At 35.8% G+C, this 288,358-nt stretch overlaps 1 protein-coding gene and 2 long non-coding RNA genes across 20 annotated transcripts; 1 reads left to right on the forward strand and 2 right to left on the reverse strand.

Annotated features, from left to right (window-relative positions):
- Positions 1-36,263: 36,263 nt before the first annotated feature.
- On the reverse strand, positions 36,264-52,810 carry LOC141580850 (uncharacterized). 8 transcript variants are annotated; one of them, XR_012513233.1, is made up of 3 exons: positions 52,693-52,782; positions 51,360-52,278; positions 36,264-38,456 (listed from the first exon to the last, which is right to left on the reverse strand). It is a non-coding gene; the product is annotated as an uncharacterized LOC141580850 (long non-coding RNA). The 8 variants fall into 8 exon arrangements; XR_012513235.1 differs by having other exon boundaries at positions 52,645-52,698; XR_012513242.1 differs by lacking the exon at positions 51,360-52,278 and having other exon boundaries at positions 52,693-52,810.
- A 33-nt stretch (positions 52,811-52,843) lies between these two features.
- TMEM161B (transmembrane protein 161B) lies at positions 52,844-135,425 on the forward strand. 10 transcript variants are annotated; one of them, XM_074383949.1, is made up of 13 exons: positions 80,828-80,916; positions 82,227-85,630; positions 87,353-87,387; positions 90,390-90,457; positions 93,968-94,051; positions 101,040-101,196; positions 113,972-114,123; positions 114,627-114,687; positions 115,185-115,325; positions 118,019-118,132; positions 121,908-122,082; positions 123,297-123,393; positions 124,570-126,708. In XM_074383949.1, the coding sequence occupies exons 6-13, from the start codon at positions 101,150-101,152 to the stop codon at positions 124,845-124,847; spliced, it is 1,065 nt and encodes a 354-aa protein (XP_074240050.1). In that variant the 5' UTR covers positions 80,828-80,916; positions 82,227-85,630; positions 87,353-87,387; positions 90,390-90,457; positions 93,968-94,051; positions 101,040-101,149; the 3' UTR covers positions 124,848-126,708. The 10 variants fall into 10 exon arrangements, with proteins under 10 accessions (XP_003920818.1, XP_074240027.1, XP_074240036.1 ...); XM_003920769.4 differs by lacking the exons at positions 82,227-85,630; positions 87,353-87,387; positions 90,390-90,457 and adding exons at positions 52,844-52,999; positions 96,517-96,614 and having other exon boundaries at positions 80,813-80,916; XM_074383941.1 differs by lacking the exon at positions 87,353-87,387.
- Positions 135,426-201,821: 66,396 nt separating this feature from the next.
- On the reverse strand, positions 201,822-210,495 carry LOC141580855 (uncharacterized). Of its 2 annotated transcripts, XR_012513251.1 has the most exons (4): positions 208,138-210,495; positions 207,815-208,030; positions 204,901-204,976; positions 201,822-203,805 (listed from the first exon to the last, which is right to left on the reverse strand). It is a non-coding gene; the product is annotated as an uncharacterized LOC141580855 (long non-coding RNA). The 2 variants fall into 2 exon arrangements; XR_012513250.1 differs by having other exon boundaries at positions 204,901-208,030.
- Between the last annotated feature and the right edge of the window lie 77,863 nt (positions 210,496-288,358).

The raw sequence follows: 288,358 nt of genomic DNA on the forward strand, positions 1-288,358 counted from the left end.
AAAATATATATATACAATAAATATATTTATATATTATATATATTAGTATAAACATCAATATCATTATATATTTATATATATTAATGTAAACATCAAAACAACATAAATATATATTATATATATTATATATTATTATATATAATATATAATATATATTATATATAAATATATTTATTATATATACATATATACAAATATATATGTACATATACATATATATACTCCAACACTCTTGCCTAGGTGACAGAGTGAGACTCTGTCACAACTGAAAAAAAAGTTATATAAATGTAATAATCTGCATATAACTTTTTGGCATTTTTTTTTCCATTCAGTACAATTCTCTGGTGATTACTATAGGTTGTTGTGTGTATCAACATTTTCTTTTCATTGCTGAGTAGTATTTCATGGTGTGGATAAGTTTGTTTTACCACATAGACATGTTGAAGGATATCTGGGTTTTATATATATATATATATATATGTATGTATGTATGTATATGACAGTCAACTACTTGCTGAGGTAAAATTAACGGACTCAGATCCACTAGTTTTGACCTACTAAAAGATTTCATCCTGAGAGAAGGCAGGATAGAAAGTTAATCTTAAATTGAAAAGCACTCTTTCTCCACAACATGGTTTTTTTTTGTTGTTGTTTTTGTTTTTTTTTTTTTTTGTTTTTTTGTTTTTGAGACCGAGTTTCTCTCTTGTTACCCAGGCTGGAGTGCAATGGTGCGATCTCGGCTCACCGCAACCTCCGCCTCCTGAGTTCAGGCAATTCTCCTGCCTCAGCCTCCTGAGTAGCTGGGACTACAGGCACGCGCCACCATGCCCAGCTAATTTTTTGTATTTTTAGTAGAGACGGGGTTTCACCATGTTGACCAAGATGGTCTCGATCTCTCGACCTCGTGATCCACCCGCCTCGGCCTTCCAAAGTTCTGGGATTACAGGCTTGAACCACCGCGCCCGGCCACAACATGGTTACATACTTCAACGTAAGACATTTAAAGAAAGACCCTATCTGAACCTTCTCGTTTAACTTTAGTGCAATATCCTGTGATTTTTCTCACAGATCATTTATTCTGCAGTTCTAAATATGTGAACTGAAAATTGATGGTAGTTGGGAATCCTGCCCCTTTTGCTTCTTATTTGGGTGGTGGTAAACAACTGCAACAAAGCAGAATTTCTGCGTTGTTCATGTAACTTAATGGACAAATTGATGACTTTTTATCCAGTCCCTGCTGTTGCCTTTCTATATTTCACAATATTTAACGCTCACTCCACCATTAAATTGTTACAGTCCTAATATGATACCGATGGCTAATTTTTACTGAATGCTTACTGCATGCCAGACACATGCTAGGCACTATTATGTATAAGCTATTTATACATTTATAAACTCCTTAATAAGTACCATTTAATATTTATCAACTTTATAACAACCCTATAGTTTAGATTTTGTTATCATAATTTTACAAATGAGATACAGAAAGATATATTAGGTTTACTCTAGGTAATCCCTGTGCTACAAAATAGTATAGTGAAGCCAGGACACGAATTTAACTCCAGAGCTCATACTTTTAACCACCGTGCTTTTTAATTTTATTATTAATTTTTAGAGACAAGGTCTTCTTCTATTCACCAGGCTGGAGTGCAGTGGTGCAAATATGTTTCACTGCAGACTCAACTTCCTGGAATCAAGAGATCCTCCCACCTCAGCCTCCTGATTAGTTGAGACTACAGAGGTGCACCACCATGCCCAGCTAATTTTTAAATTGTTTTAAAGAGAGAAGGTCTCACTATGCTGCCCAGGCTGGTCTCGAGCTGCTAGCCTCAAGCCATCCTCCTTCCTTGGCCTCCCACAGCACTGGCATCACCAGGTAAGAGCCCCCATGCCTGGCCTTAACCACTGTGATTTATGGCCTTATATGAAACTATATTATATAGTAACATATATGAGACATCTCTAAAAGCTGTGTGATACAAATTTAAGACATGACAGATTCTAACTAGTTTTGCCTTGCATTTTAATATAGCCAGGCAACTGAATTTGGGTTAATGGTGTGTGGGCAAAGTGATAACACATCACTTTCAGGGCTAACCCATAAAGCCTTCCTACCTGATCTTCCATTTGCTTCTCTATTCTTTAACTGGATAGAAAGAACTTCAAGGGCATAGGGGAGGGCAGGGCTATAAGATGGAAGGGGTTTGAATCCCTGCATTGCTGCTGAGAGAAGAGCTACTTAACTAGGAACATCCACATTGGACTGTTGCTTGAACAAGAAATAAACTTTTATTATTTTAAACCATTTAAATTTTTAAATGCTTACTCCACCATTTTCTTACTCTGTCATGTCTTATATTTGTATCTCATAGCTTTTAGAGATCTCTCATATACGTTACTATATACTACAGTTTCATGAAAGGCCATAAAGCACAGTGGTTAAGGCCAGGCATGAGGGCTCTCACCTGTGATGCCAGTGCTTTGGGAGGCCAAACTTGAGTAAACACAAGACGTCAGCACTATTATTATTGTCTGAATTATCTTCTATCTTTAGCTGTTTTTCTTTTCTCATATAAAACGAAGTCCTTAATTCTCCAAGATTTTGTTTACAGCCCTCTTTATTTTTGTTACTCAATCATCTGCTCAGCAGTTTTATATTCAGTGATCTGTTTCATGTGAGTAAGTCCCAAGTTTCTTCTTTCTTCCTCTCAGTTATTTATTTTTAATTTTTAAATAACTGTTATTGTGTATATTTGAGGTTTGCAACATGATGTTATGGAATACAGATAGATACCTATAGAAATGTAGATAATGCAATGGCTGTTATAGTGAAGCAGATTAACATATCTATCATCTCACAGAGTTACTTCTTTTTGTGACAATAACAGCTAAAATCTAGTTACTTAACACAAACCCGTAACACAATACAGTTTTATTAACTTGGTCCTTGGGTTGTACCTTATATCTCTCATTACTTTTTCAGAAGGATAATATTTTTGTGTCATTTGGTCATCTCTGTTTGGTGCCTCTTTCCTCATCCTTCAGACTAGTTATGACTAAACCTAACTTGTCTTCACTAATCTGGACCCTGATGTCCCTACTGTGTGTCCAGACTGGGAGCAAAATATTGAATTTATCTTTGGTTCTTTTCTCTCCTCCCTCTCTCTCCTCACAATTCAATCAATTGTCCTAATGTTCTCCCTCTACAGCCCCTCTTTTTCTTTCCTCTCTTTTTCTTTCCTATTGTCACGATTATTTTCTGCATTGCATAACCTCTCTTGAGCTCTGTAACATCTTCCTAACTGGGCTTTGAATTCAAATGGGCTTCACTTCAGTCTCTTTCTTTCCACCATAATCAAAGCTCTAATCAAATCATGCTAAAGTCAAGAATGGCTATTAACTGCTGTAATAATTTTAAATGTCGAAATTTAACATTCAAAATCATCTAAACAATAATAACAAAAATAGTTCTTAGCTTTATCTCATTCCGCTATACTTCAATAGATGCTTTATGTGCCAGCTAAGCAGTACAGCATTAAACCTGAACAGCCTAGGGCATTTTCAACTACACAGCTACCTGTATTTTTTTTTTTTTCTTTTTTTCTTTCACAAAATCTCACTGTGTTTGCCAGGTTGTTCTTGAACTCCTGGCCTCAAGCAATCCTCCCACCTTAGCCTTCCAAAGTGCTAGGATTACAGACTTGGGCCACCATGCCTGGCCTCTTTTTTTTTCTTCTTTTTTTAAGTGTTGAACATTTTATTAACATTACATTCTAAAAGCTTTACATTTATGATACACTAAGATACAGGACTGCTGCTTATTACAGAATTTATCTTGGCTTATCAAAATAGTGCTGTTTTGTCAAGGCCTATCTCAAACGCCACTTCTTTCATGACACCCTTTTAAGAAACATTTTCGATTATGAAATAAATTAAATGTATAAAGACATGAACAAAATTGTGTAATGAACCCCCATGTGCCCATTATATAGCTTCAGTAATGATGAACTCATATTGTCTGGATTCACCCCAATCACTGCCTTCTTCTTCATCAGGTTCTAAGCTGAATACAATCACTCCCTTCTCTTTGCATCTCTCTTGCAGCACTAGCATTGCTATAAGCATTTTATACCTATTTCCATACATTTGTACTCTCTCCTAGATGTAAAGTCCCTTGAAGGTAAGGTCTCTGTGTTGCTGCCTTCAGCACCTATCCAGCACTGAGGCTAATAGACAAAAAAAAAACAACACGTTTTTTGAATTTGAATTGAAATACCTGATGCTATTTTAAAAGGAGTTATTTTTTCCAAAGTTAATGATCAGATCTTTTGAAAAAAAATTATCTGTATACGAAGCCAATATGAGCTTTTTAAAATTTTTCTGAGAAGGAGATCTGTGTGCTTCTTTAGTAATCCAATGCCCTGTTTGGATTATCTCAATAATCACTCAATTCTATGCTGAGCGTTAGCTCAGGGTGACATTGGATAAATCATGTGGAATTAGCATAGTGAATATATTCTCCTTGCCTGTTTCCTTATTAGCAAACTGCATATTCCCATCCTGGTTCACAAAAGAATTATGAGATTAAATAGGGTAGTCACCTATTGATTACACAGGTTATGAACCATTGAGAATTTCTTTTGTGCCCTATCTAGATCTGTTGTCCAATTTTATGTTTTTTATATTTATTAATTCTCCTCTCAGAGGACAATGCAAAGGGAAAAAGAAGACACAAAGCTTAAATTACGTAGCAGCGAGGGTCAGCAAAAAATTTGGCTGTGTAGAAAATTAAAGCAATTAACTAAAATAATGATCATCTGTCCTCGATTAATATGAATGATAAAGAATCATCTGTGTAGCATTTTCTGTTCCTTAGAGAAACTCTTTATTTGTGGTTGTTAGTGTTTGTGTATCTGTATGTCTGTGTGTGTGTGTGTGCATGTGTGCATGCATGTGTGCACTCACTTTATCATGGACAGCCTTTTTCTTCAAATTTAATATTTTATTGATTCAAAAATTTCATCAAAAAGTAAGAGTTTCATCACACCTTAAAAGAACATAAAGATTTGAAAATATGAACTTTATGAAACCATTTGCCATGTTTCTATGATAATTTCTAATGTTGAGAATAAATTTTTGAATTCTTTAGTTTCTATTATGCTTATGCACACCTTGAAGTAAAATACTAAATCCAGCATTAAACAAAAAATGGGATTACAGAAAAGACTATGCAAAAGACTCTAATATGTGGTCAACTAATCTTTAACAAAGACTCCAAGAATATACAATGGGGGGAAAGAATAGTCTCATTAATAAATGGTATTAGGAAAACTGGATATGCTGATGCAAAAAAAAAAAAAAAAAATCAATCAATCAGTCAGATCCTTGTGTTACACCTTACACGAAATCAACTCAAGACGGATTAAATATTTAAATATAAGACCTGTGCTTTGGGTTTATTTTTGCTTTGGGTTTATTTCTTGGATATGACACCCAGAGCACAGGCAACAAAAGCAAAAATAAACAAATGGGGTTACATCAACTAGAAAGTTTCTGCACAGCATAGGAAACAATTGGCAAAATGAAAAATCTATGGAATAGGATAAAATATTTGCAAACCATATAGCCATAAAAAGAGTTAATATCTAAAATACAAGAGGAACTCACACAACTTAATAGCAGAAAAAAACTAAGAACCTGAGTTAAAAATGAGCTGAGTGGCTCATGCCTATAATGCAAACACTTTAGGAGGCTGAGGAGGGAGGACTGCTTGAGGCTGACATCAAAACCAGCCTGGGAAACATGTGAGATCCTGTAACTGCCAAAAATTTAAAAATTAGCTGGGCATGGTGCTATGTGCCTGTAGTCTCAGCTACTCATGAGGCAGGCTGCTTGAGCCCAGGCATTTGAAGCTGCAGTGACCTATGATCACACCACTACACTAAAGCCTGGGTGACAGATAAGACCTTGTCTCTAAAAAATTATAAATAAAAACTAAAAATTAAAAATAAAATTAAAATGGGCAAAAGATCTGAATGTACATTTTTCCCAAAGAAAACATAAAAATGACCAAGAGGTATATGAAAAGGTACTCGATATCTTAAATTATTGGGCAAATGAAAATCAAAGGCACAATAAGATATCACCTCACACCTGTTATGATGATTATTATCAAAAAGTTGAAAGATAACAAGTATGATATCAAAAAGATAACAAATGTGATACACACACACGCAAAGCACACACAGTGGAAATTATTCACCCTTAAAAAAGAAAGAAATTCTGACATTTGCGACAACATTGAGGAACCTGGGAGACATTATGGTAAATAAAATAAACCACACAGAGAAAGACAGCTACTTCATGATCTCACCTACATGTAAAACCTAAAAAAGTCACACTCATAGAAACAGAGAGTAGAAGGATGGTTACCAGTGGTTAGGGGGAGTGAGAAATGGGAAGATGCTGGTTAAAGAGTATAAACTTGCAGTTATAATGTTAACAAGTTCTGGAGATCTAATGTATAGTATGTGACTATAGTTAATAGTAATGCATTGTATACTTAAAATTTCCTAAGAGAGATCTCAAGTATTTTCATCATACACACAAAGAGATAACTATGTGAGGCAATAGATATGCTCATTAACTTGATTATGGTAATCATCTTACAATATAAACATATATCACAATATCATATTATACCCCCTAAATATATGCAATTTCTACTTGTCAACTACACTTCAGTAAAGCTGAGAAAAATCTATTTATTGAACCAAAAAAATCCACACATTAAAAAAGACTTTCTGAACAGTAACATCATTATGCAAGGTTGATGTGAAGGTAAAAGTCTTTAGGTAACAAGTAAGCCCAAAGAATTACCTAGCATTACCATTTCATAATGTTTTTTATAGTTTTCAACTTATAGTATGTGTAGTTGCTCTGATAAAATTATAATATTCTATATTAGAGTGGGGAAGAATAATTATATACTTTGGTGATATTGAGTAATTTGGAGATTTGCGAAGATCTAAGGATGCATCTTCGAAAAGGCCAGTCTGGTTTATCATTGACAAGGGTATATACAGTACCTGAAGAAGGCATCTTTTTAACCCTCATTACTTGTGTTGGGCAGTGTCCTAAAGTTATGCAGAGAAATGAATTGGGTGTGATGGCACACACTTAATAGTCCCAGCTATTTGGGAGTCTGAGGTGGGAGAATTGCTTGAGCCCAGGAGTCCCAGGTTGCAGTGAGCTACGATCGTGCCTCTGCGCTCCAGCCTAGACAACAGATTGAGGCCTGGTCTCCTTAAAAAAAAAATGTGCAGAGAAGCCAAAGCTATGGGGCCATACTGAAACTTGTTGGATGCCCTTGTCTCTATGAGAAGCACTCAACAAAATGCTTCTCATTGGTCTTGACAAGATATTGCATATAGTCATTCCTTTTTTCTTAATTTTTTAATTTAAATGCTCACTATTAAAAGAAGAATGTTTGAAAACTACTGACCAGGTTTGCCGCAACCTGAGTTTTCCTCTATGTAAGATTTTACTTGCATCTAAAAAACGTCTGATATACCAATTAGAATTCCATTTGTGAGGTCCTTTACCGATTATATGATTATTAGTACATGTCTGAGTTAGATGTTGTCTATCAAAGTCTTCATTTCAAATTCATTTAGTTACCAGTTTTTCACGATAATTTACTTGGATTCTTTCATTAGAATTTATTTTCCTAAGGATAGAACCCTCTTTTCCTTTAAATTTTCATTTGTTCTTCACTGCTTACCAAATTACGGGCAATCTTTGTATTCTGGCATTTGAAGTCTTCGATCACATGGCACCAGAGCTGTCTGCCACTGCATGCTTACATGTGCCTTAGAGTACAGTAGAGCTGAGGGACTGGGACAATATCTCACACATGCTGTGTTAACTCTTACAGCAACAGTATCAAACAACTAAATCTCTGCTGTTGTCTCTGTTATGCTTCCCATTGCTAGCCCCAAATAACTAACTTCCCTTCTTTTTTTTTTTTTTTTGAGATGGAGTCTTGCTCTGTTGCCAGGCTGGAGTGCAGTGGCACGATTTCGGCTCACTGCAACCTCTGCTTCCCAAGTTCAAGCAATTTTCCTGCCTCAACCTCCCAAGTAGCTGGAATTACAAGCACACGCCACCATGACCAGCTAATTTTTGTATTTTTAGTAGAGGCGGAGTTTCACCATGTTGGCCGGGATGGTCTCGATCTGCGGACCTCGTGATCCCTCTGTGCTGGGATTACAGGTGTGAACCACCGTGCCCAGCCACTAATTTTCTTTTTTTAAACTGTGATTGAGGGAGAAAAATGTTTTGTTTTGTTGTTTTTCTCTCCCTCTCTGAAAAACTGCTGCTTAGATTTTCAAGGCAAGTTGTCTCTGTTTGTTTTGTGTTGCTATGACAGAATTCCACATCTCCCACGACACCTCCCATTAGGTCCCATCTCCCAACAGTGTTGCATCAGGAACTAAGTTTCCACCGCATGCTTTTTGGGATACAAATTCAAATCCTAGTAGAACTGAACATGTGTATGTTTTAGTTTTGTATTTCTTCTGTTTTTCAAGAAATTGCCTATTTCTTTCCATTTAGAATATATTTTTCAAGTCTTCATGACACACAAGCAATATATTTAATATTAAATCTGTAACATAACAATACAGTTAATAAATGCTTAATAAAACCACCAGTTTATTTTATGAAAGCACATAAGAAAATAAAAACGATTGATTACTTTTATTGGTAAATGTAATACTTCTAAAAGATGTCAAATGAAAGATTGAAATCCTTCATTTATTGCCAGACAAATATAACAATGAAACACAGCTTTATCACAGTTATTTATGTAATTAAGTATTCTGTTTTATTTTAGGAATACTTTGTAGAAGGCATTGTTCACGTTTAAAACAAAGAAATTTTGTTTAATATCTTAAAGGTCTTAAAACCACATGGTACATTTTAGTTTAATATTAACTAAAAATATGCAAAAAATTAGTCTTAACTGTTTTCTGTTTACTTCCATTCCTGGAAGATTTCTAACATAGTCTCATGCCCAATTTTCTAGAGATAGCTTGCAGCTTATCAGCTTGTTTCCATTTAGTCATAATTACAGTATTTGGATGCACTAAATAAAATATGACATATCACAGATTTTGACAATGCATATAAGTTACCTGAAATATTTTCTGGTGATTGCCTAGTGACTATATTTATGCATATTATGTTTATATATCTTACACATAAAAATACATACATGAATTCTTGAAAATGTGTTATAGATTGAGTGATGTTTGTTTTCAATTGTGGTATATGCTTTTCTTTTTCTTTGAATGGCTCTTTCCAGTTTATTCTGTGACTCAGCTACACTAATCACAGTTCAACTCAAACACTGGAATTTGCTTTTACATTGTTTATCCAGGTTGGGGAGGAGGATGGGAGAGGAGGGTACAGAGTTTCAGGAACCATGGAGAACGATGAGGAAGCTCAGTGGCTGCGTCCCACAGTTTCTTTAGAAACTGTAATTCAATCTGCTTCTCCTTAGCTTCGTATTTGCAACTATATGAAGCTATGTCAATGTTTGCATCTGTTTAACAGCTTAGCTTTTCTTTCCCATGCTCATCATAATGAATACACTGTCATCAAAAGAAATTTATATTAAAAAGAATAAATTTGCTGCTACTAATTCCTCTGGAGTATACACCTATACTTACCCAAGTGGGGAGCAGGCAATTCAAATTAACTGCCAGTTGGAGTCCCCGACCCTCAGAAACCACTGCTTGGTATTCCCTTCCATTGTGCCTTGTTGCCTATGGCATGCCTCTTCTAGGAGTAGTCATATGGGACTCAGATTGTGCCTTAGTTTCAGCTGCTCTGAGGGATTATTTGCATTTTGGAATCTTTAGTTTCAGTCAGACCCTAATAAACTGAATGTCAAATTCCATTAAAATTAGTCCTGAAGTTTTCAAATGATGTGATAATAAACAAATAGAACACATTCTACACAATATGCCTTCTACAACAGAGCTGTAATCCCAGAGCTATGGGAGGCTGAGTTGGGCTAATCGCTTGAGCTCAGGAATTCAAGACCAGCCTGGGAAACATGGTGAAACCCCATCTCTACCAAAAAACACAAAAAATTAGCTGGGCATGGTGGTGGTGGGCACCTGTGGTCCCAGCTACTCATGAAGCTGAGGCAGAAGGATGGATTGAGACAGGGAGGCAGAGGTTTCAGTGAGCTGAGAATGTGCCACTGCACTCCAGCCTGAGTGATAGAGCAAGACCCTGTCTCAAAAACAAAGGTGGGGGGGTGCACATATGATAGGAGGAAATAAGGTAGACAAGCCCTTATCAGCAAACTTAAAATGCTGTACTATTTATCACAAACTGGAAATGTTTTATTTACGTTACATTATTTTATTCACTTTACATTATTTATTCCTTGGCACAACCCTAAGAGAAAGATATTCTTATTATTCCCATTTGGCACATGAGGAAACTGAAACTTAGAGAGGTTAATAATTTGCTCAAGGCTGCACAGATAAGAGAGGCTAAGAGTTACACTCAGCTTGGCTGGATGCGATGGCTTGCGCCTATAATCCCAGTGCTTTGGGAGGCCGAGGCAGGTGGATCACCTGAGGTCAGGAGTTCGAGACCAGCCTGACAAACATGATGAAACCCTGTCTCTACTAAGAATACCAAAAATTAACTGAGCGTGGTGGTAGGCGCCTGTAATCCCAGCTACTCAGGAGGCTGGGGAAGAAGAATCGCTTGAATCTGTGAGGCAGAAGTTGCAGTGAGCCAAGATTACACCATTGTACTCCAGCCTGGGCAACAAAAGTGAGACTCATCTAAAAAAAAAAAAAAAAAAAAAAAATTACACTCAGCTCTAATAGCCTTCAGAGTTGAGGCTTGTAAGTATTGCATATGTGTTCAACCTTGGAGATACTGAAGATCAATTTAAGAGAGAAAAAAATGAAAATGAGGGAATATGGAACAATTAGTAAATAATTATATCACATTGCATAAAATGGTTACATAGTTATGACTAGACTTTTCGTTTATAATCCAGACTATTGTTTTTTAAAATTATATATATAGGGGAAGTAAGACACATCTAACAACACTTTTAAGAAAAGAAAATCCTTTTAGCCTCAAAATGTGAGTTTTCTCTGTAACAGAAGAATTAAAAGTTACAGGCTAATAATAAACTTTAAATGCTATTTATGAGTTTACTCCCCTATATGCATTGACTCTTACTCTCTCTCTCTCCCCCAGGGGATTTCTGTCTCCTCTTAGCCTCATCTCTTTAGGTACCACCTATCACTGAGATCTTAGCACTTGATTCCAATTCTTCAGAGTTCATTCATTCAGCTGTCATTCATTCATTACAATGCAGAGAAATCCTATGGTAGACCGAATGTAAATGTCTTCAAAAGAGATAAGAGTTCCTTCTTTATCAAACAAGATCTTAAGGTTACTACCCCTTTCTGTGTTTCTTAGTTTTTTCTCTTTTCTTTTCTTTTTCATCTTAAACTAACTTTTGATAAACTCATTGAACTTTGCCATTGTAAAATCCAGAGATTATATAATCTAGAGAAGGTTATCTGGAGACAATACAGGTCAGTACAAGAGTCCATACCCTTATGCCTTCAGATAGCATCTGGCAATTTGCACAGTCCACTTTTCTTGAATCCATTCAATCAGTTCTGGAACTTGACTTGGAATGCCTTTCCTTGACCATTCTTCAAGTTGCCATCTCAGATTACTGGAAGGCCATCAGGTTCTCTGTCACTTATCTTTCCCCTGACTCTAGCTTAAAATGTAACAAATGAAACATTTTGTACTCTTCTGTTCTTTGCTTAGTTACATTTCAGGCCAGGGAATCATACTCTATTTTACTTCTGTTCAGAATCTAACACTATGCTGCAGACAGTTGCACCTGGATTCTATCTAAGGTGACCCTCCAGGGGAATTGCAGTTCTAACTTTAGAGAGAACTGCTTGTTTTCAATTCTGCTATCAGCTTTATAGTTTTGTATAGATTTAGCCATTGGAAGGGAAAGAATAGAGATACTTTGAAGCAATGGTTCTATTTTTACAAAAGAAATTATTTTATAATTTTCAGGGTAGCCAAAGTTACTTATATAAAGTTAAGAACTAAAGAGTAGATACCAATTGGCTTGCTTCTTTTTCACTTTTAGGCAAATATTCCAATTGTTAGTTTTTATTCATTCTGACATCATATCAGCAGAACAAGTTTTTATTTGTGCATACTGAACATGATGTAGTGACATATGATTAAAGCAAGCTTTTATACATAAAACTGTAAAATTTGCAGCAAAAATAAGGCATCAGGATTTGCTACTTTAAATACATATCTACTTAAAACTACTATTTTAGCAAAGACGATTAAAGTAAGGAACAATCAAAAGTGAAAAGATAGCAGCACTTCCCTTTGAAGTGGAAAAGGTCCCTTGGTCTAACTAGGGAGTGCTGACTTGGAAAAATTGATAGTTTGACACCGTGGAGGAAATAAAATTGTCATGAACAAAGGTGAAGAGGGATTATATTTGTCAAGAAGACACTCCTTCTGGATGAACTGTCTGAGGGCTGTGGCATGTCACATCTTGTCTTGGAGAGTTAATGACTGGTAACGTTGGAGGAATAGGTCTTTTGTCAGATCATTATAGCAGTCCTAGTTACAACTTCCTCAAGATGTAATGACTGGTTCAGATAAGGGGCCAAAATACTTCAGGTGAAACACGACTCAATCCAATCACCTTTTCCCTGATTAGCAGAGGGAAGCCAAAGCAGTTTTACCTAGAAGGCACTAAGGGTGAGCCCTAGGGCAAGAACACAGAAGCTGTTTTGGGTCCCCAGAAAATGAGGGCTAAAGAGTTTGCTTGGCCTCTGACACTGTGCACGTAGTCAGCTATGCTTTGCTCAGCCTTGCTCTACTATAAACAGAGTTGGTTTTGGAATTTACTCTTATTTTAAGCATCCTGGAAGAATGAAAAGCAAAAATTAACCTGGAAAATGGAAGAGGCTCGATGAAAGTTGTCCTTGAATTAAATGAAATACATTATTGTTCTTTACAAAAAAGGACAAGATCCCATGCAGTTTAGGTACGTGTCAGGAAATCAATAGGAAAACTTCCCCTTTCCAGGAGGGCTAGGAGTCAAATTTAATGCCTGGGTACAGGGAAAGAGCATAGGTTTTTCTCACCTATTACTGCATCCCAGTTTTGATGTGTGTTTAGATCTCATCTAATGTGAAAAAGGAGAGGACAAGAAAAGCTCTTATTGGAGAAAAATACCAAGAAGCATTATTAGGATGAGAAATACTCTTTTAAACTTCACCTTAACTGTTATTTTTAAAGATAATTTTCTCTGGTTTAAAAAAAAATCATGCCAGGTGCGGTGGCTTGTGCCTGTAATTCCATCACTTTGGGAGGCCGAGGTTGGTGGATCACTTGAGCCCAGTTGAGACCAGCCTAGGCAACATGGTGAAACTGCATCTCTACTAAAAATACAAACTTTGGCCAGGTGTGGTGGTGCGTGCCTGTGGTTCCAGCTACTTGGGAGGCTGAGGTGGGAGGATGGCTTGAGCCTGGGAGGCGGAGGTTGCAGTGAGCTGAGGTCATGCCACTGCACTCCAGCTTAGGCAACAGAATGAGACAGACTCCATCTTATAAAAAAAAAAAAATAGCCAGGTTTGGTGATGTGTGCCTGTAGTCCCAGCTACTCAGGAGGCTGGGCTGTAGGACGTTTGAGCCCAGGTGAGTTGAGATCGTGCTGCTGCACTCCAGCCTGGGTGACAGAGTGAGACCCTGTCTCAGAAAAACAAACAACAAACAAACAAACAAAAAGGTACACACTTAACATACTGCTTATTACTACCCAAAGTGATCTACAGATGTAATATCAAAATGCCAATGATGTTCTTCACAAGATTAGAAGAAATTCTTTTTCTTTCTTTTTTTTCTTCCTTCTATTCCACCTCCTCCTTATTCCTCTTCTTCTTCCTATTCTTCTATTCTTCTTTTCTTCCCATTCTTCTTCCTCCTCTACTTCTTCTTATTCCTCCTCCTCCTCCTCCTCCTCCTCCTCCTCCTTCTTTTTGTAGAGACAGGGTCTCACTATATTGCTCAAGCTGGTCTCGAATTCTGGGGCTCAACTGATCCTCCCACATTGGCTTCCTAAAGTGCTGCAATTGAACACTCCTAAAGTGCCACTATGGCTGGCTGAAAAAATAAGTCTTAACATTTGTATGGAAACACAAAAGACCCTGAAGAGCCAAAGCAATCCTGAGCAAAAAGAACAAAAATGTACTACAAAGCTGTAGTAGCAAAAATAGTATGGTACTGGCACAAAAACACATAGACCAATGAAACAGAATAGAGAACCCAGATATTAATCTTCATATTTACAGCCAACTGACTTTTGACAAAGGCCCCAAGAACATACATTAGGGAAAGGACATCTACAATAAATGGTGCTTAGAAAACTGGATGTCCATATGCAGAAGAATGAAACTAAACACCCACCTCTCACTCTATTAAAAAAATCAATTTAAAATGGATCTGAGACCTAAATGTAAGACCCCAAACTATAAACTACTAGAAAAAAAACAGAGGAAACACTTTAGGAAATTGGTCTGGGAAAAGATTTTGTAAATAAGTCCTCAAAAACATAGGCAACAAAACAAAAATAAACAAATGGAGTTATTTCAAACAAAAAGCTTCTGTACAGCCAAGGAGACAATCAACAGACTGAAAAGATAACCTAAAGAATGGGAGAAAATGTTTGCAAACTATTCATTTAACAGAGGATTAACATCCAAGGATATCCAACGAACTCAAACATCTCAACAGCATAAAGCAAACAATCTCATTATAAAATGGATAGGTGATCTGAACAGACATTTCTCACTTGATCTTAGCCAAAAGGCCTAGAAGCAATGAACAAACATTTGTTAAAAGAAGACATACAAATCTCCTGTAAATGTATGAAAAAACACTACCATCATTAATCACTAGGGAAATGCAAATCAAAACCGCAATGAGGTATTATCTCAGTCAGGATGATGACTATCAAAAAGATGAAAAATAGCAAATGCTGATGAAGATGTGGAGAAAAGGAAACCCTTATACACTGTTTGTAGGAATGTAAGCTGGTATAGTCAAAATGGGGAACAGTATGCAGATTCCTAAAAACAATAGAAGTGCCATTTGATCTAGCATTCCCACTGCTAGGCACCTACCCAAAGGAAAGGAAATTGGTGTATCATAGAGACATCTGCACCCCCATGTTTATTACAATACTATTCACAATAACCAAAACATAAATCAACCTAGGTGTCCAACAACAGGTGAATGGATAAAGAAATATGTTTTATAAACACAATAGAATACTATTCCTCCATAAAAAAAAAAGAATAAAATACTGTCTTTGCAGCAACATGGACATTATGTTACATGAAATAAGCCACATGAAAAGTTAAACACCACATGCTCTCACTCATATGTGGAAGTGTAAAATAGTTAACTTCGGGTTGGTGCAAACCTAATAAAACAGGTTTTGCACCAACCTAATAGAACAGAGGCTGTTAGAGGCCTGGAAAGGTGGGAAGGAAAAGATAGGAAGAGATTTATTAAAGGATACAGTTGGATAGGAGGAATAAGTTCTAGCATTCTGTACCACTCATGAACCCAAAATATCTTAGACAGATCTCAGTCAATTTAGAAAGTTTATTTTGCCACAGTTAAGAATGTGGCCTCAGGAGATCCTGGTGACATGTGCCCAAGGTGGTAAGGTCACAGCATGCTTTTTTTTTTTTTTTTTGAGATGGAGTCTCACTTTGTCTCCAAGGCTAGAGTGCAGTGGCACAATCTCAGTTCACTGTAGCCTCTATCTCCTGGGTTCAAGTGATTCTCCTGCCCTAGCCTCCCAAGTAGCAGGGATTGCAGGCATGCATCACCAAGCCAGGCTAATTTTTATATTTTTAATAGAGACAGGGTTTCACCATGTTGACCAAGATGGCCTCAAACTCCTGACCTCAGGTGATCCACCTTCCTTAGCCTTCTAAAGTGCTGGGAATACAGGCATGAGCCACTCTACCTGGCCACAGCTTACTTTTATATATTTTAGGGATACATGATACATTAATTAATACACGTAAGATTTACATTGGTTCTACCTGGAATGGCAGGACAACTGGAAGCAGCAAGTGGTGGGAGGGGGGTTGATTGGTTGAAAGAGTTTTCACTAGAAATGAATGTCTGGGTTAAGATAAGGGGTTGTGGAGATCAAGGTTTTATCATTCAGATGAAGCCTCTAAGTAGTAAACTTCGGAGAAAATAGACTGTAATTGTATCTTATCAGACTTAAGGTCTGCCTTGATGTTAGAGGGGTAAAATGAGGTATGTCCAACCCCTTTTCCATCATGGCCTGAACTAGATTTTCAGATTAACTTTGGAATGCCTTTAGCCAAGGGAAAGGGTCCATTTAGATCGTTGGGGGTCTTAGAATTTCATTTTTGGTTTACCGACTATAGGATAACTACCTTTAACACTAATGTATTATATAGTTTCAATAGCTAGGAAGATATTGAATGTTCCCAACACGAAGAAATGATAAATGTTTGAGATGATGGGGATATGCTAATTACAGTAATCTGTTCACTATCCATTACAGGTATTTAAACACCATTATGTACCTCATAAATATATACAGCTGTTACATGTCAATTTTTAAAAATTAAATTATATTTACAAAAGAATTACTGCTTATTAATTTTCTTACCAACATTTTAGATAGTCACATACACATACCAACCTCTCTTTATGATTCTACCAATAGTCAGTTTCTGAGCTAGCAGTGATCCATTAAAGAAATACAGATTTACTAATGAATTGCTACAGAAACTTATAGCTGCAAAACGATAGATATCATTTAAACTCCTAGATTCATTAGTGAGAAGCATAAGTAAGGGGCATTATGACAGAGCAGTTATGAGCTTTAAAAATTAGTTTCCAATTTTGGTAATGAAAGCGGAATTCCAATTGAGCAAACCATTCCACAGATAACAATGACAAAATATAGACAAAATATAAAAGCAACAACAACAACAAAAATAAATAAATAAATAAATAAATAAATAAAAGCAACTATCTGAAGGCATGAGAATATGACCAAAAACATTGAAAAACTGAAGGGGAGCCACTAAGTGAATTTCCTGTTTTTGTGGTTTTCTTATTGCTGATGTTTGTTTTCTTTTATTTTTATTCATTTAATTTTTGGCCAGTTGCTAAACACTGCATAAGAACCTGTAGTCTTACTAGCTTAAGGAATTAATATTCAATTACCCTAAAAATTTTTGATAGGTAGACACAGAGAAGCAAATAGTTGATGGGACAAACAGAGTGCAAATAGTGAAGTGGTAGAACTAAATAGAACCAGACTAGTAGTAAATTAAATATAAATTCGTTAAAAACTCTGGCTAAAAGGTAGGAATTTTCAAGATGGATTAAAATAATCCAAGATCCAACTACATGCTGTCAAAATAAAATGGACTTTAAATAAAAGACATGGTTAGGTTGAAAGTAAAAATGTGAGGCAATATACAAACCAGGCAAACAATAATTAAAGAAGTCTGATGTGAGTATATTAATATCAAATGAAACAGCCATTAAGATGAAGGAATTTAAAGGTAGATAAATTATAATAATAAAAGGATCAATTCATTAAAAAGGCATATAACAGCTGGGGGCAGTGGCTCATGCCTGTAATCCCAGCACTTTGGGAGGCAAAGGAGGGTGGATCACCTGAGGTCAGAAGTTCGCGACAAGCCTGGCTAACCTAGTGAAACTCTGACTCTACTAAAAATACAAAAATTAGCCAGGTGTGGTGATGGGAGCCTGTAATCCCAGCTACTTGGGAGGCTGAGGCAGGAGAGTCGTTTGAACCTGGGAGGTGGAGGTTGCAGTGAGCCGAGACCACACCATTGCACTGCAGCCTGTTCAACAAGAGCAAAACTGTGGCTCAAAAAGAGAAAAAAAAAAGATAATGATCTTCAAAACACATGAAGTAAAAATTGACAAATTTGCCATAGCTGAAGATATTAACATCCCTCTTTCAGCAATTGATGGAACAGCTAGAAAAATCAGTAAAGATGTAGATCTTGAGAAAAGAAAAGTAGCTCAGAGTAGTCTGAGTTATATGAGGTATGCAAAATTTATCAGGCTCAGAGATACTCGAGTATGGAACTTCAGTCATGCCCATCTTATACACCCACATCCTGGGGCATTGTTTAAAGGCATTTTGTTCCTGACTAGTTGCCTCACCCATTACCTTCATGTTCTTGGAATTTGTGATGCAAAGAACAATGTATAGCCAATCAATAACTTATGTTATTTTAATGTAAATTCTTGGTAAACAATTTAGAAACTGGCTTTTCTTTTCCTTTAAAATTGACTTGTAAGTGCTGCTTATTAGAGCATATACTCAGGGCAATTTGAATCTATGCTCACGGGCTGTACTTCTCAAACTTGGCCCAAATAAACTCTCTACTTATATTGTTTGCTCATTTTTTTCCCACTTTAGGTCAACAGTCTGAACTACACTACCAATTGTCTTGACCTAATTGACATTTTCAGAACACTATGCATAACCACTGCAGGAATATTCATTCTTTTCTTTCTTTTTTTTCTCAAACAATAGCATACATTCAATAGAAGATTATGCTACATAAAACTTATGGCATAAGGAAATGCTTATAAGATAATCAGCATACTGAATGTAAATATGTTAATAAGCTGCATTAAAAAAAAGTAGTCATTGTTTCCAAATACTAGTAGTGTGGGGTTGTGTTTGAATAGTGAAATTTGGAACTTTTACCTCTTGAAATGTCCATTATTTTAATATACACAGGACATGTTCACTGAAATAGATGCCATAAAACTAAAAAAAAATCTTAATAAATGTTTAAAGACTAAAGTCTTAAGAAATATGTTCTCTGATCACAATAAAATTAAATTAAAAATCAGTAATTATAAAATATTTTTCAAAAAACTCAAATATTTGAAATTAACCTATTTTTAACTAACCCAGCTGTTCAAAAAAGAAATAATGAAGGTTAGAAAATATTTCAAGCATCCAACAGTACTGCTGTTTAAAAAAAAAAATCCTTTTTTAAAAAAGAAAGTATTCAAGCTGACCAATACTGAACATACAACATATCAACTTTATGGAATGCAGATAAAACATGGCTTACTGGAAAAGTTATAGTTTTAAATACATATATTAGAAGAGAAGGAAGTTACAGAAATAGTAAATTCAGTTTCCAAGTTAAGAAGCTAGAAAAAGAAAAGTAAACTCAAAATAAGTGGAAAAAGGAAATAATAAAGATAAGAACGGGAAAAAATGAAATGTAAAACAATGGAATAAAAAAGAGAAAGAAGTAAAGTAAAATAAGTATAATTTTAAAAACAGAGAGAGAGACACAAGTTATCATTGTCAAGAATAAAAGAGGGTATATCAGTAATGATCCTAAATATAGTAAATGGATAATAAGAGAATATTTGGAATATCTTTATGTCAATAACTCCAACAACTTAGATAACACGGACAAAATCTTTGAAAAAGAGAACTTACTAAACTGACAGAAAAGAAAAAGGAAAATCTGAATAGTTCTTCAACTGAAAAAAATTGAATTTTTAAAAATAAAAAACTTTTCCACAAAGAGAGATCTGGGCTCAGATAGTTTCATTAGTTAATTCTATCAATTAAAGAAGAAATAACACCTGTCATACACAAACTCTTTTAAGGAAATGTAGCAGGAAGCAGTACTTCCTAATAAATAAAATAAATAGTAATTATTTTAAAAGCAGGGCAATATCATTATAAACTGAGAAAATAGTAAGCATTCGAGCCTATAATAAAGCAGGAAAATAAGTTAGTAGGTAAACAGCAGGAAAAGGTACAGAGAGTTGGTTGCATGGTATAATATTTATGCTTTCCTTATGGATTTTAAAAGATAACTAATTATTACCTTTTCTTTCATAACTTGAACAAGTAATACCTTTACATAATAAAGAAAACAAGCAATAACAAATAATGAAACTACAAAATTTACAAGAATATAAATAGTGAAAAGAAAAGCTCCCTCTCCTCTTCATCTCCCATTCTCTAGTCTCCATGACCTTTCCCCAGAGGCCCCCTGTTTTCAAACTCTTTTTAATCTGTACAGTGATATACTCTGCTTGTATGTGTTAATATATGTATGTATTAATATAAATGGCTATCCTTTCTTCCTTGAAATGTAAAATAATTTTAAAATTTTTAATATCTTATTTGTTAAAATAATCATTGGACAATTTTCTGTTTCCTCTCCAAATTCCTGTCTGTTACATTTGTCAAGACAGGTGACATTGGGTAGCCATAGATATTTTTGGGATTTGGCCAGGGGGAAGTTGAGTTGAGGCATTCACTTCATTTGGATTTAGGGGAATATGCTTAGGTGGTTCCATTTGTGATTAGTTAATTTTTCTTCCCAGTTTCCCTGATTGTAGGAAAGTTCTGCAGAAATCCTTCTTCTCACTGTGCTGGCAAACCAGGGAAAGTTGCAGAGTCTGAAGTTACAACATGATGTGAATGTGTCCCATTGTGCCTAGCACTGCAAGTTATGTAAATAGCAGAGAAAAATCAAGCTATACATACTTAGAACATAGTTTGTGAGTTAGTCTTTCAATCATCAGAAATGTAAAACTGTAAAGAAAGGAAATGCAGAGGGGAAAAGCACTATAGGAGAATGCCAAGAAATTAGCTGATTAAAATATAAAGTTAATTTTCTAGATTCTGTTATATTTGTGGAACTGTCATTTTTTTTAAGATTTGTAAATCTGTAAAAATTTTAAGATTTATAATTTGTTCTGATTTCTTCTCATTTTAAATAAACATTTACTTTCTTACCCAATTTTTAAATTTAGAAATTCAAATTATTTTAAAGTAGATCTGCAAAACTGTATAGGCTTCAAGCTACACAAAATTGAATCTTCCCCTATTCTAGTTGTTGTTGGTTTTATAATCCTGCATGTTCTTGTATTTAACAAATTGTTATGGAGTACTTACAAAATGATGCCACTATAACAGACACTGAGAATATATTTGTGAAGAAGGACAGAATTCTTACTCTTATAAACTTTACAGTCTATGGGGTTTCTCCAGGTGTACCCATATAGAAACTCCAGGCAAAGGAAAAAAATTCATAAGTACGCTAGATGATTTGTATAATTAAGAAAGCAGAGGAGACATAGAGAGCTTGAAAAGTCAACCCCACCTATTCCCTGATTCAATTCAGACCATACTCAGAGACATCTCTGTAGGTCAGCAGATTATACAGTATCCTCTGAACTGATTCAGGCCTTGAGTTTCTACAGAGCTACAGACTTTCCTACTCATTTTCATTCATGATTTTATTCAATCTACTGTGAAGCTTGACAAACATTTATTGAAAAGCTACTAGATGCTGTTGAATTAAAAACACAATTTACCCTCTTGATGAGTTAAAATAGGTGGTAGGTAATATCTGAAGATAATTTCTATCAGTTCTTTTCTAGACTGTATGTACATGCTGCTCATACTATCAAGATGTGGGCTCTAAATTCCCTTTTTATTGAATCTGGGCTGGTGGATCAATAAAATTTGATCAACAGAATTTAGCAGAAGTGATGTCTTAAAACTTCCTAGGCAACATGATAAGAATCTTTGCAGCTTCTAGGTCTCATCTTGGAATTCTAGAAAAAAATGCTATCTTAAAAAATCCAACTACACTGAGTCCATGATGTGAAAAAGTTCAAGACAGCCTATGAAGAAGCCATAGGGCAAGAAAGACTGTGGGCAAAATCTCAGCTGTTCCAATGGAGGCACCAGACACATAAGCAAAGAATCCTTCTTGGTTCTCCAGTCCCAGCTGACATTTGGCTGCCACCATATGAGAGAATGCAAGGGAGATCAACTCACAGGGCCGTGAAAATAGCAATGAACTTATTCTAAGCTATTACATTTTAAGCAATAAATAGGTAACTGAAACAGAATATAAAGCACTTTTAATAATGTGTAGTTAGTTCTCTGACACAACAAAGTGAAGAACAATTAGATGGGCAGGAGAAGCACTTATTCTAGCCTATGCAGAGGAGGAAGAGAGAAGAATAAGGAGAGACACAAAGAGGAGGAAGGGAAACCTTTCTGAAGGATGTGTCTAAGCTGTCTTAAAGCATGAGGAAGGAGTAAGTCAAATAGGGAATGTGGAAAATAAGGTTCATTACACCGTGAGCAAGGCCCAGAAGTATGCAACAAAGGCGATACAAATAAATTGATATATTGACATATGCAATTCAGAATTACTAGAACATAAATTTCAGAGTGGCATGAAACAAGGTTAGAAATAAGAATTGGCTCTTGGACAGCTTTGAATGTCATGCCAAGAAATTTGAACACTATCTCATGGTTTCAACTTCATACTTCTCAAATTGTAGAGGCCACAGAGCATGGAAAGCTGCAGGATGAACATGACATATCTTTCTGAAGAGTCTATTATACTCAATGGCAGCAATATCATGTAATATCTTCATATTTAAGCAAACACAAACATATTAAGGTTTAGGATGTCATATTCAATTAATTTTAAAGGTAATTCAAGAGATTTCAAGGCAGAAGGTTATCTGCTTTAAAGGTATTGGACAGCTCCCTGAGGGTATCACCTTACTCTTTTATCATCAGGTCTCTGGGGAAATTTGACAAGGTGATGCTGAGGCACTAAGAAGACACAGGCAGATTTCCTCAGTTCCTGATTCGATCTAGATCTATTGAACTGTGCAACCCTTGCCAACCCCTCATTCGGGGCCCAAATCTTGTCTCTTGAATCACGAATTCCTTACCATGTGGTAGATTTCCCAGAACTAAGATTCTTCCCTCTGTCCTAATGAAAAATGACCACACTGCAGATTTCCATTGCTGCAGTTCACCTATCAACTGATTGGAGTCTCTTGAGATGAGACATCACCCTAAGTTTGCTAAGCACTATGATTTAAATGCTGCCACCCTCTTTGAGGCCAATTCTTACAGCTGAGATTATTTCTGAGATCCTTCTACCATTTCCATGTTTTCTTTCTGACAGCTGTTGAGTTTCCTGCATGCCTCACAAGTGAGCCTGTGCAATACTTAGCAGATGCACAGAATTAGTATTTATTTATAGCTGTATTTTGTAGGAGGATTAGGGTAAACTGAACCACTTCTCCAAGTTTCATTTTAAAATTTGTAATATGAGGGAGTTAAAGAGTTTCTGAGCCCTAAAATTTAACATGTTAAAAATTATCCTAACCAATGATTTAAATATACTGAAAAGTTAGATCAAGATGAGCTTATCAATCTGCTTCTCTCTTCAGAAAAAAAATTCCTCAGAAAAAAATAAAAAAACAAAACAAGTCTCATAACTTTACTAAAAAATCAGAATAGGTACTATTGGCAGACCCGAATTTTAAGGAATCCATAAAAGCCTAAAAGATAGAAGGCACACAGGATCAGACTGATACTCAAAAAAGAATTCCTGCAAAGTTGAGAGTAGACTTGGAATTTTTGCACTCATTAATTCATTAATTTATTCATTATTCATTCACTCATTCATGTACGTATTGATTTAGATATTATGTAAAAAGTGCCTACTAGATGCCAGGCACTGTTTTTAGCACTAAGGATAACACAGTGAACAAAACAGAGTCCCTACCTTCATGAAGCTTTCGATCTTGCAAGGAAAACAGACAAGAAACAAGCAAATAAACAATAAGTGATATATGTTTGATAATGATGATAAATAGTATTAAGAATAAAATAAAGCAGTGTAAGGAGTTACAGTGTAAAGTGGGGAGACAGGAGGCTATTTTCAATAGGTTGGTCAGGGGAAGCCTCTCTAAGGAGGCGACATTTAAACAAAGACCTGAAAGAAGTTTGTGTGCATGCCAAGTGCTCATCTGAGGGAAGAGCATTTCAGGCAGAGTGAACACTAAGTAGAAAGACCCTGATCCAGGAGTGTGTTTGGTAAATTGAGGACTGAGAAGGTCCCAGTGGCCAAAGCAGAGTGAACACTGGAGGCAGAGGGGACAGATCATTAAAGCCTCTGGGAAGGCCAGGGTAAGGACTTAGGGACATAGAATTTTGTTCTAACTGTGATAACATGCCAAAAGAGAGTTTTAAGGCACAATTTGACTTGTATTTTTGTTTTTAAGAGATAGGGTCTTGATGTGTTGCCCAGGCTGGAGTGCAGTGGATTATCTACAGGAGTGATCATAGCACACTACAGCCTCAAACTCTTGAGCTCACACAACCCTCTTTCCTCAGCCTCCAGAGTAGCTGGGGCTAAAGGGATGTACTACCACAATTTGCATTTTTTAAAAAGGATCACTCTTGCTATGTGGCAAATAAAGAACACGAGGGAAGGGGTACAGAAGGAAAGAATTAAAGTAGTCAAGCCAGTTAGAGGTTACAGGAATGGTCTGAGAAGAGATGGTGATTGTTCTAGGGCAGTAACCACAGAAGTCATATGAAAAAAAAAAAATGAGTAATATCTACAATTAACTCTAAACAATTATTTGAACTGAAAATCAAATTAATAAAGTAAATTCTTATCACCTGGAATGATACAACATGGCAGTAGTAGGAGAAAGTGGACAAAAGGAAGTGAAATGTATCAAGGGCAAGACACAGATGCTGCTTAATAATAGGAGTTAAAGAATAATATATGTAAAATGGTGTTTAAAATGGAAATATTTATGAGCAGAAGAAAAATCAGATGTACAAAAAAAGAAAGAAATATCTTAATTTTACAAATGGTAAAAAATAAAAAAGTAGTAAATAATATAAAATGGCAGAAATAAATAAAATAGCAATTATATAAATATATAAATATAATATAAATAAATTAGGTCCTTCTAATAAAATAAAGCTCATGTATAACTGGGCTTTAAAAATCCAGCTATAGGATGCAGTGGCCCATGCCTGTAATTCCAGCACTTTGAGAGGCTGAGGCAGGCAGATCACTTGAGGCCAGGAGTTCAAGACTAGCTTGGCTAACATGGCAAAACCCTGTCTCTACCAAAAGTACAAAAATTAAGTGCAGTGGCTGTGCCTATAGTCCAGCTACTCCGGTGGCTGAGGCATGAGAAATGCTTGAAACTGGGAGGCAGACAGAAGTTGCAGTGAGCCAAGATCTCACTCCAACCTGGGTGACAGAGCGATACTCTGTCTCAAAAGAAAAAAAAAAATACAGCTATATTGGAACACAGTACTGCAACCCCTAGAAACTCAGTGTCAGAATCAACCTTAAATAAGAATCAGTGAGTAGACTTTGGGATAAAGGGCTTTCTCTTTTAGGACCCTAGAAAGTTAAGCAGGGATGTTATGCATATCTGGGCACTGACATTTGTGATTGCTCCTGGAGAAAAGAAATGGAGTGCCGAAGAAAAGGCTAGAAGGCATACTTATTTCTAGCTTCATGGTATACATTTTGTGCTTTTCTGAACTTAGTTTTCCCATGTATTTATTTTTTTCTTTAAAAAAAATTTAGTACATTGTTCACTCAAATAATTAATATTAAAAATAATATTTTGGGGAAGTTACCACACATATACAATTATGTGATTTTTGACAAAGGTGAAATTCAGTAAAGAGTGAATGATTTTTTGAATACATGGTTCTGGATCAATTGGATATCTATATAGAAAAAAATCAACCCTGACTCCTTCCTCACATTATTCACAATATTAACTTGAAATAGATCAAAGATCTAAATGTGAAGAGTAAAACAATGAAACTCTAGAAGAAAACAGTATATCTTCATGGCCTTAAGATAGGCAATGTTTTCTTAAATACAAAAAGTACTAACCATCAAATAAGAGTTTGATCAAATAGACTTCATTAAAATTAAAAACTTCCGTTTATCAAAATACATCATTAAGACAGTGAGCAATAATTTACCGATTCGAAGGATAAAAATATAAAACAATTATTGACATATGACTTGCATCCCAAACATATAAAATTCAACTACAAATCAGTAAGAGAAAGACAGCTCAATGTTTTAAGAAATGAACAGAAGACTTAAGAAGGCCTTTCATAAATGTAGATATTTAAATAGCCAATAGGCAAATGAAGAAAGATTCAATATCATTATTTGTCAGGGAACTGAAATTTAAAACGATACTCAGATACTCAAAATCAGCACTACTACTTCTATATATTGTTGGTGGGGTTTAAAATGGGTACAACCACTCTGTTCCTTCCATTTCTATATCCCTTATACCCATTAGCAAATTTTCATCCTGCCTCAAAATTCCATTGCTTAGCACAAGGTGATAGCTTTTTTTTTCTTCATACATAGCTTTTCCTTTCTAGTTCAACTGCAAATACCAAGCACATAATAAAAACTAAATGTATAAATCTGTACCAGCCTCCTTCCTTGTCTGTTCATCCTATCTTTGCTTTTCTTGGTTCCTTACTAGATGACAAAGTGACCTGTGTTTCCTTACTTATCATAAAAAGAGACTTAATCTATTACATCCAGTTTAATGGCTAAATGATTTGTATATTGATGAGAGACTTGCTAGGAGAGAGTACACATGGAAAGCTACCCCAAAACCAAAAACTTAATTTTTTTTTATTACTTTCAAGGGACTTTGTATATACTAATTGCCTTATAAATGAAGAATGAACTTGACATAATAATAGTTAGACAAAAATTGAAGACCAGAATATTTAGGGAAGTGAAGTTGCTCTCATATTCTAGGTATGACAAGATATGACCCTCCAATTTTGTCTGAGTGTCGCTTTCCCTTTATTTCATCATAGGTAACATGTTTTCTTTTTTCTATTATTGATATCCAGAACAGCAAATTAAAAAAAAAAAAATCCACTCCTCTTTCTCTTTTCCCTCATAGTCTTTACACATTGAAATCATTGTTTTCCATGGCTAGAGATTTCCTGCTATCCTCTCTTCAAAAGTAGTTTGTGCTCTTCCAACCTTTTCTCTACACAGCATCCCTACAGTCAAATCCGAACTTTCAGGAGCCAGTGTTACCTCTTAGTCTCAGTGCTTTCAGGAAATTCACTTTCAGGAAAAGGATTTGATAGAGAATTCACTTTTTTCCACAGGTGGCTGCTTTAAGGAATTGTCTTTTAAAATTTTTTAAATTATGTTTTAAAAATAAATTTCTGATGGTGGAATTTAAAAGTCTGACAAACTAGTAGAGGGATGCTGGTTGGATTTTTAGGTTAGTAACCTTCCCTCTAACCTTCCCTCTGCCCCTTATAGCTACAACACAAGATCTCTTTTCCAGTAAAGCTAGTTCTGTTTTCAACAGACTACAAAGTATAGCTCTCTGATCTGCCCTTAGTCCCATGTAACTTTGATCTATTTTCTTTCAGAGGTATCTCCTTCTCAAAAAGCCAGGAGGAACTGGCAAAGAGTTGAAAAGAGTTCTTTTTTTTTTTTTTTTTTTTTTTTTTTTTTTTTTTTCCACCCAGTCTGAAATGACCTAAGTTGCAAGGACTGGGTGATCTCAGTTTCTTTGCAAAGTACAAAGTGTTGTTTTTCGTGGTTGGTAGTAAACAAAGAACAGAATGCATCATCGGTAACACTTAACCAAAAACAACTCTTCAGTTTATGACTTATTGCCTAAATCAATGGCAGTTTACAATGGACTTGTCTGTAAGTGGAGACCCTGAATATAATAAAATGTTCACATCACGACTTCTGTAAAAAGCATTAGCAACTAAAAAAAGCCAATCATTGCTGCCTTTGCACTGAGCATGAAGGACATTTCTACTGTTTAATAAGAAGAAACATAATCTCGATAGTTTATAACACATAGTGTTCAAAAGTTATAAACCTATTGCTTTAGCATTTTAAAGTTAGAGCCTTAGTATGGAAGGTCTGTAGGCCAAATAGATCAATAGCATTTTATATAATGTTAATATGTTATCATTATTTAGGCTCAAATAAAGATTAATAAGGGAATCCCAAAAATTAATAGCCAAAGCAAAAAACTTATGAAGAGACGGTAGACTCAACTCTTTGTGGTAGGTATAGCACTCTTTGAGGCTCTCATTAAATACAAAACCTGCTCATTTTGTCTCTTTGTATAAATAGTAAATACCAAATAAACATCAGTAATTTGGGGTTAGCATTAGCATCCCTGTACCTAAGTCAAAATTGGACCACCTAAAAATAATTATATACTTCCACCCTCAATTTGCGTCTTTGACATAGCTTCTTGTGACTTACACAGACACTTGAAATTTGGCATCTACAAGTAAACAATGAATTTACCTAAGGAACTGGTGGCCATGGCCTAAGGAATTAGTATGACGAAATGACTAAGGATGTTAATAACAATACTTACAGCTACCATATATGCATAAAGTACTTACTGTGTTAAGGACTGCATTAAGCCCTCAGTGTATACTAGCTCATTTAATCCTTTCAAAATTCCATAATGTAATTATTATTCCCAATTTACAGAGAACAAATCTATGGAAAAATGAGATAAAATCGTCCCTAACATTGCAGTTAGGAACTGCCAGAATTTGAAACTAGGCTCTCTCGCTCTGAAGTGACATTAGTAGCCACCTGAACTCATTAAATTAGTCAGTTATTTGTTTTTTCATGAAATATTTTCAAATATGCATTACGTTCTCAGCACTGTGGTAGACTCCAAGGCATACATGAGTGAATGATATCAGATATGGTAACTGCTTTCATAGAATATAAGGCCTAGCAGTCAACCTGAAGATTAATCAAATACTTACAGAAACAAATGTAAATTTGCAAAATGACTGGTATACAAAGGAGCGATGTATGATGCTATGAGACTCAATCAGGGAGATTAGGGAAGGTTTTGCTGAGGAACTGACATATGCACTAGATACGAAAGATATGCAGCCTTAAACTAGACAAAGGAAAAAGAAGAGATTTCAAGGCAGAGGAAACACTGTGTACAAATTCTCTGTGGTAAGTGGGAATAGAAAGAGTGCTAGTAATTGATAAAAGGCCAGTGTGAGGTGGGATCAGAGAGTGAGAGAAAGAGTACAAGACAAGGCTGGACAGGTTTTATAGGCCATATTAACTTATGTCTTTGTCTTATTTTTTCAAGCACTGAAAGATTTTATATTATTTTATTATTTTTATTCTTAATTTTTTTAGAGACAGAATCTCACTGTGTCTGCCAGGCTGGAGTGTAGTGGCATGATCATGGTTCATTGAGGCTTCAAACTACTGGGCTCAAGCAATGCTTCTACCTTAACCTCCTAGTTGCTAGGACTACAGTGTTGTGCCACCATACCCAGCTAAATTTTTTGTTTTTTAGAGATGGGATCACTCACCATGTTGCTCAGGCTGGTCTCAAATTACAGGGCTCAGGTGATCCTCCTGTCTTAGCCTCCCAAACTGCTGGGATTACAGATGTGAGCCACCGTGCCCAGCCCAAGCACTAAATATTTTAAATGGAGGACATTTCATAAATAGGTTTGTATTTTGAAAAGACTACTCTAACTTTAATGTTGACAATGGGATGGAAAAATATCAATGAATATGCACAAATGAATTAAAAGTTTATTGTAATAGACCAAGTGACAGATGACTGGACTCAAGTGAAGTGAATTGAGTCAAGCTATCAGAGGCTTGATTTTTTTAATCATAGAAAAATCAATAGAACTCTCTTGCAAAATGATCTAAGCCAGTTTGGTCACATGTAACTGTTTTGTTCTTTTTGACAGATAACGGTAGTCACCAACTGTTGAATGAAAGGGTTGGCTATTAAGTTACAATAAAACAAGACTTGGACCACATTCTACTGTACACACAAACATTTAAAAAATAGAGCTGGTGTAGTGGCTCATGCCTATAATCCCAGCATTTTGGAGGCTGAGGTGGGCAATCACTTGAGGTCAGGATTTTGAGACCAGCCTGGACAACATGATCTGTCTCTAATAAAAACAGTTCTAGCCAGAGCAATCAGGCAAGAAAAAGAAATAAAGAGCATTCAATTAGGAAGGGAGGAAGTCAAATTGTCTCTATTTGCAGCTGACATGATGGTATATTTAGAAGACCCCATTGTCTCAGTCCAAAATCTCCTGAAACTGATAAGCAACTTCAGCAAAGTCTCAGAATGCAAAATCAATTTGCGGAAATCACAAGCATTCCTATACACCAATAACAGACTATCAGCCAAATTAAGAGTGAACTCCCATTCACAATTGCTACAAAGAGGATAAAATACCTAGGAATACAACTAACAAAGGATGTAAAGGACCTCTTCAAAGAGAACTACAAACCACTGCTCAAGGAAATGAGAGAGGACACAAACAGATGGAAAAACACTCCATGCTCATGGTTAGAAAGAATCAATATTGTGAAAACGGCCATACTGCCCAAAGTAATTTATAGACTCAATGCTATTGCCATCAAGCTTCCAATGATCATCTTCACAGAACTGGAAAAAACCACCTTAAACTTCATATGGAACCAAAAGAGAAAATGCATAGCCAAGACAATCATAATCAAAAAGAACAAAGCTGGAGGCATCATGCTACCTGACTTCAAACTGTACTACAAGGCTACCGTAATCAAAACAGCATGATACCAGTACCAAAAACAGGATATAGACCAATGGAACAGAACAGAGGCTTGAGAGGCAATGACACACATCTACAGCTATCTGACTTTTGACAAACCTGACAAAAACAAGTGATGGGGAAAGGATTTCCTATTTAATAAATGGTGTTGGGAAAACTGGCTAGCCATGTGCAGAAAGCAGAAACTGGACCCCTTCCTGACACCTTACACTAAAATTAACTCCAGATGGATTAAAGACTTAAACATAAATCCTAACACCATAAAAACTCTAGAAGAAAACCTAGGCAAAACCATTCAAGACATAGGCATAGGCAGGGACTTCATGACTAAAACACCAAAAGCAATGGCAACAAAAGTCAAAATAGACAAATGGGACCTAAAAATTCCAGAGCTTCTGTAAAGCAAAAGAAACAATCATTAGAGTGAACCAGCAACCAACAGAATGGGAAAAATTTTTTTGCAATCTACCCATTAGACAAAGGACTAATATCCAGAATCTACAAAGAACTAAAACAGATTTACAAGAAAAAAAAAAAAAAAAACATTCAAAAGTGGGCAAAGGACATGAACAGACACTTTTCAAAAGAAGACATATGTGAGGCCAATAAACATGAAAACATGCTCATCCTCACTGGTCATTAGAGAAATGCAAATCAAAACCACATTGAGATACCATCTCACACCAGTTAGAATGGCAATCATTACAAAATCTGGAGGCAACAGATGCTGGAGATGATGTGGAGAAATAGGAAAACTTTTACACTGTGGTGGGAGTGTAAATTAATTCAACCATTGTGGAAGACTGTGGTGATTCCTCAAGGATCTAGAAATAGAAATTCCATTTGACCTAGCAATCCCATTACTGGGTATATACCCAGAGGATTATAAATCGTTCTACCATAAAGACACATACACATGTATGTTCACTGCAGCACTGTTTACAATAGCAAATACCTGGAACCAACCCAAATGCCCATTGATGATAGAGTGAACAAACAAAATGTGGCACATATACAACATGGAATTTAAGCAGCCATAAAAAAGATGAGATTGTGTCCTTAGTAGGGACATGGATGAATCTGGAAACCATCATTCTCAGCAAAGCGACACGAGAACAGAATCAGACTCTGCATGTTCTCACTCATAGTTGGGTGTTGAACAATGAGAACACATGGACACAGGGAGGGGAGCATCACACCCATGCGGGGGCGCTAGGGGAGAGATAGCAGGGGGTAGGGAGGCTGGAGAGGGATAACATGGGGAGAAATGCCAGAAAAAGGTGATGGCGGGATGGAGGTTGCAAACCACATTGCCATGTATTTACCTAGGCAACAATCCTGCATGATCTGCACATGTACCCCAGAACCTAAAGTACAAAAAAAAAAGTAATCAAATAACAAACAAACAAACAAACAAAAAACACAACAATTAGCCAGATGTCATGGCGTGTGCTACTCAGGAGGCTGAGGTGGAGAATCGCTTGAACCTGAGAGGCAGAGGCTACAGTGAGCTGAGATCGTGCCACTGTACTCCAGCCTGGGAGACAGAGCAAGACTCCATCTCAAAAAATAAAAATAAAAAATAAAAATAAACAGTTATTGACAGGGAGTCATAGACACAACAATTCATATAATCTCTTCAATAAACTCAATTATCATCTAGCTTTTTCATGTATTAGTTATCCATTGATGCACAACAAATTACCCCAAAATTTAGTGACTTGAAACAACAATAAATATTTATTATACCACAGTTTCTGTAGGTCAGGGATTTGAGGGTAGGCTAGCTGGGTAGTTTTCATTCAGGATCTCTCATGAATAAAGATGTTGGCCAGGGCTCTTGTTACCTAAGGCCTGACTGGGAACAAACGATTTGCTTCCAAGGTGACTCATTCACATAACTGACAAATTAGTCTTCACATCTCCAGAATATTTAGTTACCCAAGTTAGCTCTGTTTGATATGGGAAGAAACTATAAAAAGAGATGAACACTAAGGATCATTGGTGTTAGGTCATTAAGGGCCAACTTGGAGGCTGGCTATCATATATGGCTACAACATGTATGAAAGGTTCATTTAAGGCAAACATGGTAATATTGAGGCAGGATTTAGGCAACCAGAATCCATGAAATCAATAGCTAGATACAGCAAATTTTAGAAATCAAACCTTGGATGCCATTCCTGAGAATAAAGATTATGATACTTACTAGATTTTTACACCCCATTCTGGAAAGGTAGACTGTCTAAAATATATTAGCCAATACATATATTTTGAACAATGCTAATTTCACCAATGTAAACACATTGCCATGTTGCTTATATTCATTTTGCTAATTAAAAAAATTATAGTGTTGTTCAAGATAAGTATGACTAGAGCACTTGACATAGCTTTCTCTGGAGTGTAGCCTTTTGATTAATTATTTTTTGATCTGTTGACCTCGTGATCCACCCACCTTGGCTGGGCATGGTGGCGTGTGCCTGCCGTCCCAACTACTCGGGAGGCTGAGGCAGGAGAATTGCCTGAACCCAGGAGGCGGAGGTTGTGGTGAGCCGAGATCGCACCATTGCACTCCAGCCTGGGTAACAAGAGCGAAACTCCGTCTTAAAAAAAAAAAAAAAAAAAAAAAAGAATCCTTTAAAATTGTGTTTATTTTTTGAATGTGTTACATGCACATGGCACAAAATTCAAAACATTCAAGAGGTTTTACAGTAAAATATCATTTTTCCCAGATTTCTAGTCAACTATAATATGCTGTTCTATAATATGACATAATATTTCAAACACCCATTGTTTTAGAGACATAACTCCTTATGATTATGACACTATCGCATGGCTGTATCATATCTTTTTAATCATTCATGTTAAACTTTTTTGCCATTATAAATAATTTTATTATAAACTTCCTTAAAAACATAACATTACAAATATATTTTAGGTTATTTCTTAACGTAGTTTCTTAGAAGAAAATTGCTGCATTAAATAGTATAGCTTGTACATAATAACTTTCCACAAAATTACTATTTTATGTTTGCACCAGTAATATATGTTTATGGTAAATATTATTTTTTCCAGCTTGTTAAATGTCTAAAGGTATTTCACATATGCTGGTGCCTGTCAATATCATACAATTAAATGTAGTGTTTTTTTTTTTTTACTTTTTACTAAACATGATGCCTTACAGTTAATATTTGTTATATTTTATGTGTTTACAAGTTTGTTTTATTCACCAGATTTTAAACTCCTGCAGTCCCATATACGTATTCTAAAGCCTAACATAGACATTTACACAGAGTAGATATTCCATAAGTTTGTGACATCTAAATGAGTGAATAAACATAAAAATCCTACTAGTTTGTTAGACTCTGCCTATATTGTCATAGACTCTCAAAATTGTATTGATTGTAATTATGCCCATATGCCCAGAGTCAACATCAAACTGTTCCAAAGTTTGGAAAAAATACTATCCTTCCTGATTTTTAGTCAGATAAAAATTTGATAAATATGTATTCTATGTCTTCATTTAAGTCAATGAAATACAAGATGGCCCAGGACTGTGAATTTGTACTAAAAACCTTTGGAGAGGCTGACTGCCATCTAGGAGTGAGTATCCTTTGGATGTTAAGTCCTTCTTTGGCAGAGCTATCATCTAGCCTCCTCAACCCCTCCAACTTACTCACAAGGATATTATTTTTTTAGGAAGTCACTAATACTTCATGGGTCCAGATAAATGCTACCTATGGATTTTATTGGTGAGTATCCTAGTAACACTATCAGGAAGAAAATTAAACTGAAATAAATTAGTATAGATAAACCTGTGGTGTATTCAATTGATTACTGTTTTCTGTTACAGATGCTTCCAGAGCATCCTTAAATTATTCCTTTTATATTGTTGCCTAGGATCAACATGGTCCTGGCTGGTTATCAGGGGTGTTAGAAAATCTCAGTTGAATCAATAAAATCCTAGTCAAATAAAGATTATTTATTTGGGAGGGTTTCCATGTGATATGGATTGTCATTTTTTATCACTGGCACCCCTGTAGATGTCCATAATCTCTTCTGTGTTTCTGAAGGTTTGTGACTACTTGGACTACTGAAAAAGTACTTTTTCCTATTAGTAGTTTGGACAGGATTGAGTAAAGTATCTGCATACAGATAGCTGTGATTCCTGCTACATGTGAAGAGGATGGGAAGTGGGAAACAGCTGTCAATTCTGACCACATGAAATACTCTTTGGGGAAACTTTGGATATTAGCTTGGCTGCCACATGACTTCCTGGTTCTGATAACTTGCGGTAACCCCATCAGGTCTTTTTCAAACTCTGGCAATCTCTGTCAGACCAGAGACTGTGGGGTCTGCAATTTGCTCATTCCATTCTGGTTCACAAAGTCCTGCCAAGAAGACCCTCAGACCTTCTCTACCCTCCAGAACCCGTTTAATTATCTTCTATTCCCTCCAACCCATAAAAATCTAAATTGTGATGGTTAATTGTATGTGTTAACTTGACTGTGGTAACAGATGTCCAGATAGATGACAAAACAGTATTTCTGGGTGCCCCTGTGAAGAAATTAGCATTTGAATCCATAAACTGACTAAAGTTCTGCTCTACCAGTGTGGGTGGGCATCATCTGATTCACTAGAGGCCTGCCTAAATAGAACAAAAAGGGCAGGAAAAAGGTACATTTGCTTTCTTCTTCAGCTGGGACTTCCATCTTCTCCTGCTCTTGGACATCAGAGCTCCTGGTTCTGCGTTCCTCAGACCCTAGGACTTATACTAGCATCCCTACACCACATTCTCAGGCCTAACCTCGGATGTTAAATTATTTACTTCCCTGGTTCTCAACCCTTTGGACTTGATTACACCACTGGCTTTCTTGGTTCTCTAGCTTGCAGAGAGCAGATCTTGGGTCTCTATGATTGAACCAATTCCCATTATCTATCTATCTATCTATCTATCTATCTATCTATCTATCTATCTATCTATCTAACCTGTCTACCTACCTACTATCTAAAAAAGATAAACTGAGGTAAATACAATTTTAAGTTTATTTGAGCAAACAGTGATTCACAAATTGGGCAACTCTAAACCAGAAGTGGGTTGGGAGCTCCACTGAAGGAATGCAGTGTGTAGGCTTTTATAGAAAGAACGTGAAAGGAAAGCAAAGGAAATATTTGATTGGTTACAGTTATATCATTTCCTTCTTTGGTCATTCTCTTGTAAAGTCCCTAGCTACATAATTATAAAGCTGCTTCTGACTGATTGAGCTTAAGTTCTGTTTCTTTAATATATTCATTTACAGGAAATAGCTCAAGTTAAGTTTTAGATTATGTTGGCAAATCAAGCAAGGTTAACTTATGAGGCCTAACTGGGTTTGTCTGCACAGGGATTCTTCAGACTTGGTCTCCATTTTAATCTGTTTTAACAACATGTATCATTCTATTGGTTTTGCTTCTCTGGAGAACCCTGACTAATGGAGAAGTCTCTTAGAGACATTACTGGATTCTCTTTAAACTCTGTGTATTAACTTTGCAGGGCTTCTGTAACAAATTACCCACAAACTGATGGCTTAAAACAATAGAAATTTATTCTCTTATAATTCTGAGGCCAGAAGTCCAACATCAACACATTAGCAGGGCTGTGCTTCTGCGGGAGGATTGAAAGTCCATTCTTGGCCTTCTCCAGCTTCACATGACTCCATTCTCTGCCTCCATGGTCACAACTACCCACTCCTCTTCTCTTCTGTCACATATGAATATATATCATTGTCTTTTCAGCACACCAGATAATCGAGGATGATCTCCTCATCTCAAGGTCCCTAATTATATCTGCAAAGACCTTTTAATTTAAATAAGGTAACATCCACAGGTTCTAGGATTAGGAGGAAGACTTACAATTTGGGGGAGCCACCTTTCAACCCCCTACATCTTACTTAACAATGCAGTTTTTTCCTTCTTTCAAGCTTTGCCTCTTGAAGCTCTGAAGAAATTCAAGACCTATTTTTTCCTCATCACCTTAGCTTTGAAGACATGTCTCCATTTTAAGAAAATTCAATCTATTCCTTTGTTTCAGATGATTTTTTTTTTTTTTTTTTTTTTTTTTTTTGAGACGGAGTTTCGCTCTTTGTTACTCAGGCTGGAGTGCAATGGCGCGATCTCGGCTCACCGCAACCTCCGCCTCCTGGGTTCAGGCAATTCTCCTGCCTCAGCCTCCTGAGTAGCTGGGATTACAGACACACGCCACCATGCCCAGCTAATTTTTTTTTTTGTATTTTTAGTAGAGACGGGGTTTCACCATGTTGACCAGGATGGTCTCGATCTCTTGACCTCGTGATCTACCCACCTCGGCCTCCCAAAGTGCTGGGATTACAGGCTTGAGCCACCGCGCCCGGCTGTTTCAGATGATTTTTTTTTTTTTTTTAAATTTCTTCTTCTTTTGGTTAAATGACACCAATGGACAGAAAAGTCACTTAATAAAAACAAAAAAATTCAGGGATTGAGATTTCCACTTTTCAATCTGAAGGCAGATATTTTCCCATGTTTAGTGTTCTATTAGTTTTCCATAATTCCTCAAAGATGGGTACCACTGTTCTTGATCCCATTTGTAGTTTCCCCCCCAAATCCTGTAATGCAAAACACTCAGAGAAAATGTTATAATCTAAATTCAAACTGTTAGGTACTCTCTTAGAATTTCTTCCCCTAATTAGGAACAGTATCGCTTTCTGTAAATATCTATACTATGCTTTTGAGTAATATTCACAAGTTGCTATTTGTTGTGAGCTTGGCTTAGTGTTTTGAATCTATTACTTCTATTAATGGGAAAAATTCTATGGGAAACAAATCACTATTTTACAGATGAGGAAAACGACACCTGGAGTAATATAACTAGTAATGTTGTCAAAGACAAAATTACAACACATTTAAAGTTCTAATTGATTTTTATTAGTGATTTTAGAATTGGGCAGCATCTCATTCTATAAAATAGAATAGGTGCTTCAACAATTAAACCATACATGGTAATTATTTGAGCAGAGAAGTGGGCAGAAAAGGGCTAAAGAAAGCAGAGCTAAGGAATAAAAAGTGTATTGATCATTTCAAAAAGTTACTTTCATTATAGGATTAAAAAAGAGAGACCTTCCTTATCATGCTGACTAAAACTGGCTGTTGGAAGGTTTGGTTGTCTTCTCTCTCCTGATTTCTTGGAAGGTCAGATAAACAACTTAGTTTTGGTTTGGTGACCTGGAGTTTTATTATGAGTGACTTCATTTTGGTTTGGTCTAGAGGGGCCTAGTACAGGAGCCCAATCCAAAACAACAGCCTCCCATAAATTTTGTTTAACAGTGTTGAAACAGAATTAAACCCAGGTTTGCCTTATTCCATAAACACATGTTCCTTCTATTATGTCAACCCACTTTTCTAGTTTCCTTTGTCGAGAATGAAGCAAATAACAGTTAAGGAGTTCTTTCTCTGTCAGCTCTCACCTTACACTAGAAGCTGCTAGTGGGCTTTTCCCTTTCTTGATCATCTTCTGGTTCTGAGCAGAATTTTAAAAGGCCTGTTCTTCATCCTCCCTTAGCATTTTTTGCAAGTCTCACCTCATTTGGGGGTTTCAGGTTTCTTGACACTATCCTTTAGGGCCCATGTTACCTTCTTATAATTACCCTTGGTATGCGGTTGCTTTCTCCCAAGGTTTCTGTCACTTCCAATTAGCCAAGCAATTCCTCCTTGTTGGTCAGAATTAGGTTCCCCAGTTGCTCTGCTGGGACATTAAATCATGAGAAAGGCAAGTCAAAAACTTGTCAGATGATTTGATTTTAGCCCAATAAACTTTTAACACGATCCTGTTAAATTTTCTTTTTTGATTGTTGCATTGCTACAGGTATTGACAAATAGTGTACTGAAGGCATTGTGTTACCAACAATAATTCCTTTATGGAGAATTGCAAAGTAGCAATAAATGCTTGAAACCAGTTTTTTTTTTTTTTTTTTTTTTTTTTTTTTTTTTTTTTGGAAACAGGCCTCAGGAAGCTTTTCATCGTGGGAGAAGGGAAGGGGAGCAGCATATCACAAGGTGGGAAAGAAGGCATAAGAGATGACAGGCCCTTTTAAACAACCAACTCTTGTGTGAACTCACATACTGAGAACTCACTCATTGCAGCAAGGACAGTACCAAGCCATTCATAAGGGATCTACCCTCATGAACCAAATACCTCTCACCAGGCCCCGTGTCCAACATTGAGAATCACATTTTAACATGAGATTTGGAGGGGACACACATCCAAACCATATCAATGGCTGACAGGTTGGTCACATATCTGTGCAATAATATGTCACTTTGGGGGCTACGTCAAAAAGGACTTAAAGACATGGTGGCTTCTGCTTCTCTTTTGGATTGTTTTATGGGAAGCCAGGAAGCTCTATGAAGAGGTACATGTGGCGAGGAAGCATGGTATTCTGCTAAATAGCCAGTGAAGAACTAAAGCGTCCCGCCAATAGCATGTCAAAGTAGATCATTCAGTACTAGTTAAAACATCAGATGATTGCAATCTCAAGTGATGGTTTGATAACTTCACAAGAGACACTGAACCAGAACCATTCAGCTAAGCTGTTTCTGGATTTTTGATCTTCAGAGACTACATGACATAAGGAATATTTATTTATTGCTTTACATATTATATTTTGAGGCAGTTATGCAGCAATAGAAAATTAGTAAACATTTTGGTACTTGGAAGTGGGGTGTTAACAAAAACTTAAAATGTGTTAAGTGTGGTTTTGGAACTGGCAGTGAGCAGAAGGTACAACTTGGAAGAGAGGGTTAATAAGAGCCTTGAAGACATTTTTTATAGAAGCATAATAGATAACTTTGAGGGGGCTGCAGGTAACAACTTAACAGACTAGAAAACTGTTACTGGAAACTGGAGGGAAGGAGATCTTGTTACATAGCAGCAAAAAGTTTGCAAATTCATTACTCACAGCTATGTGCTAGGAAGAAAATATGCCTAATTAACTGGTTGATCTAACAAAGGAGATTGCCAGCCAAATGTTAAATATCAAAAAATCAATGTTAAATATTTCATGTGGTTTTTTCTTCTCGTTGCTTACAGTAAAATGTGTGAGGAGAGAGAAAGTCAAAGGAAGGACTGTTAAACAAAAAGGAGCCATGGCTGGGCATGGTGGCTTATGCCTAAAATCCCAGAACCTTGGGAGGCTGAGGTGGGAGAAATGTTTGAAGCCAGGAATCCAAGGTCACCCTGACCAACAAAGCAAAAACCTGATTCTATTAAAAAAAAAAAAAAAAAAAAAAAAAAAAAAAAAGTCAAAACTTGCTGGATTTGAAGATTCCCAGCTTGTGCAGATGACAAATGATGCTAAAATTAGGGAATGTCTCTGAGCAAAAAGCAAATCCAGGGCACTGCCAATGAAACATGAAGTCGAGCTTATAAAGTCCCTTAATACCTCAGGAATATCTTAAGATGTGCCTCAGAGTATTTTCATTCAGACAAAAGATGTGTCTCAGAAAATCTCTGAATAACATCACAGGTTTTTAAAAAAGTTTAAGGGTGTTTTCATTGGCAAAAGCCTGAGGTAGAAAAAAGTTTATGTGGAAGAGATGTGTTTGTTGCTTTTGTCTAATGGAGTGAACTTAAACTCAAAATTCACAAGCGAGTCAAAAAGTTTTTAAGAGAAGTCTATTAGCAGGAATACTGCCAGCCTGAACTGAAAGGCACAGAGTACCATATGAAAAGAGGCTTTTGGGACATTCATGCTTCTATAGGCAGAAAGTAAGCAGAACTGTAAACAAGCAAAAGAAAGGGTGACTCATAAGTCCAAGGTACCAGAAGGCAGAGCTAAGAAAATTCTAGGCCTTGAATCCTAACCAAGGAACCGCCAATTTGTGCCCAGGTGGGTTTCAGAATTTCTGTGAACCTATGTACCTCCAGTGTTCCCACTTTTTAAATATACATATCTACATTTATTATCCTATTCATGTGGAAGCAGAGACTGTCTTTAGCGTTTGGGTCTTCAGATCAAAAAGAGCTCTTCTTAAGGAGTTGTACTTAAGTACACCTATGAGTGTCATACATAACTGGACCTGATTTATATTTCTAGGCTTTGAATTAATGGCATAATAAGATGAGAGCTTTGGAGAGCTTTTGGAGGGGATGAATGTATTTTGCAAATCAAGACCTGTCAATCATTGGGGCCAAATTCTGACAGCCAGTTTCCCAGTATTCATGCCCTTGTTAATCTCCTCCCATATATCATCAGTTATGACTAACAGTACACAGTAGAAGTAATGGTGCATCACTTTGAGTGATCATGGTTTCTGTTTATCTCTTGGATCCCCTGTTCTGGAGAAAGCTAGCTGCCATATTGTGAGAAAACTCAGGCAGCTCTATGAATGAGCCCTCTGGGAAGTGAATCCTAACACCAGTAAGACTTTCAGAAAACTACAGACCAGCCAACATCTTGACTGCAAATTTATGAGACCTTAGGCCAAAATACCTAGCTAGGCTACTCCTGGACCCCAAACCCTAAGAAAATATATAAATATTTTTAGGTTTAAGTTAGGGTAATTTGTTATACAGTAAAATAACTAATGCGCATTCACAGGCTGCTTGATATTGAAGTAAGTCTTTTGTAATCTATGGTTTTCTCCACTTGTCCTTCTCGCTCTCCCTTTCTCCTGCAACGTATTTGCTGAAATTAATTTGTCTTGATACTCTCCACGACTGGATTTTTCATTTATATTTTCCATTCAAAAACATTACATTGTTGTAGGTTTCATTGGTGTTTATATCTCCTGTAAGTTGAATGGATCTAAAGACCTGATTAGTATCAGGGTCAAAATTTTTTAAGATTTTTTAATCCATAGCAGTGTTTTTCCATTAAGAAGCATATGTTTTCTTGTCTGTCATTTTAGCAGCTGTTGACATGCAATAAATAAATCCATTTATTCATTAGAAATTTCAAAATGGCAATTTTCAAATTCTATAATTCTTCCACTTATTAGCTGGAATACATGTTTTAAGAGAAATCTATCCTCATCTACTGTTTGGTTACCAACAGTTCACATAGAAAAAGCAGGATAAGTGCCTACTCATTTAAAAAAAAAAAAAAAAAAAAAAAAAAAAAAGCTGGCTTCTGTTGACCAAGTAAATGCCGTTTATTTTACAATCATTGTGAACAAATAGATTTAAATACACTTGATACATTCCAATCAATTGCGTTTACTGTCCTTGATACTCAAATGGTCTCATCTATGGCCAAGGAATGCTTTTCAGTTGTCTCCTGAGTCCATTGATATGACACCCTAGTAGTCTAAGACAGCTTCCTTGCTATCTTGCACAATGAAGTATTCCAGGCTCATCTTCCTGTGCATGACTGAAATTAACCACTATTCCAAGAGCTTATGGTGTCTTTCACAGAGTTTTTAAAAACCTTAATGCATTTGAATGCATATGTTTTTATTTATGCATATTACATTTCCCTAAGACCATAAAATATTTTTGCAATCTTTCTTCTGAAGGTTTAATATGTTTTTCTTTCACACCTACATCTTAAAGTCATCTGAAACTACTTTTTCTATATGGTGTTAGGTAGGGAGGACCAATTTCATTTTTCTTCCTTATGAATATCCAGCACCATTTATTGAAATGCTCTTGTTTTCCCTGCTGGTATGCAATGCCATCTCTGACATAAATCAGAGTCCTCACAATCAAGATTCCTTATACATCAATTTTTCTATCTCTAAGCCAGTATTACAATACCCTAATTACTATAGTTTTAACAGATTTATTGAGGTACAAGTCATATACCAATTTACTCACTTAAAGTGCACAATTGAATGGATTCTAGTATACCAACAGAAATATGCAACTATACATTTTAGAACTCTTTTTACTGCCTCGAAAAGAAACTCTGCACCCTTTGGCTATCACTACCTCGGACCCCCATGCCCCCAAACTTTGCAAACCCTAAACAACAACAAATCTATTGTCTCAATACATTTCCTACTTTAGACATTGTATTTAAATGGAATCATATGTGGTCTTTTGTGACTGGCTTCTCTATTTCAGCATAATGTTTTCAAAGTTTATCCATGTTATAGCAGGTATCAGTACTTCATTCCTTTTTGTGGCCAAATATATTCCATTATATAAATGTATCACATTTTGTGTATCTTTTCATGGATAAACATTTAATCTTTTCATAGATATCTGAGTTTTTTTTTTTTCTTTTTTGCTGTTGTGAATATCTACAAGTCAATTCTATCTTAAATCTGCTTCTAGAGTATCGTGAATTGTGCTCTTTGTCATACAGACTTCAGAATCAGTTTGCCAAGCTCCTTGAAAAACTCATTTCACTGTGTAGGGGAGAACTGCCATCTTAACTAGAGTCTTTTAATAATTGAACCTAGCAATTTTAAAATAAGACATTCTTTAATGTCTGTCAAAGTTTTGTAATTCTTTTTCTATAGAGGTTTACTATACCTTTTAAGTTACCTATAGGTGATTTATATTTTTAAAGGAATATAGTGAGTAGTGTCTTACAAAAAACATTTTATAACAGTTCATTTCTGCTAGAGAGAAATGCAATTCACTTTTGCATATTGATAGTCATATTAGTCTGTCTTCACGTTGCTATAAATACCAGAGACTGAGCAATTTATAAAGAAAAGGGGTTTAATTGGCTTACAGTTCTGCAAGTTGTACAGGAAGCACAGCGGCTTCTGCTTCAAGGGAGGCTTCAGGAAGCTTCCAATCATGGTGGAAGGCAAAGGGGAAGCATGGGCGAAAGAGAGATGCCACACAATTTCAAACGACCAGATCTTGACACACTATTTCAAGGACAGTACCAACAGGATGGTACTAAATCACTAATGATCCAATCTCCCACCAGGCCTCACCTCCAACATTGGAGATTACAATTCAACATGAGATTTGGGTGGGGACACAGATTCAAACCATATCAATAGTATATCCAGAATCCTTGCAAAGCTCTTTAATAATAATTTGTCTGTAGACTAAGTCATGTTTATTTCCAATTTTTAATCTTCTGTTTTTCTTGCCTTATAATTCTGGCTAGGATCTCCAATGTAGTACTTGTTCCTGACTCTTAGGGACTGCTTCAAATACTTCATCTTAAAATATTACGTTGTTGTAGGTTTTATTGGCTTAAGGAAGTTCTACACAATTCTAATTTGCCCAAAGGTTTTATACATGTCTGTTATTTTTTTCAAATACTTTTCTTTTCCTGCATCTGTTCAGATAACTAGGTAGTTTTTTTCCTGGTCCGCTGCCTAGGCTGGACTGCAGTGGTGCAATCTCGGCTCACTGAAACCTCCGCCTCCTGGGTTCAAGCAATTCTCCTGCCTCAGCCTTCTGAGCAGCTGACATTACAGGTGCCTTCCAACGAAAATTAGCCTGGCTAATATTTTGTATTTTGTTAGTTGAGATGGGCTTTCACCATGTTGGCCGGGCTGGTCTCAAACTCCTGACCTCAGGTGATCCACCTGCCTCAGCCCCCTAAAGTGTTACAATTACAGCTATGAGCCACACTGGCCAGTCTCCTCTAATCTTTTAATATAATAAAATACATTCCTGGGTTAAATTCAACCTGATCATGATATATTATCTTTTTTTTTTTTAGAAAAAAAAAAAACACATTTTCTAAGGTCTGTTTTATTTAGAATTTTTGTCTTTCTCTGTGAATATGACAGGGCTCTAATTCTTACTGCTCTTATCAAATTTAACAGCAAGGTTACAGAAGCCTAATAAAATAATTTTAAATTTGATAAGAGGCAGTCTTATATATCGTGAAATGGTCTTGTACAAAATTAAAATGATCTGTCTTTTGAAGGTTTGGCAAAAGTCTCCAGTGATCATGATTTCCTGTATCGACATCCCACGATTTACATTTTCCATTACTTGCTGACTTTTGAAAAGTTACATTTTTCTGGAACTGCCTACTTCATTTATATTTTCCCATTTATTATGAAGTTATTCATGATTTCTCATGAATCCCCTATGGCATTTGTAATGATGTCCCCATTTTCACTTTTAATAATCTTTGTGTCTTTTTCTTCTTTCTTGGCTAATCCTGCCGAAGGTTTGTCAGTGTTCTTAGTTTGTTAAAAGATACAACTTTTGGCTGGGCAGGGTGGCTCATGCCTATAATCCCAGCACTTTGGGAGGCCGACGATCACGAGGTCAAGAGATCGAGACCATTTTGGTCAACATGGTGAAACTGCATCTCTACTAAAAATATAAAAATATTAGTTGGGCATGGTGGCACATGCCTGTAGTCCCAGCTACTCGGGAGACAGAGGCAGGAAAACTGCTTGAACCCAGGAGGTAGAGGTTGCGGTGAGCCGCGATAGCACCATTGCACTCCAGCCTGGGTAAAAAGAGTGGAACTCCGTCTCAAAAAACAAACAAACAAACAAACAAACAAAAACAAAACAAAACAAAAAAAAAACCAGAAGATACAACTTTTGGATACACTACTACTGATTGGATCATTACACAAGACACAGAAAAACATTTATACCCATAAATATGTACAAAGTACCAAGTAAAAAATAAATTCTTTTTACAAATTTTGTTAAGCCTCTGTATTGACTATTTGCTTTCTGTTTCATTTAAACTTTATTTTTTTCTTCTATCTTCCATTCTTTCCTAATTCTTTAGGTTAGACCATTTAATCTTTAATTTTCAGTCTTCCTTGTGTACTTAAGGCTTTCAATTTTCTTGAAAGTCATGTAGTTACATTCTACAGGTGTAAATAATATAGTATTTTTGTCTTTGTTCAGTTCTGAATATGCATTTTCTATTTATCAATGAGAATCTTTATTTGAATTTCACCCATCAAGTGTATTATTTTCTAAATATATGAGGTTTTCTTGAGTTGTCATTTTTGATTTCTAACTTAATTATACTGCGATTACAAAAAACGGTCTAAGTGAAGGCAATCTTTTGAAATTTTAAGACTTTTATACGGTTAATTTTTGTAAACAGTTCAGGTGTACTTATTTTTTTTTTTTTAATTTCTACTCTTAGTAATGATGGGTTAGCTAATTTAGACCTCTCTCTTCTGAAGAACAATTAGAAGAGTTGGAATATATATATACACATAATATATAAAATATATTATATATAAAATTATTATTTTTTCAAGAGACAAGGATCTTGTTATGTTGCCTAGGCTGGTCTCAAATTCCTGACCTTAAGGGTAGGGTGCTCCCACCTTGGCTTCCCAAGGTGGTGAAATTAAAGACATGAATCATTACCCTCAGCTTGGACAAAATATAAAACAAACATCTGAGAGCATAAGACAATGAAATATTCAGAAGGAAAAAACAGAGTTCTTGAATGCAGCATTTATAGTAGCTTTTCCTCTGGAATATCTTCCGATTCATGAGATGATGGCTGAAAAGGTGAAAAGAGCTTCTAACTCACAGAATTAAAAAAACAAAAACTGGAGTTTAAAGCCTGCTCTGGTAAACTCTGCATGCTTGAGTTGGGACTTCAGAGGTCTATTCTCTGAGAGAAATTTCTGTTGCACTGGAAGTAGTCCTGCCTATATTGTAATTATATCTATCACTAACTGGATTAAGATGATCTTCGATTACTAGTGTCCAAAGGTCCTGCCAGAAGACATAAATACTTTCTTTAGGAAATACCATCATATTGGACTACAAAGTATGGTTTCCTCATAAATAATTCAATCAAAAGTTCTGACATTCAATTAAAACACAACCTAAACAAAGTTTTATATATTTATAATGTTTATAAAATAAGCAAATAATATAAAGTAACATAAAAATAAGGGACATAAAAGCAAGACAATGTGGTAACAACATGAAACACGAAAAGTGTCAGATAATAGCGGACACCATAGTTATTAGATACAGATTTTACAGTAATTATGATTAGAATGTTTGAGGAAATAAAAGATAGAGATATTTGGCAAACAACTGGAAACAATAAAACAGAATCAAGTAGAAATGTTTGAACTGATAACCACCAAAAACATAACTAAAATAAATGTCTCAACAGAAATTTTTAACAGATTAGTGACTATTAAAAGAAAATAGTGAACTGAAAGTTAAGAAGAAATATTCAGGATGAAACAGAGAGATGAAAACAAATGGAAAATACAAGGGACAAAGTGAATTGTCAAATATACATGTTAAGTGGAGTACCAAAAGAAGAGGAGAAAGGATAGTGAAGGCAGAAGCAACGTCTGATGAAACAGAGCTGAGAATTTTCTACAACAGTCTAAGGACATCAAATCCAGATTCAAGAAACATTACAAATCTCGGGGAAAAAAAAAAAAAAAGACAACAAAAAATAAAACCAAACAAAAAAGCAACATGTGGGCACATCGAACTTAAGACAAACCTCTTAAAAGTAGCCATGCAAAAAAAAGAGATCACTTTTGAAGAGGAAAAAATAAAATGGACATAATGTCTCGTAAGATATAATGGAAACCAGAAGGAATAAAATCTATCTTTGAAATGATAAAATAGCTGCTAATTCAGCAAAAAGGTTCTTAGAAAATGAAATTAAAATAAGACAGTTTCAGGACAGAAAATCTGAAAGAATTTGTTACCAGTAGACATTTAAAGAAATGTTAAAGTATGTCCTTCAAGAAGAAGAAATAAGATCTCAGACAGAAGCTGAGATTCTAGGAACCACAAAACACAATAAAAGTAAATCTTTGCGAAATTGCATATTGTATAAAAAACAATAATGAGAATAATATAATAATAAAATTTATTCTCATCATTTAAATTCTTTAAATGATGAGAATTTAAATAAGGATTTAAATAATGAGAATTTAAAAATAAATGAAAATTTAGAAAATACATATAAAGAATATACAAAGTATGTAATACGGAGTGGGGCAGTAAATGAAGTGTTCTCAGGTCTTTACATTGTCCTGGAAGTATAATATCAAATTATCTTAGAAGATGATAAACCCAAGTTCCATGTTTTAATACCTGAGGTGAACAGTAAAAAGAATACTAAAAGATATCTGTCAAGCTTGTGGGGTAGGAAAAATGGAATAATTAAAAATAATCTAAAAGGTCTACAGCCATACCACCCTTAATATGCCTGTTCTCATCTGATCTGAGAAGCTAAGCAGGGTTGGGTCTGACTGGCAGTTGGATGAGAGTCTGCCTCGGAATACCAGGTGTTACAGGCTGAATTAAAAAGGAAATCCAAAAGTCAAAAGAGAAAATGAACATAGGAGAGGTGGGACAAATAGAAAAGGAGCAATGATAATTTTAAATGCAAATATGTTAGTAATTATGTTACATGTAATCAGACTAGATACTCCAACTAAAAAACAAATTATCAAAGTGGATTTAAAAAAATGTATTTTATTACTCTTTGTATTAAAATGTTCTAATTTTTTTTCCATTTGCACAAAGAATAAAACCTAAACTCTTTCCTGTCTTTCAAAGGTAACATGATCTAGCCCTTTCCCATTTCTCCAAAGTTACAGTATTCTCCTCTTAAGTCACTATGCTCCAATCATGCAGGCCTTCTTTTGGCTCCTGAAGTATTCTAAGCTAGATCATGCCTTGGATTTTTTGCACTGTTGTCCTTTCTTGCAAGCAACAGTTCCCCCGAGTTTTACAAAGCTGGATTCTCTTGTCATTTACATAGCAGCTTACATGGTACTTTATTTTTCTTAATCACCTAATTTGAAATAGTCATGCTTGAATTTCATGCCTAGTACTTACCACTATCTTCTATTTTTTGTTAATTTATGGTTTATTGCTACTAAAATAAAAATTTCCTCATAGTAGAGAAAATATCTGCTTTATTTACTATTCCCTCAGAGTGTAGAAGAGTGACTGATACAGTTTGCTATTCAAAAAATATTTAGTGAATGAATAAAGCTAATTAAAGTTTTAAACAGATAGATACTTTCAGATGGTTTTGTCTTTTTATTGCTCTTGGTGGCACTGGTTGTTTAAAGACTTTCTTAATGCCAAAAAATATCAAATGGAGTCAAGTTCCCATTATGTACGTTAGTGGTCCTTGAAAATGTGCATTGTACAACCTGTGTAAAATTGCAAGGGATATTTCACCAATTAATCAGACATGTGGCATATTCCTAAACATAACTTTGGTAAGCTACATGAAAATAAAAATTCAGAGGAAGTCTACTGAATTGTTAAAGGTTGCAATGTACTTCAGAATAACATTTAAAACACTGTTTTTTCAACCTGAAAGACGAGAGTAATATAGTGGATGTTAAAAAGCATAATGCAATGTTGAAAACCAAAAAAAAAAAAAAAAAAAAAAAAAAAAAATCCTTATTTATTTATTTATTTTTGAGATGGAGTCTTGCTCTGTCATACAGGCTGGAGTACAGTGGTGCAATCACAGCTCACTGCAACCTCCACTTCCCAGGTCCAAGCAATCCTATCACCTCAGCCTCCCAAGTAGCTGGGACTACAGTGGTGTGCTACCATGCCCAGCTAATTTTTGTATTGTTTGTAGAAATGGGGTTTTGTTATGTTGGTCAGGCTGGTCTTCCTGACCTCAAATGATCTGCCTGACTCGGCCTCCCAAAGTGCTCGCATTACAGGCATGAGCCACTATGCTGAGTTTTAAGTTAAAAAAAAAAAAAAAAATCCCCCAATATAGAAAAGTTGTTTTAGAGCGTCAATGCTAGCAGTGGTGATTGATATATTTTGGTTACTTTTTACTCTCTGTGCTTAGGATTTTTTCATGTCAAAGCAATCGTACTGGGCACAATTTTGCATCCTGCTGTCTTAATCTGGGCTGGTATAATCTAAGTACCGTAAACCACGTGACTTAAACACCAGAAATTTATTTCTCACAGTTCTGGAGGCTGGGAAATCAGAGAAGAGAGTGCCAGCATGATTGGCACAAATCAGGCCCCCTTCCTGATTTGTAGTTAGTTGTCTGTTTTCTTGCTGTATCCTTACATGGTGAAGAGCAAAGAAAGAGGGGAAGCAACTTGTCTAATATCTCTTCTTGTAAAGGCACTAATTCCATGAGGGCTTCACCCTCATTACTTAATTGTCCCCCAAAGGCCCCACCTTCTAATATGTCATTGGGGATTAGGGTTTCAACATATGAAATTTTGTGTGGAGGGAGGGAGGACACAAACATGCAGTCTATATAATGCTTTTTAGTTTTTTGAGTCAGGATCTTGCTCTGTTGCCGAGGCTGGAGTGCAGTGGTGTGATCTCAGTTTACTGCAGCGTCTACCTCTTAGTCCCAAGTGATTGTCCCACCTCAGTCTCCTGAGTAGCTGGAATTACCAGCACACACATCACAGTCAGCTAATTTTTAAATTTTTGTAGAGATGAGCTCTCACTATATTGCCCAGGCTAGTCTCTAACTCCTGTGGTCCAGTGATTCTCCCACTTCAGCCTCCTAAAGTGCTGTAATAACAATAGTGAGTCATTGTGCCTGGCCTAAAATGCTCTTTTAACTTAGAAAATAAACATTTTCCATCAGAAAGACTAGTCCAATGGCTTTTTAAAAGAGCTAGATAATATTCCACTAAACATATATAACAATTGATCAATCTCACTATCATACGTAATACTGCAACAAACTTTTTACCTTTATAAGTATTACTACAAATAACATCTTTGCTGTAAAGCATTTTAAGGGCAATTTAAATGAAGTAACTGTTTACAACATTCATTCAAATTATATTTCTTAAGGGAAAGGCGGGAAAACAAAACAAAGTCCCAGCTCTGTAGGAATTTATAGTCTAATTAGGAAAACAGTGTATGTTAGAAAAAAAAAAAAAAACAATTACTATGAAAGCATATGACAAACTTGTTCAGAAGCAGCAGAAACGTCTTAAAAAAAAAAAAGCTAATAACATTTTGCAAAAAAATATGGACTGAACTGCGAAAAAGTGGTATTATCTTAATGGTTGAAAGAGTTCCAGGTCAGTGTGCGTATTGCAACTTTTTGTTGATCTTGAAAGCACTTGAGAATAGTTCTCACTCAGGACATTTCAACTGATGATAAAGCCCAAATGGAAGCAACCAAGACTTTTCTCAAAGATTATGCTCCTAATTCCCTTGCTGAAACTACTGAATTTCTTTTAATCTCCATCCTCTATCTTTTCTTCCCTTTCATTATTGTCCCCTTTGTAACTCTGTCGAAGACACCCACCTATTTTAAGTAACGGAAATGGAAATTATTCTACTTTAAGGCAGGCAACCAATAGATAATATTATTCTACAAAATAAGAAAGACTGGATGGCACTACCTTAAAACATACATGCATTTTAAGCATTAAAAAGATTTTTCACATGTATTAGAGAGAAATGTGTGAAATAGAAAGTTAAAGAATATTAACTAAGTTATTTATCAACTTGCCATACACTAAATAAGGAACATAGAACTTTGTCATCTATTAAAAATGATAAGCAGATAATAAAAACTGCGATTTCTTTTCATGGTTTTACTCTAGCAGGAATGGATTCCATCCTGATAATTCTAGTTTTACTGTCACATAGAGGGAGATACTTTGTGAACCTCAATGAAACTGCGAGGTTTAGGACAGATAGAAGAACCACAGTGCCAGAAATGAAAGAGTGAAACTTCACAGAATGTGTTGTCTCTAACAGGCTGATAGCCACTTACCTTCTCCACGTTTTCTTCTCCAAGGATAGCAGCTGCTACCTACAGATACACCAACAGACAATTCTAGCCCCTCTCTACCACACCTAGCATTTGCAGAATACCCTGTGGCTTGTCTATTTACAACCTTGTCCCTACACAGCAGAAGAGAAACCCTTCAGGAAGTCCTGGATTCATCCTCAGCAAGATCTGTTTCACAAACTATTCTCCAGTTCCACCTACCCTCCAGTTGTTCTGTCAATACTTATGATTCCTAGATCTTCTTTAATTGCCATGCTGTTCGCCCCCCATAAAACAAAGTTTAAACTTATAAAAAACAAACAAACAAACAAACAAACAAGCCTCACGCATTCAGTCTCTGTCCCCTTTACTGATATAAAGCAACTGCCCTGTGCATGCTTCTTTTAGATGGTTGAGAACTCCGATTCCTCGAGTCTTTGGGCCATTTACAGCTTAGATACCACACCCTCCAGGTACTTTGATAAAGAGGGTAAAACTTAGTATCTATAACTACGTCTGCCTACTCAACCTCCTTTATTTCTCTCAAAACTTCTTAGTTTCCCTTACGTAACAAAACGTCACACTATGGTACAAAGTGACCTCATGGATGAAATTACTGATAGCTACAACTTAAGTAAGGATCCCCAAGTTATGAGACAAATTTCTGGGTTTAAAGTGTTCTGTATAACCATTTCAAGCCTGCCTCCAGTACGATGTCTCATTATAATTAAAAAAGGCAGAAAAAGTTGACTGGAACAGTTTGGAAAAAACACAAAATTAAAAGGTATACGGGGGTTTCACTTCTTTGCATCTGATATACATGTCTAGATGGAAAACGTCCATATTGGAACGTGTTAACAGGCAGAATTTTCTTCCTGGTTTCTCTGCTCTTGGTAGATGTTCTTCTGACTTCAACTGGCACCTGTGAATAGCGAAGAAACTTCTCACTACAAGATGCCATTGCCCTGCGGGAGAATAGAGCTAGGGTACCCATTAAGGCAGGGAACAGAAGCAACAGGGGGACAGATTTGTGGAAAAGAGGATATGCTAACAAGGGATGGAATCGGGAAAACGAGAGGGTAAAAATAGGGCGTCAGTTAAGCGGAGGAAAATACAGCCAAACGTGGTCTTTACTGTCTCCGTATCACCTGGGTCTGGAGTCGACTCCCAGCGCGCATCCTCACTCCCATGCGCGGCCCACCGCCGCCCCGCCCGCTCCCCACACCACTGTGTTCCTCCGTCACCTCTCCGACAGAGGATGAGCACCAGCTGAAACCACCCAACCTACCTCAGGGTCCTCACAAACGCAGCCACTGCGCTCCGCCCGCCCACGTACCTGTGCTGCGCCTGCGCCTCCTACGCGCTCTCAAGGTCAGCACCGCCCCCAGCCCATAACCTGGCACCCACGGAAGTTGCTTTAGAGGACGTCCTGCGTATCTTCAACTCAGCGTGGCGTGAGGTCGCCGTAGCTCTGGAGTAGGGAGGAACTTCCTGTCCCGCGCACGCAGAACTTCCGGCAGAGCCGGAAGACCCTCTCTCTCGCTGTTTGAGAGGCTCCCGGCTCAAGGACCCGGAGGGAAGAGGCGTGGGACTCTCCCGGCGACTCCAAGGTGTCTAGTCCACGACCTATCCTAGGTACCATGGTGAGTTATTCTGTGAGGGCAGGAGTGACAACAGTGGAGCGAAAAGGGCGGGGAGGTCAGTCCTGTGAAAAGAGCCGTCCGGTGCTCTGCTCTGAATGGAGTTGAAACGTTGGGATGAGCGGCTGGGCAGGACCCACCACCTGTCCCAGGGTGTCTGAGCCCCTGAGGAAGCAGCATCAGGCCTGCCTAGCTGGAAGACTAGCGGGCAGGACGCAGGGGCGTCTCTGTCAGCGAGTATGGACTGGGGAGCCTGCCTGTTCATGGCCCATTCACTGTGTATGGCCTGGGGCGCCAGGTGATCCCAGAGTTGACCTTGACGGGTCAGTCACCTCTGCGCCCCCCTCCCCAGCCGCAGAACAGTAGCCAAGAACTCCAGATCTTAGAAATGCTTTTAGCCTCTCCAAGTGGACACAACGGATCCCCTTGTACAGGATCAACACCTGTCATTTAAAGAACAGCAACGTCACGTTATTCTTTACATTTAGCCATTTGGTAATTGAAAAGGTGTCAAATAAAAAACCCGAGTTCAGTAGGGACAAACTTTATTCGAAAGGAATATGGCAAGCGTGTGGAGGAAGGTTGAAGGAACTGTTGCAGTAGAAAGAATAACTATAAGATTTGCAAGATAGGTAGAAAGGGGTTGTCTTTTATAGGGAGGGGTAAATAAAATGTAAGGAATTGGGATGAAAAGGTTGGTATGCTCCGACAGTAACCAGATTATGTTTTACCTTGAGGCCATCTATTCTGAGGAGGAGCTGTTAAGAGAGGTTTGTATATGTTGTTTCAGAATCAGGAAAGGACAACATTCAGGGACCTGGGGGCAGAGAATCTTAAAGTTTGGCTAATAAATATTTTGTTCTGATTGATCTGTGGGACAGGTACTTCAGCATGTCATTTACAAAGCAAAGGATGGGAATTAGAAGGATCCAGTTATGGCCTTGTTATAGTTAAACAAGGGGTTGGGGAGTATGGGTCAACCCTTAGTCTTACCTGAGTTCTACAGGAAAGGTGATTCTTTGCAATAAGCCAATTTCTCAGAACACAAACAGGGACAAGGGGTTTCTTAACCTTTACTGTTTTTCAAGATCACGGGGCTCTGGTGAAGTTCATTGTAGGCAGTTTGTTGATTGTATAGAAGATTTGAAACCCTCACCTGCAGGAGCCTCTGACCTGGAATTTAGCTTCAGTTTGCCCTGTATTTTCAGGGCCAAATATTGCCAACGTTCAGTTAATGTGTGTGGTGACTGGCTTTTGAATGACTTTTAGAAACTTAGCTGAGTGTAAAACAAAGACCTTCAAAATAATGTAGTTCCTGGTGCACTTTACCAGATAACCTATCTCTTCAAAGGTTTTTTTTTTATTATTATTATTTATTATTTTTTAACATCAGTGAATAATATGGTTTGTATTAAGAGTTGTTTTTCATTTGTATCAGTGAAATTAGATGAGGATAGGGAAAACAGAACTGGTAGGAAACAAAGCCTAATTAGTCACTCTTCCATCCCCATTTTTACAGAAAAAAGAATCTGGGGTCTAGAAATTGACAGGGGTTTATCTAAGGTAACAATAGCTTGACAGTCTGAACTAAAACTCATGTTTTCATTTTTAAAATTTGAGATTAAATTTTGACTTTTTGGTCTGAAAAGTTGAAGAGAAAGTATGATTAAAATACTTAAAATCATCATACTCACAGAAAAGCTAAATATGAACTTGTTCTCAGTGTTCTGGAATACTAGAAGTAGAAGCTCTCTCATCCTGTCGGTTCAAAAGAGGCAGTTATGTTTGAAACTAATGTAATCTTGTCCAGTTTTTCTGAATGTCACTTTAGAACCAACTAGTTGGCTGTCTTCATTCCGGAATTGCTTATATTTCTGAGTTAATTCTGTTTGCTGAGTTTTATCTTTCCCAGCTATGAAATTGATAATTTGTATGAAATTTCCCAGCTATGAAATTGATAATATGTATATGCAAGTGTGGTTAATGCTTGGAATTTTTCAAAGGAAAGGGTTTAACCATTAAATGGAGTGAACATGGGCTGAATTTATTGAAGATTCAGCTTGTTGAAATCAGAACTTGTTTTGCATTGCTGGGACCTAATGATGTTATTAAAAGAACATTAGTCTTGAACTCAGAGGACCCAGATTCTGCCCATTGTTAGTTATATGGATTTGGAAAAGTCACTCAGTTTTGATAAGAGTTCCAAATTCCTCCTAGATAAGAGAACTTGATGGGTATTAAAGCACCTTCTTACATTATGATTCCATGACTACTCAGAATGTTTTTCAGGATAGTTACATGTTTCAGATTGAATAAAATTTAGTCTGATTTCCACTGTTTAGTTTCCATGTCATTTTGGTTTAAGTTTGATTTCTTTTATCATTCTCTTTTATTTTTTCGTAAGTCACATAGGTAATACTTGGAACCTTTGTGTGTTTGGCCAAGTCTTTCACTACTGTCTTAAATACTGCTCCAGAATAGAAAGCAATCTTGGAATGTTTTGATTTAATTCTTGTTTTAATCAGTGATAACTAATTCTGTGCTCTCATCTCTGAAAGGTTATGTAGACCAAATCTCAGCAGATACCTGTGCATATAATAAGGTTCTTGTATTACAAGTGAAGGAGAATAGGATTATGATCCAGACTTGAAAATACTGAACTCTTGCTTTGTTTTTATCCTTTCAAGTTGTTGTGAAGACAGTTTATAGGAAATTTTCTAATAGAATAAAGCCATTTACTCTATTGCACTTTACTTTTTGAAAATTACAGACCAACTTTGATCAAACAGAAATCTTTCTGTCAGTCAAGCTAATTTGTGGGAGATAGGTAGATTAGAGCTAGTTCCTGGAATTGCAAGCTTGTGTCTGTATCATCCTGTAGTAGCTTATTGTTGGAATTGAACAATGGTTTGTGGGCAGGTGTGGGAGAGTGGGTTGTGGGGAGGTTGTAAACCTTTGCCATAACCATTTGGATTTAATGAGAACTTTTCTTTTTGAGGGGAGTAAAGGGGAGTTTGGGGAAGAGTGTAGTAAATGTTTTAAGAGAAGCACGTGATATGTTCAAAGAGTACAAAGAAAATAAATTAATTCTAACTGAGGAGGGTTGGGTCATGTAGTAGGTGACAAGTTCCCAACCCCTGGGACTGTGAATTTGTACTGGTCTGCAGCCTTTTAAGACTCCATTGCACAGCAAGTGAGTATTAATGCCTGAGGTCCACATCCTGTCAGATCAGCGGTAGCATTAGATTCTCATAGGAGCGCAAATGCTATTGTGAACTCTGCATGTGAGGGATCTGGGTTGGGTGTATGAGAATCTAATGCCTGATGATCTGAGGTGGAACAGTTTCATTCTGAAACCATCCTCCCTCCACACTGTTCCTCCCCATCCCCCTCCATTTGTGAAAAAATTGTCTTCCATAAAACCAGTCCCTTGTGCCAAAAAGGTTGGGGCCTGCTGTAGTAGGTGACTTCAACTGAGTTTTGAAAAGTGGGTTAATATACTGGTTCTCAAACTTGAGTTTGGATAGGAATCCCCTGTGATACTTGATAAAAAAGACTTCTCTGGGCTGCTGCAGTGGCTTATGCCTGTAATTGTAGCCTAGGTGGGTGGACCACCTGAATTCCGGAGTTTGAGACCAGCCTGACGAAAATAGAGAAACTCCATCTCTATTAAAATACAAAATTAGCTGGGCATGGTGGTGCATGCCAGTAATGCTAGCTACTCAGGAGGCTGAAGCAGGATTAAACCCTTGCTCCAGTGAGCCGAGATCTAGCCATTGTACTCCAGCCTGGGCAACAAGAGTGAAATTCCGTCTCAAAAAGAAAAAAAAGAATCAAAAAGCAAAACAAAACAAAAAAACTACTTCTCTGGGCTCATAAAATTGGGGGTGGCATGAGTTTTAGAATTGTCTTTTTAAAATTTTTTTAAATTTTATTTTAAGTTCTGGGATACGTATGCTGAATGTGCAGATTTGTTACATAGGTATACATGTGCTATGGTGGTTTGCTGCATCTATCAACCTGTCATCTAGGTTTTAAGCTCTGCATGTATTAGGTATTTGTCCTAATGCTCTCCTTCACCTCCCCCCTCACCCCCAATAGGTCCTAGTGTGTGATGTTCCTCTCCCTGTATCCATGTGTTCTCATTGTTTAACTCCCACTTGTAAGTGAGAACATGTGGTGTTTGGTTTTCTGTTTCTGTGTTAGTTTGCTGAGAATGACGGTTTCCAGCTTCATCCATGTCCTTGCAAAGGACACGAACTCATCCTTTTTTATGGCTGCATGGTGTGTAAGTGCCACATTTTCCTTATCCAGTTTATCATTGATGGGCATTTAGGTTGGTTCCAAGTCTTTACTGTTGTTAAGTACAGCTACAATAAACATACGTGTGCATGTGTTTCTGTAGTAGAATGATTTATAATCCTTTGGGTGTATACCCAGTAATGGGATTGCTGGGTCAAATGTTATTTCTGGTTCTAGATCCTTGAGGAATCACCACACTGTCTTCCACAATGGTTGAACTAATTTACACTGCCACCAGCAATGTAAAAGTGTTCCTATTTCTCCATGTCCTCTCCAGCATCTGTTATTTCCTGACTTTTTAATAATTGCCATTGCAACTGGTGTAAGATGTTATCTCATTGAGGTTTTGATTTGCATTTCTCTAATGACCAGTGATGATGAGCTTTTTTTCATAGTTTGTTGGTTACATAAATGTCTGCTTTTGAGAAGTGTCTGTTCATATCCTTTGCCCACTTTTTGATGGGGTTGTTGTTTTCTTAGAAATTTGTTTAAGTTCCTTGTAGATTCTGGATATTAGAATTGTATTTTTAGTAAGTTCTACAATTAAGCTCTTTTTAAAATTTTTTATAATCCTTACTGTAGCACTGGATGCAGTTAAGAGTTAAATTGGTGGACCTTAAACCTCTATTAGAGAGAAATGCAAGTATAAGAGACTTTGATGGAGATACTGGAGGTCCTTTTGTTAGCTGAGTGATAATTTGACATGTGCAGTTTAAAGAATGGATTCGGTTAGGTATTAGCAGTTAACAACTAAGGTTAACTTTTAGGTTTAAAACATCTAGATTACTTCTCAGTTCTCTGACTTTATTTTCTTCTGTCTGCTTTCCTTCAGTACTTTCCTACTACAGAGGCCTTGTTGAAATAATGTTATAGACTGACTATTCTCTTGGTTGGTATTTGGTTGATTCAAGGTTTGTTTTTAAGATTAGTTGATATTTTGGGCTTTGATTCGCTTTAAAAAAAATTTAGTTCTTTTGTTTGCTCTGAGACAAAAGCTTAAAGTGAATTTAGTTGATTTCAAAAAATCAGATGATATTTTAAAGTACTCATTTCTAAGAGAGAAATTGCTATTTTCTTACTGTTGTTAGCATGGGTTTTGCCCATGTTGGTAAGAATGAATACAGCTTGTCTCAAAGGAACTTTGTAGAAATAAAGTTAGGTATAAACTGCTTTTCTGCTTTTTGTATACCACTTAACTTTCAAGTTATAGAAAAAAGAAATCCTTACTGTCATGGTGAAATGAATATTCTTGGGTTTGAAATGACTGTACCTTTTGTTTCACCAAGCTTAAAAAAATGTTCTTATCTCAAATCATACATTTGTTATTTATTCACTGTCTGTATGCCAGGTACTGTTCTTGGCAACAGGGGTATAACTGTTTATAAAGCTTAGAGAATCTTGGCCCTTATTTACTGAGAGAGGCTGTTGATAATCTCGTGATGAAATAGGCATGTAATATGGTAGGTGTGATGCATTTAACAAAGATAGAGTAAGGGAATAGAAAATACCTGTTTTAGATAGGGCATGTAGGGAAAGCCTCAATGAGGAGGTGATAGTGTAGCAAACTTGGATTCATAGATAGTCAGCCCATGTGCCTGATACCTATGAATACATATTTATTAACTGCCCCTAAAAAATATTGTAGTACAGTGTATCTAAAAAGCAAACACAATGCTCATACTGTTTTTAATTGTATAAATCTTTCCATAAATTTATTTACTGTCAACTTTCCAAACAGTAAACAGAAAAATAATAGAAATGTGTTTTTTAAAGATAGTAATAGATTATGTGAAATTTCATGTAATATATTTTATTTTTGTGTCACATTAAAATTTCTTTCGAAGACTTTTTTAGGTTTATAGCAATTTTAAGAGGAAGATACAAGAGATTTTCTATTTATTCTTTGCCCTCACACATACATGGCCTCTACTGTTATCAGCATCCTTCACCAGAGTGGCAAATTTCTTACAATTGATTAAAATACATTGACATACCATAATTGCCCAAAGGCCATAGTGTACTTTGGTGTTCATTCTTCGTGTTGTACATTCTGTGAGTTTGGATATAGTTGGAATCTTACAGTATGTAGACTTTTCAGATTGACTTCTTTCACTTAGGAGTATGCATTTAAGGTTCCTCTGTCTTTTCATGACTTCAGGGGCCATTTCTTTATAGGGGTGAGTAATATTCCATTCTCTGGATGTGCCACAGTTTATCCATTCACCTACTGAGGGATATCTTGGTTGCTTCCAAATTTTGGCAATTATGAATAAAGCTGGTATGAACATCTATTTACAGTTTTTTTGTGTTGACAAGCATTTTCAGCTCCTTTGGGTAAAACCCAGCAAGGACAATTTCTGGATCATATGGTAAGACTGTAAGAAACCAGCAAACTGTCTTTCAAAGAGGCTATATCATTTTGCATTCCTACCAGCAATGGATCAGAGTTCCCTTTGCTCTGTATTCTTGCCAGCTTTCGGTGTTGTCAGTGTTCTGGATTTTGGCCATTCTAATAGGTGTGTAATAGTATTTTCTTATTTTAATTTGTATTTTCCTAATGACATATGATGTAGAACAGCTTTTCATATATGTATATTTCTTTTTTTTGAGGCGGAGTCTCTGTTGCCCAGGCTGGAGTGTGGCATGATCATTTTGGCTGACTGCAACATCCGCTTCCCAGGTTCAAGCAGTTTTCTGCTTCAGCCTCCTGAGTAGCAGGGATTAGAGGTGCTTACCACCATGCCCAGCTAATTTTTGTATTTTTAGTAGAGATGGGATTTCATCACGTTTGCCAGGCTGATCTTGAACTGCTGACCTCAGGTGATTCACCTGCCTTGGCCTCCCAAAGTATTGGGATTACAGGCCTGAGCCACTGTGCCTGGCTTTCATATTCTTATTTGCTATCAGTATGTCTTTGGCGAGGTGTCTGTTAAGGTCTTTGATGCATTTGTAAAATAAGGTTGTTTTCTTATTGTTGAGTTTTAATTAAGAATTTTTAAATTTTGTATGACAATTCTTATCAGATACGTCTTTTGCAAACATTTTCTCCTGGTCTGCTTTGCTTTCTCATTTCCTTGACATTGTTTTTTACAGTCAACTTTCCAAGCAGATTTTGATTGTAATGAAGTACAGCTTATCAGTTATTTCATGGATCATGCCTTTGGTGTTGCATCTAAAAAGTTGTTGCCTTGTCCATGGCTATCTTTTTTTTCTCCTATGTTATCTTCCAGGACTTTTTTAACTTTGTGTTTTATATTTATGTCTATGACCTATTTGGGTTAATTTTTGTGAAGAGTGTAAGGTGTGTGTCTAGATATTTTTTTTTTTTTTTTTTTTTTTTTTTGCACGTGAATGTCCAGTTATTTCAGTACCATTTGTTGAAAACTGTTTTTTTCTCTATTGTATTGCCTTTGCCCATTAGACAAAGATCATTTAACTATATGCGGGTGTATTTCTGGCCCCTCTGTTTCATTCAGTTGATCTGTTTATTTCTTCTTTCATCAATAACACAGTCTTCATTTTGCTAGCTTTCTGGTAAATCTTGAAGTCAATTAATGTCAGTCCTCCGATTTTGTTCTTCAGTATTGTGTTGGCTGTTCTGGGTCATTTGCCTCTTCAGATAAACTTTAGAATGTTTTTTTAAAAAATACATATATCCATAAAATAACTTGATGGGATTTGATTGAAATTGCATTGAATCCGTAGATTGAGGTGGGAAGCACTGCCTCCTTGATAATTTCCTTTTCATGAACATGGAATATCTCTCCATTTATTTGGTTCTTTGAATTCAGTCATCAGAGTTTTATGGTTTTCCTCATACAAATCTGTGCATATTTTATTAGATTTATAACTAAGTCTTCATGTTTTTCTGGGTGCTAATGTAAATACTATTTTTAATTTCAAATTCCACTTGTTCATTACTAGTATATAGGAAAGTGATTGACTTGTATATTAACTTTGTATCCTGCGACCTTGCTATAATTGCTCATTGGTTCCAGAATATGCCCCATACTTTTAGTCTTTTATGTTATTACAGTTCTTAGAGAATACAACTCACTTACTTAATGATTTTTATGTTCACATCTTTCAATTATATAGAACAGTTATAGTAGTTCTGTTGTTAAAGAATGTTAAATATATTTGCATTTTGGCTATAAACTATAAGATTTAGAAAACCTGAAACAATTTAGATTTTTGCTACTTTGATATTGAGACTTGGGTTCTCAGTATCTTATTTAAATTTAAAAAATTCTTAATCATTATGAAAATCAATTATACTGCTATTTCTAAAAATGACATTGTGAAAAGTGGCCTAGCGTGGTGACTCATGGAAAGCGAAGGCAGGAGGGTCACTTGAGGCCAGGAGTCTGAGACCAATGTGGACAACAGAGTGAGACCCCTTCTTTACAAAAAGTTTTCAAAATTAATGAGGCGTGCTGGCAAGATCCTGTAGTTCCAACTACATGGGAGATTGACGTGGGTAGATCACTTGAACCAGGGGTTTGAAATTTCAGTGAGCTGTAATCATGCTGCTGTACTCCAGCCAGGGAAGCAGAGTAATACCTTGACTCTTAAAAAGCATAAAAATAGGCTGGATGCAGTGGCTTATGCCTGTAATCCCAGCATTGGGAGGCCGTGGTGGGTGGATCACCTGAGGTCAGGAGCTTGAGACCAGCCTGGCCAACATGGTAAAACCCTGTCTTTACTAAAAATACAAAAATTAGCTTGAAGTGGTGGCACATGCTTGTAGTCCCAGCTAGTCAGAAGGCTTAGGCAGGAGAATCTCTTGAAGCTGGGAGGTGGAGGTTGCAGTGAGCCAAGATTGTGCCTACTGGACTCTAGCCAGGCAACAGAGTGAGACTCCATCTCAAAACAAAACAAAACTATAAAAATAAAAACTAAAAATGACTATTTGAAAAGCAAAAACAAATACATCGCATTGAAAGCGTGCTTGAATTAGAATTCTATGATTTTTATGGTTTGATTCAAGATTCTATGATTCTGATTATGTAAATTTGGGAATACTATTGGTGAACATTTAGCAGAATGTACATTATGGGATACAAAGAGAGGAATATTCCGTTTCTATGGAATTCAAGAAGGGGTTTCACAAAGAAAGGTTGGTTTAGACTAGATTTTTAAGGGTAAGCTGAAGTATGTCTGGTGGGTAAGAAATTGAATTTTACTTTTCCTCAATCTTATTTTGCATTTAATATGTACCAGATATTATTCTACATTCTACTTATATTGACTTATTTAAATCTTTTTTTTTTTTTTTATAGAGATGGGGTTTCACCATGTTGTCCAGTCTGGTCTCAAATTCCTGACCTCAGGCAATCCACCCATCTGGGCCTCCCAAAGTGCTGGGATTACAGGCATGAGCCACCATGCCTGGCCTTATTTAAATTGAAGTAAATTCTGTTTTTTGAAACGTCCATCTTGTAGATGTAGAAATGGAAAGCACAGCAAGGTTATGGTAACTTGTCCAAAATCGCACAGCTAGTGATGATGAAATTCGGCTTTTATCTCAGGCTTCTTCTTGTCCCTTTTGCTGTTGTGCCAGTCTGATTATTGTATATCTTCAGTAAGATTCAACTTATGAAACGATTGAATTTCACAAGTTCAATCCAGTGTTTGAAATTCAAAAACATTTTCCTATAGAAATCATAATTAGTAATGATATTTTTAGAAAATGTTTCCTGGTCCTAGTTAATACCTAATTTATCTCATATAGTATTAAGAAATTAATCATTACTATCAGGCAAAGCAGTACTGATTGACATTTCTAACTAGGTGTTAAACACATCTGCTGTTGCTGCAGTAAGTCATAAGATTCCTTCATATTCCTTCTACCTTAACTGCATCCACTTAAGGCACTCCTTTACACCAAAGCGTTAGTTTTTCGTAAGCCTGAAGATGCACTTGTAGTAACACTGATGAGTTGAAAAGCAATTTGAGAAATTGAGGATGAGGAGTTGTGCTGAGCTTGAATTTCTTATCAGTTTGAGCCTTTAGTGTGTCACGCTTGTTCCAAGCCTTTCTCACAGTTATCCCAGTTCTTTTCCTGTGTGCTCTTCTTCTTTCTACTTGGGTTACCTATTTGCAACTAGAACTTTGTTTCTTCTTCAGGTTGCAAAGAGGAATGTAATCTTGTAGAGTACCTTGCCTTCACTTCCATACATTCAGTAGATATAGTCCTTTTAAGGGATTTTAGTGCTAGGAGAATTTCAAAGGTCATATTCCCATGTTACTTCTTCACTGGTATTTACTTATTTATCACAGAAAGCCTCTAGGGGAAAAAGAGACAATAATGTAGGGTGTCTTAGTGAATTTTTGGAAGCAGAGAGATTTGGATTGTGAAGAGGGGTTGAGATAAATAGTAAGTGGCACTGCAGAGAGAAAGGGAGATTTTTCTCTACTAGAAGTGGCTTATGAAGAAGGAACTTCAATAAACTATTCTGCTCCATTTTATAAATACATGATTATAGATTGCCAACAGTTAATGCCAGGAGTAATTGATACTGTAAGGCTATGGCTGTTTTTAAAGTCAGATTAGTACTTTTTTCTTTGTCATATGTAATTAGAAGCCCTTTGATATACTAATCTAAATTATTTGTTTATATAGCTATCTTATGTTTGCCTTTTACACAGTGCTTAGCTGATTTTTGCTATCTTCTACTTGGTAATTGCCACCCTTTGCCCCAATGTGCTGAACCACTTAGAAAAAGCAATGCCATAGTTTCCTGCTTTCTTTTTCTAAAAGAAAAAGTCACACAGCAAGATTCTGTTACTGAAACTAAGACTTCATTAACTTGACTATTATTGAATATTTTTAGTATTTCTGGAGATTTTGGCATCTTTACAATGAGCATAAGTGGTTGTTCAAATTCTTAGGGTTGATGGAGATATGTATTTAAGTATTTGTGTTCCATAACTAGAACCATTTGTTCCTGCATTCGCTCTTGGTCAAGAGAAAGCATGGTGTTTTTTTTCTCAAAAGGTTTGTTTTTATTCATGGTTAAATTCATTACTAGAATTTTGCTTATGTTTAAATTGGTGCTTACTTACTACTCCCTTCCTCTGTGAGATTAATTAACATCAGGACAATGAATCTTCATTGTATCAGTTATTACTAGACGCTTCAGTTGTTTGGGTAGGATATTGCAAGTCGAATATAGCAGTCTTATCACAATCTTTAAGAAAAAAAAGTAGAAAAGAGCCCGGATAACTGAAATTAGAAATAATTGCCAAAAAAATATGTTTTCTAGTCAGTAGGAACAGATAAGCAAGCTTTAAGAACATTCATTGTACTGCAGGTCATAGCTTTAATTGAGACATTTAGTTAAGATTAAAACTATTTTCTAATTTGATTTCAACTAACATTTACTGAATGCTTATTCTTGATTTTAATAGAGAGCTTCCCATTTAATCATTCATATCAGAAGTGTTTAATGTCATCATAGTTCTTTCTCTTGTTAGCCACTAAAAAGAAAATGTTTCAGATTATAAAGAAAATGAATCATTTAAAAAGAGAGAATTGGCCATGTATCTGAGAGACAGATTATTTTTTTAAAACTGTAGAACTGTTGGCTTTCACAGGTCTTTCTTCAGAGAAATTCCCACAAACTGCTAGTTGAGGTGAATGTGATGGGTGGTCAGCTAGGTTTACTCGTTTAATTTGGAACTCTGATTTCCTTTCAGGTCTTGTAAATATTAGCTCATTTCATCTTTATGAGAAAGGATTATTATTCATTCCATTAGCAATAATTACACAGACTTTGATGGTGGTTTAGAAATGTTAAATCTGTGAATGCCAATGATTAATAGTGTGTTTAGCTAAAATATTGCAATCATAGACAAGAAGATCTACTTGGTATTTTGGAGATCATTTGGAGATTTATTTGCATTAAAAATACAATGGAACAGGCATGGTGGCTCATGCCTGTTATCCCAGCATTTTGGGAGGCTGAGGTGAGTGGATCACCTGAGGTCAGGAGTTCAAGACCAGCCTGGCCAACATGATGAAACCCCATCTCTACCAAAAATACAAAAAAAAAAAAAAAAAAAAAAAATTAGCCGGGCATGGTGGCAAGTGTCTGTAATCCCAGCTACTCTGGAAGCTGAGGCAAGAGAATCACTTGAACCTGGAGGCGGAGGTTGCAGTGAGCCGAAATCATGCCATTTCACTCCAGCCTGGGCAACAAGAGTGACATTGTCTGAGAAAAAAAAAAAAAACACAGTGAATGCATTTACCTAACAGTTAATATTAGGAGTAGACATTAAATTTTTTTGACTTTTGTGTATGGCTTAAAATTTAAACTGAAATTTTTATTTTAAATTTGTTTCATGAAGCTTTGTTAGTACATTTAGCAAAGTTTTGGTTTTTAGTTTGTTTAAAGGAAAGGTGTTTTTGTTTTGTTTTGTTTTGTTTTGTTTTGAGACAGAGTTTCTATTGCCCAGGCTGGAGTGCAGTGGTGTCATCTCAGCTTACTGTAACCCCCATCTCCCTGGTTCAAGTGATTCTCATGCCTCAGCCTCTCCAATAGCTGGGATTACAATCTCCTGGCTAATTTTTATGTTTTTAGTAGTGATGTGGTTTCACCATGTTGGCCAGTCTGATCTGGAATTCCTGGCCTCCTGTGAGCCGCCTGGCTTAGCCTTCCAAAGTCCTGGGATTACAGGCTTTAGCCACCACACCTGGCCTTAAAAGGAAAGTATTTGTAACACAAAACTATCACATTAAACTGAGAAGATTGTCTTGTAAAAACAGATACACTCCTTCCTTTGAGAAAGGAGAAAGCACAATATATTTTCTTTTAAAGTGAATACTTTTCTTTATGCTAATGTTTGTTTATGCTAACGTTTGTTTAGTGTGTGACACACAGTAGGAACCTGACTGCAATGAAGAACAGTGGGAAAAATTTATGCTGTATCTATTTATTTTATCAAAAGATAAAGATATATTTAACTTGTTTTGAGTATCTGCCATCTCCCACTATCCTGGGAAATGGAGGCTGGAGAAATGAGATGAATGCCATTTCAGAGGGGAGAGACCCTTAAATTTGTGGTCACAATTGAATATAATACAGTTTATTTTGGAGTTATGCATATGTTCTTTAGTAAAAGTTGGAAAGTCAAGGAACGTTTTGTAGTGGACATGAATGTTGAAGACTGAGTAGTAGTTGGTTTGAACAAGCTGATTTGTACATGTCAAATATGTCTAGTTTTGGATAATGACTTTGAATATATACCTGTAGAGATATTTTCTATAATGTCGGAAGATACTCTTACAGTTAAGGAAGAGTGGCAGAATGGCAGAATTTAGGAAGCTTTCTTCTATTGAACCTTTTATTTGTTACTTTTTAGTACTATGATGAAACATTTATGCATGTTTTGGCTAGAGATAAAGTGGCTTGTTTAATATGTTTAAAACTATTTTGTTCTTTGTCAACATTTTAATGACTATAATATTGCTTTATATGAGACATTGCATTATTTATTCAACCTCTTTTAACTGTGGATGTTATCATTTAAAATAAACAACTGTTAATTTGAATACCAATATGTTAAAATGGTTTATGACTTAGGTTTAATTAGAATGCGCTCTATTCTTATGAAAAATTATCTTTTTCCTTGCCCTTTTGTTGTTGGTTTTCCATTTGCCTTATCATTTATACTGAGGAAAATGTCTTTTTATTTCCAAATTTAATCAAAATCTGATAAATGACTTTATGTCATCATCTTTCCAGAAAGTCTGGAGCTGGTATTTTTGAAGTAGTTACATCAAATTCACACATTCTACTGTTGTAGTTCTAATCCTTAAAAAAATTTAGAATATATCTTGGCATTGTATTGAGGATTTATGCTTTTTAACCTTTGAAAGGACATTAAATTTCTTATTTTTCTGAGTTAGAAAATGGCAAAAAAAATTAGCTCGCACTTTTTAAAGAAATTAAAAATGTGTTTTGTGCTGTAAAGTATTAGTGCTGACAAACCAAACTAATTCTGTAAACAATTAAATTTGGAAAGTTATCTATTTGAGTTCAAATTATAGTTGACAATTATGTTTTATATGTGATTCTCTTTGTAATAAGATGAGCTATATGAAATTGCCATTTTGTAGGTCAAGACAAGTATTAGCAATTTCATATGATTCAATCAATAAATCTTCATTAGCTATCAATAGATGATTTCATCCTTTAGCTACTTTTCTACCAAATCCTTCTGTTCTTTTCATTTCGTACTTAGTATGGGCCCCCATTTTTTACTTCCAGTCCAGTTTATTGTGTCTGTAAGGGCTATAGCTATGTTTGAAAACCAATAAAGGCCACAGTAGTGGGATACTAGAGATGCTCTATGAGAAGGAAGTCTGCTGATCTCTTCATGATTGTTTTATGCTGCTTTTACCAGCTTTGGCCTTATATGGGAAAATTTCTTTTCTGAATTAACTGTAGACAGCCCTCAGTTCTATTGAAGAACCTATTGGAAATAACCGTCTTCAAAAACCGAGTTTGGGTCCATCAATTCCACATACATAGTTTCATCAGACCTTTGTTTTCAAGTTTCTATACCTCTTAGTCACATTGCTAGAGTGGTAATCCTGGTTTTTATCTTATAACATGAAATTTTTTTCCTCCTTTTAAATCCCTGATCTTGGTGTGGTTAGTCTTCAAGTTCTTCTTTCAAATGTTGTCCATTTTGGTGCTTGCTTTGGCTCTTTTGATTAGCCACTTAATTATTCTAGATTTTCCTATTCTTGTAATCTATATAAGTTCCCACCCATCATTCAATCTTTTTGTTTTTTTCTTAAAATTTTGTTTTTTATAGATACAGAGAGTCTTACTCTGTCAGGCTGGAGTACGGTGTTGCACTCATGGCTCACTGCAATCTCAACCTCCTGGGCTCAAGTGATTCTCTCACCTCAACCTTCTGAATAACCAAGCACATGCCGCCATACCCAGCTAATTTTTTTGTTTTTATTTTTGGTAGAGAGGGGAGTCTTGCTGTGTTGCCCAGGCTGGTCTTGAACTTCTCACCTCAAGTAGTCCTCCTGCCTTGGCCTCCCAAATTGTTGAGATTATGGACACGAGCCACCACACCCTGCGAAATCAATCATTTTTCTGATGTTTTTACCTAAGCTGCTGGATCATGCAGATTTGCAGGTTCTGGGCAATCATTCAGTCAATTCTTATGTTCCTCTTTTGTCAAAATTTTCACAAATTTTAGCTGCCCCTTCCTCCTCTCCTTTCTTTTACAGCTCAACTCCTTACCCCATTATGGTTCTTAGATGATCCAAGAATTTTGAAATAATCTGTGATGAGTTCTTCAAAATAAGTCTATCTGGAAGGTAGGAGATCTAGATCCCTGACCTAGTTTTTCTACTACTTTGATTAAATTCATATAAACTGTGAAGACCTCTGTTTTCAGAATTAATACATCTCTGTACTTTATTTGTGTTTTCAATTCAGTAGAATGTATCGGATCTTGTAATAGATAAACTTTTTTATGTTTTTGGTCATCTGTTTCTGACCCTTAAGCAATTATATTCCTACATTTAACTCTTCAGCACCTCCCTAACACTGCTTTCTTCCCTTTTCCTGTAAGCATGTATATTTCTCTCCTATAATAAATATATATTATACATATATGTATTCTAGCAACCATCAGATTTTTCTTTTATTGCTTAATTTATCCAGTGTTTAATTATGCCACTTATTTCCATTTTATCTTTACATAATTGCCTAAGTTTTATCTTACTGAAACTTGCAGAGATAATTACTAATCTCATGCCTAATTTCTTTTTTTCTCTAAAAATTTTAATTTAAAAAATTTTGCTTTTGATTTAGAAGCTGTTTTGGTTCAAGCTTTTATGGTAATACTTGGACTATTTCAGTGGATTTCTAATTCAGTTTCTTGCTTCCAATTACTTTTACTCCTTCAATTTTTTCCCCCATTATAGTGGCAGAGTCATTTCTCCAAAATATATTTGGTTAATTCCAGGCTTTAGATCCTGGAATTATTTCCAGTTACTTGTAGAAGAATCCATTGTGCGCAACCCCTCCCAAAATCTAGCCATGTGGAACTTCACATTATTTCTGGATCATGCCATGTTTTCTCTTTGTACAGGTAGGTATAACTGCCTGACCTTCTCTTCCTTTTCTGTTCTGATAGTGGAATACTCTTTTTAACCTTGTCAAACTAGTTCGTATGTCACCTCTGTAAACCAGTATTTCCCAGACTTCTCTTGTAGATTTAATCACTCTATTAGAGTGTTCCCATAGAGTCAACATTGGGCATTGCCTTCTACCATACTATTTATCATATTTTATTTGTAGGTGGCAGTGAAGGGTGATTGGCACGTAAAAGAGTTTGATAAAATCCATGTATGATGAAAGAAATGAGTTAAGTACTCCTTCCAGGACCCATGGTAGACTAGATTGTAGCCAAATTAATGGTATTTACGTATCAAAAGAGAGTAATTTTTAGATAGGTTTTATCTAAAGAAAGAGTATATCAATTATAATAGCTAGAATTGAATGTATTTACCCCAAATTATTTGGGGTTGAGAGTATTCTACGCTCTAGGTAGTATTTTGTATATTTCATTAGACTTTCATCACTCCGTGTTTGCTGCTTTCTGCCCTAAATCACTACTCACCAAGCCTCCTGTTTCTAATTTGCCTTCCAATGTATCATTAAGACAATAATTGAATGGAACACTTATTAAACCTAAACATCTCATCCACTTCATAGTTTGTTTCACTGTATGTTAACTGACAAAACTGCTGAGAACAGGTTCTCATGTGTATGATAAATTCTGTTTGCTGAGAATGGCAGCAAGGAAAACAGAGCCAGCCCCCAAAGCAGAAAACTGCTCAGGGCGTTCTAAGACAGTAAATAATATAAATATGTCTCACACCAGATGAACTAGTTCTTTGAACACAGGATATATGACTCTGCCTCCATTGTTCCCTTGTAAAGAATGCCTTCTGGTTTATCTTTAACCTATAGTGAACATATAGTAGTTACCTGGTTAGTTTACCTTTAATCTATGAAAGAACACAGAGCATCCACCTGTTAAACTTATCACTGGAATGCGCAGAATAAGTACGTGGGTCAAAATATGCTCTAGGCTTTCAGCTGGGAATGCTGTCAGCCCCTTGAACCCACCTTTGCACTCTGTCTTTGTGTCTGTTTCTTAATTCCTTCAGCGTCGCCTGGGTTGGGGTCTCCATGACCAAGCTGGTCTCGGCACAAAACTCTTACAAACCTTGTTACTACCAGTCTGTCAATACATAAAGATTGATTATCCTTTATATATTAGCAAAAGCCTATTTTCTGTGTGTTCTGAAAAGCTGAGGATGCATCCAAGGTGCTTTCCTTGGGAGGCCTTTCTGAAGCTTGTCAGCCTTATTTGTTGGTTTCTTGTGGTCTACAACTTTTCCTGTCAGTGGTTCTAGTATTCTATCAATCACCCAAACTAAAACATCTTGAAATAACCTTTGAGACATTCCTCAGTTTTATTCTACAGTTGTTTTACTATATGTTCAGTCACATTTAGAGTTTGATTGATTTTTCTTCTGAAGTAGCTTTTATCTTTTTTCTTTCCTCTAGTTTCAACTATATTTATCTTATTCTTAGTTTTTCTCTTTAATTGATTAATGTATCACTATGTCTAATTTTCATTATGTGTTACTTGAATTATTTCAGCTCCCTATCACTGCCTGTTTAGAAGTTCTAGGTGATCTTTCTATTAAACACTTCAGCTAAATACCTTCTCGTGATTTTAAAGACCCAGTGAGCTGAAATTCAGTCTTCATCCTATTTTTCACAGTTCCTTTTTATTTACTAAGTTTGCTTTGGTTTAGTTAGGCTTTATGCTGTTGCAAATACCTTCTGTGTTCACACTTGTCATTTAGCCTGAAATTGCCTTTTCTTTGCTTTTCTATTTATGTAATTTTAGTTTCTATCTTTAGGTTTCATCTACCCTATGAGACTTTATCCAATTTAAAAAATTTCTACAACCCATATTCATAGTACTGTGTAATTTTGTGCTCAAATATTATTTTAATATGTATATTTATTATTACATAAAATGTTAATCTTGGGTTTTAAGCTGTGTTAAGGCAAATTTTTTTATAGTAGCCCTGTTCATTCATTGAACAAACAATCAAGTGCCCTACTATAAGCCATCAACTATTCTAAATGACATTGCTCTAAGTGTTTGGAATATAACAGTGAAACACAAACATCTTTGTGCCAAGTGCCTGATAATAGCCAGGAAGATATTGGACAGCATGTTCTTGTTAGTTGAATTTTCATTTGCTTTTTCTACTTATAGATATAATTTCTGTGGTGACATAATTTGGATTTACAGTGATTTTTAGCATTGTTTGATATCCTAAATCATTTGTTATATAATTTATATTGATACATAGTTTTTTGAAACCACCTTTGCGAAATTATGACAGTAAGATAAATCTGACATATTCTTGCTTCTAACCTCCAAGCTGCCCTAGATCATTTCTGGGCATAGGCCAGGTTAATGTTGGGAGGCATTTAGTTTACAGTTTAACTTTGAAGCAAGCAGGAAAATAGTTCCTTCCTAAAATTAATCCCCCTCCTCCCCATTGAAACTGCCTTTTAAGACTAATGAAAGACTACAAGATTAGGATTATGGGAGGAACTTGAGTTCTGTTAAAATGTTGGTGTTGTTTTTATAATCTCTTAGTGCTCAGGAGTCATGTGGCCAGAAGTCACAAGATTTGTAACTTCCTCAAATAATCCTATATATAACATCACTATAGTAAAACCTAAGATTGTTTTTTTTGAGATGTTTTTCACACTGACCACATACAGACCCATGACTCATGATTCAGCTGTTCCTGTGGCTCAATTGAGTATATGAGGCAGACTGAGTATATGAGGACGATTTTCTACACTCCTATGATTATGATTTCATCCCCAACCAAGCAGCAGTCCCCATTGCTTTTCTTTGGAAATACCTCATGTATCTGTGGTTAAGTCATAATCTTAGTTAAAGGCTTATTGGGAAAAAAAGGCTTAAAAGCCAGAGGTGTCATCTGTTTGTCTTGGCTAAATTCTGGTAATAAGAGATTTAAAAGGATTTCTTTAAAAGAGCTCTATGGTTAAAAGGTTAATTAAAAGCTGGTAGGTTAGGTGTATATAGATTTATATTACCTTTATAAGCTTTTTTATATTCTTGGATCTTGTTTTTCTGAGGAAAACTGTTTTTCTTCTCAGTAGACTGGATTATTTCTCCATTTGCGTCTGTCTGTCCTCTTACTACCCTTGATGCCCATATGAAATGACTTAAGGCAATTTCTGGCAGCCTGGGTCTCCTTAGGAAAAACAGAGGAGGCATCACAATCTTGGGAGAAACCTCTGTGTTTTCCTCATGGAACCCCAAGAATTGTAAGCAGACAGATCCTTCTCAGAATCAAAGTTTCTTCTCTGTTTTGTGTAGTGTTACCTGACTTTTTGTACTTTTGGGGACAACAGAAATGACTTGACATTATGAGAGAGTTTTTAGCCTTGGTGTGTAATAGCTAGGTAGGAGATATACTTTTAGGGATGACTAATGGCAGTTGCTGGGGAATGTTCAGTGTTCTGCATGTTTAAATAAGAAAAGCCTGATTTTGACTACCTGAAAGGCATGGAAACATCTCACCTTCCACTGAGAAGCAAGACTCCTGTGGGAAGAATGGGCTGATTGGCTTTGTGAAATGCACTGTTTTGTCCTATAGTGTTTTTCTCTTTTGTGGACCCAGGATTTGGTGTAAAAATGGAATCCTTGATTTTTTATCTGTGTCTTTCCATGTGAGGCAAATATCATTGATGATTCGCAAAACTTGAGTCCACTGTGTCTTGACTCATGCATTACCTTCCAAAATGCCTTTTTACACCTTTTTGCTCTCAATAATTTCTTTCTCCTTTTGCTATGTTCTCATAGAAACCTCTTCTTGTCCTCTTATTACTTTATATTGTAATGGTTCATTTACTCTACTAGTGGACTGGCTTGCTTATTGATGGCAGGGGCTGTGTGCTTTTCCCCTATTGTTAGTGGTCCAGTGCCCTACACATGTAGTTTGTTGTGCAATAATCGTTCATTGAATGCACCAAATAGACTGGTGACAAAAGCAATGAGTTGGAAATTGTCTGAGTTCCAGTAACTGGTTAGTTGAGTGATGCTTGTTGTTTGGACTCTTTTCCTTATACATAAATTGTTCAAAGGTGGTTTGTTTAAATACATCTATTGTGAATTTTAAGTTTTACATGAACCTGGGTTGAAATGACAGTTTACATCTTCTTTTGGAGTATAAATTATATGAGCATCCCTAAGAAGTCTGTCTCAAATTATCTTGCTGTCACTAAAACATGTAAACAGTTAAAAAACAAATGAATAGGAAGGTCATTGGGTAATATCCTCTTTTTTATTTTCCCTTTTCTAACTTATTTAGGGAGATGATAATTGAAACTATTTGGGGTGGTCTGAGTCCCAAGTATATATGCAAATATGCCTTTCAGTAATAAACAATATATGCTTTGTTTCAGTCTGTCATCAAAAGAGCTAGTTTAATGAAACATAAATGTCAACTCCTGAGATTGACACAGTACTCAAAGTTTAAATTTGTAAATTGCAGCATTTTTGTATTTAAGTTTTTAGAGTTTTATTTTCAGTATTAATAAAACAAGACAAAATACTGCCATTTGGTACATTTTATTTCTTTAATCTTTCTTGGTAAGTTTTGTAACCTGCCAAGACAAAAATTGAAATGATCATTCTTTTAGAGATAAAGGCTGATAACTTTTTCTTGCTTTTCATGACATTAGGTTAATAGATGTAGAAAGGTTGAAACCTAAGTTACCCCAATGTTTCACCCTTCTTGGGTGCTTATGAGCTATTTTATAAATGACTTTTCCCAGTTCCAGTTATCAAGAGAATCAGTGCCTAAAGGCATTGAATCCAGAGAGAAGTCATCTCTTTGGTCAAGTTACTGTTTGAAGCATAAATAAAATCATAAAGGCTACTTCAATCAATGACCCATATGGTTGTGTGTTTGAGACCTCAGCCATGATAGATATGGTATTTTCATTGGATCTCTGCCCATTTAACCAGTTATCTATTGTGAAATTTATGTTTAAGTTTATGGATAAATTTATTTAAGCATTCTCCTTTTATTAAAAATTATGAAAACATTCAGGACATTTGATTTTTGAAAATTTCAAAGTTCTGCTTTTGTATAAACTTAGACATTGACACTAAATTGGGTGGTGAAACAGGTTAATAGAATGCTTTGTTTTTGAAATTTAAATTACTGTTTCTTAGTTAATGAACTGGACACTTTCTACATTAATACATTAATCCCTGGCATGTACACTGTAGTCATCAATTGCATAGTAATATCTTAAAAGTTGATTTAAGTTCAATATTAATAATATATTAAATTGGTAATACATACAGTTCTCTAAAATAATTGCTACTTTGTAAGTACATTCTGAGGATTCTTCTTTAAATGCACATGAAAAGGACCAACTGTGGTGAAATATTTTCCACATAATTTAAAAAGTATCTTTCTAAAAGATTATATAGATTCCTGTACTAGTATAAAAGTGACTTTTTTTTAGTAGCACATATTTACTCACCTAAGAGCAGATACATTGTAGGATGTATCTGTTGACTTATATTATATACAAGAATATAATAATATATTTATTTAGCACAGATTTCAGGTGATTTTTTTAGGAAATTGTTTTCAGCCTCATTTAAGAAGAGGGAAATGGCATAGTAAAGTAAAGAGATAGAGTGAAGTTACATTTTTGTATTGAACATTATTTTAGTCAAACATTAACACTGAGAAACACTGAGAATGTACCAGCTATACTATGATGTTTGCCTTTCTTAGGGTCAGTCTCTTTAATTTCTTCCTGCTTTCAGGTTTGATCATTGAGTTCTTCAACAATGTCTCTAAAATGTATTTCTCTCTGGGTACCAAAGATACCACTGTAATTTAAAGTTTCATTATTTCTTGTCTGGATTATTACAGAAAGCTAGTTGGTATTTCCTAATTCTAGTCAATACGGTTTACTGGCTTTTTTTTTTTTTTTTTGAAACAGAGTGTCTCTCTGTCATCAGGCTGGAGTGCAGTGGTGCAATCTCAGCTCAATGCAACCTCCGTCTCCTGGGTTCAAGTGATTCTCCTGCCTCAGCCTCCAGAGAAGCTGGGACTGCAGGCACTTGCCACCATGCCCAGCTAATTTTTTTTTCTGTATTTTTAGTAGAGACGGGGTTTCACCATGTGGGCTGGAATGGTCTTGATCTCTTGATCTCGTGATCCACCTGCCTCAGCCTCTCAAAGTGCTGGCATTACAGGCCTGAGCCACTGCCCCTGGCCCATAATTTACATCTTCTAAGGTAGATCTGTCAGCAATATTTTATCATGTTTAGTGATTTAGAGGAAGGGGAGTTCCCCAGTTTATACACTCCCTCATATGTATTTTCCAGGTCAGTCTTTCTGAAATATTATTTGACAGCTGTGACTAGCAGTTGTCACTAAGACATAATTTTTGCCATTAAGGAGAAGAAGTCATAAACATACTCTTAATAAATTATTATATGTGTTTGTGAGAGATTTTACTGAATTATGACCTTGAAGATTCTGTGTACTACTGCCACTTCTTTTAAGGGTAGGTTGATACTCACTTTGTCTACAAAACTTTCTCTGACTACAGAATGATCTCTTGCTTTTAAGTCTATAATCTCAAATAGACCAACCTTCTGGAATACTTACTAATGTATTTCTTGGTCTTGTTATGCCTGAAAGAGTTCTTTGTAATGGCATTCATTGTATGGAGATTGTAGAACTTGTACCACAAACTACACAGAAAATAGGACAGTAAATTCAAGTGATAGGAAATGTGAAAGAAAAGGGTAAAAAATGCAACCTTTGATGGTAGCTTAATAGAAAAATGAACTGAACTTTAACCTAGTTGATAGAGTGTAAGACATTAAAATGTCCACAAAATACAACCATAGTTGAGTCTGGTTTGGTAGATGTTTTAAAAAACAGTTGGCTGACGTGATACCTCTAGCTTTGTTCTTTTTATCCCTGTCTGCAGATGATATGATTCCATATCAGAAAACCCCATAGTCTCTGCCCCAGAGCACCTTAATTTGATACACAATTTGAGCAAAGTTTTAGGACACAAAATCAATGTATAAAAATCAGTAGCATTCCTATACACCAACATGAAGTTGAGAGCCAAGTCAAGAATGCAGTCTGACTCACAGTAGCCACAAAAAGAGTAAAATACATAGGAATACAGTTAACCAAGGAAGTGAAAGACCTGCATAACCAGACTTACAAAATACTGCTCAAAGAAATCAGAGATAACACAAACAAATGGAAAACTTTCTGTGGTCATGGAAGGGAAGAATTAATATTGTCTAAATGGTCATATGTAATGTACAGATTCAAATTCCTATCAAAACTACCAATGACATTCTTCACCAAATTAGAAAAAACTATTTTAAAATTCGTATGGAACCAAAAAAGCTCAAGTAGCTAAGGCAGTCCTAAGCAAAAAGAAGAAAGCTGAAGGCATCACATTACTCGACTTCGAATTATACCACAAGGCTATAGTAACCAAAACAGCACAGTAGTGGTACCAAAACAGACACATACACCAATGGAACAGCATAGGGAGCTCAAATAATGCCACACACCTACAACCATGTGATCTTTGACAATCAACAAAAACAAGCAATGGGAAAAGACTTCCTATTCAGTAAATGGTGCTGGGGTAACTGACAAGCCATATACGGAAGAGTAAAGCTGGACCCCTTCCTTACACCATGTATAAAAATCAACTTAGATGGGTTAAAAACTTAAATCTAAAATAAACCAATAAAACCCCTGAAAGATAACCTAGGAAATACTATCCTGGACATAGGACCTGGCAAAGACTTCGAGACAAAGATGCCAAAAGCAGTTGCAACAAAAACAAAAATTGGCAGATGGGACCTAATTAAACTAAAGAGCTTCTGGACAGCAGAAGAAACTATCAACAGAGTAAACAGACAGCCTGCAGAATGGGAGAAGATATTTGCAAACTATGGATCTGGCAAAGGTGTGATATTTCGAATGTATAAGGAACTTAAACAAATTTACAAGCAAAAACCAGACAACCACATCAAAAAGTGGGCAAAGGACATGAACAGACACTTTTCAAATGAAGACATTTATGTGTCCAACAAGCATATGAAAAAATGCTCAACATTACTAATCATTAAAGAAATGTAAATCAAAACCACAGTGAAATACCATCTCATGCCAGTCAGAATGGCTGTTAATAAAAAGTCAAAAAATAACACATGCTGGTGAGGTTATGGAGATAATTCAGAATCACTTACGCACTGCTGGTGGGAATGTAAATTAATTCAGCTGTTGTGGAAAACAGTGTGGTGATTTTTCAAAGAACTTAAAGCAGATTACTATTTGACCCAGCAATCTCACTATTGGGTATATATCCAAAGGACTGTAAATCATTCTACTGTAAACACACATGCATGCATATATGTTCATTGCAGCATTAGTCACAATTGCAGCAAACACATGGAATCAATCTAAATGCCCATCAGTGGTAGCCTGGATACAGAAAATGTGGTATTAAATACATATACACCGTAGAATACTATGCAGCCATTAAAAGAATGGAATCACGTCCTTTGAAGCAACATGGATGGAGTTTAGGCCCTTATCTTAAGCAAACTAATGCAGGAACAGAAAACCAAATACTGCATGTTCTCATTTATAAGTGAGAGCTAAACACTGAGTACACAAAGAAGGGAATGAGACACCAGGGCCTATTTGAGAATAGAAGGTAGGAGGAGGGCGGTGATCGAAAACCTACCTATCAGGTACTATGCTTATTACCTAAGTGATGAAATAATTTGTACACCAAATCCCTGTGACGTGCAATTTACCTATATAACAAACCCTTACATGTACCCCTGAACCGAAAATAAAAGTTAAGTAAATAAATAAAATGGTCCTGTTTAAGAACCATTTTTTAATTCCTTTTTTTGAGAACTGTCTGTACATATTTTTTTTTAAATTAGGCACTTGATATTTTACTAATTAATTTATAATAAATCTCTGTAGTATCTATTAAGTAAGTTATCTCTTTGTGATGAGTTATACTTTTCCCCAATTAATCTTTTTACATTGTTTATATTATAGTTTCTTTATGCAGAAATTTGATTTTTTTTTTCGACTTGGTCTTTTATCATTTAGGAGACTTCTGTTTCTTTTTGAAAGTCTTTATTCTTGACATCATATGAAAAATTTTGTCTTCTACTAGTAGTGTTAATAACAATGATGATAAAAACAAATAGTACTAACATAACTCTGTACCAGGCACAATTTCTAACCACAGCTTGATGAAGAAGTTGGAATTACTAACTCCATTTTATAGAAGGGGAACTAGACTTGCAGAATGTTTAAATAACATGTCCAAAGTCACATAGCTAGTAGGTGATGTAGAACAGCTTCTAATTTAGGCAGTTTGGGTTCTGAATCCATTCTCCTAAATCAATAGGCCATATTTTTTCTTCTTAAATTTTTTAGCTTTTTTGGCTGGGCAGGGTGAGGGAGGCCGGAGGGATGGAGTCTCTCTCTTGTTGCCCAGCTTGTAGTGCAGTGGCACGATCTTGGCTCACTGCAACCTCCACCTCCTGAGTTCAAGCAATTCTCCTGCCTCAGCCTCCTGAGTAGCTGGGATTATAGGCACACGCTACCACGCCTGGCTAATTTTTGTATTTTTAGTAGAGTTGGGGTTTCACCGTGTTGGCCAGGCTGGTCTCTAGTTCCTGACCTCAGGTGATCCGCCTGCCTTGGCCTCCCTAAGTGCTGGGATTATAGGCATGAGCCACCATGCCCAGCCTTAACATTTTTAAGTGCTTTTTTGATCTGTTAGGTTTGAGATAAGAATTCAACTTTATTTTTGGAGTGCCTGGCTAGAGAAGAAGCCAGCAAAGGGGTGGATAAAGGATTGATCATCAGTGTGGTAATAAAACAGGGAATGTGGTATCTCATGTAGGATACTGCTGAGATTTAAGTTGAGGAAAAATAATTTGTCAAGATGGAATGATCTTCCTTTATGGTACATGTTTCAGTGGAATACACTAAGGTAGAAGTTAGATGGATACTGTGTGGGAGATATGAGAATATGGAAACAGTGCGAACAAGTCTTGAAAAGTGACTCTGAATATGAGGTTGGGAGAAGGCTGTCAAATGGGGAAATTATTGTTATTCTTTAGAAAAAATAAAAGAAAGTTACAGGTGTTACAATGCTGATAGGAGGAATTCAAAATAGAAAAGATATTAAAGAAGAGAGAAAGACTGTTCAATGGTGGAAGTTCCTGAAAATCAAAGAGAGTGGGCTCTAAAGCACAGATAGATTTGCTTTCTGTAGAAGATACTCTTATTTCGGGGGGTATGGGAAAATACAGATGCATATATAAGTGATTTTGTGAGCTTATTGGTGGGAAGTGAGAGGTTTGCCATTTGATTGTATCTGTTTTCCCTGTAAAGTGGATGTCCTCTACCGAGTGGAGAGTTAGACGTTTGAAGGGAATTGAAGGTGTGAGGAGAGGGAAGAAGGTTTGAATTAGCCATCATGGAGAATATGGGAGGGATTGATTGGACATTAAGACCTATTCACTGGAAGTGGGTGGTAACAGCATCAGTTCAGTTTTCTTTATTAGTGACTTTCAGGCCAGTTCTGCTATCACACTTAGTATAGTTAATAGTTTATGATCGCTACCGCTTAGAGTTAAAAACAGCCATATTTTTTTTTAAAGCTTGTCAACCTGATGTTTTAAGTGTGTTGAGTAAATTGGAGAAGGAAGAAGAAATCACTTTCCACTTCATTTTGATATCCCTAATTTATGCAGAACATTTCTTGAGAATAGATTACAGATGTATATGCTAATTCATTTAAAATTTATATTAAACTATGTGATCTTGAATACCTAATTGCCAGAATTTAAGAGTTGTTCCTCAGTATCCACAGGGCATTTGTCCCAGGACTACTCCATACCAAAATCATTTTTATGTAAGGGCCATTTTTGTCTCTTACATAAAATGACATAGTATTTACATATAAACTGTGCACATCCTCCTGTATACTTTAAATCATATCTAGATTACTTATATTACCTAATACAATGTAAATGCTCTGTTAATAGTTTTTATACTCTATTATTTAAATTTGTAATATATTTTTAATTGTATTTTTTACTGTTTTTTTTCTGCATATTTTTGATCTGCAGTTGTGAAGCCTGCAGCTATGGAAAGGCAAGAGTAATGTATTTTTATAGTAAACTCATTTTTCTTAAAATGTAATTTTCAAAATGTACAGAAAGTTTTCCAGCAATGTCCCTAAATCCAAATTCATTCATTATTAAACTTGTTTGTTTTTTTTTACACAGGGTGTGATAGGTATACAGCTGGTTGTTACCATGGTGATGGCCAGTGTCATGCAGAAGATTATACCTCACTATTCTCTTGCTCGATGGCTACTCTGTAATGGCAGGTAAGGCAAGGATAGGCTGATTTCAACTGACACTTTCAATCTCTAGTTTACCAAACTGATTAACTTCCTAGTTACTGTTTCTAAAAGATAAAACAAAGCAAAGTCATAAGAAAAATCTAGCTTTCTTATTTCTTTTCAAAAAAAAAAAATTTTGTGTGTGTGTGGAGACAAAACCTTGCTATGTTGTGCAGGCTATTCTCCAACTCCTGGCCTCAAGCAATCCTCCCAACTCAGCCTCCCAAAGTGCTGGGATTGCCTGGCTATAGCTTCCTTATTATTGTTAGTTTGAGATACTAGTAGTTTACCTGTTTAGCACAAAGGTAATAGGATCAAAGACAAGAATTCACTCCTCTCACCTCCACCTTTTTTTTTCCCTCTCTGTGGTCACTAAGAATACTACATATTTTGTCGAATTACCTTAAAAAAAATTTGGTCAACAAGAGGGTGAGACATTGTAAATCCAAGTGCTTCAATATTTTTACCATTGTTGGAAGAAAATACTGAAAGCATATATTCTCTTGGTGGCTTAGTCCAGAATTTATTATGAGTGTTAACAGTTCTTAGTTTTACTGCAAAGAATTTTAAACGGTAATTTAGCAAGGAGGGGATAAAGTTATGTTGTAGGATTTTAATTTTGTCTACTACACTATAAGCTCACAATCCCGATTTCTTCCATAAAGGAGCTAAGTAGCCTTGCTGAAACATGTACCTCCCATCCCCCAAAAAAAGTAGATTAAAAAAGAATAGATACAGATACAGTCAGGCGAAATCAAGGAAAGTCTGCACACAGAAAAGCATGCCAAAATCTTGTGTAACTGTGAAAGGTAAGTGATAAATTTGGTACCATGACTATTTACGTCAATTATTCATTTCAGTTAAATAACCAAATTCTGTTACTGCTTTGTACGTCCATTTTCTTTTGGTTAGGTCTATTAAAGTTAGAAAAGCAATGGCTAGCTCTTCTAGTAATGATTTCATGTTCTTCAAGACAAATGTGCTTTTCATTCAGGGCCATCCCATTTACAAAGCTTAAATTTTCTTCACAGAATCTACTTTCTTTTTTAAAGTATTTATATTCTTCTCTATGCTTTCTACTTTTTTCCATATTGATGTTTAAATATTGAAAAATATTCAGACTGCTTTAAAGTTTTTTGGAACAATATGATATACACGTGTGTGTATGTAGAATGAATGTGTGAGAGAGCTTTTTACAAATGCACATTTTTAGGAGCAAAATAAAAAAATGAAATTTTGGTAAAGTCTAAAATAAGTGAAAATCAATAATCTTTAACTCGTTTTTTACTGTTTAGGCTTAATATGCCTGTGCAATCTTGCTTACTGATTTCGCTTACCAAAACCATTTTTGAAGCTCATGAAAAGATAAATATCAGCTGGGCAAATTATCATTAATTTGAAGTAAAAAGGATCTCAGTAAACTACATAACATACATTAAGGTACCTTTTTTTCTCTTGAGAACTGTAGGTTTCTAAACTATGTTTATGATGTGATGTCACTTCCATATCTCCTCTTTGTCTGTAAAGATCTTGGCAATCTTGTCCCCTTTTAGTGTGCACGCATTTTCATCTTGTTACATATTCTGCTTTCCATTTACTTCTATCAAACTTAACACTCACCAGTGAAAACTAAAGCCTTGAGAGATCAAAAACCTTGTTATCTTTATTAATATTGGAAGAGTTTATATTTAAAACCTGTTTCTCATAAGAATGTGTCATAAGTATACATAGATAATTTGAGGGTAAACTCTTTAAAAAGAAACATGAAATTTATTTTCTTTGTGATCTTGACTTGCTTTTATAAACAAATTTGTGTTAATTAATGCTGTCTTTAATGCCATATCAGGTTCTAAGGATATTGAGAAAGTCTAGTAATGGTTACTTTTCTGCTATAGGTAGTTTCATTTCTTCCCAATTTTGTTTTATGTTTCTAAGATCATCTACCTTTTTTTAAAGCTAAGTCCTAAAATTTTGAGGTCATGTTGTCATTTATCTGGATTGAATAAGATTATTGATTTTATCCTTTTGGCATAATTACTGTTTTATGAGCCTTTTGTAATATATAATGATTCTGTTTTAATACTGAAAAAAAAATCTAAAATTGTAAATTGCCTATGTAAAAATATTATTGATCAGAAATGACAGTTTGCATTTTAAATCATATGATGTAGTTGGGTTAAAGATAGAGAATCTGAGGGCATTCTTTAGTGTCTATAAAATGCTTAAAGGATATTTAAGGAGAGAGGATCATGACTGAATAGTGTACGATGGCATGGCAATGACTATGTTGAATAGGCTGGCTTGAGAGTGACTGTATTGAATAGAACTATATAATAGAACTATTTAAGTAAAAAGATAACATGAAAGATTAATCATGAGTATGACAGAAGAAATTTGTTTCTGTTTCTATCATGTTAATATTCATTTATCCCATTGATAATCCTAAACTGTACATAAATGTTCATATTTTTTTAGTTATGGCTTCTCCTTTGCTGTCAACTAATTTGTCCCTGTCTCTCATTGACCTCTTTCCCTTTGAAATGGAGAGTTTGAAGTGGCGTCTGATTCTAGTGCAGTTTTGCGCTCCATATTTCTCGATTCAGCGAATTGTGGATCAAAACTATTCAGAAAAAAGTACAAGTTTAAGTTAAAAAAATACACGATAAAAGCTATTTATATACCATCTACATTGTATTATTGTAAGAAATCTAGAGATGACTTAATGTATAAAGGAGAATGTGTGTAGTTTATATGCAAATGAAAACTTTCATATAAGGAGTTTGAACATCTTTGGATTTTGGTATCCTGGAAGGGATGTTGTGGGTATTGGTCCCCCACCTATCGCCAGTTTCCGTCAGATACCCAGGGACAATTGTATGTTGACTTAAGGAGTAAGCCATTTTCCTGAAAGAGTTAATACTGTGAAGAAGTAAGCAATTATACTTGAAGGAATAAGCAGCTTTTACTTAGAAATTAGCAGTCTGTTGATTTTTAATACTAAAAAATGTACTAATTTTCTAGCTCTTGTTAAATAATATATATTGCTATTAGTATTATTTTTTTAGACTGTATTTTTAAATTTTTTAAAAAAAGAAACTGTATAGTCTTTAGTCTGGTTTAAATCCATTAATATTACCTTTATAATTGTTTAAAGCTTTATACTGATAATAGTTTTTTAAATGTTTTTTTCATTTGGATCTGTTTATTGAACTAGGGAGATGTGTTGATATGTTACAATTAAATTCTCAGTATTATAAAATTAATGCAAGTTTCTCAGTTTCTTCAGACAGGAAGCAGGGTCAAATGGGGAATCAGAAAGGGATTGGGCAGCTCTCCAGGTAGGTCCTTCACAAAATGATGACTCAAGGGCTCAGCTATCCTCCAAGCTATCCTTCTTCCCTTATGGCTCCTTTTTCCCTCCTGCTACCTTGGAGTCCCCTGTTAGATTGCTGTGCTAACTGGTGAGTGAAGAGAGAGTGGGATGTGGATCTTTCAGGAGATCTTAAGGTGTCAAACTTAGAAGTAGATAACATCATTTTTGCTCATGTTACTTAGGCTGGAGCCCTGTGACTAGTTCTGGCCAAAGGGCAGGGGAGGCTGGGAAATAATACCTATGATATAAAAAACAAGATTGGTGAGTACCTAGTTACTTTCTGCCATAGGCAATATTATCTCCATTTTTTTTTTTTTTTTTTTTGAGATGGAATTTCGCTCGTTACCCAGGCTAGAGTGCAATGGTGCAATATCGGCTCACCGCAACCTCTGCCTCCTGGGTTCAGGCAATTCTCCTGCCTCAGCCTCCTGAGTAGCTGGGATTACAGGCACGCACCACCATGCCCAGCTAATTTTTTATATTTTTAGTAGAGATGGAGTTTCACCATGTTGACCAGGATGGCCTCGATCTCTTGACCTCGTGATCCACCTGCCTCGGCCTCCCAAAGTGCTGGGATTACAGGCTTGAGCCACCGCGCTTAGCCTATCTCCATTTTTACAAATGGCAAAACAAGTTTTAAATAATTTACTCAATTTCACGCATTGATAAATGAAGCAGATGCAGACCTCTTATCCTGGAAGTCTAATTCACAGTCTAGTATTTATGTGATTTGTGGCTGCTCATCAGTTCCACAGCTTGTCCTGGAACTGTCATACTTGAATAGAGTTTTAAATTTGGTCGGGGAGACACACATAACTTTTATACAATCACTGTAACTTTTGTTGGCAGTTTACAGAGTAATTTATTTAAATTATTTTCTTTTTCTGTTTTTTTTTTTTTTTTTTCAAGCTGTACTTTGTCTTTTAGAATATATCCTTCAGGTTATAAGTAGTATGCAGTTCACTTGCTGTGTTCTTACATGACAACATAGTCAACTTTTATTTTAAATTAAATCAAAAGACATACCAGCATTTTATTACCAAAAGCATGCTAAATATTAAGTAGAGTTTAAGAACCCAATGCTCTCACACTGTCTCTTTCTCTTTCCTTCCTAAAAAGGAAGAAAATTCATAAGAAGTTGCTTCTCTGTTGTGAGCTGCTTTCCCTTGTAAAAGGAACACTTGTTCTAACAGCTAGTCACATCAGTTAAGGGCATTCTTCTGCCCCACATACAACTGATTTGTAGCCAAAGTATTCACTCCTTTGTATTGTAATAAAAGTTCCTTTTTGTTTTGAAGTTTGCTTGGCCCCTCTTTTCTTGGAGAGGTAAGTGTTAGGTTATATTCTTTGTACATTTGAATAGTGGGTTTTGCATGAAGAGTAGGATACTGCTTTTTCTCCATAATAGCTTCCTTGCTGAACCTGCTTTCTTTTTTTCTAATTTTCAGTCCAAACCTCATGCATTTTTCTCTACCCCTTTATCTTCCTCAGTCTACTTTTGTCTGCTGTTTCCCTTCATATGTCCCTCGTTGAAGGTATATTATGGTCAGATTTATTCTGATTTTGTCTCATCCAGTATCAGTTAAAGAGGGTGTTAAAACACCTTCATATTCAATTGCTCTAATTGTTTTTGCCTGTTCTTATTGCATGTTGCCTGATCCAGTAATCTGTAAGTTCCCTTTGGTGAGAGAAACCTACTATTCAAATGCACAGTAGGTGGGACCTATGACCTAAGGGAAAGGTTTAACCTTCAGCTACTACCCTTATGGAATGCCTGAGTCCTTGCTCTCCTTGCCTTAGCTTTTCTAACTTCCATTTCCAGAATGTCCATGGTATTCTATCAGAATTTCTAATAAGTAACAGGAGAATGTGTATAACAGATAGTATTTTAGGTACCTATGCTGAAAGATTGTCTAGGTTTTAAGTGCTATTTGTTTTCACTTAAGCCTCCTGCCACTGGTTAAAATTATAGAGATTTAGAATGGAGCCTAAAACTCGTTAGTGACTGTTTTAGTCAGTTAGGGCTGCTATTACAAAGTACTATAGACTGAGTGGCTTGTCAACAGCAGGTATTTCTCTCTGTTCTGAAGGCTATATGCCTGAGGTCAGCAGGCTTGTATGGTCAGGTTCTGGTAAAGACCCTCTCCCAGGTTACAGACTGCTTGCTTCTTGTATCATCACCTGGTAGAAGGAAAACAAGCTAGTTCTCTGACCTCCTTTTAAAAGGGCAGTAATCCTATTAATGAGGGCTTTACCCTCAGGAACTAGTAACTTTTGAAAGTTCCTACCTCCAGATACCATCACATTGGGGATCAGATTTCAACACAAGAATTTAGGGGATGGGGACCATGAACATTCAGTCTGTAACAGTGACCTATGTTGTGTATTACAAGATAGCATTTTATATGATTATGTGTTAAAGCTTATTTAACTTGTGCTATTAAAACTGCTTTTCTGTATTTGCTTACATTTAGGTTTCCATTTTAAATTTCTAAAAGTTTTATTTCTTAAAATTTCTAAAACACTATAAATACTGCTTAAATTTTAAAAATAAAGTCTAGGTCAGTACGTTCTATATTTTCTGCTACATATTTTTTCAGTGCTGTTGAACTGTTTTACTTTAGTAAGAGTTGCAGTTGTCTGATAATATTTTATATTAGAGGTTTATGTAAGAATGATCTTTGAAAAATTATTTTAATTAGTAGAGTACAATACTAGATTGGCTTTATTATCACAGTCACGGCAGATAATCTGAGCATAAGTGAAAAAAGCCACCAAATAGCCAAGGTAAAAGTTATGTACTGCAAGTTTTATATTTAATTTAAATATGAGAGACTTATTTATTTATTTACTTTAGAGACAGGGTCTTGCTATGTTGCCCAGGCTAGTTTCAAACTCCTGGGCCCAAGCAGTCCACTTGCCTTGGCCTCCCAAAATGCTGGGATTACAGGTGTGAGACCCCACATCCAGCTGAGTTTTTAAGTGAGATTTTATTAATACTTACTCTCTTATTTTCTAAGAAATCTATTTTTCCCATTTCAAAAACAGTACGTATCTACAATGTGAAAAAATATAGTAAATTGGTAAGTAAAATTGATAAGTAAAATTACCTCTCTCTTCTTTAAAAAAACAAAGCACCTCCATACTCATTCCTTAGTTTTGGGCCGTTCCTCTATTTCCCTTTCTAGCCAAATTTGTTCATATGTTGTCTACATAAACTCTACTTTTTCACTTTCTCATTAACTACTTAGTATTATACCATCTTTTAGTTCCTTTTATTAAGAGGTAATGCACTATATTTCCATCATTCAAAGACAATCAGTATGTAATTTTTTTTGTATTTCTTTCTAATTGTTTCTATTTTCCCCTCATGCTTGTTTTGTATTGTATGTGTAATTTTATATCATGTTTCTTTTGCTTAACATATTATCATAAAGCATTTTTCTCTAATTGTATTTTTGTGACCATTATTAACTTGCTACATTCTAATGACTTAACATCTGTATCTGTCTTCCAAGTCCGTATTAGAAAGGCATGCATAGTGCAGCAGTTGCAAGCAGGCAGTCATTTTCTGAGATAGACATACCACCTAATAGCAAAGGAAAAGACTAAAAATTGAGACCAGAATACAAAATGTAGTAGCTGGGAACCATACCATATGGAATCAAACTATATTTGCAGCACTGACTGTTAAAAGAATACTGTGGAACTGTACTTCTAGATTTTTCTTGGAATCTGTGATTACAGACCTTAGATGGCTACTTTATATTTCCTGGCAGTGTTTGTATGCTATACTTCTCAGAAAACTTTTTTAACCTAAATCCTTTCTCTCTAGACTTTAAGCATCCCTGTCTCAGCTTCACCCTAAGCTCCTGAAACCAGAGTCCATCACTCTCATCTGTATACTATGAAACTACAACTCTAGTGAAATGTTAACTTTGTAAAATATATTTTATCACCTGTTCCATTTCAGTTGGATTATTCCTGTTACCACACACACTTTTAAGATCTACCATTTATAGTAACAACAAATAACGAATTCACAGCCCTACCTCTCTCGCCCTTAAGAAACAAAAGCACCTCCATATCCATTCCTTAGTTTTGAGCCATTCCTCTATTTCCCTTTGTAGCCAAATTTGTTCATATGTTGTCTACATAAACTCTACTTTTTCACTTTCTCATTAACTACTTAGTGTTATACCATCTTTTAGTTCCTTTTATTAATCCCTATGGATTTGGATACCACAGTTATATAATCACCTCAAATTGTCTCTGAACTCCAGATTCTAATATGCAGTTTCACTCTTGACATTTTTACTTGATGTCTCATGGGTACTTATAACTCAGCATTTTTAAGTTACTGATTTCTTCCTGATCTCTCCCATATCAGAAAAGGTATCATTATCTTCAAATCAGATATGTAGATATTATCCTTTATTGCTTACTTTTTTTCCGTTCTCTTCCTTTGTTTATCAGCAAGACCTGTTGATTCACTCCCCTTGTTTCCCTCTAATTCACGGAACAACAAAGGTGATCTTAAAGTGTGAACTGAAGTATTTGTCTACCTTGCTTTGAGACCATTATTTTGCATAAAATCTAAAGTCCATACTATGACCTGTTAGGCTTTGGGAGATCTGTTCCCTTCTTATCTCTTCAGCCCCCTCTATGCTTCTCCTTGAAGCTCTTGCCTCATTGGCTTTTATTTACTGTAATGTCCTATGTTCTTTCATGCCTCTATGCTTTTAGACTTAGTGTTCTCTGCCTGGAATACTCTTCCTCTATTTTCTCGTTCTTTAGGTTGCTGGTTAAATTTCTCAGAGAAGTTTATCTCACCTGGTATCTAAGGCTGTCTCTCACATTGCACCACTTGTTTCTTTTATGTGGCATTGCAGTTTATTTTTCACTGTTTAATTGGTTAAATTTGATCCCAACTGGAATAAAACCATATCCCAAGTGGAGTAAAACCATCAAAAAGACAAGGGCTGTGGCTTTAATTAGATGTGATTATATCTCCTCTGCCTATCAGAGTATCTAAATATAGAAAGTTCTCCTTAAGTGACTGATAAGTGAATGAATGGGTAGATGAGTAATAGACTAGAAGTGACCCTAAAAATATTGAGCGTCCTTAGATTACAACTTTGAACAATAATTCTCACTGATAAAGATGACCGAGTTATTCCATAAGAGATGTAATAAATCTAAGCTGTTTTAGAAAAATGAGCTTACAAAATAAGATGTAACAAACATGAGTATATTTAAAAAGAAAATGTTTCTTAGAAAATGTGTCTTAAAATATTTCATTATTATAGGGCTCTAAATAAAACCTATTTTTTTCTATACTGAGAATTCTTTCACTAATTATTATTTCTCAAAGCTGAGCAACTAATTTTAGTCTTTATACATGAGTTTCTGGATCATGTTCTTTTAAATGAGTTATTGCTCATAAGTGTTCTTCTAAATGTTATGCGTTCATCCTTATTATTTGTGGACTTTGTTTTGTGATTTGCCTACTAGCTAGCATCTGTTTGTAATTCCAAGATCAATGCTTTTGTTGCTTTTGTGGCAATTGATGGACATAGACAGTGACAAAAAATTTGAGTGGCCCTATATGTATGTTCCCGATTTAGGTCTAACAAGGCAACAGTCTGCCTTATTGTTTCAGCTGTCATATTGTAACAACTCTCTTTTTTATGATCTGTTTAGGGCCACATTTTTTTTTTTTTTTTTTTTTTACAATTTTGCTTTCCATTGGTGATCTTGCTGTTTAAAAAGGCCCCCAAGCATAGTGCTGAAGGTACTGTTTGGTATTCCTAAGCACAAGAAGGCTGCCTTATGGAAAACAAATCGCTGGAATGATGCATAGAACTTAAATAAATGTTGTACTTATGACTACTGGTATTAGATAAGCTTTGCTCAGGCATGAGTTATGCTGTTGGCTGTGAATTTAATGTTTGTGAGTCAATGATATATAGTAAATAAGATATCTTTAAGAAGAAACATACATAAAAGAAGCTTGGGTATTGATCAGTTGATGAAAATGTTATGACCCAAGGCTCACAGGATCCTAACCCTGTATTTCCCCTAGGATCAATGGTTCAGTGTTCGCGGTGACTTTATAAAACAAAACTATCATGAATAACGAGAATCAATTCTGTAAGTTAAAATTCTGGACTTCAGTAGAAATTCAGGAAGTGCCTCCTTACTTGTGTATTGTAATTTAGGGACATTTTGGTTGGGATGTATATATTTTTCATCTTAAATTTATTAAACTAAGCAAACAACTGAATTCATTTTGGTTAGTCCTCCTTTTAGAGCATTTACTATATGGCAGTAACTGGACTAGCTTTGAAGTATACAAACAGCAAGAAAGCCATAAAATCTTTTGGAATCTTTCACTTAGGGAAACATTTCATTTTAATCCAATTTATCTGACACCAACTGGGTATACTGCACTTGTATTCTGACAGTAATTATCTGGAATTAGTACAGACCCCACAGGTTAAAGGCAAATTTCTCCGTAAGACTGCCGCTACTTCAGATGCCATCTTCAAGTTTTTAGGATACTCAGGCCACCTGCACTTCTGACTTATTTATAAGCTATAAATTTGAGGATTCCTATGATCTCCTTAGGTCCAGTAATCCACTAGAATGATTCATAGAAGTTCAGAAACTGCTTTATTTATTATTACAGTTTTATTTAAAGGAAGCACATAGGGCAAGGTTTGGGAAAGAGCACAGAGTTTCCATGTCCTTTCCCTCTGGAGTCTGAGGATGTCATCCTCTGGGCAGGGTACATCAATATGTTAACCAACAGGAAGTTCCTCAGCTTTGATGTCCAGAGTTTTTCTGGAGTTTCATTATATAAGTATGATTTTAATTCATTGATACAAAATTGATTTCAGTGATCCACCTCAATTTCCAGGCCCCTCCCACCCCTGGAGGTCAAGTTCCTGAAAGTCCTAACCCTCTAATTGTGTGCTTGGTGTTTCTGGTAAATAGCTCCATCCTGCAGCTATCTGGGGCCACCCTGACCTACCTCATTAGCATAACAAGTATATTTCTCCTACTCTTGTTTTTATGTTTAAAACTCTTTGCTAGGAACTGGGGATAAAGAGCAGATACATTTTTTATTATACCACAAGGAGACTGTTTTGTAAACACTAAGATATGAATTAATAATTTGCCAAGTAGAGGCATAGGTGTTTATAAGGAGAGAAGAATATCTGCAAAAAGCACAAAGGGATGAAAGAATTTGTGAGGAAGAAAATGTCACTTAGTCAAGCCAGAAAGTGTCACCTTCAAATGGAAATGGTTGTAGGTGAATCTGGAGAAGTAGGCAGTGGTCAGTCAGATCATGAAAGGCTCTAGAAGCAAGAGATAGTACATGACCCCCATACACATGTGGGACTTGGAATATGTGTTTTAATAGAAATTTTCAAGTATACAAGGAGTAGATAGCATGATAAATTCCTGTGTACTCATCACAATTAATAGCTGGTGGCCAAACTTGTTTTATCTGTTCTTCCCCCAGCATAGGTATTTCAGCGTATGTATCAAAAATAATGAGATTTTTAAAAAATTGCCACTCCCCATTATTATACCTAAAATTTTTTATTAGTAATTATTATCATCAAATATTCTGTCAGTGCCCAAATTGCCAGTTCTACAGTTGTTAGGTTTTTGTTTTGCTTTGCTTTCTTTGAGATAGGGTCTTTGTTGCCCAGAGTGGAGTGCAGGGGTATAATGACAGCTCATTACAGCCTTGACCTCCCAGGCTCAAGCAATCCTCCCACCTCACCCTCTTCCCCAACCACAGGTGCCTGCCACCACACCTGGCTAAATTCTTTTTTTTTTTTTTTTTTTTTTTGAGACAGAGTCTTGCTGTCACCAGGCTGGAGTACAGTGGCATAATCTTGGCTGACTGCAACCCCTGCCTCCCAGGTTTAAGAAATTCCCCTGCCTCAGCCTCCGAAGTAGCTGGGACTATAGGCACATGCCACCATGTCTGGCTAATTTTTTGTATTTTAATAGAGACAGGGTTTCACTATGTTGGGCAGGATAGTCTCATCCTGACCTTATGACACCCCCTCCTTGGCCTCGTAAAGTACTAGGATTACAGGCGTAAGCCACCATGCCTGGCCCTAATTTTAAATTTTTTTTGTAGAGATAGAGTCTCACTGTATTGCCGAGGTTGGTCTCAAACTCCTTGCTTCAGACAGTCCTGCAGTCTTCTAAAGTTCTGGGATTACTGGTATGATTCACCATGCCTGGCCTGAAGTATTTTTAAAACAGCAAATCAAAGAGACTGTGTGCCATGGCTCATGCTTGTAATCAATCCCAGCATTTTGGAGGGCTGAGGAGGGAGGATCTTTTGAAGCCAGGAGTTCGAGACTAGGTTGGGCAGCCAAGTGAGCCCCTGTTTCTATTTTAAAAAACAAACAACAAAAAAACAAGTGAACAGCTGGTCAATTTTAAATTTAAAAAAATCTAGATTTTTGTAATTGAAGAATTGGAAGGTCTAGCACACCAGATCTGCATTTCTTCCTTTGTAACAGTAGGGCTTTTGTCAAAGTTTTTGCCTAGCTGCCTTTTTCATTGCTTTACCCTGTGAGGAGCCTTGGAAATGATTTAAACAGGCATGGGTCTTGATAAGATTTGTATAATGGAAAAATAAGTAAAGATGGTCCACCTTTCTCTAAGGTATATAAACAAAAACAGAAAAACAATAACTAGCGGTAAGCTCAGATGGATTTGATGAGTAATGTGTCCACAGGAGGGCAGGGAGGGGACCAGTGAGAGAATTTTGCAGTAGTCAGATGCAATAGTCAGATGTTCAGAGGAAGATACACTGAACTAAGGTCTGAACTAAGGTCTCTGCAATACGACAGAGTTTAGAATTATAAGAGTTGAGGGACAGAATTAATAACGTGGAGAGGGCACATTGAAAATAAGATATTTAAGTGACTGGTAGATAGTTGGGATGACTGGCAAGACGTGAAATTCAGGATGAACTACTTGGTGCTTGGGAGGGAGTAAATGATTTGTTTGGATCTTCAGTATTTCTTCACTTCAGATTACAGTATTTTTACTGTGGTAGAGAGGAATACAACCAGTTGTTAAATCCTTACCTGAGGAAGGTTAGATATAGCTAAAAGTGTCTTGTAATATAATGATTTTTCTCTAATTCTTCTACACATAAAGTTTGAGAATTTTCAAGCTAAATTAAAAAGGGAAAAGAAAGACTACCTGTAATGTGAAAATTCATTCAAATAAGTCTCTTTTTAAGATAACTCTCAATTCCTTCAACTGAGGGGTTAGTAGAGAATTAATGTGCTCCTGCCCAGTTGGCTGCAGACTTCATTTACTTTTAATAATAAGCCTGTATAATCTTTATATGTATTAATACATTGCCACTTGTAAGAAATATACATACAAATGGCATTGCAGGACTTGGCATCTAGTAAGGGCCTGATAAATGTTTGCTAGATTTTTATCTAGATCTTTTTAAAATTTAAGAGATAGCATTTTTTTCAGATTACAGTTCTCACCTGATATTTCTTGACAGTGTCTTCACAAATAGGAAATTTAATAAATATTTATAGGATAAAGAATAATTCTGGTGTTTTTAAGTACTTTATTTAAAAGGATTCTTTTTTTGCTTAGTTTAAGGTGGTATCAACATCCTACAGAAGAAGAATTAAGAATTCTTGCAGGGAAACAGCAAAAAGGGAAAAGCAAAAAAGATAGGTAAGTTATATTGTTGAGCTTATAAAATGTTAAATATTTAATACAATTTATATAAAGATAGTTTTATGCTTTGATTAAAGAAACGTACCAATTATGTTGTAAGCAGTTGATAAATTTGAGATCAAAACCCATGAAAATCTAATATGTAGTAATATATACACACAAAATAGTGATTATTTTACTCAAGAATGGTTAACTTTATTCTTTTTTTAAATCATGAAAACAATATAGCCATCATACTAAAGAAAATTTAGTTGGGGGTTGATTGAGGAGAGACTTATAACCCATATCTTTATCCTACAATTCATTAAAGATATCAGTTGGTTTGGGTTGTTTTCCAGGTTTTGCTGCTACAGTGTGTTGTGGTATTGGGCAAATTAACCTGCTTTTGGCCTTAATTTCCTTATTTTAAAATTAAAAGGGACGGATAATATAACTCTGTAGGTCTCATCAGCTCTTGAATATTCTGTTTAAAGTTTATGAAGAGAACTGTCTACTAATAAACCTTGCAAAACAGACCATAGTACCCTCATCTGTGAAGTGGAAAGAGTAAATAGAACAATAATCATTTTGAAGACTACTTCCCGCTTTAAAATTTTCTATCTCTATTTAAATAGAGTTTTTAGGGGAAATGCGTGATTACCTCTCTGAATGGACTTTGTTTTTACAAGTGAGTATCCAAGAGGACTTCTTAGGGCCCCTGTGACTCTAAAATCATGACTGACAACAGATTGTAACCATACTTCTCATATATATCATAAAAATATTAAACTAACCTAATACATTTATAGAAGTTAAGAAATATTTCAACATTAATGATTATTTGGCCTAAAATTGGAAATTTGAAAAAACCATCTTTTTTGATCTTGCTGTCATCCTTTTTCACTTATCATTCCAAATATACCTGGAAGCTCATTGGAATATTAACAGTAAACCTTACTTCTTTTTATTCCAGTAGTTAAGTTCTTCAGTAAAATAGTACAGTTCCACTTAATCCGCAAACAACCGTGAATGTTAGCTAATGATGAATGAGAAGCTATTGATCAGAGATGTTAAATTAGTTCCCCAAGTTCACTTAACTAGTAAAGTTATGTACTAGTAACCAGGATTTGAATCCAGGTTAGTTTTTAGTTTCCGTTTCTTTTTAGCTGTTTCACTTCCACCTATTAATAGCTACCACGTTTGACATTTGTAAAATATAATTATGTAGAATCTTGTTCTGTCACTCGGGGAAGTGCAGTGGCACAATTCTGACTCACTGTGGCTTCGATCTCCTAGGCTCAAATGGTCTTCCTACCTGAGCCTCCTGAGTAGCTGGGACCAGAGGCATGCAACACAATGCCCAGCTGGTTTTTTAAAAAAAATTTTGTAGAGACAGGTTCTCCCTGTGTTGTCCAGGCTGGTCTCCCCTGGAATTAAGTAATCCTCCTGCCTCAATCTTCCTGGCCTCTCAAAGTGTTGGAATTACAGGTGTGACCCACTGCACCTGGCCTGAATCCTTATTATAATGCCTTGTAATGAATAATTCTGTTTTACAATAATTTTTTTTCCATTAAACATGCCTTATAGTTACAGAAAAATACATTAACATTACTGCCTTGTTCCTATTAACAACATTTATTGTTTGGTTTATTGACATGAATTTATTTTTACTGAGGCTTCCCATTTTATTCAAGTATAAATGCAAAGTTGTTTTTCAATATTGAAATTAATGTTATTAAAACTCAGTTGAAGCTGGGCATGGTGGTGTGTACCTGTAGTCCCAGCTACTCAGAGGCTGAGGCAGACAGATTGTTTGAGCCCTGGAATTTTAGTCCAGCCTGGGCAACTGTGTGTCTAAAAAAATACATAAAATAATAAATTGAAATCTTAGTTTATTACTTTCTATATGTTTGTCTTTAAAAATTAAATTCGGGAATCATACAAATGCACCTGAAGAATTTGTTTTCCTTCATCTGTAATTTTTAGTAAAAGCTATTCCAAGTTAGTCTTTTCATGTTTCTGAATTTCTCATACACATAAATCTTAATGTAATTCTTCAACTTTGACTTGCATGTAGTTACAGGTCTGTTTGTGTGTATGTATGTGTGTGTGTGTTTATACATGTCACTTCAAGGAGAAATGCACTTTGTCTTCATTTGCATTTATTCTTGTGCCTAAAGAGAAAAGAGAGTAGGAGAAATGGGTGTGAAATGCTAAGCTAGCAAAAAAAGGTTTGTTGCAGTCACTAATTTAGGTAATTATTTCCCTGGTAATCTGTATATTCACATGATAATATATATCCAAATTTTATAGTACCCTTTTAAAAACTACCTTTGAGTACTTTATCTCCTTATTGATGAAGTATTAGAAATTCTTCCTTTTCACTGTAAAATTTAAAATCTCATTTGTAATTAGTTTGAAACAAGCACTTGGATAACAGTGTAGGTAACTTGTTTTTTGTGTCACTTGTCTGATTTTTATAGGAAATATAATGGTCACATTGAAAGTAAGCCATTAACCATTCCAAAGGATATTGACCTTCATCTAGAAACAAAGTCAGTTACAGAAGTGGATACTTTAGGTAAGGGAAATCTTGCTAAAATGTTCTATAAATCTCAGTTTTATATTATGGTACTGAAAGTACTTTCATTTTAATCATTAAGTTTATTATACAGAATATGGAATCTTTCTAAGAACTTAGAAGCTCAAATGACTTCATTTGAATTAAATTTCTTTTTTTGTTCACATAACTTGAATTATTTTTCCTATTTTTGGAAGAGGCTTACACAAGTTTGTTAACAGTTTCTGTTTATTAGATTGAGATCACAGTCAGTTCTTTTTATCTAGAGTTCTAGACTTCCTTTTACTATTTATGCCAGTCTGCCCTTTTCTAATGTGGCTTGCAAAACTGGATTTGAAATGTCAGGCTGTAAGCAGCCCAGGGGTTGGTGTGCCTACTCCTATGCAGTTGAAAATTCAAGTACAACTTTTGACTGTCCGTAAACCTAACTACTAACAGCTGACTGCTGACCAGAAGACTTAACCAATAACATAAACAGTCAACACAAACTTTGTATGTTATATGTATTATTACAATTAAAGTAAGCTAGAGAAAAAAATGTTACTAAGAAAATCATAAGAGAGAGAAAAGTTATTTTCTATTAAGTGGAAGTGGATCATCATAAAAGTCTTCATCGTTGTGATACTCACTTTGAGTAGGCTGAGGAAAAGAAGGAAGAGGAGGGGTTGGTCTTGCTGTCTGAGGGATGGCAGGAGTGGAAGAAATTCTGCGTGTAAGTAGACAAGCATGGTTCAAACTGTTGTTCAAGGGTCCACTGTATTTCTATTGAATTACCTATATTTCTAAATATTCAATAGAAATACAGTGGACCCTTGAACAACAGTTTAGGGTCACATATACTAGAAAGGAAAGTGGTTTTAGAATAATGAACTGGATTAGAAATTAGAAATGTTTACTTATTCAGAATTTACTTTTACCCATTTGTTATTTCTGAATAGATCATTTAGTTTTCCTCCTATAAATTACAGAAATTTAGTATCTCAATTTCTGTAATTATATAATGACTACAGTGATTCTAATTTAAAATGATATTTATATGAAATTATTTGAATACTAGAAGGAAAAGGCATCTAAGGCGAAATAATTTAAAACACTGGTTTTTCAACTTTGGGATATATCAAAATCATTTGAGCAGATTTTTTTGAAATAAAGATTTCCTACTCCCATCCTTGGAGATTTAGTGAATCTAGAGTGTGTTTTGGGAATTTGCGTTTTTAAAAGTGCTCCAAGTGATTTTGATTTTTGACCTGGTTTGAGAACCACTGGTTTATGTGATAAAGGAAATAAAATGATGTGTGTTTTTAAAAAATAATTTTGATAATATCATATAAGGTCTCATTATGTAATTTGACCCTTCTTGGGTTAAATCATACTGCTATTAAAAAATCTTAAGAGATCTAGCATCTCATATAGGATTATTTTATGATACAAAAATATATGAAAGTTTATCATTACATCTGTAAAGATTGAATGTATATATAAAGGATGTCCTAGAACTAAAAAATGTCAGTGAAGAACAATATAAATCACTTATCTAATATCATTTAGACTCTTAAGACTGGTGATTTCATTCTCTTTTCTCTTTGACTATTTTACGTTCAACATTTAAAACATTTAAAGGCACATTGACTTTTTGATTAGTAGTTGTCACATTTGTTTCACTACTTCTATATGTGCTTACTTATATAAAATGTTCATAGACATGTATAAATACAAGAAAATATAAACATTCTGATTTTTAGTAGTTTTAACATTTTTACTAATGTTTATTGAATAATTTGTCAGCTAATTAACTTTAATATCTTGAAATTATTGAATATCAGACATTTTTACAATATTTTACTTGTATTATCCCATCTCACAATTATGAGGTGGCTAACTGTTATCAGTTTTTTTTTAACTCATTAGGAAGAAGAGTTAAAAAACTTGGGTTACCACTGAATGTGGTACAGGCAGTCAGTGAGAACTAGGCTATTTTAATGAACTAAAAAAAATTAAAATTAGGGTATTATAGTGTTAGCATGTAGTTTGTGGAGTATTTTGTTTCTCTTCTAGAATTTTGAGAACTAGTTGCAAATGGTACTCATTTATCAACTGGTCATGTAATATCAAGAGTATTTCCAGTTAATCAGAATAGCAGGGAGATGTTCATATATGTTTACAAGTTTATGTAATCATTTGTGAATGCATGTTGTATATGTGTGTTTAGGTGAAAGTAAAGGGTTTTCTGTCTTCTTTTGACTTCAGTATTTTATTAAAAGGCATATATGTAATTGTATTACTGATTGCACAAAGCATATAACACTTGAGTTAAATAGCCAAGGAAATACATAATTTGTACTTTAATGGAATGTATATATTATTGGTGTCTAAATAATTATTGTGAAAATCTATCTTAATTTGTGTTAGTTGGTTATTATAAGAACCTTTTAAAGAACATTAGAACTTTTGAATGTCAGTTGGCTGTTTGCTATGAATGAGTTCCATGGAGGAAGCCTCTATGAGTATGGGTGGGTTTGGAGAATTAGAATGCTTATTTCAATTATTGATAATAAAATTGAAAACTGTAAATGGATTTTGGTCTATCCTTCCCATCCACTTCTCGTATCTCCTTCCAGTTAGAAAGGTCAGTATGGGTGATTTTTTTTTTCTTAGCAGGGGGAGGGGATTGAGGGTAAGTATTCTGCAACCACATCAGGATGAATCTTTCAGGCTTATGTTTAGAAGCTGTAGGTCAAACGCAATTAGAAAACCTAAAGTAGGGCTGGGTGTGTGGCTCATGTCTGTAATCCCATCTCTTTTGGAGGCCAACATGGTAGGGTGACTTGAGCCTAGGAGTTTGAGACCAGCCTGGGCAATATAGTGAGACCACATCTGTACAAAAGATAAAAAATTTTTTAGCCGAGTGTGGTGGTGTGCATTTGTAGTCCCAGCTACTAGGAAAGCTGATGTGGAAAGATTAAGGCCCAGAAGCTGAGGCTGCAGTGAGCTATGATCATACCACTGCACTCTCAGAAAACCTGAAGCAGTTAACCTAAAGTCAAAGTAAATTGAAGCAGATTAAGAGATTTAAAATAACTTGATACAAATTTTAAAATCAATCATAAAAGAATTTTGGATTATTAAAATGTTATAATCATCTATAGAAATGGTATAAATTTTGTTTAGTTTTGATACTGTGTTCAGTAGGTCTTATTTTACGTAATATTGTCAAAATACTTTTTCTATAAGGATATTGTATCTTCAAGTATAATTTTATTATATTTTATGACTAAAAATTGTCCAAAGCAATGCAGATCATTTTATTATGTGCCATGAGAACATCTGAATTGATGGTTATGTATGTGATTTACTTCCACATTTTTAGGAGGCCTTCTAAAAAATGATGTTGATGTTTTGGACTACACTCTGTGGAAGTAAACCAGAATATCTATGCCTTATAAGAAGTTTAAAACAACTGAGATGCAAAGGATGATGCAATTATATTTACTTTCAAATAATGTTAATTTCAGTGTAAACTCTTAAGAATGGAATAGTTTGTTGAAGGGTATGGTTTTATGGATAATCAACAGACTTTTATAAACTTTTCTTGTAGAACAAAAGAGGGTATAAAAGGTTTATTTAGTTTATTATTTTATTATTATTAGTTTTGAGATGGGAGTCTCACTCTGTTGCTTAGGTTGGAGGGCAGTGGCATGATCTCAGCTCATTGCAAACTTTGCCTCCCATGTTTAAGCGATTCTCCTGCCTCGGCTTCCCAAATAGCTGGGGCTACGAGTGCCCTCCACAATGCCCAACTAATTTTTGTGTTTTTAGTAGAGATGAGGTTTCACCATTTTGGCCAGGCTAGATTCGAACTTCTGTCCTCAAGTGATCCACTCACCTTGGCCTCCAAAAGGACTGGGATTATGGGCTTGAGCCACCACACCCTTCCTAGTTTATTATTTTAGTCTCTAGTATTTCACAGAATTACTAGTTTACAATTAGTACAGCCAATAACTGTAACATAAACTTCAACTCGTACTTCACAAAAGTGAACAATGTAAGTAAAGTGGTTGTGTTCTATAAGTTGTTTTCTGAAGTTAAGGTATCATAACTAGATATTTAAAAGAAAACACTTAAAATTTCTGAAAAAAATGGCTATATCAGTTAATACCAATAAATTGCCATCATACTTTACCAACAACTTAAAAGCTTTTGGTAATCTTTTAAGGTTTATTTTAATTTGTGAGGTACTAAAATTTAGTTTTGGTTGCTGACATCCTCAGTCTGTTACCTGCATTTTTAGATTCATATATTTACAAATCTTACATTGCAAATGAGTAAAATCTAGCATATTTTAATTATAAATAAATCCTCATAAGTTATTTATGAAAATTAAAGTGAAACATATTTTTAACCTTTTTTTTTTTTTTCTTTTTGCAGCGTTACATTACTTTCCAGAATACCAGTGGCTGGTGGATTTCACAGTGGCTGCTACAGTTGTATATATAGTAACTGAAGTCTACTACAATTTTGTGAAGCCTACACAGGAAATGAATATCAGCTTAGTCTGGTGCCTGCTTGTTTTGTCTTTTGCAATGTATCCTTCAAAACATCATTAATATTAATTTATTTTGCAGATAACACCATTAGATCTCATCTCTGATTTGAGAAAGATTTTATGTCATTAGATAACTTTTCTTTATTGAAATTTTTTATATACTTTAAAATATTTTCAAAGTAATAGAGGTAAATGTTTAAAAAGCTAAATATAAGAAAAATGCTAGTGCTCTCCTTTTTCTTTCTTACCCAGTTCTAGCTACTTTCACCTTTTTTAGTTATTTCTTTTGGGAATTCCTTCTTTGTGTTTAAATATTATGTGATAATGGCACTATATATATATTATTTGTATATTATTGTACCTTTCTTCTTCTTCCCTTTTCTTCCCTTCTCCCAAAATAGAGATCATATTTTGTGAAATTTCTAGTCAGTTTTACCATGTCATACCTATGAAAATATTTACAGCCAGGCGTTATAGTGTATTATTATCTTCCTTAAATACTTTTTTATTTTTGTAATTGTGGAAACTATGAACTCTTCCACAGAATTGGTAGAACCTCAATAGTTCAGATACTTCATTTCTGTTTTTTCTTTCCGCATGGAAATATCCTTCTGGAGCCCCTACTTTTCTACACTTCCAGCATAGCTAATATCCTGGGACTTTCTTCACTGTCTTCTAAGAATTCCCTCTATCCCTTTCTGGATTTCATGATTTCCTCTTCCTTAGTTTACTCTCTGTTTTCTTGTTTTTTTTTTTTGTTTTTGTTTTTGTTTTTTTTGGCAGAGTACATTCTCCTGTGGTGTCCTTAGAAATGGTGCCGAATTGTCTTTTGAAATCTTGCCTGGAATTATCTCTGGTTTTTCTCTCATACTTGATAGATAGGTTGGCCCAGTAGAAAATTCTAAGAAAGAAATAGGTTTTCCTCAGAATCTTGAAGTCTCTTGAGAAATCGGATGCCCTTTTGCTTTTTGTATATACCTAACCTTCCCCTCATGTGTACACCCTCTGGAAGGTTTTTCTTTTTATTCTTTCGGTTTTTGATTTTTTATCATTGATTGTGCTAAGTTTTGGATTTACCCTTTGAATCTCGTATCTTTTACTACTGGTGGATATTATTGTTTTCTCATTTTTATTAGAATTAAATATGTTCTCTACTCTTTTCTTCCTTTCCATCTCTTCAGAGACTTCTTCTAGCTTTTCTCTGTTTGATACTTACTTTAATATTTCTGTGTACTTTCAAGGCCATTCCTTGATTTTAGTTTTAGGCTTTAACTATTGGCATTTTACTTTGGAAATAAGGATTAAGCCCAAACATATCCTTGGGCTGCCAGTTAACCACTGGTCATTTTCCATTTATTTCATCTTCCACATGTAGTGATGTCATGTTTTTAGAACAGTATTCCATGTTTATATTATGATCATGTAAACATTCACAGATGAATACTGGCCTTAATTTTTTATTTGCATTGTTTATTTGTACATGTTGTTACTTCAGCTTCAGACTCTTCTGTTTTCATCCCCTGTGTTGGGACTTTACCAGTCTGTGAACCCATGTTCTTGAGTTCTGGAAAATTGTTTTGAATTATTTTATTCGTGTCTACAGCCATACCACCCTGGACACACCCAATCTCATCTGAATTAAAGTCAGATTTCTTCTGGACTTTCGAATTCAGCTTCCTTGTTCTGTTGAATCTGCTTTCTAGCTTCCAAAATTTTATTGCTTTTTCTCTTACTTTATTTATGTCCTTTTAAAAGCAGATTTCTTTACCATCATTTTGGTGGAATTTAGGATGAGATAAAAAGTAACTGATATGCTTAATCTGCGTTAAAAAAATTTTTTTTAGAGATGGGGTCTTGCTCTTTTGCCCAGGCTGTAGTGCAGTGGTATGATCATAGTTCATAGCAGCCTCTAACTCCTGAGCTCAAGTGTTTCTCGCACTCCAGACCCCCGAGTAGCTGGGAGTACAGGCACACGCCACCAAAACCAGCTAGATCTGGGAAGTATTAGGAACCGCAGTACAGACTTTTAATCAGTCTTCCTATTTTATCCATTCCTCAACCCTGTGTATCAAAGTACCTTGTGTCTCCAGTTTCTGACTTTTCCCAGGTTTCTAATGAATGAATTGGCTTTCTTCTTACTTTCTCCCCTTGCAGATGAAGTACAGCAGAGAAAGCTGAAACCTAAATCAATTGGTTATTGCTTGTCTATTCACTTACCATCTTTCAAAATTTTGTTGACTTCTTATTTATTTATTTACTTACTGTTGTCTTTTTCTATTCTCTGTTCTTGAGGGTTTTGACTTTCTTATGTGGCCTACTTAGATTATGACAGTGAGCAGAGGAAGTGCATGTCTTACATCTTAATATTTACCTGGAGACTACATCACCATCTTTTAAACCCGTTGAGTGGATACCATTTAAAATATATAATTTGACATTTCATCACCTTTCTGTTGCCTCTTTTGTATTGATTAGGTATAATTTAGACTAGAAGAGCCAGAACAAAGTCTTAAGAGTCAATATCTTCACAAAGTATGTAGTGTACTAGGTAGAAATACTAATCATGTGTGTCAGTTGAGAAACATCCTTAGATATCCAGTGTTGCACTAACTCCAAGAGCAGATTTTAAATTCAAGCACATAAAATATTCCTGTTTAATTATATACTATTAAATATGTGAAAATACCATTCAATCAGAATAAAGACCTATCCCTAGACACAGTCATATAAAACACATTAAAAATATTTTACCATGATAATTAGGACTAGCTGATTATATGTCATGTTACTTTTTTCATACTTCAGTGAGTTCTGATGATCTCCAAACTATTGCTTTTTTTCCCGTGCCCCAGAAACAAGGTCTCACTCTGTTGCCTGAGCTGGAATGCAGTTGTGCAGTCCTAACTCACTGTAGCCTTGAGCACTTGGGCTCCTGCCCCAGCCTCCAAAGTAGCTAGGACTACAGTTGCACCCAGCTACTTTTTAATTTTTGTACAGATAGGGTCTTGCTGTATTGTCTAGGTTGGTCTTAAACTCCTGGCCTCAAGCCGTCTTCCTGCCTCGACCTCCCAAAACACTGGGATTACAGGCATAAGCCACTATGCCCTGCCAGTATTGCTTATTATTGAATATTCTTCACTTTCTTCATGGTTTACACATATGTGGGAATGCAAGTATACTTGATAATGCAGTTTTATTTTATTGTGATTGAGCCCTTGATATATACCTACCAGAGAAGTTAGAAAAATATACTTGTTAATAGCTATTCATATTGTTTATGTGAGTAAATTTTACCTTTGATTTTACTCTATAACGCCTAATAATGTGAGAGCAAAGGTCCCACACAGTCTTTAGTGCTGAACTGACTGCTTCGTTTTAAGTAATGCATTTGTGAAAGGCATCAAACAGTAACATCTCTGCAGGAATCCTGTAGCTGGCTGTCTCCCTATGCCAGATGGACAGAAAGTGCTGAAGAGCTTACAGGCCAAGCTTCTTTTTGCCAGCTTTGATTCTCCACAAAGAGGGTGGGGAAGAAGCCAGTAAAATTGTGTGTGTGCTTGGGTATGTGATTTTTTTGTTGTTGTTCAAACCTGTAGCATGAGATAAAGTTGCCTACCACCTTTAAATGCATGTAGGAGTCCAGAATTAAATTCCAGCTATCCAGATTAACACCAGAGAGAAATATGTTTATAGCCTATCTTTTATCTTTAGTTATAGCATAACCTGTTTTTTCTTTCATATCGGATGGTTGGAATCTAGCAGACATTACCTCTGTCTATTAGGCAAGCACATGTCTCCATTGATTACATACGATAATAGCTTTGCTAAATTTCTTAGTTATTTATCTCAGTTAATTCAGAAATTCTCTGCAGTTGTTACTGATGAAATGTTTTTTGTTAAAGTGGTCCCCAAATTAGACACATAAAACTTTAAAAATCAGTTCACTTAAAAGGAAGCAATTTTTTTCTATTTCCATGGCCATTTTGTTTTATTTCTGTCATCACTTATATTTGACATACACTGGACAGCAAATTTTTTCAAGATTATACAGAATCTTGAAAGTTCAAAAAGCACAGGAATGACTTTTTAAAATTTATGTCCCTAAAAACCTTGAACCCTGAAACCTAGAGCCAAGTCTTCTCTTGTCATCAGCTCTGCTTTCTGCTTCACCTGAGTTGTTCCTTCATTTCAGCTATTACACCTGCTTAGAATCTCACTTCTAAAGCCAAACTAATTCTCAGCTCTACTCTTCTTTCCCATTTCTAATTATAACTATTTTCTCTGACCAAGTCTGTGTGTTCCAATTCCATTTATGCCAAGTTACATGATATGGGGAAGGAAAAAGGTAAAGAAAGCCTTGTAATAAAGATGGAGTATTTCTAGTAAATGTCTTTCCTGTATGATGGCCCATGAAGTCTTAGAGTCACTGTAGAAATGTGTACTGATTTTATGAATATGAAGCATATCATTTTCATTTATGAAAAATTGAAAAGGAAAAAGGTAAATATGTTGCTTGCAAAGCCAGAGGTCCTTTGGTGGAAGTAAAACTTTTAAAAATGAAAATATTCTACACTGCATAGATTTTTTTTTTTTCCAAGAACCTTTCTTAGAAATAAGCTGTAGCACAGAGAGTAATACTGAGTCAATTATGTGAATTTGAGTGAGAAGAAAGCTATTCTACAAAGAGTGATAAAGCTTCTCAGTAGTCCTATTATATTTGGTTGAAGGCCTGGATCATTAGTCACATTTCCACAGTGCTTGTATTTTACAATGTGGAGGTTTAAGGTACAAAACCCTATTATGTCTGTTTTCATGGCTATGTAAAAATTTTAATTTTCATTCGTTGCCAGGCATACAAATTTTATTCAAAGCTGAAAGCTGTGACTAGTTTAAGTTAAAATAAATTCTAAAGTTTTCTGATTTAATATTCAGTTCTGTATGTAGATTTGTAAATTAAAGGTCTACAAATGTTGCATTTGTTTGCTGTGGCGTATGGACAACCACAGCAAACTAGTACAGCTGAGTCACTATTTCTAAATTCCTTCAAAGTTTCTAAGTTACTGTATTCTTTCATTTACAAAAATGTTCTGCTTTAGATTAATAAGGAAAAACAAGACACTAGTAAACTGCGTAAGATTTCAGTTCTAGTGAGAGAAGGAATGGAAACTCAGTTATTGAATCTGAGCCAAGGTTCTTGTTTTATCTTGAAACCTTGTATATAGCATGTTATGTCAAAGCTTGCTTCTTGTATGAACTTGGAGGGTTTTTTTTTTTTTTTTTTTTTTTTTTGGTGACATTAATGCTGTCATATTACTGAGATTTCAAGACAAAAACCTAGAGTTAAATGGGGATTTGGGGTAGTACGACATTATTTCTGTTTATTAATTTATAACTGAGTCTGACTTTTTTAGCTGCAAAGTGATAATTTTTTTCTGAAACTAAAATTTTGTTCTGAAAATAAAAGATTTTCTGAAACGAAAAGATAGTTTCTTTTGTATTTTAAATAAAGCTTGTATATTATGCTTTCAGAAATTTTTGGCTATTATTTCTCTTCACAGTCCAGTTAGGTTGAGGCTGGCTGTAAGCTTTTTTATGGAATGGTGTTTTAAACATGCACAATAGTTTTTTGCTTATATTATAAGGGAATTTTAGGTCCTTTTTCTCTGTAATTAAAGGAACCTCCATATCTAAGAAAATATGAAAAATAATTAAAAATTATGTTAATTTTTTTTAACATTGGAAGATAGGATCAGATTATTTTTAAAAGGTTTTTATTTCATAGGTCTTATTCTTAGTTTTCAGTGTATATTTGTAATAGATTCTTGGTATAGTTTCTAGGTTTCTTTGCAATATGGAATGTGAAGTATAATGTATTTTGAGTATTTTAGTTGCCTTATGGAAAAACAGATGTGGAAGATTTAATTAGTTGAATAGAAAAAAATTAGGGATTTTATTTAATAGCAGTGGTCAGAAAAAGAATCTTTTTTTCACCGAATAGAAAAACTCAGTTAACATAAAAATCACTTAATTGAGTGGAAATGTGTTCTGTTTTAAAAAGATAATAATAAATTTGTGAAAGTTTTTTGAGAAATCTGTTTATTCCATAGGATACTATTTATCGTATTTGTGTATGGGTAACAAAATATTTCTTCTTGGAATATGGTCTCTATTTTCTTCTGAAAAACGCATTGATAAAATATCTTTGAATAATCACAGGATGTTGGGATACAGACAGTGTTTTCTTAATAAGAGAATTGGGCCTTTAAAGCAGTTTATAAATTAAGTTGAAATATAAGGTACTTTTTTTGGTGGCGAGTGGGGAGAATGTCTCGCTCTGTCACCCAGGCTGGAGTGAAGTGACGTGATCTTGGCTCTCTGCAGCCTCTGCCTCCTAGGTTCAAGCGATTCTCATGCCTCAGCCTCCGAAGTAGCTGGGACTATAGGCACGTGCCACCCTGCCCAGCTAATTTTTTGTATTTTTGGTAGAGGCAGGGTTTCACCACATTGCCCAGGCTAATCATGAACTCCTGAGCTCAGGCAGTTTGTTCACCTTGACCTCCCAGCGTGCTAGGATTACAGGTGTGAGCCACTGGACCCAGCCCATAAAAGTACTTTTATAAGTATATGTTACTAAATTGTTATTCTAAGTCTGAGAGAAATTTACCATTTTAGACCTAAAAATTGAACCTGTTCATCATTTGGAAGCTTAAAGGTAAAAATATTTAAAATACTTTCTTCTGAGGACATTGTCCTACCCATCTTTGACTCTGTCCTTGACTTTTCTTTCCTATTAGAATTTAGCGTTTTTCTTTCTTGATTTGTTGAAATATTTTGGTGGAGTGTTCTGCTAAAGGGTACATGTGAGGTAGGTAACTATTTTCAGACTTTGCAGTTTTGAAAGTATTTTAATTTTATACTCATTCTGTTCTTGGCATTTGGTTGGATATAGAATTCTAGATTATCAGTGTTTTTCTTCATAATTTTGAAGGCATTGCTCCATTGTTCCCAACCTTGAAAATTGCTATTAAGAATTACTATGTCATGGTGATACTTAACCTTTTGCATATACCTGGTTTTGCTTTATTTTTCTTCTGAGGTAACTTACAGTTGTCTCTTGATTTGTCTTTTTCTGAAGGTTCATGATCATGTACCTCATGAACATCTCTTTTACTTATGCTGGGATTTTAGTAGGCTCTTTAATTTGGAAACATCAAGCTTAGAAAATTTATTTTATTATGTCTTTGAGAATTTTTTCCGTCTGTCCCTCCGCTCCTATTTTCTTTCTTTGTCTCACTTTTGTTAGTCAGATGTTGTTATGTTCTGTATTGATCCTCTCATCAGCTTTTGTCTTACTTTTTTTGTTTTTTTGAGAGGGAGTAGTCTTGCTCTTTCGCCAGGCTAGAGTGTAGTGGCTTAATCCTAGCTCGCTGCAACCTCCATCTCTTGGATTCAAGCAGTTCTTTAACATTTTAAAAGTATTAGGGGAACAAAGTAGGCAACAGAATATGCTACAGAGACTGCATATGGACCACAAAGCCTAAAGTATTTACTCTCTGGTCTTTTATAGAAAATGTTTTCCAGTCCCTTTTTTTTTTTAATGTCTGAGGATTCCTTTCATTTTTAAGAGATGACCACTAAAAGCTGATTGGAAGCTCTGTATGTAATTAGGGTTTATTTAGTTTCACTAATGAATAACTTGGTAATACTGAAGCCAGCTTTATCTTACGTAGCCCATAATGTCATTGTCTGTTAGTCTTTTCTTTGAAGCCTTTTGGTTTCTCTAGAGGAGAGTCTCTTAATCTCCTGCCTGGAGTGTACAAACCTGCTACACATGTTTCCAAGGTGAGTACAACCTCTGAGTGTGTAGACTTTCACTTAATCATCCTGTTTCCAATGCAGCTGACTAAATCTAAACTCTCCTGTGCCTCTGGTTTAGTTTCTTCAGAGGCAAAATCTTAGTCTTCTGCTGGAGTCACCTGGCTATGTAGGAAGGCAATCAAAATGGACAGCTGTGAGTCCAGTTGCCACCTACATAGAAGTCAGCCCATACCACATCACTGCCTACATACTTCTTAATCTAGTACCTCTCAAGATAAATTATCATAGAATTTTAAAGATTTTTTATTTTTATTTGTTTTTATTTTTTTGAGATGGAGTGTTAGTCTGTTGCCCAGGCTGGAATGCAGTGGCACGATCTCAACTCACTGCAACCCCTTGAATCCCTTCAAGGGATTTTCCTGCCTCAACTTCCTGGGTAGCTGAGATTATAGGTGTGCACCGCCACGCCCACCTAATTTTTGTATTTTTACTAGAGACAGGGTTTCACTATTTGGTAAGGCTGGTCTTGAACTCCTGACCTTGTGATCCACCCGCCTCAGCCTCACAAAGTGCTGAGATTACAGGCATGAGCCACCACAGTCTCAACACTATTACTAAATGGTTAGTATCTCTTACTAATCATAAATATAGTAAGGGTATGCTTTAAAAATTGCACAATTTTAAAACTAGTTGTGTATTAGAGTGTACTGTGGATAATACTTTGTTTTCTCCTATGAGGAGATGAGAAGTTAGAAAGTTTAAACAAGGAAGTCATAATTTTGTAGTTTTTTATTATTAAACTACCTCAAATAATTAAAGTTAAACTATAGTATATGTATTACTTTGGTTAATTACAAAATTATTCCAAGGTTTAGATTATGTGGGACAGTTTAGATGAATGCTTTTTACCTTTTTTCTGCCTAGCAGATATAGCTGGCTCCTATCAGAAGCATGTTTTCATTACAAACAATTTAGTTTTACTCAATCAAATGGATTTGCGTTGATGGTAGGGCAGGTCCTACCTATATGTGCCCTAGCTGGAGACTGTTGATTACTATTAGGATTCTAGTATTGCAATACTAGGATAGTCTTTCTAATTTTATTTTGTTTTATATTTTTGAGTCAGTGTTTTTCTTGCCAGGCTGGAGTGCAGTATCGTAATCATGGCTTACTGCAGCCATAACCTCCCAGACTTGATCAATCCTCTCACCTCAGTCTCCCAAGTAGCTGGGACTACAGGCTCCCTCTCCTTTTTTTTTTTTTAAGAAAGTCTTTTTGCTGCAGCTGTAGACTACCAATGTTTGTCTGTGAGATAAGAGCATACATGAATGATGTTCCTATAGAAAAAGGAAAGAATAGTGGTAGGTTGTATGCAGTTAAGTGGTAGAAAGTTATAAAAATTCACATTTTTTTCTTAGAATGACATGGAAGCTAAATGTGCTTTTGTGAAACTCCCATTAATCATCTTAATTGAAATTGGCATCCTGTAAATTTGACAATCCTACTTAACCTTGATACTACATAATACTTCCACAGTGTCTCAGTATGCTTTTAATATTTATAAATGAATATTTTTAGTTGCTAGCCAAACTAGGGAGAAGATAGACAAATATGTTTAGTGAAAGTTTGTAAAATAATGTTAGGTGATTTTAGAAAGAATTTTGAAGGATCGACACATGGAAACATCACCAAATACTGCATCATTGCTAAATAAGAACTTGAATGTAAATATTACTCTTTATACTATACAGAGATTGTTGGTTTTGCAAGTTTATAGACATGAAGATTTATATTCCTTGTTATAAAAATAATTTAGCTTCCTTTTTCCCACAATGCTAAATACCCTGGGCAAACTGTCTATTATGTAGATTAGCTTTTATATATATATATATATATATATATATATATATATATATATATATATATATATATATATATATACCTCAGTAGAGTTTCAGACTTCTTTATTACTCTAACCAGAGTATTACAGTTAAATTTAGCAAGAGGGTGTTGAATATTTGGGGCAGTATGACATTCGTTGTGACTTATTTTTACATATTACATTAAAGAAGAGAATTGTTCATATACTTGGGCATTATATGTAACCTTGAGTTATGGTGAATGTAAGAAGACAGTTGGAATAAAAATAACCTGCTGGTAAATAAATGTCTTTAAAATGTGTATGCTGAAGCTCTACTTAAGTATTTTCAGGTCCTAAATCATATTTTCATTATAGCAAATATTTTAACATGCAGAGGTCTTTTTAATCAAAAAGTTCAGGGGTTATCATCTAGCTTTCATTATCTGATTTTGTATTGTCTTAGAAATAAATTGGTACTTAATTTACAAAATAACAGTATTATAAGTAATACCTTTATAATCATCCATAAAGAGATATATTAAAAAATTGAAATCAGTTCCTAGTACAGTAATTTTTACATAGTAATTCCAACTTAATGTGGATTGTCTTATAAAATGCTTGCAAATAAAATAATCCTTTCTTAGAGAAATAATGCTATCTATATGTGATGTTCCTATTCCTATCCAGGTTAGCCCATGAAAGTTGATTTGATCTATAAAGTAGTATGTAAGACCATACTTTTTCAAAGAAAATAATGCTATTACCAAATAAGTAATTAGGAAATCAAAGTTGAGAAAGTGTTTTATTTATCTTCAATCATGGTATTTGAGAAAAAAAAAAAAAAACCCAGAGATTTGTGTGAAAGGGAGATATTTTCTATCACTCATTATTCTGAGGATCTGGTTGTCCCAGGAATAGGTGGGTAAAGATTGGCTGTTCCTAGACTTGGTGTTTGTTTTTACATTTTAAAGGGACTTTAGCCACTTGTAAGCCTTAGGAAAACAAAGTCTTAACCTTTATAAAACCCAGAAAATACTTTATATTTACAAAGACAAGTAGTAAATAATTTTCACTTTATCTCCAATGAAAACAGGTCTCAGACTAGAACTTTTTCCAAAGAAGTTGATTGTTTTGGCCTTCAAGTAAATTATCTGAGGGAAAGTGTTGTCGTTCAAAACTTCTAGTTAACTATTAAAGCAGAGAATTAATACCATTTCAGCTTACCTAAACTGTGTAAAATACTTCTATGGCAAGATATCCTTATTGTTTGAGCACCTACTATGTGCCAGGCACTGTTCTTGGTAGTCTGACTACACCAAAAAACAAGAGACAAGAATCCTTGATCTCTTAGAGTTTATATTCTAGTAGAGAGTTACTTCAAGTTCCACTTGAACAATGTCAAAAAGTTCTCATTATCTTCAGGTTGGTTTACTTTGAGGTACATGCCCATAGATGGAGTGGCTGTAACTCTACATTTTTATCCAGTACCCTAGGTACCATAAGAATAGGAAAGCATTAATGACTATATTAACCGTTTTTAAATAGGTCAACAAAATACAAAATCCTATTAAGAAGCAAAAAGAGTTCTTATTTTTGCCCAACCCTTCCTGAATAAGGATTCTTCTGATTATGAGAATGTTTTAATTCTTTACTTCTGTCAGGGCAGTTTTGTTTTGAAAATGTTCATGTGTTACTGCTAAATGTACCACATTTGCTTAGGTGCTGTGTAGAGTTTTTTAGAGGCAATATAATCAATTGTTAAACACATGCATTCTAGATCCAGACTATCTAGTTTTAAATCTCAACTTCCTCTAAACTAGTTGTGATTTTGAGGTTTGTACGTTTGCCTCTCAGCCACAGATTTTTTTTTTTTTTTTTTTTTTTTTTCTGAGATGGAGTTTGACTTCTGTTGCCCAGTCTGGAGTGCAGTGGTGCAGTTTTGGCTCACTGCAACCTTCACCTCCCAGGTTCAAGTGATTCTCCTGCCTCAGCTTCCCAAGTAGCTGAGATTACAAGTGTGTGCCACCACGGCTCTTGTATTTTTAGTAGAGATGGGGTTTTGCCATGTTGGTCAGGCTGGTCTTGAACTCCTGACCTCGGACGATCCACCCACCTTGACCTCCCAAAGTGCTGGGATTACAGGTGTGAGCCACTGCCCCGGCCCACATTGTTGTTGTTTCTGAGTTTTTTAAAATGTCTATAAAGTAGCAATAATAATGTGGTTAATGTAAGAATTAAAAGTTAATTGGTAATGCTCAGCATATAGCAAGTACTAAATGATAGGTGTTATTTTCCATGCTTGACATAAAGTTTATGTAAAGGTTGCTTTTCTAGGTTTGTTTGCCAAGTGCCTTATTTTGTTTGTTTTGTGATTTCAAGGAGAACTCTTTGCTGTATAATGGAGATTGGAGTTCCAGCTTTGGGCCGTGCACTGATTTAATCTTGATTGAATCAGTTTTTGTGTGTGTTTGGGTGGTTCAGATAAGATAATCTCTTCAGTATATTTTAATAGGTGAACATGTTGAAACTTTAGCTGTATTTGAATACTCAGTTGGAACTTGTTTTCTCTAAAGATTTTTGTTTAATAATAATGTGAAGTGATAATCTCAGACAGTTTCATACCACAGATCAACAATAGGTATTAGTAAAGTTCTCAAATTTTAACTTACTGGATTATTACAGATAAGTCTTGTGTTATGTGTTTAATTATAAATGTAAACTGGTTTAACAGACATGCCTCATAAAGATAGTTCTCAAGAAGAGCCTCTACCCTGGCTTTTCATGTCACTGAGAACATACTGCATAAAAATCTTGAAATAATCTTCTAGTAAAATTTGAGCCAAATAAACTAGAAATACATTCCCTAGCTACAACTTAATCTGTGAATGCTCTTTTCCTTAATTTGAAATGTTATCAACTCCACTTAGATTCGCTTTGTTTTTATGTCTTATTTTCCAGAAGACTCTTTAGATTTTTGTTAGATTTTCAGGTCCTTTAAAGAGTGTCTTGTAGATCAGCACACTGTAGAATCAAAATAAATGTAGTCCAATTTTATTGGAATCAGATCCTATAAAGATCATTGTGTATAGCTCTCATAAAGTTATTGTGGTTTTTCCTGAACTTTTCTTTCTGCAGCAAAGTTCTATTTTCATTAACTACACACTATTTTAAAGTAGAAGATGGTGGTGAAAGATCTGTTTGTGTCACCTTTGGATTTTTTTTCTTTGTCAAAGCAATGGCAGTGTTGATTGTAACAGAAAATTATCTGGAATTTGGACTTGAAACAGGTACTAGTTTCATACAACTTTAAAAACCAACTTTGCTTTATCTACTGTTAATATTTTTGACCTCAGTATATATCTGATAAATACTTAAAATTAAGTTTGAAGTATATACGCTAATGTTCTAAGTAATTAATCTTTATTATTCTTAAGATTTTTTTTGCTTTTGTTTTAGCTAAGTTTTTAATTGATTTTTCCAATAATACTCTCATTTTTTCCTTACAGTTAAATAAGCTTCTGTAATGCTAAAGTTTACTCACATAGTTAAAGAATTAATGCAAATTTTATGCACATTCATGGAATGTACAAATATCAAAGGGATGTTTTCAAAGACTGTTCTTGCTAATAACCAAATTTTATTGCATTATGGCATACTAATTAACACATGAAAGAGCTAAGCTAGTCACTTCAAACTTTAAGATGCTCTGTTTTCTAGCATTTTATTTCTACAGAAAGGTTCTGTGTTTCACATCTGTGATAAGAGTAAATCTTTTTTTTTTTTCTTACAGGGTTTACAAATTTTTCAGACAGTGCGATGCAGTTTCTTGAAAAGCAAGGTTTAGAATCTCAGTAAGTTTTTGAAAAGTTAAGCATTATTTAAATTTAACATTTTCTATTTTTAATAAAGCAGTATTTACTATAAATAGTTGTTTTAAATTAGTAGAGTTTTAAGTTGGACTGTTACTTCTAGAAACATGCTTACTCATAATTTTTATATAGAATTATAAAAATGTTATGTAAAATTAGTATCTTTCATAGAATTCTTATGTAAATTTGCATTTCTTTAATTCTTCTTCCTCCAGAGATTAAATTTATATCCAAGTCATATGTCAATTCCCTGTTGAATGTGTAGGTTAGGTTGTTGTGACTATGACTAAAGAGATACCTAGTTTAGTTTACAGTTCACCAGAATCCATTATAGATACTTGAATAGTAGCAATCTTTTTGTAGAAATTTGCTTTGTTTTACTATTATTGTGATTTGTAAGATAATTTATTAGAAGAAAGGAAATTCTTTGAAAGTTAATTATAAATATTTATCAGCTTTTTTAAAAAATTTACTTTTAGGAGTCCTGTTTCAAAACTTACTTTCAAATTTTTCCTGGCTATTTTCTGTTCACTCATTGGGGCTTTTTTGACATTTCCTGGATTACGGCTGGCTCAAATGCATCTGGATGCCCTGAATTTGGCAACAGAAAAAATTACACAGTAAGCGGAAAATGTACATAAGCACATGCAGATAAATATATGTTTTTCATCTTAATGAAGGTATATTATTGTAATGTAATCATAAATTATTGTATTGAGAATTAATAAATAACCATTTGATGTCACACTACTTCCTCTTTCAACTATAAGCAAGTTTCTTTTATTTGCTTCTAAATTTTAAGTCATATATTTAAAAAGAAACACTGATTACTAAATTTGTCTTACCTGTTAAAATGAAAGTATCAAAATTTATGTTGTTTCTCATTCGGGGCTTCTATTGCAATCTCTGTAACTAAACAGGATCTATAGAAATTTCCCTTAGAAAAATCAGATCATTTTGATTTAAAATATTGTTTAAATTTTTATATAAATTATTTAAATTTTAATGTAAAATTTTATTTAAAAGCACTTCAGAACTACAAGTTGTATATATGAGATGTTTGTTTTCCTTATGTTATTTATCTTCTTATTAGGCTCTTATTAAAATAATATATCTTTTTATTTTGGGATTAATACTATACAGTGTTACATATTGTACATTACTTCTAACTACCAAATTCTATTATAGTTCTAAAACTCTGTGTTAGTTTGGAGAAGTGATATTCCATCTTTATATGTAATTCAAAGCCCATTTATTATATTCTTTGTGGTTGTCACAGATTTTTTTTTGTTGATGTAGACATCTTGGCAGGAAGACAGGCTTGTATCTACTTCAACTTATATTCAGATCAAAGTTCCTGTCTCATCGTTTTGTTTTGCAGTAGAAGCCCAACTTGAGAATATTTTATTTTGATTTGTGTATTTATAATCATTAAGTTTCTCTGGGTGATCTTATTTCCTAAAATTTCTGTTCTTTAAAACCTATTTTTAATGATGCTGATTCTTTAGTCTTTTCGCATTCTTAACTCTCTTACCTATGTCATTTTCCTTTAATTTTGACTGTCTCTTTTTTCACCTCACTTCCATTTTTCCACATAAATGCTTTGTACGTGTGTTTACTTATTATCACCCCCTGCTACACACTCCTTCATAACCTCTTTTTTTTTTCCTCCTTTTACTCAGCATGCTTTTGGCTACATCCTGCTTTTCTCCCACCACCCGTCTTTCTAATAGCTTCTTTTAAGACAAAACCTGGTTCTCCCCCTTCTCTCTACACACACACTTCAGTCCACTAACCCCAGTGTTATGATTTAAATAAGCTGAAAAGGGTGGGTGGAGGGGAGCCCTTCACAAGCTACTGAAACCGCTGTGGGCTGCTCCTTGATACTAGAGTGTTCCCTAGCAACACTGCATACCTAATACTACTTCTTTCTTCCCCCACATCCGATGGTTTATCCAGGCTGTGGGATGAAAGAATCACTTTATAAAAACATTTAAAGCATTTAGTGGTGGTTGGGGGTGGAGTGTACATTTTAGTGTTCTTTTTAGTAAAATGTGGCTTCATTTTAAGATTTTTTTCCTTTAGGGATTTAGGGTTTTATTTTATTTTCAGTTTATTGCAACCCCTCATTGTGTTGTAGCACTCTGCCTTGATACAAGGGTGTGGGCAAGCTAGTTCTGTTGTGAGAGTTAACATGACTGGCACAAAGAGCAGCATTTTCTTCACCCTCATGGCCAGGCACTAGGACCTGTTTTTCTATCAGAGGTTAGGGCAAGAGTTCTACCTTTCCCTGTCAGGTGTTCCTGGCTTCCTGACCCAGCCTTGTTTCCTCACACAGATCATTATCATTTGCCTGTGTAGTGATACTTTAAAATATGGTGTTTGTGTGTACTTTGAACCCTCCAGTTTAGCTCTAAAGTGTGGTTGATAATGAAAGCAGTTTATGGTAATAAAATATCTGAAGAATTTGCCTATTTTCTAAAATAAGAAACATTTTCACCAGCCGCCTGTCTCTGTAGGATTCAAACTTGGACAATTAGCAATGAAGTTGTAGCACAGACCTGAAACCTTTCCTATATTAGGTATATTGACTTGTCAGGAATAATGTAAATTTTTTTGATGTGTGTGTATATATATAGGATAGAGAAATTATTTCAAGTGTGTTCATAATCATTCAAAAAGAAATTAAAATGTGGAATCACTTATTTTAACAGTGGAAATTTAAAATTATACATGATCATTACAGTTTAAAGTTTCCTCAGTTGTGGGTTTTACCATAGGTTCCATCTGCCATGTGCCTGCTAGTATTATGGACATAACTAATTACTGGCATTTACTTGTAAATAATGAGGAGATACTCTGTTTCAGTTGCACTAAAAAGTATCAGATGACTCTCCTGTACTGAAAATCCATTAGATTCACTGACTATATAAAGTTAGAATTATTAAATACCTGCTTGTTGAATCAGGAATAAAGTATGGGATTATTAAAGAACACTAAAATAGAGGTGAAGAAATCTGAATTTTCATCCTATATTTACCTCTGCTCTGTTATTGCCATGAAGGAGTCATTTAACTTTTCTATATCTAAATGTTCTCATTTGAAAAATTAAGATAATGACATAGTTTCTCACAGACTCAAATCAATGTTAAATGATAATATGATAAATATAAAATGATGATGACAGTTTTACCGTAAGTAGTAGAATACTGCAAATTAGTTCCTACCTCCATTTTAGTAAGACCCGAGTTTCTGTAGTTTATTAGCACATGCTGTTTCTTAATTTTTATATTTATTTCTTACATACTTTCAGAACATTACTTCATATCAACTTTTTGGCACCTTTATTTATGGTTCTGCTCTGGGTAAAACCAATCACCAAAGACTACATTATGAACCCACCATTGGGTAAAGAAAGTATCCCTTTGTAAGTATGAGCATTTGAGGGCTAATTGTTATCATCAGAACTGCTTTCCTAAATGTTATTTACTGTATTTGTTTTTCAGTGATAAAATCAGGACACTATATTTTTCAGACATTAATAGAAATGCTAAAAGATGTGTTATAAAATTGAAACTACAGACCATCATTTAACATTTATGTGATCTGTGTTAATGTTAATGATCATTACCTTGCACTAATATTATCTTGTACACTTATTTTTTCTCTTCTTTACATCCAGTTGTCATTTTTCAGTTGTCATTGTGCCTATTGTTTAGATACCTTCTGAAATTCTTTTTTTTAATGAAAATTATGGAGAAAAAAAGGTAGTATAAATGGAAACTCATATACTCAGCCCCTATATTTGACAGATGTTAACATTTTCCATATTTGCTTCAATTTTTTTTGTTTCGTTTTTTGATAAAGCATTTCTGAAGTAAATTAGAGACATAAGTTTTATCCCTTAGTACTTTTGTTTGCATCTCTAAAAAAAAAAAAAAGGATACTTTTCTATATAACAATATTATTGTACCTAACAAAATTAAAAATAATGTCTTAATATTATCTAATACTAGTTTATATTTCTCCAGTTAGGCAACTGCATTTTAGCAGAAGGAAACAGAAACACTTTATTAATAGGCATTAATAGCTAGACTTGATATGTTAGCCTTGTAGAACTGTTAGAGTAATAGGAAGGTTCAGACAGAACTGGTTCAAACTCCAGCTCTCCTCCTCACTAAAACCTTCACTTGAGACAGATTATTTAACTTCACTGAGCCTCTGTTTCCCCATCTGGAAAATAAAGATAATAGTTTCTACCTCACAAGGTTATCATTGGAATTAAATGAAAGATCACACGTAATGCAACCAGCTGGAATTAAGTGCTTAATAAATGTTCTTTTCACTGCCTTGCCTCATCAGAATTAAAATAGAAATACTTGACTAGTCATTGACTCTGCAGTGTACATTTTATATTGTATACTTCTTTTAGATCCTGATGTACATATAAAATCACTGATGACAATGATAGTTTTTCTTTTTAGAGTTAATCCTATTGAACCAGGGAAATAGCCACTGAAAAAGTAATGTTTCCCCCCCCCCACACACACACAACTAATTACTTTAGTGGTAATTTTACCTAGACAGGTTTCCTAAGTATTGAAAAGTAATTCTAAGGATCCTAGGGTTTTAGATAAAATCTCAGAGAAACTTCTAATTCATGTCTTAGATACTGAAAGCATTCCCAATCCTTCCTTGAAATTTGGTCATGGAAACTGGATTTCATGTTCCTATAATTATGTTCTCTAATTTTATATTTGCCTTAGTTAAATTGAGAAAATAAGGAAACTACCATTTATGATACACTTACCACATACCAGTTATTATGTGAAATATTGATACTTTACATATTGTATCTTCTTATAGTAATTGTCCATTTGTTGCTGTTTTCATCCCGTTTTATAGATGGAATAACAGACTCAGAGGTTAAATAATTTGACTGAGGTTGTTCAGCCAGAACTGGTGTACATAAAACACTTGGTAATTATACCAACATTCACTTCCCACTTCCAGCCTAATTAAACTTCATGTGGATTTATTAGTAGTGAATACTTTATTTAGTGGAAATGGGAATAAGGAACTTTTCCCTGTGTGCATATTAAATTATAGGAAAAATGTTGTTTGTACATAAAGACCTGAGGTCCTCTTTCTGTGCTTTTTCCCCCTTTGTCCCATCCCCATTTCCGACCTTTTTCATGAACATTTCAAATAAAATTATAGTCTTACGTCTGCTATCTTTTATTTTTCTTTAATTTGAATTTATGATTAAGTAATTAGACAGGCAGTTTTAATTTTTGTTAAAAATCTAAAGTGCATAGGGTAGATTGTGGAAAAAAATGGCTGCCCATCAAAGAGAGTAGGGTGAAGGAAAAATGAAGTGACAAGTTTTTTTCTGTCACATAGACAAATTTGTTGAAAGGTCTGTGTAATCAGAAACAAAAAACATGGTACAATGTAGTTTCAACCGAGAAATGTAGTTCAATCTGTCATGTGTTCTGATAAAGTATTGACAAAATAAAATATTGGTAAACAGAGTCCATGTGTGCTCATAACCTCATAAAAAGAACAGAGAACATACACAGGAAAGCTTAGAATGGCATCAGGAATTTAGGATAATTTCTTCTGCCTATTCTTTACATAGATACTTTAAGGCCTCTCATACTCCTTCTTGAAATCCTCTATCAGATCAACTTCTCAGATATTTATGTTACTTTAATAATCTAGTTAGAAAATACTATTTAATGACTATTATCCTAAATCCTGCTTTCATAAACTGAACAAATAATTTTCTGGTTCACTACCTTGTTCTGTTCCTTTCATTCACATTACCTGTTATCCTCAAAGGCTGTGAAATCTCTGTCTTCAGGCTGCTCCCAGTCAGTTGTTCTTGTTGCACAACTCCAGGGAGCACAATGTTGTTTATAGGTCCCCAGGAAAGGTTCAAGGCTGTGGATAGGCTTGTGTCTTATGTATGTCACGTTCACATGATGGCTTCTTAACTTCATTATAGTGGAAACATGTTGATAAAATGTTTTGCCTTTATCTTTCTTAGCCTACAGTGCTTTTCCATTGGAATTTTATGTCCATGTACCCTCATGACTTAATAAAAATAAATGAGAGCGTATATATAGTAAAGCCTTTGTCTAATCCCCATTTCTTACCTCCATTTTATAAACAGTTGGAACAAAACTTACACTTCAGATTTTCCTATATTGTAGTTTTAGTTCCAAGGTTTTTTTTCTTTTAATGTTTTCCCATTTGTTCTTCTTTATATGCATCCATTCTACCCTCGTGTTCTTAAGAATTTCAGGGAGACCTTCTGAGTTCCATGTTTATTCTGGCAACTCAGTCTGTGCATTGCAACAGTCATTAAGTGTCTCATAGGTGCTAGATATTAGACTAGATTCCAAGGGTGTTCTAGTCACTACATTCAAATTACTTGCAATGTAGTTCTTCATCAGAGCAGAAACCCATAGTCTTTTAAAAAAATTAAACATCAAAAGGACATCATAAGTTATCTCTTCTTTCTGAAATTCTTTAAGGAACCCTCAGCAGTGATCTGGTTTCAGAAAAGATGTCCTTAGATCACATATTTTCACCTGAAATGCTAACCTTAGCCTTGAGGAATTACTCAGAACTGAGCCAGCTTTAGTGCATAGCAAGTTAAATGAATTGTTATAGAGGAATCTCAGGCATCTGATTTCTTCATAATATATCAGAATTTTTGATTTTCCAATGGTTCCAAGTAAAAGCTCAGCAGAGTGAAAGATCCCATCCAAATATGTTTATGATCAGGCAACGCCGTACCCAATGATGATGGGTGATTGACTTGATTCATCCCATAGGCAATCCCTGCAGTTTTCTTTCTTTCCCCTAGTCACCAGTTTAAGACCACCCAACTTCTTTTTTCATGTCACAGCCAGTTTTTATCCATGGAGGAGAGTATATAGAAAAGAATCTCATGTGTTGCTCTACTTTTTTCTTCTAGATACCTGTTAACTTCTTACGCTTTCATGACACATTTGTCTGGTTCGATTATTCAAGTGAAAGTATCATACAGACAAGTCTATGGCAGAGTGAGATTCTTTATGTCTCTAACTGTTGCTAAGTATAGATTTCTTATATGGTGAGCATTAACTTAGAATGAGCATGCCAGCATATTGTTGTCTTTGAGAGCACCATATCAACTTTTTGATCTGTAGAATGACAGAAGCCACATTCGATACTCTGCGACTCTGGTTAATAATCCTGCTGTGTGCTTTGCGGTTGGCCATGATGCGTAGTCACCTGCAAGCGTATTTAAATTTAGCCCAAAAATGTGTGGATCAGATGAAGAAAGAAGCAGGGCGAATAAGTACAGTTGAGCTACAGAAAATGGTAAGTTTTATACCCTAGTCAAAATGAAAAATAGCAAAAACTGCACTGTAAAAGAAAAAAATTGGTTTTCTTTATTAGATAGTATTTCAACCCTTCATATTCTTATTGTAAATAAACAGAACAATATTAAGCTGACAGATATCAGAGACCTTGATCTAATTTTGGTACCAAGTGAAGAAGAGTTCTTAATTCCTCTTTCTGCCTTACGTGTTTTGTGTCATACAGTGGGTGGTACAAAGCTGTGTTAATGGCTAATATTGCTGAATGGGACCCCTCTAATTGATTTGAAAGACATTATAACATGTTGTCCAGACTTTAAGACTTAAAGAGTAGGGAATACGTTTAGTGGCTAAATTTATTCATTTTAATATTACTCCATGTACTTTAACATGAAGTATAAGAACTAAATTTATTTGGGGCTTCCAGAGAAGAAAAGAACAAGGAATCCATCTGCCATTATAATGGACCAGTAACCTGATTGTATCTTTTTTTTAGAGAGGTGGTTTTAGCTCCCTTGTTTTTTTATTGTTATTTTATTTTTTGTAGAGACAGGGTCTCTCTATGTAGCCCAGGCTCATCTTGAACTCCTGGGATCAAGAAATCCTCCTGCATCACCTCCCAAAGTACTGGGATTACAGGCATGAACCACCACGTCCAACCAGCTTCAGTTTTTGATTCACCTCCATAGTTAGGGGCATTTATTAAGACTTAAACAACTCTTTGTTTTACCTTTTATGTATTTTTATATTTTCCATCGTTTGACTTCAAATATGTTCGTGTAGAATGGGGACTTAAATGTTTTTATTTGTGAGGGATTTATGTTCATATGTGACTCTGCCTGCTATTGTTATTTAGTTTGATGTTTTAGGTAGATGTCCTTACAGATTTAAGCATATTGTTTTATCTTTGAAATATAAGTAAATGTATAGCATTTGAATTATAGTCATTATTTTCTCCAATATATATACATCACTTAAGACTTATTTTTAAGGAATCTATTTTAATATTCTCACATTCTAAAAACTTGTCTTCAAATTGAGCCTTTCCAAAGTCATTTTGGGGACATTTATAATAAAGCACAACTTATTAACACTTAGCTTCCTTCTTGTGAAAGGATTATTTTTTAAACATTTCAGTTTGGCAATTGTATGAAACTTTAATTCACTCCTAATGTGTCAGTTATATTAGACACTTAAGAATGTTGTTGGTTGCAGGTGGCTCGAGTCTTTTATTACCTTTGTGTCATTGCACTGCAGTATGTGGCGCCTCTGGTAATGCTGCTTCACACAACTCTGCTTTTGAAAACACTAGGTAGGCATGCTCTGGCAACTTAGGAAGCATCTTTTACTTTCTATCTTTAATTAATAATGCTTTTGGTCACCAGCATATAAACGCAGCTCATAAAATTGTTTCTCTCTTTAAAAGTTGTAACAAGAACCATGGGAAAGTTTTAGCTGTGGAAGGTGACTTATCATCTCCATTTTGAAAACTCAGGCCCATGGTTTTACAACTGTAAGCTTTATCTTCAAGAATTGTTTACTAAAGGTTAAGTCTCAAATTTGCCCGGTAACTTTAGTAAGCACTGTCGATCTTAGTTTTTTTGTGTGTTATAAAGGGATGATTTAAGATATTGTTATTCCCTAACATTTAAATTATTACAAGGAAATTACAAATCTACATAAATTACAGAATGCTGTGGTAAGTTCTAGTTCAGATAACTTACGTTGAAAAGGTGAAGATTTCTCAGTGAACTAACAAAGTTCTACAAGTCTCTTCACTAAGCTGTTAAGTCCCCATGTGGTGTTATTCAAGAAGTATCTATTGCATTCATCGTTTCCCCTTGCTTAGATCAGGCAATCAGCCGTGTAGAGGTTTAAGAAACCCAAAAAAACTAAAAATATTATTTGAGTGGATGGACTTAGTAGATGTCGTAGACCTGAGATAGGTATAAATGCCCTTTAAGAATCTATAGAATGTAAAGGGATAGGTCGTTCCACTGTAAATTAAGTGACTCATATCCTATCCAATGTAAGAAAGTATATGATGAAAAAAATTTCTGGAAGCTGTTAATAGGTCTTCACATTGAAATCATAGATAGTTTCTGAGAAAGAAATTTATTTTGATATTCTAGAAGTAGAAAAGATTTCTCAGAAGTTATTGAATCTGTCCCTGTCACTCCAGTAGAGTTAGCTGATTCATTTCTTCTACAGTGAGAAAGTTGTTTTTGTTATTTTACCCATTTTTAGTGCAGTTAATTAAAAGTGTGTCAGACATTTTGCTTTTATGTGTACCTTTACTGATGAGGCCAGATAGGTTAATTATTTACATATCTAGAAGGATTATTATTTTACTTTATTTTCAACATAAAATGATTTACTATGCCGCTAAACTAAACTTACTGTTAACCTCAAATATAGTAAAGATTCGTTTTTAGTAAAAAGCTTTGGAATTACTTACTCTTCAAATTTTGTGTCTTCAATTTTCTAGGTAATCATTCCTGGGGTATTTATCCAGAATCTATCTCTACCTTACCAGTGGATAATAGTCTACTTTCCAATTCTGTTTACTCTGAATTACCATCAGCTGAAGGGAAGATGAAAGTAACTGTTACACAAATAACAGTGGCATTGAGCAGCTTAAAAAATATTTTTACTCCTCTGCTTTTTCGAGGACTTCTGTCTTTTCTGACCTGGTGGATTGCTGCTTGCCTCTTTTCTACAAGCCTTTTTGGGCTTTTCTATCACCAATATCTGACTGTGGCATGAAGCTCAGTTGACAAAAAAGCATATCCAAATCACACTTTAAATTCAAATATTTGTGCCCTTGAAGGGCTGATGATGAAAACCAGAAGAAAGCAAATATAAAGGAAAAAAAAAAAAAAACATATCAGAATATTTTGTATTAAATGTGTCCTCTGTATTCTCAGGGTGAATTAATGTTATAATATTTAAAATTACAAAATAGATTGTTAACTGTTACACTGTGGCATTGAAATTTTAACTCTGTATTTACTGGTATGAGAGGGCTATCTACAAGGGTAATACTTCTGATTACCTTGGTTTACAGAAACCTCCAGCAGTCTTCGAAACATCTCATGTGACTCTAGTTATTGATTGCTTTTAATGGTATTTTGGTACTGTTGATGGTCATAGTGGCTGCCTGTAGAACAATCTTCAAACTGAGCCATGCTTTAGGGGAGGGAAAGGGGCTAAAGTCTCTTCTGTTGGTAATATATTAGTTACTCTTGAAATGATAAAATCCAACAGAAAGGAAGAGATAGCTACTGTATATTACAGTAAAGAAAGCTGCAAAGTTATTTTAAATTTAATGGAGATGAATATGCTTAATAGCTATAACTACTGCTGCTTGAGAGTAGCAAGAGTATTATTTTAAAACATATTCTACCCAACTTGAGGGTTCTTTTAAAATGATTGGCCATATGAACACTTGTAATCTTGCCATTAGGTTTGGACCTGCCGTATTTTATTTCATTCTATCATCCTAAATGGTTGCTTTTAATAGTCTAAAAATATTTATCAATACTGATCAGACTTTGAAGAAATTACTTTGTAAACCTGCTGACTACCTGTATGTATTGTATATATATTATATATTAAATATATAATATATTGAGATTATAAAAGATGAAAATATTGAATCCTTATAATATTTTAAGTTGCAGAATGTATGTTTAAAAAGTGTTTTGAATGAGATGTATTTGTATCTAGAAATTTTATTTCTTTTTGGAATGAGATTAAAATTCATTTTGAAAGTTCAGCAGAGTAAGCAATTTATTTGTGTTGCCTATGTGTATTTAAAGTTTTGTGGATGCTTAATGATTTCTCCCAAATTAAAATTCTTTTTCTGTCATATCCAAAAATCAGAATCTGTCCCTCTACAGGTATCATGTATGCCTTTGTTAAATAGGACTTGTTTTGAAATTATAGTTTCTAGAATTAGAAATATTTTTGTTTTACAGGCCAAAATTGAGATAATTTTAATGAAACATTCGAGGGAAGTGAAAAAGAGTAAAATTCTTTTTGATGCTTTTTACATCTAAAGTTTAAAATGAAGGGTCAAGATTCTAAACTGTAAGAGATAAGGGTGGGTTTTTTTTCTCTTTTTAAATAAATGAATAAATACTTTTCTATATAACACTTAGGAGGTTTTCTTTATGTGTCAATGTTGTTACTACTATTGAAAGCCAATTTGAAAACCTTCTTTTGTTGTAACTTTCAGGGCTTAAGGTTTACATTCATTTGAAAATTTTAATATAGGAAATTCCTGTCTTTTGGAAATAGCTGATGTTTTAAAAGACAAGGAATGCTTATACACTGCTGGGGATGTAAATTAGTTCCACTCCTGTGGAACACAGTGTGATGATTTCTCAAAGAACTAAAACTACCACTTGACTGAGCAGTTTTACTGTTAGGTATCAATTCAAATGAAAGGGAATTATTTTATCAAAAAGAGACCTGCACTTGCCTGTTTTTTGAAGCAGTATTCACAATAGCAAAGTCATGGGGTCAACCTAAGTGGCCATCACAGGTTGACTGGATAAAGAAAATGTGGCATATATACACCATAGAATACTATGCAGCCATAAAAAAGAATGAAATTATGTTCTTTGCAGCAACCATGGATGAAACTGGAGGCCATCATCCTAAGTGAACTAACTCAGAAACAGAAAATAAAATACCAGCTGTTCTGTTATAAGCAGGAGCTAAACAGTGAGTACACATGGACATAAAAATAGAAATAGTAGACACTAGGGATTCCAAAAGAGGGATGGGAAGGAGGTGAGGGTTGAAACACTACCTGTTAGATACTATGTTCACTATTTGATTGATGGTTTCACTGAAAGTCCAGACCTCAACATTGTGCAATACACCCATTTAGCAAACCTGCACACGTACACCCTTCATCTAAAATAAAACATTTAAAAATTGAGTAATAACTGCTTAAGCTGGATAAAACTCTTTGACTGAAATGAATTATGAATATATTCTAGTGACATTTCTTGTGTATTTCCAAAAGAGGCATTTCAAATAGATATTGAGATATATCAGCATCATCAAAATGTATTTGTTTTATAATAAGATGATACCAAAATTTAACACTTATTTTGTATCTTAAAGTTCTCACATGGACTAGAAAGGAATCTCATCTGATATGTATAATCATTTTAAAAAGTAAAATTGAAGTTATTTTGAGTTTTAAAGATTGTACAGTGGAGTAATATGGGGTAAAATATATAAAATTCATTATTGGATGGAATATGTATTTCTAAAATTCTATTGATTCATTATTTTTAAACTTGAACTCTAAGTATACTCTGGTTTGGGCAAACCAAGTATTATTGTAAGTAAGAGGTTTTGTTTAGTTTTCTTGCTTTTCAAAGCAAATTTGAACTAATTGGTTTATTTATGCAATTTGTCTTTGAACCAAGAGTTACGTTCTTTAAATGCAAAAAGGTTTGTACTTCATGTAAATCAAATAATACGTTAATATCCCCAAATTAGACCAGTAGAATTCTTTTATTTTGTATGTTGTACTTTAGTCAATATAATAAGCTTCAAGGGTCGGTTACTTTTATTATATGTGTTTGCCCTTATAATCTTGCTTTTGTATGATTTGTAGGATTTGGACAATTTATTGGTTCCTGTCTTTCCTCCTCCCCCACTTGCTGGCCATTGCAATATAAAATCAGAGTTACATTTCTTCTTCCTACCGCTGTTGATTTGTCTGAAATGAAAAGCATATAATTTTATCTTAATATCCGTGTGTAATTTTATTATATTTGGTATTTCTCCGAGAATCCCAATTGATGTGCATGAAACGACCAATACATGCAAGCAGAATGGGCTCATTGTCTTATTGTTTCTGATATAAATATCATTGGTAAAATAGTGGCATTTCTTCTTGAGTTATGATTCAGAAGAGATATTCATCCATTAATGGAATTGACAGGTCCAGGAAGCAATAAATAGAATTCATTATGAAATCTCTAATTGGAACTTCACTGGATAGATTTTTTTCTTTCAAATGAAAGATTAAATTCTCGGTATTATGAAGCCTAAGGTCTCAACATTCTCTGAGTTTATGCAGAGTTTCTGAGCCATCACATAATTGAAAATGGCCTATCAAGGTATACGACTTTATTCAGCTGAATAAGACTAAGTGATTTTTGAATGCAGATCATACTGTGTCTTCACAAAGATTTAGGTGGCTTAAGGCATCAGATTTAAACACGCTAGTGATATCAGAGCTTGAACCCAGTGTCTTGAATAGTTGTACAATCTCATCTTTTAATTCCTATCCGTCTTAGCATGTTCATACTTTGGCTTTAGAGCTGAGCTTGTTATATGCCATGAAAACTCTGATATGGGCTAAGGATGGTCAAAAAGCTAATGTCTTGCTTGTTGATATCTTGGGATTAAAACAAAAGCTAATGTCAACCTTTTCTTTAAAGTAGTAAACATTTTCACATTTTTGTTTTCTTTTTTGGGGGAAATAAAAACAAGTAGAGCCTTTTGTTATGTTTGTCTTCTGTTATCGTTGGACTCCTTTTTTAGCTATGAACTATTCATGTTAGGCCAATTTTTAATGTATCAGAACGTATATTTTTCCATCCTAATTTTTTAAATCTTTTTTTTCTCCCATTACTCCCTACGTTTGGTTACTGTTCTTTCTCCCATTTGGCAAAAGACAACTTGTTTTTTTAAATGAAGTAGTAGCATAATTTTGTAGGCAGACTGCTAATCTGCGAATCAGAAAACATCCCATTTCTGTCTATAATTAGCTGGTTTTTTTTTTTGTTTTTTGTTTTTTGCATTTTTATAATTAAGGCTTTACATTAAATGTGTTGCTGTATATTTCTAAATCTGATAACTGATTTATCTGTGCTATGAGAAAAACAAACAACTATGTTTGGTTTTAGGAATGATTACCGATCATGTTGGAGGGCATTCCTTTATTGTTATTTGAAAATGACTTCACAAAGAGTGCCTTCTCTGGAATGATTTCATCTGTACTCTTTTAATTATTTTTCAATAAATACTTGTTGAGTTCCTGTAATGTGCCATAGGCTGTTCCACGTATCCTAGCTATAGCAGTAAACAAAACAGCAAAATCTCTTCCCTTCAAGATCTTAGCATCTAGTGGGGAGAATGCAGGTGATAAATTAAGATAAAAGAGTCTAATATAGGATATGTTAGATAATGATGGGATCAAATGAGGGGGTGGGGAAGAAGTCAGCAAAGGGTAAGTATTAAGTTGAAGGGTGGAGATAAAATTTTAAATTAGGTGTCCAGGAGAAGCCTCACAGAGAAGGCGATTTTCTGAGTTATGTCTTGAAGGAAATGAGGACCATGACAGTATTTTGTTCTTACATTGCTGTTGGTCACTGGTAGGCAAAACACACTGATTTCTGGGACTTTACCAGCTGAGATCACCACATTTAAAAAACATAGATAATATTATATACTTCTCTGTTCAATTGTTGTGTTGTACAGGAAGGAGTATAGCCATTGAATAAAATGTTGAGTATTTGCTAATAAACAGTAAAGCATATAACAATATAATGTCCAGAGTCTGCTTCTTATAATCTCTCTGTCAAGCTCTTTTAATTTGGACAGGTTTACATTTTATTTCAGTAGAACTTTTAAAGATTCAGTGTTTGTAGGATTCTAGAACAATATGATGCATCCATTTGGCAGACAGATTTTACCTATATTTCTTTAATTTGTCAGATAATTTGTTACATAAAGAGAATTATGCTAAGGGTAATGTAACTGAAGACAAATTTGGATTAATTTATAACAATTTTAAAATATACAAAATGTTGAATGTATAATAAGGTTTGAGTATATTAAGTACCTATCGCTGAAGTATTAAAAATGAGGGATGTGTTTTTTTAATAGTTCTCTATAAAAATCAGGTTTAACATATTATTTATTTGAAATGCATTTTTTTCTGTAATTCTGTAGTGAACCAATTTACTAATGAGTATAAATCTCCGAAAGACTAAAACAAATGAAACTGTGAATTACTTAAGATAGCACTGATAAGAAATAAGAATTACTGTAATTGTGTTTATGTATATATTTACTTGTTTTTCATTTCTGTTAATTCTCTAAACATGAAATGTATTTTTTTCACATATTTAAATTTCTAACATTATAGTTGGTCTTGTACCTATGTTGGATAAGTGGCAGATATTTAAAGTAAATATTGAGAAAGAACTGAATTATAATAATAAACAAAAAAGATTTTTTTTTTAATGTTAGTCAGGGTCTGGTGGCTCACACTTGTAATCCTAGCACCTTGGATTCCACTTCCTGAGGCAGGAGGATCTCTTGATGTCAGGAGTTCAAGGCCAGCCTAGGCAACATAGCAAGACTTCATTTCTAACAAAATTTTTTTAAAAAAATCATTACAACTTAAAAATTAGTAGTAAAAATGTAAAAGAGCAACACTGCAGAGCAGAAAAAATATTTTTTGAACATTTTTTTCTCCTCACGTTATTTTATTGTTTGTTTGTTTTGAGATAGGATTTTCTGTCACCCAAGCTGGAAGGAAGTGGCACTATTAGAGTTCACTGCAGCCTCTAGCTCCTGGGCTCAAGGGATACTCCTGCCTTGATTTTCCAAGTAGCTGAGACTACATATGTGCCACCATGCTTGGCTAGTTTTTTATAGTGGAGACAGGGTTTCATTATGTTTCTCAGGCTGGTTTTTAACTCCTGTATTCTAGTGATGCTCCTGCTTTGACCTCCCAATGTGTTGAGATTTACAGGGGTGAGCTACCACACCCAGCTGAAAAATGTTGTCTTCTTTTCCAAAAGTTATTGTCATTGATTACCATCTATTCCAGTTACCTATTGATCAAAAACCAAAACAACAAACCTTCTATGAAACTTTATGACTTAAAACAACTATTTTATTTTTTGGGACAGCAGTTTAGGCAGGACTTAGTTCTATGATTCTTCTGCTCTGCATGGTAAAGACATGTTACTCAATGATATTCAGCTGGGCTGGGCTGGGCTGGAGGGTCCAACATGATTTTACTTACATACCTGATCATTTCGTGGAGTTGGCTGGGAATCTGGGCTCAACCTACCCTCCTAATCCATTTCTCAGAATCTTTTCATGTGGGTCACTCCAGTTTGGATATTCGGATGGGCTTTCAGAGGCAAAAGTAGAGCCTGCCATTCCTCTTAAAGGTGGGCCTGGATTTGGAGCTGTGCTCTATTTTCAATGCAATCAAAGACCAGCTGAGGTTAAAAGGGAGAGGAAGCAGACACTTCCCTGTCAATGAAGAAATGTCAAAGAGTTGGGAACCATTTTAAGTCACCCATACCTCATTTGTTTATAAGAAGACACTCCATATTAGTATGACAACATAGAAACCCATTGTCTAGAGGTATTTATATGCCTTAAAAAATGGCTACTATATTGAAAAGTGCACATACAGAAATTTCCGTCATTGAAATTTTGGATAATGTTTTCTATATTCGTCAATACCTGCAAGTGTTGGTTGGTGGTTCTTCCCTTAAAAGATCAAGTGTAGTCAGTTTTATAATTTAAGTCCTCATAATAATTTTAAATAAGGAATCACTACGCTCCTTAAAGATCCAATTATTAATGACTGTGACAATGTTCATTTCAGACCAGTTTTCCTTGAGTGCATCTTGACAACTGACCACATTTATGCACTTTTATTTACAAAAGAAAAATATGGAAGAAAATCAAAAGGGTGCTATCTCGTTTGATTAGTAAAAATTGGACAATCTGGTATGCCAAAAAAGTAAATTTAAAATTAGTTCACCTCAGTAAAATATACAAAATGTTGGTCAAGAATATAAAAGTTTAATAGTAACCCTAGTGGCAGATCTTTGCATCTTCTGTGGTTAAGCGTGTTCCACACCAAGGTGATGATGTTAAACCCTGAGATGAATGCATTTATTAAGATATTTTAGTATCTTCAGCATTAAGCTATAATGAAATTATTGTTTTACTATTACTATGCACAAATTTAAAAATAAACTTTTACCAAAGAAGTATCTTCGGATGTCCTCTTTGAATCAGACACAGCAGAACAATCTGTGGACTTTAACAATATCAATATTATCATTCAGTAATTTATATCTTCAGATTGTAAATGCTAGTGTCCCCTCTCCCTACTCCTAGTTTAAACAAATTAATTAAAATTATAATACCAATATTTCTAAAGAAAAATATTACTGAGTCAATCTCAATATTATGAGATTTTGTTGTTGTTGTTGTTGTTGTTCTGTGTGTGTGTGTTCTTGAAAAAAAGACAGTGCACCAAAAATGTAGAGGTAGGAACTTAAATTCAAACTTCGTTTGTTTGTTTGTTTGTTTGTTTGTTTTGAGATGGAGTCTCACTCTGTTGCCCAGGCTGGAGTGCAGTGGTGTGATCTTGGCTCACTGCAACCTCGACATCCCAGGTTCAAGCAATTCTCTGCCTCAGCCTCCGGAGTAGCTGGGATTATAGGCACATGCCACCATGCCCAGCTAATTTTTGTATTTTTAGTAGAGATGGAGTTTCACCATCTTGGCCAGGCTGGTTTTGAATGCCTGACCTCATGATCCACCCTCCTTGGGCTCCCAAAGTGCTGGGATTACAGGCATGAGCCACCGAGCCTGGCCTCAGATTTTAAATAAATGCAGATTCTTTTCCATCCACTTTTCAGTTTTAAGGGTTGGCTTTTTAATTTAATCATTATTTTTTGAATATGTATGACGTGGTTCAAAAGACCGTATTATACAGAATTCAGTAAAGATTGAGGGAGCATTCTATAAGAAATTCTTACAGTGTAGTATAATTGTGTTTTTTTAACAGATTGTATGTACTTGTCTACTACAAGGATGGTGGAAATTGAGTTTATTACTGTCATTCCTGTATTATTCTAAGTATATTAAGACAAAAATGTTGCATGTCATTTAACAAAATAAGTCTTCTGGATAGAATGTATTCAGTTGTGGTATACCAGTGATCCCTACAACTAGTCATGCCAATTTTTTTTTTAATTACCTTAAAAATGTACGCCTGTAAAAGCAATAAGGACTAGACCAGGCGTCACCAAACTACGGACCACGGGCCGCATGCAGCCCCCTGAGGTCATTTATCTGGCCCCCAGCTGCACTTTAGGAAGGGGCACCTCTTTCATTGGTGGTCAGTGAGAGGAGCGCAGTATGTGGCGGCCCTCCAACGGTTTGAGGGACAGTGAACTGGCCCCCTGTGTAAAAAGTTTGGGGATGCCTGGACTAGATGGTGAAGAGTATGCAGGTCCTGTCATTGCTCTGAATCTGGAGAAACAACCAATCTCTCAGGGCGGCCCTCTGAAAAGCCTAAATGTTCTACCTTTCAATCTTCTCTTTCCCTCCTCAGGAAGAATCTGGGAACTGGGAGTTTTTTCCCAGTTGCTCCTCACTGAACCATGAAGGAGGGTACCACAAATTTTCCTACCAGCTTTGAGGCATTTGATTTCCTCTTATTTGGGTTGCAGGAGCCTGTTAACTGGTTTCTGTAAGTCTCCCAAAGGGAACCGGTTATGTATTATTGTTGATCTGGTGTCCCTGTTGGGGGAAGGAGAGTCTAGGACTTTCCATTTTGCCATCGTGCTAATGTCACTCTCCATTTGGAAATACATCTTTAATGTGTTAAAAGAAAATAACCACTCGTATTAGATTCTGTGTCTTTTAATAGAAAGACTTAAAAAAATTAAGGAGATTTGTGGTCAGGAAGAAAGGCAATAATCATAGATGAAGACATGAAAATGGACAAGGAAGACAAATATTTGAGCAAATGGACAATTATTGAATGCCTTGTGTTATTTTAAAATTCAGCATATCTAAAGTTCACAAATTACACAATGGAAAAGGAAAGGATAAATGAAGTTAAAAATGTATTGTTAGCACTATGAAAGTGTGTAATTTGAATTGTGGTAAAAGAATAATGTATGTTGTAATTTCTAAGATAATCCATAAAAAATTCTATAACAAGTAAATAGAAGGAAATGGAATAGTATTAAGAGATGAAAACAAAACAGGACTGAAATGAAAAGTAGTGGAAATGAGCATAACTATATCAGAAATTAGATTAAATGTAAATGGAGTAAATACCCCAAGTAAAAGTATTTTCAGATTACTTAAAAACAAAACTGTATGACTATATGGTACTTTTAAGAGTCGAATCTAAAGTTAAAAAGACACACAAAATTGAAAGTAAAAAAGTGAAATACCAAAAGAAAGCTAATTTAATTATTAGAACAAGGTCTGCATTAAGACAAGATGCATTACTAAAGAGAGATATTTTATCATAGTTGAGGTCATTCACCTTTAACACAGCCCAGTGGGCTGAAAGAACTCACACACGCGCACACACACACAAGTAAGACCATAGAAATTCTGAACAGTGTTTGACCTATTATACATCACATTCAATATTACATGTAACTTTATCAATATGACCACTGTATTAGCTAGTTTGAGTTCCAAAACCTCAAAGGTCAGGAAGCCAACACGACATAGTGCAGCCTTCAGTCTGTGGCTGATGGCCCAAGAGACCCTGGCAAATCAACTGGTCTAAGTCCAAGAGTCCAAAAGCTGAAGAACTTGGAGTCTGATGTTCAAGGGCAGGAAATGTCCAACACGGGAGAAAGATGATTATCAGCAAAGTCAGCAAGTACAAGTCTTATTTCACTTTCTTCTGCCTGCTTTGTCTTTTATGCCTTTTGTACCCTTCAATCAACTTTACACTCAATATTAACCATCACAACCACATTCTGGGACATTTAAATAAAAAATAGATGAAGAAATGTAAATATACTGAAATCATTTGTAATGTTTTCTGACCACCATGGAATTAGGCTAGAAATGATCAAAAAGATAGAATTTTAACTGCCTTTAAGCATTCTATTTCTATATAATTCATGGGTTAAGGAGCAAATAAAAAGAAACTATGAGGCCGGGCGCGGTGGCTCAAGCCTGTAATCCCAGCACTTTGGGAGGCGGAGACGGGTGGATCACGAGGTCAAAAGATCGAGACCATCCGGGTCAACATAGTGAAACCCCGTCTCTACTAAAAATACAAAAAATTAGCTGGGCATGGTGGTGTGTGCCTGTAATCCCAGCTACTCAGGAGGCTGAGGCAGGAGAATTGCCTGAACCCAGGAGGCGGAGGTTGCGGTGAGCTGAGATCGCGCCATTGCACTCCAGCCTGGGTAACGAGAGCGAAACTCTTTCTCAAAAGAAAAAAAAAAAAAAAGAAAGAAAAAAAAAAAAACTATGAAATATTTTGAACTGAAAGGTAAAGAACATGACATCAAATTTTGATGCTATTTAACCCATTGTAGAACAAAATGTAAAGTTTCCCATTCAAGCGGCTATGAGAGAGAATCAAACCTAAGGAAAGTATAATTAAAGGAATAATTCAGCAAAAACCAATGAAATACACAAGTGTATAGTCGAGAAAATTAATAAAGCTAAAAATGATTATTCCAAAAGAGTAATGAAGTTGATTATATTCTTACAAATTGGCTCAATGAGAAAGTGGAAAACAAGTAATCCATATCAATGCCAATAAAAAGCTAATCAAAATATGAGATAACTATAGACATTTAAGAAAACAGTAAGAATACAAGCAACGAACACTTGAAAAAAATAATTTTTGTTACAATAGTGTCAAAAAACAAGTTACAAGTAGCCTTTTACCAAAATGTATAAGACCTGTACACTGAAATCTACAAAACAGTTAAGAGAAATTAAAGCAGACATAAGTAAATGATGTGTTTCACATGAATGGATTGGAAGACTCAAAATGTTATGTAAATTCAACACAATCCAAATAATCGTTTCACCAAACTTTTAAATAAAAATTTTCTATCTGATCTTAAATTTATGTTTAAATGTGAAATACATAGATTGTCCAAAGTATTTTGCAATAGGAAAAGTTAGAGGATTTGAAGATTTACTATAAAGCAACATTGTGGTTCTGCTGTAAAGGTGAACAAATGGATCAATGAAAAAGCCCAGAGAGCTCAGAAATAGACTCATACTTACACACTCATTTAATTTTTGACAAAGATGTCAAAGTAATACAGTTGGGAAAGGGGAGTCTGCAACAATTGGTGCTAGAATAATTGGATGTCCATGATTTTTTTTTTTTTTTTTTTTAAAGAACCTCAATCCTTTCTTTATACTGTACACAAAAATCAAGACCCAAATGTAAAAGCTACAACATAGTTTGGCAATTAGTGGTGGATATAGATTTCTTAGGGCACAAAGTATTAACCATAACATTGGGTATCTTGTATTTTGTTTGTTTGTTTTAGTTTTTGTTTTTGTTTTGAGATGGAGTCTCTCTTTGTTGCCCAGGCTGGAGCCTAGTGGCATGATCTTGGCTCAAGCTATTCTCCTGCCTTAGCCTCCTGAGTACAGTTGTGTGGCTATTTTTATTTTTATTTTTTTGTAGAGACCTTTCACCAGGCTGGTCTCAAACTCCTGACCTCAGCTTATTTACCTGCCTTGGACTCCCAAATTGCTGGGATACAGGTGTGAGCCACCATGCCCACCCCCCAAATTGTTTTTAATAATAAAATATTTCATAGAAATTAAAAGCTTCTGCTAATCCAAACAAAAAAAAGAAAATAGACATGTTACAACTTGAAGTAAAATACTTGCAAAATGAGACAAAAGACTGGTATTCAGGATGTATAAAGAACTTAAAATTTAGATTAGGAGATGGGGAAGTAATTTGAATAGGCACTTCACAGTGGACCATTAAGCACATGAAAAAGTGTTCAGTCTCTGCAATTCAATTATGATGATCCTTGGTATAGTTTTACATTTCTTATTACTTGGGTTCATTCGGGTTCCTTGATCACTGGGTTCTCATTTCAGGCCAAGTTAAAGACGGCCTAGTTTTACCTCCTGAGGAAAAAGGAGAAATTTGGTTACAGTGCATTGTTGGATTTTACAATTTTCTTGACATCTCTTTCTGCAAAAGAATGTGTTTGAAAGGTGTTACATTCTTAAAAGTGCCTAGGATGGTTACATAAAATGTTTGGTAAAAGCACTACCTGTATAAAAACATGAAAGACCTTTCAATTACATAATCAGACATGGAGTAAACTTGATAATATTAATAGTTTTCTTTGACTGTAGATGTTGATTTTGCTTGAGAATATTAAAGGTCTTGACAGAAGTTGTGGATTTCAGTTTTAACAAATGTGTTTTAAGTGGAAGAGCATTTTCTTGGTCTTGTCACTCCAATTCTCCAATTTGAGAATTAGAAATGCCATGTTTGATTGCTCAGGTGTATTTGTTGCTAGCTTGTAAAGCAATACAAACATTTTTTGGTCTGTTTGAATTTGTCTCACAACTCATTGTTGCTCTTTTCATTTTTTCCATGTTTCTTTTTTCTTTCTGTCTTTGTCTTTGGAGAGTTTTTATTGCTATACTATGTTTTCAAATTGTCTTTTTATTTTTGGCAGCATCCTGTCGTATTTAACTAATTCAGTGAATTTTTCAATCTCAGACATTTTAAAAAACCTTTAGAACTAAGTTCAATTTAGGTCTTTAAAAAATATGTGTATACTTTCCTCTACTTTTTTGAACATATAAAATATAGTTATAATAGCAGATTCAATGTTCTTGTCTACTGATTTTATCTTATGTCTACTGACTGATTTTTCTTTCATTGTGGGTCATATTTTTCTGCTTGTTTGCATCACTGAAAATCATTGACCAGTTTCCAGACATTATGAGTTTTGCCTGTTAGGTACAGGATATCTTTTTCCCTAAATACAATCATGTACTACATAATGACTTTTGGTCAACAATGAACTGGATATGTAACAGTGGTCTCATAAGATTGTAATGGAGCTGAAAAACTTCTGTCACCTAGCGATGTAGCCATTATTGTAGTGCAGTGCATTGCTCCTGGTGATGCTGACGTAAACAAACCTGCTGTGCTGACAGTCATATAAAAGCCTAGCACACAATTATGCACAGCACATAATACTTGATAACAATAATAAGCTACTATGTTTCTGGGTCATGTATTTGTTATACCTTTTATTATTATTTTAGAGTATAGTCCTACTTATTAAAAGAAAAGAAGCAGGTCCTTCTTTTCTTTTAATAAGTAGGACTATAAGAAGCTATTCCAGAAGAAGACATTGTTATCATGGGAAATGACAGTGCCATGCTTGGTACTGCTCCTGAAAACCTCCAAGTGGTACAAATGTAGAGGGCAAGACAGGGTGGGATGTTGAGGATTTAGACACTGTGCAGGACTAGGGTAATATGTGCGTGTCTTGGTTAACAAAAAGTTTAAAAAGTAAAAAATAAAAGTGAAAACTTTTGAAAATGGTGAAAAGCGTATAGAATAAGCATATAAAGAAAGAAAATATTTTTGTACAGTTGTGTTTGTGTCTTAAGCTATTACAAGAGCCCAAAATTTAAAAATAAATTTAAAAATCTGTAAAGTAAAAGTTACAATAAGCTAAGTTTAATTTATTATTGAAGAAAGAAAATATCTTAGTAAATTTAGTGTAGCCTATATATATTCAGTGTTTGTAAGTCTACAGTAGTGTACAGTACTGTCCTAGGCCTTCACTTTCCCTCACCACTCACTGATCCATCCAAAGACACTTCCAGTCCTACACGTTCCATTCATGGTAAGTACCCTATATAGATATACCATTTTTAATCTTTTATGCTGTATTTTTATTGTATCTTTTCTATGTTTAGCAATGGTGAAATACACAAATACTTAAAATGGTGTCACAGTTGCCTTCAGTATCCACGACAGTAGCAGCAAACTGCACAGGTTTGTGGCCAAGGAGCGGTAGGCCATACCGTATAGCATAGATGTGTAGTATGCTGCATCATCTTGGTTTGTGTAAGTCCACTCTGATGTTTGCAAATGATTAAATTGCCTAATGACACATTTCTCAGAACCTTCGTTAACCAGCGCATAATTGCATTCTTGAGCTTTGTGCTGGGATCCAATTAAGTCACCAGGAAACCGAGGAGGCAGTTTTGATTCTTTTGAGGCTTGCGTTTAAGGTAAGATCAGACTTTCATGCTAATTTTTACCCATACTGAGGCAATACCCTTTGGAGTACTCTACCAATGCTCCAGGTATTAAAAGGTTTTCCCACTTTGGCTAATAAGAACAGGAATTACACTATTCCTATCCTTGTATGACTACAGAGGATTGTTTTTCCTGTTCCTTTTTGGTGATTCTTTCTCCAACACTGAGAAATTTCCTCAAATGCATGCCTTGGTCAGAACTCAGCTAAAGATGGAACGGAACCCTCTGTCTCTATAGAGCTTTCTCACCCCAAAGCTTTCCTTTCCGGGACTCTTTTTTGTCAATTCTAGTTGCCTTAGCCTTACCAGAGTCTCAATTCAGGAAGACTACTGGGCTCTGTTTAGGTTTCCCCCTGTGCTGTGACTGGACAATCAAGTCAGTAAGCTGGAACAATCAAGGTTTCATGTGGAATTTCTTTAGTTATGTAGCAAAGAGTGAATCTGACCCCTATTAATTTCACCTTAATTGGAAGAGGAAGTCTCCAGCTTCTCTGGAGAATTTTTATTCCCCCAGTAGTATTCCTTTCAGAGACAGGCTTCCGTTCACATACAATTTTAAAAGATGTATAACTCAACATCTTTAGTCATCAGGGATATGCTAATTAAAACCAAAATGAAATATCACTATACCAAATGAAGACAAGGATATGATGCAACAGAAATTCTCATACTTTGAGATACAACTGCTTTAAAAATTACACACCTACTTTACAAAAAGTTGTAATAGTTTCTTGTAAAACTAAATTTACACCTATCCTGTGACCCAGCAATTCTACATTTATGTGTTTAATCAAGAGAGAAACACATCTACAAAACGGTCAAGACTGTTCATAGCAGTTTTATTTAAAGCAGCCTCAGACTAAAAGCCCAGGTTTCCATCAGTAATAGAATATATACACACACTGGTATAAATGTACAATGGAATAATAGCAATGAAAACATACGAATGGCTGATTTAGGCAAAACCCAGATGAATCTTTAATATGCTGAAATAAATCTTATACAACAGAGTACATATTGTAAATTCAATTTATATAAATTTCTAGAATAAACTAATGTATGGCAGAAAATATCAGAAGAGTGGTTGACTTTGGGAAATGGTAGAGGTGGGAATTGACTGGGAAGAGGCATAAGGAAACTTTCTGGAAGAAGAATGTTTTGTATCTTGGTAGGATTATAGTTAAACGGGTGTATGCCCCTTTCAAAAATTCAATGGATATTCACTTAAAATTTGTGCATGTCATCTAATGTGAATTTTACCCAAAAAAGGAAAAAACTATGAGGCAAAAAAAAATGAACATACTGAACTCTAGTTAATAATATGCAACAAATATTTAGGGGTAAGTATATGTTTAGCAATGGTGAGATACACAAATACTTAAAATGGTGTTACAGTTGCCTGCAGTATCCACGACAGTAGCAGCAAACTGCACAGGTTTGTGGCCAAGGTTTGTCTGTAATTTACTTAAAAATTCCCACTGAAATAAGATAAATTGCTAGAACTTTGAGTGACAGGTTGATAGATATATACATTTTAAAACGTGTAATAAAATATTAATGGTAGCATTCAAGTGAAGCATACATGTGTGTTCATTATAAAATTCAACCTTACAAGAATTTTTATTACTTGAAATATTTATAATAAAATTTAGAAAAATGAAGAGTATATAGGTAAAACATCCTAAGTTTGAAAATCTGAGATCTGAAATGTTCCAACATCCAAGAGGTTTTGAGTGCCTACATGATGCTCAAAGGAATGCTAATTGGAGCACTTTGGATTTCAGACTTTTGGATTTGGATTTGCATTATACTGGAAAGTATAATGCAAAATACTCCAAAACCAAAAAAAAGTCCAAAATTTGAAACACTTCTGGTTGCAAGCATTTTGGATAAGAGATACTCAATCTATATTATGAACAGCCTTATATCAATAAATTTGACAATTTAAATAAAGTGAAACATCTATTGGAAAAGGCCATTACCAAAGCAGCAAAAGGAGAAATAGAAAAATCTTAATAGTCTACTAGCTATTAAATAAAGGAAATCCATTATTTTAAAACTTTGGTACAAAGAAAATTCATAACCCAAGATGGCTTTATCTGTGAATTTTGCCCAATAATTCAGGAAAAAAAATAACACAAATCTTGCACAAACTCTTCCAGTGAATAGAAAAAGAGTGAATATTTCCTTACTCTTTTTATAAGGCAGGTAATATTGACTCCAGAACCTGATAGAGATATTACAGGAAAGGAACAAATTAAAAACCAATCTGTCTCATAGTTATAGATGTGAATACCCTTAGTAAAAATATTAGCAAATCCAATTTAGTGATACATGCATCAAACCAAGTGAGATTTAATCCAGATTCACTTTGTATCTGAAAGCCAGTTAACATAATTTATCAGATTGAGTGGAAAAAATTCACAGAGCTAAACTAAATCTTATGATTTGGGAAAAGTATTTGACAAAATGTAATAGCCATTCACAATAAGCCTTACAGAAAATTAGGACTAGAGAGAAGCATCCTTAATTGGAGGAAAGCTATACTAAAAACTAACAGCAAACATTAATCATGAAGCATGTTATTGAAGGCTTTTCTTTTGTGCTCAAAAATGAAACAAGAATTCCTACTATGACCACTTCCATTTAATCTTGTACTGGAGGTCCTAAGCAGTAAAGTAATGCAAGACCAAAACAAACAAACAAAACATTAAGTTCAGAAGGGTCAAAACTGTCATTAATTCACTATTCAATATGATTAGGTGTGTGTAACTGAAATATGTATTTTAAATTCACCATCAAAATATACAGATTAAACTATTTGGCAAGGTCAGTATTATACATACATAGTATGACTATGTACTGTACATAGGTCAGTATTAAAAAATTATATTTTCACATAGCAACTGACTGAAAACAATATTTTTAAATGTTGCTATTGACCATAACATTAAAAGCCCCCAAAAACATAAGACTAAGTCCAGTAAAAGATGTGCCAAGACCTCCTCACTGAAAAATTATAAAACATTTTTGTAAGTGAAGAGTTTCCAAATAAATTAGGAGGTATATAGCACAAAGCCTTATTGTGCAGATGTCAATCCCTCAAATAAATCTACAATTTCAGTACAGTCTCAATAAAAGCCCAGCAAGTGTTTTGTGGAAACCAATAAATTGATTTAAAAATTCACTGGAGTACAAAAATCCAAGATTTGTTGATGCAATTTTGCAAAAAAAGAACCCAGAGAAAATGATACATTCTAAAGCTCTTCTAATGAAGTCAATGTGCTATTGCTAAGTGGTTTTTGAAAAATGTGACCAAAAAAAAAAAAAAAAAAAACAGACTAGAAATTCCAGGAACTGACCTATACATACACAAACACCTACTTTATTATTATTTTTTTAATTTTTGTGGCTACATAGTAGGTGTATATAATTATGGGTTACATGAGATATTTTGATATATACATGCAATGTATAATAATCACATCAGAGTAAATGGGATACCCATCACCTCAAGCGTTTATTCTTTGTTACAAAGGTCATACTGCAAGTAAGTACAAGAAATGATATTTTCATTTAGTCATGATGAATCAGTTGCATATTCATATAGAATAAAAGTGTATGTTGATACTTTTTTCAGACCATACAAACAATTACAGACAGATTACAGGTTTAACTTACATGTGATTTTGACTAGGCAAAATTGGGGAAACTGGACTTAAAAAAAAACCTGTTAATAATGAAAATTGGTTAAATGGACTATATAAAAATTAAAAACCTCTGTACACACACACACACACACACACACACACACACACACACGCAATACCTTTAAGAGGGTAAAGCAACTGACTTTATAATAAGATTTAAAAAAAAAATCCAAAAGAACTCATATCCAGAATCTACAAAGTATACTTACAATCAATTATGTATTTTTAAAAGACACCAGAAAAGAGAAAATGGAATTTCACAAATGAGGATATCCCAGTGGTCAATAACATGAAAACATGCATGACTTCATTAATCACCAGGAAAATTAAAAATACAATGTGGTACTTTTAACAACGTGTTCATCTAACAAAAGGGCTAAGTTTGGAAAGGTGGAAAATATCTTCAACCTCATTCTTATTGATAAAATAAGAAACGAAAGAGGGAAAGTATCAAGGATTGGCAAGAATGTGAAGAACTTTCACAATGTAAATGAGGATGTAAATTGCTATACATTCTAAGCAATTGCTATATATTGCTATGTATCCTAATTGCTATATGTGTTAAATTGAAAAACTTAGTCATTTTATTCTAAGACTGAGAATGTTTCCTGATGACACAATTTCACTGGTAGGTATTTACCCCCAGAATTCCATACATGTTATTAAATGACATGTACTATGCCATAGATAATAGCAGTATTAGTCCCAAATGGAGAAATATTCAAATGCCCTTCAACTTTAGAATGAATACATAAGTTGCGGTGCATTCACAACAGAATACAGCAAAAGAAGTGACATCGAAATGGATAAATGGTGATAGAGTCACAATGAATAACTGTATAGTATATGTAGAATATAGCAATGGGAAGAAATAGTCTATAACTACACACAACAATGTACATGAATTTCACAAACATGGATACTAAGAAAACACACAACAAAAGATACTTCACAATTCCATTTATGCAAAGTACTAAAACAGGCAAAACACATGCTGTTGGAAATCTAGATGATATAATGATTGCGAAGTAGCTTGCAGGGGTCTTCTTAGGTGCTGGAACTATCTTGCTTCTTAATCTAGGTGCTAGCTACAGAGTTGTGTTCTATTTGTAAAAATTCAAACTATGGAGTTATAATATGTGCAGTTTCCTACATGACTATCATAGTTCTGAGGAAAAGCTAAAATTAATGATGTTATGGATAGACTGTTAAAATAGTGGAGTTCCTCTAACCCAGCAAACATGAAATCATACATAAAAATATGTTTATTTTTGAAATCTTAATTTTACTTCTGCCCACTCCTGAAAGAAAAAACAAAGTGAATCTGATATGTGTTTGCTGAATATGGAAGTCTAACATGGCTACAATAAAACTTTATAATTTTAATAATGGTATTTTAGTATTTAAAATCTTAATCATACTGATTGGGATTACCAAATAGATGTTGAAGAATGGACCTGTAAATGTACAAAATGATGTTTCAATCAGTGTTTTAAGAATTGTTTTCAACCTTGTTAAATCAATCAGTTTAAACTTGGAAAATTATCTTGCTTGTTCTTGAATGTGGTATGCTTGATAACTTTGGTTTTAAGTGATGCCAACTAAATAACAGAGTAACTGTAAGATAAAAGGTCAATAATTATTTTAACTTTCAGTTGGGTGGTTGCTCATATTATTTCTCTAAATATTACACAACCTGGTTCTTCTTAACACCTGCATATCATGAACCAAAAGCAACATCATGTAATCTTTCAAGGGATAGCACTCAATCCTTCATTGATTACTTGGCAACGGGGGAGTTTGTATGCTATTTTTAATAATAAAGAAGACAAATAGATTCTAAGCAGCTATTATTAGGGTCGTATTTATACCAACGTCTAATTATAAGATTTGTTACTATTTGACATTTGGCATTCATTTTTGGATAAGTCTTTTAATAGTTTTAAATAGTATGTGAATATAAATAATATATGTGTTTAATAATCAGACTTATGTTACTCTTGGAAACGTTAAGAATTTTCAGTTCCTATGTGTATCTAGACATTGTAAAAGCCGTCTGTTACTCTGGGTCATACTCCTACTGCTTTAACATTTAAGCTTTTCTAGAGGAGTCAGGAGTTGGGAAAGAGTAGTAATCTAATGCTGCCTCTGCTGATGTACTATAATGTTATTATATGTAATGATTCAATTATTTACTGAATCATAAAAAAATATATGTGTGTGTGTGTATATATATATATATATATATATATATATATATATATATATCTCAGTGAGCCACCACTACATTACCAATTGGAATGGCTGACATCCAAAAACCCATCAATACCAATTGCTGGCAAGGATGTGAAACAAGACTCTCATTTGTTCCTGGTGGAAATGTAAAGTGGTACAGTCACTTTAGAATCCTATTTAGCAATTCATTATAAAGAAAAGTTTTTCACATATGAAAAAAAGCTCAATATCACTGATTATTAGAAAAATGCAGATCAAAATCACAATGAGATACCATCTCAAACCAGTCAGAGGGGCTATTTTTAAAAAGTCTAAAAACAACAGACGCTGGCAAGGTTGTGGAGAAAAAGGAATGCTTTTACACTGTTGATGGGAGTGTAAATTAGTTCAACCATTGTGGAAGACAATGTGGTGATTCCTCAAAGACCTAGAGGCAGAAATACCATTAGACTCACCAATCCCAGTGTTGAGTATATAATACCTAAAGGAATATAAACTGTTCTATTATTATTATTATTATTATTATTATTATTATTTTGAGGCAGGGTCTGGCTCTGTTACCCAGGCTTGAGTGCAGTGGTGTGATCTTGGCTTTCTGCAACCTCTGCCTCCCAGGCTGAAGCAGTCCTCCTACCTCAGCCTCCCAAGTAGCTGAGACTACAGGCAACTGCCTCCACATCTGGCTAATTTTTGTATTTTTTATAATAGAGATGGGATGTTGTCATGTTGCGCAGGCTGGTCTCAAACTCCTGAGCTCAAGCAATCCACCCATGTTGGCCTCCCAAAGTGCTGAGATTACAGGCATGAGCCACTATGCCAGGTCTAAATCATTCTATTAATATTATCAAGATACATACATGCATATATTCATTGCAGCACTATCCATAATAGCAAAGACATGGAATAAACCTCAATGCCCAGCAATGGTAGACTGAATAAAGAAAATGTGGTACATATGTTGTGGAAATTCAAGCAGAGAACAGAGAGATCAAGAGACAATAAAATTTCTTTATTGGAGCTCTGGCTGACGGTGGCCTTACGGCCCACAATGGCTACCAGAAGCACCCAGAGGAAAATGTCTTGCTTATATAAGTCTTGGTGCAGAAAGACAAAGTAGGGGGAAAAAACAGGTTTAAACAGACATTTAGTCATTGACTTGTGTTAAGTATACAACCTCGAGAATTCATACACTTTCTACATGGTATCTCCCTCTCACGGCTGGCAACTGGGAAGAGAAGAGGTCTTTATACAGAAATATGCTTGTGAGCTGCAGGTACAAAGATATGCTTGGGTACCTTATCTCAGAAGGCAGAGGTTTTGCTGACTCTACTTTAGCTAACTGTAGGCAATGTAGACTGGGAGAAATGGTTTAATGCTTCTCTGCTGTTTATAACTTTTTATTATTATTTTTTAATTAATGTCTATTCTAAATTTTATTTTTCCTCCTCACATATAGACCATGGAATACTTTGCAGCCATGAAAAGAAATGAGACAATATCCTTTGTGGGGACATAGATGGAGCTGGGGCCATTATCCTTAGCAAACTAATGCAGGAACAGAAAACCAAAACCAAATACCACAGGTTCTCAATTATAAGTAGGAGCTGAATGATGAGAACACATGGACACATCGGGGGAAACAACACACAATGGGGCCTGTCAGGGGATGGGGCATGGGAAGAGGGAGAGCATCACGAAGAATAGCTAATGGATGCTGTGCTTGATACCTGGGTGATGGGCTAATCTATGCAGCACACCATCATGGCACATGTTTACCTATGTAACAAACCTGCACATCCTGCACATGTACCCCTGAACTTAAAAGTTGGAAATTTAAAAAAAGTTTTTCCATACCATCCAGCAACCACACTCCTAAGGCATTTGTTCAATTTCTTCGAGAATTTATGACAATCAAACTCCTGCATGCAAGTGTTTATATGAGGTTTATTCACAATCACCAAAAACTGGGAGTAACTAAGATGTTCTTCAATAGGTGAACGAATAAACAAACTAGATACATCCATGCAATGGAGTTCTACTCAGCAATGAAAAAGAATAAATTATGAAGTCATGCAAAGACTTAGATGAATCTTAATTGCATATTGCTAAGTGAAAGAAGGCAATCTGAAAAGACTACACAGGGCATTATTCCTGGCACTTGTATCTTGGTTTCTTTCCTTTTTTTCAGGGTTGGGGCACAGGGTCTGCTTCTGCCTGGCTAGAGTGCAGTTGTGCAGTCTCGGCTCACTGCAACCTCCATCACATCTTGGTTTCTGATACCATTAGTCAACAAATGAACCAGGGCTCTTTGAAGAAATGGCCAATTCTAGAATTGGGGCAGTAAATATACAAGATAAGCATGGACCATCTTGTGCCAGAATACATAGAAGTGTTCAAAACAAAACAAACAAAAACCACTACCACCAACAGAAAAGACAGAATCGAAGTCAAATCCGACAAAGAACAGAGGAAAAAAAATGTTAAGCCTATGTCAAAGGAACACAGGGGCTAACTGAAAAGTGCTCCCAATGTCCAAACTGGAACAATTTGAGCAGCACAATAAAGTGGCACTAAATTATAATCCAAAGCATAATGTAAATATCCATGAGTCCATACTGATAGAAATCAATGGTTGAATAAATGAATAAATGGGGCATAATAGATAAATCTCCAATGCAGATGAGTTCCACATAGTTTGCATACATATTCCACCCTCAAGGAGAGCGAGGGTAACTCCTCATTTCTTAAATGTAGGAAATGCAAAGTGACTTTCCTAGAAAAAGTGCAGTATGAAAAGGAGAAAAAGAATATCTTTACAATAAAGAATCCTGAAAAACATCGCCTTAGCCAAGTGATCAAAGTTAACATCAACAATGCTATGTTAATAGTTTGTACTCGATATGTTGGGATGAAAATGGCATTTTACCTCTGTGGTGTTTCTCCCACAAACCCATAATACCAGTTGAATCATAACAGAAATATCAGAAAAATCCCAACTGAGGAACATTTTACAAAATACCTGACCAGTACTACTCAGAAATTACAATATCCAAAACAAGGAAATTCAGAGAAACCCAAAGCCAAGAATTGACTAAGGAAACATGACAACTAAATGTAATGTGGTGTATTATATAAGATCCTGGAACAGAAAAAGGACATTGGGTAAAAACTAAGAAAATGTGAATGAAGAATGAATGTCAGGTAATAGTAATGTGTCAAAACTGGTTCATTAGTTATAATAAATGTACCATACTAATGTAAGATGCTAATAATATGGGTACTGGGGTTTAGGGGATGTGGAACTCTCTGTACTGTTTTTGAAATTTTTCTGTTTGGTGCTTCATCCTTATCTGCAGTTTTGTTTTCTGTGATTTCAGGGATCAACCTATGATCAACCATTGAAAATATTAAATGGAAAATTCCAGAAATAAACAATTTACATGTTTGAAATTGCACACTATTCTGAGTAGCAGGATGAAATCTCTTGTTGTCCCACCTGAGGACATGAATCATCCCTTTGTCCAGTGTATCCATGCTGTACATGCTACCCACTCAATGGACACTTAGTAGTCATCTTGCTTATCAGATTGACAGATCACAAGAAGAAGGGTGAGTACAGTACAATAAGCTATTCTGAGAGAAAAAGAGAGAGAGACCATATTCACATAACTTTTAGTTACGTAGTATGTCATTATAATGGTTTCATTTTATTATTAGTTGTTAATCTCTTACTGTTTTTTCTATACACATAAGGCCTAATTTATAAATTATTTTATAAATATTTATAAATTTATATATAATAATTTACAAATTATTTTATAAATTAGGCCTTATTATGTGTACAGAAAAAAACATAGTATGTATAGCTTTTGGTACTATCTGTGGTTTCAGGCATCCACTGGGGTTTGGAACATGTTCCCTATGGATAAGGTGGGGGGAACTATAAATACAAAATTATTTTAAAATAAAGTTTTTATTTTATTATTCTAAAATAATAATAGGAATATTTAAAATAAAAATAATTTTAGAATAGTAAAATAAAAAGTTTATTTAAATTTTTTTAAGTTTATCCAAATGCTTATGAAAATTACATAAATACTAGATTTCAGGAATGCAGAGAGAGTAAGACCAGAACTCAGTCAGGTTTCTAAATGCAATGGAGTTATTTGCTATTTTGTAGCAAAATAAGAATAGTACAATGTAGTATGTTTTTCATGAAGATAAATTGATACAGTATGAAGAATTATTTCTTATTCTGAGATTGTTTGTAGAGTGTGTGATGTAAAAATATCTTTCACTTTGAAACGATGCTAATACTAGGTCTGCTCCCTGAAATAAAAAGTCTGAGATCCACATCCTTTAGAAATTCAATTTCTAACAACTCAGAAATTTGCTCCTCTTCCTAAGCAGAGCCAAAATATTACTGTTCCATGATGTTTTTCTTACATCTTCCTCTACCTTTATTTAAGAGTCTGAATGGATATCTTATACCCCTGCCACCCTCAGGCAAAGGAAATCAAAGCAGAAGAACCAAGTAAAATAAAAGCAAAGATTTCCCACAATCCAATGAAATAAAAGCAAAGATTTCCCACAATCCAGTGAAATAAAAGCAAAGATTTCCCACAATCTCCCTGGCATCCAGTGGTAGGAGGAAATGCCAGCCTTTTCCAAAGTTCAGAACCAATGAAAAAGACTCCTTTATCAACTCATCAGTGAAGAAGAAAATGAAGACTAGAGAAGATGGCACCTCGGGGCAGTGGATTCAGAAAGTGAGTGATATAAATCTGTCTTTAACAGAACCCAGAAAGATTAATTGTGGGCTTTTGTGTTTTAGGGTGCGGTGAGCTAGGCATTTTTCTTCTTACATTGCAAGAGTCAGAAGTTCCACTGCCTAACCTTTAGAGGTTATCTGGAAATAATTAAAAACCTCCATCAACTTCTACAACTGCTATTGCCTTGCGTGATAGCAGTTAAATGAAAAAAGCCAGGCAAAGCTCCAAATGTTCTCATTGATAGTCATACCTCTATAAAGTAAGTGTGTGGATGTTTTAGTGATGTGTATTCTTCATTCAAATGTGCATTAGTTTGTCCAGCAAACATTTAGTGATTGCTATTTGCCACTGTAATGTGTGCTGTGCATGTAAATGTGAACAAGACATTCTTTACCCCTAAGTGGCTCATAATCTAGTTTAGAGACATAGTTGCCACACAGTATGGTAAGTGCTTCATTAAGGATTAATACAAATTTGATATTTAGAGAAAACTTTATGGAGCACAAAAGCTTTCTTGAAAGTTGGCTCAATGTTAACAAACAACAGCTTATTCAGGGCAAAAACTTCAAACTTCAGTTGGAATAATACTAAAAAGGAAAGAGATATTCTGTGTCACAGATACAGGGGAGCAGTACAAAACATTATTTAAAACACTATTTTAGAAGTCTGGGAATCTGAATTATAACTTTTATAATTTATACTCCTACTATGAGAGGAATTTTTTATCCATAAGATGAAGGAAAATAAAATAGTCTGAGTCCCTTTCCTAAAACTTTATCCTTTTAGCTGCTAATAAAACACATGAAGCAGAAGACACTAAGGGTATAGAGGACATATTTATCCAGAGGCAAAGCTAGAGAAGTTTAGAGGTAGAGCTCATATTAGAGAAAACAGATGATGGTATGACTTCTCTCCTGCAGAGAGAAGAGAGGCAGCCTTACAGTGGAGCGTCTCTCCACATTCAGTGCCAAGGCCAAGACCATGTGCCAATCTTTCCTTGGAAAAATAAAAAAAAAAATAAAAAAGAAACCCTGATAGCCAACAGAGTGGATTTATGTGGGGACCAATAGCCTGAGAGCCTGGGGGGCTTGCAGCTCTCCAGGACTGAAGGCCTTTTTTTCTTTTTTTCTTTTTCTTTTTTTTTTTGACCATGTGCCAATCTCAAAAGAAGACAATTATTTGCTACTAGGCAAAATTGTAATAGTTGCACCAGCTGTTTTCCTGAGTCTCCTATAATGTTAACATTACCTGAAAAATACTGTAGTTAAGATGGGTGGTGATTCCATTCAGACATTCCCCCCAGTTACAACGCCCCTGAGGTTGGGTGATGTTGATTGGAATAGCTGGGCATTTAGCCAAGGGAAATTCAATTGCTGATGCCTGTCATTTGGGCTTGGTGAAGTATAATTTATGTGGTGTTCTGCCACTCCCATGTACAGTTAAGTTATTGCCCGCCATCTAAGTATAGGACTGACTTCTAGAATATTCCTAACTCCCAGTGTGCTGATTCATCCAGCATCATGTCATGCAGGGCCAGAGGTAGGTCACCTAATAAAAATATTATTTTTCTGTTTTTTTTTTGACATTTGTGTTATTGTCAGTGTTATAATAATTGTGATTTGGTGTGATATTTCATTAGAAGTAAATATCCACTTTAATCTAATTGTGTTTACATAATTATATTTTTTTCTTTTCTTTTTCCTTTTTTTTTTGACATGGAGTTTCGCTCTGTCACCCAGGCTGGAGTGCAGTGGTGTCATCATGACTCACTGTAGCCTCTGTTTCCTGGGTTCAAGCAATTCTCCTGCCTCAGCCTCCCAAGTTGCCGGGACTATAGGCGCACGCTGCCACACCTGGCTGAGTTTTGTATTTTTAGTAAAGAAGGGGTTTCACCATGTTGGCCAGGATGCTTGATCTCCTGACCTCATGATCCGCCCACCTTGGCCTCCCAAAGTGCTAGGATTACAGGCATGAGCCACTGCACCCAACGTGTTTTTCTTAAAGAGGTCTACCAAAATTGGTTATGCTTCAGGCTCTGCAAAACCTGAATCTGCTCATGCTTAATTCATCTAATGGGAATTAGATAAATTCAGCTCACTCCCTCTCTTGCTCATTATAATGATCAATCAGTCAAACCAACAACAACAATAATCTTGTCCATCTGCCTGCTGATGCATAGAAGTACAAGAGGCTGAAATTTTTATTTCATATTTAGAAATATAAATATTACAAAAAGGTCAATTCCTGGCTGAGGTAGTGTTCTCACCTGCCTGATTTTCAGTTATGTGTAACTAGTTATTCCAAAACTCCATGTGATGACCATGTAGTTTTTCTTTTGTTTAATATTGAGAGAGAATAAAGGCACAGGAATGGTCTAGAGATGAAGATATACATTGTCACCAAGGAGGTACACAGGCAAGAAGGGGAAGGTTGAGAATTTTGAAAGCTAAGTCCAGTGACACTCTTACTTATGATCAACCTGATTGTTACAAATATAAGCTGGTCAGCAGCTACCAGTGACTCTAGAAGCTACACTGGTTTTTTAAAAAGCTGACTTTCCAGAGATCACATAGCAAGGGAATAGACATTATTAATAAAATAATTCCATGAGCATCCAAAGGAGCTTGCACATTTCTTGGACTTGATTTTTATCAGATGGGTAGAAATTTGGTTAAAACATTTGACACACTGAAGAAGCTAACTGGAAGGATGAAGCTGAAGGGAAGCCTTACAGTTTAGGTGGATGAGTTTTGAAGGCTCTTTTATATGTTCAAAATACTATAAGAAGCAAGACGCATTGATTCAAATCCTATATATGCTATTTGATATGGCCCAGTTACCTCTACTGTACTATGAGGACTTTCCATACAGTATTTTCCATATAGGGTTGTCAGAAAATGAAATCAAGATAATCAACAGTTGGCACACAGAATTACAGGGGTTTATTTAAAGAGTACAATTAAGAAGGGAGGGTACTTACCAAACTCCTGAAATTTTATGCCAATATTTCTATGTGCAGACTTTTTGTGAAGTAAGAGGTTCACAGCTTCTATTAATTTCTTGAAGAGATCTGGGACAAAATAAGCTAAGAAGGATGATGTTGAAGCTCATTTATGTTTGTGAATGAATTGCAAAGAAAAAGGTCTGAAATTTTCTAGAAGTAAAATAGCAATCAAAAAGTAAAATGGCTGGGACAGAAGAGAAATTGAGTGAGGTTATAGTGGGAAAAGAATTCAAGTTGATGTTGATCAGATAAAGTAATACTGTATTTGTAGTGAGCATTCAGTGCTGTTCTTGCTTTCTCAATCTATTTTTTTATGTGCCTAAAGTATAAAATATTTTCTTCTTTTTCAAGCCCTGAGACTATGAACATGGCTGATATATTTTCAATGCAAGTAATTTTTAAAAATTGGATAAGAGTTTAAAAGTTAAGGATGTGATCCTGGATCTACATCTAAATAATTATGTGAACTTGTGCAAGTAATTTGCCTCAATTTTTCCCAAGTGTGAAATTGTAGTGATAAAACATTTCTCCTTCATAAGAATAATGTTTAAAAATGGACTAAGAAGGCCGGGCGCGGTGGCTCAAGCCTGTAATCCCAGCACTTTGGGAGGCTGAGGCGGGTGGATCACGAGGTCAAGAGATCGAGACCATCCTGGTCAACATGGTGAAACCCCGTCTCTACTAAAAATACAAAAAAAATTAGCTGGGCATCGTGGCGCATGCCTGTAATCCCAGCTACTCAGGAGGCTGAGGCAGGAGGATTGCCTGAACCCAGGAGGCGGAAGTTGCGGTGAGCCGAGATCACGCCATTGCACTCCAGCCTGGGTAACAAGAGTGAAACTCCGTCTCAAAAAAAAAAAAAAAAAAAAAAAAATGGACTAATAAATAAAAATATACTGATTTTTTCTAGTGAGGTAATTACTTAAAATCAACATGTTCACTAATCATTAGAGAAATGCAAATAAAAACTACAATGAGATACCATCTCTCACACCAGTTAGAATGGACATTATTGAAAAGTCAAAAAATAACAGATGTTGGTGAGGTTGTGAAGAAAAGAGAATGCTTATACACTGGTGGTGGGAATGTAAATTAGTTCAGCCATTGTGGAAAGCAGTTTGGCGATTTCTCAAAGACCTTGAAAAAGAACTACTATTCAATCCAGCAATCCCATTACTGGATATATACCCAAAGGAATATAAATTGTTCTTTCATAAAGGCACATGCATATATATGTTCAACACAGCACTATTTACAATGGCAAAGACATAAGAGTCAACCTAAATGCCCATCAATGGTAGATTAGATAAAGAAAATGTGGTACCTATAGACCATGGAATATTATGCAGCTGTAAAAGAACAAGACTGTGTCCTTTGCAGCAAGATGGATGGAGCTGGAGGCCATTATCCTAAGTGAAATAACACAGAAACAGAAAACTAAATAAAGCACATTTAATTTACAAGTGGGAGCTGAACATTGAGTACACATGGATACAGAGAAAGGAACAACAGACACTACAGCCTACTTGCAGGTAAAGAGTAGGAGAAGGATGAAACAACCAATCAGCAATAATATGCTTATTACCTGGGTTTTGAAATAATTTGTACACCAAACTCCTTTGATATGTCCTCATCATTCTTTGAGCATATTTTACTTTTTTGGTGTAGCAAGATGTTCCACATTCGTCTGGCACTTTCCACGCTCTGGAGTCAATTACTTCTCCAAGAAACCCTTGTTCCTTTTGGCAAATAATGATATTTTTGAAGCCACAAGTTGAGCATTTAGGTGTGTTTATTTCTTGTCGATTGCCATTGTTTTTAGACCTTCACGGTGGACAGTGATAGAAGACAGAGCCGTGGAATGGACAATCAGCTCTCTGCATTCGTGGGTTCTGCATCTGTGGATTCAATCAACTGCAGACTGAAAATATCTGGGAAAGAAAAATCACGGTTGCATCTATACTGAACACATACAGATTTTTTTTCTTGTCATTATTGCCTAAACAAAACAGTATAGCAAGTATTTACATAACATTTGAGTTGTATTAGTTATTATAAGTAATATCGAGATACTTCAAAATGTATGATAAGATGTGTGTAGATAGCAAATACTACATTTTATATCAGGAACTTGAACATCCATGAGGCTTGGTATCCCCACAGGGTCCCGGAACCAATCCCTTGCAGATACAAAGGGTCCACTGTATGTGAAGACACATACACACACACAAACACACACACACACACACACACATTAACATTTTCATATTCATTATTATATATTGACAACTATGAATTCACATGAATACCTCCAATTCCTCCAAATCAATACCACAAGATCTATTCTATCACCTTTTTCAGATTTGTAACTCCCTTCTTTGATGGTGAGAAGCCTGTCTCTTGTTATCCTTCATACATTTACTTACTAGACAATCTCCCTGTTTGTAACAAATCGCATGTCACCTGCACCGTGTACCCCATGGTGTGGATGCTCTGTTCATCCTGCCCAGGCTGTGACACCCTGCACAGGACTGGCACTCCTGACCCTTTGTGGAGAAGCTCCTTAACTCACTTCAGCTCCAGCAACATTACTGGTGCTACTTTCTGCCTGGATGCCCTTCTCACCTCCTTTGGCTCAAACTCCCTGCTCTATATCATGAGGAATGTCTTAGACTGTTTGTGCTAATAAAACAAAGTAACACAGATTGGATAATTTATAAAGAACAGAAATTTATTTCTCACAGTTCTGGAGGCTGAAAATGCAAGATCAAGGCAAATTCAGTGTCTGGTGAGGACACAATCTCTGCTTCCAAGATGGTGCTTGTTGCTTCATCCTCTAGAGAGGACAAATGCTCTGTCCTTACATGGTAGAAGCAACAGAAGGACAGGAAGACCTAGCCTTTTCCTTCTAGACCTTTTACAAGGCACCAATCCCATTCATGAAGGAAGAGTCTTCATGACCTAATCACCTTCCAAAGGCCTCAACTCTTAGCACTGTCACATTGGATCTTAGGTTCCAACATATGAATTTGGGGGAGAATACATACTCTGAAAGCATAGCAGAGGGCCCTGTACCACCAGCATGGATGCTAACCTTGCTCAGCCCACCTGATGCCTCCAGGACTGCATTGTTCAGAAAGAGCAAATTGTCAGAGATTACTTTTTAAGCTTATGAATGAAAAATAACCAACTTAAAATGTTGTTGACCCTTTTTTCAAGTTTCTCCAGTCTCTAGATTTATTTTATCTCTTTTTCCAGACTAATCTGCATTTCTCTGGATATGTGATAGAGTTCTGCTTTATCAGAGGAGGAATATAAAATATATTCCATGCTTTTTAAACTTTTATTGTTAAGTTTTTGTGTTTGTTTAGGTCAGCATTTCTCAATTGGAGCACTACCGGCATTTTTCACAAGAAGTTCTTTGTTATAGGATTGTCCCACATACTGTACGATATTTTGTGTTCCTGACTATCCATTCACTATTGCCACAGAAGGCCCACCCTCAACTAAAAACTTGGCATAATTAAAAAACAACAATAATAAGATACTCTATCCATTTCCAACTGGGAAAGCAATCTTCTCTCATTGAGAACTGCTGGAGCTCTTTGCAGTTTGTATAATAGCTGTTTTCTAATAAATTCTTCAGTTCACACTAATTCATATGGAGACTCACATAAAATAGTTTTATCATCATTTGTTCTATCTACATCAAGTTTGTTAACCTTGTAGAATCCATGCTTTTTGGATCAAGTAATATTGTATCTGCCTTGGCTTGGTAAATATCTCCTGTTGATCCCATTTTAGGTTCAGAGGTCCAAAAACAAATGGTGCTTTGTAAAGGAATTTTCTTCAGTCACTAAAATGTCCCTGAAATTAATTGAAGCATGTAAGCCATAAATACAAAACTGACTGAATCAACAGGTTAGAAATATTTAAATAAGGCCTTAATACCATGTATGAAATGTAAGTATGTTTTTGGCTTTTTAGCTACATATTTTCATAGAAATGGTAGATTGTGTTGAGACAATTCGATTTCTAGTTAAGGCTTAGGGCTGCACTCAGCATGCTCTCTTCAGAACAGCCTGAGCCTGCAGGCTGATAGGCTGAAGGCCATGCCATTCTTTTCCTGATTGGACAAGGAAGAGCAGTGCTTGCTTTCTCTAGGACTCACAGTCTTTTGGAACAATTTTATCTCCTGTCTTTCCCATGTGTGTATATGACAGTCTACCTGCAGTGGGAAGAAGTCATAACCCCTTTAGCTGAAGAGCTGTTTCTTTCCCCTGGAACTAATATGAATAAGAGCTTGCTTGTGTTTTGCCCTTATCTTATAAATTTAGGTTTCATTTAGTGGAAAAAATAAATCTATTCCTTGTTCCACCAACTGTATAAATACAGAAAGTTAAATTTCAATACATGATATATTTGAAAATAACAGCTAAGACTTGAAAGTAAGTTCTCTACGAACACATGGTATGATTTTAAAAATTAGTGGAGTGTATCTGCTGATTTGAGTAGAAGCTGTGGCAGAGATATTTACTGCTTCCCAAATATGTAAGCGCTCCCCACACTTCCCAGCTGTCTTCCAGTTATGTGGGAGCCATGTGACTAGTTCTGCCAACTTATGTGAGCCAGAGTTGTGAGCAAAAGTGATATATGTCACTGCAGCCTCAAATGTATAAGGATATGTTCATTTTATGCATGCTTTAAAGTAAACTAAATTTGAGTTGCACTAAACCGGGACATGAAATGTTTGTGTTAAGATAATTTCAGCTGTCCCAGAAACTGGAAGACATTATTGCATTAGTTTGATGAAATACCTTTGTTTAGAAACTAGTATTTGGTTTTATTTGGTTTGGTATGAACAAACCAAATAAAGAATTAATATAATTCATTAGCTTGAAGGACCTAATCTGAATGGGATTGGCTTAATAATTCAAAGACAGAAGCAAACTAGAGAATTGTGTCAATATGACCATGTTTCAGTGCTCCTTGGTTAGTGGTTTAAGCTATAAGAAAGTAATTTTAACTCATGCTACTTTGACTGCATAATCCATTTCCTTTTTCATCCCAACTCTTATTTTCCCAGACAACATAATACATATTATTTCAAGGGCATTCCCAAAGAGTTGCATCAGCAGAGTCTTCTTTACATCTTTAATGGCCCCTTTCAGTTCATTTAGGATTCTAGAAAGATCTCACACACACACACACACACACACACACACACACACCCCTACCTTCGGACAGCTTATCTAAAATAAAATATTTCTTCATCTGAGAACTTTTAAGAATTCCATTACTTGATGCTGTTGGAAAAGAAGGATTTTGTGCACTGTGTCCTTATGACCATTTTTTTTTCCCTCTAGGTGAACAACAAAAACAATGAGAAGAAACACAGAACAATTTCACACCTAAAATTGAAGGAGTTGATTACTGTCATTTTGATGATGTGCCTTTTATAGGTTTGCAGTGGTTAAGAAAGACTTTATGGTTTGGAGCATGAGCACTTTAAAGTGATTCAAAATTATCGAAGAGCTACAAATTTTATAAAGTGCTTCAATTTGTTACCAACTAGAGCAGCAGTGGAACAATTCTACAGAGCTTTTAGTACTATGCACAGCCTGCAAATGCTCTCATAATCTTCCCAGGTGTCGCCTCTTTACACGTGGGGGCTCGGAATTTCCCTGCCCAGAGACACTTCATCACTAAGAGCAGCAGAGCTTCTGTTCTGGAGGCCTGCATACCGAAAACCACTGCTCACATATGGGTACAGTTTTGGCAACGCTGCACACTCCAAATCAGCCTTTTATGGTTGTTTGGCTTTGCCAGAGGAAAAAAACTATTGGTCTAAAAATGACCAATTGGGCTCTCAATTTGGTGTTTGGAGGAGCATACGCCTGTGAGGAGTAAAAACAGGTGGAGTAAGAGTGGCAAGGTGGTTTGGGTGACACTGCAAAATGAGTAAATGGTTTTTCAGTCCCTCTGAGCCATGAAAATACTAATGTTTAAAAAGTTAGTGCTTTTGAGAGAGGGTGAAACTTCTTAAGAGCAGGGTTTAATGATTTCTGCTTTGCTATTAGCTTCCAGTTTTTACTGGCCTTTGATTTACATGTTTTAGAACAACAGAAAGCCTTGCTTATGTAAAAGAGAAAAAATGAGGCATAATTTTTGAAATTTAAAATGACCAAGTGGCTTAGATATTGACTTGTAATGTAGGTTTCCACTAGAACATAGTTACAATTTTTCCTTTTAAAACGGATTTACTGGCTGAGCATGGTGGCTCACGCCTGTAATCCCAGCACTTTGAGAAGCCAAGCCTGACGGAGTACGAGGTCAGGAGATCAAGACCACCCTGGCTAACATGGTGAAACCCTGTCTCTACTAAAAATACAAAAAATTAGCTAGGCATGGTAGTGCATGCCTGTAGTCCCAGCTACCCAGGAGGCTGATGCAGGAGAATCACTTGAACCCGGGAGTCAGAGGTTGCAGTGAGCCAAGATCATGCCACTACAGTCCAACTTGGGTGACACAGTGAGACTCCATCTCAAAAAAAAAAAAAAAAAAAAAAAAAAGAATTGACACAGGTAAGATGCATCCTGAATGGTACATGTCTTCTCCGTGTCTCCGTGTGATGGCCATAAATGGCACGTTTTATTTCTTTAGAACTAGAGTTTTAGAGCTCGGCTAGTTCATTAAGGAGACGGGGAGAGGGCAATCTTAGAACAAAGTTAAACGTGTCAAAGTCAGTTTAAAAGCATAACCAATTCTGGGAGGGGTTTACCAGTTCTCTAGTATATGAGCATCTGATAACCTTAAGAGTGTTTAAAAAACTTGGGGCTTTGTGGTGATTCTTGCCTGAGCTGAGGTCAGAGTCTACATTTCCAAGACCCTATCTCAGCTGTGCACTTTTTACTATCATGTTGTTGATTATTAATTCCATTTAAGGGCATGAGGCACTATTTTAGAAGAGGATTTATACAGCTTATGAGTAATTTTAAAAACACAAGCTGTCTGAGTTTTTGTGTAGTAGAAATACAGCATTTGCATTGAGATTTATTAATACAATTAATTTGAGAGCCTATCACCCAAACATTTAAAGGCATTAGGTATTTATCTCCATCTGGATGTCTCGAAACTCCATCAGGAGTTTCTAGTGAATACTTCAGTGAATACTTCTTTTATCACCTAAACTGTTAAGCAAGGCTAATTTCTGATAAGGTCTAAGATTTCAGAGCAACAATATATATGTTAAGACAGAGAGCCTGGTTCATCACACTTCAAGGACAACAGCAGGAAGACTGTATGTCATTTTAAGATAAAAACTTTTCTAGAAGATTTTATTTTCCCCCTCCCTTTACTTTTCTTCTTTTTCTTTTTTGTCCCCTCAAATTAATTAATACATGTAAAGAACCCACAGTGCTTTACTATTACTACTATTTTATCGTTTTTATTATTATTTTTTCCCTTTCTTTGCCTGTTTACATTCTTTCTTCCAATAACCATGGATGTCTCTGTCTTTGTTGAGATGCCACTTTCTCTTGTCAGTAAAATTGGAATTGATGGTGACTTCCAACTCTCTGCTCTGAAGAAGACTCTGATAATACAGTTACAAGTATGTGCACTGACCCACCAGTGAGGGTCACAATCTGTTACAGGTAGGGCTGTGTTGGGGAATTTAAGCCAGGTTTATTTACTTGTGCCTGATCTATTTAGTGATTTATTTGATTAAAGTGCAAGCACCTGGGTATTTGTAAAACAGTATAAATACACACAAGCATTCTATTTTCATTAGGAAAATCTATGAGCTATGAGTTGAAATTGCCAAAACTTGGTAAAATAATCAGTAATGAGAGCTATTTGTCCTTACTTCCTAAGCAATGAACTGCAAATAAGGTCCATTCACATACTGAATTAATAGTATATTTTAATTCAGCTTCAAAGCCAAGCAGATATAATATGAAACTCTTTAACTTTGTTTCAAGAATTCATTTATTTACGATGATGATTATGTCTAAATGTCCATTCAGTGTATTTTATAGAATTGATCTAAGAAAAGAAATCTGATCTCCCTTCAGTAATTCTTTAGGAAGTTCTTGCTTTTGAATTCTGTAATTCATGCTTTCATTTTAAATTAAATATATTAAATGAATACAACCATTTTATAAGCTGGATATTATTTAGACTTAAACCTTTATGCCATGTAAAACTCTTCTCTCCTCATTTCTACCTATCCAAATCCTATCCCTTATTTTCTGCAGGATATTCCAATCATCTTGGCTTAAAGCAATCTTTCCCTACTTTGAATATGTATTATTGCACTTGCTCAAGTGACACTTTCGACATTTATTGAATGCTGCAGACTCTTATTCCTAATCCATCTTGATATATCTGATTTCCCAATCCTGATTGTCAGTTTTAGAACCTTGTATGGACACATAGTTCATTCAACATTTGCTAGACACATGTTTAGCAATTGACCACAATGTTCAAAAGTTATGTTAGCACTGGAGATGCAGTGGTGAAAAACATAGACGTGACCACAACCCTTGTAGACCTGATATATAAGGTGAGCATAGGATTTAGGGTCAAAGAATGTGTACGATTTTCAGTACCAGGCATAATGATTTGACCATTGTGAGGGTACGGAAGATACTTTTGTGGAAGAATCTAAGATTCCCTTTTTGTTGGTAAACAAACTTACATCTAGTAGTAGAATGCCAGTTGTTGTGTATGCTTTTGCTACAAGCAAGATTTCTAATTTCTTTAAGTTGCTTTAAAAAGGATGCATGGTATAAATAAATTTCAATAATCCAAAGTTGTCTTAAGGCTCTTAATACTAACATAGAGTCCCCTAGACATAAATGTTTCATATCCATTTCACATTATGAAATATAAGTTTGAAAATGAGTTGTTAGATCATTCAAATAAGTAAACACTGTTTTAGAACTCGCTGAATGTTCCTGGTAATTTATTTTGTAAATTTAAGTTTATTATTGGTTAAAAATTGCAATAAAAAGGAATATATTTATTGTAGTATTAAGTAAAGTATAAACAATATTGGAAGAGTTTTAAATTTTTTAAACATAAGCTTCTGGTTCAATTGGCAGTCTGACTTCCCTAAAATGTTAAAAAAAAATATAGAAAATAATTTTAAATGCATAAAACAAAGAAAACAGGAAAAGAGAGTTTTTTTGTTTTAGTTTTTTTTTTTTTTTTAAGTTCCGGAAGTTGAAAAATGGATGGAGGAGTGGCAAATGATGAGCCAAAGCTGAAGCAGCCACTATTTAGAACATGTGCAGGTGACTATAGCCTGAAAGGGGACAGTCTGCCTTGTGGGACCCTCAAAGTCTTACAGCTCAGAAATACCAGGGGTATGGAAGCATAAGAAATATGTATCTAAAAAAGTCATTTAACTGATTGCATGTGAAACTACCAATGCCCCCACATCAGTGTGTAGTATATAGGCATTGTACCACTTCCCAGACAAATATAATAAAGGGACTTCATTATACAGAAATTGCTAAAATGGGTACAGGGACGCTTATGTAGGTATTGACATCTTAGAGCAAAGACCTCTGAATTATGGCACAGATGTGTTCCTCCATACAGAGCCAGCTTCTCAATCACATTTCATTAATTAAACTGCCTGTATATGAGACCCCACCAACGTTCAGAGAGCTATCAGTTATCTGTTTTATTATTTCCTAATTATAAACAGAAACCAAGTATTTCTAGTCATTTGAAGAAAGCCAGCAATATAAATGAGAAAGACAAAGCAAAACAAAACTAACAAACAAACAAAACCCCTAAAAACAAAAAAACAAATCATAAAGAAACAGACAGAAGACAGCAACATCCCATAGGAAACAGACAATTCAGGAACGACAGCCACAGAAACCTTAAAATTCTAAGTCATACATCGCAGATATTAAAAGCATAATAAAAATGCATCAGTAAAACAAGAACAGGATGTTATCTATCTATATACCTATAGATATAAAATAAGATGCTGTTAAAAGAAATGATAGACCAAGAAGTTTCTCTTGGTATTTAAAAATCAGATAAAAATACATCAATTAAATGGCTGAACAATAAAATTAAATAAATATCAAAAAAGATAAAACAAAGATAAAAATAAGTGAAAAACATAATGGAAATGCAAAAGAGAAAGAGATTAATCTTGGAGACTAATTTCAATTAATAGAAATTTCAGAAAGAGAAAAAAGGTAAGTAAAGAGAGGTATTATACAAAGTTCTAGAATTTTTCTTAGAGCTGAAGAGCACATAAAATTAAATTGAAAGTATCTATTGGAAGTTCAGAACAATGAAAAAATGCAGACCCACATTAGATACATTATTTGAAACTACAGAACAGTAAGGATAAAGAGAATACCCTAAAAACTCTCAGAGGGGAGGAAAGCCTGAACTTTTACAAAGAATGAGAATCACACTGAATTAGTCTCTCATTAGCCATAGCAAAATTTTGAATCAATGTCTTAAAATGTTTTAGGGTAAAATATTTAAAACCTAGAATTCTACACATCGTCAAATTATCAATAGAATTTGAAAATTGAATAAAAGACATTTTTAATCAAGAAATAACTTAGAATCATTGCCTCCCAGATGCTTAGCCTTAAGAGATTACTTGAGCAAAATAGTAGGGAGGAGAGAGGAGGTGATCCAAGAATAACATAAGATCCCATACAGAAAATATTGGCTACAACCCAGAAAGTAATGAAGGCTGTCTCAGCCTGTGTTTTATGCAGACAGTTTGGCTACATATTTGTCAATATGGGAGTAGAGAGGAAGATGGCTCATGGAGAGAGGCATTTAAATAAATAATAGATTCCAAGTATTTGATACCATTCGTGAGAATCAGAGAAGCCTATGAAGCCAAAAATAATAGACAATTAAAGAAAAAAGAAAGGCAATAGGAAACTTCAGGAAAAACAAAAGGCTGCACAAGAAGAAATACAATTGTGATTGTGCAATAAATAATTTTTCATCTCGACAATTTAAAAACTTTCTTGATTTTCAATTTTATATTGAACTTATAAAAAGTATAAAAATCTTAATTTTATAAATTAAAAAGCAGAATATAAGGTCATCAATTTAATAAGATAAACATAGAATGCAAAGAATATTATTTGGGTGGTGACAAGAGGAGAGCTAAAGTGTAAAATCAAGAGATGTTACTTGCAGTTAATGGATCAAGAAATATATGTGAAAATGTATTAATTAAAATTAAAAAGACAATATAGGAAAGAGAAAGAGTGATGTAACTCTATTGGGAAATGGTGTAGAAAATGGTAAGGGTAAACTATATCTGCATTTCTTATGGCAGAAGTTTATGACCATGTCCAAAATTAATAAATCAAAAATAAATGTGTAAATATATTATGTACCAATATGGTGGTAATCAGCAGCAGAAGAAAATCAGAGACAGTTAAAAACATTAAAGCTGATTTTTAAAATGAGGAGCTGTAATGGAGGTAGAGAAAATTAGGCCAAGAGACTGTATTCATTGTAAATCATTCTATACTGTTTTAAAAATCATGTATGTGTTTTGTTTAAAATTTAAAATATTAAATAAATGTAAATCACTACGAACAGAGAGAACTCCTCTTACAGAAGAATTAATGACCAGATTAGAAATTATGTTCCCTCTCACTTCAAGTTCTCACACAAGTACGGTAGTCTTCCTGTTTTCCTAGGCCGCCTTTAGATGTGACGTCTTTATTCCTTCAGAAAAGCACTTTCCATGAGGACAGGGACATTGTGTGCAGATTTACCTCTGAAATACAAAGGAACATAACTGGTTTTGTTACATCTTAAGGGTAACAGAAAATTCTCTGAAAATATAAGGATGGGAAAAACAAGTAGGATGTTGTGGAAGCAACTGGGGCGAGTATAACCTCACTGAGTACTGACGTTTCAATTTTCAAAATAAAGCCAATGCTGCCTCAGACAACAATTGGAATAGAATTCAATCCTGTAATTCACATCCCACACAATGATTATTTATATTTATCATATGCTTGTTACTTTGTTATATTTACCATATACATGTTACTTTGTATCCATGATATTTAAACATTACAATTCCAAAGGGTATTTGTACTGCCAATATATGGTTAAAGAAGTGACTCAGAGGGTTTAGGTAACTTGTCCCAGATCTCATAGTGGATTAATGGGGAGTTAAGATAGTGAACCCAGCTCAGTCGACTCTACAGTCCATGTCATGCTGGCTTTTCTTTTCTCTTTTTTCCCCTCTGTTGCCACTAGCAACATAAGCATAGTTTTTGGATACGCAGAAGCACCTGCTAATTTTCTGAAATTTTCTTTAATTTTGTGTTCCTATACTTCTTTCCACAAGTTATATGAGCATTAATTTAACACTATTCTGTGAAGTACCACCTAATTGCTAGGAGTTTTGTCTCTGGAACCAGACGGCCTCCATTCAAACCTTGGCTCTAGAATGGCAGTCATCAATACCATATGAGACTAAGCAGTGGGTTAACCTCTCTAGGCCCTGTTGTCCTTACCTGTAAAATGATCATTATTGTGCATGCCTTCGGTGATTTCTTGGGGGTATTGAATGAAATAATCCACAAAAGCACTAAGAACAGTGCCTGACAATGTAACCTTCTGGCCTTCCCAGTATGTTTGGTTTTTGCTTCATCCAATTTCCCTCTGTTGGAAGACTTCTAAAAAGAATTTTATGATCATGAACTGCCTAGCAATTTTATTTCAGATTTATGACATATACTTAGTGTCTTATTGTGTTGATTTCGTATTTATATTTAAGAACATTTATAGTATAGAACCCATGCTAGAAATCACAAAAAAGCTGACACTTCTTCCACAGGTCTAAATAGTCAAATAAACATTGGGTACCTTGCATATTTATTCATTCATTTAATTCACTCATTCTCTCAGACATGCCAGATACGCTGAGAGGAATGAGGTGATGAAACACCAGTAGATGTGACACTTGCAGAAACCACATCTACAAGAAGGTGGGCAAAATATAGTGCCCAAACTGGTTTTTGATATTCTATCTTGTGTGAATGCTAACTGTGGTAGGAATTAAAATAATGGTGTGTATAATTCGGAATATTCCACTGTTAGTCACTTGTAATCTGCTAACATTTAACACTTAAACGGTTGTGGACTAGAATAGCAGAATGGGCCAAAACTCCTGTCAATGAATGCAAGAGGATCCTAAGCAGCTTATTGAAATAAAAAAAAAGGTAAAATTTCAAAAATGATATTCAGCCTTTGTGATGAGAAGAAAAATGCCAGGGCTTTAATTATAAACATGATTTCCTAAAGCATTCCAAGTTTTCCTTGGAGACTTTCAGGCCCAGGGATTGACTATCCTTGTGCCAGCTTGGATAGAAAAGGCCTTGATAAAAGTGCTGTGTCTGCTGGCACAGTTTAATCACTTAATACCTTGTTCCAATTGAAAACATAACCCAACCCTATTCAGATGATGGAGCACCTACACTGGATCTGCCTATGGCTTGTGCAGTCACTGATATTTCCAAGGGAAGTCTTGTGATCATCAAAATGGAAATTAATTTCATAGACTTAAGCCTGAACTAAAAAAAAATATTCATTGTTGTAACATGCTGATGATGATTCCTGAAAATGTTGCTCAGAGTAAATAAACTTAGCCTCAGACTGGAAGAATGGGTCTAAGTGAGGACTGCATACAGGTGAGATTGGGGGCAGGGGGTGAAGAATTGAGCAAAGATTCTTCTTTACTGGAGAAAAGGCTTCAAGGATACTATCAGAGAGTATGTATTTTTGGAGTTCTTGATTCTTATAACCGTTGAAATGAACCAGTTGTCTTCCATAGAAAGTTAGAAAATTGTCAAAGGTATTAATTTACCAACTTCAATAGCTGAAGGAAAGTTTCAGCTTGTTTTAGGGGCATGAAATTCCTATAGATAACATTATTTCTGAGAACGTCATTTCCTACAACTCTAAGAAGTACCACTGGAGAAGTTTACATAGCCTTTGGTACCTTAAATTACTTTAATAACTAATCATTTCATCCATGCAAAGGAAGAGCTACAGTAAGGTGCAAAAAAGATCACAAAGAAGCAAAGCTTGTGGGATAGTCTTATGCCTAAATTGTGATGTTTGCTTTGAAAAACACTGAATAATGATAAATCCAGTAACTGCACAGTGTCCAGAACTTTATGGACTCGTAGACTAGATGGACTTGGGGAGCTCATCTGATTCAATTTCTTAATTGTATGGGTAAATCACGGCCCAGCAGGATGATGTATCTCATTTAAAGTCACTAGATATTTAGAGGAAGATCCAGAGTTAAAAATCTCTTCATTTTCAGCTTACTGGTCTTTCTAACATTGTACATTCCAGGGTGTCTAGGAAAATTACTACTTATATTCAAAATGTAAATGCAGTGAGTGCTGTGGTGATGGTTGTGTTCTCACTTATGAAGGCTTCAAGTGTAAATTAATGGTTCTTTTTTGAATCATGAATCTCATTGGGTAGCCAGTGAAAGATCTGACCTCCTTTACATAAAAGTAAAGATATATGCTTATAGATACACAATTCTTTTTCATCCTTACTGTATATTAATGGACTCTTAGACTATTAGGAGTGATGGATCCGGTTAGGATTCTTTGCAGACAGCTAAAACACAGAGTATTATTGGTTCTAATTATGCAAAATATTCCAGGGAAATTTTAATTTAGATATTATTATTGCCTTATAACTGAAGAATAATTGAAGTAAAATGTTTCAAAAGCTTTACAATTTTTGAATTGTAGATTATTTAGTTCAACCTCTCCAATTAACAAAGCTGTGACATACTAAGAATGAAAGACTCAAATTTTCTTGGCTAGTTAATAGCAGAGAAAAGACTATATTATGTTGTATGCATATATTTATACACATATACTAAACTTTAGAACTGCTGTATGAGAAAAGCCAGTTTAAAGGACAAGTTTGATTTTTAAAGAATACATTTCTTGTCAGTACTATCTATTCTAATTTCTGCTTCAACATATTGCGACGTTATGAAGTAAAAGGAGGAATTAAATTAAGAAATGCTTATCTCTGTATTTATTAAATCAGAAAACTTCATTACCAGAAATATTCTTAATATCTCTTTATTTTAAAAAGTCACCTATTTCTAACTCAATTGTGTGAAAATACAATATATTTACATTTACAGAAAAATTTGGAAGCAACTTTCATGAAGCTTTAAATTCAAGAAATGTTAACATTACTTTCAAGGGAAAAGTATTTGAACATGGCAATAGCACGTCTGCGGCAAGAATCGTCCCCACTCCCGCACTCATCCTGGACCCTTAGAACCTCTGGGGAGGGAAAGTTGTTTTGACCTTAAATTCTGTCCAGAACACTAGGTTCTGGAAGGGAGTTATTGTCAGGTGATTAATTCCGACTCTGGAGGTTGTCAGCTTGCTAGAGGCGGCTGGTGTCCTCTCGTGTAGCGCAGAGGGGACTTCCTGGGCCCAGGGCTCGGCTTAGAATAGTGGACCGCTCCTCTCCGCCCCTCATGCCCGCCAGGACTTTCAGGGTTCAGGTTTTAGGCGTTTTACTTTGAACACCACTCATTTCCAGAGAACTTTGAGCCAGCTGGCCAAAGGCATCCAAGGATCAGGAGGAGGCTCCAACTCCGGGGCCTGGAGGACGCGCGAGCGCTGGCCCTGCACTTCCTAGAAGTTCGCCAACTTTGCTCTAGTTGGTTTCTCGACCCGCTCTCTTCAACTGTCTTCTGAGATTTGGGGAGAATAAAGACGCCTCTTAAACTGCAATGCTAAGGGACCGCTTTGGTGCAAATGCCAAGTGCCACTGGCGCCCTTGGGTCCCAGCTCCCTACCTGGATTCACCCTGCGCTCACCCCGTGGGAATGCGGGACAGGAGTAAGATGTGACAACCTGAGCACATCGCTGCTGCTAGATGACATTGGACAGGGTCTATGCTTCGCTTTGCTTTGCTTTTCAAAACTTTTTTACTGTCGTGTTCTGCTTGGAAATATGTTTTACTTGCCCACTTTCTCCCAACACATCCTCTTAGCTCTTTTTCTATATCCCCTAGCCCGCCAAGATGAACGCGCGTGCCAGCAGCTGTCCTGACTTGCCTCAAGTGACCAGAGCCCAGCTTCTCAGTCGGCTACCCCTGGCCCCCAGGGATGGGGGTTCCTTTATCTCGGGAAGCTACTTTTGGGACTTTTCCGCCCACGGCAAATGAGGTCAGATATCAACCACTACAAGGGAGGCTCCAGCAGCCGGAAGCCCTCGGAAAGATCGGGCCAAGCCCCTTCCAGATCCTCTCCTTAGGTTTCAGAAAGACTGTTTTAGGGTCTCTAATCCCTTTTCATCTGAGCTTTACACTTGACTTCTGTTATGAATTCCCAAAAGGAAGGAAGGCAATGGGGGAGGGACCATGGAAGAAAAAACAAGAGCTAACAGGCGACACTCAGATTATATATTTATTTTATATAAAGAAATGATACATATGTAATTTTAGATTTTCTTCCGAATTAGAGTTCTGAGGCTATAGAAAACCTATTTTTAACACCCGCTCCTCTCATAACGGTCTTGATTGCTCAAATTGCTTCTAATTGGGTGGTACACATTACTGGAGACGAAGGACGAATGACAAGCAGCCTTCATTCTTTTGCAGATTTAGATAATGTCTCTGGATGAATATCTTTTCTGATCAGGAAGAACAGGAAAACTCTTAAACTGCCTGCAGTTTTCATAAGGGGTTTGTGCAATAGGGGGAAAATGTCCTGACCATCACACAAGCATGCAAATTGATGGCATTCTACAGAAAGCACCGCACAGCAATCTAGTGCCACCGTTTTTCCTCCCGGATCTGTCATGGTACAGAGTAAACATCTCTTTTTTCCCCCTTTTTTCTTTCTTTTCTTTCTTTCTTTCTTTCTTTCTTTCTTTCTTTCTTTCTTTCTTTCTTTCTCTTTCTTTCTTTCTTTCTTTCTTTCTTTCTTTCTTTCTTTCTTTCTTTCTTTCTTTCTTTTCTTAAACTTACTTAACCTTCCTTCCAACTCCTATTTGGGATCTGCAAAAGTTTTCAGTAAACCTCTTTAAAACATAAACGTTATCCCTTCCCCCCTTCCCCTTGCCCAAAGCTTGGGCGGCCCTGAGTGCCCTTGGTGCAGCGTGCCAGCCCCAACAGCCTCGAGCAAAGGTTATTATTACCTCGCACACCGGCGCGTTTCAGAGTCAGCGACTGGTGGATACCCAGGGGCTCCGGGCTGTTGGACTACCGAGAGGTGTAACCCCTGCTTGAGTTTGCTGAGGGCAGAGTTCCAAGGTGAGGGCTGGGTTTCCTCAGGTGTTTTCTGGCTGATTCCGGGTGGGGCACCTCGGAGGCTACCACTCATCTAAAGCTGGTAGAAGCTGAAATATTATGAACGCCTGAACAAATCTGAGATACACATGTCGTCTCCCTAAACTGCAGTTTCATTTTTTCCACTACTCTGAAGCAAACAAACAAATAGATAGATAAATAAAGTCATTGTTCTAGGCCAGAGAAAATGTGCCAAGGAAAGTCTCCCTTTCGGTTTCAACTTAAAAGGCAATGGATTTTGCTTGCAATTCTTTTATTTAGGAAAAGAAAACCCAGAATGTCAAGGAGAAGCCCCTGCAGGCCACTTAAATTTCGTCACAGTAGAGTCCTGGGTGAAGCGGGAAGATCCTGGGTAAGGGTGTTTGTGGGTCCTTTGAAAGGAAGCCCACCCAGGGCACCTGCCTGCAGAGTAGGTCGTTGGCACCCACCGGGTCGGTAGCCCGCCGCCTGCGCCTTTCCATCTTGCCTAGGCACAACTTTCCCTTTGTGCATCAAAGTAAGAATACCCCAATTTTTGAGAAATCTAACTCTTGTGCTGTATTAAAGGCCCTTTTGCTCTGTAGCTTCACAATTTACATGAGCCCTGAAAATGAAGTTATTAGCCTCATAAGAAAAGTTTGAGCAGTAAGAAATGCTCAACGGTGGCATTCCACATTGGCCCGCAGTAGGAGTGTGGCTCACCCCGGCCTTGGCTAGGTCGCCAACTACTGCCTAAACTTTCTGGCTGTCTTTAGAAGGTCCTCTCTGCTAGTCACTGGATGGGCAGGAGGTGCAACGCAGAGGGAGATATCACGGAATGGGGGTGCTGGCGACTTTTAAGGGGTCTAGAAAATCCCTTCGATTTTGGAGATGTTTTTCCGCTGCAGTTTAAAAACTGAAAGACAACATAAAAGCTTCTACTTAAAAAAAAAAAAAAAAAAAGGAAAAGAAAAAAATAGGTAGCCCAGGTGATCCAATCCCGATCTTTTGGCTGGCAAAAAGGCAATTGCCTGAAAACGAAATTGGCATTCGAATAGGGTCAGGTAAAGCCCAGAGTCCCTGAACTCACTTTGGACTCAAGAAAAGGCACTTCCCGTCCCCTACCTCTTTTAGAAAGAGAAAGGCGGAAGCAGAAAGGCGGGAGAGTGGAGAACGCAAGAAAGAAAGAGAAGAGGGAGATATTTAGCAAGTTAAGAGGTTAAATGTTTGAACAGATTTGTAAATATATAGACAGCCCTTGTTATTCGGGATGTGTAACAATGCCTTTTGTGGCGCTGTCTGGCTGGGAGGCTGCAGAGGACCGCTCCCTGGCACCTTCTTCCCTGGGAAATGAACTGGAAGCTCATGGACTCGAAAAACAAAAACAAGGCTACCCTTCTTTAAGGGAATTCTCCTTCTATTCGGTCATTGAGAAATAAAAGGAAAAGAAGAAAAAAAGAAAGTAATAGGAAAGCAGGATCAATGAGAAAATTTTATTTTTCTTAGGAATGATTTTTCAGGGAGCAACCCAGAAAGCTATTTTCAGGCTGAAATAATTTCAAAATATTGTTTAAGCGGATGACATTCTCCATCACTCAGTTATCCCTTGTGCATCTATTATTTCTTTGAACTCAACTCTCTTGTTTAACAAGGGTGTGTGTGTGTATGCCCTGCTGTGTGTGTGTGTGTGTGTGTGTATGTGTGTGTGTGTGTGTGTGTGTGTTTAGAAAACCTGGGTTCTCTAACGGTGCTTCCGTGGCTGAGTAGGGTGGGTTTCTTTCGTTTTTCTCACGTTGGTGTTTTCTGGACAACTGTACTGAGCGCGTTGATGGCATCGGTGCTCTGCCTGTGCCCGTGGGCACAGGACATAGGCTGTGGGTGTGTCCCGCCCACAGGCGCGCGTGCGTGCGTGTGCGTGTTTGTGTGTGTGTGTGTGTATACACGCATTCTCTGGTGTGCATCAAACGCAGCCTTTTTTTCTTGCCTGTGTCTGCGTCCTGCGTATATTAGTATTATGCAAATAGAGTCATTTCGCTTGAGTATTTTTTGGAGGGGGAGGGGATGAAACATTTTAATTCTTCTCTGGTATTTTCTCCGCAGTCTTTCCACTGAGTGTGAATTCATTTGGATGCCTTTTCTGAGGTGCGTGTGTGTGTGTGCGTGTGTGTGTGTAGGGGAGAGCGCGCGCCGGTCAGTGGGTGTGTGCCTCGGTGTGTGGGAGAGCGTGCACTGTCTGTGAGGACCTTGTGAGCACTACGTGTTCTCTCCAGGTGTTCTGTTTGTCTCTGCCTCCCGTGCTCTGCGTTCTCGGAGGTGATTATGTGCAAATTTACATGTGTGTGCCTATTCTCCTGCCTTCATGTATTGTCTTTCTCCACAATCCACACATTTCATATATATTCTCTTATCTTTTGGCAATGTGCCTTTTTTATTCCTCGAAGAATATTTATTGATGTGATAATCTGAAATGAAAAGTGGTCTCCCATGAAGGAGATGGAAGAGAAAGGAGTGTTCATCTTTCTTAATAGACGGGGCAGAGCCAGTTGACTGGATCACAGGGTTTCTCTGCACTTTCTGCGTGTGTGTCTGTGTGTGGGGGGTGGGGGCGGGGGCGGGGGAGGAGGGAAAAGGAGCCTTTAACCAGAACAAAGATAGGCCATCGCGCCCCCTAGCGGACAGGCTGCACGTCGCGCCGAGCCGGCCCGCCCCTGCTTTCTTCAGTCTAATGAATCTTGTAATTTCCTCCGTTAAACCATTCAGGGGCCGCCTCTCAGACCCAGCCCCCGGCCATCAGCCAATCACCAGGCGCCATGCAAATCACCTCTTCCGTTCTCCAAACCCGCGTCCGCCGGAGCGGCTGCTCCGGCCGCCCCGCCCCAGCCTCGTTTCCTCCCGTCCCCTCCCCTTCCTTTCCTCGCCCCCGCCCGAGCAGCTGCCGGGGAAGAGGGCAGTGCCGGGTGCCTCATGCATATGCAGGCAGATCCTCCTCCTCCGTCCACCTCCTGCCCCCTCCTGCCGCCTCCTCCCTTCCCCGCGCCGCCGCCGCCGCCCCCCGCTCCCCCGACCGCGCCCGCGCTCCTGGAGGTGCGGTTCTGCCAGCTCTGGTCCCGCGCAGCCGCTGCCCCGAAGAAGGCCTACGAGCGCTCTTGGCGCAGACGAGGGACAGGGAGGAAGGCTCGACCCTTAAAAATCCTCTCGAAGGTCAAGTTTGAGGCTTGCCGAACAGAGGAGAAAAGTGCCGAAAAATGCCGCTGCGGGGTTTGCGGGAAGGTTCTGCATGGAGACTGAGTTGGAAATGCCTTTCTCCCCCTAAACACCAGATTGATTTCTCTGAAACACACTATGTATTGGTCATGTCCAGAGGATGATGATAGATGGTTTTGTAAGCCCAGGGTACAGTGTGCATTTGTCTTGTACATCAAGGCTACAATGAAACCACGAAGAACTGTGGAGGAGATCACCTAGCGTTAGATCTGATTAATAGGAGCCGGGAGAGAGTGAGGAGTGAAGACGGGGGCGGGGCGGAGTGGTGGCCCAAGACCGGCTGCAGGTGGGCCGTTCCCTGTGGCTCCTGAAACAGAACGGGTAAACCACTGAGAGCGCAAGCGGGGACCCGTGAAAAGAAAAGATAAGAAAAAAATTCCTCCAGGAAAAAAAAAAAAAAGACCTGAGAATAGTTTGTTACTGTTATTTACATCCAGACTCTGATTTCCTGGCCCTTTACAGCTGCTGGTGAAGAGTATTCAAGCTTTGAATACTGCTCTGAACTGACCTTGAGGCACATTGAGAGGAAAAATCACTGGAGAAAATCGCGGTTTGTGTAGTGCTTTGAGATCCTCTATGCAAGAGAATTGTGCAGTGGCCTTGTTTCATAGATCTCTACGTCCACACTGGAATACTAAGGGACTTTTTGGTGCGAATTGAGTCAGTTCCCCCTTAAATCTTACACCGTGGAGAAGTGAGTAGAGTGCACAAGAGTTAAAATAACATTTTGTCAGCTTTTATTCTTTCAATACATTTTTTATGGAGTGGTGCTTATTGTGTGCCAGGTACACAGCATCTTTTTCCGTGCAAAACACATTAGGCAGGCAGTGATTTGCAGGTGTACCGGAAATTAGGGAAAGGAGGAGGAATGTTGGATGCTTTCTGTTTTGGAGTTGCTCATCTCTTTGCAATAAGAAGAGATATGATAACAGATAAATGTGGCACAGTGTAACATGGAGTGTTAAATATCTGTCAAGAGTGCAGTGAATTAATGTATTGGCATATTCCTATAGTGAAATACTCTTTATGAATGGACTATCTTGAAAGCAATATTGAATGAAAAAAGCAAATTGCAAAAGAATACATGTGATATTAATGTAATATTAATATCTATTAACATAAAATTATTCTCCCCATGACAAAATGTGTTGGTACATAACTACATAATGAAAGTATTAGAGCATGCTGGGGAAGAATGCATGCTAACTCTAGCGTGGAGGCTATTCCTGAAAGAGAACGAGGCTTTGTCATATGGGTATTGGCTATATGAATAATGTTTATTTCCCAAAAAACAAAAAACAAAACAAAACAAAACAAACAAACAAAAAAAAACCTTAGAAGCGGGAACATAGAGAGGTATGGGAAGGCTTTATAGAAGAGCTGACATTGACGCTAAGTTCTTGAAAATGATAAGCAGGAGTTTAATAGGAATATTTGAAAGACAATTCTTGAATACATGAGAATGAGAAATAGACTATATGAAGATTTTACGCTTTTAATTTTTAGTTTAAATACAGTAAAATTCACTTTTTCAGGGCTATCAATTCTTTGAGTTTTACCAATGTGTAGAGTAATGTCATCACGACCACAAGCAGGAAACAGAAGAGTTCCATCTCCCCTCAAAACTTCTATGTGGTGCCCTTTGTAGTCAATCCCTCCAATATCCTCAAACCCTGGAAACTGCTGATCTATTTCCAATTCTTGTAGTTTTGCCTTTTACAGAATGTCATATAATTGGAATCATACAGTATGCAGCTTTCTTCTGTCTGGCTTTTTACTAGTATAATGAATTTGATCTTCATCTGTATTGTTGGGTGTATCAACAGTTTGTTCTTTTTGATTGCTGAGTAGTATTTCATTGCATGAATGTACCATAGAGGGTTCATCTTTTTAACAGTTGTTGAAGGCCATTTGAGTTGTTTCTCATGTATAGTTTCTTGATTCCAGGGACTGGGTTCATTGTTGTCTAGGATGTTGTCATGTACAATGGGGGTCTTCTATGAATGACTGTTGTATTATATATAATAAATGTGTACAGTTATTTCCCCTGAGAAGCTAATCTATAATCTGGTGTTAAATACTGTGTCGAGCTAGGTAAAAACCTACACAGTCAGCTGTATAGAAAAACACACATGTTCACAGTCTTTCAGAAGTTGCCCTTCAGCTTATTTATTTGTAGTGAGTTCAATAGAAGAGATACGCTAAAGATGCTGGTTGTTGATCAGCATGTATGAAGTTACATGTATGTAGCAGAGGATTTAAATTTCTTACTCTTTGTATGAAGAGTAATACATCTATGTATTTCCTAGTGTGGAACTATTCCTTGTTTCTAAATATGTTCCTAAATTCTCCTTGAAAGATTGACCTTTGCTCTCAGAGAGTTCTCTGAGATCTGAGTGGAGCTTTACTGGCAGGCAGTGTCCCCAGATACAGGATGACAAATTCACATCACCAATGAGGTGGTTCTAAACACTTGTAAGGATTCAGAGTAATTCCAGATTCTGGTCTGTTCTGTCAACACTCGAGTGTTTGATTTCCTCTTGTTTGTTTCTCATTAGGACCCTGAGAAGCTGATAGCTGGGCTACATATATTGGGTGCTGAGTTCAGGCACAGAGTAAGGAAGCCTGTGGATACATAAGCAGTTATTAATGTATCCCTCAAATTCAAAAGTCAAATATCAACTGTTCGTTGATAGTTAGAGCCTTTTTTATTTATTTAAAAAAAATCTCTGGTTTCCTCATGGGTATTTGAAAGCTCTCTTACAAAGGCAGCTGTAATAGTCAATAATGTGCAAGATGGTAAGAAGAAGTGTAAATAAACATTCACAAATTGACTACCTTCTGGGTGTGGTTCAGAGTCAAGAAAGGACAATCTCAACAGTCAAGACTGATGGCAGTATTAGGATTGAAAGGGTGCTATTATCTAATCCTAGGCCTGTTGCTAGAATAGGCTGTTTTTTGAAATTAAAATTGTATTCAGTTGCTACATGTGAGGCTGCATGTCATCCCTAGTTTTAGTTCTTATAAGAAGCATCACCCTCTGGCAAATGTCACTAGAAAAAAAGTTTTAACTAACAATTCAACTAAACAAATAGTAAAATAAACAATAGGAATTTTCTTTGGATACATTCTTAAGTAACCATTATAAAGGTTATAAATCAATAGATATAAATGCTCCATTTTGACTTTGTTCACCTGTGTGCCACCTTTGAAAAAAAGCCTACTTTATTTGTACCACAATTTGATCTCTTACAAAAGGGCAGAGGACTAAGCATGCTGCTATTTGTAATTTAAGATCCCCCCCGCAAGAAGCACTTTATGAAACCTAAACTTTTCTGTGATGGATCTCTTTAATTAATAGGGCCAAACTGCAATGATTGAGGCATCCACAATTTTCCCAATTAATTACAACACACCCAAGCTTCATGTTTCCTGGTGCACTTCGAAGATTTTCAGAAAGTGGCCATTTCCTCAAAGTAACCTAATTTACAGCCCCTTATGCCAACAAGATAACTTAGAGCATGCACTCATAACTTGTTTAGTTAAGATGTTCAAGCTGAGAAGTGCTGGCCCTGGGAAGCTCATGGGTCCAGTGACCTAATGGTAGTTTTTCCATTCAGAGAAGATCACCTTTGTGCTTTGTGCTATAAATAAATTGGTGCTGCCTTAGCACCAAGACTGTGATGTCTAATGAAAATTAAACTACTGATGGTAAAAAAAAAAAAAAAAAAAAAAAAGAAAAAGTAAAAAAAGAAGAAACACCTTTCAAATGACCACCAATTTCATGATCACGGACTAAGCCAGTGAAGCTTTTTATCTTGCAGGCACTGTCTTTTAAAATGAGATTCTGCTCAAGAGTGTTACAGTAGCATAATATAAATTGGTGGCTCTGGCTTTTTAAACTTTGGTTCTTTCTCCTGTAAAGCAGCATAAGTGAGTGCCTTATCATAACGTTGGAATAATGACATCTCAAGGCCTGTGTGCTGCATTCACAAGCAAGGAGAGTCCCAGAACGAGGTTGACTCAGCAGTACCTGACCAGGCAGCTTAATGCACTGATGAATACCGTTGCCCCTAGGAATTAAATATAGAAGTGCCTGGAGCTTGTGTAAAGTTCTCTGTGCCATTTGAAAAAGGTACTCGGAGAAAAGATGGGCTGATTTTTAATTTTAATGTTTTACTCATTGGTTTAAGTACATTTATGGTTTGCTTTGCAAAATGTCAACAGACATCCCAAGCGGTTAACATTTTTAAAAGACTGAATATTCTGTATTTACTCTAATATCATCTTAAGAATGTGGTCATCAATGCCTACAGGTTCATCTGTTAAGACAATCCATTTAAATGAGTATTAAAAAATAAACTCAGTAACATTTTTGTTATTCTTCCCATTGTCTCAAATTCTCATTGATTAGAAATCCAGCAAGATAGAAGTAAAAGTTTCATTTTAGTTTTGGCACATGTAGGAAGGACTCCAAGTGAAATTTCCATCTAAAAGATGGCTAAAGGATACTCTGAGAAGGAATTATCTGTTACCTACTAATATTAGTGTTCATTATTATATTATGGACACCATTATACACAGCATATATTATACACACTGTGAAAGTGATTGACAAAACACTTTCATATAAATTATGTCACAACAATCTTATAAGATGGATAAAGGCAATTATTATCTTTATTTTATATTGAAAGGTACCGAGGTTCAGAAATATTAAACTAGCGGTCATTTAAAGGAGTTTACTTAGTGGCAAGAAGTATTCTAATAACTTTATATGTTTTAATTTCTTTGATCTACACAGCAGCTGTAGGAAGTGGATCATGTTATCATCGTCTTCATTTTATAGATTAAACCACAGAAATATAGTGAAGTAAAGTAACCTGTCGAAAGGTGCACAGAGATTAAATAGTAGAGTCAGAGGGTCATACACGCAGTCTAATCCCAGACGGAAGTGCCTACCCATCACATCTCTCTGCTTAGCTAAGGTTCAGCAACTTGCCTCAGGAAATCTGTCCACTGAGTATTGAATTCTGGATTAGAGCACGGGTCTCCTGATTTCCAGCAAAAATGCTTTTCCATTAAGCATTTTTTTGTGTGACTTCTCTCATTATCTTTTGTTTTATCTCACATCGTATTTTACTACACTGTGTACTTCTCATCCTCCTCCTTCAGTGCTGAAAAGAGCGGATGATTCTTTTTATATGTGGATGCTCCCCTTCATGTCTGAAAATTCTCCTAATACAAGATGTAGGCTGTTAAATAAAATGTGTTCAGTTGAATCAACATCATAGAATTCTATGCACATTTCAAGCCTAAAACTTAAAATTGGAATGTTGGTGCTATAAAAATAGTTGACAATGGGAATGGGATAGTAATTAAACTAAAAAAGAAAAGGAATGATGTAATAGGATGGAGCAAAATAACAACAACAAGAACAACAACAACAACAACAACAAACAATGTTTATACAGCCCTTACTATGTGCTACACACTTGTCATGGATCAACCTATTCATTCAATCTTTGCAATAAGCAGCTATTATCTCCATTTTATGAATGGAAAGGTCACAGAGGTTATGTAATCAGTCCACAAATACATGTGATTTGGGGCATATGCATGTAATAGAGGTAGGAAAATAAGTGATATATTGCTTGGCTTCCATACCTCTCAAACCAAGGATTTCCTGTGGTTTTCTGGGTGTGTGTATTTGTTTGACTTTTATGAGGTAGTTTCTGTTCTATATGCTCTATCCTACTGACTTCTCTTTCTCCAGTCTAGTCTCTGCATGGCATCACAATTATTTTTCTCAAATACATATTTGATCCTGCTCCTCCTTGGTTTAGAATATTTGTTGACTCCCCACTGCTTACATGTTATGTGGCCTGCTACACCATAGCCCTGCTTTACATTTTCCTAATAATTTTCACCTCTTTCCCCAGACCTTTTATTATGATTGTATTTAAACTCTCTTTCATCCCTGGGTGGACCATGTACTTTAACTCTTCTGTGACTTTACCCACGTTGTTCACTCTGCCTGAAATGCTGTTTCTCTTTTAAACCTGGAGAATTACACTCATCCTGCAGGATAAAATTCAAACATGTTTCTCGTTGGAGTCTTTTATGATCCTATTGACAGAATTAGTATATAACCCTATTAATATATACATTTAACCTTTGTACAACATGGGTTTGAGCTGCACAGGTCCACTTATATCTGGATTTTCCTCTGCCTCTGCTATTTTTGAGATAGCAATATTAATCCCTCCTCTTATTCCTCCTCCTCAACCTATGCAAGGTGAACACAATGAGGTCAAAGATCTTTATTATGATCCATTTCCTCTTAATAAATAGTAAGTATATTTTCTCTTCCTTGTTAAATTTCTTTCTCTGTCTCTCACTCTGAGACAGAGTCTTGCTCTGTCACCCAGGCTAGAGTGCAGTAGCACAATCACAATTCACTGCAGCCTTGAACTCCTGGCCTCAAGTGATCCTCCCACCTCAGCCTCCTGAGTATCTGGAACTAAAAGCATGTGTTGCCATGCCTGACTATTTAAAAACTTTCGTTTTAGAGATGGGGGTCCTGCTACATTTCCCAGGCTGGTCTCAAACTCCTGTTCTCAAGCAATCCTCCTGCCTCAGCCTTCCAAAGTGCTGAGATTACAGGCATGAGCCACCATGACTTATGATTTTCTTAATAACCTTTTCTTTTCTCCAGCTAACTTTATTGTAAGACTATAATATACATTATATTTACCACACATAATATGTGTTAATTGACTTTATGTTATCAGTAAGATTTTCAGTTAACAGTAAGCTATTTGTAGTCAGGTTTGGGGGGATTTAAAAGTTATATGTGAATTTTCCACTGCCTGAGAGGCTGGTGTCTCTAACTCTCACATTGTTTAAGGATCAATTATACTTCAATTTAACAACAACAACAACAGCAGTTAACATCTAATAAATGCTGAAGAGTTATAATTCTGTTACTGTTGACAAAGAAAATTCAATGCAGAGACTCTCTGTGACTTGCCCAGGTGGGTAGTAAATTTTCAGGCAGATCTGACCCCCAAAGCCCCCAAACCCCAAAAATCCATACACTTCACCACTTTGCTTTGCTTCCTCCACTGACACCTGTAGAGGCCCCTCCCATCACATGCTTGGAGGCCTAGGAAGGAAAACTTTCATTTTTTTCTTGAGCTTGTGGGCAGGCCCAGGGCCCCATTATCTTGGGTAGCCTCAAGGCATGGTGCCCTATATCCCAGCCACTTCAGCTCCAACCATGGATAAAAAAGGCCAACAGAGATCTTGGGTCATTGCTTCAGAGGTTGCAAGTCTCAAGCCTTGGGGTGGCTTCCACATAGTATTGGGCCTGTGGATGCACAGAAGGCAAGAGTTGAGGTTTGGAAGCCTTTGCCTAGATTTCAAAGGATATGTGGAAATGCCTGGATATCCAGGCAGAAGTCTGCTGCCGAGGCAAAGCCATTGTAGAGAACCTCTACTAGGGCAGCGCGGAGGGGAAATGTGGGGTTGGAGCCCCCGCACAGAGTCCCCACTGGGGCACTGCCTAGTGGAGCTGTGAGAAGAGGGTCACCATCCTCCAGACCTCGAAATAATAGATCCACCAACAGTTTGCACTGTGTGCCTGGAAAAGCTGCAGGCACTCAACACCAGCCTGTGAAATCAGCTGCAGGCTCTGTACTCTGCAGAGCCGCAGAGGAAGAGCTTCCCAAGGCCTTAGGAGCCCATCTCTTGCATCATTGTGGCTTGTATATGGGACTTGTAGGCAAAGGAGATGGTTTCAGAGCTTTAAGTTTTAATGACTGCCCTCCTGGGTTTTTGACTTTCAGGGGCTTGTAGCCCCTTTTTTTGGCCAATTTCTCCTCTTGAGAATGTGAGCATTTACCCAACGTCTGTACCCACAATGTATCTTGAAAGTAAGTAACTAGTTTTTTTTTTATTTTGCAAGTTCATAGGCAGAAGGGACATGCCTTGTCTCTGATGAGACGTTGGACTTGGACTTTTGAGTTAATGCTGGAACGAGTTAAGGTTTTGGGAAGGCATGATTGTGTTTTATAATGTGCGAAGGACATGAGACTTGGGTGGGGCTATGGGCGGAATGATATGGTTTGGATCTGTGCCCCCAACTAAATCTCATGCCAAATTGTAACCCCACTGTTGGAGGAGGTGCCTGGTGGGAGGTGACTGAATCATGGAGGTGAACTTTTCGCTTGCTGTTCTCATGATAGAGTTCTCACAAGATCTGGTTGTTGTAAAATATGTGGCACCTTTCCCTTCACTGTCTCTCTTTCCCCTGTTACCATGTTAAAATATGCTTGCTTCCCCTTCACCTTCTGCCACGATTGTAGGTTTCCTGAGGACTCCTCAGTAATGTCTCCTGTACAGTCTATAGAACTATGTGTCAATTAAACCTCTTTTCTTTATGAACTACCCAGTCTCAGGTAGTTTCATGTAGCAATGTGAGAATGAACTGATATAGCCCGTCTTTGCCTAGGAGAACCCTGGTGCCTGATATCTTCTAGGGCCTGTGGCATTGCTTCCTTTTGCCACATTGCACCGCACAGAGCTCTAGGCCAGGATGATCCCTTAAATTAGGGTGATTTTCTCATGATTCAGATCTTGGTGCCCAACCTTTTATTTCATGTATCATCCAAAGACCCATCAAAGATACCCCATGCTAGAGGGTAGTCTCCATCTCAGAAGATTCCATCGCTGAAGGACAGAATAGAAAACTTCATGGCATCTTCTTGCTGCAGTGGCAATGACAAAGCACCACTTAAGCCTTCAGCATGTCATTCTGTTAATTAGTTAAGTCTTCAGTGGCACATCCCATTTAAAAAACAAAAATGCAAAAACTTAGTTATACAGATAAGTAAGTTTCTCTTTTTATAGGAGTCACTTGTTATATTACAATCATGCTGCCATTGTTCAAGCATCTTTTGAATTCTTCTTCAGATTTTTAGAGCCTACAGCCCAATCTTTTATTACTTTTAAGGACAGAAAATATTTATACCTGAAAATGGATTTTATTTTGGAAAGTGTCCAATGTTATTTGGCTTAGTCTTTTGAATAAAATCAGTATGGAAAGCTGTTTTTGGTACAAAAGGAGATACAACTATAAGTAATGACACTAATTTTTCAAGTCTTCTTGAGGCCAAAAGGGGATTTCCAAATATAGTGCCAGCAATGGAGTATCAGGGTCACTTAAGTATATAGCTCCCTAGTGTGACTACACTAAGAATGAGAAATTTGAATACAAATATTCTGGTGTATTTGTGACCAACCTAATCTAATTACATCTATGAAGTCACAACTTGCATATTTTGTCCAAAATTCTTGTTGAGAATATCTAGCTGTAGACCAATGCATCTGAAATTTATTGTGAACATGAATCCCCTGAGGTGGTTGTTAAAGTCAGATTTGCTTCAAGATTTGAATGGCCTGGGTTCTAAGAATCCGCATTTCTTACTGCTCCCAGGTGATGATTCAGGGACCACTCTTTGTGTATCACTACCTTAGATTCTCTAAATAGCCCAGTTAAGCAAGTTGCGTCTTGGGTTTGCGCATGGCTATTGCTGCTGACACTAAGTTACACTTGGGTTGGTTTGTTCCTTAGTAAAATATTTGTTTGTGCTCATGTACATATGAACTTTGCCTTGGAACAGAGAATTTTTTGTGTACTTTATCGATGAAGAAGCAGCAATGACCCTGTGCCATTTTCCTTACACTGGATGTTTTCTTTGTTCAGAATGTAACAGAATTTCTGTGGAAGAATGATAAAGTAGTCTAAATGTTCAACTTAACTAATTAGTACATAGCAGATATTATCACATAAGAAAAAGCAAAGTACATTTTGATATATTTAAAGCTGCTATTTCTGATTTGACAGTTTTTGAAACTGATGTAACAAAAGTACTCTTGATAGCTGGCTAAAAACAAAATCTTTATTTCACAGCTAAAATGTAAATAGCTAAGATGTAATCGGAGGACTAAATTTCACAGCTACAAAAACACAGCTGTGAAACATAACTTTAGAGTTTAAGAAAGCCAAATAGTTTTGCATGCTAATAATGGATATTAGAAATAAAGATGAGAATGATTTTGTTGGAATGTCTTAGTGTTTAAATACCTTCACTGATGTTGCCTGTTTAATTGAAAACATTCTCAAGTTACCTGCCATAAATGTGTTTATTCAATGCCTACCATGTGTATCTTGCTAGGAATTAGTGATATAGAAATGAATGTGATATTAAGTTATTTCTTTAAAAAGTTTTTAAATTGTATAATATGTTCTGTTTCAGGTAATTTTTTTGCATGCAAAACGAAAAAATTTGCATGCAAATATGAAAAGTGCTAGAAAATAAAGAAAAAAGCTTAAAAATAAAATATACATTATTAAAAATCACATAACTGTTAACATGAGGAATGTGTATATCAACTATAAACATGACTTTGATACTTATTCTTTGTGAAATAATACCTCTAATCTTAAGATATTTAAAACTCATGGCTTTCTTGGCCCGGTTGTTATTACAAAGGGTACCTACATTAAATGAAAATGCTCCTGCCTGAGCCATTCAAGATGAATCTATCCAGGCTTCATTCTCATTCATCTCATATCCTGCCTAATCTCATGAAGATTAGGCAGTGCCTTGCTCAGGAGACCAGACCCTGGGGGTTTTGAAAGAAAATGAACCCTCTCTGTGATAAGAGGTGTGTATCATCAAGTATTTAGGTGGGAAGTGAGTTGCAACATTACTGGTGAAGATGTTCTGGTTGACCTATGAGTACACACCCTTTCCAAGACCACTAACTCAGAGGAAGCTTAGTAGAGACAGACCTCTCTGAATCCTCAATGAAGTCTGAGGTGGCAGAGTTTGCAAATGCATTAGATCAGACTGGAGACTCATGTTTCCTCAGGAGAAGAGATGCACGTGCTATATGGAGAGGGATTTAAGAGAAGACAAATAGAGGAAACGCAAAAATAACTGGGAGAAAGGTGGGAGTAAGGGAGAGAGAGGGCATTCCCTGACACCCTCTGTATTAGTCCATTCTTGCATTGCTATAAAGAAGTACCTAAGACTAAGTAATTTATAAAGAAAAGAGGTTCAATTGGCTCATGGTTCTGCAATCTGAATCTGAATAAATGCCAGCTGGCCCCATTTGTAGACCACCAGCAAAGGGCTACCCAATCTGAGACCTATATGGCCCCTTCCTTTGATTTCTCCCCAGGGTGGAAGTTAGATACATCCTCTATGAGGCTGAGTGAAGACTTCCGTTCCTTGTTCTAAATAAACTTAAAACTGTTAACCTGAGGAATTATCAGGCACTTGAGAGGATTGAAACAGAATGAAAGTTTTCTTTTTGAAGTAAATATAAAATTTAAAAAGATTGTTGAAAGTGATTTAGCTTCTGAGAGAACCAAAGCATCTCATATTAGCAAAAATAGGAAAATTAGCTTTTCTTTTTACTTATTGTTTTCAGAGATTTTCTTCTTGTCATGGCATTAATTACTATGAAGCTATCAAAGAGACTGAAAATATGACAAATGCTTTTCATTATAAATTAATTTAAAAATTACTTTCTGAGGTTCAGATGATTTGGGGAAAGCATAAACCTGCAGTTCACAGGTAGCCTGGGTTCTGTGTTTCTTTCTATCTCCTCTGCACCTGTTGGGCCAATGGGACTAAGATGACAGTCCAAGAGCAGCTACTGGCTACTCTTTATGTCTGTTGATGCTGTCAGGACCCTCACACTAGCAGCAAAGTATTAAAATGTCTACGGGAGTTGAAGCCTAATAACAATGGCTTCTGAAGAAATGTTGGTAAGTCACACATTTTTATGTTTAGGTAGAGATGGACCCTCAAATAATTCATCAATTAAAAGTCATTATAAGAAAAATTAGTCAAACATAGAATAAATTGTGCAGAAGAAAATATTAGTTCATACAAGAAATTACTGATATTTAGACATCTTGAACTAAGAAAACAGTTATTTTATGTTTTAAGTTAATATGGTAACTGCCTTTTCAACTTTTTTCTTGCTGTTTTTATTTATCCTATTGCAGTTTTAATAGGAAGAAAAAAAAGGTATTTCTTCATACAATCCTGGAAGAGGAATCCAGCATAGTATTCTGCAGATCTTAGGTGACTTGACTGCATTTCTCTTACTGACTTTTCTGCTTTTGTTTTTCAAGTACACTAATGCCTGAGAGGAGGGAGGAATAGAACCCCATCTTTTAAGGTGAGTTCAAGAGAGTAATAGCAGCTTTTCCTGACCCTAGAGGGGCTTCACAAAGAAGGGTCATTAGTGCATGCGTGAAAGAGCAGACATGAGTCACACTCCCCAACAATGTTCTGTGAAGTAGAACCTTCCAGGTAGTGGTTAGTGAATGCTTAGATTGTGGAGTTTTAGGGACCATGGAGAGATGTCCCTATGCCTAAGCTTTGGAGGTTACCTCAGAGTAGATAACATGAACCTGGTGTATATTAACACCCTCAAGGGTGGTGATCTTTTCTAGAATCTTCTGGTCTGTATTCATATGCTTATATGACTCTGGAAGGACTCCTGAGACAGGACTTAGTTTGATTTTTCCTTAGGGGAAGAGCCAGATTAATCTGAACACACACACACACACACACACACACACACACACACACACACACACTACCTTCGTATGTACACACATGCATGCATATCCCCTCAAGAATCATGAAGGAAATTAATGATTTTTGCCTCAGTGTGGTACTTTGCAAATCAAACAACTGACTGACTGAATTTTTTACTTACCAGATGGTTACTTTGCGTCATGGAGACGCAACTTATCCTTTCTCATGCTTTAACTAAGAATCACTTACAAAAATCCTATTTCTGATACTTTTCTTGTCCCATTCTCTTCCACCTTTAAAAGAAAAACAAGTGAGAAATACGGTGTGACTTGATATAATGCTGAACTTTCTGCAAGAAGCCAGTAAAGAATTGAATGAATGATGAAGGGAAAGGATTTGGTTGTAGTTTGTGAGCATATGAAACTCAGTTAACATGCGTTACTTCCTACCTTTCCATCTCTTTGGAGTAGCTTTGGTACATAATTTTTTATTTTTTATTTTTATTTTTATTTTTGCTGGTGTGTTTGTTTTGATTTGTTCTTGAAAAATCTTTTCTTTTTTGTTTTTCTCAGTTCTCTCCCTTTTTGCTTTAGTCACCATTCTTTTAAAAATTAGTATTATTTTTGATCAACAAATCATAATTGTATACAGCTATAAAGTACAATGTGATCTTTTGATATACGGTAGGTATAAAATTGAATGTGATTAAATCAAGCTAATTAACATATCAATCACCTAATTTACCTATCTTTTTTTTATAATCAGACATTTGAAATTTACTCTCAAATTTTTTTCTAACTTTTATTTTAGATTTAGGGGTACATGCGTAGGCATGCTTCACAGTATACTGTATAATGTGTGGTTTGGGGTGTGATTGAACATACCACCCACATATGAGATCATGGGATAGTACCCAATAGGTAGTTTTTCAACCCTTATCCCCTTCCTCTCTTCTCCTTATATTCTCCAGTGTTTCTTGGTCTTGCTTTTATGTCTATGAATACCCGATGCTTAGTTCCCACTTAAAAGTGAGAAAATGTGTCATTTGGTTTTCTGCTTCTGTGGTCTCCAGCTGCATCTATGTTGCTGCAAAGGACATAATTTTATTCTTTTTAATGGTTGCATAGTACTCCATGGTGTATATGTTTCACATTTTCTTTGTCTAGTCCACTGTTGGTGGGTACCTGGATTGATTCCATGTTTTTGCTATTGTGAAAACTGCTGTGATAAACGTTCAGATGCTTGTGTCTATTTGGTAGAATGCCTTATTTTCCTTTTCTGTGTATACCCAGTAATGGGATTCTGGGTTGAATGGTAATCCAGCTCTTAGTTCTTTGGGAAATCTTCAAACTGCTTTCCACAAAGGCTGAGCTAATTTATATTCCCACTAGCAAGTGTCTTCCCTTTTTCCTTTTCTCTGCAAACATCTGCTTTTTTTTTTTCTTTTGACTTTTTAACAAAGGCCATTCTGAGTGGTGTGAAATAGTATCTCATGGTTTTGATTTGCATTTCTCTGATGATTAGTGATGATGAGCATTTTTTCATAGGCTTATTGACTTCTTGTTTGTCTTCCTGTGAGAAGTGTCTGTTCATGTCTTTTGTCCTATTTTTAATGAGGTTATTTGGTTTTTGCTTGTTCATTTGTTTAACTTCCTTATGTTTTCTGAATATTAAGCTTCTGTTGATGCATAGTTTGCAAATATTTTTTCCTATTATGTAGTTTGTCTTTTTACTCCATTGATAGTTTCCTTTGCTGTGTAGAAGCTCTCTAGTTTAATTAGGTCCCACTTGTCAATTTTTATTTCGTTTTTGTTATGATTGCTTTTGAAGACTTAACCATAAATTCTTTGCCAAGGCTGATGTCAAGAAGGGTATTTCTAGGTTTTCTTCTAGGATTTCTGTAGTTTGAAGTCTTACATTTAAGTCTTTAATCTATCTTGAGTTAATTTTTGCATAGTGTGATGGTTGGGGTAGAGATTTATTCTTCTGAATATTAATAGTCCATTATCCCATCATCATTTATTGAATAAAGAATCTTTTCTCCATTGCTCATTTATGTTGACTTTATTGAAGATCAGACGGTGATAGGTGTGTGCTTTATATCTGGGTTTTCTATTCTGTTCCCTTGGTCTACATGTCTATTATTCTACCAGTATCATGATGATTTGACTACTGTAGCCCTGTAGTACAGTGTGAATTGGGTAATGTGATGCCTCTGGCTTTATTCTTTTTGCTTAAGATTGCTTTGTTTATTTGGGCTCTTTCTTGGTTTCATACAAATGCTAGAATTGTTTTTCTAATTCTGTGAAATATGATGTTGGTAGTTTGATATGAATAGCATTGAATTTATAGTCTGCTTTGGGCAGTATGGCCATTTTAATGGTGCTGATTCTTCCAATCTATGAGCACAAAATGTTGTTATATTTGTGTTATCTGTGACTTCTTTTAGCAGTGTTTTGTAGTTCTCTCTGTAGAGATCATTCACCTTCTTGGTTAGCTGTATTCCTACATATTTTATTTTTTGTGTGTGGCTATTGCAAATGGGATTGTGTTCTGGATTTTGCTCTCATCTTGAATGCTATTGACGTATAACTTTCTACTGTCTTTTCTACATTAATTTTGCATTCTTAAACTTTACTGAAATCATTTATCAGTTCTAAAAGCTGGTTTTCTGAGCACCATTTATTGAAGTAACTATCCTTTCCCTGATGTATGTTCTTTATACCTTTGTCAAAAATGAGTTCACTGGAGGTGTGTGGATTTGTTTCTGGGTTCTCTGTTCAGTTCCATTGGTCTGTGTGTCTCTTTTATGCCAATGCCATGCTGTTTTGGTTACTATAGCTCTTTAGCATATTTTGAAGTCAGATAATATGATCCCTCGAATTTTTTTCTTTTTGTTCAGGATGTCTTTGGCTACTCTGGGTATTTTGTGGTTCCATATACATTTTAAGATTGTGCTTTCTATTTCTGTGAAGAATGTCAATGGTATTTTGATAGGGATTGCATTAAATCTGTAGGCTGCTTTGGGTAGTGTGGACATTTTAACAATATTGATTAATATTGATTCATTCAATCCATAAATATGAAATATCTTTCTATTTTGAATTCCATTTTTGGTGTCCTCTTCAATTCCTTTTATCAGTGTTTTATAGTTTTCATTGTAGAGATCTTCCCTTTCTTTGGCTAATCCCTAGGCATTTAATTTTTATATGTAGCTATTGTAAATGGGATTACTTTCTTAATTTCCTTTTCAGGTTGTTCATTGTTGGCATATAGAAATGCTACTGACTTTTGTATGCTGATTTTGTATCCTGCAACTTTACTAAATTAAAAAAATCAGTTTGAATAATTTTTTGGTGGAGCCTTTAGGTAGATCACATAATTTGTGAACAAGAACAATTTGACTTCTTCCTTTCCAATTTGGATGCCCTTCATTCGTTTTTTCTCTTGTCATATTGCACTAGCTAGAGCTTCTAGCACTAAGTTGAATAACATTGTAAAAGTAGGCAACTTTGTCATGTTCCAGATCTTAGAGGAAAAGCTATCAGTTTTTCCCCATTCAGTATGATTTTAGCTGTGGGTCTGTCATATATGGCTTTCATTATGTTGAGGTTTGTTCCTTCTTCTATACCTGGTCTATTTAGTATTTTTTTTTTTTTTTTTTTTTTTGAGATGGAGTTTCGCTCTTGTTACCCAGGCTGGAGTGCAATGGCACAATCTTGGCTCACTGCAACCTCCACCTCCTGGGTTCAAACAATTCTCCTGCCTCAGCCTCCTGAGTAGCTGGGACTACACGCGCGTGCCACAGTGCTCGGCTAATTTTTGTATGTTTAGTAGAGACGGGGCTCCACCATGTTGACCAAGATGGTCTTGATCTCTTGACCTCTTGATACACTCGCCTCGGCCTCCCAAAGTGCTGGGATTATAGGGGTGAGCCACCACGCCCGGCCAACTATTTAGTATTTTTAATGTGAAGAGATGTTGAATTTTATCAAATGTTTTTTCAGCATCGATTGAAATGATCATATAGTTTTTGTCATCCATTCTATTTAAATGATGCATCACACTGATTTATTTGTGTATATTAAACCATTCTTGCATCCCTGAGATAAATCCCACTTGGTCATAATGAATGATATGTTTGCTGTTGTTGAATTCAGTTTGCTAGTATTTTGTTGAGAATTTTTACATCACTATTCATCAGGGATATTGCTTGCACTTTTTTTTTTTTTTTATGTATCTGCCTGGTTTTGGTATAAGGCAAGCATTGGTCTTGTAGAATGAGTTTTGAAGTATTCTCTCCTTCTCTGTTTTATGGAATAGTTTGTATAAAACTGATATTAGTTCTTCTTTAAATGTTTGGTAGAATTAAGTGGTGAAGTCATCAGGTTCCGAACTTTTCTTTGTGGAGACTTTTTATTATGGCTTTGACCTGGTTACTTGTTATTGGTCTGTTCAGGTTTTGAATTTCTTTATGATTCAATCTTAGCAAGTTGTATGTGTCTCGGAAAGTATCCATTTCTTCTAGGTTTCCAATTTATTGGCATATAGTTGCTCATAGTAGTGACTGATGATCTTTTGAATTTCTGTGGGATCAGTTGTAATTATTCCTTTTTTTTAATCTGATTTTATATATGTGAGCCTTCTCTCTTCTTTTTTTCCTCAGCCTGGTGAAAGGTCTGTCAAGCTTTTTTGTCTTAGCAAAAAAACTTGACAGACTCCTTTCCATTTTGTTGATCCTTTGCATTGTTTCCTTTGCTTTAATTTCCTTTATTTCTGCTCTGATCTTTATTCCTTTTTTCTACTAATTTCAAGTTTGGTTAGCTCTTCCTTTTCTAATTCCTTAAGATGCATCATTAAGTTATTTATTTGAAGTTTTTCTTCTTTTTTGATGCGGGCACTTATGCTATAAACTGCCTGCTTAGAACTACTTTTGCTATACTGCATAGGTACGTTGTGTTTCTATTATTATTTGTTTCAAGAAAGTTTTATTTTTTTTCTTAATTCTTTAACCCACTGGTCATTCAGGAACATATTATTTAATTTTCTTGCATTTGCATAGTTTCTAGAATTTCTCTTGTTATTATTGATTTCTAGTTTTATTCCATGTGGCCAGTAAAAATGCCTGATATTATTTCCATCTTTTTGACTATTTTAAGACTTGTTTTGTGACCCAACATACAGTCTTTCCTTGAGAGTAATCCTTGTGCTGAGGAGAAGAAGGTTTATCCTGCAGCTATTAGATAAATGTTCTGTAAATATCTATTAGGTCCATTTAGTCTATAGTACAAAGTTTTTTTGTTGATTTTCTGTCAAAAGCTAGGATTTTGCATTCAGTGATGAAAGTGGACTGTCGAAGTCTCCAGCTATGATTGTATTGGGGTCTATCTCTCTCTTTAACTTTAATAATATTTTAACAGATTCAAGTGTTTCAGTGTTGTGTGCATATGTTTACAATTTTTATATCCTCTTGCCGAATTGACCCCTTAATCATTTGTTTGCAATTGTTATATCTTTTTGCTGAATTAATCCCTTAATCATTATATTTTTGTGTTTTGTGTCTTCTTATGGTTTCTGTGTTAAAATCTATTTTGTTTGATATGAGTATAGTTATCCGTCGTCTTTTTTCATTTCCATTGGAATGGAATATATTTTTTCCAACCCTTTATTTGAAGTGTCTTTATAGGTGAAATGTGTTTTTTGCAGGCAAGAGATCGTTAGATCTTGCTTTTTTATTCATTCAGCCACTCTAGGTCTTTTGTTTGGAGAATGTAGTCTATTTACATTCACTGTTATTATTGATAAGTATGGGCTTACTCTTGCCATTTTGTTGTTTGTTTTCTGATTGTTTTGTGATCTTTTCTTTTTAAATTTTCTTCCTGACTTTCTTCTAGTGAAGGTCATTTTTTCTCTGGTGATATAATTTAATTTCTTGTTTTTTATTTTTTGTTTATCTGTTGTATGTTTTTCGATTTGTGGTTACCATCAAATGCCTTATAAATCTGCCTGGTTCTCTATTTACTGCAGTGAAGCTGGCGCTCAAACCACAAGACAAAGTCCTTGCCATTCTTTCCTTGCCTCCACCACCACCACATACCCATGGAGGATACTGCTAGGCTACTGCCAATGTTTTCTTAAAGCGTGAGGGTCCTTCAATCAGCTTGTTTTGAATGCTGCCAGGCCTAGCTTGCAAATGCTACCTTGTAATCCATTATTTTAAAGTGATGACTACATAACACTGATAACATAATCAAAAAACAAACAAACAAACAAACAAAAACAAAACAAAAAAACAAACAAACTAATAAAACCTCTACACTTTGTACTCCCACTTTTTAACCGCCCCCCCCTTTTTTTTCTATTTATATCTTATTGTACTGTGTCTTGAAAAGTTGTAGTTATTTTGATTGGTTCATCTTTCAGTTTTAAAAATTAATGTAAGAATAGCTTACACACTGCAATTATAGTGTATTTACTATTACCAGTAAGGTTTGTACCTTCAGAAAATTTCTTGCTGTTCATTAACACCCTTTTCTTTCTGATTGAAGTACTCTCTTTAGCATTTCTTCTAGGACAGGTAAGGTGTTGAAATCCCTTAGGTTTTGTTTGGCTAGGAAAAATCTTTATTTCTCTTTTACATTTGAAGGATATTTTCACTACATATACTATTCTAGGATAAAAGTTTTTTTTTTTTTTTTTTCCCAGCACTTTCAATTTGTCATGCCACTCTCTCCTGGCCTAAGATTTTCACTGGAAAGATGTATTGGAATACCACTGTATGCTATATGTTTCTCTTCTCTTGCTGCTTTCAGGAGTCTTTATTTTTCCTTGACCTTTGGGAGTTTGATTTTTAAATGCTTTGAGAAAGTTCTCTTTGTATTACATCTGCTTGGTATTCTATAACCTTCTTGCACTTGAATATTTGTGTCTTTTCCTAGGATTGAGAGCTTCTCTGCTATTATCCTTTTGAATAAAATTTCTTCCCCTCTTTCTCTACCTCCTCTTTAAAGCCAGTGACTCTCAGATTTGCCTTTTTGAGATCATTTTCTAGACCTTGTAGGCACACTTCATTGTTTTTATTTTTTTTGTCTCCTTTGACGGTGTATTTTCTTAATGTTTATTTTTTCTTTTTGTATTTTCCCAATACCCATACTTCAAGTTCAATAATTGTTTCTTCTCTGCTATTTAAGAGACTCTGATTCATTCTTTAGCATGTCCATTGCATTTTTCATCTTCAGAATTTCTGCTTGATTCTTTTGAATCATTTCAATTTTTTTGTTAAATTTATTCTTTCATGTGTTATCTTTAATTTCTTTGCATTTTTTCAAAACAGTTGCTTTGGATTCTCCTCCTCAATATTTTGGAATAGTGTCAGTAGGGTTGATACCAGCTATTCATTGCATGTCCAGTAGAATTCGGCTGTGAGTGTCAGTAGGATTGATGTCAGCTCTTCTCTGTATGTCCAGTAATATTCAGCTGTGAATCCATCTGGTTTGAGATTTTTTTTTTTTTTTGGTTGGCAGGTTTTTAATAATTTTAATGACTCAATTTTGGAACTTGATATTGGTCTGTTCAGGGTTTCAGTTTCTTCCTGTTTCAGTCTTAAGAGGCTGTACGTTTCCAGGAATTTATCAATTTTCTGTAGGTTTTTAGTTTTTATGCATTAGAGGTGCTCATAATAGTCTCTGAAGATCTTTTGTATTCCTGTGGGATTGCTTGTAATGTCATCTTTGACATTTCTGATTGTGCTTATTTGGATATTCTGTCTTTTTTCACTTTGTCAATCTAGCTAGTGGTTCATTATTCTTGTTCATGCTTTAAAAAAACAACTTTTGTTTTTGTTGGTCTTTTATATGGATTTTTTTTTTTGCATCTCTATTTCATCCAGTTCTGCTGTTATTTTATTTATTCCTTTTCTTCTGCTAGCTTTGGGGATAGTTTTTTCTTGTTTCTCTAGTTCCCCTAGGTGTGATGTAGATTGTTAATTTGAGATCTTTCTAACTTCTTGATGTAGGCTTTTAGCATTATGACATTTCGCCTTAAAACTGCTTTTGCTACATCCCAGCAATTTTGATATGTTATGTCTCTGTTTTCATTTATTTCAAAAATTTTTGATTTCTGCTTTGATTTCGTTGTTTACTCAAAATTCATTCAAGAGCAAGTTGTTTAATTTCCATGTAATTTTGTGTTTTTGAGCAATCTTCTTTTTGTCTGAGCATATGCTTGATATAATTTTGATTTTTTGAATGTATTGAGGCTTGCTTTATGGCCAAGCATGTGATTAATCTTAGAGTATATTCCATGTGCAGGCGAGAAGAATGTATATTCTGTGGTTGTTGGATGAAGTGTTCTGTACATGTCTATGAGGTTCAGTTGATCAAATGTTGAGATTAAGTTCAGAATTTCTCTGTTAGTTTTCTTCCTTAATAATTTCAGATGTTGGCAGTAAAGTGCTGATATACTTGTGTGGCTAAATATTTTCATAGGTCCAGAAGTACTTGTTTTATGAATCTTGTTGCTCTAATGTTGGCTGCATATATATTTAGGACAGTTAAGTCTTCTTACTGAATTGAATCCTTTATTATTATGTAATTCCCTGCTTTGTCTCTTTTGACTGTTGTTGGTTTAAAGTCTGTTTTATCTGATAGAATAGCAACCCCTACTCTTTTGTTTTCCATTTGTATGGCAGATCTTTGTCTATCTCTTTACTTTGAGCCTGTGGGTGTTGCTACATGTGGACTGGTTTCTTGAAGCTAGCAGATGGTTGGGTCTTATTTTTTAATCTTCTTTGCCACTCTGCACCTTTTAAGTGGGATGTTTCGTTTAGATTCAAGGTTAATATTGTCATGTGAAGCTTTGATCATATCATTGTGTTGTTAGCTGGTTGTTTTGTAGACTCGATTGTGTAGTTACTTTATAAGGTCTGTGGGCTATGTAGTCATGTGTATTTTTGTTGTAACAGGTATCATTCTTTTGTTGCCATGTTTAGAATTCTCGTAAGGACCTTTGGTAAAGCTGCTCTAGTGGTAATAAATTTCCATAGTGTTCCCTTGTCTTGAAATAATTTTATTTCTCCTTTGCTTATGAAGCTTTGTTTGGATATGACATTCTTGCTTAGAATTTCTTTCCTTTAAGGATGCTGAAAATAGGTCCTCAGTCTCTTTTGCCTTGTATAATTTCTGCTGAGAGGTCCCCTATTAGCCTGATGAGTTCCCTTTGTAAGTGACATGACCCTTTTCTCTAGCTACTTTTAAGATTTATTTTTCTTTTGCATTGACCTTGGAGAATCTGATGACTATGTGTCTTGGGATGGTCATCTTGCAGCAATTTGTAGGGGCTTTTTGAACTTACTGAATTTGCACATCAACCCCTCTAGCAAGATTGGGAAAATTTTCATGAACTATATCCTTAAATATGTTTCCCAAGTTGTCTACTGTTTCTCCTTCTCTCTCAGGAATGCCAAGCAGTTATAGGTTTGGTCTCTCTACATAATCCCACATTTCTTTGAGGTTTTGTTCATTTTTTAAAATTATTTTTTCATTATTTTTATATGCCTGTGAGATTCAAAGGAGCAGTCTTTGAGCTCTGAGATTCTTTCCTAGGTTGGTGGTTTCTGTTGTTAATGCTTCAGGTTCTATTATACAATTCTTGTAGTGAACTTTTTGATTTCAGAAATTCACTTTGATCTTTCTTAAATTGGCTATCATCTTTTAACTTTTAGGTCATTTTATTGACTTTTTTGGATTGGATTTCAGCTTTCTCCTGAATCCTGTTGAACTTTCTTGCCATCAGAACCAGAATTATATGCCTGTTATTTCAAGCATTTCTATCTTGTTAGGAACCATTGCTGGGTTCCTAGTGCAGTCACTGGGAGGTAAAAAGACACCTGTCTTTCTGAATTGCCAGAGTTCTTGCATTGATTTTTTTCTCATCTGAGAGAGCTGGTGTTCCTTTATCTTTTTGAAGTTTTCATTTGGATGAAGCTTTTTGTTTTTATATTCTTTATTTTTTTTGAGGGTTTTACAGTTGTGTATGTTAAATATAGTTGATTGGTTACATTTATGGATGCTTTCAAAGGGTCAAGGCTCTATACAGAATCTTTATTTGTGGCTAGATGCCTGCATTTGGTTTCACAAGTGGGGTGTTTTAAGAATTTTTGTTTGGTGGTGTAATTTAGGCTGTGATCTAGTAGATAGTGCTTAAGAGTAAGGGCCAGCAGATAGGCTCATCAGCTGCATGACCCTTTTGTAGTTCAATATATTTGCTGCATGCAGTGCTCTGGTGTAGGTAAGATGGGAGTTGGTGTGAGAGATGACTCCTTTGCTAAGTGTGTTCTTGGGTCTTAGGGGAGTCCCCTCTAATCACTGGCACCACACTCACATTTCCTTAGCCCCTAGCAGGGCCCTAGTGGCCTGTGCTCTCCCATTCCTTAGGGGAGGCCCAACCTGAAGTTTAGAAGATCTGCAGCTGCTCCCAGGCCCACTAGTCCTCTATGCTTGGCAGAGTCAGAACATGTTGTAGGATTTGCCTGTGGCTGGTCTATTGATGTAGTTCAAGAGTATAAGGTCCCCAGGCATAGTGGTGTTCCCATGGGTGTCCTGCTGGTGTGGCATCCATGATCCAGGGATTTTTGCCCAGCAGATGGCTGTGGGGGCTGCTCAGGTTGCACTCCTCTGACCAGGTCTCCTTCTAGTGTCTATACCAGCCACTGGCCCAAGTAGCTAGTTTTGTCTCAAATCTTCTGTGCCCAGATCACTGGGCTTTTAGATGTTCTGGGCTATGGGGCTCCCTTGGGCAGAGGCTTCACTAGCAAACAGGCTACATTCTTCCTGGACCAACCTTGCAGGGGAAACATGCCCAGCTCCTGTGCTGGTACACAAACCCACACCTCAGTCTTGTTAGTTTAGTAAGAGTGAGGTCTTTTCTCTTACTTAACTTCCAGCCACCACAGATCGCAGCTCAGTATTTCTAATCTGTGTGTTTGAACCCTGTGGATTGGGACTGAGCCTGTGTCTTTGTCCTCTGGCCCCTTGGGGTTGAGCACTGACTATGCTGGGGTTGGGAGACTAACTGCTCTTAGGACACTGGCAAAGGACTCAGATGGGGCAGCAGAGGCTGTGCTGTGTGCATGCTCTTGCAGGAGTGGCCAGGTAGGGGTTTTGGAGAGGGCTAGGGAACAGAGAAATAAGCAGATCAGATGCACCCTGGTCTTGGAGAAAGACAGCCCTGCTCTTTTCTGGCCTAGCAGTCAGTAGGGGTTAGAGCCACTTCGAGCACTATGAAATCATCATTTTCAGCAAACTAACACAAGAACAAGAAATCAAATACCACATGTTCTCACTCATAAGTGGGAGTTGAACAATGAGAACACATGGACAAGGGGAGGGGAACATCACACATCAGGGTCTGTCGGGGGGTGGGGTCTAGGACAGAAGGGCATTAGGAGAAATACCTAATGTAGATGACGGGTTGATGGATGCAGCAAACCACCATGGCATGAGTATATCTGTGTAACAAACCTGCATGTCCCATATTTCTTGAAGGCTTTGGTCATTCTTTTTCATTCTTTTTTCTCTAATCTTGTCTTCATACTTTATTTCATTAAATTGATCTTCAGTCTTTGATATCCTTTCTTCCACTTGATCGATTTGGCTATTGATACCTGTGTCTGCTTCGCAAAGTTCTCGTGCTGTGTTTTTTAGCTCCATCAGGTCATTTATGTTCTTCTCCAAACTGGTTATTCTACTTAGCAATCCCTCTAATCTTTTTTCAAGGTACTTAGCTTCCTTGCATTGAGTTATAACATGCTTCTTTAGCTTGGAGGAGTTTGTTATTACTCACCTTCTGAAGCCTACTTCTGTCAATTCGTCAAACTAATTCTCCATCCAGTTTTGTTCCCTTGCTGGTGAGGAGTTGTGATCCTTTGGAGGAGAAGAGGCATTCTGGTTTTTGGAATTGTCGGCCTTTTTGTGTTGATTTTTCTTCATTTTCTTGGATTTGTCTACCTTTGGTCTTTGATGCTGATGACTTTCAGATGGGATTTTTGTGTAGATGTCTTTATTGCTGATGTTGATGGTATTCCTTTCTGTTTGTTACTTTTCTTCCTAACAGTCAGGCCCCTCTGCTGCAGATCTGCTGGAGTTTTCTGGAGGTCCATTCCAGACCCCGTTTGCCTGGGCATCACCAGCAGAGGCTGCAGAACAGCAAAGATTGCTGCCTGTTCCTTCCTCTGGAAGCTGCATCCCAGAGGGGCACCTGCCAAATGCCAGCCAGAGCTCCCCTACATGTCTGTTGATCCCCTCTGTGAGGTATCTCCCAGTCAGGAGGCAAGGTGTCAGGGACTCACTTGAAGAGGCATTCTGTCCCTTAGCAGAGCTTGAGCTCTGTGCTGGAAGATCTGCTGCTTTCTTCAGAGCTGGCATGCAGGAATGTTTAAGTCTGCTGAAGCTGTGCCCACAGACACCCTTTCCCCCAGGTATTCTGTCCCAGGGATATGGGAGTTTTATCCATATGCCCCTGACTGTGGGTGCTGCCTTTCTTTCAGAGATACCCTGCCTAGAGAGGAAGAATCTAGAGAGGCAGTTGGGCCACAGTGGCTTTGCCGAGGTACAGTAGACTTCGCCTAGTTTGAACTTCCCAGGAGCTTTGTTTACACTATGAGGGGAAAACTGCCTACTCAAGGCTCAGTAATGGTGGACACCCCTCTCTCCACCAAGCTCATATGTCTCAGGTCAACTTAAGAGTGCTATGCTGGCAGCAAGAATTTCAAGTCAGTAGAACTTAGCTTGCTGGGCTCTATGGGGGTGGGATCTGATGATAAAGACCAATTGGCTCTCTGGCTTCAGCCCCCTTTCCCGGGAAGTGAATGGTTCTGTCTTGCTGGCATTCCAGGTGCCACTAGGATATGGAAAAAAAAAAAAGTCCTGCAGCTAGCTTGGTGTCTGCCCCAATGGCCACCCAGTTTTTAACATAGGGCCCTGGTGGTGTAGACACCCAAGGGAATTTCATGGTCTGCAGGTTGGAAAGGCCATGGGAAAAGCATAGTATCTGAGCCAAATGCACCATTTCTCAAGACACAGTCCTTCACAGCTTCCCTTTGTTAGGGGAGGGAGTTCTCCGACTCCCTGTGCTTACCAGGTAAGGTGATACCCCACCCTGCTTTGGCTCTCCCTCTATGGGCTCTACCTACTGTCTAACCAGTCCCAGTGATATGAACTGGGTACCTCAGTTGAAAATGCAGAAATAATTCACCTTCTATGTTGATCTTGCTGGGAGCTACAGACTAGAGCTGATCCTATTCAGCCATCTTGCCAGCCACCTGGTTTTCTTAACAATAGTTTTTATCATGTGGCTCACATGTAGTGAAGAAATTTTCTTAATTCTCTATTGGAATACTTAGGATGACAGAGAATTTTTTTTTCCCAAGTATGAGAGGTAGTCTGGGAAACTAGCCAACATAGTGACATTTCTTAGGTATTTAAACTTTTTTTTTACAACAATGGGCAGAATATTTATTACTGGGACTGTTTTAGGAAATCTAAGAAATAATGGCAGTCATGCTCACGGTGACTCAATTTTTCTGTCTGGTTCTCTTTAAATGTGTTGTATAGACAGAGTTTATTGTTAGCCCTATTTCATTTTTCAGCCTTCTATATTTTTGGAGGATGGCATTCCTTGTTTATTGGCAAAAAGGTGGCATAAAAAGGATGGCATATTCATGCATATGCAGGAATGATTTGAGGGTATTCTGAAGTGTCTGGACAAAGAGTTGTTTCCCAATGTTACCTTAAACTTCATACCTTAAAGGATTCATTTCCATATGCTAAGCACGTATTTTTTTTTTTCTGTATTATTCTCTCTTAACAACTTAGGATGGATAATTTTTATCCAATTTCTGTATTTCTATTTTGAGCAGATTCAACCAGTACCATAAGATATTCAAGGCAATCAGTCTAATGAAAGAGGGGTTGAGAGGACACAGAGAGAAAAGAGGGAAGGATATTTGTCATGTTACTTCACTGTATAAATATTTCAAATGCCTGTATTAGAAGCTTCATTGGTTTTCTCTCTTCAAAAGAACATTAAAAACAATATTAGAACCAATTTACAAAAGAGGCATGAATTGACCATGGGACATTGTTTTTTTCTTACTATAACAACTTTTTCACTACAGTTAAAAGAGTTTTTCTTCAATAGTAGGATCACATTTGGTATGAAATGTCTATGAAGTATTTATCAATAACTTGGAGGTACTTAGTTATATTTTAAAATATTAACATAATAAATACATTCACAAAATCCTGCTCTTTAATTATCTGACCTCTGAAATCTGTTGTTATTGTTTGTTTACCTATTTTTTTTCTGTTTCAGTTTTCTAGTCTTACATTTGTAGACATTTGAATGCGTGCTCTTATCTTTAAAAGTTGTAAAGTGGATGCATTCCAATAAAAGAATATGATCACATTCATGAGGGATTACTTCAATACATTGTATAAAGATGCTGTCATTTAAAAAAAAATGTTTTCTTGTATAATATTTTTTATCCTAGCCTTGTGGCAAATATTCCAGGAAATTTTAGTTTTCTGCAAAGGGATAAATTTGATTTAGCATTTTATTAATACTGGTTCTAATCAGAAGTCTGTAATTTCCATGGAACACAAAGCACACTTTAAAAAAAAACATGTTGAAATGTGTATTTAGTGTAACTGCATAATTTGCTGTAAACTATGGAGTATGTTTCTAGTGAGCAATGTGATAACTAACTAAGCTGCATTCTCCCTGTGACCCTGTGAGCCCCTATGGAGTGAGAACAATGCTCTGTTCTTCTTCTTCTCTCTGGAGCCTAACACAATGTTTAGCATACTTCAGGTGCTACTACCTGTCATGTGGAACCAATGACTTAGTGATGATGTAATAAAAGTAAATAGGTACGCTTAGATAGAAAAATACATAATGGGTGAAAAAAATACTCCATGAAAACCTTGTTATTCCATATGATATGGTTGGGATTTGTGTCCCTGACCAAATCTCATATTGAATTTTAATTGCCAGTGTTGAAGGAGGGGCCTGGTGGGAGGTGATTAAATCATGAGAGTCTGTTTTCCCCTGTTGCTCCCATAACAGTGGTGAGTTCTCAGGAGATCTGGGTGTTTAAAAGTGTATGGCATCTCCCCCTTCTCTCTGCCTTCTACTCTGGCTGTGTAAGATATACCTGCTTTTCCTTCTGCCATGATTGAAAATTTCCTGAGGCCTCTCTAGCCATGCTTCCTGTACTGCTTGCAAAACTGTGAGCCAATTAAACCTCTTTTTAAAATAAATGATCCATTTTTAGATATTTCTTCATAGCAGTACCAGAATTGTCTAATATACCATATTGTATATGTTGCATGAGAAAATAATAGAGATTTGAATATACTTGCCTAGAGAAGGTTACTATTAGACATTTTAATCTTCAGTGACTCATTTATGGGGAACAGTCTAAATGCTAGAGTGATATTTGGGGAAGATCGTTATTTGAAACAATGTAAATATCTGACTCCAATAGTTTACTATATACTATGTGGTATTATATATATATATATATATATATATACATATATATATATATATATATATACATATATATATATACAACTAGATTGTAAATTTGTTGAGAGTGGGATCTTAGTAGCTTTCATTTCCCACATATGATAGAGGCTCAATAACATTTATCGAATATTAGTATTGGACTTCTTATTGGAACTCACTGAATGGTTTTGTAAAAGACCTTCTGCATGTTTCCTCAAATGTAAAATTGAATGAATAAAGCCTTTTCTAGGCTCTTCATACAAAATTTATATTTATGCTTTGATTCTGGTAAAAACGATTTTGTAATGATAAAAATTAAAATAAGAATAAGTGTGTTAGCAGTTTTACAACTAAGTGTTTTAGTATGTACATTTGAAAGATTACAAAACTTCTGGTTTTTGACTGGTGTTTGAACCCTGTTTGTGCTACCTCTTGTACCTTGGCAAGTACATGTAAGTTTTCAGAACCCTTGTTTGCTCTCTTAAAAATGGCATTTGTAATCTTTTTCCTCATAGTACTGTTGTGAGGTTGAATTTATAACATGTTTAGCTCTTAGGGTTGTGCCAAACATGTGGTAGGTACTAAGTAGATGTGAGTTTCTTCTTCCATCTTGGTTTTCTGTTTAGTTCTCATGGCAATCTGACCAATTTTACAGCTTCAGATAAAATAGTCAGCTTTTCCCCATGAACTTCAGACCTGGAGTTCTGGTCATCGAGAAGGTGAATGTTTCCGGTCACCTTCCAGAGATCCACACATCTGTATTCTTACTTGCCTCTAAAACTTGACATAGCCCAAACCAGCTTTAATGTCTCAACCCGTCCTTACCTTTCAGAATTCTCTATTTGTTACTGAAATTATCATTCTGTAGCAACCAGTTAAAAGACCATGGTCTGAGTTTTACTCACTATCTTTTTCTTGTACGCTTATTTTGTTGAAGTTGAAAGAACTGATTCAGTATTTCAAAGTAGAAGACCAACTGTTTCCCTTACCCCTCAACAATGCCTAAAGGATGGCAATTGCTTGGTGAAGTCAGCATATTCCAAGTCTGGCCATAGATCTTCCCACAGCTTCCAGGTATAGGACCCTTTCCTCAAATGTGCTGGATAAACGCTGACTCATCCTTTTCTGGCTTTTTGTTGTAGTTTCCTGGCCCTGAACTCCAATTTGAACAATTTTGTAATTCAGTTAGGCACAATACAATTTATTAAATTACAGCTTTCTTCATAATGATCATATTTCATGCCTGCCACCTAGGTTTACATTCTTGGTTAGAGTTGGTTTTTCTCAGGTTTCCTACACTCACATTTACGTACATTTATTTCACTTGCCAAGATTATAAACAAAACTTAACAATTACAGATTGCTGATTTCTAGTTTCACTGTGCAGGAAACTTATATGCAATGTGGTAAATCAGTCCATGGGGTTCTATTTATTTTATCTCATGTCTTGCACACATCCCCACCTGTAATCTCAGCACTTTGGGAGACTGAGGCAGAAGGATTGGCTGAGGCCAAGAGTTTGAGACCATACTGGGAAGCCTAGCCTTACCATCATCTCTACAAATAATAAAAATAATTTAGCTTGGCATGGTGGCACAAGCCAGTAGCCTCAACTATGCAGGAGGTTGAGGCAGGAGTGTTTCTTGAGCCCAGGAAGTCAAGGCTGCAGTGAGTTGTGGTTGCTCCAGTGCACTCCAGCCTAGGGGACAGAGCAAGACTCTGTCTCTAAAAACAAAAACAACAAAAACAAAAAAAAACAAACAAGCATCCCATTACTTCCAAATTCATTGGCACCATCCTGGAAATTGTCACCTTTCACCGGCATCATTGTGGTAGCTTCTGGTGTCAGGCTACTTTTGGTTGAAACTAACACAAAAACAAACTAAAAGTAGCTTTAATCATCAAGATTTAATTTTTCTTTCACATAAAGAAGATTTTCAGCAGGAGTTTCCATGATTGCTTCAATAGTTACAGTGGCAGGCCTCTGGAGTGGTTCCATGACTTCCCTGACCTTCCCTTCATGGTCACACTATAGCTGCTGCAGCTCCAAGCATCAGATTCTCACACAAGAACTTTTAGCTGCAGGAAGGGAGAGGGAGGATTTCTCTTCATGAGTCTTTCTTATCAAGGGAGAAAATCTTTCCCAGATAACTTTCAATAACCTTCAGAAGATTTCTCTTTATATCTCATGACCCAGGATTGGTTCACTTTCCTATGCTGTTAGTGTGAATGCAGCCAGGACGATGAGTATCTGCTATTTTCAGTCTCTATATTTCTTAGTGAAAAATAGGAAGATTGGAAAGCTCTCAGGTTTTTAAATCCATCTTGCCTTTCTGCCAAATGTGTCTCCTTGAGTACTTTACCCTTGTCTTAAACTTTCAGTAACTTCTATTGCTAATGAATATTTAATTGAGATTAAATTATAGCTCTGCCAGTTCCCCAAGACTAGGTGAACTTTCATTCCAGCTTCTTTTACTCCCTTAGTTTATCTCCTACTTTACTCTCCCATTGCCTACTTAGTGAACCCAGAATACAACCAGCTCATCCCTTGTTCTTGCCTTTGCATACGACATCTTATCCTCTTGGAATCTCTTCCCCACAATCTTCCATTGAATGTCAACTTAGACATCAATACACAGCTCCATGCTGCTTTCTCCATAAGTCTTCCTTGTTCAAATTAGTTGTAATTTCCCTTTTCTTTTCAACTTCTGCACTTTCTCTATATCACAGAGCTTGACCACTCATGGATTTAACATTTAAAGTTTGATTACTCACAGGACCTCACAAAGGTGCAATTCAAAGGCCTTTGCAACTTTTCTAAGGTACAATCCAAACCTTGTCTGCTGCAAAGCTAGCATGCAGGAGTGAATTTTCTAACTGGGGAGTAAATCATGCACTGCCTAAGATATAGAACTCAGAGAGGCTGCTGTGTTTTTTTCCTTGTTGTAATACAGGCAGTAAGTCTTGTGAATTCATTACAAGCTGTGCTCCATTGTGGAAAATGGCTGTTAATCGAGAGATAAAACTTTAGATGAAAGTTGCAAAGGTGGTTAACTTTTGGTCTAAGGAGAGATACTGGAAAGGGGCAATTCTCTAGAAAGTGTGATTTAAGACAGCCAGAAGCCTGGAAAAATACTTGCATATTCTTGAGACTGTAGTATAGAGGTTTCTTACCTTGTATTGTAAGACTCCTTGTAGACAGTGAGATTTCAAAAGGCTGGGAGAAGTCAAACAGTGTTCTGTGATGGCTCTGGAAATGGAGAATTGAGATTAAATTATATCTCTGTCTGTTCCCCAAGACTGGGTGATCTTTGGGAAGATCCTTGATAATGTGAACTTTCAGTTTCCCCTTCCATAAAATGATGGTAAAAATACTCACTTCACAGCTATTAAGTGGGATATTACCTGGAAAGTGTATTGTAAATTATAAAACTATAGATAATTAAGTGATAACTGTTATGTATATCCATGCTCAGGAGAGCAAATGTTCAGAAAATATTTGTTTAATGAATTAATAAATGAATGAAAAGCTACTATACTAGCCTACTTATAGAAAAAAATGCTTTTGTTTCTATAATACTATCTCTGAGGTTCAAGGCATTTTATTTGCTTGCATTACTAAAATATGAAAATCAATAAAATCATTACTGACAATTAAATATCCATAGATTATATCAATGTTAATATGAAGCTGAATTTCTTTTTTGAATACATTGACTATTCATAAACTGCTGTGCCTACACTTTCACTGTTGATGGCATTAGTAGAGGCCCTCACGTGCATCACAGCTTTGTAGTTCCTCCGGGACTATCTATTATCCCACAGATCCATTATCATCTATAATTCTCCTTAAAAATCTAATAAAATTTACTGTAAGATGCCTGTGCTGTGTATTGTCTTCGAACATAACCTTTTCCCATCTTTTTTGAGTGTTGAGCTTTTAAAAGGTTCTCATATTATTGGAATATTAGCTCACTTGTGCTTCAGATTTACACCTCTCCAAGGTAGGGAACATGTTGCTACTCTCCTGGCTAGAATGGTATTCGAGAACCATGGGAATCCATGAATAGCTTTACACTGCTGCTGGGCCAACCACACCTAATGTGCAACAGTGCCACAAACTAAACTGGGTGTGCATTAAATGATTTAATTTGTCCAAAAACCATTTGTAGAAAAAGAATAATTTGTCTTTCTCTTTAGAACATGCATTATTTCAGCTAATTTGCAGATATTTACAATAGTTAATTAACTTTGTTAAATTAAATTAACAAAATAATAAACTAGGGAGATCCTGGAACTTCACACCAAGATAGTTCTCTTATAATTCCGCTATGACTCAAAGTTGGCTTTATCGTTAGACATTATTCTAATTATGTTGACTTTGTAGGGTTGAAGTAAATTTTGTTTTCAACACATGATCAATGTTATTCTATCTGTGGGGTCATTAACAATTGTCCCTGGTCAGAGCCTTTGCATCTGTGATTAACTTAAGGACTTTGTGAAGGAGAAGTTATTCTGGTTTATCCAGGTGGGCCCTAAACATAATCACAAGAGTTCTTATACTAGGACTGTAGATATTCAAAAGTAGAAGGTGAAGTAATTACAGAGAGAGAGAAAAATGATGTGATATAAGGCCATGAAACAAGGAATAAAAGCTAGAAAAGACAAAAAATGAATTATCTTGAGAGCCTCCAGAAGGACTCAGCTCTGATGGAATCTTTAAGACTTATTTTGGAATCATGACACCCAGACTTGTAGCAGATTCAATTTGTGTTGTTTTAAGCCACTGCCTTTGTGGCAATTTCTTACAGCAGTGGTACGAAACTAATATATGTGGTTCTGGCTTGAGTGGATTGGGTGGTTCTGGGTGGTTGGCAGTGAAAGCTCTTCTCTCTTCATAATCCAGGACATTCTAAGGCAGCCATAAACAGAAGCTCCTTTTTCATTCTGCTCACCATTTCTTCTTGGGCAATAGGCCCTCTCCCTTCCAGCTAACATTGCTAGAATCAGTCTCAATATGCCAGCAGCCCATCTGGTGAACCCTATCTTCCACTTTTCCATCTAGTCTCCTTCTCTTTATTCTTAAAGACTTTTCTTCCTTTTTTTTCCTCAATAGATGTTGATGGTCCATAAACCTTAGAATCAGAATCAACTTCATGAGCTATCTCCCTTTCTCAAATTCATGAAAGACTTAATTTTCAAGTATTCCCTGGTGAAGAACAGAAACATTTACATTCCATCCTTCTAATGCAACAAAAGGGGGCACGTTAAACAAAGCAATTTATTTCTGCATGAAAACAAGGTCCTGCTACACAATTATGTTCTGGAATTCCTAAGTATCCTTTCTTTCTTGTTTTTACAGCAGAACCGGAATTACTTAGGTTTCACACCCACACTTTTCCTGGTGCATTTTTGATAGTGAAAGAGAAAATGTTCCATACTGTGGGCAGATGTCTGTCAATTCTCTATAATTTCTTGCTTTGGTAAAACTTAACCATAATCCAGGTGTTATACTACAAAATTGCCTATAACAAGTGATTGCAAGTCGAAAGTAAGTATTATGTAAGAGTTGGAAAAAATCTTATCTATCCAAAGCCATAATTTCCAAATAAAACTCCTTTCTGGTTGGCAGCACATATGTCTAATTTAGGCCTATTCTGAATAAAAGTGGCTAAGTTATCAAAACTCCATTAACCCAATTTGTTTAAATGGAGGTAGTACCTTGTGCCTGGCTTAAACAGAATTTAAATGAAAAGGGAGAAGAAATATCATTCTATATAATTAAGGTGGCAGACCTCACTCATTTACAAAAAGAGAAGCTGTAAAGTCAACAAAAGAAACCCTGTGGTACAGTGTTTGGCTTTGAAAATGCTAAATACATGGAAACTAGTCTAATGGCAACAATAACAGATTTGTGATGCTTATTCAGAATCTTCAAATGCAAAATTTTCCATCTCTTTTTTTTCTCACTGATGCACATCTTACCAAAATGCATAAATGACTCTCATTTTGTCTTCTAGACTGTGGCCTATTGTGTTAACTCCTGAGAGCCTTTAGTGTAATGTAAAGAAAACTGTCAATAACTTACATACATCAAAATGCTGTCAATTTGAAGCCTTATTACTATAAGTTATAGGCTCTGGAATTATCCTTGTCAGATCTAAGAAGGCAGCCAACCTTCCCAGCAGTCTCTTTTGCATCTTGAACTTCTTTATCATTGCATTTCCAGGGCTAGGAGTAATGGTGTGACAATTGCATGGTGCTCCCTCCTCTCTTTAATTCTGTTTCTAAGGGTCGGGATGACCTACAGAGTGAGGAAATAAGCGAGTCATTCAGTTAAGCTGGGTGTCCTTTGAGAAACTAAGAAAAGGGATAACAATGTCATGAAGTCATTAGTGTATAGTATATTACCAGCCACAAGTGACAGCTCTGAGTGAGACTATGCTGCTTAGGAGTCTGCCTCTTCCTGCTGGAATCACCCCATAGCAGAAGGGAACATTTCATCAAACATCTTTGTTTGGTAGATGAGCAAGAGTCCACAAGCCTAGCAATTAGAGCAGGTAGAAGAGAATTGATTAACGATGGAAAAAGGAGGATACATATTATATTTTGTGCTGCTTTGATCCAGAAAATAAGATCCTCTATTCTGTATCATGGCCAGGGTATCTTAAAAAACTAAAATGTAAACTGGTGAAAATTTTTACAGGTGATGACAGGTGTAACTGGAGCCCTCATAGGCCACCAAATCCTACTCATCACATCTTTCACTTTGGGTCCGTTGGGGGAAATGGGGGAGGGACGGGGGGGGTGGGGAGGCAGGAAGAGATAGCATGGGGAGAAATGACAGATACAGGTGAGGGGATGGAAGGCAGCAAACCACACCGCCATGTGTGTACCTATGCAACAATCTTGCATGTTCTTCACATGTACCCCAAAACCTAAAATGCAATAAAAAAAAGAAAAATTCAATTAAAAAAAAAAAGCCAATAAAGCCAAAACAAACAAACAAACAAAAAAAGCAAATCCAAAGTAAACAGCAGATTAGCCATCCAATATTGGAATTTGTTGATCTTGTCAGCTCTCAAAATCTCCAGTCGCTAATTTCTATCTTCTAATCACTGCCAATATTCGTTAGCTGAGTCCTAGTTACCCTTCTCACATTGAGCTTCTAGATTCTATGTCTAGTGAACCCCCATCCCAATTTCTGGCTAACTTCTCTGTTCTCTGGACTCTGCCTTGGCACAAATTGTTCCTGTCTGCGATTTCTTCCACCTCCAGCTCAGGACAGATCTTTTGCCAAAGTGATCTCTTTCCCCTGACTTCTCCCTGGAGTCTTTGGCTTAGGCTTAACGGAGCTAACAGACTGGGTGGGGATAGAGGTCGAGGAAGGAGAGAGCAGGCTCCAAGTGTTGCTACTGCTGGTCCTAAACCATCAGTGAGGACTAGAGGATCCTAATATTGGAATATTCTTATCTAAATTATCATGGTTCTTCTTTGTATCTTGAAGAAAATTTTGTTTAAAATACTGTTGTAAAATAGGTAGACTCATGAGCAGAACACATTTCAAGCACTTTCTAAAAGTGCTTTTCTCCTCTAGTTACTTGGAATACCTATCAATCAAAGTAGGTCAGGCTGTAGAAACAAACACTTCCCAATTTTAGTGGCTTAAACAAAAATGGTTTATTTTTCACTCATGCAAAATGTTTATAATGGGTCAGCAAGGGGGTTCTGCTTTTTTGCATCACTCAGAGACCCCAGCGACCAAAGCTCTGTATGACACATGACTCTAGAATTGCCTTAGGTCAAGAGATGTGGTGAACTGTGCATATCACGTAAAGCTTCCACTGGAAGTGACACATGCCACTTGATCATGCTCAATTGGCTAATGAAAGCCCATGTCTGTATCTGCTTTGTAAATCAGAATATTTGTAAATTATCCTAATGAGTCCTAGAGGCAGCCTTTGCCTTTTTTTGATACCAGGTCCTACGGTTATCCTGTTATTTTCCCTCTATTTTTATAAAACTTTTCCTGTATCTTCCATTTATTTTTCACAAATGTTCTTTCTATCTCTCTTCTATAAGTGAGCCTGGCTTTCTTGTTAATGATGTTACCTCCCATGAAATTCTTCCCAGGACAGCTTTCTCTTTTTCCCTTCCTTTATCACTAACAGAGGATGAAGAAAGAGGGTTAATCTTTCTTCCCCATTGCCCATTCCTCATTATTGTTCTGGCTGTTGAAATTCAGCAGTCTCTTCTCTTTCAGACTGTCTTATGCAACCCTCCATCTCTCCTAGCTGCTATGGTATTTAGAACTCTATGGCACTTTTTTTTCCTTACCCAGTGAATCTAACCTATCTTTTTTTTATCATATCAGTGACTCCACAGTTCCTTACCTCCTTGACACCAATGATCCCCAACTCCTCTCCATCCTTGGATCTCATCATCTATGAATCTCCAATTTTGAGTATCTTGCCTCTTCCACCATCGCTTTAATGTCAGCCATCCTAAATTTCTTTCTCATACTAATCCTGGTCTTTCTTCTCATCACAACCCTGACTCTGCTCTTTTTCTTCTTGTCTGTTAACTTCCAACTTTATTTCTTCCGTCTAGCTTGCTTTCATGGTCAGCCGACTCAGCAGTGCCTTCACTTATTGCCTAAAATTTCCCATGGACCTTGAACTTCTAAATATTTCCTAGCTAGGCAGAAGAGTGCTGCTAGAGAAAGCTGCACTGATTGAGTCTGCCACAAATTTATGCTTGTTCACTTTAACTGAGCTGTCCTTTCTGCTCAGCACTTCTTTTATTCATCTCTTGCTGACTCACTCCTCATCCCACACAGCCCTTTTTCCAATCATTTTTAACTCTTTTTAGGATTCAAGCCCTGCTCCAGATATGGCCCCAAAATACCTTTCCAGTTTTCTCTGTCACTTCTCCCTAGAAGCTTTTTGCTTTGTGCTTTCCAAACTTCATGTTTGCTCACTGTTTTACACATTCTGATGAAAATGCCACCTAGTTTGCACAGGTATTTCTCCTCTGAAAGAGACCTCTATTTGTTGTAAACATTCATGCGATTTTTTTTTTCTTTTTTTTTCTTTTTCTTTTTTTTTTTTTTTTTTACCTTTTATGAGACTTAGCAAATACCTCCTTATTCTAGGTACCTGTACCCATGTACGTCTCCACAGTTTTATTTGTGCTCTTTAAAAGTAGAAACCACGAAGGTATGTATATATAGTGTCCTTAGGTGATCAGTTGGTGTTTGATGCATGTGTTGGAGAAATAAATGTTAGTCAGCTGTCTGGAGAATTTTTTTTTACTTCTCCATACAGAAGTAAAGTTAATATTAAATTTAAGAGTTAAAAATATCTATATTTATTATTTAAATTTTAACACAACAGTTGCAGTTTGGGATGCTAATACTAATAGATTTATCATATTTGGAGAATAGTTAAAAGAGTTAAGTGAAAGAGCCCTATTTCTTATAACATTCTTGAATTCTCAAGCTCTTGTCTCTGCTGGTTAGTTAAGACCTATACTTCATTTTTCTTTATATTTATCCATATATTTAATATCTGAATCAATAAAGACAATCACATTTTATGTTAGAGCTAACTGGATTAAATCTTGATATCCCAAAATATATTTTGTTAAAAGTAGACCTTTCTGGAATTTGTGTATAATCCCTTATCTCTTCCAGAGTGCAGAATCATTGAAGAAATAAGACAAAAGATGGTCAGATGGAGAGCTTAAGTGTTCACTTTATCATTGGTAAGGCTAATATTGGAGAATGTGGGCAACAGTGGGATTTCTATTATCATACCGCAAAATTAACCTACTCATCCAGTAACAGGCAGCACTGGATCAGAGCAGGCTACCTCACATGGGGTCTGCTGTGGTCCAACTTCCAGCATGGAGGAGCAGGGCAAGATGTTGGCTTCCTGTGGGAGACAAGAGACACTCATGCCTCTGACCTCTGTATATGTTCCAGGTAAGTTTCTCTACTGGATGAGGTGAGAGGTGCTGTGGGGCAAAAACATATGAGTGGTTAGGGGAAAATACCTTCTTAGGGAAACCAAAGGAATGGGGTGAGAGCATCTCTATCCGATACTCCTGAACATGATGATATGATGCATGCATATATGGGATGATTCAGGGTCACCAGTGATGAGCAATCTACTCACTTCTGTCTGTGGTGATTCTGATATTAACCAAATGGCATATTGACTTGTAACCTTTATTAAACACTATTAATATATCAAAATTAGTTTAAAAACCTAGCTTCTTGGCTAAAACAACTTGTACATTATTCCTTTTCTAGGTTTAACCACATAACGCATGGGAATGATAATCCCTAATCTAAATGGCTAAATTACCAATTATTTTGGGACTTACAATGTCATCATACAAACTACGTACTTTATCGAAGAGAGATTTATGCTAATAGAAGAATTGGAAGAAATGTAACCAGGCAAATTTTGGCCCTAGTCAACACCTTCCCTAAAATTTTTAAGGTTGCATATATATTATCTTCAGCCTCAAAAAAACTCTTCTTATTCACTGCATTTTTCATTGTCTTAGTTTGTTTGTGATGCTATAATAAAACACCATGGACTGGGTGGCCTATAATAACAGAATTTTTTTTCTCTCAATTCTGGAGGCTGAGACATTTAAGATCAAAGTGCTGGTACATTTGGCATCTAGTGATGGCCCATTCTCTGGTTCATAGAGGCTTCTAGCTGTGTATTCACATGGTAGAAGGAGCAAGACAGTGCTTTGGGGCCTCTTTTATAAGGCTACTGATGTTATTCATGAAAGCTATGCCTTCATGAATATTTACATTGTTATGCAACAGATCTACAGAACTTTTTTATCTTGCAAAACTGATTATATGTACATTAAAGAAAAATTTTCCATTTCTCTCCCCTCCCTCCCAGAACCCTGGCAACCACAACTCCATTTTTTATTTCTATGAATTTGACCACTTTGGATATCTCACCTAAGTAGAATCATATAGTATTTGTTTTTTTGTGACTGGCTTATTACACCTGCATAATATCCTCAAGTTTTATCCATGTTAAAGCATGTGACAGGATTTCTTCCCCCTTTAAGGACAAATAATATTTCATTGTATGCATATACCACATTTCGTTTACCTATCCATCCGTCAACAACTGGATTGCTTCCAGCTCTTGGATATTGTGAATAATATGGGTGTGAATAATATGACCACAGGTCTGCAAATGTCTCCGTGAGAACTTGTTTTCAATTCTTTTAGATATGTACCCAGCAGTAGGATTCCTAGGTCATATGGTAGTTTTATTTTTCATTTTTTTGAAGAACTGCAATATTGTTTCCGTAGTGGTTGAACCATTTTACAATCCCACTAGCAGTGCACAGGGGTTCCAGTTTCTCCACACTTTTGCCAGCATTTGTTATTTTCTTTTTCTTCTCTTTTTAAAATACAGTTTGTTGCAATGGGTTTGGGGTTTACTCTGAACATTTTAATTAATTACATTCTTTTTGGTTTCTAGTACCTGGCTTTATCATCCTGTCCTTCTTTTATGTTGCTATATATTGACTCACAGATTATCCTTCACATTTATTAGGTGTTGCCACTGTTCAGTCTGTGTCCTGCTGGTTTATTCACTTCCTCATTCCCTTCCTCAACAATTTCCTTTCATATCACTGAGGTCTTCAAACACCTAAACCTTCCTTAGAATTCCTTTCTTTCATCCAATTGCTTTTCCAAAGAGTATTACATTCTAAAGTACACATGTGTTCTTTGCTCAGTATCCCTTTACAGATGCTTTCCCATTCTAATCTCACTCTTACGGTTTGGGGGAGGCTGATGTCACCATCTGGATGCAAGAATGAGCATGTGACCCAAGCCTGGCCAACGAAAACATTCTATTTCTTTATCCAGAGTGACTGATTCAGTGGTGGACCTGTCAATCCAGATTTGGTTGGCTTTATTGAGTGAGAGTTAGCCAAACTGATCAGCAGCAGGAACTGGATATGTAAGCCTGTTTCTGCTGCTGATCAGTTTGGCTACCACTTAGGGAGGACCTGTCAGAAACAGAGCCCACACGGAGAAAAGCAGATCTGAGAGATAAAGATATCTTTCATCTCAAGCAAAGACAAGATATACCTAAAGAGACATTTATTGCAATTTTCCATTATATGAACCAGCAAATTTCTTTCTTTTCTTTTCTTCTAAACCAAATTGAGTCAAGGTCCTAATTTACTTCTTTTAAAATCCAGTATGAATGTCATTGAATAACATTTTGGCATTTTTTGGTCATATCTCTCATTTCTCTTACACAGATATTTTGCCACCTTATATGCTTTGGATCAGTCCAACTCACTTTTTTCATTTCTAAACTGTTGAATTCTATTAGAGAGTATCAGGAAATGCAGGAGAGAAAAATTAATGCATAATGTAACTTGAAGCAGTGATAAATGTTTAAAGAAAATAATGTGGGGCTAGAGAGTGACATACAGGTTGGAAGTTTTCATATGGGGTGACAAGGGTAGTTGTTTTCAAGAGTCCTTTGAATAGACATGTGAATGAAGTAAGGAGATCAGCCATGGAAGTTCTCAGGTTGGGAACAAGAAACTCAATGGCTTTAAGGTGCAACAGACTTGGAGTATCCCAGTAATGGTGGAAAGTTGCTGTTAAGTGGAGTGCAGGTAAAATGGGAGAAAATGAAGCATACCAGACAGGCAAATTATGGCCAGATCACACAGAGCCAATTGTCTACTTAAATCTCTACTTTGGGATGACCTTACCACATTTAACAGAGAATGTTTGAAATTGAACTCCCTACATTTTCTCTTATCCACCAACGTTTCATGTCCTGTCTCAGTGATGAACACCATCTACAAAGGCACCCAAGCCAGAACTGTCACAGTCATCTTCAACTCCTTCTTTTCCTTCACACCTTCATCTTATTAATCACCAGTTCTGGTTGAGTCCATCTCTTATAGTCCAAATTTGCCTGCCAGCCCCTCAGTTCAGGCCCCTATTATTGCTCTCCTGGGTAGTGCAACAACCCTCTGCCTTTCTTCTTGTCCTCTTGCAATTCCTCCTTCATATCACTGTGACCTCTCTAAAATATGGATTTGATTTATTTATGCATCACATACAATTCCCTACATATTTCCCGATGCTTCTTGTCTAAGCACCTTAGCACGGCATATATAGTCTTTCCTAGTCTGGCCCTGCCTCCTTCTCTGGCTCTCTCCTCCCCCTTTGACCCTCACTCTGTTCATTGCTCTTCACACTAAATGGTTCCTTTCTGTGTGCTCTGCACACTTGGCTCTCCTTACAGAATGCCCACTGCAGTTTTTTTCTCTCCTGGATAATGTCTAACTATCTTGCAAGTCTCAACTGAAAATGCTGCTCTTCTCTATTCCTGTAGAACTCCATGCCTAGCCATTCTCTAGGAGTTTTCACATTGTTTTGTAACTGTTTATGTGTCTGTCTCTTGATTGTAAATTCTTTAAAGGCACATTATTTTATTTTTGATCATTTCTTTTTTCTCTACTGCCTAGAATAGTATCTGGTATATAGTGGTTACTCAATGATTAGGAACAGGTAATGACATTGTAATCTTTGTGAAATTCTGTCTTTAGAAACACTTTATAACTTAACTAGTTCAAGATTTCATGCTTTTTTTGAAAGAAGTTTGCACTTTCATATTACTATTCTGTCTGTTGCTATTATATAAAAAGATCTGCATGTATTTAAGGAGGCACTAGCACATATATCTGTATTTCTCTTGGAAATCCCATCTATAACCCAGTTGTCTAACTTATTTAGGGCATTGTTTTAAAATTTATTCTTTCAATTAACAAAATTCTACCCTTTGTAGTTATTACTCCATGGGGTGTAAGCGCAAAATTTAAAACTTCAATTAAAATACATAAACCAAAACAGAAGCAGTTAAAATAACAAATTTGAAAAATTCTCAGCCAAAAATTATGCCCAATGGAAAACGGCAATTTAGAAAGATATATACACACAGATGGTATGAAGAAGAAAATGTTGATGATTTAGAAATAATCTTTATTTGTGTCATAGAAAACAGATGTGGATTTATACTTTGTCCTTTTAAACCATCATCTCTTTGAGTACACTATCTTATTTCTAGTTGTGTAAGTAATCAATATTTATACAATTGTTTAAATAAATCACTGAGAGATTAGGTCACTACCTTCTAAATATTTTTGATGGCATAATCATTCCAGTGACAATAGGAGGAGGATGCCAATAGAAACCTAAAGATTGAGAGTGAAATGGGTGAGAACTACATTTTTCTGTCACAGCATGTAACTCCATTTACTCTGAAATTCTGACAGGTTTTGTCTTTAATGTTTTAAAATAACCAGAGATGTTTTCATCATTTTACTGTAAATTTTATTGTTTTAGGCTTTTGGTTAAAAAGTCAAGGTTAAAGAGTCAACACAAATATCTAAACCATGAGATAAGGCGATGATCTACACAGTTAAAAGGATTAGTGACAGAAAGTTTTTGTCTAAACATTTTATTCTTAAAAAAATGTTACTCTGAATAGTGCTGCAATGAACATACAAGTGCATGTGTCTTTACACAGAAAGATTTATATTCCTTTGGTACATACTTGGTAATGGGATTGCTGGGTCAAATGGTATTTATGTCTTTAGGTCTTTGAGGAATCACCACACTGTCTTCCATAATGGCTGATACATGCATGTGTATGTTTATTGAAGCACTATTCACAATAGCAAAGACATGAAATCATCCTAAATGCCCACCAATGGTAGACTGGATACAGAAAATGTGGTACATACAGTATACACCATAGAATACTGTGCAGCCATAAAAAAGAATGAGATTGTGTTCCTTGTGGGGACATGGATGGAGCTGGAGGCCATTATTCTTAGCAAACTAATGCAGGAACAGAAAACCAAATACCACATGTCCTCCCTTGTAAGTGGGAGCTAAATGATGAGAGTACATGAGCACATAGAGGGGAACAACACACACTGGGACCTTTTAGAGGATGGAGGTTGGAAGAAGGGAGAGAATAAGAAAAAATAACTAATGGGTACTAAGCTTAATACCTGGATGATAAAATAATCTGTACAACAAACCCTCGTAATACAAGTTCATCTATTTAATGAACCTTCACCTGAACTTAAAAGTTCAACCATGATCACAAGGCTGCACTCCAGCTTGGGTGGCAGAATGAGACCCTGTTGAGAGAGAAAGAGAGACTGAGAGAGAGAGAGAGAGAGAGAGAGAGAGAGAGCAATCCAGAAAGATCAATATCTTAAAATTTTCAGAAAGAGAATAAAAACAGAAAAAACTGAACAAAGACATAATATAAGAAAATTTTCCAGAATTAAAAGACATACATTCCAGCATTGAAAGAGCCCACTGAGTGCCCAGCATGAGGGCTTATGAAGGATACACAGCCAAACACCTTACAAAGAAATTTCAGGACAACACAAATATGAAGAAGATTCATTAAAATGCAGGTGAGGAAAAGTAGCTCACTTACAAAGAATCAAAAATTATAACATCATCAAACTTCTCAGTGTCAACAGTGGAGGCTCAGAATTCTATATACATTCAAAGAATACATTAAGTACCCAGGTGAATGAATACATTTTATAGGCAGAATCTCAGAAAATTTGCCTCCAATGTTTGCAGAAGCCATTTGAGACTTGCTTTAACAAAATGAAGGTATAATTCAGATAATGACATGAAAAATGCAATGCAGTGATTCCATGTAGGAGAGAAGAGAAAGGAAGAACTGGGATGGCAACCGAGTTGCAGAACTACAGAATAAACAGTCTAGAATGGAGCAGGGAGAGGGAAGGCCCTACAGGACTGTGGTAAGAGTCTGCTGTTTATCTTCCTGAAGAGGCATGCTTAACTGACTTCAACAATGTGCACATTCTTCTTTTTTTTTACTTTGATAAAAAATGAAGTTAAATGGTATTTTTAAAAAGATATATATGCTACTAAATAGATTTGCAAACATAGTGCTTTAGATACAGAAGAAATAGAGATTCATTCTGCTTAGAAAACAGCTTTCAGGGAGGAAGATGAATTTTGAAGGATAAGCATGAAAAAGACAGTTGGTGTTTGGTACACATTCACATGCCTGTCTTTTTAGGCCTTCTTGCAGTTAGATCAGGTCCATGTTACTGGGATGTGACCAAGAAGATGTGGGTGGATGAGATGTAAGTTGTTTGCAGGCCTGACTTTTAAAATAGGCCTGCAAAATCCTATGATCATTTCTTTCTCTGCAGCAGCAATCTTAGGGGCCAGATTCCAGATGGTGAGGAGAATGCCTGGTACAGATTTAATTTTGCATGAGTGTAAAGTCAAATTTATTATGTTAAACCACTGAGATTTGAGGCTTTATTTGTCAACACAGCACACCTTAGATATAAGCTATATAGTATGTAAGAAAAAGCACAGAATAGTGAATAAAGGCAGGAATTCTAGAATCAGACTGACCAGGTTCAAAATCTGCTGCCACATCTTACTAGCTGTGGGATCTTTGGCAACCTAATTTTAATGTCTTGGAGGCTCCCTTTCCTCATTTCTAAAGTCAGGAAAGCAATAGTACCCTATCTCTTAGGGGTGCATATAATTATAGGAGCTGAAGAAGTCTAGAATGTTAAGATCTATGTATATGTTGGCTATTATCATCTCAAATATAAGTGTCTTATCCTGTTTTCTGCTGCTATAACAGAATACCATAGACTGAGCAATTTACAAATAAAAGAAGTTTATTTGTCTCATGGTTCTGGAGGTGAAGATGTCCAAGAGCATGGTGCTGGCATCTGGCAAGAATCATTCCATGGTGGAAGGCAACAGGTGGAAGCAAGCAATGTGGGAGACAGCAAGAAGGGTGAACTCCCTTTTATAATAACACACTCTTCCAATAACTGACTCCCACAATAAAGAGATTAATTCTTTCATGAGGACTCTGCTTGTATGACCCAATTTTTTCTTATTAGGTTTCACCTCACAACGCTGTTGCATTGGGAATTAAAATTACAAGTGAATTGAGAGAACACATTCAAACCACAGCAGTAGGGAGGCAAGGAATGGCATCCTAGGGGGAAGCAATAGAATAAACTGGAATGATAACTTCTCTTTGAGTTATAGTTTACAAAAGGAGGAATGGAATATACAGATGATTAAGGGTACTGTCTTAGTTCAGCCGCTATAATGAGGTACTATAGGCTAGGTGGCTTATAAACAACAGAAATTGGTTTCTGGAGGTTGGAAGTATGAGATTCAGGTGCCATAATGGTTGGGTTTCAGTGAGGGCCCTTTTCTGGGTTGCTGATTGCAGGCTGACTTCTCAGGATATCCTCACATGGTGAAAAGAGGGCGAGAGAGCTCCCTGGGGTCCCTTTATAAGAACAGTAAACTCTAACCTAATATATAATGTAGTAACCTCCTAAAGACCATGTTTTAATCTGTTCTCACACTGCTACGAAGAAATAACAAAGACTAGGTGATCATTAAAAAAAAAGTGGTTTAATTGATTCACAGTTTTTCATGGCTGCTTAGGAAACTTAACAATCACGGCAAAAGGCAAAGGGGAAGAAAGGCACCTTCTTCATGGGCCAGCAGAAAGGAGACGTGCCAAGCAAAAAGAGAAAAGCCCCTTAAAAAACCATCAGATCTTGTGAGAACTCACTATCATGAGAACAGCGTGGGTAAGCAACCTCATGATGCAATTACCTTCTGCTGAGTCCTTCCAAAGACGCATGAAGATCATGGGAATTCAAGATGAGATTTGGGTGGGAACACAAAGCCAAATAATATTAGGCCTTATCTCTTGATACTGTCATATGGAGGGTTATAATTTGACGCATGATTTTTGGAGGAGTATATAGACATTCAGTCCATTGCAGGTATATAGGTTAGCATATTCATTAGAGCATGATCAAGAAACGATACGGTCAGAGTAATTTGATATAAGAAGTTTATTACTGGAATTAGACCTCATATAATTATAGGAGCTGAAGAAGTCTTTGGAAGGTTGTTGGCTATGCTTCTAGGGCTTGGCCTGAAGGTCAGCAGGATCAGCAGTTTGAAAAGAAGCTGGATCTGAAGAGGGAGCAAGAGAAGACAAATGGGAACACATGAGAACAATTTGGAACCTTCATCTATCACCGCCCTCAACTTTGATATAAGTGCCCTGCAGAAGGTGCAGAAGGTGATCCAGTAGACTGGCATAGAGAGTGTGAGTGGTGATGGAGACTGGCACCAACAGCACTAATCTGCATGACATCATTGCTCCTGCTTCACTTTTTGCTTCCTTGGAAAATTCCTTGGGGACTTTCTCTTGTATCCACCTAACTTAGACTCACTTAGGGAAGAGACTTTGGAAAATGTCATTCCAGACTAGTGTCAAATTGTGGAGAGACCCTAGATGCCATGCTGATGAATTTAGGCTTTCCTATGATGGCTATGGAAGGCCCTTGGAGACTGACCAGGATTAATAGACTCAGAATGAAATGAAGTAGGACCCTCAGCAAGGTTACTTTTGAAGATGTTGATATGTTGTTAGAGTTGATCTTATTCAGTATTTATTGCACATCTACTGTGTATTTATGAAGCAATTCTGCCTTATTTTATTACTGGGAAGGCTCAGTGCACCTGTGTTTTTTCTGTTCATAAGGAATAATCTTTATCACTAGTACATGTGATAATTCCAGGGATAGGCAGTGTGAGACATAGTGGATACAATTCAATGACATTGTTGGTAAAATAGTAATAATACATATGATCTCTTTTTAAGTGCTTTAGGCCCTTTGGAGGAAAGATATTACTGGATGTAGGTATAAAGCCAAAAAGGAAATTCAAGATGAAAGATGCTTATATGGTGATGGCTTAATAATGTCTTTCAGTGAGACAGGTGAACTGTAGTATTTGAGAAAAATGAATGTTGCTACTTATCGGTGAAAGCTGTCCAGGTTTAATCATTTTAGAGAGTAGTTCTCCTTTTTGGCAGTGCTCAAACAAAGGTGTAGTGACTTTCCAGACAGAAAAAAATAACTCCCAACAAGATTTTTATAGCTCACTCTCCTCTCATTATAAATTCTCTCCTTCTTCAGGTTCACATTTCACCATGCATTTCAAGAAACCTTCTCTGGTGGCCTTGTTCACAAGTCATCTTTTCTCAATTTTTGCGGTACATTGTATTAGAGTTTGAAAAATAATTCTCACCACATAGTGTTATCTGAACACTGGGAAGTACAGTAGGAGAAAGAAGACTCAGAAATATCTAGGTTAGAGTCTTGGTTCACTACCCATTGTGTGACTTTGGGCAAGATACTTAACATCTCTTAGATTCAATTTCAGTTTTCCTAAGTTTCGCTAATTGCATTGTAGTACCTACCACATAGGTATAAAATGAATGCTAATCTCCTCCATTCTGCATTTTCTTTCTTTAAATTTATTACGGTATTCATAGTTGGTTTTAATCACTTTAAAAATAAGGATATCATCTTAATCACTGTTGATTTTCTCTTAGCATTTAGCATAACGTCTAGCTGTACGTGCTAATATAATGCAATGATGAATAGATTAAAGAACATGGACATAACCTACTCTAGTTTTGGTTCTGATTAAATAATGCTGCTGGGGAGATGGCAGATTCCTTGAACTGTATCTTCCTAAGGTAGCTCTTTATTCATCAGAGAATTAATGGTGCACACCTCAATGGATCGTCTGTGATTACGTCCACTACTGAAGGTTGAACACAAGCAAATGTACTTTTGGAAAGAACAGAAAGGAGCTTTTGAGGTTTCCCCACCCCTAGTTTTCACCAGTGCCTTGGGGATGCTTTCAGAAGTAGAGCTTGATGGAGTGTTGACTTCTAGAAGTCTACCTTCCTGTCTTGAGCAGAATATCAAAGTGAAGGCAGCCTTTCTGAGAGAGCTTCCTCCCATGCTGGGCCCCACTGAAAGACCATTATTAACCCCACCAATTCATGTGTAAGTGGCATCAATCATTAGGATCACACAATGCCTGACTGTAAATTATGACATTATCTCTGAGTACGAAGGTGATAATAATAATAATCATTTAAAAAAAAAGCTCTTGGCATGGCCCCCGCCAACTGAGGACCTTAGCCAGATCTGTCATATTTGTTCTTAACATGAAAGGATTGGCTTTTCCCTTGCACACTCATACATCACTGGACCTGTCAAAGGTTTCTGTAGGACCAGTTGACATAGCTCAGAACAGCAGCTGCTGGATGGCTTTGGGGAGCCTGACTCAAGAAACAGTTGCTGGGGTACAGGGACCACAAGCATTCTGCCAGAGACTGACATCCTGTTGTGCTGTCCTGCCACTGCCCTCAGTAAGTCACAACGAGGAGTAAACTGCTGTCACTGAGATGAAAGGCCCCCTTCCTCTGATCTCTCCACTACAAAATTACTTCAGTGCCACACTGTATTTTATGTCAATACCTATTTTATTTTTCAAAATTGAAAAAGATATAAGTACATTGTTCCCTGAATTCCTGATGCTCTGGGTAACCTAGCAACTGAGTATGCCACACAGCACACAACAGAACATTATCATGCACTCCGTTCAACTAACAAGCAAGCAGCACGGATTTCCCTTGCAGATGATTTAGGCTAAATTAACTGTTAATAGTTGCTATTAATATTAAAAATAATAATAACCTCCCTTTTTCATTTCTTAGAGGTAGATTTGTAGGGAATAATGCTTGGTTCTAATTGTACATGTGGGAGAGTGTTTTTCACTGAGCCTACATCTTGCAAGCAATTTGCATGGGATTTAGGTAGCCAGCAGCATGTTGCAAAGTGATAATCACATGAAGCAGGAGAATACATTCAGGACATTTGGGAACCATGCAAAATTTTCAAGTTCGAAATTAACTCACACTTTCCACCTCTGGGAAGATGCTGTCAATAAGGGGCTTAAGTGCATGGATCAGGATGTCTAGCCAGGCAGACTCTGCCCTCAGTCCTCCGAGAAGCCTGCCAGGAAGCCCTCTGGTAGTCAGCGCTAGGACAGGAATAGAGCCGGAACATGAGTCAGGGTCAGGGAGAAGTTCAAGAAGCTCTGACCTGAATGAACATGGGCAAGGTCGTGGCACAGAGCAAGAGTGTGCTGAAGAACGGCAGCGGTAACGGGGAAGGGAGGAAAGAGTAAGAGCAGAGGCTGGACAGAACAAAGGAGGAAAGAAAGGACATTTCCAGGACAAGGAGGAGAGCATGAAACACACGTGGCATCATGAGACAGGAGGTGGCTGGGCCGTTTTTTGGTAACGGGAAGTTCCAGGGTTGGTAGATAGGTATCTAAAATAGGCTTTTGTGTCCATTTGTTTTTTAACTTTAGATTTCCTTTGAAGTTGACCCACGTATTTGCATTTTGTGAAAGGCAGTGACTTTTAAAGTCTGTTTAAAACACAATACACATAAAAAAATACACATACATTTTAATTAATGGGGCCTTGTGAATAATTCATTGCTCACTAACTCTCCTTTCCCTCCTTTTAAAAGCGTTCAAATTAATTTGGTAACTTCTTCCCTGAACCACCAGAACTTTAGGAAGCCTTTGTAACTTTCTCAAAACTCAGACCAAAAAAAAAAAAAAAAAAAAACCCTTGGAAAGTCCTGCTGTTTCTCTTCTTAACTAGTCACCTCAATCTGAAGAACTAAGGGCCTTTCATTTTGAGTACGTCCTGCTGCTTTTTAATAATCTGTGAGTGAATTAGGCATTTTCACCTTCAGGTTATAGCTGTTGCAAATAATGTTTCCTTCCAATCATGAAGAAAATATTTTAATACTTTCTGAGACTTTGAACAACCTGTTATGTGAAAAATATGCCCAATATCTCAACTAGATTGAATTAACTTCTTTTGCATTTATCAGTATAAAGCTGGTTCTTGAAATGTTATTTTTAAAAAATTAGTACGAAAGTTTAGGAGCACACTGCTTATGAATAGTCTAAGCCACTTAATGTATTTGGATGGATTTTTGACACTGTGGTCAGGAATAGCCCTTCCTGCATCTGATTTCTAAGTGATTGCAGCTTGTGCCGATTAAGTAGCAAAACCATTTGGTTGCACTCCTTGCCACCGGGGAACTGACAGGACACTAAATATCATTGCAGTGCAACAAAGCATGGAGATGCTCCAAGAACAGCAGAGCTGAAAACATGAATACAATGCATAAGCTTTTGACTGGTTGGTCGAAGCATGATGGAAATTCAGGAATCAACAACAATCTGAAATTGTGCAGTATTTGGCATTGCTAGATTTAAAGGACAATATTTTAGAAAGCAGAGAACTGGTGTGATGATTTTTCCATGAATGCATAGAAAGATCAGCTGCTTTTAAAAAAGGTCACGTTAATGTATTTGTGCCCAAACACTTGTAAAAGCCAGACCACCCATGGGGAATGTGTTCTTGTCAAAGCCTCAAGTGGAGTGACCTGTGCATCCGAGGGTTTCTGTTGCTGAGGTGATGGGATGGGAGGCTAGGAGAGATGGCTGCCTTCTGAATTTGCAAGAGCCTTCAGGGCAGTGTCACAGAAAGAATGCACCCTTCAGTGCCTTAAAATCAATCTGTTAATTGTGTCAGGTATGGGGTTTTAGGGCAGGTATGACTTTACAGTTTGCTTTAAAAGAAGTTAACTTTTATTTTTCCTATTCTAAAATGCTCTGTGTTAACATGTTAAAAGAACATTGATAGAATGAAGAAAATTTCAGGAGCAAAACCGAACAATCTAGGGCATATTATGAAGCTAATTGACTGAAATTCTCATGGTTTGAGTGCATTACAGTGAGAGTCAGAAATCAGGAAAGTCACCATTAATGAGGAGACCACTGGAGCCCTCATTTTCTTCTGAAAATCACTGCAAACAGATGGACATCTGTTTAAAAAAGATAGAAGGGCTTTAAAAGTTAAATTGGAACTTTATATAAGTCCTATACTGTAAAACATGTACGGTGACAAACTCTACAAATGAATAGTCCTTCGGAGCTCTGTGTTTAAGCATTCCTGTCCTCTGTAGGGACAGAGGGTGGCCCTGGCCATTCTGTAATTTAAATAGAGAACTAGGGAATACCTCTTAAGTGTAAGGGTGGAGCGGACGTCCTTTGTTCTCAGTGAATCTCAGTACTTCAGGGTTGGGTCTTACTCCTTTCTACAGATCCCTCCAATCTGAGGGACAAGAAGTGCCCTCAGGCTACTCATAAAGATGTAGGTGTTAGCGAGTCTCTTAGAGCCTTCTCAGTTGGGTGTCTATATCTTAAAAGCAGACAGTTGGAGCCAGTATCATTTAACCAAACAAAACATAATATTAATGAGAATTCTGGACATCTGCAGTGAAAGAGATGTATTTTGATGGGGAACAATCCCAGGATCTCTCCAATAATTTATGCTGTCTATGAGCATAATCACACTGTATCTTTCAATTTTGTGTGAAAGGGCTTATAGCATCTGAAATTTCCCCAAACTTTTTACTGGAATATTCAACTTAGCAGAAATGTATAGTGTAGTCCCTCGTGCAGAATTTTTTTCTATTTACAGATGCTGTCTTGCAGTGTTTTAAATTTTAGTTACTTGATAAATGAAGATAGTATTAGGTTAGAAATCATTTTTAGAAAACGTCTTGCAGAACTCTTCAGAAAGACAATAGCAATCTATATCTCATATACTTTTACTCAGATTAAAAGTCATTAATATATGTTTAAAATGCATTAGAAAGCGTTAGTGGATAACATACTTAACATTTCTTAAAGCAATAGAATATTTAAGAATACAATTTATTCTTCCTTAAAAATACAATTGTGGTTCAGCGAAGAAAACAATAAAAAAACCCAAAAATGTCCCTTATGTGATTTCAAATTAGATGTTATTATTAAGTATGTTCAAAAAACAATGATCCTCATTTTCTTTCATCCACTCCCCTATCCTTTCTCCTCTCTCTCTCTTTTTTTTTTTTTTTTTTTTTTTTTGGCTTTTACTCTTCACCTCATGTTGGAGTGGGTCAAACATATTCTGGCAAAACAAGAATGCCAGTATAGGACTCCCACTGAAGAGGGGAGTGGGGCGGGCTGGATGGGCTGCAGGACCCTGTGATTAGCAGCCCTGCCAAGTGTCCAGCACGTGGGGGATGCATTAATGGGCACTTATGATAACTGTGCTTGTGCTTACAGCTGCATAGCAAATGAATTCTGCTGTCTTTGAGTACCCCGTGCAGCAGCTTTCTTTTGCTATTTTGCGAGTGGTCCACCTTAAAATACAGGTGCGGCAGTTTGTCTGGATTTTGTGTCATATTTGAAGACAAATGGCAAATTGAAGCCAGATCATCTTCAGAAAGATAATCTGTTCGGTGAGAATCCAGAACACTGAGAGGGCATATGAGTTAGAGGATCCGTGTCATATCCTAGGAGCCCAGGATGCCGGGCAAGGAGAGATGGCTGTTTCTCCTTGTTCCTGAATAATTAAATGCCCTTCCATGGAGTCCTCACTGCTTTTCAAACATGCAGTAGATATCAAAAAGCTTGCTGGAGGAGGCTTAAAATTTACTTTCCATCAAAATTCCATTCTGTTTTAAACCATAAGAGAGAAAATGTTTAATAAAAAATTTTGAAGCTGTATTGTATTGAAGTATTTAAAATGCAGCCAGAAAAGTTAGGAAAATTAAGAAGGCATTTTTGTTTCAAAAATAAAATGCCCACCCCTGAATTAAAACATGGGCTTTAGTCATAATTTTTCATGCATTTTTGAATTGTAATTATAAAAGTGCCAACTATGGAGTAATTGGCTGGTACCAATAATTGATTAATTCACACTTTTTAAATGTTTCTCGTTTCTTTCATTCAAGGAGTACCGAGCAACACACAAACACTTTAACAAGCTAGAGAGCTGACTTCCAAGTTGGGAGGATAACTTTGGCCTTACTTTCTTACATTGAGCAGCTGGGAAGTGGTGTCCACTGTGTGTGTGTGTGTGTGTGTGTGTGTGTGTGTGTGTGTGTGTCAGTGTGTGTGTGTTCATATGGCTTCTATTAAGAAATGCTTGTTAGTTAATATGTTTGCTTAGGAATATTTTAAAATAATTTACAGTACCATAATATATACTGACTTATAATCCTTGGCAATCTGTTTATTTTTCAGGAATTGCAGATATAAGCATAGCTTTATTTCAAGGTGGGTAGATTTAAAATTACCAAAAAAAAAAAAAAAAAAAAATGATGACCAAAGAAAGCAATAGCAATAACAAGCAACAAAGACCTACTCCAAACCACACACTCGCTGGCATACATGCACAAAGGAAACCTTGTCCAGTCTGATAGCAGACAACTGAGCTAATCTGTTATCTTCAGGTATCAGAGGAATATTGTGCTCTGGTCATCTCCTTACAGGTCTCCTTGTCCAGTCTGATAGCAGACAACTGAGCTAATCTGTTATCTTCAGGTATCAGAGGAATATTGTGCTCTGGTCATCTCCTTACAGGGTCATTTGCTTAGCAGTAGGACAATGCTAGACACATGCTAACGGGGTTAATTGCAGCCACACGTAGGTTTTCTTTTTGGATGACAGGCCACTGCCTTAAAATTGATCCGCACACTGTCGGGGGACTAATTCTGGGCTTCCTTTCAGCCCCATCCTCATCCTGTGACAGACTGCTGCTACCTACAGGCCCTTGGACACACTTGCTTGGGTTTGTACGAAGTGTGGGAACAGGCACAGAGCTGGGTCAGAGGGCATGAAGCCAATGTCGCTACATGCATGTCTCTGCTTTTGTACTGGCCCTGGCCTCGTCCTACTTTATGCAGATTTCACCTCCACGAGATCCAGATTGTGCCATATGGGATTCCTGTGTATGACTAGCGAGGACACATGCCTGTGGGAACTATTCTAATGAAGGACCAACCCAGGCACTGCTGCCCGAACAGTTGCTTTTCCCAGGAGATGGTCGCACACGGAGGAGAATTTTTGTAAGGGAGGGTTAGGGGTTATGTCTGGGGGCAAAGACATTCTTAGTGTCTGGGAAAAGAGTTGTGTGTCTGGTTCTTTATAGAGTGTGTGTATAGAAATGGGTAGTTTTAGGGTAGATTTTTCTGAATAAAAAATGTACTTTGTTTTCTTCGTATTTCTTTTCTTCCTTTTTCCCCTCTTTTCTGCTCTTTGTTCTTTTATTATTATTATTATTTCTTGTGCATGGTCTTGTGTATTTGCCTTTATCACTTCTGATGTTTGCCTTCCTTCCATCTAATTATACTGAATTTTAAAATGTCATGCTTGGATTTTTTTCTGCAATAGATTCTGTTGCTTATCTGTTGCTTCAAGTCACATTTCCTTTGCTTATTTTGTATTGCTTTATCAATCTTCAGATGTTTTGAAGGTATTCCTTCTTCTTCTCTATTTGTTATAACTTTGTACAATTTTATTCCTTAGCATTGAAAATCCTCTCTCTTCCTCTTTTCAAATGTCATTGTTTGTAACTCTCTGTCATATGATTTTACTTAAGCATTTATGATAGATGCATTCATTTTTATAGTTACTAAACGTAAACGAAAACAACAGACATTCTTTTTGTCTTCTCATTTCTACTCAATCTTCTCTACATTCTTAGTCCATTTTAAAGCATTTTATCTTTTCATCTTTCTGCTCAGAAATGATTCTTGATTTCTATTTCATGAATGCATCCATCTGTAAATCCCAAATTCTATTACTTCTCTTTTTATAAATACATTTCTCTCATCTTTCTAGTTTAAGTGAATAATTTTATCGATTGCAGTTTTCTTATGTTTTGTTTTAATAGTTATTATTCTCTGGGTACCACTTCTACTTTTCAGAGCTTGAGATTGAGTCTTGCACATAGAAGGAGTATATGACTTTATGTCAGACTATCTGTGTAGATCAGTCTGAGATCTGACTTAGTTTCTAGAAGTAGATTTATTTATGTTCACTTACATACTCACTTATTCACTAATTTCTGAATTTAATTAAACACGTCTCAAAGTCTGCTCTGTACTTCTCCTAGGTAAAAACTTGCTCACTTGTGTCTGTAATTAACCTGATCTTGGAATTCCTCATTTGAAAGAACCCTCTTCTAGATTGGGTGATTCATTTTAGTGGGGCATTTAGGCTTTCTTTTACAAGAAAGACAGTTATGCACATGACTCTTCTCCTGATGAAAATTTTTGACATTGTCAATAGAAAAAAATGTTGAGGTTTGAGACATGCAGAGTTTCCACTTGCTTATATTTCACAATTTCAACTGAATTGGCCAATATCTGTTTCCAAACAACTTTAGTCTTTCATAAAGACATTATCCCTCAAGTTAGTTTCAATTGTATTTCTAGCTGGAGGTGAATTGATAATCAGGGCTTTTCTTAATGTGGGTAGCATATTTTCACAGATGCTGAGGAGCCTTTTGGCTTCCCCAAATACCTGTGTGATAAAATATCAGATGTAACCATCTGATATTTTACAGTTAAGAAATTCACTCCTTTAGCTTGAGACATAGTTTTGTGTTAAAATAGAAATACTCCTGAAAGGGTAATATGTCGTTATTCATACCTCATAATATCTTTTCCTTTAAAGGATACATTTTGGTAGCTAGAGGAAGCCAGCTTTAGGGGGAAAATTAGAAATTGTAGGGAAGTTTGGTAGTTACTAAAGATACAAGAAGTTTATGTTTTGCTTATTATCAGACCTATTAAGAAAACAACTGTTTGCCATAGAATAAAACCTCTCTTCTTTCTTCATTGGCAGAGTGGTTAAGAGTCCTGGTTTACCTATGTTGAACTAGAATCATTTTTAATAGGGCCTCCTTTTGCATTCAAAAGTAATCCAGCTTTATAAAATATATAGTCATCTTACTTTTAGGTAATACGATAGAAGAGAAGAATTAAAGGAGGGGAATTTAAGATACAATGTCATATTCATTGCTTTTTAAAACATTTTATTTTGTTATTATTTTATTATTTACTGATATTTTTAGCTATTGCATACTTATATTTTTTTCATTTATTTCAATTGATTTTCTTTGATTCTTTCCACATCATTACTTTTGGTGTAATTTATTCCACTTTGGGCACTTCTTACTATTCTGACCCTAAGAATAGACATATTCCTCTAATTCTCTTATCTGATGCCCTGTGAAATGGTAGTGCCTGGTCTTCTGTTATAGATATTAGGCTAGATTTGGGTGAAACTTTTATTCTGGAAGTTTATGAGATCAAGAGCAAGAGATAAAAATCTAAACTTTTGCACCTGTCATTTACAGGCTGTATGACTTTGGACAAATTATTTAGCTTCATTGAGCCTCAGTTTCCTTTTCTATAATGTGGGAACAATACTATTTACATCTTAGACATATTGTAAGAATTAAATGAGATTAGATGAACAAAGGCCTGGCACTTTGTGCCAGAAGCAGACTGAAAATATATGATCCTTTGCTTTGGTATGATTTCCCTTAAGGCAGCATATTCTTTTAAAGAGGTTGCTCTTTATAAAGTAATGCTGTTATAATGTATTAGTGGAATTACCCAGTTCTTTAGGGAATCATCTTCCTGTTGCTGGCTTACTTCTGATTCTTTTTTTTCCAGAATAAAGTCCACTGTTTCACACATTGCCTTAGAATGTTCAGGAGACATAGAAACATTCTTTTAAGTTCTACCAGGAAGCAGTGTTACTGAAAGTTCATTTCTGGCCACAGATTTCCCCAGAATTTCAGGGAAACAGTCATGAACACATAATGGGTATCATTTCTATTAGGTTTAAAAGGAAAGAAAATAGAGGAAAAAAAAGAACCAGACTTGAATCCCAAACAACCTTCCTGGATTTCTGTGAGTGCCTTTGTGAGGCTCTTACAGCCTCTTCAGGTTTGCAATCCTCAGTGGTAGATTTTCAAACTGATAATGCTGTAATACCTTTGCTATGTCTCCTGTTACCTTGGCTGCACATCAATCCAGTCATTCTTCCATTGAAGATTTTGGAAAGAAGAAATCTTTTCTCTCTTTAAAGGAAATAGAATTTTTTTCTACTTTCTTTAAAAAAATTAGCTAGTATTTAATGTGCAGAATGTTTTAGAATTTTCATTTGGATTCAAAAATACACGTCAAAGGGTCTATATGATTTAGGTTCAATTTAGATTTTAAAAAGGATAAAAAAAATTAATTCACACCCTAGTCCCATTTTGCTTCCTTTTTGACATTCATTCAAGCATGCAGTTGAAGGTGTTACTACAGTATGAAGGATTTCTAAGTTATGTGTAGAGTAGCTCTAGGGTCATATTATGCGTTTACAAGAATAGCATGATTCAACAGAGAATGGATGACATCTGAAGGGGATTCGAGCAGGGCTCCATCCATTTCCTTTACAAAAAAAAGGGAATTTACAGTGTAGAAATGGGATTGCTTTCTCCTTCTTTTACCTACGTTGCTGAAATACCTATAAGGTTAGTCTGCATGCAACAGGGCATTTCCTTGGCTGGCCTGGTTGTCATTATCAGGTTAGAACCTGTAGTTTAAATTTAGTTTAAAGCCAGCATAAAGTCATTTTTTATTCCAGAAGCTTGCATGAAGAGATAGAAAGGGTTAGTAGACTCCTTGCACACATCAGGGTGTACTCGTATGCTAAACGTGCACCATAAAGATAATAGTTGTGTTTATTCTTTCAAAAGAGGATTCTCGGCCCTGATTTTTCCATTGTCAAAGGTGATAAGCTACTATAGATTATAGATACTCAACTACAAGAACCACTAATCCCCATAAAAGACCAGCAAGTGAGGAAGACAGGTTAAGGTCATTAACTAGAAGCTACACTGTTTTTAACTGATGGAGAAGATGCTCACTAAAGAAAGTTCTTTTATTTTCAGAACTACTGTACCAAGGGAGAAAGCATGAACTTGCCGCTATGAAAAGTAACCTTGGTTGTAACACAACTAAGCCAATTAAAGAGATGACTTCATTTTTTGGAGGACTCCCAAAGAAATGAAGCATGCTTTGTGTAAAGGAAATAATGCTTATAAGCTCAAGGTTTCCACGGTCATTCCGCTTTCATCTAGGTTTTGTTGAGCTGCCATGTGGGTGTGTGTTGACATCATGTGTTTATGCATAAGAGATACTTCTCCATTCAATAGAATGTATTAGTATATATATACTAATACATATAGTAATATATGTATTAGTATATATATACTAATACATATATTACTATATGTATTAGTATATTGGTTTTTAACTAATATATGTATTAGTATATTGGTTTTTGTATTTTCTCATATAGGAAAACTGAGATCATTTGACCAAGATAAAAACCTAAAAAATGTTTTTATTCTTTTAACAGAAATGAAAATGTTCTACTGTTTCCATGTATTATTCCTTACTTCTAAGTGGAAAACAGATAAGAACTTTTCTGAATGGTGGATTTTGTCAATCCATTAGGAGGGACCTAACGAGCCCTTGCTATGTTGCTGTTCTGGAAACACATTTTACATTAAGTGTGACTTGCAGCTTTTCAGTGTTTGTTCTATAGATTATATTAGAGAATAGTGTAGATTATGATAGGGTACAGAATGAAGGTAAGAGATCACTTCAAAACATTTAACTACCAAAGCTTTGGCTAGGTGCTGAAGAATTAGAGACTTTTAAAAATACTGGAATGTTACCTTTTGTTATTAAAGACATTAGGATATGATGTATACCATTGAAACATACTGTTACTGCAATAATAATATGGATTCCTCAGTTTCTTACAGGCTCACACCACCGTGCCTGGCTAATTTTTGTATTTTTAGTAAAGATGGGATTTTACCATATTGGCCAGGCTGGTCTTGAACTCCAGACCTTGCGATCTGCCTGCATTGACCTCTCAAAATGCTAAGATTACAAGCATGAGCCACCACACTGGCTGATTCCCTAGATTTTTTTCTAGTGTTTTTGTTTTCAAGTCTTACATTTAAGACTTCAATCCATTTTGAGTCAATGTTCGTATACAGTGAGAAATAGGGTTCAGTTTCATTACCCTGTATTTGGCCGTCCAATTTTCCCAGCAGCATTTGTTGAAGGATCTGTTTCTTCACCAATGTAAGTTCTTGTTGGCTTTATTGAAGGTCAGATGACAGTAAATTTGTTACCCTATTTCTGGATTCTCTATTCTATTTTTTTGGTCTATGTGTCTATTTTTACACTAGTATCATGCTATTTTGGTTACTATAGCCTTGTAATATATTTTGAAGTCAGGTAATGCTATGCCTCTAGCTTTGTTCTTTTTGATCAGGATTGCATTGGCTATTCAGGTTTTATTTTTTTGGTTCCACATGAATTTTAGGATTGTTTTTCTAATTCTGTGAAAAATATCATTGGTATTCAATAGGAATTGTGTTGGATCTGTAGATAGCTTTGGGCAATATAGTCATTTTAAGAAAATTAATTCATCCAGTCCATTAGCATGGAATGTGTTTCAATTTCTTTTTGTCATCTTTATTTCTTTCATCAGTGTTTTATAGTTTATTTGTAGAGATGTTTCTCCTTATTTGTTAAATGTATTCCAAGGTATTTTATTTCTTGGTAGCTATTATATATAAGATTTCCTTCTTGTTTTTATTCGCAGCTAGATTATTGGTGTATAAAAATGCTACTGATTGTTGCACATTGATTTTGTATCCTGAAACTATGGAATTCATTTATCAAATCTAAAAGAATTTTGGTGAAGTCTTTAGGTTTTTCTAGGTATAAGACCATTTCATCAGCAAAGAGAACAATTTGACTTTCTCTTTGCCAATGTGAATGCCTTTTTATTTCTTTGTCTTGCCTGATTTCTCTGGCTAGGACTTCCGGTTCTATGTTAATAGGAGTAGAGAAAGTGGGCAGCTTTGTCTTTTTCTAGTTTTTAGAGGAAAGGCTTCCAACTTTTCTCTATTCAGTATGATGCTTACTGTGGGTTGGTCATACATGGCCTTTATTTTGCTGAGACATGTTCTTTCTATGCCTAGTTGGTTGAGACTTTGTATCATGAATAGATGTGAAATTTTACCAATGCGTTTTCTGCATTTATTAGGATGATCATATGGTTTTTGTCCTTCATTCTGTTGATCTAATATATTATATTTACGATTTGCCTGTATTGAACCATTCTTACATTCCCTGGATAAGTACCACTTAATCACTTGATTGTATTATACCATGTTTTTGATGTGTTGTTGGATTCAGTTTGGTAGGAGGATTTTTGTGTCCATGTTCATCAGAGGTTTTGGCCTGTAGTTTTATTTTTTTGTTGCTGCTGTATCCTTGCTTGGTTTCTGTATCAAGGTGATGCTGGCCTTATAAAATGAGTTAGGGGAAACTCTCTCCTCTTCATTTTTCTGGAATAGTTTCCAAAGGATTGGTAATAGTTCTTCTTTGTACATTTGACAGAATTTAGCTGTTAATTCATCTGGTCTTAGGCTTTTCTTTCTTGGGAGACTTTATATTACTGATTCAATCTCACTTTTTGTTATTGGTCTGTTCAGATTTTCTATTTCTTCCTGTTTTGATCCTAATAGGAAGTATGTTTTTAGAAACTTATTTGTTTCCTTAAGGCTTTCCATTTCGCCATCATATAGTTGTTCATGGTAGCCTCTGATGATCTTTCGTATTTCTGTGATATCAGTTGCAATATCTCCTTTTTTCTTTCTGATTTTGTTTATTTGGGTCTTCTATCTTCCTGGTTGGTCTAGTTAGTAGTTACCAATTATTTTTATATTTTCAAAAGAACAATTTTTCATATCATTGATCCTTTGTATTGTTTTTTGGTCTCAACTTCATTTAGTTCTGCTGTGATTCTTGTTCTTTATTCTCTCCCTCTAATGTTGGGTTTGGTTTATTTTTGCTTTCCTGATTCTTTGAGATGCATTATTGGATTGCTAATTAGTAATTTTTAAACTTTTTTGATGTAGGCATTTATTGCTATAAGCTTCCCTCTTCACACTACTCTTGCTGTATCCCAGTGAAAATGGAAACACAACATAGGATGTTTGTGTTTCCATTTTCATTTGTTTTAAGAAACTTTTTCCATCTTAATTTTCTTCATTGATTCAATCATCATTCAGGAACATGTTATTTAATTTTTATGTATTTGTATAATTTCCAAAGTTTCTTTTGGTACTGATTTCTAGTTTTATTCCATTGTTATCTGAAAAGACACTTAATATGATTTCAAATTAAAAAAACTTTTTGAGACATTTCATGTGGCCTAAAATATGGTATATCCTGAAGAATGTTTCAGGTGTTGATGGAAAAAATGCATATTCTGTAGTTATTGGATAGAGTGTTCTGTAAATGTCTGTTAAGGCCATTTGGTCTGAAGTCCAGTTTAAATTCAATGTTTCTTTGTTGATTTTCTGTCTAACTGATCTGTTTAATGCTGAGAGTGGAATGTTGAAATCTCCCACTATTATTGTATTGAAGTTTATCTCTTTCTTTAGATCTAGAATCTTTGCTTTATGAATTTGAGTGTTCCAGTGTTGGATGCATGTATGTTTAGAATTGTTACATATTCTTGCTAGATTGATTCCTTGATTATTGTATAATGACCTTATTTGCCTTTTTGAAATTGTTCTTGAGATAAAGTCTTTTTATCTGATATAAGTATAGCTACTCTTGCTCACTTTTCATTTCCTTTTGCATATAACTTTTTCCATTTCTTTACTTTCAGTTTATATGTGTCTTTATTGCTAAGGTGAGTTTCTTATAAACAGTACAAAGTTGGATCATGTTTAAAAAAAAATTCAGCCATTCTGTGTCTTTTAAGTGGAGAATTTAATTCATTTATATTCAAAGTTATTATTGTTGATAAATGAGACTGTGTTTCTTTCATATTGTAAATTGTTTTATATATTGTTTATTCCTTTTTCTCTTATTGTTTGTCCTTTAAGCATTTCTTAGATTTCCTCAGCATTTGCTTGTTTGGGAAAGGCTTTACTTTTTTTCATCTATAAAATATAATTGTGTTGGTTATAGTATTCTTGGCTTCTTGGCTGCCAGTTTTTTTTCTTTCAGAACTTTAAAAATATTATCCCATTCTCTTCCGGTCTGTAAGATTTCTGCTGATAAATCCACTGTGAATCTAATGGGGTTTCCTTTATAGGTGACTAGGCACTTTTCTCTTGTAGTTTTTAGAATTTGCTCTTTATCATTGACTTTAGACAGTCTGATAACAATGTGCTATGGAGACCATTTTTCATTGTATCTGCCCATTGATCATTGAGCCTCCTGCATCCGAGTGTCTAAATCTCTTGCTAGACTTGGGAATTTTTAATTTATTATTTTGTTAAATTGATTTTCTAATCCTGTTGTTTTCTCTTTGCCTTGAGGATACCAATAATTTGTGTATTTGGTTGTTTTACGTTGTCTCAAATGTCCTGAAGGCTTTGCTCATTCTTTTTTTATTATTTATTTTTATCTGACAAGGTTATTTCAAAAGACCTATCTTCAGGTTCTGATATTCTTTCTTCTGCCTGACCTATTCCATTGTTGAAGCTTTCAAATATATTTTGTATTTTCTTCAATTATTTGTTCAGTTCTAAAATTTCTATCTGGTTCTTTAAAAAGTTATCTATGTCTTTAGTATAGATCTTACTTATATCCTGAATTGTTTTTCTGATTTCTTTATATTCATCTCAGAACTCTTTTGTATCTCACTGAGCTTCTTTAAAATCAGTATTTTGAATTCTTCATCTGGAATTTTGGTGATGTCTTTTTGACCAAGATCTATTGCTGAGAATTACGTGTTCCTTCAGAGGAGTCACATTTCCCTGTTTTTAATGTTTTCTATATCCTTTTGTTGATTTCTGTGTGTCTGTACATCAGTTTTTTCTATTTTTGAATTTTCTTGTAGGGGAGGACTTTTCCCTGAAGACATATATCTGTAGTGTTGTTTGGGTGCATGAAGTAGTGTAGTCTCTGTATGGATTCTTTGGCTGTAAACAGTGTTAGCACTTTCTGTGATTCCCTCAGAAGGTTAGGATGCACTTATTAGTGCAGGCTGTAGTAAAGTTGTGCTGGAGACTTGGAAGCCAGGTGGGCCAGACTTTAGGCCCCTGTGTTGGCAGCAGTGGGCCGAGCATGCCTATCTTTGTGTCCCAGGGTGGTCTATGCTGGCACCTGTTTTGGCAGCTAATTCTTAAGTATCCAGGTGGCTTGCCTGAATGGTGGTAATGGAAATGGTGGGGTAAATGGGTAAGACTATTCTCAGGTTCCTAGGCAGCTGGTGTGGTATGGGTAATGGCAGTAGCAGTAACAGGATGACTCTCTGGGTCTTCAGTGATATAGGTTGGTGTTGGCGGTGGCTGCCGTTCATGGTCACCCCCAACAGCTCCAGATACACTGCTCTCAGACTCTCCTATTTTCTGTGGCATCAGTGCCACAGTATCACTCAGAGAGAGGAAGGACTCTGACTTTTCATGCAAGCCCAATTATGGAGGTCATGTCATCAATGGGTCACAGTCACCACTTACTGCCTCAGACACATAGCCTTTTGGGTTTCCTGCCCTGGCATCTTGCAGCAGCAGGAGTGGGTATGCAGAGTGGGGAGAGCTCTATGTGAGAGCTCAGGCACAAGGGCCACTCCACTAGTGGAAGGGCATATCAACCTTTTCTTGCAAAGCCAGGCTCAGAATTTGTGCCACTGCTGGTGACAGTCATTTCTCATTCCCTTATAGGGAGCTCTAGGCCTCTGGAAAGAATGTGGTTTGGTTTACTTCATCCCAGGGGCTGCCTTTCGATGCACGGCACCATCCTTTCCCTGGGGAATAGCATTTCCTGTGGTTTAGAGTATTGAGGACCTTGAAGGATCTTTGGGTTCAGCCAGGGCTTTGCCACTGCAGCCCCCCAAGTGGACAGTGGTGAATCAGTGGGAAGTTCTGGAATGTGGAGATATGGAAGTTGTTGCTCTCAAAGCAGAATTCAGTCCCATGACAGCTATGCTCCCCAATTCGGGTCTGTTGCAGCTATTCGGGTCTTTGTGTGTGTGACCCTGTAAGAGTTTCCTGTCTGGTGGAATGCCCTTGTAGGGTCTCCACCTTAGTGTCAAGGTTTGTGTGGGTAGAGAAGCTCTTCTGCATTTAGATTGAAGCCGTCTGGCCAGGATGTGGACCTCCAAAGCTTTCACTTACACTTTTGTTGCATTTCTGAGCCCCTTGGGGGTCCCAGCTGATGTTGGCTAAGCCTGCCTACTTGCATTCTTTGACTTCTATGCTTCAGGTGTTTTCTGTGAGTTCTTTTTTAGACTCTAGGTTCTCTCCTTGATATTCTCTTCAAGGTATGATTGTGTACTCATAATGCTGGCTCTTCTTTCTGGACAGAGTGGGTGTATGATGTCTTGAGTCAGCTATCTTGAATCTTTTTTTGGAAACTCAGTTTTCATGTAACTAATTCTAAATATTTATGCTGACATTTATGATTTTAATTAAAAAATTTCTAGAGTTCTCTTCTGAGGAGAATATAGTCCCCATGGATTCTGTGACTTTCCAATTGTGCTGTGTTCTCTCTACTCCATTACTCTGTCCAGACAGGCTTCCTTGACATCTGCTCTCCCACCACCAGGCCATCCTCTTTTATTTCACTTTCTGTGAGTGTTGCCATTGTCCATTTGAGCGGGGGCCCCCTTCACTGGATTGGGGGCTCCTTGAAGTCAGGAACCATGCTATAGTTGTACACCTATTGCCTCACACAGAGCCTATTGTTTAATTCAGCAAGTATTTATTAAGCATCACTAACAAGACAGATAAAGACTCAGGCTTGCAGACCTTCTGCAGTCTTTTGAGGGGAAAAAAGATGCAGTTGCCTTAAGACACAAGAAATTCCATGCGAGTGATGCAGACTGTTCTTGGAGGGGCACCCTAGGGAAGGTTTCTTTTGGGAGTAATAACTATTTTGAGACCTGAAAAATGAACAGGAGTCAGTGGAAAGGGACATGTAGCAGATTTTGCCGAATAAATATGCACTGGAAGAATTCATGTGGTCCTGGTGGAAACAGAAATTCAATTATCTTATTTTCATGGAGGTATTCTTTATTTTTTTTTTTATTGGAAGCAGTTTATTTTTTATTTTGTTTTAGATTCAGAGTGCACATGTGCAGGTTTATTACATGGGCATATTGCACGATGCTGAGGTTTGGGCTTTTAGTGAATTCATTAACCAAATAGTGAACACAACACTTAGGCACTTAGAACAAAGGTCGTTTTTCAGCCCTCACTCCCTCCCACCTGCCCCTCTCATGGAGTCCCCAAGTGTTTATTATTCTACTTCCTATGTCCATGTGTACTCATTGTTTAGCCCCCACTCATAAGAGAAAATGTGGTATTTGGTTTTCTGATTTTGAATTATTTCACTTAGAATAATGGCCTCCAGCTTCATCCATGTTTCTGTGAAAGACATGATTTTATTCATTTTTATGGCTGCATAGTACACCATGGTGTATATTAAACACATTTTCTTTTTTTTTTTAATTGTACTTTAAGTTCTGGGGTACATGTGTAGAAAATGCAGGTTTGTTACATAGGTATGTAAGTACCATGGTAGTTGGCTGCATCCATCACCCCTTCATCTACATTAGGTATTTCTCCTAATGCTATCCCTCCCCTAGCCCCAGACTCCCCAAAAGGCCCTGGTGTGTGATGTTTCCCTCCCTGTGTCCACAGAAACACATTTTCTTTATCCAGTCAGTTGTTGATGAACACTCAGCTTGATTCCATGTCTTTGCTATTGTAAATGGTGCTGTGATAAACATATGAGTAAAGCGTCTTTTTGATAAAATGGTTTCTTTTCTTTTGGGTAGATACACAGTAATGGGATTGTGGGGTTGAATAGTAGTTCAATTTTTAGTTATTTGAATAATCCTCATACTGTTTTCCATAGAAATTTTACTAATTTACATTCCCGCTGACAGTATATAAGCAAGCATTCCATTTTCTCCACATTTTTCCCAAATCTGTCAATGATGACTTTTTAACAATAGCAGAGCAGTAACCACCCTGGGTGCACAACCAGTATGGTGCCCACCATCTCAAATCAGGCCTGAGGGAAGTACAGGCGCCCTTGTGCATGATGGACATCTGGTTCTATGTCCCTGTGAAGTTCCCAAGTCACCACCAACAGCTTTGCCCAGAATTGCAAAAGTAGTGGGGCTTCCCAATACTTCAGGGGGCAGCAGATTGTTGCAGGGGAGAGGACATCAAGAAGTCCCCCCATCCTCCTACCCTTTCCATAGGGCTTCCAGTTCCTCAGATCCATCTCTTCCAGATTCTTGCTGCTTTCCTTTTCTGCTCCCCAGCTTCTTCCTGCAGGCACTCCAACAGGGCCTCACTTTCTTCCATCAAAGTTTTCTATTCAGATAATTCCATTCACTTATAACTTTAATCGTTCTGAGAAGAACTGGCATCCCAAGTTGCTAATCAGCCATGTTGGGAGAAAAAAACAACTTCTTTTAAGTCGTTAAAATTCCTGAATTCATTTTTGAGGCACATGAAGATTTTGGAGACATAATTAAGAAGTTTACATTCACACACATTTTATTGCCTTTGTATTCTTATTGCTATAATTACTAAGATTCATTTTCAAATTTTTATCAATACTTTTTTTGGGGTAAATATTTTCTGCATGAAATAACTTTTATAACACTTGAAATTAAAAACATTCGCATATGAACATTATAAAACAGTGAAATATTTACATCTGGCATATGTCTGCATTAAAGTAAATTTTATTTAAGATAATTTGTTCTATACTGATTTTAGTCACTACTATAATGGTTAATACATTTTCAGAGCTCTTTTGCATATATTATTTCATTCCATATATTAAATTCACAACATTTTCAAATAGTATCTGTCATGATCACTCTTCATACAGCCATGCAAAGTAGCCAATACCAGCATTGTCCCTTTCTAAATAGCTCTGGCTGGACAGATGAAGAATAAACTGAGTCAGAAAGATGACACATCGTTAGTCTGGTCACAGAGTAGTATTATGTAAGGCACTTAGTTGTTTTTGAATTACTAAACATTTATTCATTTTGTTTCTTGTGTAAATTTGGCAGACGTCTTTATCTACTGGGTAAGTACTTCATTGCAAGGAACCTTGTGAATTGCTCTTGGTCATCTTACATAATAAATTGTTTGTGCTTAAAGAAATAATAATTTTTGCTTACTTTACATAATGCCTAGGGCGTAAGGGCTGTCTGATATGAGTTTTGGTTTTGAGTCCCTGGCACTTTGATATTCATTTGCAGAGATAGTTCAAAATATTCAAATTATATGGCTATTACTTTTCTAATGTCATATGCAAGTGCAGAATGTTTGCACACACCATGCTTTTTCATTGGTGGTGTCTTTTACATTTTCTGGTCCACGTTCCAATTCTTCAGTGTCTTGAAAGTTACTGCATAGGAGCAGGTAAGAGGTGACCTCAATCAGAGCTGGACTTTTTTTCTAATACTAAGATAGGAATCTGTGGTTAACCAGTGATTTTCTGTAAATATAGCATAAAAAAATAACCGTGTGGTTGACTCTAATTTGTGATTAAAAATGACCAGATCAAGTGGTCAGAATACAATGCATTGAATTTAACTGTAGTAGTTCTTTTTGTCCTATAAAGTCATTAGAAGGTTCGAATACAGTAATACCATCCTTTTTTTCTAGAGCTCACTCCTTCAGCTACTAAACCTAATGGTTGATGCAGCTATAAGCAAGAGAGTCAGCAAACAACAACAACAACAATAACAAACCAAAAAAGTTTTAAGAAGCAAATACAGATGCCACGATGTCTTGGCACTATATTTCACATATTAAAGACAAAGATAATACCTCATTGCCTCATGTAATTTCAATGTCAGGTTATCTGGTTATCTAGCCTGTTAGAATTTGAAATTGGAATATTAAACTGACTACTAGACAAAGGAATATTGATAGTATTAAATAGCTATAGCTGAAAACATGAAGAGATAAAAATAAATAAATATCAAGTACAAGAAACACTTTCACTTGTGTGGAAACCTTATTCACTTTCAGTGCCAGATAGACAGGGGGGTCATAATATTTTGTAAAATAGCGAGGGTCTGCATATAAGGGTTGAAATTTTCCCCACTCCCTTAAGTGCTTAAATATAATATTGATGAGCCCAAATTTGGAGGCTTCATTTTCTGAGTGTTTCTATAAAAGAAAAGAAAGACCGTAATAGCTGTTCCCTTTTAAATTATTTGCCCTTTCATTTGTTTTGTTTTATTTTATTTTTCATGAAAATTTTGATATATCTTGTCTCCTTGCCCTTTTCTCTTCAGAGAGCCATTTAATGTCCATCAAATGTCATGTTACATGTTATAATAACACCACATGGTTATATATAATCCCATAAAATATATGGGTATGACAGCTAGTCATAACCATGCCAATGATGATGATCAGATTCTATCATGCATTTTTAAAACTCTGTATGACATTTACATCATAGGCTACTTCTGTGCTCATCTCTGTGTTGGTAATTTTTAAAATCATCTTTCTTTATTCTTTTCTTTGAAATTAACCATTGCATGGATAAAAGATAATACAAAGCAAAAATTATGTTTGATAAACTTAAAGATACATTTTTTCAATCTGAATTTTTTTGTATTAAACATTTGTAGTCATTGCATAAATTTTAGGCCATCTGAAACAAATTATTTGTGAATATAAGGTAATGATTCCCAAGTATGTGATTTTAGAAAATTTGCCAGAAAGAATTTAGAAAAGAAGTACAAATCTATTATTTTATGGAGGAGTAAATCAAAACAAGACGATACTACATATGTTAAACTAGGAAATATTGAACAAAATGAAAAATATCTATGAAGGAAGAAATAGAAGAAAAAGTTGTACTTGGAAAAAATGAAAAAGTAGAGGAATTTTAAAAAGCTTTCCATTTTAATGACCCGATAACAGGCGAAAAAGTGAAGTCATGTGTGAGTTGATTTGCTGTAGTCACATGAGAACCACATTTAGTTTCAGACCTGCTGCATTTGGATCTGTGGAATGACCTTAGGAGGAATCCTAAGTGACTAAATTTCATGTAACAATCATTATTGTGGGCATTTTCAGTGGATGCCCCTCCGTCTTTCTAGACTTTTATATTTTTAACAACTTTTACATTTTTCATGTGTTTCAAAAAAAATCTTATAATAAAGATTTTACCCAATTGTAACAGAAAGCCTTAAACAGAGCTGAAATATCTCAATCAATTGCTTTTGATGTCTATTAGAAATTAGGTAAATTAAAGCCACTCATAATGTTACACTAGAAGAACTGAAAATGGAGGAAACAAAATGCTTAATATTCGAAGCATGACCCAAATACTCAACACAAAGAGATTTGACAGAAAAGACTTTTGCAGAACTCTGTGGAGAACTATAATTGAGAAGAAAAAGCCCAATAAATAAAGTAAAAAAATAAAACCTCAAACTAAGCCAATCAAATATAAATTCAGTAGTTACCTAACTTATACTTCATGTCATTTTGTTTCATGGTAAAGCAATGGCTAATTAGAATTTTTAAATAAAACTGTGTAAAACTGTAACTCTTTTTTTTTTTTTTTTTACTTTGCATCTTCTTCGTCAGGTATCTGCAAATACTATTCATGTCAATTGTCTCAGAGAAAAGTATAGACTAATTAAAATGCTAATCTTTAGTAAACACATAAGTACTTGCATGAAAATTAAACACTTGGGTTGCTAATTCATGAATACGTGCTCAGACATCAGGAACACTGCAACTAGTGTGGACTTCAGTCTTGGGCTTAACAGCCTCGTCTACATGTCAAATCCACTTCAGGGCTGAGAGTATCTACCATTGAAATCACCCAGTGTGCCTGCTCTCAAGATTATCTAAGGAGAAAAGAAAAGTGATGTGCACTTTGAGAAGATTATTTAAAGCCTGCAGATTCATTAGGGGAGAACTTAATTGTGATCGAATCTATAATCCTTTCAGTTCATCCCATAAATAATAACAGTCTGAACTCTATTGAATCACATGGCCTCTTTCGCACAAACCTATAGAAGAGAGTCCTCAAAATTGAATACATGGAATTGAATGGACCTGGGAAGTGGGAACTAGAATTTGATGGACAGCCTTTCACCTCTAGGTTATTGGTTTGTATCTGACCCAGGTGATGAAAAGTCGTTGTTCTACAATGGCTGTTTAGTAGGTTTCTGTGTAATGAGTTGTTGGCTTCAGTCCATTCCTCAGTGGACAGGTGTCTGATCGCATTCCCAAATCACCACTCCACTTGTCAGTCACATTTGAGGTCAAGGGCTAAATAGGAACTGAGGCTGAAATACTTTCTCATTCTGCGTAGGACAGGCCTTCCTTTGTTGGTTGACTTAGTTGGAAAACAAAAACTGCCATAGTTACTGTTCATGCTCTGCCTATATTCTATGTGAGAAGATTTTATTATTTAGGACTTCTATCATAATGAAAAATTATTAGGTTCTTCAAAGTTCATGTTTTTATTGTTACATGTCATAGAAAGAGAGATGCCTAAATACCGTCCGAGTCCCAAAGGACATTAAAATTTAAATTTATTAATCTAACTGTAAGAGAAACATATCATACTGAGAAAGCATTGGCATCTGGGTTTAATTCACTGACACAGAAGAATTGTAATGTAGATTCCAAATTCTCAGTAAAAATACCTGGCAGTTTGAAGATAGCCAGCAGCTGAACATTATATGATCTTTTTTGGCTGGAAGAACAGCTGTCTTTCAGGTGGGAAGTAGAAGAAGACATGTAGAAAAGTCTCTATTTAATGCCTTTTGAGATTTGTAAAGTGGGTATAAGCTGCTTTAGTTTAAACTTGGTTTAAATACTTTTGTGTCTATATTGTCCACCATTATACAAATATGGATTTATATTTATTAGCATTTCTGAAAAGGTTTGTGGCTTAGAGTGACAGGTCAAGTCTAGAAGCCAGAGAACTCAGATGTTTTAACCCTAAACATTTGTGAGGGTTTTCTGCCACTGATATATGATGTCATTTCTCATATAAATTGACTGGATGTTTCAGACAACAATATGTTTTAAGTAAGAGTTATGCAGCTCTTGTTCACTGGCATCTGTAGTTCTGGTCTTTTCACTTAAGAAAAATAGTACCAACTTGGGTCATCTTATTGTCTGCCCTGGTGGTGTTTATTGTTAAATAAATTTCTAACTTATTAAAAGTAAATGGATTGAATTACAAACATTAAATCAATCTTAATTATCATGTGTCTCCTAGCTCATTTTTAAGCTTCAATCTTTCTATGTGATTAAAAATTACTAGCTAGCTCATTATACTGTCTCTTTGACTCACAGATCTAATAGCAAACATTCTGTTGCTATAGTCCTTAGAAACTGAAAAAAATGACAAAATACTAAGAACAAATAATGTTCAATGACATTATTATAATTATAATGAATAATGACAAAATACTAAGTTTGATATGAAACTAAGGGCTCTATTATTTTTTGAGAGATATATTTTCATACCTTTGCCCAGTTTTCTTGTCTCATTTTTATATTTATTTCTTTTAGGCCCATTGAGAAAATGATGCATTTGTTCAAGCTTTTGAAAAAACAAGTGATTAAAACACTTGTTATTCGTAAAAACAAGTGGCAAAATTTCCACACGACTATCTGCAGACAAATATCAATTGGTGTTTTCTCTATGTCCTCATAATATTTATGTAATTAGTAAACTTGATGGATAGAAATTTGACTTGAACCATGACAATACCCAAATGGTTAATTTTTTCTTCCTTGGAAAATGAGCTTTATTAATGTAAATAGCTACTGAACTTTTTGAGACTTCAGAAATACCGTAAGTATTTATTGAATACCAACCAGGTAAGAACAATTGAGGGCCAAGAGTCAGAAAAAAACATATTAGTAATTTTACTCTTAAGTAGTCAGGGTTGATATGCTTTGGCTCTGTGTCCCCACCCAAACCTCATCTTGAGTTGTAATTCCCATGTGTCGAGGGAGGGAGGTAACTGGATCGTGGGGGCAGTTTCACCTATGCTAGTCTCGCAAGAGTGAGTGAGTTCTCATGAGCTCTGATGGTTTTATAAATGTTTGACAGTTCCTCTTTCACCAGCTTTCTTTCCCACCAATTTGTGAAGAAGATGCTTGCTTCCCCTTCTACTATGATTGTAAGTTTCCTGAGGACTCCTCAGCCATGTGGAACTGTGAGTCAATTAAACCTCTTTCCTTTATAAATTACCCAGTTTTAGGTATTTCTTTAGAGCAGTGTGGAAATGGACTAATACAAGGTTATTTGCATTATATTCCCCATTCTTTAGTGAGATTGTAAGAATACAGTGAGTACCCCTTTGTATTGGGTGGGAGGTTCTCGAAGCAAGAGGTAGACTATTTTATCTTTAGCAACTCCTACTAGACTTGAGGGCTTGTTTTCTAAACCCTGGCACATAGAGAATCAAATGTCATATTACCCATATTTAACCTGTTTATACTTATTGCTCTTGTCAGTATTTATTCTGATCAGTGAACACCTGCCTGATTTGGAAGGGTTTAATTCTCAGAGCTTTTCTCATAGTTGTCAAATGATGCTTACTGGAGTCAACACAGTTTCAGGCCCACAATGCAGGATGTTAATGATACAGCGTGTTAAGCAGTCAGTGCTGCCAAATTTCTAGTGCCCTATTAAGATTTGTCTTCCTATCCTATGTCGGATGCTCTACCTAAAGATGTTAATCTTCAGAACAATAAGGAAGTTGAGTTCACATTCCTCCAGTTTTACTTAAGAATCATCCCAGTAATATTAAGTAACTGTGTGTAAGGTGAAGGCTTTGGGCGGATGATAGAGGCAGCTTGCGGTAGCCCCTTTCCCCCTGCTCAGAGTAAGTGCTACTTATTAAGAGCAGATGGGTGCAGCAACGGAGGATTTGTGTGGGAGCCTACACCATTTCAAAGGTGTGGCACGTGTGTGTGCTTATGTGCATGTGTGTGTGAATGCACATGGTGTTTTAAACACAACTGTATTCAGTTAATCACATTGGTGAGAAACAAGTCTTGTGGTCGCATTGGTAGGAGGTTTGCAGCAAGTTATTCAGTCTGGCAACTATTGCAAATTAGGACCTTATTCAGGAAGGGATATCAGTTTGAGAGTATACAGAACACACTTAGTTAATTCAGACCTTCTTTGAATGGGGTAATTTTCTTAGAAGCAGCCATAGAGATAAATGCATCACGTGAACCTCAGAACCGAACTGCTGAATGAAGATATTGGAGGACTGGAGCTATTCATTCCCATTTACAGAATCCAAATTGCCAAAAAGTCATGGGAAGGCAGGAAAGAGACTTCTTGTTTTTTAAAATGCTCCCTGGCATTTGTCTGCCTGCGTCATCCAATGTAGTATCTCATTCTGCTGCCACCCGGAGTCCCATTCACTGGTTTGTTTAACCTCAAAGTGGGAAAGTAACTAACACAAATACATTCATTGTCCATGCTCTAATAGAATTAAGGTTCCCAATACACTGCCTGCATGTGAATGAGGTTTGTAACACACTGGCTTTTATGGTCACACCCTTTTCCCTTGATGGTTCTTAAGAATGGCAGAAGCAGGAGACCAGAAATTTTGTAAGCTCATAAATATGAAGCACACTGTGTTTAAATAATGCCAGGGTGGTGATACAAATGGACCAAGGCCAGGAAGCTCAAAGTTAAAGCTAACAATTCATCCTTACATCACTATGAATAAGAAGGGAGAAAGGGGCACTGTGTTAGTTATAGTTGTGCTGCCAGCAGACTGGGATAGCTCTAATGGGCCAGTGTGGCACAGAGCTTTGAATTGCACAGTGTTTACCCAGAAGACAGGAAATAGGTCTATTCTGCTTCAGAAAGACCAGCTCAATAATTGGGGAATTACATAATATTGTTTATTTCAAACTGCACATTATCAACTTGACTGTAAGCATTTGGAAATAAATCTATATCTAGTATATTGCCAGTTGGTGGCAAAGACTAGCACAGGACATTTAAAACAGAAGTGGTTATTAAGGAACTGTGTGGGCAGGACCGTGGTAGTTTTCACTAGTTACTTTTCCTACCCTGCTGTTAAGCTGCTGTTGCCTTCTATTCCCTTCACCTGCAATAATGAAAAGAACCTGAGCATAGTCTTGGAAATACCATAGTAAAGTTGACCAAAGTACAAGCTGTTTGTCATTCAGAGGTGGACTCACTGCTCAGAAACAAAGCACCACATTTGGATGACTTTTTTCTCTCTCTCTTCCTTTGTTTTGTTATCCTGGAGTTTGCCATATGGTTATCTGGTAACTATCTTGAAGATCTGAAGTTTACTCTTATCTTTTGCCAAAGTGAAGCTGGCCATGTACTTTTGATGATTATCGTGCATTACATTTGTGGTGGTAAGAAGCAAAATATTCATTTTTTTTTTATCACTAAAGTGAGAGGCAGATGAACGTTCTTCAACAATTATTGAACAAGTAACTTTCTAAAATACAATCACTTTTAAAAATTAATATAATAAATTACATGTCATTTTCTGCTTGATAGGTAATTGCAATTGATTTGTCTTGTTCTTGATATATGCATTTTATTTTCATAGTCTTTAACTCCGTATTTTATATAAACTAAATTTCTTATAATTCCACATTGCATATGCTCTGTTTTAGCTTATTTTTCTTTCTTCTACAATGAATTTTAGTGCCAACCCTGATTCTTCAGCACCTTAGGCAACCCATAGTTGCAGGCAACACTCCTTTGGCAGCCACCTTAGTCCTTGTGGGCACCAAATTCTCTTCTGAGCCAATTCAACCTGAAGAATGACTGAATCCTTGAATGTCTGTACTCCAAAGGCAGTACACATAGAGATATCCTGTTGGAAGTGTATTCTTTTTCCCAGGCAGGTTTTAAAATATAATAATGATAATGACAACACTAGTACTGCTGCTACCACAACTAGCTAACAGTAGTTTACTCAGTTTTCCCTATGTGTCGGGCACTGTGCTACATGCTCTTTGTGTGTTATCTTATTTAACCTTTATAAAAAAAACCGTGGAATGGGTCCTATTATTAATCTCGTTGTATCAGTTAGAAATGCTTATAGCTGCAAATAACTGAGAGCTTAACTTAGAATAGTTTAAACATAGGTGCTTTTTTTTTCTTCATAAAAGCAGTTTTGAGATAGAAAATTTTGGATAGTTTTTCTGTGGCTAAATGATGTCAGGGCCAGTATATTTGGGATTCTCCAGGCCTTTCCCTCTAATTGCAAGATGATCGCCACAACTTAAGACATCTCTTCTACATTCAAAGCAAGAAGATATAGAAAGAGGTAGAGCCACCTACCTCTGTCTTTTCTACAGGCAGCAAAGGTTTCCTCAGTGTTTCCCACCAGAGATATATCTCACTAGCCATAATGATTTCATATGAACAGCATTATATCCTAGCTGGAAAGGATTCTGGAAAGTAAGTGGCTAACTCTTTTACCTTCTGTGAGAAAGGAACATGACATTGGGGTATCCAAAGTATGTGTTCCTCTTACTTAGAGATAAGGAGAGCAGGGAACAGATAGGCTAATTGCCTAATTTTAAGGAGCAGGCAAGTGGCAGTGCCAGGGTTTGAACTCAGGCTGTGTGATTCCCAAGCCCACATTCTTAATCAGGATTACACATCATTTTCTCCATTCTTTAGTTTATTTTTTCCCCTCATGGAGATGTGGAAACCAGAGGAAATACTTAAATAAAATAGTTCTCATCTAATTTGAATCTGCAGGACTGTTTCAGTATCAGTTTAATTTATACAGCCCTCATTTGCCACTATATTGCTAAAGATGGAAATCTCCAAAGGATATTATCTAACTGTATTTAAACAGGCTATCATCTTGTCACTTACATGTGTTACTGAAGAATCTCACCACTTATGGACAAATACTGTTATTTTAACAGCTTTAATTCCTCTTATTTTTTACCCTGCAAACTGAGCATACCCAAGTATACTTTGCAACCTGTAATTAGGACACAAACTGTCTTATTGCCAAGCAATTCTTCCTTCCTCTAACCACAAACTCAGTAATAGTTTTTTATTGCAGATAATTGTCAGAGATATTAGTGTGTTTTTTCTTAATTAAAAGAAACAGCATTAGAGCTTCTTCTTACTTTTAAGGTCCCATGGTTATAAATTTGTGAGTTGTTTATTTGATTAGTAGTTAGCTGTAATTACAGACATTTTGAGGATATCTGCATATCTTTCCAAAATGTAAGAAAGCTAGAAGATACACAGGGGTCCACTTGCTAAAAAGTAAAGCAACAGGGAAGGGCTTTTTCCAATTCTCATTGCTATTCTTTTCCCTGGCAGTTGCTAGTGAATAGAGCAGGTATAATACCTAGCAATACCACATATATTATACACTGGTTTTATTTGGTTCATAATAAAGGTGATGCATTCCAATTCCAAAATGGATGAGACTTACATAGAGTCTAAAAAAAAAAATTTGACAACTTTACACTGCGAAGGTCCTAGAATATGTAAACATAAAATATGTAATCTATCTTTGATTTGTGCCATAATGCTCCTTTGCTTTGAAATCATGGCTGTATTACCAAACTGACAGTTTTAATGGAAAAAGTGGCTTTCAAAAGCTGCTGTTGAAAACACACTGCATAATTCTCCAAGTCGTGAATATTTTACTACCAACATATGCAAGAAGGCAGTGAAAACACACTGGCATTTTACTTCCTGCGAGCTGGAATGGGAAAAATTCACTGGTGTTAAAACTGCTTATTTGTAATATATAAAAATTTATAAATGCCTATGAATGTATGCCGTTGTTATTGGCATGGAACACTACTTCACAGAGTCATTTGGAAGATAATAAATGTATATATTTTCTTTTTTTATTATACTTTAAGTTCTGTGGTACATGTGCAGATTGTGTAGGTTTGTTACATAGGTATTCACATGCCGTGGTAGTGGTTTGCTGCATCCATCGCACCCTCATCCACATTAGGTATTTCTCCTAATGATATCCCTCCCCAATCCCCCCATCCCCTGTTATTTCTCCCCTAGCCCCTCAACCCCCCAGGCCCCAGTGTGTGATGTTCCCCTCCCTGGGTCCATGTGTTCTCATTGTTCAACAACCAGTTATGAGTGAGAACATGTGGTGTTTGGTTTTCTGTTCTTGTGTCAGTTTGCAGAGAATGATGGTTTCCAGTTGCATCCATGGTCTCTGCAAAGGACATTAACTCATCTTTTTTATGGTTGCATAGTATTCCATGGTGCATATGTGCCACATTTTCTTTATCCAGTCTAACACTGATAGGCATTTGTGTTGGTTACAAGTCTTTGCTATTGTGAACAGTGTTGCAATAAACATACATGTGCATGAGTCTTTATAATAGAATGATTTATAATCCTTTGGGTATATACTCAGTAATGGGATTGCTGGGTCAAATGGTATTTCCATTTCTAGGACCTTGAGGAATTGCCACACTGTCTTCCACAATGGTCGAATTAATTTACACTCCCACCAACAGTGTAAAAGCGTCCGTATTTTGCCACATCCTCTCCAGCATCTGTTGCCTCCTGATCTACAGAGAACTTAAACAAATTTACAAGAAAAAACAAACAACCCCATCAAAAAGTTGGCAAAGGATATGAACAGATACTTTTCAAAAGAAGACATTTATGTAGCTAACAAACATGAATAAAAGTTCATCATTACTGGTCATTAGAGAAATACAAATCAAACCACATTGAGATACCACCTCATGCCAGTTAGAATGACAGTCATTAAATGTGTGTATTTTCATTTGCAATTCAGCAAACGTCTATCAGGGGCCCACTGTATGTCAGGCACTGTGCTAGGCTCAATACAAAGATGAACAGGGAAAATCCCCCACAACTGCTATCAGTGAATTCACTCTAGTGGAGGTGTATCATGTAGAAAGCTCTGTTTGAATGCTGTGGAGGCACATGGGGAAGGCTGGAGCTTATGCGCAGGGAAATGAAGTTCGAAATTCCTTGAGTTTCTTGCAGCCTGTGGAGGGTATGTTTGGATTAGAGAACAGTCGATAGCCCTGTTTGGTGTGTACCAGCTGATAGAACCTGCCCTTCAGTGGCTTTTGAGGCCAAGACAGTCTTAGTTGGGGGACTGAAAGGTAACAATTTTCCCATCAGGTGCCAAGTCTGAGCATCAGTGCTAGCTCTTTATAGAAGTGATGAGAAATGCCATCTCCCTACACTTGGAGACTGGGAACCCTGGTTCCTTAGAAAGTCAATATAGGGTACATCCCATTTTTCTGAAGGGAATGATTGGCCCTGCTTCCCCCTAAATCACTGGCAGGCCACATAGGATAAACATTAATTGAATCTTGAATAAACGAGTAAGAAAAGGAAGCTACAAATGACATTTTGAGGATAATTTGGGATATTTAAATATGGGCTCTATGATAGATGACATTATTTATTTAATTTTAAATTTCTTGCGTGTGATAATTGTATTGTTGCTGATAGGAGACTGTTGAGGTACTTAGGGTAAATTTTTCATGATACTGGCAACTGATTTTGAGATGATTCAGAAAAAAATGTTTGTGTGTGTGTGTGTGTGTGTGTGTGTGGGCATGTACTTGTGTGGAGAGAGAGAGATTAAACAAGTATGCCAAACTGATGATAACAAGTTAGTGAATTCAGGTGAAGGAAATGTATTCTTTTCTTCATATGGCTTTCTCCCTTCATCTCTGTGTGTCATCTTCTTGTTTTTAAAGTTTTATATTATTTTAATTGCCACATAATAATTTCATGTATTTATGAGGTACAATTTAATGTTTTGAAACATGTATACATAATGATCAAATAAAGGCAATTTACCTCAAATATTTATCATTTCTTTGTGGTGAGAACATTCAAAATAATCTCTTCTAGTTATTCTGAAATAGGTAGTACATTATGGTTAGCTATAGTCAGCCTACTGTGCAATAGAACATCAGAATTTATTTCTCCACCAACTAAACTTTTCCTCTCCTTTCATCTTGCCTTGTCTCCCCAGCCTCTGGTCACCACTATTCTACTGTACTGTGACATTTTTGGATTCTACATTATTGAGACCATGTGGTACTTGTCTGTCTGTGTCTGGCTTACTTCACTTACTGAATGTCTTCCAGGTTCATCTATGTTCTTAAAAATGACAGGATATTCTTTTTCTTAATTGCTGAATAATAATCTTTAGTGTATATATTTTATATTTCCTTTTTCCATTTATTGCTTATATTTTAGTTGATTTGATATCTTCACTATTATAAATAATGCTGCAATAAACATTAGAATCCATGTATCTCTTTAATGTACTGACTTCATTTCCTACAGATATATACCAAGTAGTGGGATTTCTAACAATATAGTGGTTTTATTTTTAATTTTTTGAGACACTTGCATATTGTTTTCTATAATGGTTGTACTAATTTACAATTATATCAACAGTATAATTGTAAATTAGTACAATAAGGGTCTCTTTTTGTCTATACTTTCACCAACACTTGTTACCTTTTGTCTTTTTGATAATAGTCATTCTAACTGGAGGAAGGTATATTTCATTGTGGTTTTAATTTGCTTTTCCCTGATGGTTAGTGATGTTGAGCATTTTAAAATATATTTGTTGGCCACTGTCCTAATAGGCATTGTTTTGGAAATGTCTATTCAGGTAGTTTGCTCATTTTTTAATCAGATTATCTTTTGTTGTTGTTTTGCTATTGTTTGAGTATCTTACATATTCTTAACATTAACCTCTTGTCAGATGTATAGATTGCAATTATTCTTTCCAATTTAGTAGGTTGTCTCTACATTCTGTTGATTATTTTCTTTGTCTTGTAGAAATGTTTTAGTCTGACATACTACATTAGTCTATTTTTGCTTTCATTGCTTGTGCTTTTGAGATCTTATCCATAAAGTTTCTCGTCAGACCAATGTCATGAAACATTTATCCTATGTCTTCTTCTAATAGTTTTTATAGTTTTTGGTCTTGTATTTAAGTCTGGAACCCATTTTGAGTTATAGTACTTTTTAAAAATAAAATTTTATAGCTTTGAATCCAGAAAAATCAGTAAGCAATGATGATACATGTGCCGTAATTAGGACAGTTTGCACAGAAATTTAGTGGTTAAGTTTGGCTCACTGATGAAAAAGACAGAATTGTATAATTCAAATGTGTTTATGAAATTAAAAAACTCTCAGATATCATTGTTACAACTATATTACAATAGCTTAGCTAAATGAATATTTAGTTACTGAACAAAGTATACAATAAAAGCAATTAATATATTTTCTAATTATTCTTCCAATTTAGGCATATCAGTCAGATTTCTGATATTTGATCTGTAGAAATAGATGCAGAAATAGATATGGACTTAGAGGGAAAACAATATACAATTGGGTTTGGAAAAAAGTTCATCCCCTACTGTCTCCCCAACCCCTATTACTACTTTTTTATGGGACAGCCTCTTGTTTTATTATACAATATATGTCAGTACATCTAGATGTTGATTAGGTTATCAAAACCTTTGAATTTCCATCTCACTGCTACTTCCTGTTGTCTCTTTCAGTGTCCATTAACTTCTTCACAACATTGCAGGAGGGAGAAGAATTAAGAGTACTATAGACTGAATTCCCTCCACCCTGCCAAAATCCATAGGTAACAATTCTAACTCCCAATACTTTTGAATGTGACTATATATGGAGATAGAGCCTTTAAACAGGTAATTAAGATTAAATGAGGTCATAATATAACAACAACATAAAGAAAGCTGTAAACCAGTATCCTCGATGAACATAGATGTAAAAATCCTCAACAAAATTCTAGCAAACTTAACCGAAGAACACATGAAAAAGATAGTACATCATGATCAAGTATCTTTATCCCAGGGATTCAGGGATGGTTTAACATACACCAGTCAATAAATGCGATATGCCCCGTTAACAGAATTAAAAACAAAAATGATCATCTCAATAGATGCAGAAAAAACATTTGACAAAACCCATCATCACTTTATGATAAAACTCAACAAAATAGGCATAGAAGGAACCTACCTCAAAGTAATAAAAGCTACATATAACAAATACACAGCCAACATCACACTGAATGGGGAAAGGCTGAAAACATCCCCCCTGAGAACTGGAACAAGACAAAGGTGACCATTTTCACTACTTCTATTCAACACAGTACTGGAAGTCCTAGCCAGAGCAATCAGTCAAGAGAAAGAAATAAAGAGCATCCAAATTGGAGAAGAGGAAGTCAAACTGTTGCTGTTCACCGATGATATGATTATACACCTAGAAAACCCTAAATATTCCTTCAAAAGGTTCCTAGATATCATAAACGAATTTAGTAAAATCTTAGGTTTCAAAATTAAGGTATGCAAATCAGTAGCACTGCTATACACCACCAACAACCAAGCTGAGAATCAAATTAAGCACTCAACCCCTCCTGCAACAGCCGCAACAAAAACAACATACACACACACACAAACTTGGAAAATACTTAACCAAGGAAGTGGAAGGTCTCTATAAAGAAAATGAAAAAACACTGCTGAAAGAGATCATACATGTCAGAAACGAATGTAAACACATCCCATACTCATGGAAGGAATCAATATTGTGAAAATAACCATATGGCACAAAGCAATCTACAGATTCCATGCAATTCCCATGATAATTCTTCAAAGAACTAGAAAATAATATTAAAATCCACATAGAATCAAAAAAAGGCTCATGTAGCCAAAGCAAAACTAAGCAAAAAGAACAAATTTGGAGGCATCACATTACCTGACTTCAAACTATACTACTTGGCTATAGTTACCAAAACATCATGGTACCTGTACAAAAATAGGCAATATCAGCCAAATGAACAGTATATAGAATCCAGAAATAAAGCAAAATACTTACAGACAACTGCTTTTTAACAAAGTATACAAAAACATAAATTGGGGAGAGGACAACTTTATTCAATAGTGGTGCTGGGAAAAAGCAAGTCATATGTAGAAGAATGAAAGTGGATCCCCAACTCTCACCTTATACAAAAATCAACTCAAGATGGATCAAAGGCTAAAATCAGACCTGAAACCATAAAAATTCTTGAAGATAACTTAAAAAAAAATAAACAACTCTTCTGGACATTGGCTTAGGAAAATAATTCATGACTAAGACTAAAATCAAATGCAATAAAAACAAAAATCAATAAATGGAATATAAACTAAAAACCTTCTGCATAGCAATAATAATAATAATAATAATAATAATCATCATCATCATCAGCAGCAGCAGCAGCAGCAGCAGCAGAGTAAACAGACAACCCACAGAGTGGGAGAAAATCTTCACAAACTGTGCATCTGACAAAGGACTAGTATCCAGAATCTACAAGGAACTCCAACAAATCTGTAAGAGAAAACAAATGATCCCATCCAAAAGTGGCCAAAAAACATGAATAGACAATTCTCAAAAGAAGATATGCAAACAGCCAACAAACATGAAAAAATGCTCAGTATCACCAATCATCAGGGGAATGCAAATTAAGACCACAAAGAGATACTACCTTATTCCTGCAAGAATGGCCGTAACTAAAAGGTCAAAATATAATATGTTGGCATGAATGTGGTGAATAGGGAACACTTTTACACCGTTGATGGGAATGTAAATTAGTACAATCATTATTGAAAACAGTGTGAAGATTTTTTAAAGAACTAAAAGTGAACTATCATTTGATTCAGCAGTCCTACTACTGGGTATCTACCCAAAGGAAAGAAGTCATTATATGAAAAAGACACATGCACATGCATGTTTATAGCAGCACAATTTGCAAATGTAAAGATATGGAACCAACTTAAATGCACAATGAGCAATGAGTGGATAAAGAAAATGTGGTATACATACACCATAGAATACTACTCAGCCATAAAAAGGACCAAAATAATGTCTTTTGTAGAAACCTGGATGAAGCTGGAGACCATTACTTCAAGTGAAGTAACTCAGGAATGGAAAACCAAATGTGATTTTTCTCACTTATAAGTGGAAGCTAAGCTGTGAGGATGCAAAGTTATAAGAATGATATAATAAACTTTGGGGACTTGAGGAGAATGTTGGGAGGGAGATGAGGGATAAAAGATCACATGTTGAGTGCAGTGTACACTGCCTGGGTGATGGGTGCACTCAAATCTCAGGAATCACCAAGAAGTAACTTATTCATGTATCAAAAAACCACCTGTATCCCATAAATTATTGAAAAACATGACGTGGGGATCTAATCCACTATGAGTAGTGTCCTTATAAGAAGAATAAAAGACAACAGGTATGCACACACAGAGGAAAGTCTGTGTGAGGACAGAGCAGAAAGGTGGCCATCGCCAAAGCCAAGAAACGAGGCATCAGGAGAAACTAAGCTGGCTGACACCTTGAACTTGGGCTTTCAGCCTCCAGTACTGTGAGAAAAGAAATTCCTATTATTTAAGTTACCCAGTCTGTGATATATTGTTATGGCAGTCCAAGCAGACTAAAACAAGAAAAGATTGAAATGAATTAACATGCTTATTGACAAGTAAAGAACTGCTGGCTGTTCCCCAATATTTATTCTCCTTTTCCTTTCCTTTCTAAGTGGTAGAACACTGATCATTAACTAAATGCATGGTTTGCTGAAATAAAGATATATTTTCCAGCCTCCCTTGTGGCTGAATATAGACATATTATTAAGTACTGGCTAATGGAATATAAACAGAATTTGTATAAACCTTTTAGAAAATGCTTTTAAAGAGAGAGAGTGTAACTCTTTCTTACCTCCACTCCCCACCTTTTTTTTCTTACCTACTGGAATGCAGTCATGATGGCCAGAACTTAAGCAGCCATCTTAGATCATAAGGTACAAGACATATATTGAGGTGTCAAGTGCCTAGGTCTTTGATTGTGGAGTCTTCCAAGGAGCCTGGACTGTTTATTTACAGATTTTGGTTATTTGAGAGAGGGAGAAAAAACAATCTCTCTTTTTTTCAGTTAAGTTATATGTTGGGTTTTATGTTATTTATTGCTAAGCCTACTTCTAATTATTTAGTTAACTGCTCCCATGTAATTTTCACCTCTATGTTGTTGATCTACTCTTCTGAATAACATAGTACAGGTCTAAATACATTTCCACATGACAAGCATAATGCCCAAAGACTAATACCCTGTCCTCCCTAGATCTGTAAACTAAGTTTAGTTGGCTCACCGTAACAGTGGATTAAATCAACCTTAGATTGAAAATATTTGGAAAAAAAAAACAATAAAAATAACAATACAAAATAAAATGATACAAATAAAAACAATACATTGTAACAATTATTTACACAGTATTTACATTGTATTAGGTATTATAAACAATCTAGAGATGATTGAAAGTATATGGGAGGGTGTGCATAGGTTATATGCAAATACTATGCCCCTTTATATAAAGGACTTGAATATTTGCAGATTTTGTTATTTGTCGAGGTCCTGGAATCAGTCTCCTGCAGGCACCAAGAAACAATTATATAACTCATATCTCAACCATTCCTCATAGGAGTGGATTTCAAGCTCTTTGACAACTTTAATTGTTATCCTGAGGCCTTGGTTTATTCAGTCATTCTTTATTTCCATAAATTGAGGGTTAGCTGCATGGTATATATTTCATAGAACTAGAAATGATACATCACAAAATAATTCTAATTTTCAGTACAGTGAAAGGAAATATTTGGTAGGGAATGACCTGAAACTGACTTAGAAATAATTTTTATAACAGAACGTATTTTTCAATTTATTCTTATTCTCTTAATCATAGATCTCAGTTGTACTAATAGATAAATCAGTGTGTGTAGTTTCTTACTCAATAATGTTTATCAATATCCAACAATTGGAATTACCAAAGAGAAGAGTGAATCTTCTCTTTTTGTTGTGCAGAAGTAGATATGTTAATAGGTAATTTGTTTCTCACAGTTCTGCAGCTGGTCTTCTAGTTAAAATGGTGAAAGGTAAACCGGATGGTCAATTTAAGCAATTTGCTGCAATCTGCAATGTAGAGAATATTTTTCAAAACTGTCTTTTAATAATAGCCTAACAGGTGTGAGGTTATATCTCATTGTGGTTTTGATTTGCATTTCTCTTACAATAAGGGATGTTGAACATTGTTTCATATACATTCTCTTACAGTAAGTGATGTTGAACATCGTTTCATCGTTTCATCATTTCAAAAATGCTTTTTAAAGTCTTTAGCTCATTTTAAAATTTAGGTTATTACTATTGCTATTGAATTATAATAATTGCTTATATATTTTGTAAATCAACCATTTATTTGATATATAATTTGTGAATATTTTCTCCCATTATGTAGGCCCTTTCCCCACTGTTGACTGTTTTCTTTGCTGTGCAAAAGATTTTAGTTTGATGTAGTCTCATTTGTCTATTTCTGCTTTAGTTGCTGGTGTTTTGGAAGTCACATCCATGGGACAAAAAACAACACGTGTTGGTGATAATGTGGAAAAATTAGAACCCTTGTTCTAATTTCTGCAAAATGGTGCAGTAACTATGGAAAACAGTGTGGAGATTCCTCACAAAATTAAAATAAACTACCATATGATACAGCAATTCTACTTCTGGGTACTTTCCCAAAAGAACTGAAATCAAGATCTTAAAGAGATATTAGCACTCCTGTGTTTATTGTAACACTAGACAGAATAGCCAAGATGTAGGAAAAACCTAACTATCCATCCTCCATTTTATTTATTTTCAATAAAGAAAATGTTACACAAACCGTGGAGGATTTTTCAGGCTTTAAAAAAGCAAATGCTGACATTTTTTGTATTCTGGATGAAGGTTGAGAACATTACGTTAAGTGAAATAAGCCAGTCACAGAATGATAAATACTGTATGATTTCATTTATATGAGGTATCTAAAATAGTCAAATTCACAGGATCAAAGAGTAGAATTGTAGTTGCCAGGGTTTGAGGGAGAAATGGGAGTCGCCAATCAATGAACATAAAGTCTCAGTTATGCAAGATGAATATATTCTAGAGATTTATTGTACAACATTATCCCTATAATCATCAACACTATATTGCACGGAAAATTTGATAAAAGGGTAGATTTCACGTTGTGTTCTTATAACAATAAAATTTTTTTTTTTTGAAAAGTTGCCTTTTCCTTTCACATGCACGTGTCTTTATAGGCCTGAACAAAAATGTCTTTGCAATGTTCACATCTTGGTTCTGGATCAGCAAACCATTTATTTTAAATTTATTTATTGAGAATTTAATTTGTATGTATAACACATTCCATTGGAGTTAGAGGAAGTAGAAGATACAGAATTTTTGCCCTTAAGAAGTTTGTATATTATTATAGACTCTGATGATTGTCTGAGAGGATCTATGAGAAACCCAAAGAACTGGATAATCTCAGTGGTAGAATATAAGCTATACTAGGACAGAAATGAGGTATGTTTTGCCTGTTACTTCAACCTACTACTAAGCACAGTGCCTGTCATGCTTTACATACTCCTGGTTTATTTTATTTTAGTGTCATTTGCTTGAATGAAATAGGGCTTTTAAAGTATGTTTTTCTGATTCGATGCCAAGTGCAATGAACAATGGTAAAACTAGTATCTATTTTGATCAGTGTCTATATAGCATAATGTGCAGATGGAGATTTAGCATTATCTAGTTGGCCTAACGAATCTGGCAAGCTAGTCCAAATTTCAATTGATGTATTTGACAAAATGAGTGGACATAAATAAATATATATTAAAACTTCACCCGTCTGGATTTGGTGGATACAAAGCCATAGGTATACTCTGAAAGGCTTTAGTAGTGTCTACTAGTAGATAAATTACTTATGAATACATATTTTTAATTATTTATTTTGAGATACTTTTAGACATACGGAAGAGTTGGAAAAATAGAGCAAAAATTTTTCTTGTATCCTTCATCCAGCTTCCCCTAATGTCAAAATCTAACATACCAGAGCACACAGGCAAATGAAAAGAAAAAAAAAAAAGAAATTAACATTTGCACAATACAATTTAATTAGTAAAAGAATTTTACTTACAATTTACTTAGTAAAAGAATTTTACTTAGTACAATTTAATTACTTACTTATTCACTTTAGTTTGGACTATGCTGATTTATCCACTGTCTTACACTGTTTTCACACTGCTGATAAAGATATGCCCAAGATTGGGCAATTTACAAAAGAAAGAGGTCTATTAGACTCACAGTTCCATGTGGCTGGGGAAGATTCACAATCACAGCGGAAGGTGAAAGGCACATCTCACATGGCAGCAGATGAGACAAGAAAGCTTGTACGGGGAAAGTCCCCTTTTTAAAAACCATCAGATCTCATGAGACAAATTCACTATCATAAGAATAGCAGGGGAAAGACCCACCCTCATGATTCAGTCAATCACCTCTCACTGGGTCCCTCCCACAACACGTGGGAACTGTGGGAGTTACAATTTGGGTGGGAACAGCCAAACCATATCATTCACTAACATTCTTTTCCTTCCAGGATCAAATCCAGGATCCCACGCTGCATTTATTTGTCATGTCACCTTAGACTGCTCCAATCTATGACAGTTTCTCAGTCTTTCCTTGACTCTTATGACCTTGAGACTTTTAAAGAGTACTGGTCAGGTATTTTGTAGAACATCATTCACTTTGGGGTTGTCTGCTATTTTCTCGTGATTATATTTAAGCCATACGTTATTAGGAAAAAATCACAAAGGTAATGTATCATTTTGAGTGCATTATATGGAGGTACAGCTTGTAGATATGTTTTATTACTTGTGAGATTAATTTATTACAGTGAAGTTTTCTTCGCTGTAAAGTTACTATTTTTCTCTTTGTAACTAATACACATTTATTCTGGAAAAAGAAATTTGAAGTTATCCAAATATTCTGTTTCCTTTCAATGTTTACTCACTAATTTTAACATTAATCAGTGGATCTTGCCTGCAGCAATTATTGTTCTAATGGTTATTTTCTATTTCCCTCATTCCTTGTATATATGTCAATTGAAAAAGAATAAGTGAGTAAGTAAGTAGAAAATGTGTCCCATCTGCTCCATTTTATTTATAAATACATAAACATTGTTAGGTAAGTAAAAATCTGAAATCAAGGATATTTAGTTTATTCTTTGGAGTATATGCTAACACTATTGTTATTTGCTTTGGTGTTCAATTTGTTATGAATTTAACCATTTGTTATACCTTCAGGTGGACTCCTGTAACTTTTCTACATGTCCCTATTTTTTTTTTAGTATTTATTTATCTTTGTTTTATAGCACCACAAGATGCCCCAGGCCTGGTTGATATTTTATCTATCCCAGCCTTGGAAGCAACCATTTTTCCAAGAAGCCTTGGTTCTTTTTACTAGAGAGTAGTACTTAGGAACCACGATGTGGATGCTGAGTGTGTCCATTCCTACTGGGATGTTACTGCTCGTAATCCGTTGCAGCAAACAGAGCTAGGAAATCTATTTGTGTGTAGTTACCCAGGCATACACATAGCCATATTTATTTTAATATCTCTCTGAATATATATGTTCTAAAAGAAAGAAGCATAAGTTCATACTCATACAATTGAGCACAAATTTCATTCTAAAACCATTTCCATTTATTTATAATTTCTTTCTTTCTTTCTTTTTGTAATTTCTACGTCTTAATACCTACAATTTATTTATTTATTTAACCTTATTATTCATATAAAGTATTTTCCAGATTACTGTTCCATATCCCTGTGATGAAGAAAAGTATCAAGTCGAGTACAGAAATACAATATTTGTGTGTAGTTTTTTGTCTTTAACTTACCGTATCTAGTCAAAACACTGTTTTCCAGTTACTTAGGTCAGCTTCTTTCTACTCTACCTTCTTTAGTGCAGTTTTGTGATTTGTTATACTAGTAGATTCATTTGTAAAAACCTGAACTGACTTTTCAATTCCTTCTCTATATTATTTTTGAAAAAAGTGTTACGTAAGAAAGTTCACTTTGTGGTATACATTTCTATGGGGTTTGACAGATGCATAAAGTCATGTGAATAACACCACAGCTCTTTACACAACAGTTCCGTCACCCCCACATTCTCTTTGCTGCCCCCTTGTACTTAACCCACAGATGTCTGCTTTTACTCTGCACCCATTTTTGGATTCTAAGTTCTAGCAGAACTAAGTTGATGCTCAGTAAATCCTTGTTGAATAGTTTGTGTCTTAACACTTAGTATATAATTGGCACTGCTCACAAATCTAAGGGAATGAATAAATGAATGACTCAACGTGCATATAGATGATGAAGGTGATATTTTGTTTAGAGGTTGAATCACTTACCTATTGCTGTGAACAAACTTTATCAAAACTCAGTGGCTTAAAACTGTAATCATTTATTTAGCTTAGGAGTCTGTCAGTTGATTGGATAGTTCTTCTAGTTTTTTCTGGCTTCATTCATTTTGGCTGGGCTCATGTACTGGTGGTCAGCCAGTTGGTTAGCTAGAGTTTGGCTGCTCCAGAGTTGCCTCACTCACCTGTCTGGCCAGGCTAGGCTGGGTTTGTTTTATATAGTAGTGGCAGTGTTCCAGGAGAGTTAGTAAGTAGAAGTGTTCAGGCCTCTTGAGTACTAGGCTCAGAATCATACAGCATTACTCTTACTATGTGCTAAAGGCAGAAGCAAGTCACAAGATTAGCTCAGATTCAAGAATCTGTGAAATAATCTCTACTTCTGAATGGGAGGAACTTTAAGGTCAAATTGCAAAGGGCATGGATACAGCGATCAATCTATCACAAAATCTATGTAAATATATTTGAAGACCTCCCAGGACTCTTAATGTAAATATTAAAGCCATCCATCCTGTTCCCTGCTGGCCATGATCTTGTGTGTTTATTTTCCTTACTGGCTTCCCCTCACTCCAACACATTAAAAAAAAAATCTGATTCTGGAAAGCTGATGTGGGACTCAGAGAACAGAAGTTAGCTCTTAGGAAGTGTTCATCACAATATTTTAAACAATTTTCAGTTGCTACTCACACTTTCTCCTTTTTGCCTTTATTTCTACCCCTTTTTCTTGTACATAAGTTTTTCTAATATACATTTATAAGCTCATTTAAGAAAGTGAGTAAAATGATCACTGCACATTTACATATGACAAAAGGAAACTTTCAGAAAATTCAGATCCTACCACTGAATCACATTCTGAGAATGTAAAGTCTTGATTGTATATCCTCTTCTGTTGCATGCTTACTTCTTAGTTAACAGGCTTAATTGCTTGTGCACAATAAATTGTATAAATTAAATTATACAGCATGATACTATTTCTGGTACTTGAACTGTTTCTCTCATAGTCATTCCATTCCAATCAAAGTTTTTAATATTATTTGTATATTCTTTTTCCCTTCATGATCCTCATACCACCCAGTGACAGGTTTCATTAGAGTACAGTCAGTTTTGCTTTGTTATCCTAAGTAGTAAACAATGACGGTGGAGGTATCAAGGCTGACATGTTCCATAAATCTAAGATGCTTGAGAAGGAATGGTTAAATTGATGCCCCAAAGTTTGATTTTTGCTTTAACACTTTTTGTTGGTTTAAGCAAACAGCTGGGTACAGATGTCTCTAAGTCCTCAGACAGCCTCTGGAAAATTCAATGCATTTTGAATAAAAATGTGTTAGAGAAAAGAAAATGATACCCAGAGTCCAAACAGGTGCACCAGGAAATGCATTTAATGAAGTTGCTAAATTTTGATTGTGCAAAATAAGGCTTCAGTATGAAAAAAAAAAAAAAAAGAAAGATGATAACTACATGACTTACAACAATTGAAATATATGTGTATTTCTGTCTTTAGGGAATAATGAATTATTCTAATAAATCCTACATCTATTGTGGAGAAAGAAATCCTCTTTAACTATATTTAATAGTGTTAGTTTAGAGGCAAATGATATTAAAATAACTGAACATTTGGGAATAAAAACAAAAATACTCCACACTTAAAATCTTTTAGTTATTTGCTAAAAAGATAATTCTTTTCATGTTAAAACCACTCAAGAATTATACCCTTAGGAAATGAAGGAGGAAAAAGCAATTGACGCAGCATGATAGCTGACTGTACTAGGGCAGTGATTTTTCAAACTGAGCTCTAGAGATTCCTAGGTGTCACATCTCAGAGGCTGTCAAATGGGACTCAAGTTGGTGAGGACGCACCTTCCTTTCTCAGAGTTCTCCATTCCTCTTCACCATTGCCCACCATCAGTCTACAAAGTAGCTCTAATTACATTTGTTTTGTTTATTAGATTTACTTAAAAAAAGTTCTAAAGAAAAAGTAAACTCCCAGAGTATCAAAAGAAAGCAAGCAAGAGAGAGATAGAGAGGAGAGAGAGAGAGAGAGAGAGAGAGAAAAGAAACAGAGAAAAGGAGCTGGAATCACAGTATACCCTTAATTTTGCTTGTCTAATTATTCCAATATTGTAAAGGTGGGTAATCCAGACATAGGACAATAGCAGGCAAACGTATACCAGAACATGGCAGAGATGTGTATATGTTTATTATACCTTTTACTGATATTTCCCATAAATGGATGTTAATTAGACTTCAATGGTACTATTTTAAGGATATTTTTAAAAAGTTAGTTAGACTCCAATAGCATTATTTTAAGGCATAGTGCAAATAAAACTAAACAGTTTTGAATCCTGTAAAATATTGGACAACCAAAAAAAAAAAAATCTTGAATTTGTCCTTCTTCCACACAGGATCAATTTGAATTATCTGTCTTTCTACACTCAATAAGTAATAGTCTCTAGAGTGTTGAGCTTTGTTAACAGTAGATTTTTTTTTTTTTTTAATTATAGGAAACATCACAAAAGATAGCTCACTTTACATTTTTTGGAAAACATTTAAATAACATAAAACACAATTATATCTGCTGACATCATCATTTCATAAGAGAAAGGCTATTTTAACATCAAAATTTTAGGAATAATAAAATTTCAGACAAAATAATATAGAAGGCCTGGGTGGGGTGGCTCACATCTGTAATCCCAGCACTTTGGGAGGTTGAGGCGAGAGGATCACTGGAGGTCAGGAGTTTGAGACTGACCTTGCCAACATGGCGAAACCTCATCTCTACTAAAATTACAAAAATTAGCCAGGCGTAGTGACACGTGTGTATAATCCCAGCTACTCTGGAGGCTGAGGCGGGAGAATCACTTGAATTTGGGAGGTGGAGGTTGCAGTGAGCCGAGACTGAACCACTGCACTGGAGCCTGGGTGACAGAGCAAGATGTTGTCGCTAATAATAAATAATAATAATAGAGTAGTGTGCTATTTGTCTCTCTGTCTCTGTCTGTGTTATTTCTTTCTCAAACAGACTAGTTCAAACTATTTTTTCTTTACATTGCAGTAGTACAGAGGTGATGGTGATCTAAGTTGTTTGTAGTCTTTTCTATTGACAACAATTTGGCAAAGTAGTTTGCTGGGACACAGTACTGGGACATAAAATGGATCATGACTGTCTCTACGATGACCTGGATGTCACACTGATGGCCAGAAGAGATTCCTAGAATTTATTGCCTACTCTCTAACTATTTCTAGATTTCTGTGACTTTTCCTACATATTTATAGTTAGGTGATTTCACCAAAAACACCAAAAAGTGACTTTGCCACAGACCATATTTCAGATTTCCTGACATTTTTTTATATTCTGTGAGATAGGGGAAGACACTAGTTAATATTAATTGATTGCCTCATATGCTTCCAGAAGGACAGCAAGATTCTTACACATGTATGCCATTTTATCTTCAAATAAATAATCCTTATGGGTTTTGGTAGTTATTATTACCTCCCATTTACTGATGGCAAACTAAGACCTACATAACATAATAATTTAAATAACTTGCACAAGTACCCCTCTCTCCTTCCCCCAGAGAGAGACAGAGGAAGACAGAGAGAGAGAAAAAGAGAGAGAAAGAGAGAGAGAGAGAGAGAGAGAGAGAGAGAGAGATTACTTGTGCAACCTGGGGTGGCAGGGCAGGGCAGTGGTTATGTAGGTGAAAACCGTTCTAAATTCTGCTCTTGCCTCTCCTCTCTGTGGGGCAATCACTGCACCACAGCTTCCTCTCATGGCAGGAATCAGTGATCACGGTGCTTGTGTGGATGTGGGAGTTTGCTGAGTAGTAAGATGGCAGGAGTTAAGCCTTGCTGTTGGTGGGAAGTGGAGAAGGCAGGTACTGCCTCACAACTATTATCAATAATTCACCCTTTTCCCACAAACACCTGTGGTTCAGTCCTTCACCGGAGAACACTAGGAAATAGAAGAACTGGTATACCCAGGAGCACATGAGCTCACAAATGAAAATTACTATATGCCCGAGAAGTACAACCCTTTGAGAAAGAAAGTCAACTGTGGGGGCTACTGTTAGCTTTCTACAAAATTAATTATCTCTCTTGCTAAGTTTGACTACATTTCCAAGCTTCTGCCTCACTTAGGTGTGGTCATGTGATTAAGTTTTCAGCAGCAGAATGTAAACAGACATGATTTCTGCTATTTCCTTCTTTAACTCTTACCGCACTGGGCATGCCTCCTCTTTGCTTTCTCTACCCTATCCCCTGGTGAGGACCCAGGCTTGGTGGCCACTCATCTTAACCATGCAGATGATTCCAGTGACCACAGGATGGTTGAGCAGCCCAATGCGAGGAACCCGGCATTGTGAATGATCACAGGCGGAGCAGCTGGCTGACCACTGCTTTTCCCACACCTGTCACAGGAGACAGCAAAACGTATCCCTGTTCTTTAAGCCACTGCATTTTGGGTCTTTCTGTAATCGCACTTTAGCCATCCTAACTTACGTAAAAAGAAATTGGAAAAAATACATATCTTGTGTGATCTAAAGCAGAATATTGAAGCAAAATTTCCTAGAATTTAGGAGAAGCATGATAAAACGTACTTGAGTTTGGGAAGAAAGTACCAAAATTAAAGAACAAGAAGAAACTATAGGAAAGTGGAAATTTGACTTGGCTTTTTGCCTTTTGGCTTTCTTTGAATGTCACAGGTACCTGATGAGTCACAGGTACCATTTATCTGTCCTTGGTCTTTCTTTCCCAACTTGTGGATATCTCTTGGGCGCTGTCATTTGCTCTTCTCTTTTTCCTTTTGGGTTTATGTCTTTCACATTCCTTTGCTGTCATTGCTTTTAAAGGATTTTTAGAAGAAAACATAGTTAAGGCAAATGTATTCCACAGGTAAGGGAATTCTCAAGTTCCTCATATTGATCTTGGTTTTCGGATCATGGACATTTCTTAGATGTCTGTAATTTCCATAGTGTAATTTACGTTTACAAAATGGGAAATTTATAAATATTTGTCAAAAATTAGAGGAAGTATAAGTAAATAATGGCATCCATGTGTTGGGTTATTATTTGGTAATTAAAAGTAAATAACTTTTAATGACAAAAAATATTTACACAAGAATTTTAATTTTAGAACCTACACAAAATTGTATCTACATTATGTATCTCAAGTATGTATGCTATGTACAGGATGGCACATGGACAGGATAAAGGTCAATAGAAAAATCCAGTGAAATATTATGTTAAATCTAAGAGCTGTTATTACTTTTCTTCAGTAGTATATAGTTTTTTTTTTTTTTTTTTTTTACTAATTGATCTTTAAAAGTCCTTAGATGATTTGACTCTATTAAAAGTTTTAGGCTAAATTCCATATTTTTCTTTGACTTTGTACAGTATCTGTATCTTTATGATACAGGGAAGGGTTGGAGAACTACAGCCTGCAAGCCCAATATTTTTGTAAATAAAGTTTCATTGGAACACAGTCACGTTCAATTATATATCTTTTCCATGACTGCTTTCATGCTACAATAGCAGAGTTTGAGTAGTTGTAACAGAGGCTATATGGCCTGCATAGCCTAAAATATTTACTATCTGACTCTTTACAGAAAAGAGAAAGAGAGAGAGAGAGAAAGAGAGAGAGAGGAGAGAGAGATACTTCTGCAGCCTGCGGTGGCAGAGGAAGGCAGTGGTTAGCTGGGTGGAAACCTTCCTAAATCCTGCTCTTGCTTCTCCTCTCTGTGAGGCAATCACTGCACCACAGCTTTCCCTCATGGCAGGAATCAGTGGTCACAGCTCTTGTGACCACAGTGATCACAGAACTTTACTGGCCACTGGTATAGAGGAAGAATGGCTTTGTCATGCCTTACACATGATATACATATTTCCCTGCTCCAAAGTATATTCCTAGAGGTCTACTAAAATAATCTGATTTTTTCTTCACAATGCCATCCATAATAAATTATTTTTAATTTTGGCTAATTTGAAAACATTTCAACTTACATTACTTCAGCAAATATTTAGTCTCATTGTGAATCTAGACACGATGGTGGGTGGGGTAATAGTGAAACAAAACAAAATTATTTCCTAGCCATAAAATTTTCATAGGCTAATTTGGAGACTACTGATGCTCTGACTTTACCATTATCCTCCCCCAAAAATTGCTTCCTGGGTGATTTTCTTTTCAATTATTGAAAGAGTAGATTTAAATACTCGACACAAACTTTTATGCTGATTATAATCTGCTGAAAACTTTCTGCATGCTCTGTGCCATTCCCTTTAAATAATCCTCCTGATGACCTTCAAGGGATATCTCTTTTCAAGCTGAAGTTTCCCACTAATGCTAACCTAATGGGATATTGATGCTGGAGTATGCTCCAGGAGGAGAACTAGCCCTCTTACTCACAGTTGCATTTCTTGTGTTTATTATTGTGACTTCAAAGCATAGTAGGTGCTTAATTAATAATTGACCAGCAAATAAATCCATAAATGAGTGTACAAAAGGATCTGGATCTGGCTAGCTTTTTTCTTTCAGCATGCTATCACAATTTAGATGTAATTAAGGAGCTGATACTGAGATAACACAGAAGACCCTGCTAAAAGCAGAGTCAAAACAAAGACAAAGTGCCTGGTTCACAACTTTTCTCCAAAGTGGACCTGCATACAAGAACTATTATGGTCAGCTTAATATAATAATAATGATGATTGTTAATTTGATTAATACTGGTTATTTTTATGGTGCCCAGTCTTTCCCAGTAAGCCTACTGTGGTTTGAATGTTTGTCTCCTCATGTTGAAACTTAATTGCCATTTTAACAGCATTAAGAGGCGGGACCTTCAAGAGGTTTTTAGGCCTTCAGGGCTCTGCCCTAGTGAATAAATTAATAGCATTATCACAGGAGGGGATTCCTCATAAAATGAGGAGTTTAGCCCTCTTCTCTTTCTCCGTATCTCCCCTTGGCTCCCCTGGCCCTCTCTGACCTGTCTATCTTCTGCATTGTGAGGATATAGGATTTGTTTACCATGTCATATTGCACAAAGAAGACCCTTTCAGGAAATACCATTTAGACGTAGACCTTGGCAAAGATTTCATGATAGAGACAACAAAAGTAATTCCAACAAAAACAAAAATTGACAAATGGAACCTAGTTAAACTAAAGAGCTTCTGCACAGCAAAAGAAATTTTCAACAGAATAAACAGCCTACAGAATGGGAGACAATATTTGAAAACTATGCATTTGACAAAGGTCTAATATCCAGATCTTTTAGAAACAAATAAATTAACATGCAAAAAACAAACGACCTTATTAAAAAGTGAGCAAAGGACATGAACAGAAACTTTCAAAAGATGACGTACGTGTCCAACAAGTATGTAAAAAATACTCGACATTAATCAATAGAGAAATGCAAATTAAAACCGCTGTGAGATACCATCTCACACTAGTCAGAATGGCTATTACTAAAGAACCACAAAATAACAGATGCTGGTGAGGTTGCAGAGAAAATGGAATGCTTGTAAGTTGCCTGTGAGAATGTAAATTACTTCAGCCACTGGGCAAAGCAATTTAGAGATTTCTTAGAGAACTTAGAACTACCATTTAACTCAGCAATCCCTTTGTTGAATATATCTTTGAAGGAATATAAATCATTCTACCATAAAGACACATGCATGCCTATGTTCATCACAGCACTATTTACAATAGCAAAGACCATGGAATCAAAGATGCCTATCAACAGTGGACTGGATAAGGAAAATGTGGTACATACACACCATGGCATACTACATACACAGCAACAAAAAAGAATGAGATGATGAACTTTGCAGCAGCATGGATGTAACTAGAGACCATTACCCATAGCAAACAGATTCAGAAAACCAAATACCACATGTTCTTACTTATAAGTGGGAGCTAAACATTGAATACACATGAACACAAAGAAAAGAACAGTAGACTCTGGGGTCTACTTAGGGGTGGAGGGCCAGAGGTGGGAGAGGATTGAAAAATTACATGTCAGGTAATATTCTTATTACCTGGGTGATGAAATAACCTGTACATCAAACCACTGTGACACATAATTTACCCATACCTGCACATGTACCCCTGAAACTAAAATTAAAGATTTTCTTTAAAACAAAACAAAACAACAACAACAAAAAAAATGAGGGCCCTCACAGATGCCAGAACTTTGATCTTGGACATTTCAGTCTCCAGAACTGTGAGAAAAAAACATATCTGTTAATTATAACCTACCTAGTCAGTGATATTCTGCTATAGCAGCACAAAATGAACTAGGACAAAGCCCTTACTGAAATTCTAGCAGGTTAAGATTTTGTGTTGCATTTATAACAACACACCCAAAATGACACCTCAGGTAGAATAAATTCTATCTCCTATTTATAAAATCCCACCAAAAAGGACACCTCAGCTAGAATAAATACTATCCCCTAAGTCATGAGACAGTATGTACGTCTTCCTGTGAGTAGATGGGCATTTCATATTGCTATGGTCTGAATGTGTCCTCACCACAATTTATGAGTTGAAATTTCATCACTAATATGATAGTATTAAAAGGTGAGACCTTTAGGAGGTGATAAAGTCACGAGAGCAGAGCTCCCACAAATGGGGTTCATGCTTTTATAAAATGGTTGAAGGAAGCCTCCTAGCCCTTTGTCCCCTTCCACCATGTGAAGACACAAAGCAGGTGCCGTCTATAAGAAACAGGCCCTCATCAGACATTGAATCTGCTGGCATCTTGATCTTGAACTCCTCAGCCTCCAGAACTACCCAGTCTAAGACATTTCGTTATAGTAGCAAGAATGAAGCAAGACACCTATAATGTTCAACATTTCCAGGACCCATAGGAAATTTCTGATTCTGTCAAGCAAATGAAACTCTCATTAAATGAATAAGAGGCTTATGCATTTCTTGCAAAACACAAACAAACAAAACAACATGGATTGATGATAGTCTAATAATACATGTGCAAGGGACAAAAATCTTCAAACTAACTAGTTTTCTGTTTGTAAGTTCTCTTCACTGCATAATAAACTTAAATAATGATAAGAAGCTAGAAAAAGAAATTTGAAAGGATCAAAAAGATTATTTAAATTATCAACTTCTGTTACAATGCAACTCACCCCGAATGTATTTTGTACTCTGAAATTCAGCTAATGTAGCAATACAATAGAAATATAATTTACAAACTAAGAAAAATGCCCGTACATTGGAGATCATGTTCAAATTTATTACTAACAAGATGCTAGATCAATAATTGGAGACCATTACCTCAGTAATCTGAGGAAATAAACCTTCCATAGGAAATGCCTCTTTAATCATTGAGATTTCTAATCAAATAGTAATTATTATCTATATGCTTTTTCATTAGCTAACTTTAATATTTAACAATATTAATCAGTGTATTAATATCTGTTTTTATTAAATAAAAGTTATAATAGGCAAAGGTAATTAATGGTGATTATTTTGCATTCCATGATATTGTTTTCTATTTCATCTGCCTTAATGGTTTTAATAAAGGGCAATAAAATTTTACTCAAAACATTTTTAATTTTATTTTTTAAAATAAATTATATATATATATTTAAATATACAATATGTTGTTATGGAATACATATGGATAGTAAAAGGACTACTACAGTGATATACATTAACATACTTATCTCACAATTACACTTTTTTGTGTGTTTTTGTGGCCACAGCAGCTAAAATCTACTCATTTGGCTTGAATCCTAAATACAGTACAATTGTATTACCTATAGACCTCATGTTGAATAATATTCCATTGTGTATGTGTATGTGTGTGTGTGTATATATATATACATGTATATATATATATATGTATATGTATATATATATACACACACACACACACATATGTATACGTATATATATATACACACACACACACACTATAGTGTATTTATGTATTCTTCTCTTGATGGACACTTAGATTGTTTTCGTATCTTGGCTACTGTGAGTAATCTATAATGAACATGGGAGTACAGATATTTTTACAAGGTGGTGATTTTAATTCCTTCCTGTATACCCCAGAAGAGGGATTCCTGGGTCATATGATAGTTCTATTTTTAATTTCCTTAGAAGCCTTTATACTGTTTTCCATAATGGCTGTACCAATCTACATTTTTACCAATGGTGTACAAGATTTCCCCTTTTTTTTCCACAAAAAATTGAACTCAATTTATTTAACAGACATATTAATGTACAACATGAAATGTGCCCTAGTATGCTTTATTCAGAGATGCAAATTTGGGGAAGATCTCAGGGACCTTCTAATAGCTTGGTTTATTTCCTGTAGAATAAAGTTCAAGCCAGTGATTTCCAGAATAAGCAAAAGATTGTGATTGAAGCAAACCTGATATGGTTTGGATGTGGTCTCTTCCAAATATCATGTTGAAATGTGATTCCCAATGTTGGAGGTAGGGCCTGGAGGGAGGTGTTTGGGTCATAGGGGCAGATCCCTCATACATGACTTAGTGCCCTTCCCATGGCGATGAGTGAGTTCTTGCTGTTAGGACACATAAGAGTTAGTTGTTTAGGTGAGTCTTGTACCTCCCCTTCTCTCTCTTGCTCCTTCTCTTACCATGTGACATGCCTGCTGGTGTGATTGGAAGCTTCCTGAGGCCTCAGCAGAGACCAAGCAGATGCTGCTGCTGTGCTTGGACAGTCTGCAGAAGCATGAGCCAAATAAACCTCTTTTTAAAATAAATTGCCTAGTCTCAGGTATTCCTTTATAGCAACGCAAAACAGACTAATACAAATCCCAATTTGTCTTTTATCAGGACTACAAACACAAAAACCATGTTAGGTTATAGTCTGTTTACTCTGATTTCAAAGGGCATTTTCTTGCTTTGTATTCACCATTCCCATTCTAATCTTGAGCTACTGTTATGATTTGACTAAGGTTCATTAGTTAACTTTGGACTAACTGTGTTGTGACCATTTCTCATGTTGCAGCTTGCCTTGACTATGTCTGGAAGAATCCAACACATTCAAAGAGAGGGGGACAATTAGAAATAACTGAACATTTTTTCCTTGTAGATAAAAAAGTCTTTTAGAACTTGAAGAGATCTTAGGAATTAGCTAATTTAAGTTATCCCTAGTAGCGCTCTGATAAGGAATCATCCGGGTTGAGTGTGATACGAGTTTATAACCATATGAGAACCTAATGTAACTAGATGCTTTCATGTAACATTATTCCATTTTTGCATCCACTGATAGGAAACTTATAACTTCATAAAATAACCTATTTCATTCTCCGGCAGCTCTAACTGTTAAAAATTTATTTTGTATTTTGTGTATTAATATATGCCTTCCTGAAATTTTCAATCATTGATTCTAGTTCCAATGAACTAAATTCTTCTGACAAATGTCTCTTTTGAATTTTGTACAAGCTTGAACTCTGGGGCTCCCTAGGACAACTAGAAAACCAGTATGAAATACATATTTTGAATCATACATTCATTTTTTTGGATGTATTAAAAGAATGTCTCATAGCAAAAGGCTCAAAGATTTTAAATAAAAAGACATCTCTGACATTCTGAAAACAATAATGCCATTATCAAATGTTCAGCCATTTTGAGTATCAATAAGCAAGTTTAGTAGCATGTAAGCCAGAGATTATATTATTTCTGTCAAATTCTACTGTATGACTCTCTTTTATGATTATTCCTCTGTGGAATGTAGGATAGATCTTGAATTGTTGCTGATTCAAATCTTGTTCTCCTTTTTCTCTTTTAATTTTCAAAAAATATGTTGGAAACCAGTGAAACCAAATTTTTCCATCATCATAGGTACAAAGAATGATTAAATCTGATCAAACTTAACTCCATGGAAGGAAAGAAGGATATTTAAGTGGGGCATGTGATTCTGCTTATTCTTCTAGTTAGTGAACATTCAGTGCAAGTTTGCCATTCTCTGTGTGGGACACAGTAATCCTATACTTTCATAGTGAGAGCATCTAATTCCTCTGACTGGAACTCTAATATTTAAACATAAACATTTTTTCCAACAGCAGGATTCCTAAATGCAAGCAAACTTAAGCCAATTGAACTGAGGACGTGATCACTGGAGCCAACGAAAGAAGAAAAATTGCCTGTGTTGGACTTACTGAAAGGTGTTCCTAAACTCTGTGAGATTTTTTTTTGGTAATAATGACTGGTTTCTTTTTGCTTTGACTTTAAAACTTATTGATGACCAGTAAGATTTTACTTGAAGGTTAGTGATAGTTTTCCTCCTTAACATGGATAGTTAGGGAAGCTTTCTCTAAAATACTCTATTGAAAAACAGAGAACTTTTATTAGAGATCCTAGGAAAAGGAGTGACAGCCTCTGCTTTAATTTTCAAGTCATTTCTAGCCAGACCAAGAAATGGAAATGCAAGTATTAGAAGCCCATTTGAGTCAAAGGAAGAGGGTGTTAAATTTGAGCTTAAATATTCATAAAAATAACTTGAAATTTGGGTCTTTCTCCAAATATACAGATATATATGAGTTGTTGAAAATCTCAGGCTGTTCCTCAGGAAGTTACTCTCCACTGGACTGGTGCTGGCTGATAGAGCACCTCCAATATGCAATATGCCAAAGTGGTCGTTCCTGGGAAGTTAAAAGGAAGGTAAAGGAAACCCCTATTATCCTTTAATACCGTATCCTTTTGGGATCTGTGTGTTTCTTAAATACTCTGGGTGCTTCTCTGGGTGGGAAATGGAAAGATGCAGTAGTCAATTTACATGTTATCTACAATTTTTTGCTTACAGGAATTTGAGACATGTCAGTGACAAGGTGAGTATATAGGATAGAGAAGAGAAATGTTACTGAGTGATGAGAATTGGATTAAGTGAATGTTACGATTCAACTTCAAGTGTATTAACCTAGTGATTTTAAAATTAATAAAAACTTTTGGTTCTTATTAATCCTTTATTTACACAATTGGTACCAGGTTTTAAAGTAAAATGAACTTTCTTTGTTTCAATTATACACATTAATATAATAGAACACTACGGACATTTTCTCATTTATTTTCATTTTTATATAACAAATTTTTAAACAGTGTTTACTATATTCCAAGTAGGTTCTAAGCACTTGAAAGATACTAATTCATTTAATTTTTATGACAACTTTATAGAGTAGCTACTATTGTTATGTCCATTTTACAGATGGGGAAATGGGTATGGAAATGCTAAGCAACTTGGCTAGCCAGTGGAAAAACTAGGCCTTTTCTCTTCCATTTAACCTCAGGTTGTCATGTAAATATTATTTGAAACATGTGCCCTGATTAAAAAATAGTTGAGGGAGTACTGGTCCAGAGAATAAAAACAAAACAAAGACCCCAAGTGCTATCACTGCCATTAAAAGAAAGTTAACCAATACCCATCTAAAGGCACAGCTAAGCTCACTGGAAAGTAATCACTAGGTTCCTGAAATGAACTTGAGTGGTAACCCCAATAGCTGATGTCATGACTACTAGAGGTGAGAGTGGGTGATAAATTAGGTGGTGAAGACTGAGTTGCAGTAAAATCTAAGGACTTCATTTCTGATGCTCAAATAAAGATAGCAGATTAGGATTTAAATCCATCCTAAGAGGTGCATCGAGACTCTTAACTTCGTATAATGTTAGGATGCTCAAAATGCTACAACTTCAGTGAAAGTAGAAACAGAAAAAAAAAAAATAGCCATTTTTTTTTTTTGCTCTGGATTCTTGATAGAATAAAAAAGCGTTTTTAAGAACATGTAACCATGGCCCTTCATGCAACTGTGAGGATTAAATCCCCAAACTAAAAAGTTAACAAATAATTAGTGATATTTTGTTAATGGTAGATAGCTGAAGAAAAACGAACTTCTTTTTGAGAAACATTCCATGCATTGGACCTCAATTCTCAAAGTTAAAAGTCCTGTTGAAAATGAGCTTGTAATCCAAATCTAAGTAACTACACTAAAAAATAATATTTACTAACAGTGAGAATCAGTGAAATATTAAACAGTAAGATAAAACCTGAGACTTTTAGATATTAGAACACTTGGATAATAGAAAATACATATGTTTAAAAATAACTAAACATATAAAAATAGAATAAATAAATAAGAAAAATGACATGGTTAGAAAAGACCAAATATATTTGAAAAACATATGGAAAAAATGCTCATCATCACTGGTCATCAGAGAAATGCAAATCAAAACCACATTGAGATACCATCTCACACCAGTTAGAATGGCGATCATTAAAAAATCGGGAAACAACAGATGCTGGAGAGGATGTGGAGAAATAGGAACACTTTTACACTGTTGGTGGGAATGTAAATTAATTCAACCATTGTGGAAGACAGTGTGGCGATTCCTCAAGGACCTAAAAATAGAAATCCCATTTGACCCAGCAATCCCATTACTGGGTATATATCCAAAGGATTATAAATCATTCTGCTACAAGGACACGTGCACACGAATGTTCATTGCAGCACTGTTTACAATAGCAAAGACCTGGAACCAACCCAAATGCCCAACGATGATAGACTGGATAGGGAAAATGTGGTACATATACACCATGGAATATTATGCAGCCATCAAAAACGATGAGTTCACGTCCTTTATAGGGACATGGATGAACCTGGAAACCATCATTCTCAGCAAACTGACACAAGAGCAGAAAATCAAACACCGTATATTCTCGCTCATAGGCGGGTGTTGAACAATGAGAACACATGGACACAGGGAGGGGAGCACTACACACTGGGGTCTGTTGGGGGGAAATGGGGGAGGGGCGGGGGGTGGGGAGGTGGGAAGAGATAGCATGGGGAGAAATGACAGATACAGGTGAGGGGACGGAAGGCAGCAAAGCACACTGCCATGTGTGTACCTATGCAACAATCTTGCATGTTCATCACATGTACCCCAAAACCTAAAATGCAATAAAAAAAAAAAAGAAAAAAAAAATTCAACAATAAGAAAACAAACAACCCAACTTAAAAAAAAAAAAAAAAAGAAAGAAAAATAATCAAATGGATTTTATAGAAATCAAAAATGAACTGAAAAACTTGACAGAAGGCTTTCTTTAGTAGTAGATTACACATAGCTAAAGATAACTAATGAACTGTAAGACAGGTCTGAGGAAATTATTATAATGCAGCAAAGATGGTAATACACTTGAAAATTATAAAAAAGGCATGGAGGATAAAATGAAATTTAACCTACACCTGATAGGACTTCTGGAAGGAAAAACTAGAGATAATGGGGGAGAATTTTTCAGTATCACAGAGAATCCCAGAAGTGGTAAATAAAAATGATCTTTTATCTAGATACATCACAGTAGAGCTGCAAAGCACCAAATATCAAGTGAGAAATCTTAAAAGCAACAATAGAAAAGGATTATCTATAAAAGAACTCCAACTAAACAATAGACATAACAACAGCAACAGAAAGACAGAAGATAATAGAAAAATCTCCAAAACGGTGAAAGAAATGAACCGCCAACCAAAACATAGCTGTCCAGCTTAACTATCATTTAGGAGCTAGGGAAAAACATATTTAAAGTGAGCAAACAAAGCATCTACTACAGTAAGAAGAAAATTTAACCTAAGAAAAAGGACTAAGATGTAAGAATGTCGAGTAAATAAATTAGTAAACTTGTCTCTAAATCTAAAAATTGTTAACTATAAATAGAAAAATATTAAATAATTTGTGGAAATTAGCTCAAATACAGTAATTAATATAAAATTTACATATAAAGAAGGAAAGAACAGAGAATATATTCTACAGCTTTACACTAATTTGCTTGTCACGTATCTTCTTTGGTTAAGTTTCTGCTCAAGTCTTCTAGCCCATTTAAAAACGTGTTTAAGTTTTCAGAATTCTCCATATGTTCCTGGTGCAAGTTCTTTTTCAGATAGGTGGTTTGCAAATCTTTTCTCACTAACTGTAGTGTGTCTTTCCTTTCCTGTATCAGTGTTATTTGAAGGGCAAAGTTTTAAATTTTGATGAGTCCATTTATCCATTTTTTTTATTTATTTTATGGGTTGGGCTTTTGCTGTCATATCTAAGAACTCTTTCTCTAACATCAGATCACAGAATTTTCTCCTATATTTTATTCTATATGTTTTATAATTTTCAATTTGACATTTATATTTGTGATACATTTTGCATTAATTTTTATGTAAGATATGCCATTTCAGTTGAGATTGATCTTTTGGCCCATGAATGTCCAATTATTTCAACACCACTTGTTGAAAAGTCTATCCTTTCTTCCTTGAACTGTCTTTACACATTTTGTCAAAAATCAATTTGGAAGATTTGTTTTATTTTATTTCTGTTTTCACCATTTTGTGATTCATCTGTATATCTGTCCCATCATAAATACTATACTATTTTAATTATTGTAATTTTATGATAAATCTTAAAGTTGGGTAATATGATTTCTTTGACTTTATTCTTTTTCAAATTATTTTGGTAGTTCTGGTTCTTTTGTCTTTCAAATAAATTTTACAATATATATTTTCCACATATACAAAAATATATACTAATATATAATTTTATATACAAATATATACTTTTGTATATATGCAAAACTATATACACACACACACACATATACAAATATATACCTTTCTACATATACAAAAAAATTGCTGGGATTTTTTTTGGAATTATATCTACAGCTCAATTTAGGGAGAATTGACATCTTTACTATGCTGAGTTTTCCATTTCATGAACACATGCTTCTCCATCTACTTAGATTTTGTTAAACAATGATGTTTAGTTTTCAGTATTGTTATATGTGGCCCTTCCCCAAATTCATGTGTTGACATCCTAACCTCCAGTACCTCATAATGTGACCCTACTTGGAGATAAGGTCTTTACAAAGGTAATCAAGTTAAAATGAGCTCATCAGAACAAGCCCTAATCCAATATGATTGTTGCCCTTATAAAAAGGTAAAATTTGGAGACACATGCACATGATGGTATGCCATATGAAGCTGAAGGCAGAGACTGAGATGATGCCAAAGATAAGATTGCTAGCAAACTACCAGAAGCTAGGAGAGAGGTATGAAACAGACTCTTTCTCACAACCTCAGAGGGAACCAACCCTGCTAACACATTGATCTTGGATTTCTTGCCTTCAGAGCTGAGAAACAATATGTTTCTGTTGTTTAAACCACTCAGTTTGTAATACTTTGTTACACAGCCCTAGAAAACTATTAGAAATATCAAATATATGTGTTTTGATAGATTACATTTATTTCATTTTTGAATTTTTCATTTCTAAGATTTTAATATTTCCCTATTAAATGCAAAATATTTCATTTGCCTCACATTGAGACAGGAATTTCTCAAATTTGTAAGTTTTCTTTTTTTTGATGTGTCAACTAAAAATATTGTTATGTAAAAGGGCATTATAAATTTCAAGACAGATCTCTGGGCCCTTATCACAAATTTTTTACTTTTAGTATCTATTTAATTTTCTCAGTTTGCATCCTATTTGGCAACTTCACTACATAACTGTGAAGGAACACTTAGAATCAAATGATATATTGATATTCCATGACTTATACTCTAGGTATTTCTTGAAAGTGGAGTTAAAGCAAACACTGTTCCATTTCTCCATGTAAGCCACCAGTCCCCAGAAAAATAATTTACAAGTTCTATACAATTCAATGAGTTATATTTTCATTAAATTCATTTATTTCTCCAAAAAAGGCATCTTAGATCACATTCATGAAATCTAAGAGTTTTGCTTTAACTTTTCCCTCTTTTCTCCCTAGCACCCTCACAACCCCCGCAATAGAAGGCTTAACTGGCCTCTTAATACATTTAATCACCAAATCAATTGTCTCAATACTTTTCTAATACATGCATACCTTTTTTGTTTTGTCACTAAGATGTCTTTGTTGGTTGTTGTCTGGTTATCCCTGGTAGATTAGGTGCCCACATGGTGTACTCCATTAATATCTCTATTTATACCTGTGTATCATGAGATGTTTAAGTGGACCTTGTGGTTTTCCTCTGCCAAAGTATGAGTTCTATGCTGGCAGAGTCAGTCTGCTGGCTCCCTGTGTATATTCTCAGCCTTCACACAGTGCCTAGTCACTATGCATTTAACTTTAGTACACAGCCGCAGGTGCTCCATACTTTCAAAGAATGAATGAATGAATGAATGAATGAAAAAAAGTAGCTATGTTGAATAATTTTTCCATAAAATTCTAATTTTGTAACTAATGTAAACAATTATTTTTTTACATTAATTATGTATTTAACTGGAAGGCTAAGAAATCTAATACATTCAAATTTATACTCAGAACCGAAATTAATCCTATCTCACTAGCCAAATTTGCTTTCAACACTTTATTCCATGTTTATAATAATGGTGTCAGAAATGATATCAAATATTCATATAAAATGTAAGCAGCTTGAACTTTCTCAGTGAATTTAAACTTGAACACACCAGGAATTGCAAGATCAAGAATTCTGTTTTTCCCTGCAGGAAGCGTGATTTACTAGTAAGTAAACTGAGGCATGGATAAGAGTTCTCTCTTTGCTTTTATTTCCTCTCTTGATCAATAGGTCTAATGGTAGCCATCTTGGAAGGATTGGTGGGAATTAACTGTGGAGATTTCCAAGAGTTCCTTAGAAAAGGATAATATGCTTACCCAGAAAAGTGATTTTTTTTTGTCAACTAACCAAATAGAATCCAGCAATATTTAGTGCTTATCTCTTATGACATGAACAGACAGAAGGTTAGGACTCTATCTTAGTGAAATACTAAGATATTGGCTTTGTGTCCACCAAACTGTGGCTCCACAGCTGAGTTCTGTTTTATTTAGATATTTGGAGTTGCTTAAATATAATCTGTGAGTGCTCAAGAAATGCTGATCTAAAATATTTCATGAGTGAGTCATCCATCATCACATGTTCCTCCGAGGTAGGTAAAATGTTGTCACTCTCACCTGCCCATTCTTAGTTGATAAAGCTAATTGATATTATCTGACTTTCAAATAAATTGTAAGAAGGTGGGTTTGTTACATCCCTTCTTATTAATTTTCATTGAATAGTTCCGACTTTTACTTAATCCTGATGACTAGCTTGAACCTAATTGCCTTAGTGTTTGCTTCACACCTCAACACTATTGGGAATAATATAAAGGAAAGCTGCATTCCACAAAAGAAAGAAAAAAAGAAAAAAACCATCCAGAGAATCAGCATAAAAAAGATTTAAAAATGAATATAATGATAATAGAGAGGTCCATAAACCTTTGGATGTCACAGTGGCTCCCTAGCAATAAAAGTCTTCTCTAAATAGGAATCTGAAGTTTTATATACTTCTTTTAATTTAAAATATAGATAATTGAAAAATTTAGTTTAGTATTTAGTTTTAGTCATTGCAGTTTTAAAATCATTATGTATACATTCACAAGATGAACAATCTTTCTTTGTATGAATATGGATTGCCTGCCTTAATAATTAATAGGCTGATATATTCTAGGGAAACAAATTTTCCCCCTTCCAAATTTTTCCAATATGCCAATCATTTAACTCAAAGCCAGTTATTATATTTAACAATTCAAAAATGTGCTATGTAGAGTAAATAATTTTCATTCTAGTAATGCTGTGTGGCCTGTGTCTTTCAGGCTTTTTTCTGTTTTAGTAGTCAATCAATTGAAAATATAAGAGTTGATAGTACAAAATCAAGTTACTATAATTATTTGTGATGAAGAAATTAACTTTAAGCTAAGCTACACTCTCATTTGCTTGTGATCATTGCTCAGGGACACTGATTATTAAAAAAACAAAGTGGGATTAGCTTTTGTCCAACGTTTCTTGGTTGCACTGTGCTCTTAGCTTTGTTAGTACTTTTGTTCCCGGTACTATTTTAAGAGGAAAGAAAGAGGCATGTAGCCAGTGGAGAAGGTTGCAGGGTACCTAGAGTTCTCTATATGGAATCATTTGAGAATTTAGATGGCTGAAAGTCTTGACATGAAATTCAATTTAGAAGAAACCCTCAAAAGGCACTGAGCTGTCAGTCATTTTCTCCCACTGAGTATAGAGTGTGGTTTTACAAGAACAGTAGAGGTCCATCTTAAATCTCTACCTAAAGATAAGTTAATGACTTTAAAACAGTTTATAACAACAACATCACTAAAATCGAATTGCCTTCCAGAGGAAAGTATAGAAGTGAAAGCTGTGAAGAATGGAAGCAACAGAGAATAAATTATTGCGCTATCATTTTCTGTAGCATCTTAAACTGCGATAAGTACCTAATCATAGCTGTGTCTCAATCTCTAGTCTCCGAGCCAAGTTAGTACCACCTGGTGTGATTTGAAATCACCCCCAGAGAGCTGATGATGCCTCATGTAAAACAGTGCAAGACATTCTATTTAGCAGATGTTATCCCTCTCCAAGTCCAAAAGGCTATCATTTCCCCCCCGCCCCCAGCACATTCTACCACTTTCATTTCTGATATTAACCCAGATCATCTTTGTTCATTAGTGTATTTGATTCTGCCTCTTTCATTTCAGCTTCACCTTGATTAAGTTTAGGATGTAACAGTCAAGCTCTATTCTCACAAAAGAGATTGGGCCAGTATATTGTGGATTATTCAGTCAGTTACTCTTTCAGTTGGAAGGAACACTGCTTCTGGAGTTCTATATGTAAGACTTCTATTTTATGCCTGCCGATGAGTTCCGGTTCCAATGCTGATCCCGGATTTTTAATGGATAAATGAAGGGAGGTAAAGAACAGAAAGGGCAGTTTATCGACAGAAGTTTCCATCAGCAGGCTTTCCTCAATCCTATTCACCCAAGGATAATTTAATGTCAGGAGATGCTAGAATCCACAGAATGACTTTTTTTTTTTTTTTTTTTTTTTTTTTTCCCTGTGGGCCAGCCTTGGTGATGTGTGTGTGTGCTGGTTAACTACAATCTAGAAAGATGCCTTCCTTGATCCCTGCCTAACTCTGTGCCAGTCAATAGGTACTGCTTGATATTAGAGAACTCCAGGAGAAAAAAAAAAATTAAAAACTTGGAGAAACACTGAGGAATTGATTTAGTAGTTCAGTTACTTTGTCTCTGGGCATGGAAGACTGGCCTTAAGAAATGACAGATACAGGCAAGGGGACGGGAGGCAGAAAACCACACTGCCATGTGTGTACCTATGCAACAATCTTGCATGTTCTTCACATGTACCCCAAAACCTAAAATGAAATAAAAAAAAAGAGTGCACAGTAATCTTAGGAAGGATAATATTTAAAAAGATAATAGTGAACTTCTCTGTAGTCCAGTGGGGGCTCTGACGCCTTCTAAAGAAATCTTTTTGAAAAAAGCCCCATTCTTTGCCTAAATGAATGTATGGAATGGTTTTTCTGATGTTGCCTTCCAAAATTTTTTAGATTTAAGTCTTTGATCCATTTTGAGTAGATTTTTGCATAAGGTGAGAGCTGAGGATCCAGTTTCATTCTTCTACATGTGGCTTGCCAATTATCCCAGCACCATTTATTGAATCGGGTGTCCCCCCTCCCCCGTTATCCCCCCTCCCCCATTATGTTTTTGTTTGCTTTGTTGAAGATCAGTTGGCTGTAAGTATTTGGCTTTATTTCTGGGTTCTCTATTCTTTTCCATAGGTCTATGTGCCTACCCTTATATCAGTACCATGCTGATTTGTTGACTATGGCCTTACAATATAGAGTGAAGTCAGGTAATGCAATGCCTCCGTATTTGTTCTTTTTGCTTAGTCTTGCTTTGGTGATGCTTTCTTGGTTCCATATGAATTTTAGGATTGTCTTGTCTAGTTCTGTGTAGTATGATGGTGATATTTTGATAAGAATTGCCATGAATTTGTTGATTGCTTTTGTCAGTATGGTCATTTTCACAATATTGATTCTACCCAGAAGCAAATGCAACAAAAACAATGATAAATATGTGGGATTTATTTAAACTAAAAAGTTTCTGCACAGCAAAAGGAACAATCAGCAGAGTAAACAGACAACCCAGAGAGTAGGAGAAGATCTTCACAATCTAGACATCCAACAAAGAACTAATGTGTAGAATCTACAAGGAACTCAAATAAATTAGCAAGAAAAAAACAAACAATTCCATAAAAAAAAAAAAAAAAAAAAAAAACAGGCTAAGGACATGAACAGACAATTCTCAGAAGATGACATACAAATGGCCAAAAAACATATGAAAAAACACTCAACATCACTAATCATTAGGGAAATGCGAATCAAAATTACAATGTGATACCACCTTACTTCCCCCAGAATGGCCATAAAAAAAAAAAATAGAGTTTGCAGGGATGTGGTGAAAAGGGAGCACTTTCACACGGTTGTTTGGACTGTAAAGTAGTACAACCACTGTGCAAAACAGTGTGGGGATTCCTTTAAGAACTAAAGGTAGAACTACTATTTGATGCAGCAATCCCAGTACTAGATATTTGCCCAGAGGAAAATAAGTCATTATATGAAAAAGACACTTGCATAAGCATGTTTATAGCAACACAATTTGCAATTGCAAAAACATGGAATTAGCTCAAAAGTCTGACAATCAATGAGTGGATAAAGAAGTTCTGATATATATGTATATATATATATAGTAATACATAGTGTGTATATATGCATATATAAAGTATATATATATACACATACTGTAATACTATTTAACTATAAACTATACATATATAATTTATATATATGTGTGTATATATATAAACTTGTGTAGATCACATGGGATATATGTGTATACACACACACACACACACACACACACACACACACACACCAGGGAATATTATTCAACTATGAAAAGGAATAAAATAATGGCATAAAAAGGAATAAAATGACCTGAATGGAATTGGAGACCATTATTCAAGTGAAGTAATTCAGGAATGGAAAACAAATATTGTAACGTCTCACTCATAAGCAGGAGCTAAGCTATGAGGATGCAAAGGCAGAATAATGATACAATGGACTTTGGGGACTTGAGGGAAAGAGTGAGAGGCAAGTGAGGGATAAAAGATTACTAATTGGGTACAGTGTATCCTGCTTGGGTGAGGGGTGCACCAAAATCTCACAAATCACCACTAAAGAACTTACTCAAGTAACCAAAACCACCTATTCCCCAAAACCTATGGAAAAAAAAAAGCCCCAATTCAACTAAGACATAAAGAATGTTTCTAGGAAGATCAAACAGTCTGGTTTCTCCAGGGTGTTGCTAAGATTGGGAGTTCCCAAATTTTTAAGAGAAGACTTTGAGTCTTTCATGTCCACTTCAGTCTGGTTCCAAGCGTGTAGTGATCTTTTATGATGCTGCCCTATATGTTTATAGGGACTTTGGTCAAGGAGAACAATACCAGCAAACTCTTCTCTGCCTACCAATACAGGGGCATATTAAGGCACCTCCATTTTTGTTTGTTTTTAACTAATGTTATTGTGAGACTAAGGGAGATAGTTGGGTATCACCTGGGATTTTGTAGGTCACTTCAGGAAGTAATGGATGCAAGGATGAAGAAAAAAGAAAAGTGGCCAGAAAAGAAATGTTGACTTCTTGTTCTGAATCTATTGTTTTACAAAACAATTTAAGCCATTTTCCAGTGTCAATTTTCCCATCTCTCATAAGAAGATGGCACTTTCTAGTCATGATTCTTTATGAGAATAGTGTGATATTTAATCAACTGCTTATGAGGAAAATAGTGAAGAACATTATCTAAAATAATATTGTTATTTTATTTACTTTTTTTAAAGTGTAGAGTAGTTTTATGTTATTCCAAACGTGGTTTTATAGAACACATAGACTCCAGCCTAACTGCCAGGGTAGGCTGAGCCTCAATAATTTATTTCAGAATGTCCTGTCACTTTGTACTGGCACTTTAATGGAAAAAGTTCTCTAATATTCATTTTGATGAATAATTAGTTTAGGAGGAATCTCTAGATTGCAGTCTTGTATTGCAGAGTTGAAATTTAATCATTTCAACACAGTTGTCTTCAATGCCAACATAAACCAGAGAAAAATTATATCTAATCAGTGAATGAGTTTAATACATGTTTTACAGGCTGTGAGATCCAATTAATATGTGTAAGCATATTATCAAAATTCTTAGGTAAAAGGTATTATGTGATTTGCATTATAGTAGATTGAGTTCAAGTTAAAAAATAATTCTAACTTGTATTACATCTGGAGCAAGGGAAAATGGGAAAAAAAGACATTTTTAGTTAGGCTAATACTTCTTATTCTAAAATGTAGCTTGGATATGAAAAAGAATAAAACATTTAGAAAAACAATATAAAACCACGACTGAAAATACTGACAAAGAGTTTTTTCCCCCCTCCCTCTTCCAAAGGCAAACCTCCAAACAAAATCTTAGCCTGAAGTTTTAAACTGTCTGCTACAGACAATTGCCACTTTCCAAGTACAGACTGGCAAGTGCACAAAGAGCAAAGTTTAGTCAAAGTTCATTTTCAGGTCACCCACCCTGGAACCATCAATCTGGACAACCTCTGGGTAACCTCTTCCAAGATTGTGGACTGGAACGGGATCCTTTGCAGTCTCATTAGAGCATGCAACAATTAATTTGTCCTAAATAGGAAATTAAACAGTCAAGTACAGTGTAGAGAAGAGGTCAGAAAGTAGGTCTTGAGGTACATTCACAGCCCCTGTTTGGGGTTTTCCCCAGGCCTGCAGGAAGGTGGGGCAGACTCCAAAGAGAAATCATTGTGTAGGACAAACGTGACAAAACCATACAAAACACATACATAAATAGAAGAGAAATTTAACCTGAGAACAAATCACCAGTGTTGTTAATGGTGCTCAGGCTTGACTGTCTTTCAGGAGACAGGGTGAGAACTCGGGCAAAGATGACTTCACAAATCCAGTGCGTATTAACCCAGAAAATTCAACACTGTTGTCCTTGAACCTACTTCTGATTGTATGCTAGTCTTGTATTCATGAGCTAGAGATTCTGTTATGAGAAAATGGGAGAAAAAGGTCCGATGTAGAGTTCTATTGAGTTAATTCTGTTTGTGAAGTCACAGTGAATTGAACCATTGTCTTCCAAGATAGCATTTTGACGTAATTAGAGAAGTTGAATGGTTATCGTTAGCAACGCACACAGGAAATTTTGAAAATAGATAAAATGCTATTTCTTAGCAATAGAAGAATACAAAGTCCTCAAGTACTGTCTTATACAAAACTATGATATCTATCTGTATCTATCATAATTTTGCCATATGATAT

The sequence above is a fragment of the Saimiri boliviensis genome, chromosome 1 (assembly GCF_048565385.1).
Source record: "Saimiri boliviensis isolate mSaiBol1 chromosome 1, mSaiBol1.pri, whole genome shotgun sequence".
In the NCBI taxonomy this organism is placed as follows: domain Eukaryota; kingdom Metazoa; phylum Chordata; class Mammalia; order Primates; family Cebidae; genus Saimiri; species Saimiri boliviensis.

Bases quoted from the DNA above. Each gene is read 5' to 3' on its own strand.
- TMEM161B (XM_003920769.4), top strand. The intron at 115,326-118,018 runs GTAAGCGGAAAA...ACATACTTTCAG, and splicing joins GCAACAGAAAAAATTACACA to AACATTACTTCATATCAACT. The intron at 118,133-121,907 runs GTAAGTATGAGC...TTTGATCTGTAG, and splicing joins GGTAAAGAAAGTATCCCTTT to AATGACAGAAGCCACATTCG.